Source organism: Lichenostomus cassidix, chromosome 10, assembly GCF_008360975.1.
Source record: "Lichenostomus cassidix isolate B80296 chromosome 10, HeHo_3.0, whole genome shotgun sequence".
Classification (NCBI taxonomy): Eukaryota; Metazoa; Chordata; class Aves; order Passeriformes; family Meliphagidae; genus Lichenostomus; species Lichenostomus cassidix.
This window is the reverse complement of record NC_139491.1, coordinates 5,968,451-6,238,042: the sequence shown is the minus strand read 5'-3', so window position 1 is coordinate 6,238,042 and position 269,592 is coordinate 5,968,451. Positions and strand designations below refer to the sequence as shown.

Here is a 269,592-nt window from a genome sequence, read left to right as displayed (position 1 = left end):
GAAGGTGAAATGTTTGTACCACAGAGATTTCATTGCAATCACCCCACTCCAACAGGCCTCTTGTATAACTGCACAGAGCATTGAAGCCAATGTGGAGGACAATCTAGATTTTTCTGTTTGCCACATAGGGATCCTGGTCTAGTTTGATGTCTGCCTTTGAGCTGATTTAGGGATAAAGCACTAAAATTTTTCTGTCCTGAGCTGCTCAGTGTTCATAGCCCTAAAGTATTAGTTCTTGTGTTCCCCTTTCACTCTACAACGAGAACCTGTTGCTGGCATTACATTTATGAATAAACTCCTTGAGTGGTGACCTGATTAATTTTATTTCAAAATGAGACATGGGGGATAATGTTGCCTACTTGTATTATGTCCTTGCCACCTTCTTATTACCAATCTTTGCAAGCACTACTCACAGGTGACTACTTTATTTTCCTCTGGGCATGATTTAGCTTTATTTATTGACATTGTTGTTATTATTTTATTCATAAAAGAAATTATCAAGGTAACCTGGCTGATAGACTTCCAAGCATTTGGTAATGACTTCTGCAAATCATGAAGAAAAATGAACCTTTGAAACTGAAGGCATAAGCAAAAGCAAGGCAAGGAGATGATGAGCTTTAAAGAATAGGTGTCCTTTCAAGTCAAAGATTAATTCCAGACTGAAATTATCAGGCAGTAAATAATACACCTGAGTCTTTGTCAATGGGAAGCAAACTTACCCTGTTGCAAATATACTAATCACTAGCCTAGCAACTCACATTATTAGCTGAGAATAATTATTTTCTCCAAGGAAAGTACAGACCTTCAAAGGAGATAACATCTTAAATCACAGCAAATTTTAATTTAAATTGAAGGTGTAGGAATGCACACAATACCCCATCTCTCTCTTATCCATCCAGGATGGTGTCATTACAGTGTTTTAAAGACAACCCCAATCATTGGACTAAATACCTGCAGCCTAACACTTTGCAATTCCATTTTCTCCTTGTCAGCCTGTGTAATTGATATTGGTACTGGAGGTATCAAAACAGAAAATGGGAAGGTGTTGGTAACAGTGCCATTGCTGTGTCTCAAACTGCCTGAGAGGTGGGGAGGACTGGGTGACAGTCCTGGTGGACTCTCCAAAGCATCTGCAGGGACAGATGGAAGGAGCTGAAATGTTCACTGCTGACTTTGCTGTGTGTTTTTCCTCATCCATGCTGTCTCAAGGACTGACAGTTCCCAAGGACAGTCATATCCAGGGAAGTGACCCATTCTGTTCCCCTTGTTCCCAGCTCAAGGACAGGGTAATGGGGTCTGTTGTGTGGGCTTTTTGCTCAGAGTGAATTCACCAGGTGAATTACAGCAATTTTCTTCTGCCTGTGTGGGAGTTTGTTTTCTCCTCCCAATGCCTTGGGTTCAGTAAGAGCAGTTCTTCTACAGAAGATTGCTCAGAAGTGTCAAACTATGATGAAGGGCAGGTAATTGCAAAACTTTCCTCTGCACAAGGCTCACAGACTCCTGTCTTTCCAGGTGGCACAGCAAGCTTTTCCTTGGCCATCACAGCTCTGAAGGTATGTAAATACCCATATCTTCTCCACGGTTTTCTAATTCTTTTCGTGTTTTGCATTCAAGTTTGTGCAACACAAAGTGCATCAGGGCTGATGGGTGGGGAGATGCAAATGCCCTGCAGAGGTGACCCTGAGTCTGAAGCCTTTAAAAGCCAGGACTTTTGGGTTGAAATTGCTCATCAGGAAAACAAAAAAACCCACCATCCCAACACCCTTCAAACGTGAATAATTTGTTGAGAGTATCTTCCGGGGTGGTAGATAATTGTATCTGTTCTGCCTCCAAAGCAGCTCAAATCAGCCCAGTGACATTTGTCACAAGTGGAGGCAGTTATTAATAGGCTGCATACTTATAAAACTTCTTTACAATGCAAATTGCTTCTTACTGCCTTTATCCCAGCTTTGGGGATGTTTTATCCATGTATTCCTGACTTCTGACTCCTGAGTTGTATCTGAATATCCTTAGAGGAAAGAAGAAAGCCCAGTTGACTCCATGGCTTGGGGCAGCACCAGGAGCTCTGGAGATGTGTCCAGGGGGAATGTAGGACACTGGTCCAGCAGGAATAAAAGGCTCTGATGCCTCCTGTATTAATAAAAAGCCTACCAGAATAAATTCAGAATATGGCCAATTTGCTTTCTCACTGCTGGAGCTGCTTGTACCCATCCACTTGGCAACACTGATTCAATAAGAAGTTTAATTTACTTGGATTTCAGAGATGCTTTGGCAAATGTAGAGTGGGGATCACCCTGTCCTCTTTCCAGCATTACATGAAATGTGTATTTTTAGCACTTGAGCTCAGAACTAATTTTTCAGGAATTTCACAGCTTAAGCCTCTTGGTTTGGAAAATAATCAGTGAAACATGAAGAAAGGCTGAAGGTAAAGAGGATGGGGCAGAGATGAGCCTTTGCCCATGTCCCATGTTGATTGCTGTTTTTATCCTCAGTCAGGAAGAAAAACAGGAGAAATCAAATACAATGCAGCCTTCAAGCAGAATATGTAAATGTAAATCAGCATATAATAGTAGCAGTGACCCAGGGGCAAGCAGTTGCTGGAGAGGAGAAGCTTTCAGACTCTTAGATGAGATTTAAAATCAAAGTCCTGAGCTCTTCTTGTCAATAACGGATTAATGAAATGAACAGACACAATGTGCATACTATGGGAAGATGTCAGAAAATTAAGTACTGAAATCCTGGCTGTATTTTTATGCAGCACAGTAGTCTGAGTTGCTCAAAGGAGCTGAATTTTTGCTTCTTTGAAAATGTGCCCCCACTCTGAAAAAATGCCCCTGTATTTATACAGAGATGAAATTAGACTTACTGAAATGTGTATATTGTGTAAACAGACTCTGGTAGTTCTTGGGGTCAGACATGATTTAGAAATGCAGATTACTGTTATTATTAATAATTATGATGGTGACCAGATGGGGTTTATAACTCAGGACATACTAGTCCAGGCAGTCTATTAGTAATGTATGTGTCCTGATCATTATCTTATAAAACAGCCAACCAAAGTGCTACACTGTGTATAGGAAATCATCCCCTCTGCACTGCTAAGTGAGCTAAACACATAGGTACCATTACTCCTCCATTAGACACTCTTCCAAGTACAATTAAGTGCAGACAAGGTCTAAAACTGGGGCCTGTTGTTTTTCCCCTGTGCATCATGTAGGTGGAGTTGGTTTATTATGCCCATTTCAGTTCTGGAGGTTTTTTCTAAAAAAAAAAAAAAAAAAGCTAAATGGTCTCATTAAAACCTCATAGAGGAAATTTATTCATCCAACTGAAATATTTTTGGGCTCTTCCGAAACCAGTAATCAGCGTCTGAAGACAGTCATCTGCCTTGCTAATGGACCACAGTTACATGTGTAATTGATTAATTAAGGAACGAAAATCACTGCTGAGATTAAGGGAGACATCCACAACTTCAGCAGGCATCGATGTGAAATAGCAGCTCCTCCTGGGCAAAGCAGATGAGATTGTTTCAGGCATTTTTGTCCATTTTAAACTGCTCTGTCTTCCCTGTACAGGCTCTTTTTTGGTATCCCAGTTTTTTCTGTGGGGGTAAGAAACAGGGAGAACAGGAAACCCTCCAGCCCTCCTTTCCCAGCTGGCAGAAGGAGCACAGTGTGGTTGGGTTTGAGCATGTGTGTGTTTATCCCCATGCAGTCATTCATCAGCTTGGTGTGCATGAGCAATCGTGCTCATGGAAAAAGGCAGTGAGGAAACTCAAACAAACAAGCTCTTTGGCAAGCTCTGGGTGAGCATGGTGGCATCTGCTGCTCTTTGCAGGCTGTGTTGTCATGATTTACCTCCTGTGGAGGTTGTGCCTCCTGTCTTGCTGCTCATTTCACCAGTTTGGGGCTTCACCAACGCCTTGCAGCAAAGATCTTTCACAGAGTCCTGGCTGAGGAGAGGTTTCACACACAGGCAGAGCCAAATAACATCCCAGCAGATATTTTGGACAGGAGAAGAGGTGCAGAGTCACCTCTGGTGAGCTCAGGGTTAGTGGACTGCTAGGCAGAGGAATTGTGTCCCACTGGAGTTCTTTAAAGGCATAAGACTTCCTCAAGAGCAGGAAGAAGTGGGAAAATGAGAGATTCAGCATGGCTGGTGCTGAGGTCTTGTTTCTTCCATTTAACACCTGACCTGAGAGATTCCTTGCACTTTGAAAGAACTTTCAGGTGTTTCCAGTGATATCAGCAGTGGGGCTGCATTTAAGAGAAAATGAAAGATAGGCTGAAACATTTCCCATCATTAAATCTATTGTTTTTCTGTGGTTGTCATTGCTTCAGTTTGATCTTCACCAAGCTCCAGGCAGATCCAACAATCAGGCAGATTTTAGAGTGGGTTAGAAAGAATCAAAGCATTGAAAACTGACAAAAAGCCCTAAACCTATTTATAGATAAGCATCTTGAGCCCTCTAATAGCTGAACCGCTGGCAGTTCAGCCCAGCAGCCCAACCAAAACCAGTTTTTAATAGTCAGAGACTGAGCTGCTCAGCTTTGCTCTCTTCACCTGCCCATTAGACACCTCCCATTAGGCATCACCACCAGTTATGCACTGGTCAACAAACTTTCAGAGAGCAGATGGCTCAGACAAATTTTCTGCAGACCAGATTCAGGTAGTTTTAGTGAATTGATATTCTTGAGGATATGGATGCAGTAGGCACAGCTTTGGATTCCTCTCTCCCTGTACTTTGGTGTAAAAACCCTCTTAACCAGCCCACTGCACATCCTCCAGGGAGATGTTTCTGCTGCTGTTGATGTGCACATGGACTGTTTGTGTTAGTGATGAGTTATCTCAGTTGGTCATGACCAGTCAGGAGCATAACTGAGACACCGAATGGTTTCCACTCAAATAACTTTATTGGACAATAAATTTTCAAGTGTTGGAAATTGTAGGTAGGCAGCTACAAACAGCCCTAAGTTGCCTTCACATTTTGTAACATGTAAATTTCGGTTTTAGGCAGCTAAAATGAAATATATGGAAGTTGTCTGGCTTTTATGTCAGTTGTGAGTGATCGCTGTCCTCAAAACTTTAAAAGCAGCATTTTTTGCATTTATTCCTCAGAGCTTCTGTGAAATTTGGAGAGCAAATTGAACCGTCTCCTCTCAGGTTCCTTGAGCTTTTGCTTGTGAGTGGCAAAGATCTCAAGTTGGGTACATTTCCTTAAGGTATTTGCCACTAAATGCTATGAGCAGCTGTAATGAGCATCTTTTTGGAGGTCACTTAGTCCTGCATTGCTATCCAGTGCCAAATAAAGATTTGGCAGAGCACTAGACAACTGGGCTGAATTCTAAGCATGGCATTAACTGTGTTTAACTCTGCTTGGTGTCAGTGAGGCTTGCAATGAGTTTTAAATGTTTCACTGAACAAAGACAGATTCAAGCAGGTGCTTATGGCTCAGCATGCACAAAAGCACCTGACTGATTCAGGACCAAAGAGAAATAAATGGAGAGAGTTACAGAGCAGCTGGTGTCTCTGCCTTCCTAACAGAGCAATTTCCATCCAGGGAGCAGGTGAAAAGGAAAAGGAAAGGGAAAAACTGTTTTAAATTAAAGAAGGAAGGGAGAAAAACACTTGTTAGGTCTCTGTGGGTATGATTAGAGTGATATGTTGATTCTGACAGACTCCTGGGTATGGATGTGTCCTTTCCTTGTGAGGGGCAGCCTGTCTGGTGGTTAGGAATGATGGCCAAATGGAAGGATCATCAGGACAAGTGAAATCTTATTCATAGTCCATAAAACAGCAGAAGACAAGCTCCAAGTCTTCTCATTTACGTCAGCTTTGAGATTGAGCCAGAAAACCTGTTATTATGGAGGAACTTGGTATGCATGTGCATGCACATTGTGTGTCTGTGTGTGCAAAACCTGTCATTGTCAGACACAATAATGGCTTTTATTGGATGGAAATTGAACTTTCCTTGTCTTTTTGGGTTATGATTTTGAGAGGAAAAACTGAGAGACCTGCTGCCCCCTCAGCTTCACTGAGTTATGATTGAAGCTTATTTTATTGTAGATTTTGTTTTCTTACACATTCAGATGATAACATGGTTCAGAAAGGAAAGCATAAGAGTGGCATCCAGAATTCCTCTGTTTTCTTAAGGATTATATAGTTTGTCTCTTGTTTGATCTCTCTCAAGCCATTTAACTTCCATCATGGATGTCCACTTTATTTATAAAATAGATATTTCTCTACCTACCTAAGAGGCCCCATACAACCACAGCCTGTTTTGGGTTGAAGGGGACATTCAAAGGTCACCTAGTCCAAACCCTCTGTCATGGGCAGGGACATCCAGCCTGCCTTTAAACAATTCCAGTGATGAGGCAGCCACTGACCAACTTGTTCCCATGTTGCACATAGGGCAATTTTGTGATCTTCCTGTCTCCAGGATTATAACAGGAGCTCTGTGTCGAACTCTCACTTCCCCTTTACCTAGATGGAAATCTATTTTGCAGACACACACACCACTCAGTTCATGTTTTCATCTCTTGGGAATATTTAGCCTTCTTATGAAACCCAACCCAATACAAAGAAATCAATTAATTCCGACTGGTGAAGACAATGATACTGCAGGAGGAAAATAGATGAGGAGCGGATGTTTAGTCTAATGGATGATGAAAAGCTGAAGTGTTTTAAACACTGATTCATTACCGCTGAGACCAACAATGGGATTTAGAGGGAAGAAGAACAGCAGCTCCTCATTTTGCTGGCACCTCCATTTTTCAGGTTGAAGCCGAAGTTTTGTCCCAGCTGTTAATAGGGACAGAGTCTGTGAGCCACAGCAGGTATCCTGTGGGGCAGGGTGGCTATTTAAAACCAAGGGACACATCCCACCACAATCCCAGGAGAAGAAAGGTGGCATGAAAGTGCTCATGGACTGAAGACTAAATCAAGAGAAAACAGAATGGAGGATAAGAAAACAATGAAGGGATAGCAGTGAAAGGGAACTGCAGAGCAGCCTCTCAGTCCTGGTTTGTAGAGGATCATCGTGGCAAACTCTTAGTTCCTCCTCATGCAATTCAGATCTGCTGCAATAGAAGTAGTCTATAGTATCCTTGGAGCTGTTCCAGCTGTCAAAGACCAGTGTGGTACCATCCAACATGGAATTGTCTGAATTTCAGAAAAAGGAGATGGTGAATCCTAGGCTGAATTTGAGGGAAGAGCTCTTTGCTAGCACAATTACAGCTGCTGCAGCTTCTCCTGGTAAACTGGACTCTTAGGAGCATTTCTCCTTCCACTTCCTCTGCAGTGGTAAATGCAGAGGCTTTCTGGCATCTCTCTGTCTCCTGCACAGGGTTATAAAAGTGCAGTTAAGCAGTGAACCATTTTACAGCCCTGACCGTCCCAGCTACAATGAAATAGATTAGCAATGCTCCTTGCAGATCCATCCAACCCTGGATATTCTATGATTCTATTATTCTTACAGCCTTCATTTAGCTCCTAAAAGAACAGAGAACAGTCTGCTGGCAGTGATGCTCAGTGGATCTAGGGGAGAGATCCACATGAACTTGAGCACCACAAAGGAGTTTGACAAAAGAAGCAGAGACACAGATGACAAAGCTGATGGCTCAAATAATAATTTGGTTATTTGCTGCTTCCTAAGAAATTGTGCTGTTGCAGAGTATTTTTATATTGATGATAACCGTCAAAGGCAGAGAGTATATGAAATAATTAAATTTGTAATTACTTACTGCAGTAAAATGCAGTAAAATGCCCCATTCCCCTCTATGAACTTCCTCCCTTCCCTGTGCCTTGCTCACCATCCTGCAAAGCACAGGAAATCAGCAGCTGAAAGGGTTAGATTATAATAATGTCCGAGGAAGAAAACCCTAAAGCAATTGGTCACATTAATGTAGATACTTGGGCTTGAGCACGAGCTCTTGCCTTCCGCAAATGCAATCTTCTTATACTTACTTGACACATGCAAAATGAAGATCTAGATGACATGCTTAGCTCCACTAAACGGATTTCCTTAAATAATGTCAACTCTTTCCCTCCTCCCTTGCATTATGTCCCTCCCCAAGTCATTCTCTATAGAGATGGATTATTATTTCACAGGTGGGAACCAGCAAAAAAAGCTTTTTGAAGATGCCTTTGTCAAATTTAACTGAGTTTTGCTTTTGTATAGAGAGGTTTGGGCTAGGAACTACCAGAGAGGACACACATTTGTGTGAAATGGGCAGGACTCAGTGCTCAGGGGCTGCCTGGGAGAGCTGGTCCCACCGAGCTGTTCCCCCTGGGATCATTCCTGCTCCTCTGAGGTGAGTGGCTCAGTTATTATGCCAAAAAACAGTCCTCAGTGATGGCTCAGGAATAAAAAGCTCACATGTCATGAAATGTATTATTAAATTTCACTTGTCAGCTTTAAGCCTGATGCTGGTGTTGCTGCTTTAAAACAAGCCCCTTCTTTGAACCTTTGCTTTAATTGTTCCACACTCAGCTGGTCTGGAGCAGCACTTGGATCATCAGGGACCACAATGGGTCACCTCTTCCATTTGTCCCAAACCAAACAGGTTTCTGGGTTTCTGTATCAGTCCCAAATCTGCCATCTGAAGTGCACTGAGTGCCTGCAAACTGAGCCCCCAAAGAGGTACATTCATCTGACAAACAGAATATTTAGTGCCTGCTAAGACAGAGGCTCACTAAAACAGACCATCCACTTAAGCAGAGAAAATACAAGAGATTGTGTTCAATGTACTGTATGCAGGAGTCCCTTTTGCAGCATATATCCCATTAAATTAACCGGAAATGAGTGTTCATCAGTCTCTGAGGGAAAGAGCCTGAAGCCTTTTCTTTTCTCTTCACATCAGACATTCATCAGGCCTTTGATCTCACTGCTCGTGACTATGTTGGCTTACAGAAAAGGTCAGGAAACAGCTCTGCAAATACAAGTTGGATATCCAAGGGCTAAATCCCTTAGTCTTTAGGTGGGAATTTTTCAATAAAATAATGGTCAAATTCAGCAGGTCAGTCATGTTCTTTTTATTCAGTCACGGTGTTGGGATTGTATGGAGACTTCAAATTCCCCATTGCTGCTCTCCAGAAGCAGGATGAGCTCAGAGTCAGAGTGAAGTTATATTATTTTTGCATGCTCAAAACATTCAGGTCTTTCTACTTACTCCAAGCATCCTCTTCAAGAAAATTCATGCTGATGACTGTCAGATATTCTTCCAGCTTTTGGCAAACAGCTATTTACTTTACAGAAAATGTCTGGCCTTAGCAATTCTTTTGAATGTTTCTTGTTACTTCTGGTGGAGCATAAATATCTCCTCTGCTTTGGTAAGGAGGTTAGAGATACATCTAAAATCGTTTGCTCTGACTCCATTGGCTTATAGACATGGAGATAAAGTACAGGTTTGTTTTTGTTTGAGTGTCTCCTTTTAGGGCTTCTTGTTATATAATACTCAACATAACTACTGGGAGTAAAACAGATGGTTTTTGTCATAAAATTCAGCTCTGAAACAGATGAATCAGGTGAATCTCACGCAATTCCTTGCTGAATTGGGTGTCAGAGTCCTTCTGCAGAAAGCAGCCCAACTATCCTACTTTTCTTCTCTGATTTTTATTTCTAAAATACACTGAAAGCAAACTCCTGAACTCAGGCTCTGGAGAGAAGTTTAAAGCCTCCCTTGCAATCTGCACATCCCCAGTTTGGGGAGGCAGAGCCATCATGCAGGGTCCCTGACAGATGACATCTCCTGCAGTTATGACTCCATAAAGGGGCCCTTCTTGTGCTCTGTGAAACTTTTCCAAGTGATTAATGGTGTTTTCCTGTCTCTCCATATCCATCAAAACCCCTTAATGAATTTGATTGCGCTCTGAAAGTGCACCCTTGCCACAGAAATGAATTAATATCGAGGGGAAAAGTCACTTTTCAGCTAATTCACATCATTTTTTTCATTTGTCACATTATCTCCTCAGCTTTAAAATCCCTAATGCTCTGGGTATAAGCTACTGATTAATGACACAAACTTTCAGCACTCATCTCTGCACTTGTACAAAGCACGAAAAATGCAGGGAGAAATCAGCCCATCCACAGATCTTCCCTGCCCTGCCCTTGAGTCTCTGCAGTGACCTGCTCCAGCAGATGTGTTTGGTGGGATGTCACGGGTAAGGTAACAAGTCTGAGCGATTTCAAGTGAAAACTTGTCAGGAAGCTGAAGGAGGAGCACTGCATTGTCAGCTCCTTCCTTCAGAGTTAGGATGAGCTAGCCCAGTTTCCTGCAGCAAGCACAATCCTGCTGCTGCAGCCCAGTTGACTCTTGAGCTGAAGGTTTGCTGTAAACCACAAAGCCTTCAAGGCAGTCTTGAAATGCTGGAAGCATTTGCTGGAGGAGGAAATCCTCCAGCAAATGCATATTTGCATGAGCTTTTGCCATGGCTTTTTTTTCTCACTAATTTCTTGCATGCAGAAATCTGACCAAATGTTTGCAGAAATCAAATAGAAGGGAATACAAGCACTGAAATGAACATTTGTTCCAGGGGAAGGGAGCAGCATTTCCCATTCAGGAGCAATGTGAAAAAGCATCCATAACCAAAAGCCCAGGTTTCTGCCTGCTTCTTCCATAGTTAATGCACTCAGAATAGCATCCCAATTTTGTGTCACTGCAGGCCACCTTATTGCTGGGCCATGCTGCTTTTATGGGAAAACTGAAAGCAGAGATAGTTGGTTCCCTTATCAGATGCCTCGTTGCTAAACAGCCCTGTCTTGCTTAACTGCTCTAAATTATACTTCTGTTCTGTCACATTGACTAATGGGCACTATGGCTGCTATTTTCATTTTCAAACTAGAGCCAAACTGAAGTCTCCATGGATGAATAAATGAATTAATTTATTTTATTGCAGTACTCAGTCCTCAATAAAATGTCAGAGGTAATGTAGGGTTATTTTTTTGTTTTTAATGTTCTTGGATAGGAATATTCTGAGCACATGCTGTACACACGCTTCCTGGGGAAATTAATTATTGTTATTTTATTATTAGAACCATTGAACACTTGCATGGAGTTTTACATCTTCAAAGCACTTTGCAAACATTTAGCTAATTAATTAAAGTGCATTTCATGCAAATCCATTTCCATCTGGATTTACAATCAGCCCTCCTTTATGGGGGAATTATGTCACATATAAATGACACAGAGCCAAGAAGGCGGCTGTAGCTGGGAGCAGCAGCAGTGGGAGGTGGGCAGCAATGATGCCTCCACAGCTGTCACCCTCGGTGGGATCTGGCAGCTGCAGGACCCCTCAGTGCTTCCAGACAGCCCTTAATACCCAGAAACCAGCAGCTCCCAGCACCACACACACCCACAGCAAGATTTAGAGACAACCCAGTGGCCTTATTGCAGAGCAGAGTTTTGGAAGTGTTGATGGCTGCCTGTTGTTAGCAGTGTTCCTCTGTCCTGTTTGCATCATGGGGTTGACAGGAGTTATTCCAGCCTCACCCCAAGCCAGGGTGATGGCAGTGACATCCTCTAAACGTCTCTGTCCTGCACATGAAGATCACATTCATTTCAGAGACTGTTTTACCCCTGCTGGAGTTCAATGAGACTTGAAAGACAGTGAGTGCGAGTGACTAAATGGGAACATTGCTTTTGACAATGTGGCATTGGGGAACCTGTGGCTTGTTGGTCAGCCTCCTCCAGCCCCCCATGGCAGGGCTGGCTCTGCCTGCAGCCTGTCTGCCTCCCATATCAAGCTCTTCAAGGCAGAGATCTGCTCAGCCAACTGAGATTTTGGCACTTTGGCCAGTATTTTCCAGCTGAAAATTAAAATATTCTCCCTTAAGACTCCAAATATTTTTTTATAATATGCCCAGACTTAGAGAAAAACAGATATGTCTTTAACATTTTTCCCTCTAGTTAAAATGAATGTTCTCTTAAAAATGGGCTTTAATGAAAAACCTTGATTGCTGTAAGAATCTGTACAGTCACAGTAACATAAGAAGTGTAGTGAATTGTGTCTATAATACTTTAAAGCTATTCTTTGCTTGTGCCACTGCTATTGGACTGTGTGGTCATACACAGTATAACTGTGGCCCAAGTCCATGAAAATCCTGATCTTTCACTTAAGCAAAAGCACAAAACATTTTTGACCCCTGATGCAGTCAAGAGAGCTGTGTTTTCCTTTACAACCTGTTAAAGATGTATAAGATCTAAGAGGAGAGAAGTAGGATGGACCAGATCTCAAAACAAGCAGAAGCTCATGGCTGTGTTTGCTTTTTGAATTCTAACATAGAAATTGCAACATTAAATTCTAATGCACATTTTTCCCGAAGGGAAGAAGGATCAGGTGAAAGTTAGCTCTGAATAGGCATTTTCTGCATCATGACTGCATTCCAAAGGGAAGCCTCCCCCTCCTCCTAATGATGCCCTTTGGCTCTTTAAGTTATATCTACTTGGTTTTCCACTTTGATGATCATTTTTCTAAATTGTTGCTTATTATTGTAATATTGCTTCTTTGCAGAACGCTTCAAGCAAAATGTTTTAAAATACAATGCATAAATACTGTTATAACTACTACTGATAATCTCTACCATGCCTTCAAGGGCTTTCCCAGGCTGGGAAGGGAGGAAATCCCAAAGCTCCAGTAGAAGGGTGAATTCAGACTTTCTCTTGTTTGTGCAGAAAAGTGCAGAAAAGACCAAACTTTTATGTCTTCATAGGACAAAACAGAACTCCTCATACTGAGCCTGAGCTAGCTCCAAGGACCACATAGAGCCATGGCCTTGGCTCTTGGAGAACTGTTTATCTTCTATCCATTCCCTCTCCAGCCCCAGTGATAACTGAGTCCCTAATCCTGGTGGGTGAACATCTCAGTGATATTGAAATAACATACACTGACCATTGCTCTCAGGAGCTTTCATGTGTGCAAATCATGGCCCAGACTGAGTTTCCCTTTCCCCAACTCCCTCCTCCAGAACAGCCAGCGAATTAGTCAGGAAAGAAATTCCCAAGCAATACAGCTCATAGTTGGCAGCTGGGTGCTGGGGTTTCAAAGTCTGGCCCTAACTGATTCCTTTCTGAAGCACAGGAGGCAAAGCTATGCATGGATTATCTCTTGGCAAACACTGGCTTTAGCTAGAGGAATCAAAAGAGAAGTTATTTAAGAAATTATTTTCTTTTGCCTTTATGCCTTGCTGCTTTCTTGCCTTCCTGAGACTCAATTTCTGTAGCTGAGCTTCAATTTTCAGTTCTGTGTCACCTCTCTGAACTAAAGATTGAATTTAGCGCAATCAAATCACTGAAGAGATTGACCCATCAAATTCAGATCTTGCTCTACTTTCATGCTTCATACTGCTTATGTGTTTTGGGGTAGCTTGATAGTCAAAATGCCTGGTGAATTTTCAGGTTGTCAGAGTGCAGTCCAAGAGGATTCTTGCTCCTTCCCCCTCTTTTTCCTGCTTTTCAAGTCAGTGTCCAGCTAAGCAATTTCTTATGCATGTTGTTCCATGTTCAAATGATCCTAATGAAGATGCCTTTTTTCCCCAACAACATCATATCCTCCCAGTCTGATGAAATCAGCTTGTTCACCTGGAAGACCAGCTCTGGAGGCTTGAGGTTGCAGCAGCTTTGGAGGGACAGATCCAAGCTGGGTATCAACATGATCTTCTGCTTTGTCCCCATTCCCTTGGTCTTTGCTCTGTTCTTGAATGCTGAACTGAGCAGCACATCTACCTTGTTCACATTTGTCTCCTTTCTAAGCTGCTGGAGGAGGCAGAAAATGAAGATTCTGGAGACCCACACTCTGCTTTTATGAAAAGACCAGACATCACCTGGAACAGTCTTCAGAGACTGATGCCATGGCTGGCTGGGATCAGCTGCACAGATGTACCTACCAAGGCAGCCTTTGAAAAAGGGACTTCGTAAATCATTCAGTCATCACCATCTTGAGAGTGCTCACACCCCCTGACCACAGGGCAGGAGCACAGCAGCTCAGGGGGTACAGAATGTCTTTATTCAGGGGGTTGTTTTCATTTCTTTAGGCTGCCAATATCCTGGAACATTTCAACAGCCAAAGAATTATTTGTTCTTGGGCACCATTTTCCAAACAGGGAATCTGTCAAGTACATTTGCATGGTTGAATTTCAGCCACTCTGTTTGTTTAAGCTCTGATCCCCTCCAGGTTTTGAAAAGTCAGTTTTTCCCCGCATTCAGTAAAGGCTGATTTCTTCCATCCCTCAAAAAATCCTATGAAGCTTAAAATGAGCCTTCCTTTTCAGTCCAAAACAAACAAGCAAAGTTTGTGTCCTTCCACACTCAGCTGCCTCCCGTGTTTTTGGAAGTGGGTCTGTTGGTTTGCTCACACTCCCAGACTGGCTGTCTCTCCTCCTCCAGCACACGCCGAGTGCAGCCACAGGATCCTCAGGGCTGGCATGAACAGCCTTCCTGGCAGGACTGCTTGGTGAGAGATGAGGGAAAAAAGAAACCCACATGAATTTATGAAACCACTTTCCTGCCATTTTGTGTCTGGTATTTGGATTATCCCGGGTTTAATCACCTGGGTTGCAGCTGAATGTGAGCTGGAGGTGTTCCCAGGTGGCAAAAAAGGCTGACAGCATCCTGGGTTGTGTCAACAACAGTGTGGCCAGCAGGACAACAGAGGGATTGTCCCTCTGTACTTGGCAGTGGTGAGGCTGCACCTGGAATCCTGGGGTTGGTTCTGGGCACCTCACTACAAGAAGGACATTGAGGGGCTGAGATTCTCCAGAGAAAATGGAGCTGGTGAAGGAACTGGAGCACAAGCCTGGTGAGGAGCAGCTGAGGGAGCTGGGTGGGGCTCAGCCTGGAGAAAAGGAGGCTCTGGAATGATCTTATTGCTCCCTACAACTCCCTGAACAGAGGGTGTAACCAGGTGGGGATTGAGCTCTGCTCCCAAGTAATATGTGACAGCACAAAAAGAAATAGCTTCATGTTGTGCCAGGAGAGGTTTAGATTGGATATAAGGAAAAGCTTCTTCACCAAAGGCTGTCAAGCAGTGGAAGAGGCTGCCTAGGAAAGTGGTGGAGTCACCAGCCCTGGAAAGGTTGGGATGTGGATGTGTGGCACTTGAGGACATGGGGTAGTGATGAGATGTTAATAATCTTATGTTGATTCTTTGGTGTCTAATAAGGAATGTGTGCTCAGTCCTAGCAGCAGCCTGAATGTAGATACAGATGCTTTGCTACCTGCTGGCCTCTTTCCTTCTGGGAACTTCATATCTTTCAGGGTATTCAGGTTTCTCATTCAAACCAGCCAGTGGACATTATGATTTTTCAGAGGCAGAGGCAGACAGCTGCATACACAGGGTGGATCACATAAACCTCATTTTCTCAGGTGCACTGTCAACATAATAATCCATCAGTCACTGCCTTTTTCCACCGCAGCTGTGGCAAGAAAGGGCTGTGCTTAAACCACCTCACTTCTGTCCATCCCCATCTAGATCTACCAACCCATTGTAGTCTTAAACAGTCAGAACCCCTGGCTCCCTTTTCCTTTGCTCTGTGTTTCCAATTCATTCTTAGAACAGCAGCAAATCCCACCCTCCTCAGCCCCCCAGGTCCCAGAGGAGCAGAATGCTGCTAATTAATTCTAATGAACATCAGACAGTCACTCTCTCTCTGCACTGGGACAGGGGTTACTTTTATCTTCATCATTTGCCTTCCTTGATCTGATTTCCCCCCAGCTAAATTAAATCTCTGTCTTCTGTTTCAATTGATTTTTCTTTGCTTGCTCCCTTTTTAACTGAAGTTTACACAAATGTAAAAGTAACAAGACAAGGTCTCGGAACATTCACGTCAGCTGTTTAATATGGCACAGGCTGTTGTAAAGCAAGAGCAGTGTGGCTCAATTTGTATTTTCATAACTCATTCAGTTTCACCTCCCCTCTCCCCCCAACCCTGAAAGCTAAATTATATTTAAATGTCATGGGGTCCTGGGAGATTGGTTGAAGCTGCCTGACCCATTGGATCATTCATTTGATGCAAGAGCCATGAGAGACTCAGACTTGTGTCACAGAAGCAATATTTCTTGTATTAGATATTTATGGATTTACACATATTTTCATTTCTCAACAGTAAATAAAATAAATAACAGGCACCAAAATGCTGGCAGCATGACGGAGATCTTTATAGGATGCAGAACAAGAACAAAATTAAAAGCAGAGAGAGAGAGTTAATAATTCTGTGGACCTGGTTTGTGACATATGCATGGGTAATTGCTGCACTTTGTGCTTTAAAGTCATCATTATATCTGTGTGGGGTCAGAGAAGTTGGTGTCCTCCAGGAAGAAGGAGGCTCTTTCTGGAATGTGAGACCACCCTTGCATGGGAATCTGGCATGGGCAACAATCTGGGGATAAGACAGGAAAAAGCTGGAGAACTAATGGGTACTTTTGGTTACGAAAGCTATTTCTTGGAAATAATAAATCTAATAAACTTGGAAAGATTTGGCCTCGGGTAGGCAAATGTGATGGCTGCCAACAGAAAATGGGCTTAATTATTTGAAGAAAAAAAATCAAAACCCACAAAACTTTATGGGTTATGGCTAATGAGGGGCAATATTTGTATCTATTTGGACAAAAATAGAATTCAACAAGCCTTTAGGATATTGGGCAAAATTCAGAAGTGTTTACACTGTCTGGTATTACTTGGAGATGGGCAAGGAAAACCCCACTGACTTGGGTGGCAATAAATAGCAATTTATTATAAAGAAGGAATGTATGACCACTGTTACTGAGGGAGGGTCATGAGAACACTGCTCATATCATAGGAAATCAAACCTATTACTTTCATCTTATGCAATCATGCCCATGAGCTCAGAGATCCTTGAAATTCCCTTCCTGCATCTTTCTTGCATTGATTTAACAATCATTCTCACTGGTTTTATTAAACTGGAAGTGTGAATCTTGGCATCACTGCCATTGCATCCCAGTCAGTAGGAAATTTTACTTATCAGTGATGAAATTAATGCTTGAAAGGACACAATAAACCACAGAGGAAGAGGGAGAGAAAGAGAAAATATCAGGGAGGGAAGAAAACCAACAAAACCCCCAAGAGACAGGGCTGCATTAAGCTGTGTTTGATTGCAAATACCACTCTGATGGCAGCTCTCTGAATATTGTTCTTCAAGTACTCATGCAATCAAAATGTGGGAATTCTCGCTTTGGAATGAGGATGAACTCCTGTGCAGGGCTGTCTTCATCTGCATATGAAATGGATTTTTTCCATATTTCAAATGTTTGATTAATTGTGCCTACCCTGACATCCCTGCTCATACCAGTGGCAGTGATTTACAGGCAGATTTGTTTGCTGGTGAATTTGGCCAAGGAGTGCTGCAGACTCACTCCACATGGGCTGGTGAATCCCCAGTCCCCAAAGTTCCATTTTCTTTACCATTCCAGTTCTTGTCAAATTCATATTTCTGTAGACAACCATGAGTGATACCAGCTCCTGGAAGCCTTTTTGTGCAGCTTCTGCCAGTAACACAACAGGGCTGGGTTTCACCAAAGCTCTGTCATTTTTCCACTGAGCCTCACAAGGCCTAATCTACACTGTGATTGTATATTTAAAAGGAATCTGATTTTAAAAGGGATGTACAAATATATGAGCATGAAGAATTTTTCTTAAGAATGGCTGATTTCTAAAAACTTCTTCAACTCTCATGGAAAAATTCTGTAGAAATCCAGAGGAAAAAAATGAACATCTCTGAAGAAGTTTGGGGTGAGAAGGTTAATAGAAAAATCATATCTGTAGTGTGGAATTTATTTTTTTTCGGTGCACCTCAGTATAGCATTCTGTAGGCAGCTAAAAGGGAAAAAAAATCTATCAGAAAGTAACATTTTCTAATCTAGTTGACTATAGCTCAGCCCTGCAAAGAAATAAAGGCTCTCTCATCCCAGGAAGCTAGCAAGTGTGAAAAGCAGATAGGAAATAATTTGTCAATAGATTTGCAGATATCAGATGGATGGGAGAGGTTAGAGCAGGCACAAACCTCTGCACAGAGCTACAACTTGTCTAACATTTTCTTCAGCAGCTCAGGGAAAGCAAATAGTTTTCCATGAACCTTTTCAGTGGAGGGCAATAAAGAAGGAATCCCTCAGCAGCTGCTGCCTTTAACTGATTTTTCAGGTTCTCTCAACAGTGGCACCTCTCCCTAGCTGCACACACCAAAAGCCACAGGAAGATTTCAAGTAAGAGCTCAAAAAAGAAAAAAATAATCCCCCTGGTTTAGAAATCTGTTCAGTAGGTTTCCTGTTGAAAACAGGGTGTACTTTTTCAAAGTTTGCATTTGCAAGGTAAATGTGGGCATCCTGATGACCAAAAGAAGTCAGTGTGGGCACTTAATTCCTTTGGCCCCTTGGAAATTCACACCAGGATCACTGATCCAGCAACAAAGGGAATGCTGGGAGTTGGTCCAAGCAAAGCTCTGATTTAAGCTGCTATACACCAAATCACAGCAAACACTCCAGTGATTTCATCTGCCATGAAAAGAAACCCCTAAACATCAGTAAATGCAGCAGGAATTAGCTTTCCCTGGCAGTAAGGTTTTGTGGGTTTATTTATAGCCTATTAGTGCTCGTGGAAGGCAAGGAACAATAATCTAAACCAGAGTCAGCAGTTCTGCTGCTAGTTAGAAAATATGCCATTTGAACAACCCAGTTTGCTGCTGGTCCAAAACCCTCTTGCCTTGTGCTGCAATCCTGCCTGTCCACCCTCAAACACTTCATTCCATTTAAATCTGGGCTAAGGGGTCCAGGCTCCAGGAATCTGAATAACAGCTGAGCTCCTTTAACCAAAACACAGAAAGGACAGAACTACTGAGAAGGCCCAGAAGGTGATTGGTCTCTCCCAGAAATACTTTGGTAGAAGTAACATTTTTTTTCCCCTTTTGGATCCAACTTTGCTTTGCAAAACCCTCAACATTTTAGGTGAAAAGTGTTGTGTTTCCATAAAAAGGCCTAGTCTATCTAAAAAGCCTGTTGAGAGAGAAGAGACATGCTCTAAGAGATATTCTCTGGGTAGTGACACAGTACTGTCAAAACCCCCCATCCCAGCCCCTACCTAAAAAACTCCCTTTCTCCATGCAGCAGCCTCCAGCTTGTTCCCTGGTTTTCCTGGGAGAGAGAGCAGGGATGTGTAGGAAAACTATAAATAGAGTTGCAACAGGCAGCACCAACTTTTTTTACCATGGGATGAAAGGAGAATGCAGTTGTTCTTGGTTACTAATTGAAAAACTGAATTACAGGGGCACCAGAAACCCCAGGGCTGGGTTAATGGAGGAGTTCTCCTCCTCTCTGTCATCCCCTCCAACAAAGAAAGAACCCCAGATTCCAGCAGTTCTGTGCATGAGCATTGGCTGTGACAGCTCAAGGGAGAAAGAAGTTAATTTTTGCAGTCAAGGCTCTGGCAGTGATGCCACTGTGTGCTTAGAATCAGCTCCTCTGGGCAGACATTCTCCCCCTGCAGCTGAGGTTGGATGCAGTTTGTAAACTAGGCCTGGTCATGAAATCCTGACAGTGCACCAAGGGATTTTTCCTAGTGAAGATGACTCCAGACTGGACTGAAACCTGCTGAAAAAGCTTCAAGGAGAGAGGAGGAGCAGCAGGGAAGAGCTGGCCCAGACGTGCCTTACAACAGGTTGGTTAGAGCAGCAGCAGAAGAAAAGGCAAGGAGATGTGTTCTGTGTTTCTGGAATAAAGCTGAATGCCTGCAGTCTGTGTGCTTTTGGCTGAGCAAGGGGACAGAGCAGCTGGAGAAGGCAGATTGTGAGGTTTCCCTGTTGCTGTTTTTGAAGAATGGATGAGAGGAGTGTCAAGGGCTGCAGGGGATGTGAGGAGAGGAAGCACTGGTGGAAATTGGCCTTTAGGATCTCATCCCTGAGTGTGGCACAAAAGCATTGACAGCAATGGGCTGACTTACAACACCACTTCAGTTCAAACAAGAGTAGTCAAAATGGAGTGATTCTTTCCTTAGACCCCACTTCAGCAACCTACGTGGAAAAACTCCTCCAAGACATAAAAAATGTTTTAAATTCCTGCCAAGAAAACCTGCTCTGAGCATGTGAAGCTCCAGGCTCCTAAGACAAAGGCTGACACAAATTACCTGCTGTACAGCAAAAAGAGCTGCTGTAATTACCCTGTGCTGCCAACAGAATTGCAGAACCATATTCCTAGAAAAGAATGGAGTAGATGTGTAGAACTATCACAGCAAGTGGATTCATGGGGCAGGACAGAGATGAGGAGTTTTATGTGTTGAGAGGAGGAAGGAGGCCTGCAGGAGAGCAGACTTGATTATTAAAGAAGGGACCACAGGCCCTGAAGTACAAACCACTATCAACTTCAACCTCCATAAAATCCATCCCAAGCATAGCTGGGCTCCAGTGCAATCCCCAGGAAGCAATGTCTCACTCCATGAATTACAGCAGAGGCAGGAGGACACAGCACGTCCCACTTAGGCTGAAGTACAACCCAGCTGTGTGCCAGAAAATATTTATACCACATGCCAAGGCCTCCAAAGTCTTGTTGTTAACCTCAAACTAACCTCTTCCCTCTCCCACTAGTGGGAATAATGCTGGGTGTGTTCCTCTTCTGTACACCTGATTTTTTTCTTTGCGAGAAATCTCAGATTTGAATTGTTCTGGAGCTCTAAGTTATCTGGCAGATTTATCCATCCACAAGTGAGAGGATGAGATTGTGGAGGAATAATTCTGAAAAGGGCACCAGGGACCCAAATTCTGGTGATCAGTCAATGGTTTCTGTGGCCCACAGAAGAAAATGGTTTGGCTGCTCCCATTAAAGCAGCAGTGAGCAGCAGAGCATAAGGAAAGGAAATGCAAAGTCTTAAATGAATCCAATTACTCATGCCATTAATTTAGATTTACTCGAGTAGTTAGAGCATGCTAAATAAACAAAAATTGATTAGTTAGATCATGTTCATTTGAAATTTGACCATGAGTGGATGGATATTTATTTTACAGTCTAATGGTAACAGTTTGCCAATACGTTCCTGTGGTATTTAAAAGGAGGTCACTTGGATTTTTTTCATCTTGGATTTGCAATTGTTCCCAGATTCATTTTCATCTGCAAGCCTTTTTTTTCCCTAGATACGTGGTAGTGCTGTGCTGATGACAGGTGTAGGTGATGCTTTTTTGCACGTTTCAATCAAGCTAGACACACTTACAGAAGAGTGTGTGTGGAATGAACCCTTAGGTTTGCCTGTAGTTCATGTGAAAATCAGCTACTGCCCACAGGAGCCAGCTCTGATTTTTACTCTTGAGGGAAAACAGCAAAATATTACTTGAAACCTGAATCAGTTGCAGAGCTATAGCAGAGGGAGAATAAAGTCTGCATGAGCTTTGAAATGAAATGAAGCCAAGAAAGTGCTGGTGTGGCACACGTGCACACTGAGGCAGCTGAAGAACAATATTTCATATGGAATATATCACATGTATTAGGAGGTGGGGGAGAAAAAGGATTTTTTTTTTTTTAGGAACAAGAAATATTTCCCTATCTCCCATTTCCTCTTGATAAAAATCACTGTTGTCCCTGTAACTCAAACATATCTGGAAGTGGGGACCTTTCTTTCTCTCCATCACACAAAAATTAGATACAACTTTGCCCAACACTTCCCTGCGAAATGTTTGACCACAGCCTTTTCCCTATGTAAAACACAGCAAGTATTATCTCCCCTCTGAATTGTTCTAGGTGCTCGATCTCTGCCAAGAAAAGAGGGAGAAACAATTTCTTCTGTGACTTAAAAATCTTAATCTGAACCCAGGTAAAATGATTATATAAAGTAATGTGCTTCTTAACCACATTACTATCAGCCAACATTTCCTGTCCATTAATATGTTTCTGAGATTGCCTCATGGATAAAAATGGAATTTTAAAAATAATGTATTATTTCCTTCAGTGGAAACAGAGTTAGGAAGTAGATATATATAAAAATAAAATATTCAATTATGATTGGGTGGGGGGGTCTACACAATCTTCTCTCCAAAGGGTACATCTTGATTTTAATCAGACATTGGTGAAACTTAGTGGGTATTTGTTCTCTCCATGAATTCTGCATTCAGTTCCAGTCAGTCTGGTTTTCTGTACACTATTTTTAAGATGGAAAGACCTTGACAGTATTGAGATAAAGCCCAGTTCTCCCAACCGTGGAATATGTGTAGACAGAGCAGAATATTAAAATAAGTTCTGCATTGTGAATTGCAGTGGCATTCTACCCATGGCTTATAGAAAAACAGCAAAGGTTTAGGTGGCAAAACTGGGCTGTTCCTTTGCAGGTTTTATTTACTTATTTCATTTGATGGTCATAACTGTTTTTCAACTCAGTCGATTTTAACTTTTTCATTTCCCATGTCTCGAAGTGTCTGAGTCAGTCTTCCTCAAAGAATGCCCTTGCAAATGAAATATTATCCTCTCCAATGTACTTTTAAAGAAATTAAAGTACCTTTAAGTTCCTACTTGGAAAACAAAATCAGATCTGGCAGTTTAGGAACACTGCAGTTGTGTCAGGTTGTATTTCAAGAAGACAGCTCTATGCGCAGTTTTCTAATTAAAATGAAAAGATATTATCAACTTATTAAATTAGCTTCCCATCTGGTAATTTTACTGTTTAAAATAAAATGTTTTCTGCTCCAAAAAATCTGAAACCAACATAACAAGTGCTAAACTGATCTTGATACTGTCACTGCAACAAAAGTCTTCCAAAAGATGAGGGTGACATTGGTGTAAGAAAGAGAAAAGTTGATAATCCTCACACAAAGTCTAGAAATAAAAGATGAGGGCTACTTGGTGGGGAAGGGGTGACAATGATGAATCCAGATCAGGTTTTACTGTAAGAATTTTCCCTGAAACTCCCAGAATCTCCCTTCCATTGACCTCTGTGTCACATGTGAATGACTCCTGCCCTTATTCTAAATAGCATGAGGTGGATTTAGAGATAGATGTATCTCATTAGTGCATATCACATGTGAATATTGGAGGGAGGAGGGAAATTTCAGCTAAATAGTCAATGTATTTCATGCAAAGCCATTCTCACATCCCCCAGCTGGCTCTTGGTGACTTCCAGCAGTGGCAGCAGTGACCCTGTGGCAGAGCAGGGTTGGGATCAGCTGCATTGCCTTGTGTCTTCTCCAGACAGGGATGTCAGGAATGTGGCTTTCCTGCAAGCTGTGGCACTCCCAGCACTCAGCCTGTGCCCACATTTGCCCCTGCCAGGGTCAGCACCAACAACACAAGCTTCACACCAATCCTTGTAGCTCTCTCACTCATCCCAGCACTCAGGGAGGTGCTGAGAGCCACATCCTGAGAGCTGGGATGTCTCCAGCTGCTTTGGGATCACCATCCACCCTGGAGTGCTGCTCCCCAGGGAGAACAGCAAGAGGAATTGCATCTCAGCAATTATTCCGTAGTGTTCTGGCCTTTATAACTGAGGAATTGTCTTACTTGGGAAAAAGAAATACAGAGAAAAAAAATCCAAGGAAACTGCAAGGCAGTGTAGTTGCATGAGTTATCACTTTAAAAATCCTAAAACAAGGCTTAAGCTTGAATGCTATTTAATTGAATTCATTCTTCTCCATTTTGTTTGCTTGCATCCATGGGAATTTGTGTGTATAGCTCCAAACAGTTTGGTTTTTTTTAATTTCTTTCTACTTCTCATCTGGAAAATCACTTCCTGATGCCTTGCAGTCTCCCTAGGACTGTCACTGGGTTATCCAACACTGTTCTGGCCAACCAAGATATTAAAGAAGACCAGCTCTGTAGTCATTCATACACATTTCCACTGCCAAAAGCTACACAGCAGGAAAGAAAGAGCTGACAAAATAGGGGTCCCCAATGCTGAATGTTTTATGAATCAGAAGAATTTCTGGGAAAGTAAAATCTAACGGATAGCATCTGCTGTACCTGGCAGCAGCAGCCTAGAATAGATTCAAGTACTTCCAGGCTTATTGCTTATGACTCAAAGCCACACTCCTGAAGGTGCAGAGGCTGTAGGGTCTCAGAGAGGAAGGATTGGAACCTGGTGCACCAGGGAAGAAGGGTGCACCAGGTTCTGGGAAGCAGGGTGACAGGATGCTGGCCAGGTGATGAAGATAGGCCAGTCATCTCAGTGTTCTCCCTTTTCTTGGCTTTCCACTGCCTGGAGACAGTAAATAAGGAGAAAAATTACAAAGGAACAGCTACAGACAACCATCTGCTGGAAGAGAATGGAATACAACAGGAAGAATTACTCAGCTGGCTGTGACAATAGCTTTTGGTCAAAGGTCCTCCCAAACTGCTGCGCTCACTTCTGAGAATAGAGGTGCTGAGACAGGGGAGAAGGACAGAGTGTGATGGGAGAGAGCAATCCCCCCTGGCAGCACAGCCAGGAGCACTGCCCTGCTCCCTGCAGGCATTCTCCTGTGCTCAGCTGTCAGCAAGGGGCAGGAGCACAAGCTGCACCCTTGTCGTTTACACCAGTGATGATTTTCAGCCTTTTTTTCCCCATGAGGAAAACCCACAGAGATTTCTATGGCAGCTTAATGGCCCTTAGCAAAGCCTTCACTGCATCAGAAGAGCTGTTGTGCTGTGTTAAAGGAGGGATGGTTTTACTTCAGCTTTCTGCTACACTTAAAGCACACTTTTTTCCCTGTCAGTGAGTGCCCCCATCCAGTTATAGAGTGCAGACTCAGAAGAATGTGTTTCCATCCAGTAATGGGTCTGGGATAAAGACCTCATCAGTCTGATATCCAGTTGGGATTCTGGCTCAGTAGTGATGAGGCAGTAATATTAGTGTTGGATACTAAAGCAAGAAAGAGATTTTTAGACCTTAAATTATTGTGTTCAGCTCCCTCCCCAACAAGCCTGTCTCCACAGGAATGGAAAAATAAAATCAGAGAGAAGAATTCTGTTAGCAGACAAGGCAAGAAATTCAATACAGATGACATTTGCTTTGCAAAGCAATAAAATAAGCTCCATCTGTTTAACAGTTAGGTACTTTCAGATAGGATTTAGCACAGAACATTTAGAACATTTTCAAAACATTGCTGTGTTAAACACTCAACCCTCAGGACAGATGTGGGGTGGAGATGAGGAATTGGAGGCAGAGAGGTTGAACTGTGGCAGAATTCCAATTAGGACTCTGCTTTTGCAGTTTCATCCCAGGAGCAGAGTGTCTAATTCTGTTTTGCTGGGTGAGATATCCAGCATGGCAAAGGATAATCAGCATTTCAGCAGCAAGCTGGGCATCTTTTAACTTGTGTTCTCCAGCACCAGAGGAGTGGGAGCTCAGGAGGTGATCCTACATGTCTCACACCTACCCAGCTGTCAGGATCCCTTGGGTCCCAGGGCTATGGACATCTCCTGCTCCTGTCTCAGCAGTGCTGTGCTCATGACAGCCCATGTTTGGAGCCCTAACCAAGACCCTCCTGCATGTAACACTGATGTTCCTGTCCCTGCTGCTTGTTCTTCCAAGGCACAAACACCAGAAATCTGGTTTCAAGCAGGGAGCTCTTCTCTCACTGCAAGGAGAGATGGCTAGTGTTTAGCATATCAGGGCAAGCCATCCCTGCAGAAGTGCACATCTGCTTTCTGCTGTGATAACATGACATCCCCAACTCAGCCTGTTGGCAGGAAATAATTCAATTGTTTATAATTAAACTCAAAGGGCAGCAGCTCCCACTCTTCTGCGTGGGTCAGTGAGGTCCTAGGAAGGGCTACTGATGAGCCAGAGCAATTAGCATGTGGGCACCTAATCAGCTGCTGCAAAATGGCCTGAAATACAAGGGAGAATAAAGCCTCTGCTCATGCTATTTCCAACACAAACAAAAGCTTCAATTAATATTGGAGCAATATGCAAAACACCTATCACAGTTTCATGGATATTCAGAAACAACAGCTGCTCTTTTTGTGGCTGTTTGTGGTTGAGACCTAGCAGAGGTTAAAAGTTCATTGTTTCCATTATCCTCTCTGTATATGTATATATCCATAGCAATTTATGGAGGTGTGGTGAGGCTGGGTGCATCTATTGGCATTCTCTTTCTAGAAGGGGGGCCCTGCCTGTGTGTATCTGCATGATGGAAAGATCTTGTTCATTAGCTCAGGATGCTCATATTATGTATATTCTATTAAGCACATATTGAATATGCATCTCATTTTCATTTCAATTAGGATCTGAGGGCTGATTCCATTCATGACTATTGATTCCTTCCAGGCCATTTGCATTTTATTCTGTTCATTATTATTTATAAGCTCGGTGCTCTCTGAGGAATTTAAACATCCCTCTCGTGATTGCCCCCAAGTGATGAATTACACACCGTCCTTCAAAAACCAACACAGCGAGCCCCATGTTGATCCTCTGCACTTTCTGTGGATTTATGGGGTTTTCTCTGCTTGCCTCTGGTGCTTTCTGTTGGGCTGGCAGCAGGTGATGCTCTGCACAGTAAACTCCATTTACTGCATGACAGGCTGTGGTACCACCAGGAGGTTTCAAGTAGAGAGACATATTTTGCCCTCAGCTCTGGAGGGAAGTATTTCCCTGCCCTGTCAGGGCACTGGGTCTCCAGGAGCAGTTGACAAGGTGACAGCTGAATCACAGATACCTTCTCTCTTCAGAAAATCACTCCCTGCTTTTGTCACTGACTCATGAACCAGGACAAACAACACTTCACTCCCAAATCTTCTCTCTCCCCAAGGACACCCTCTTGCCTGACATTTCATGGTGTCATAGGATTAATCAAATGTTCTCCCCCTGTCTTATAGGAAGGCTGTGTCCTTTTAGACAAGATACTGTGTTTTAAGTATTTTAGAGAGAGGTTTCAGTTCACTGGTTTGCACACACTGAATTTGCTGGTCCCTGAACTCCACGGGGTGAGTGAAGAACTGGAGATTCTTCCTGACACGTGGAGGCTCCCCAATGCCTTTTGATGATTTGACAGGCACTGCCTGAGATCAAATTTGCACAATCCCTAGCTTGGAATGAACAGACAGGAAACTTCAAAAGAGCCGGAATTGCAGTTTAAATTGAAAACAAGTTGTGTTTTCATTGGAAGAGCTATACAATAATTAATTGCTTACTTAAATGTAGGTTTACATCTGAAAGGTCTTTTGAGAGATTTAAGAAAGTCTACACATTAAATCTGATAGGAACATATGCTCCTAGATTGTTTTGATCTACCCTAACAGAGCTGGAAGGACACAAAAGTGTGACAGAAATAAAATACAAACTGAATTTTCCCAGATGTAGAGGAACGTAGTTTGCTTGATAGAATTTTGATGCACATAGATAAAAAGAGGAGAGGAAAAAGGCAAAGGGCATTAATTTTTCTTTTAATGAATTAATCCCTTCATCCACAGTTGAGGCTTTCACATGCCTATCAGCTGAAGCAATGGCATCACACCACGTGTGCAGCCAGACAGCAAGAAATGAAACCCTGGCTATCAGGGCTGCCAGTGTTTTTCTCCAGTCCCATGAGGAATCCTGTGTGATCATATCAAACTGTGACAGAAGACACAAAGTCCCAAGACATTTCTCCAACACTCGTGTAAAGGGCAGGCTTAAGCTGGATGGATGTTATCAAGAGATTACATTCCTGACTCTCCAGTGACTGATTAATAATTACATCCTGCCTGCTCCTGAGGGGGATTAACATGGAAGGGAAAAACTCACAGTGCAAGTGCAATTGAAGTGCTGAGGATTCCCATACTGAAGCAGCTTCTCAACCCATGAATCCTGTGTGGTAGATGGATAGGAGAGAATGGTGTAGGAATGTAACAGAGAGAGGAAATCAGTAAAGCTTTCACAGCTCTACCAGGCATCATTTAACAGAACAGAAAGAATCAAATGCTGGCCAAACTTTTAATTTCTTACAGCAAAAGATGCATAAGTATATATATACTTGCAATTTTCCCCAATAAAATTATTGCAAGCAAGATCAGCAATACCCATAGTAACAAATGTTAAGGTCAATGACCAAAGCAAACCATTTCACAGTGCTCTCTGTGTAACTAGAATTTCAGGTATTTATTTTTTGTCTCTAAAACCTCACCTGCCATGTGATTTAGACATAGGACTGATGAATGGCTTTTCTCACCAAGGTGCTGAAATCAGCAGAACCCTCTTAGCTGAGTTTTGTTTAGCTTTCTCCCATAGAAAAGAAAGTTTAAAACCCATCCTGTATCTCATTGGAAAGATGGCACAATCTGCACCAGCTTGAAGTCAATTATGTTGTACATCACCCTCAAAAAAAAAAAAAAAAAAGTTTTGTGATTATTTCATATGTAAAGTGGGTATTCCCTAACTTGTCTTGAAATAAATGCCATGAAACAGCCTCTAATGCAGCAAGGCTGATCAAAGGTTCTGGTCCTTGCCTCTCCACTGAAGATGCCAAAGTGGTTCACGCCTCTCAAAACCTGCTCAGAGTGGTTATTTCCCTCCTTGAGTCTCAGTTGCCAGCACCCTGTACAAAGGCAGAGCTGTGGGCTGTACGATGGAGATAAGACCCAGAAGGAAGCACTCACAGATGGCAGTCACCATACAACAGCACAAAGGATTCTTTAATTAAGTCTTCCCTTCCCCTTATTAAAATTCAGGAAAGATTACCAAGGAATTTGTACTGTATCTGGAAAACAAATCATAACAATTACAGCAGACTGCCCCAGGCTGGCTAGATTGTAGCTTTTTATTCCACAAAGGCTTGATAAATGTGTAAATTTATATAGAAGGCTTCTGCATGTCATCATCGCTGTGCTAAGATTCCCCGCTTGCTGTATCCAGTTTTAGAAGGAAGACCAGCTGGCTAGAGTCCCTTGAATTATTTGCTGTTGTTGTTGAATTTTTAAAATACATATAAATTATGTCTCACATTTACAGTTTATCTCCAAGCTGTCAAACGGAAACTCATTCCTGCTCTTTTTGATGCCGACTGAAAAGCCATCTAACTCAGTTAACCCTCTGGCCTCACATCCCTTAAACATCACCAAAAACAATGGCTTTAAGATTCTAAATGTGCATTTTTTAAATGCCACAGGCTTCCCCTTAAGGAAAAAGCAAACTTTACAGCATAATTGTTTTATACCTATCAGTTTAATTGCCTCACAGGCATTTAACAGGAGATGTGCACATGTGTACATCTGTAAGGATAGTCTGTGTCTCCCTCTAATTGATTTAATGGTGGGTCAAGTGGGGTGGGTGAATCACTCATTATATGCATTTCCTCTTAAAAAGGGAGCTTTGAACAAACATCTTCGCTAGATTTGATCCTCTTCCTCACATCCCTTGCATATGTGATTCCATGGAGAAGACTGGAGCAATGGTGTGATTTACTGGCAAGGCTCATGGATTATAGTGCCACAAGGGACTGTCAAAATTATCTAAGCCAACACCCCTGCCTAAACCAGACCAGAATATTCCTCTGAATTAACATCTGGATGAAGATCAGATGTTGGAAAACACGTCCACTCTTAATTTAAACATATCCTTCAGTAGATAATCAACTCACAGCCCTGAGGAAAGGAAGCAGGAGCATCATTCTGGGACATGCACTCCCCTGAGCCAACATCCTTGCCTGGTCCATCTCTCTACTTTTACTATTCTCCTGATTTTATACCTGGGACCTCAGGCTCCAGCATTGCATAGGGAACTCCCTCACCATACTCCTGGATATATTATTATTTTTCCAAGTTTCAAGTCATTTATATGAAACTGGTTCAGTGTATGTTTGCTCAAGACTGGAGGGAAATGTAGATTTTTGAAAGCTAGTGCTTCTGTGTTCTGTTTCCCAAATGCAGTGAAATAAATGTGAGATTCTTATTCTGCCTCCTGCCTGGCTGTGGTGACTTCACCTTTTCTTGCAAGGTTTTAAATGTTCAAATACATTCAAATCCCATTTGCAAAGAAAATACCAGGCACTTCCACAGTGCCTGAGAGCTCACAGCACTATGTGAGCACTTAGCAAATATTTTAAATTCTGCTCATTTTGCCAATGGCACCTTGAAGCCAGGACTCCAGGGTCTCAACCCATCGTGTAGGCAGCTGAGTTTAGCTAAATCAAACAGATCCAAGGTACAGCACTCCACAATCTACAGGTAGAGGCATGGGCTGGAGTGTGATGGGACCAAAGCCATAATGAGAGACTTGGCAAAGAGAAAGGGAAGAGCCCTTCAAATTTCCCACAGGTGGGGAAAGGACATAAGGGATTCTGGGTTTGTAGTGTTTTGTTGTTTTTTTCTTTTTGATTTTAAACTACATTTCTCATTGCATCTCTGTGTAAACAGTCAAAAGAAGATATTCAGCAACCTTCTCCTAAGCTAGGCTTTATTCTTGTTTTTATTCAAAAACACTCTGGTGGGCTTGTCCAAGAAATCAAAGTCTTCAGCTGATCACGAAATTAATAAATAAGGTGACACATTTGCTCTCCACTGCAGATGAGATTTCCCATTTCATGCTTCAGTTGCCTGAAGTAAGAATGCAAGAGAGGGAGATTTTTTCCTGTGCTGGTAAGGAAAGCTGATGAAAAATTACCTTAAAATCTCCCATAAGGGACAAACAAGCAAGAGACAGTGTTTTTTTCCCTTTCCCTTAAAAACAGATAAAAGCAAATAAATAAATAAAATAGAAGGGGGCATACTTTATATTGATTTTCCTGCTCTGCCTGCATGGAGGCACCATTCTCCAGGGACTGTAGGGAGGGAGGAGCTGGAATGAAGAGATGAACAGATGCCATGGGTGTGTAGGCTGAGCACCAACACTGAGTGTGGCTGCAGTGATGCTCCCAGGGCTGCCCACACCTTGCAGGGCTCCTGCTGCCAACTCCTGTCCACTCAGGTCTCACAGCCCTGGCCCTAAAGATGTGTTAATTTAAAGAGCAGCAGGCCTCTGGTTTAAAAGAAAGAAAAAGAAATAAAAGATCATATTTGGTTCAGAGGGGTTTTGGATGCTTTTGTGGCACCTGGAAGGTTTGAAGCACATTTTGGATTTCAGCTGAACAAAGGAGCCTCCTGTTCCTGGGCTAAAACTCTCCTGCAGAGTTGCAGGGTGGCATTGAGAGAGTGATGCACTTCAAGGATTCGAAAAAGAAATTCCAGCCCTGACTCATGTTCATGGATGTATACATCCACATGACCCAGCCATGTATTCTCTATTAAAATGGTCTCACTGATAAACAGTGGAATAAATAAATAAATAAATAAATATCTCATCAAAGTAGCTATGGCATTCTTTTCAATTTATTTTAAGGAAGGGAGACAGGAGGAGGTCTGTGAATTCTGAAATATATTCTTTGCAGGGATGAAAGCATCTGGGAAAAGACAAGACATATTATTATTACTTAGAAGATAGCTTAATTATGTTTTTGACAGAATGTTTGAAGTTGGATGGTGGTGGTGCATTCTTCAGCAGCTAATGAAAGATTGCAGCTTCCCCTTCAGCTTGATAGATTTGGAATGTCTGTCCTATTAGTACAAGGAGGGAAATATTCTATTATTCTGTTCAGTGCTCTTAAGGGAATGGGGAACTTCAAAAAAGGAAATTTCTCTTTCACCTACAGGATAAAAAAAATTGGATATGGTCAGTGTTTCCTTGTTCAGAATACCAAAGTGTTCATTGACCCACAAATCTGTATTTCTCCAATATCATTAATTTTTTATTATTATTAAGAAATAGTGTTTTCCTTTCAAAATAAATGGCAGAGGAGGGAAAGGCTTTGAATGCTTGTTAAATGTTAATTTGTAGATTAGAATATGCACTGAGTGCAAAAGTTTTGCTAAGTCGTTTCTGAGACTGAGACCACCAAAGTGATTTTGAAAACTATTTCTGAGACCCCTGTGACCTGAATCACTATAAGAATAAAGAAAAGATGTTACTACAAATGAATTAACTAAGTAGTGAAACAAGATATCCCAAAAGTACTATGGAATAATGGAAAATAAATATTAAAATTAAATTATTTGTTTTCTAGAAGAAACTGATTTGGAAGATATTCCAAATATTTTCTTATCTGACCTGCCAGACCAAAGAGACTGTGACTATGAAAGATTTAACAAAATGTTAGAAAAGCTTTAAGTAATAGTAATTTGATTTTAATAGTGGTTTACTACATCAGGTCCACATGCTAGTTTTGGTTTAAAATACTTTTAACTTTCAAATTTAAAATGGTTCATTATAGATATGCTTAGCAAAAATGACAAAAGTTAATTTATTTTTTCCATTCTCATGCTAACCTTAGTATCAGGAAGAGCCTGGATTCCTAGTCCCTCCTTCAGCAGGGATGCAGGGATGCTGTAGGATTTGCATCCTACAGCAAGAGGCTCATTATCACTCGCTGTGGTGATGAATTCGTGAGCTGAACAGAAATTTCTCAGCTGTTGAAGAATGTATTAAATGCTCCCAATATACATTGCAGCAAGTTAATGAATATATATATATGCATGTGTGTATATAAAAATGTTAACTTATAAATAAACCTTCCTCTCCTCTATGAGTCTTTATGCCATAGCAAGTTAACCCCATAAGCCTTGGTTAGTATTATTTTACAGAGCTTCTGTTTATGCCAAGGGTTGGTTGATGCCATTCAAGTCCTGGGCTGGGTGAAATCAGGGATTATTGAGTCTACAATTCATGGCAACTTTCCAGAAACTGAATGCAAAAGACAAAACTGATTTTAACAACAAGGTGCAGGATTAAAAAGACAGGAGATTTCAAAAGTGGAAAATCCCTGAGCCAGACCTGGCCTCCTCGATTTGTAGCCACCACTGGTATTAATTCAGCTCCTCTGCATAAAAACACCAGGCTGCCAATGTGACACTCCCTGTTCCCTTGGATGTCCAAACTGTACCAACAGCTACTGCAGGATTCTTCCATCTGCAGTCAGTCAGGAGACCAAGAGCTCTCAGCTTTAGATAGAGCTGACACCACTCCATCTATCTATATCTGGCATTTCAATATTACTGACTGAGCATTACTCACTGTATCATCTTTTCAGTCTCCTTACAGGGGAAGAGATCTGCAGCACATTCAGGCTATTCCCAAATGATGAACCCCAGAATTGGTCCCTGCTCTTAACTCCTAGCTCCATCTGAACCTTTGCTCCAGGACAAACCCATCTCTACAGAGCTGATGCTCTCCTATTCAGCTGCTCAGCCTGGGGTGAGATCCTAGTAAAAATAAGCCAGTCTGTACTTTAGAGCTAAAGCTCCTTCTTCAGACTTTGTCCTGGAGCTTAACATGACTCCCTCAGACACCTGAAGCCAGCTCCATCCTCTCTAATAACAGATAAAAGAGAACAGATGTCTTAGTTTATTACTTTTTCCTTTCCCTGGTTCTATTGAAACCTCTGTTTTTCAGAAAGTAGAGTGTAAATCAATGAGCCTTTTCCCTGTAATTATCATCAATAGCTGTACACTATAATTTCCAGGGCAGAAAGCAGACTCTGCCTTTCCTGTAGTTTGATCCCCTCTCCTCTGCATGCTGCTGCCTGCAGGAGATTCAGAGGGCAGCAAGGCTGTGAAAACTGTGTGGGATGAAACCCTAAACAGGAAAGAATCTGTTGTGCAAGGAGCCTTTTGTCAGCTGAAAATTGCACTTGTAAAAAAAACACAGGAACCCCAAAGCTTGTGGTTAAAGAGTAACATCTTTAGCTCTAATTTATACTGACAGCACAATGGAGCTATTGCTCAGGCTCTGTCTGCTCTCGCCCCATCACAGCAAGGGTGTTATTAAGTGATAAATCAATTTCTACAAGGCAAACTGGAGATTAAGTCCTTATACAATGTTCATTTGCAACTGAAAGCAAACAGAAGAGCCCTGGGACAGGGGCTTGGTGACCCTTTTCAAAGGCCAAGCTTGAATAAACATCCCACATGCCAGCACAAGGCTGAGATCAGCGTTGTGCATCAGCATCCTGAGTGTGTGCTAGTTATCAGAATCTGATCCACTGATGATTTCTTCTTTAGATTAATAAATTTCCTGGATAAATAATTTGGATTTAAATGGTCACTGCTAGAAGAAATGTCATTCTGTGGTTCTGATAGCAGGTCCCAGCTGCTGGAAAACCATCTGCAAATAGCCACATCAGCTCAGATGAGGACCTGTCTCCTCTCAGATCCCCTGCCAGGTGAGGGGCAGAGCCTGGTAATTCAGAAAACACAGGGAAGACTGACAGATCCATAAGTGACCTACTCATGGACTCTCTCTCCAGGTACAGTGCCAGCTCTCTGCCATGTGAGGTAAAAGCATCTCCCTTTGGGCAGTCACTGTGCTGGTTACATCCCCTCCTGCATCCAGGGAAAGCTGGAGTGGAAAACTCCCCACAGCTCTCCCCACAGTGCCAATAGCAAAAACCAAATGGGAAGAGCTCCCTGTCCAGCTTCTGCCCATCAGCTGAACTGGTGGTGCAGTACATGGAATGGAGGCAGGGAGGAAAGATAGTGAAAATGAGAATTTTTCCATCCAGCCTGGCAACAGCTCAATGAAAGGGCATCCACAAGCACCCCCTTTGGGCTGGTATGGAGTGCTCAGGCAGCAAACACAGATGGGAACACCTGTGAGCCTGCAGGAAGTGACACTTCATGGAAAGGCAACTACTCAGAAGATCAAGGTGAGCTGGTGAGGCAATGCCTGCTTTCTTCTCCCTGCCAATACCCCTTCAGCAGTGCTGGGGGAAGTGGTGACAGCCTAACATCTCTTTTTCCCTTGGCATGAAGCCAGCTGCTCGAAAGCTGTGATTACCCTTCTCCTTTGGCTCCTCTTTTCTTTGAGGAAGAATTTTGGCACCATTTGTCACCTCACCAGTGGTGCTTTCTCCTGTTCACTGACCTTGGCAGCATCTCACCCAGCTTAGAAGTGAATGATGCACATCTTTAGCCATTGCAGGAGATCAGAGATGACCTCTGGGTCGGATTTAGCTCCAGGTTTAATCTTAGAATCTTCCACTAAGGTGAGTTTTTAATTTTCTTTAGGATTTGGCGTTTTTTTCTTTTTTGCAAGGGAGTCTATAACTGATCCATCCTTGACTGTGGCAGCTTTATGAGAAAAGCAGGAGGGAAAACTGTTGCAGTATGGGAGATTGAAACTGTTCAGTAGCAAAGGGATTAGTGGTTTGCAGGCAAAGTCATTTCAGAAGCCATCAGAGGAGAGAGGAAATCCTGCCTTTCCATTTCTCCCTCCTTGCAGAAGGACCAGCTTTCAGTAATCCCAGCCTTTGCACACTGGAATGGGTTAGGGAGAGCTCCCAGGGGCTCCTCAGCTGGGATGTGTGAGGAGGTGGCAATCCCTGAATGGAAATTTCCACATCTGGCACAGAGGATGGGAGCTGAGGGTGCCCAGCTCCCTGCAGGCTTTTCCCCATCATTAATGATCTCTGAGAGTTTCTGTGGTCTCATCAACAATGCAGCAACCAGAGCAGCATCACAGGGCCATTGCTGCAAATGGCACCACTTCAGATCATTACTACAGATTGCCAGAGCATTATTTCTCTCCCAGCAACAGTTTCGTTTGAGTTCCACCAGATTCCATCAAATATTCAAATGCAAACAGATATTTAACTGCAGTGGTTTGCTGGCAGTGAGTCAAGGCTTTCAAATGTTTTCATGTTTTTTCAATCATTCCCTCCATCCCTGAGGTGCTTATTGTGAGTTACCAGGAGGGAAGATATTACCCAGCAATGAATGGGGGAAGGAAAAGGAGCAAACCTCTAAACCACAGCCGAGCAATAAGCAATGCACTTCGTCCCCAGAAAACTGTTTTCAGTGTTTCTGTTTTCTTTAGAGCTGGTTATATTGTGAAGAACAAAAATGCCATAAGCTAGAGTCCTGTGGCTGGTGCATTCAACCTCTTTTCATCTCACCCCATGCAGGTTAACTATGGCTTAAAATAAAATATTTACTGGTCTTCAGCACTTCATAAATACACATAAACCTTGAGAAAAACCCCCTGCCTTCCTCCAAATCTTTGGTGTTTGCATGTTTTCCCCCTCATGTGGGAGCTGCCCTTGCTGGACTTAACACCAGGACTTATTCTCAGGGACAAAAAAAAAGAGTAACAAAGATCCAAAAGAGACCAAACTGACGCTGAATCCCTATGAAATCCAAAGCACATTTACATATTTTCAGAGCTCACAGTCAGTACAAATGCCAGGTTATCACAAACCTGGATAGAAGAGCACGCAGGAGACAGTGACAGCCTGGGAGGACCTGTGCTGGGAGAGAGCTGAGGTCAGATCCCCCTGAGGAGCAAGGAGATGGGGCTGCAGCTGCTCTGGAAGCCCAAGGCCCCTCTGGGCAGCAGAAGAACCAGCAGCATCTCCACTGCTCACCTAGGAACAGCAGCACAGCAAAACCAAGGGCTTTCAGGAAAACCCCTGCACCAGCCAGACTGCACACACAGAGAGCCCAAGTCAGACAGCACAACTTCTCCACCGTGAGAACAGGGGTGGGTGGAAAGTAGGTCACCTGAAACCAGGGAGCTCCTGCATGGTTCTTACACCTCCAGCTCAGCAGCAGAAGCAGGCTGAGAAGTGGCAGTCACTCCTGACCTCTCAGCAGCACCCAGCACCCTCTCAGCTGTGCCAGCAGGGCAGAGTCGTGACAGCCTTCACCTTCCAGCCTCACCTCCTCACCTGGGCACCAGGAACAGCAATAGCTAAGAGCCAAAAACATGCTGCTAAGCTGAAGCTGTTCCTGTTGTGGCACAAATTGTTTAGGAAGCACCTTGTAGAACAAGCCAGCAGCGCTATCTTTGCTCATCAAAATCCTTTATCAGAGATCCAGCCTTTCCCATTCACATAGCACAGTAATTTGTTAGCTAACAGGTAGAATACCATAAATAAAGAGCACAGAGAGAGGGGAAGGGAGAAATGGAGAACAAAGGCATCTGAGCACAGCCCACTGCTGGAAAGAGCAATGTGAGAGCATTCCAGTAGGAGGGAGATTTAAGTTTTACATCTTTATGTCAGAGAATTTGTTGCACAAAAGGCAACAAAAAGAATTCAAAGCAGTTTTGCCCCTCATTCTCTTCGTGATAGGAATCTGTTCCTTTTGCAAATAAACCATGTTTTCCCCAGCTCATCCCTCTCTGAATGGAGGAGCAGGCAGAAGCAAATTAATCATGCTTGCACTGCCTATTTGGTTTTTGCTCATTGCTCTAAGCTCCTTTGTGATCTTTCTCAAAATATTTTCATCTATTTGTTTAGAGAGAAACTTTCCTCCAGGCAGTAATGCATAATACAGTAATACAGGACATTGCAGCAAATTTCATCTTGTGGAAAAAAAAAAACCAACAAACCAGAACTAGGTAGATTTGGTCTCCCATTTGAATTCCCATTCACTTACCTAAACAATAATGCTCTTATCCCCACTGTGAAAGGAAAGTCAATACGTTGCACTTAATGTTGTTTTTCTGTGGTCTGTCTATTCTCTGCATTCTAATTTTCAGTGTTAACTTCCAGACACATCTAATGTTTCATAAAAGGCAATGATCCATCTCAAATTCCTTGGGACATGTCTCATTTTCTGAAAGATGTGTGTTGTTTACTGCTGGCTGAGGAGAAAAAAAAAAAGTCTTATTTCTTGCTGTTGGCCTTTATATCCCTGATTTTATGTCTTTTTAAATCCTGATGGAGAAAACAGAGAAGGTGTTGACCCCCATTTTATGGAATTTCTACCCAATCAGTTTTTCTCTCACTGATTTCTTAGGGTTAATTGTACATCCTGCAAGTGATGTTTTCAAATTGTTAAGGGCAATATTTTAGTAATTGTAGGATTTAGATTGATGCTTGGTGTCTTGGCTGTGTTTAGTGCCTGTGTTTATCTGGTTTGCCATTGCTGCCTGTCTTTGGCTGCTCCTCTGCTGCTCCACAACTGCTCTCTTCCTTGGATTTAATGAAAAGTATCATCTCTCCCTCTGCACCTTCACTCACTCCTTTTCTGGGAAACATTTCCAGTTCCTGATCACTGTAGGAGCTGCTATGACCTTGGGCTTTCTGAGCATCTTTTCCCAGTTAAGCTCTTGCATGGATACAAAAGCATCCCTTTTCCAGGGGCAGATCTTGGCCTTCCCTGGAGGAAGTGAAAGCAGAGTTTACAGCTAATATCTTCCCTGTGTATTGATATAAATGTCTTGACCCACCTCACTTGTCCCACTTGAGCCTGAACAGCCTTTCCCACTTATTTCCAGTCCCTAGGGAATACAGCAGAGGAGAAAACAGCATTCCACACAATCCTGCTGATATTCCAGGGAATGCTGATGCCAGGAGGGTCTGAGCTCTTCTGTTTCCCTGGAGTTCAGTGATCAGAGAGCATGGAGGGGCAGGGAGGGCAGATGAAGAATATCCCAGTGGGATTCCCAACAGGAGTGATGCTCAGCACAGCTCCACATGACCCCATGGAGCTTCTTGGCTCTCGTTGGCACAAGGACACCCAGAGGAAACCAGAAACCCAACAGAGCATGAAAGCTTTGCCTCTCTGCCTCTCATTACACAGCACAGAGAACAGCCCTTTACACCATCAGTAATGCTCAGACATCAAAGTCAAGTAAGTACCAGCTTTATGGAGGGATTTATGTATTGATTTGGAAATAGACAAACCAATTTTGCCTGACTCCCTTGAGACATTATTGATATTTTTTGCTGTAAAATCTTCCCTTCTATTGTGTGTATTTATCAAGGACAAGGCAAATAAATGACAGGAGTCCTGTTTCATAAGGATAGCTCTGGAATGAACTGTTGAGGATTTAGTTTCCTATTTCACCTTGCTCCAGTTAGGTTTTAAACTGATATTGTATAGAAAAGAGTAGAATTCTTTTACCTATTCTTTATTGGTTTGGTTAAATTTTTAATTGATCCAAAGCTTTGGGAGTCACTCAGCCTCTTATATGAGTCTCTTGCATTTGCAGATTGTTGATTATTCACACAGAACTTCTCATGAGAAAATAGAAATCAGATTTAGTGTACATCTTTTGATCTTTAACCCCCACTCTCAATTACAGATGATGATCCTTTGGTGAGGAGGTGCATTCTGGTGCAGGACACCCAAGAAGGTTCAGTGCTCACCACTTCTGTGTGATTCCTCTATTGGCAGGAACCACAGTTAACTAAATTCAGTGAGTATTGAGGGTACTCATTTGCTAAAAAAAAGAAAAAGTAAAAAACAAAAAAAATTGCCCTTACTATATTAACTAAATGTATTGAAATCTGTTGTGCCTTCCACAGGTACTGATTAATTGGGTTTAGAGGAAAGCAAATCCCCTTGTGTTTCATAAGTGCAAGGCTATGTAGGTATCCAAACACACCCAAGCAATGGCTTACTGGATATTGAAATTCACCAGGGAGCATAATTCCCCCTGCTCCTGTGTATTAGATTAAACCCGAGCCCTCTGTGATCCTGGCACAGAAGATTTTCTAGCTCAGAATATCCCAAGTGTTTTTACTAATTAACCATTTCCAGAATTTACCATCCCTAAAGCATGAGTCTGATTCCAAGAAAGCACGATATTTTAACTTCTTTTTAGTGCACCTTCTGCTTCCTAAACCCTAGCATGGAATTCAAGCTTTTCTGTGGAATCCTGTAGCTGAGATTTCTATCTAATCACGCATCTGCAGGAGACTCAGTGCTGAGAAAAACATGACATATCATAAGAGCCAGCGAGTTTCACTCTGTTTGGCAGTGAAGAAAAATCTCTATTTCCATCAGTTTCCTCCGGGAAATAGTTTTGCAATACTATTCCAGGGTATTTCAATGTATATAAAGATGGGGAAGATCTTTGTTGTAAGGGATTGGCACAGGTTATTTCCAGTGCTTTGGAATCATGCAGTAGAGATCATCCCACTGATTGAACAGGACAGCACCAAGCCCTGTGTGGGCAGGATCCCCTTGAAAACCCCTGGGCAGGTGGATCAAACCTCTGAACCTGTTTGATTGGCTCCCAATTACCTGAAACAGCAAGGTGAGTCCTTTTCCCTTGCTCTTGCCTCTTCTGGGCCAAAAGTAAATGCAGTTACAAGAACCCTAAGCAGCCAAACTCCTCACATCAGAGAGAACATCAGTTTGCAAGATACAGGCTCTCCTTGCTGCCAAAAACTCACAGACATAATAAAAGAAGGCATAGCTTTTTATCTCCCTTTGGACAATTAAATAAAGCAGGACTCTAAAGGGATGGAGAATTAAAATTCAAATACAGATGTTCAGCATGGTGTGGGGGCTGTGCTTTTCTATTTCATTATCAGCTGCTTTCTGATGGGGACAAAATATCTCTTCAAGAGCTCCAATCCTTTACACACCACCCCTTCAGCTGGGAAGGAATTAAGGACTATTGTGGATGTTTTGGTAGTGATGAAAGCTTTAGTATTCATCATGCCAGCTCTCCTATTCATGGAGCAGCCGATCCATGCTGCTGGAAAACTCCATCAGCTGTACCTCTCTCGGGTGATTGTGAAGTGTCTGTGCACAAAATCAGTCCTGATCCATCTCCCTGCCCTGCCCTGATTGTGGGAGACAATTTCTACCAAAATCGAAAGCAAATGCAAAAGACAGGAAATCAAATTTATTGCTGGGGGAGATCCACCAACCGAAAAACTTCAATTGAGGCATTTTTCATCCACAAAGAACAGCAGTTGGGGTCACCCTATGCCACCTCTCCACATTAAACATTTTTATTGATTTTATCTTTCTCAAGTTTGAAGGGTCTTTTAGATCATTAAAATTCAAGCAAAAGCAATCTGAGCGTGGGGAAGGTGTGGTGGAGCCAAAATTCCTCCCACAGGGCAGCCACATCAAAATGCCTACATAAAATTGTCAGTTGGAAGTAGTTTCTTCAGAATCCTCGAAGCGGCTTAAAAAATAATGATGACCCTCTGTCCTTCTGCTCCATTACCCTCAACATACTTTTTCTTTCACATGGATACATGCCATACCATGGACAAATACAAGGGAAAGTGAGTCTGAGGAAGAAGTGCTGTTTAAATCCAGGGCTAAGCCATTTCCACATGAACAGGCTAAGAGGTGCAGAGGAATCCGAGATGAGGAGGATATTAGTTATCCTGAAACATTCATCAGCACTGCCAGCACAGCTGTTTGACAAGGAAAGAATCCACTGTCACTCTTGGCTGCCAGTCTGGAGCTCATCAGGTGGAGAAAAAGTAAAGGTGGTGTGTGCAGAACAGATGCACAGTGACTCCCTCAAACACTGCCAGGTCAGGATTAAGGGTATTTTGCTTCACTGCCCTGATCTGATCTCACCCAGGAAAGGGACTGCAATTCTCCCAACAGCTGCTGCAGGGCTGCTCTTGCTGCTGCAAGAGGATTCCACACCAGGGTGGGCACAACGTTTTTGCCAAGGAGTAAATTGTCTCTTCAGGGTGCCAGTTGTGAACTCAGCATCTGGGCACAAACTTGTATTTATGGGGAAAAGCTTCTTACAAGACCTGTTGCAATAGGACAAGGGGAAAGGGTTTTGTTATCAAAGGGGATCAATTTAGATTAGATGCAAGGAAGGAGGTTTTTTTCAATGAGGGCAGTGAAACATGGGCTGCCCAATGCTCCATCCCTGTAACATTCAAGGCCAGGTTGGATGGGGCTCTGAGCAACTTGATCAAGTTGAAGAGGTCCCTGCTCAATGCAGAGGGGCTGGACTACATAGGCTTTAAGAGTTCCTTCACCCCTCCTGTTGATGTTCACAGAGAGACAGAAGCAGGTTAATTTTAAAAATTACCATTTTTTAAATTTCCATGAAAGATGCGGGTGTCCTGCTAATTGCTGGGATCTGTTTCCAGGGGGAAAGGGAGACTAAGATGGATAGCTGCTGTTAGCAGTGCCTGCTTCATTTTCAAAGACAGCTTTGAGCTGTTGTTTTCTTTTGGTTGTCTGTCTAATAAGCGCAGAGCAAGTACCAAAGTCATTACACTCAACAGGAAATGGCTTTGGGCCATGGCAAGCTGGGGTTGTTTTCGAGCTGGCAAGTGAAAATGAGATTTCTGTGTGCTGTTTACCAGCCCTCTGCACCTCCCATTCCCCCCTCTCCTTCCTCCCTGCCTTGCCCTCCATCACACAGTGGTGTGGATCTGTCGTTGATGGATGATATCCAAATCCAGGTCCTGTCCCCACCCTCGGATGTGAATGTTGGGCAGATTGTGACTGCTGAACAGAGAGTGGCCTCAATTTTAAAACGTTGAGCAAAAACAAATTCTCATCCTAGGAAATAATTACTGGAAAGGGAAGAAAAATACTGTTTTATTGCTGTATGTTTGGCTTGTTCCTGCTTTTGTGGTTCCTAACACTGGCTCAGCCACCATCTTCCTGATGGTTGTTGACAGCCTGGGGGTGCTGGTACATCCCTTCTTCCCAAAATCCTCCACTGGGCTCTCCATTTTCCCCATGCAGATCATTCCACCAGCCAGCACGAAGGGAAGAAATGCTATCTCCTGGAATGTAGAGGGTCCTCTCTGCAGCCAGAGGCTTTCCTGAGCCCAGCCTGGGATGGGGCTCAATGCTGACAGGGTTCCAGCTGCTCAGTGCAAAAGAGTAAATGTCCATACTCCTGCACTGTAAGGGGGGACTGGATTTCTGATGTTCAAAATCAGGTGGTGGCAGAGGAGAGGATACAAAAATCAGTAGGGAGAAGGTGGGGAGGGAGCAGTGTCTGCAGACAGAAAGGAATAATGGGGCAATAATGGCTGGAGGGAGAACAGTGACATAAACCATGGAAAAGGACAGGGGAACAGTGCTCAGAGCCAAGCAGGAAGCAAATGGACTGTTCAGAGCACACTTGTTCCTTTTGGCTCATAATGCAGCTGATAATCTTTTTCTAAATGCATTTTCTTCTCTTTTCATCATTTGCCCACACTAAGAGCCCTGCTTCTAATCCTCAGAAAGGTAACATTTGTCAATAGTTTGCTAGCCAAAATACTTTGGGCGAGAAATTTAACAGGTTTCAGGATGGAGCTTGCTAAATTTATCAAAGATATTAAGTGGTGGATGTGCCTATGAGATTTGGTACCCTTGGAGTCCCCTTTGGGCCTGTTTCCTACATTCCTATCTCAAAGCACTCTGCACACATTTAGCCTGTAAGCTTCAACAACTGGCAAGCTGATATTATCACTTCTATTTTTTATCTAGGGAACGTTAGACACAGAAAAGAGTTGGTCAAAAATACTGTTGCCAATGAATTTAGTGGAATTACAAGCTGCTTAAAGAGAACTACGTGCTTCAGTGCTCAGGGTCAGAGCCTCCCTTGTGCTCATTTAGACCCATTTGTGCCTTACAAATGACATCCTCTCAAGATACCAGCTGGCCCCTCGGTTTCCGAGTGGCCTAATGTGTCCTGCCTTCCCACCACTTCCTTTCACATTCCCAGTCAGATGGCAGTGGGCATTTTAATACCTTTGACAGCTAGAGGGGTACAGGAATGCATCACGTTGTTCCTGAGAGTTAATGGGGAACTAATGAGACAGCAGCTGCCAAAAGCCAGTGCTGCCACCCTGCACACCCGCAGTGCCCTCATCCCTCCTGCTCTCTGTGCCAGCAGCAGCAGCACAGCACAGGGCTGGGGATGCTGCTGCTGCTGGGGGTCAGGATGCAGAGCAGACCCCTGGCCTTGGGAGCAGAACAGACCTTCACCCCAATGGCTCCACCCTGCAGCTGTGTTGCTCCACACAAATGGGTTTTTCCAGCTGCCTCGCAGGGCTTGTGCAGCACTTTGCAGGGACAGAATCCCATGGAGCTCACTGCCAGTTCTACACCAGGCAGGAGCAGACAGCAATATCTACAGCCAGAAGTGAGCAGTGGTTAGTGTGAGCCAAAACACTATATTTTTCCTTTCCTACTTGCTCAGTGATTCTTCTTTTGGTTGTCATTCCTGGCATCCAGTTTGGGAAATACAATCTGCAGCTCCATAACTGTTCAAGGCTCTTCACCTCCAAAGACAGTTACTGCATGCTGTGGGGAAATAAGCAGGCACAGCCCTCCATTTCTACCTTGTAAAGCAAGAATGCCTGATCAATAAATTTTACTGCTGTAGCAGTAACTGTGGTAGTAACTAAACTAAAGCACAGGAGCTGACAGAATGGCTGGATTGATATTCTGTCAGCAGGAGAAAGAATTACCAGATAGGAAACTCTTTAAATGTTCATGAACAATCAACCATATGATTTTTTTTCCCATAGGACATTTTTTAAGGAAAATAAATTAGCGGCACAAAAATATTTGTTGCTCAGAGCACCTGACTGAAATGATACCCTGTAGATGTGTTTCAGCTTCTCCAAAGTCCTTTACTTCTTTTTTAAAGTGGCATCATGCAGAGCCAGAGTCACCTTTGCACAGGTAGCTGGGGTTGGACCATCTGCCTATTCAGCATGACTGCATGTTCAGGTCTACTGCTAAAACCTGCAAGGAGATGGTGGAGAATTATTTCTGACAAGTTTAAAAGCCAGCTGAACTCAGAAAGCTTGAAGGTAAAGTTCCATGTAATTGTTGCAAATATTGATTCAGTCTCGAGGCTGTTACCAAACCTCTGTGGCACCAGAGCAGGGAAGAATTACACTGAAACCAGACCACTGTCTGCATCACTAGAGTTCCATCCTAGGCAAAAACTGGAGGTGAGAAGTCAGGAGATGAAGTTTCACTGAAGTACAGACTTTTCAGAATCACATTTTGGCAAGTTCTGATAAAAGAAAAACACTCCCTGCCTGTAGCTGCTTATGTCTCTTGAATAATTTTCTGCAAACTTGTCATCATTTCTCAACAGTACTTCAGCTAAAATAATGCATAACCCTCGTGCATCGATCCACTGGCTTGGCCAGGGTAAGCCAGAAGCAGAAAGTTAAATTTCCATCATTAAAGTCTTAAATACAATTTACTTCTTGATCGTGGGCAGCCTTGTAGAGCCTCTATCCGTGAAAACTGGCTACTTGCACTCAGAACAAGGAAAGGGTAACAACTTATTTAACACCCTCTCCATCTGTCTTGTCAAAGGCCTTTTCTTTTTGTATTTACTGCAGATAAAAGGCTCTGGGATAACCAAACAAACTGCTGGTACTTATCCAAAGTGAATGAAATCTTAGGAACTTCCCCCTCTTTTCTTGCAAGTAAATCCTGGCCACACTGAAATGAAAGGCAGGATTCCTGTCACTTAAATGGGGCTTTAGTCATCCAACCCCCATGTTCCCAGCAGTTGCTCCTGGGAGTGGGCTTGACACCTTCCCATTGCACATGATGAATTGATCCTTGTTCAGGGCACAGAGGGGTCCTGCTGCCAAGTGTGTGGATGAGCACAGGAAGGGGTGAGCAGGGCTGAAACAAGGTGCTCTGCCAAGGCAGCCAGTTTCTGTCCAGCTGCCCTGCGCTATGCCTGAGCAAGAAATCAGGGGGTTTGTCCTTTTTTTTTTTGTTTTTCCCAGAAACTACTGGGTCTGAACAAAGTTATTTGCAGGCTGGGTTGGCCAAATGCTGGTCTGCATATCACTGCTGAGGGCTGGCATCCTGCCTCTCCCAATGATGCTCCAGTGCATCACTCCCTCTGTAGGTACCAGAAACAAACTCACAATGGACCGGGGAGAAGCACCTTCCTCTCACAAACAAACTCCAGTTTGTCACCAAATTAAGCGAAACAACCTGAAATAACTATCTAATAAATAGGTGTGCCACATCTTCATAACATTTTATGAGCAGTAATTATTGATTCATTAAAATAACACGTGAGTCTCTTGTTTTTCCGCACCGTGCAACGTGTGAAAGCAGCATCCACCTTGAATATTAATGGATGAATCATCTAAACAGTTTACAGCCTCAGTTCAGATAAACAATTAAGTGCAATCCATGTCTTGTTAGAGTAAATGGAATATTTGGGGAGGAAAGACAGCCAGCGTTTACAGCATGACTAGGATGCAATCAGGGGTATGGGAATAAGAGGAAAAAATGTTTGGGGAACTTTCTGAGTCAAGTGTTTTGAGGAACTTTCTCAGCATCCTAATCAACTGGGTGAGAGACAGTCATCATCCATAAGGAGAATCATGGCCCCCATCCCTTTGCTTGTTCCCCCCTCACACCACTGTCCTGGATTCTTCTGTATTTCCCAGTTATAAATCAGAGTCAGACCATCAGCATCCTCGGCATGGTTATTCCAGATGCACCAGTACAAGGTGGCCAGAGGACATCTACCCCGAGGCAGCTCCCATGTGTGACAAGCAGAGATGTCCAGACGGCACAGGAATCAGGGAAATTCTAAGAGAACTATGAGCCAGAGAAGTCCCAGGGGAGTGAACCCAGAAGAGGAAAGACCATCTCTAAATATCTGAGACTCTACTGCTGTCAGCAGCAGAAAGGCCACCACATAGATCAAGCTATGATGATAAAATCTAGGGCATCCCACTCTGGAAACTTTTTTTGCTCTCCCAGATCATGGGCACTTTGAGCACATGCCAGAAGGAAAACCACTCTGCCTGGAGACACAAATCCTGCATTTCCAACAAGTCCAGCCCCAGTCCTTTATCTGGACAGAGCAGCTTGAATCATCACTATATTCAACAGTCCTACAAAAATTCAGCCAAAAGATAAAGTGCTATGCACTAATATAAAAGCACATGCAGCAGTGAGCTGTGCTGGGAAAGCTTGGGAACAAACTCACAGCTCAGAGGATGGGATTAGCAAGGGCTGGAATTGCTTTTACAGCCTGGCTGCTGGAGTTAACCCTGCAGTGCACGTGGGTCTGTATGAGCAGCTCTGTATGAGCAGCTCTGGAGATGGTGAACCAGCCTGTGAAAACTTCCTGCTGTCGGCAGTGAGGAGGCAGGAAATGCCAGCTTGGGGTTTTCCCAAGGTAAAGTATTTGCCCAGCTGTCTGGTCACAATATTCTTTCTAATCCAAACAAGGTTGTAAAGTGTCTCCCACTAAAAGCTGCCTAAATAGCTAAGTAAGGAATGGACCTTTATGCACACACACAGATTTGTCCAACAAACCCTTTTTCAGAGACAATAAAACTTGTAAAAATTTATTTAACATGTTTTCTCTCGCCTTCCCTTGCATAGAAGCTGGGTGTGGCATTTCAGAGTTCAAATTCCTTGTGCCTCTACTACAATTATTAAAAAATATTTCATTAATTTCATACTGATGTAATTTCTAGGTCTTTGGCATTCTGTGCAATTGCTCCCCACCTGTTGGGAGGAATATTGGGACATCTGTGTTCTCATATGCGTTGTGCCAGTTCCCAACAAATCTCTCTGCATCCACACAAGGAGATGAAAACTGATTCAATGAGCATTCTGGGTTATTCACTAATGGGATGGATGTTCTTCTGACAGTGAGCAGCTTGCAATAGCCATAGACCATGAGTTAGGACTTAGCAAATATTTTTATAAGCAGGAAACCTTTCAAATGAGAGCTGTTTCATTAAATTCAGAGCAAACACTGAAGGAAGATAATTTCTTTAAAATATTTATATTTGCTGTGGCCATTTCTAAGAGAAGTGTAAGACAAAACATTGAAACAATTTTATTCAGTTGTTACTGGATTAAAATTTCTTCCCTGTTGTCCAATATTTACCAAAACCATGTGAGATCTAGCTCGTGCACTTTAGTGACTCCATGGGATTTGCTGTGGTAGCAACATGTCTGGGATTTCCATGTGCTCTGCACAGGTATTGGACAAACAGAGATTTCTACTCCTTATCTCCAGCTCACTGATTTTCATAAGGCAAAATATGTAGTTGAAAAACAACCAAAAAAACCCCCTATAATCATATCCAGAAACTTAATTTTTTTATATAAAAGAAAATAACTTCATCTCTGTCATTTTCAGGGATATCACCTGGAAAACATACTCTCTTGATTTGCTTTGTTAAGACCAGTGAAGCCATCTGCTCTGTGCAGCAGTTTCAGACTGGTCTCAGGTGCTGCCCCAGCCTTCTTCAATCGGGGGGGAGGAAACCAGCTCACCCCATAGTGCTTTTAAAGGCATCTGTAATCACCTAAGAGCTGTGAAGCAGCAGCAGGAGAGGAGGGTACCAGAGCAGAGAGAACTAGTAAGTAGCTCCTGCTTATTTTTGGGAACTTTTCCAACAAAGGATGCTGTTTTGGTACTTTTCTTCCTCTTGGTATCAGTGTCTACTATTTGCCCCCTATGTGGCTCTGTGCCTTAATCTGCACTGAGGAAAGGTTGAAAGAGTAAAAGAAGGATTATTCTCAGCTCAGGGTGGTGCCTGTCCTGGGCTAATTTGGAGACAGCAGCAGTCACCATGCAGCTGAGCATTTCTGTGCAGTTACTGGGTGAGCACTGGTGCTGCTGGAGGGCTCTGCCTCACTGGAGTCTGTGTGTGCTCCTGACTGAGAGTGTGTAGGAAAAATATTTAACAGTGGCTGAAATGAGAAGTGAGGGGGGGGTTGGTGAATGTGCTGAGGTGTCAACTTATATCTGGCTCCTCTCAGCCCTCAGCTGCACCAGCAGTGAGAACCTCATGGTATAAAGGGCTTCAGTAGGGTTAGAATGCTGTGCTCAGCCCTGGGCTGCTCTGGGGCTGGATGCACTGTGCTAGCTTGGCTGTTGCTGTGAGGGATGCTGACATACAAGTGATTTAAACCTTAAACTGAAACCCCTGGGCTACCAAAGGGGGAAACTCCACAGCTGTGGCTCCAGTTTAAGTACAGGTGCTACAGTGACAGCATGAAGAATAGGGTGGCTAAAACCCCTTGGCTTTCCATTGAAGCTGCAAGGTCAGAGGGCTGGACAGCTTACTTCTTCTCCCCATAACTCAAAAGATACAGGAAAGAGGGACAGGGATGGTGCCAGTCCCAAAGTGTTTCAACGCTGCCAGTTTAGGATCCTTTCCCCTATGTTTCCAGGCAATTTTATTTCTTGCACTCATTTTGCTGTGTTTTGACATTTTCATTGGAAAGCATCCCCCCTGCAGAGAACAAAATCAGTGTTTAATGTGTGCTCTAATGAAATAACTCAGTCCCTCACTCTGGACATTCCTTCCCTGTAACCCATTGGTCACAGCCAGGGTGAAAACCATGTTTTCCCTCTACATCTGTTGTCCCCAGTAATAAACCATAGAAGATGTATTACCAGATCAAATGATGACCTGCTGTGAAACTTCAGACCCTGGCTATTGATCTGTGTGTGCTGCCTGCCTGTGTTAACAAGCCCAGGCCAGAGAGAGGGATGTGCTCAGTCCTCCTCAATGCTGCTGGGTGCAGTTTGCCCCTGGCAAATTAGACCAAAGTAGCCCCAGAGAGTGGATATTTTTAGATTGGAGAGCCAGGGATTGGGAAGAGGATTTCTGTACCACTCTGGGCTGTTGTGCTAGGGGGGGGCAGGTGTTTGGTGAAGCCATTCTGACTGTCACTACCTTCTTGTCCTTCCAGTAACAGGGAATGTGCTAGGACTGTGTTTTTACTGTCATAATGTTCTAAAGAACTGGGATCAGATCTCCTGTGTGCCTGGTGCTACAAGGCCATGCAGGAATGTCTCTTTCCCTTCCCTTCCCTCCCTTCCAAGGCCTGCAGGCCTGCTGAGCTTCACCTGTGTTCTTCAGTGTGAGAAAGCTCTTTCAGATTTCTTTATGGAAGCCCTCATAGTTTTTTTGACTTGTTGGGCATAATTAAGAAAAATGAGAATATGAGACTTGGCGAAAGGGATAAATCAGTGTAATGGGAAATACCTAATTTGAGGGAAAAGCAGAGACCTTTGCCCGAGTTATTTATATGCTGTAGCTCTTGAGCATCAATATTTCTTTCCTCTTAAGAAGCTGCACTTCCCTGAGGACAGACAGGAAGGCAGGATCCTCCTGGGGCTGGTTGGTAACTAATATGCTGGCTGGCTGCTTTCTGGGCACTTGAGATGGAAGAGATGGGAAATAGATATTTCTATGTTAAGTCTAGGCTTGACCAACTTCTCTGCTGAGTGGTTTGTTCCTATTATCCCCTTGGAGATTTAGGCATCAGATTTTTTTTTTTCCTCTGCTTTTTCTTAGAGAGTTAGGTTTTGGCAGTGTAAATTTGTTGCATTAAGGTCTTTTAAAGCATGTGTTGCTCCATTCTTACATCAAGTATAACAGCAAAGAGGGGCCAGCGAGAGAGGATTTATTTGTGCATGCAAGGTGGCTGTGACAATAGAGAGTATTGACAAAGATTTTATCTGAGCAATTGTCCAAGTCTTGTACAAACAGCGCTATCCATCTCTGCAGCACCAGGCAGCTCACTTTGTGTTGTCTGGGGAGGGGCTTAAATCAAACACAAAGCAGAATAAGACTGAGACCATCCTGAGTTACACATTTCTGAAGAGGGTTTTGCTTTTTGCTGTTCAGATTCCTAAAGACTAAGTATTTAAAAGCTGTGTGTGCCTTGAGCACATAAGGATGTGTAGTAAAAGGTGAAAAGGTATAATTGCTGCTTCTGGGGGGGAAAAAACATTATTTTAAGGCTCTCTGGGAGAACATCTCAGCTTGGTAAGTAACTGCAACCTAAGAAAAAGGCAGCATGAATTTAGGTCCAAGTTCAGACCTTGCTGCTGGATGGACTAGAGGAGGTTCCAGTTTCATGCACAACCACACTGATGTACTATTTCTGATTTGGGTAGCTCTCACAGAGCTCTGGCTGCTTGCAGGGCCCTGGTCCAGAGGTCCCCTTAGGTGCAAAGAGAGCAAAAGTCTACTGCCTTGAATCATTCAACATCACCTTTTCACCACCAGCACTAAGTTTTTCCTTTCTCTTCCCCCTTACTTTAGCAAAGGTTCAATATTTTTCAAAGGCAGCTGGACATCAGTTTCCTATTCCAGTGGCTGCTAGTGCCTAAATGCTTTACTGGTCCTGAGTGCCTAAATCCAATATAGATGTCTCTATGCCTTAGCTCTGCCTTCATCCTTTTCTCAGATTGGCCTGACTGCTTATTTTGTTCTCCTTCCCTTAACAATCACCCACCCATCCGAGCTGTAATCTTTTGTCTTGCTGCAAAGGTGTGGAGAGAGATAAAACAAAAGCACTCTAGTGAGACACGGAAAACCCTGGCTGTGAGCAAGGGTCTGTTCTGTGTTTGCAGTGTATCTATCAGCCATGCTTGGCAGACCAAGAAAATCAGTCTCTGGCCTGTATAAATATGAATGATGTAAAAGGAGGATTAGATGCAATAAAATACTCTGGGTTTTTTTCTCCTGCCTTGTTTACTTGCTTTTGTTGCTATTAATAAGTATCTTGTGCAGAGGATTGAAGTGTTGCTATTGCTCTACAAGAGTACATAAACAGGTTTAAACAAAAATAAGGGCTGTTTACCCTAAATTCTAATTAGCTTTGGCCTTTGGCTAAAGGCACATATTTCTGATGTGGTGGCAGTGTGGGTATGCATTAATTATGTTAACCAGACATGAAAACAAACATGGGCAGAGGTTTAGGATGGCTTGATGCTGCACCTGAGCAGGACCCTGCTACAGAAAAGTGCAGCCATCACCTTTCCCTACCAGCTCTCAGCATCTCCTCCCCCAGCTTCTTTCATCCACTCAGGGCAAATTAGATCAAGAAACTGATCTCCTGGAAGGCTTCTTTCATTTTTTTTTCTTCCTCCTCCTGTCAGATCAGCTCACTGAACTGCCTCTGACTCAGGGGCTGCATGCCCTGCAATGCTGAAGAGGCTGTAGAGGAGCAGCTCTGCCTCACACAGCCTAATGCCCTGCTGCAGGGTGGAGAGTGTGCTGAGAGGCATGGAATACCCTGAGCTGGAGTAGGTTGCTCACCAGGAAGCACCAGCCAAGGAAGGAGCAGGTTGGCTTCTCTGGGGCTACCAGGGACAGTGTGGTGAGACTTGGACTGCGGTGCAGAGATGTGCTTGGAGGGAAGAACAGCTTCCCCTTGCTCCCAGCATTTACCCCTCACCTTCCCCCAGGGAACCTGCTGCCCCAAATGCTGATAAACATACTTTATTAGTACAGAATTCCTCGCTGGAATGGATGCATCTCCTCGAGAGCCTCATTTTGCAGCGGGGTGGAACCATGAAGGAGCTCAGAGCATGGGGTCAGGAACTCCCCACGCTGGGGGAGTGGGAGCCACCAGTGATGGTGAGGGAAAAAGCAGGACAAGGTGGCTGCAAAATTATCCCTGACCACAAGAGGGTGGCCTAAGGTGGCACTTATTCTGACGAGTAACGTCTTTTGAGGTTAGAGAAAGTTCTGTTTATATGCATTTTTCTAATTCCAGCCAGAAGCACAAGTGCTGGAATATAAGCAAAACTGATTTCGCTGTGATTTTCCTGCTGTGGCTAGCAGATCAAAGGAGTTTAGATAGTTTACTTGGACAAGTTTTGCATAAGCTTTCAAAGTTTGTTGGTGCTTCTCAGCATGATGCTAACTCCAGCAGGAATGAAGGATGCTTAAAATCCTAAACAGTTGTTGAGTTGTTCTTAACCTCCAGCTGAGTAACAGTGCCTAAGAAGCTGCATTTGTGATATGCAGAGCTCCAGAAAGTGGGATGTTTTTTACTTCCACATCTGAAAAAAAAAAAAGGGGAAGCATAATAGAGTAGTTTACTATCTCTTCTTTGTTTCCAATGAATTAAACTTCCTCAAAACACTTCTGTCTTCTCCTCTATTACGTTTGTTACCTTATTTTTCAGGCCTTATGAGATAAATTATCTTTTCATGGCCAAGCAGTGAGATTTTGTACACTTCTGCTAGCTGGTACAGGCATAGCTGCAATTAGAGATTACTTGGTTTTGCACTGAACCAGGGGCTGGAAAAAAACCTTTTTAATGCTTTTTGGTTTTTTCCAAGATAACTGATGTCAATCACATCATTACCATGGGCTTTGCTACCTGTTCCACAGCTTCAAGCTGCAAAGAACACCCTGTTGTCCCAAGGGTTTTTGTGATGGATTGGTTGAGTAGAAATGAGGGGAGGGGTTTGCTGCATTTTTGTATTGAAGTGGTACTTTTTAGTTTATATTTATCCTGGTGATGAACAGTTATTATAGCTGATGGGGAAAACCTGCAGAGAGGCAGTTCAGCAGCAGGCAGCCTGAAGGTGAGGTGGTTTTGCAGAGAAGGGAGCTCTAGGTGCCTGGAATCCTTGCCTCAAAGGGGCTACAACAGGAGCCAAGATGTGCTGTGGGATGTCTGAAGATGCCTTGGGTGGGAGGCAACAGTGCTGGGGGGGGAATGGAGCCAGGTGGCCACAGATCTGAGCCCTCAAAAGATGAATGGGAAGTGCTGGTGGCTGAGAAGGAAAATGTGAAATGACTAAAAAGTTCAAATGTGAGCTTTGAGGGCTTCGTGGAGGATCCAAGTTCAAGTCAAGCAGATTCACCTTACAAAGCTTCTGAGGCTGATTATGCTCATAATAGTACTTGGCTGCTTCACAAAGCAGGCAAGGCAGATGTTCAGGCCCAGGAACACAGATTTTTCCTGCAGGGGGTTAATTTACCTTCTTACTGCTTTATTTTTTTTCCTTTGCTGGAAAGGTGTTTTGATTTGCAAAGCAGAAAAGCCATCACATGCTATTGAAGGGGACAGTTCTAGAGAGTGGAGGCTTCACAAAACTGCTCCCCACAAGCAGCTGCAGCCTGCCTGGGGTTTCCATGCCTGTCTGGAGATTGCTGGAGCACTGATGAAAAGAAGCTAAAGAGAACCTGGGTAGCCATTGTATCAGGGAACTGAGCATAGAGGACTAAAGCAGAATGGGTTCTGTTTCTAATTTCCCCCTTCAGTGCTTAATGATTACTAATGGAGAGGTATTCCCTTGGAGCTTGGGCTGGGAGCACCTTCCCTGCAGCTTGCTGGGTTTTTCTGTTGGAGTTGAGCTCTGGGTAACTTCAGCTGCAGTCAAGCTTTGCAAGCTAAACACTCTCATTAGTATGGGTAATGGTAATGAGGAAGATTCCTCTGCTTTTCTTTGCTCATGGAGGAAAGTGAGACCATGTCATAAAGAAGAACAAAAAGGCAAGAATTACCAGAATTATTTGCCCATTGTGCTTTTTTTTGTCTGGGTATCATCATCCATCACTGCTGCTGTTCTTGTATTCAAATGTGTGCTCATGCCTCACACCTCTATTACAAAGAAACTAATTCAAACCAGATAGATGGTGATTGCTCGGATTTTCATTGATTTCATATGCTTGTATTGACTGTGAATTCATGTTGGGAGAAGTAGAGTTTTTACCCAAATGGTTATTAAATAACTTTGCTGCAACTGCTGAGGTTTTTTTCAGGCATCTTTTGGAAGTTATTGCCATTATCTCATTAATTTTATTCAAATTCCACATAATTAGCTTTCCCTATCCTATTAGTGAATATATAACAGCAAAAAAAGAATCATGAGATGACAAAAATAAGCCAGTGCCCAGATGTCTCTTCTCCAGCACAAAAGATCCTGCCTTTTTAAGTAAAGCTTCTGTTTGTCTGTAAGTGAACCTGCTACAGGACTACAATAATGGACTCTTTCAAGGGAAAACAATAAACATGGTATCAGCTGACAGATGCTGTCCTTCCTGCCTGCAGTGTTAGATCCATTATTCAGTAAGATGGACACGATGTTCAGGAGAGTGGGAGTGATGAGGTGTAACTGTACCTTTCTGCACCAGGAGGAATCTCCAGAGAGATTAATGGAGGAGGAAGGAGGGGAAGATTTTTTTTTTTTCTTTGGGTTTCTGGTGTCTTATGACTGCAGCTTTTGGTTTGCAGGCAGGACTCTGGAGGAGTCCTACTGGATGAAGAGTGAGATGTACAAAGCTGTTAAGTTGGATTTTTTTTTTTTTTTTTTACCACTTTGGCAGCAGATGTGTTTTCTTTCTTAGTACTATTTTCTCAAAATTTTTCTGCAGAACTGAGGTCAGATCATGTTCACCTCAGATGTTCCTGATACTATGAGTGAGCAAGAGGCACAGGGATAAATGTGTTATTACTTAGAGCTGAAGAAATCACCTTGGAGCAGCTCCATGCTGGAGGTACAGACTGAGGAGATGGATCAGCAAGTGTGACTCACACAAACATCAGCTGTTCTTGGTACAGTGGGGTTTTCTTAGTACTGACTGCAAACTCTTGGAGAAAATGCATTTTGGAAGCTAGCACTCATGAAATGAGAATGTGTATTCTGAAGTTGGTCTTAATAGTTAATGAGTGGTGCAGGGACAATTAGAACAACAGGCAGAGTCTGTTTGATTAAAGAAGATGCATTTCTTGGCTGTGCTGTTTTTGGCTAGCTGAAATTTGGGATATTTCTAGGTTCTGGGGAAGTAGCTGTAGGTCTCTTCTCTAGGAATTGATCTGTGGGGTTTTTTTCCAAGCAGTCCTAAAGCAGCTGCTAATAAATTCTGTGAACAGGTGTAAAGCAGCTCTTAGATCTGAAAGATGATGATGGCCCACGTGAGAGACCAAACATAGCAGGTAGTCCATATGTCTAGACTGGAACAAGAAATACATATACCAAACCCCTTGGTTCATGCAGGTCAGATCTATTTCAGAAGCAGCCTTTGTGCCTGGCTGCTGGGATATAAAGCTGATCTGGCTCCCTGCCAGCAGAAAACAATCCCCAACCACCCCTGGCTTTCTTATCACAAGGCAACATACTCCAGGCATGCTGACTTCCTCTGATCTGGCCCTAGGTGCTCAACTGTCAGCAATTAGCCTGCCTGAATCCCATTTCTTGGGTATTACAGTTCTAAGGAAAGGGCCACTGCCTGATTCTGAAGAGGGCAAAGGGTTAACATGCTTAATAAAAATACTGACACTATAAAAAGCTGTATCCTTATCTCTGAAAGCAACCTATTCTATTAGCCTGGAAATGACTGATTGGCCCTAATGAAGCTCCATGGGGAGAACATACAGCAATATGGCTGGCTCTGGTTACCTTAGCAACTCTCTCCTTGAGAATTCAGAGGCTAAATTTATATAAAATTGGAGATCTAAAACCACCTGACAATATTCCAACAGAGAAAAGTATTACCCACTGAAATTAACCTTGATTAAGGAGGATGATGTTGCTGTAATTGACACTGTGTGTTCCTCCAGCAGAAGGGCTTTGAATGCTTATTGTAGTCGTGAGTCAGGGAAAGCAACAGGCAGCTCTGAAGGACCCAAAGGAGCATCCAGGAGAAATCAGTGGGGAAGCTGTGGAGTGAAAATCAGTGAGATGGGGAGTAACTGGCTCCAAGTTATGTGGAAGTGTCCAGCTGTGAGTGTTTTTAGTGCTTGCAATCCTCTATCACTGTTGGTATACAATCATTTAGGTTGGAAAAAACCCTTCAGATCAAGCCTAGCTGTGAACTTCCTATGAATTCTAGGATTGCTTTTTAGGTTAGAAACTTTCCAGCTCTCAGGCAAGGTCTACTGCTCTGCCTTGTGAAGCATTCCCAGGGTCTCCACCTAGAGTAGAACTGAAGTTTGTCAGTAGTGAATTCATTATTATATACCAGTTAAGTCAACACACACATATGGCTGTTTGTATTACCAGGGTGCTTGGCTGGTCTTATTTTTGTTTTCCTGGATATCAGTGCAGATAAAATCTTACATCAGCCCAAATAATGCTGGATAGTTTTGAGAGAGGTTTCAGAGAATAATGCTTTTAATTCTTTCATCTTTACCTTTTAAGCACTTGCAGTCTGTGATCGTTTTAATAGTGCTGCTTATTGTCTTTAATAATTTTAATGGTAATCTGGACTGATGTACCTCTTAAGGACTGAAATGGAGTCTTTGTGGACTCAGTGGGGAAAGGTGAAGTGGCAGAAGAAACCCTGAGCTGCCATAGCTGAAACTCAAAGACATGCTGCCTTGTGGGATCAGGGACTGAGCCACTCTGGGCTGTGAAAGCTGTGCTTAATTTTACTTGAGGAATTTGTTGCTGGGGGAGGTCAGCAGGCCAAATACTCTGGTTGGGTTTTAAACAGGGCTGGATAATTTCATGATGTCTAACAACATTTGCAGCTCTGCAAGGCAAGCTAACGAGGTTAATCAAATCTTATGCTTCAGGGAACTGCCTTGCCATGCAGGCCTGCTTCTGTGTAAACACTGCAAGATGGTGCATCATGGCTGTTTGACCAAAAATATCAGGAGTCTGCATCAGTGAGCCAGTTTTGTCCTAAGCTAGAATGATCAAGGATTTGATCTGAGATGGAAAAATGGAATAACCTTCATTACTCCTCGGTTTATTGCTCCCTGAAATGCAGCTGCACTGGCCTGTTGTAAGAAATCTGAGCACATGTGCAGCCACAGAACCTTGAGGAATTAGCAGTTACACTCCACTGCTGATTAGTGAGGATCTTGGTGATTGTAGTCCCTGTAGGACTTAATGCCAGTGCTCTTAGGGCAGCACTTTCCCACTGAAGTGCAGCTTCTGCTGGGTCAGGAGCTCAAGAACAGATCAGGAAATGGTGCTAGAAACTGAAAGGCTTGCACAGGTGAGACAGAGATGGCTGCAGTCTGTCCATTTCCTCCCCTTTCACTTAATGAAACCAGAATAATTTCAATTAGATGGCTTCTCTGTGAGTCTTGCCAGTGACCCTGGCAGGCTCAGCTCAGCACAGGGACTCTGGAGGTGTCACAGAGCTTGGGAACTGTGAAAGTGGAGCAGATCCTCTGCTGTGTTAGTGTGCAGCACCATTTTGATGAGCTCCCCAGTTGTTTCTGATTTAGTGATGAAAAGAATGGAAGAGCTCATCCTTTTGTTCCTATTTTGATCATTCACAAAGGGATTATAGTGGTATAAATCTATTAACTTGTTTAGGATTTATACTCTGAAAATTGGTGGCAGGGTTTGGCTGGCTGCTTTTGTTTTTCCTGCCACTTGGCTCCTGGATGTGCTGCTTGTAATTGAGAGCTGAAAGCAAATGGAGTGAACTTGGCCACCAAACAGCTTCACTTCTGGTCTCTTTATTTGCACAACGTTTGCACTTGAAAGGGATCTGGAGGAAAAATGTTGCTGGCTTGATTGTGGCATTAATCCAGGCTGAGCCAGGTGGGCTCCAGCTAAGTTTGGCTCTTCAGCTCTATCTAACAGGTCCAGAGCCATGGGAGAGGGCAGAGCTGGAAGGCAGAACACATTTCTACACATTTACTGGATGGTGTCCTTCCTCTGCCCTTGCTGGTTAAAGTCTCTTCAGTTACACTGAGAATTAGGCTGGAGAGTGCTAATGAAGGCTGAAAAAAGCTCAGGGTTTTCTTGGGCTTTCCAATATTCTGACTGAAATATTTAAAGGCCTGAAAATCTGAAGCAAAATATTCTGGACTTAATTGACATCTCCTTAAAACACACAACAAGTCAATGTGTTTATAATTACAATATGTTTAAAGTGGGAAACAAAAGGAATTTAAAAACACTTCCCACATACAGGGAAAGTCCAAGATTCTCTGAACTGAAACAGAAAGCACTTCAGGTTTTGGGCTGCAGATGTTTTCAGTGTCTCACAATGATTAGCTCTTCACATATTCAATTATTGCTTAAACATAAAATAATAGATGTAATGTATCTTCATGGAAATACAATTTGATTGTATCTTCCTTTTTTGTTTTACAAATAATTGCATGATGATCAGGCAACAAAATTTGAGAATTAATTATGGAAGAACATTCAATAAGAACTCCTCTCTGCATATTTACGCCATGCCTGGGAGCTTCTGGAGACAGCAAATGAGGCTGATGCTGACCCCTGCTTAACTTAAGCCAACAGGGAAATACACTAACTCCCATAAAATTACACTTTCATTGGGTATGTCCATATAAATGTACATGCATATATATACTACATAATTAATTGTTCAGGATTGGACTATATTGCCCTTTCAAATGAACAGTCTGCAATGCTGGTTTTCTAGTGGTTCTGTCCCAGAACCTGCTGGATAAACATCTCAGCAGAGTATTGTCTGACAGTCAAGACTTTCTAATACTCTGTTAGTATCAAAACACTCCTGAGAATATTACTCTTGAATGGAATAAATTTTAAAGGGCTCTGATATCTTAGAGGGAGGAAAAAACCCAATCTCTAACTAGAGGTTAACAGCTGATTAACCCACCTGATAAGAAGACTTGTTGCTAATCAGGACTGACACAGGGAGGTGATGGCATGTGTGTGACATCTTCTGGCACTGCAGTGGGTGATGGTCTTCTGTCAACACCTCAGCTCAGAGCCAGAAGTCTGTCACAAGAATTTACAGAGGGGAGTTTTCTGGTTGTCTTTGAGCCAAGCACAGTGTCTTTAGGCTTGGCCTGCCTGGCCAATAAGGGATTTAAGGACAGGTTCACTGAATGGTATAAAGTTGTTCTGGTTGTTCTGCTTTTATGTAAATTCTAATGCTGCTTCCTGCAGGAAGGAAGGAAGGTGGGCTCTGCTGGGTAGGGATTCTGCAGCCTCCTGTTGGGAGAGTCTGAAGTGCCTCAGCCAGGCTGCAGCAGGAGCTAACTTGTCACATATTTTGGGATAATATATGCTTGGCAAAGATGCGTAGTTTGAAAAGGAAAATGCTCTGGAGAGGCAGATAGCCAAGGATTGAACCCTGTTATCCCTATGGCATATTTCCCTTGCCCTGTTCTATCCAGCCAGAGGATGAAAATAGGGACATCATAAAGTCCCAGGAAGACCATCAGCACCATAACCACCAGCTCTACTTTATGTTTAATAAAAACTGGTTACAGGGTATTGATAACCTCCCCACACTTGACCTCTTGCTACCCTCAATGCTTTTGAGTGGCATTTTAAATCCCATTTGACAGTGAGATGCCCAGCTGTGTGGCTCAAAAAAGACAAACCTTATCAGACAATCCAGAAACTCATCAAGATCTTTCCATTTGCAAAGCAGCTTTTGAGATGTTCATTCTGCCACTGGCCACACACATGGTGTCTGTCTGTCACCTTCCAGCACACGCTTGTCACTCAGCAAAGGGTGTGGAGGAGCAACCTGAACATAATAAGAAACCCTGGATAAAAGGAAATTGAAAATGAAAGTCCCTGGCCTTTGGAATTAAAGGATGAAGCAATCACTGGTTAGCTCATTCCCCCTAGGGAAGTCCTCAAGCCTCTTGCAGCCTGCACTGTAAAGAAGCTTACAGTAAAATATGCATTTCATTTTATTTTGTTGAGAGGAAGAAGGGCAAATGAAATGACCAAGGGAGAGGCGGCTGGAGAGCAGAGCAGAGTCAACACTTTCCATTCTGTTTCATTTGTCAAGCCAGTTAGCCTTGCTGCAGGAATAACCTCACATTCTCTGGCCTTTTTTTCCTCCAGACATCTGCAGCCCTTTTGCAGTGGTTTGTCTCCTTGCCCCATTCCTCCTTTCTGGGAGGGCAGAGAAGATGGTTTGGGCTTGCTTCCTGTGCAAGGAAGAACTTGTCTCAGCTCAAAGCCCTGTCCCTGGTTTGATTGAGGTTTGATTTCCTTGCTGCTTCTGTGGAGAACCTAGGGGCTTCTCTTTTAGAGGGCTCTCGGCCAGCATCTAGGAAATATCTCTTCTGTTTTGAGTTGGATTTGTCACAGCACATCTCCACAGTCCTGGGTGCATCTCCCAGAAATTGGTCTAACATGCTCCTCCTTTTTTAAATAACTGGGTGATGTTTCTATACAATGGAATCTGTGACATAAGTGAGCTAAACCTCTCTCTTTCTCACTAACAATGGCGTTTTCCCCTCACATGCTGCCCCCTGCTCGTAGAATTCAGTCTGTGGTTGGATTCTGTGCCTGTGAATTCCCCCAAATCCAGTCTGAAGCTACAGGCACTGCAATCCATTCCCCAGCTGACCTTCCTGCAGGTTCAATCCTCAGCAGAGCTGAACTGCTGTGCTGCTGGGAGAGCTTAGGAGCTGTTGCTGACACAAAAGCTGGCAATTAGCAAATTTTGGTAGGGACATGAAGTAACACTTGTACCTGTGCTCAACTCCCTGCAGGGGCCAGTTTACAGTCCAATTAAACAATTACAAGTCATTAAACTGAATCTTTGCAATCCTCTGGGCTCTCTAAATTGCTATTTACATAATTCTACAGCTAAAAATAATGAAGATAAAGTAATCAGGTGGCAGTGGAACATCTTTTCAAGTATATGAAAAGTTAATTGCCTTCACTTTATTCCCAAGTGTGCAAACACTGTCTTGTTTGATAGTGACAAATAAAATTTGGGGGTTATTTTACCCATCTGATATTTTAAAAGAGGATATAGGCTGTGCTTAGTTGCAGAGTTATCATCTTGGAGAAAATACTATTACTCTGTAGAGGCCCATCACCCTGTGGTGTGTTTACTGAAGAAATATGAGGTTGCTGAAAGATGGAACTTCTGAATTAGGCTCTGCTTGACTTGACAGAATAAGGAAAAGCTGGAGTGAACTCTCCAGGTTTAAAGCCTGGTAAAAGGGAGTTTTGCTTTTCCTTTTTCTTTCCTGTTTTGAGGCTGTCCTGTGCAAGGGCAGGAGCTGTATTTTGATCCTTGTGGGTCCCTTCCAGCTCAGGATATTCTGTGATTCTAGGTTCATATCACCATTCAGATCAGAAAAAGCCTTTTGTGCTTACCTGGATAGCAGACTTTCTACAGCTGAATTTGGATTTCTCTTGGTGGTGTTCTTCCCTGCCCTCAAACTTTGGAAAAACCCTGCTAGGCTCACTGTGCTTTCACCTCTTCACTTCACTACAGTAGAAATACAAGGCTGGAAACAAAAAGATGAGATTTATCTTAAAGGCCACACTTGACTTCAGTTGAAGCTTCCCAAGTGCTCAGTGCTTTGGAAAATACATTTTTCAACTGACAATTTGATGGCTTATCCCATACAGGACATCCTAAATGCTTTATGAAACAGAATGGCTTAAGCACCTCATTAAATGCCTTGCTGAATACAGAGTTAAATAGCAATTATTTTGCATGACTCAGTTTCTCTACCCACCCAGAAGGAAGTTTTTGAGCACTCTGTGTGGCATTGCAAGGAGATATGGTATAATACAAGTGAACCATTGTAGAGATACAAATCCTACACTCAGCATTAGATTTGCCTTGCTGTGGAAAGCTCAGATAATTGCTCTTTGCAATCAGTGTTCATGTTTCTTCAGCACAACACCAGTGCAACTGCAAAACAGAAGTGAGTGTTTGGAATAAAAAAATTACTGGGAACTGAAAAATAAATGCTTTTTTCCAAATACTACTTATCCAAAGTTCCAAGTACCTTTCACTGAATTTTATGAAACTGAAACTATATTAGTTCTAAATAACAGGGTTGAGGACTGGCACCTCAGCTGTGAGAATGGCTTGTTTGTTTTCTTTTTTGAAGTATTTCTAGGAAGGAAAAAAAAGGCACTGAAAAATTGATGTGAAGAGGAAAAATCCCACTACCCTGCTCTTCCCTGTTTGCTCACTCAGTACTTCAGCAATATCAAGATGACTTATTTTTGTACCAAAGCTGTTTTAACACTTTGGAGTTGTTCTTGGAGCCCCTGAGATGTTCTGGATCTATGCTTCTGTTCCACAGCAGGGAACAAAGCCAAAAGCCCCAGTTCTGGGGAAGAAGTAACCCTCTTCTCCTGATCCAGATCTAGGGAAGCACTGACAGATTCATTGCTGTGATACCTCCATATTTTGCTGATTTCATAGTAAACTATATCCTTTATGGTAAAAAAATTAAATCCAGATGATTGTAGCCCTGATCTCAAAGGTTTTGTTCCCTCTAGTCTGTGTTAACTGATTCCTCACAGCATCCAAACTCTCCAGGGCAGCAGGGAGCAAGGGCCAAAGACCCAGCCTAAGTTGTTATTCTCAAAACTAATACCCACTCTGGGCTGTGCAGGAAAGACATCTGGTACAGGACTAGATCTGACTCTTCATTTCCAACTCCCTTTGCACCAAGGGACACACAAAGAGGCAGAGATGCAATGTTAAAGCAAAGTGAGAGTGGCAGAGGCAGCCTCTGGAGGTTTAGCAGTGCAGGATGTCTGTTCCCATCACAGTGCCACCCTGTTCAGGTGCCTCTGGGACACTGAGCATCCCAGGAGCTGCACAGGGACCTGTGGGCATCTGCCCAATGCCCACACCTCGGTGCTGATGCCTGCAGGGGAAGTGCAGTGGCTGCACACAGCTCTGCTGACAGATGGCACCTTCCAAACCTGCATCTGGTGATGCTTTGCTAACCTGAGGTGACCTCTGCTCCTCCCCAACAAGTGACAAACTGCTGCAATTAGATGCAGTTATCACTCCAAAGTGACCTTGACCTGTCACAGCCTGTGAGATAACTTATAAATCAAAAGGCACAGTAATTACCAGCGTTAGGCAAGTGATTTGGGATTGGTTTGGGGTAATAGCATCACTGCAGAGTCTCCTAGGGATTTCTCAACTTCAGGAAAGTAAGACTCCAGGTTCTCTCTGGTGTCCTTTGCTAGGCCTTTTATTGCATCTTTTGGGCATTTTCTATGAGGATCCAGCTTTTCTCAGAGCCTGTAATGACTATGGCTGGCTGGGAATGGCATCCAGAGGCTTTTTTAGCTTGAACAATGTGATATTTTATTTACAGCATCCTTGTGCTTGGCTGTGATCTTGAGTCGAGGGTCACATAACCTAGCAGGCTGGAGTAAGAGCTATGACTTGAAAAACATAAGGTTTTCCTGATTTCTGTACCTTTTTAGGAAGTTTTGCTGACCAGAATTTAATTTTGCTATTCCTACAACCACTGGATTCTGCCAACTGGATTTTATCCTTTAAAGGATAAAATTTTGCCCTTTGGTGGAGTTGCCATTTGGGGGAATTGAGAAGCCCACATGAACAGAGAGAAAATGAGAAAAGGACCAGAATTGCTGGGCAAAATAGGAGACAGCACTTTGTATTTGACTGGTGTAATTCTGCTTGGTGTCACACTTGCAGGTGAATTAGAGCCCTTGAGACAGTATATTACTTGTCTTCTTAACTTATGGAGAATTTAACCTGCCTGTGGAAATTAACATTTGCTCAGTCTCAGAGATGTAAATGCTGGGGATTCCCTGTGCAGAGACAAGTCAGCCACTGCCCCCAGCTGCTGCTCCTTCAGAGCAGCTCCAGCTCCCCTGTGATGTGCCTTCTGGCCTGACTAGGAGGATGAATTGACACCAAAAGTAATAAATAAAGAAAAAAGTGAGTTGTCTGTAAGAGGAATGGGAAATACCTGTGCTCTCTGAAACCTTGCATGCCTGCTGAAATGCTATCTTTGTCTTCTCCCGAGCTTGAAGACACTGTTTAAAGGCTTCCAACCTCTCTTCCAAATCAAGGTCTTCACTACAAAAATGAAGATATTTTAGTAATAATTCAGAAATGGCTTAAGCCTTACTGCCAAAAAAAGTCCTCACCCCAAACCAGGTCTGTTAGAAACTCTTGAACTCATCCACTTTTTTCCTTCAGTGGATCTGTCCAGAGCTGTTTATACACCCCAGGGAGGATGCTCACCCCCAGCTGGGGATGGATGTCTGCACTGTGGTGCTCCTGTCCTCTCTCATTTCAGGTGGAGCCTGGCTGTGCAGCCCAAATGACAAAGTGTGCCAGCAAACACTGCCTGTGCTGGCTTTTGTGTCTAAACTTACTGCCTGTGCCAGAATATCCTCTTGCAGAATCCCTGCCTCTTGCTGAAGAGCGAAAGGCCAGGGCAAGTCTCACATCCTGCTTTCTTGGATACAATAGCATCCTAAAAAGAACAAAATCCTGAACTCTGTGCCTGACCTGTCTGACTCAGGATGTCTGTTGTAGAGGCCAAAGGCTTTTTGGTGGGTTTTTCCTAACAATAGCAGAGCTTCAAATAAAGCCCTTGCTCAGAAAGATGTGTGGCTGAAATTTCTCCAAACTGTTCAAGGAAGGAAGTCGGGCCTTAAGAGGAAAAGTCTGTCTTTGAGTCATGTTTCTTCTACTTCCTAGGGCTATTTTGGAATTATACAGAAAGGGGAAAACAAAACAAAAAAAAAAAAAAAAAAAGGGCAAGGCTTGGGTTGACTTTTTTTATTGTTATTTTTTTAACTGAGCATTCCCAATGTCACCAGGAGCTTTGCCATTCATTCCAGTGGGAGCTCTTATTACTGCCTTTGATTTCTTCTATTTGCCTCTAGCACTGCAAAGCAACCTGCAGTGTGTTTTGGCTTTCCTGGGAGGTGTGTTTCACCCCCACATCCTCTTTTGCTCTTGCTCTCCCGAAGAATCAATCAGGGACTTTTCACTTCTGAGTTATAAGCTCGATTTGTACTTCATCAGTGAACACAGCAATTCTCTGCAGTCCCTGGCTTCTGTATCCCCACTCTTGTATAATCATATGTGTTCATGTAGGTACAAAAATCTACTGTCTAAGTGTAACAGATTCTCTGCATGGATGTAAAGGACCTCAAAATACTGTAGAGTCATTCCTGTGGTGGTGTGACTGTTTTGCAGTAGTAATCCAAAATCTGTGGGAGTGTTACTAGTACAGGAAACCTGCAGTGGGATGCACGAGGTCTGTGTTTGAAAGGAAGAAAACTTGCAGTTGTAAACCTCAAGGTGGTTGTTCTTTCCTGCCAAATGTCTTTGTTGCTTCCAAAACCAAACCCTGTCTGTTCTGCATTGCTGGAAGTCTCTAGGTCATTCAGGGAGGGCTTTCTTTGATTCAGGTTACCAGAGCTGGGAATCTGCAGCATTTCTATCCTGAGCATTGGAATTTGTAGTAGGATCCAGCTCCTGGAGTTATGATACATTGGGAATGCTATCTCATTAAAAAAAAAATAGAAAAAGAAAGGATATTTTGAGCACTTTTGGCTGAGAGGGAAAGCTTGCAGTGGTGTCCTGAGGACTCCAAAGGAACAAATAGAACTTGGGAGTTATTTTTAAATTCCAAATTGCTAAGAAATGGAGAAACAAATCCCTGAAGCTGCCTCAGAAATACAGGGCAGATAAGGAGAAATGCTGTGCCCAAGCTGCACCCTGATCCCATCTGTTCAACAGTGGCAGAGACAGCTTTCCCATTTTACCTGTGGATAACTTCTTGACCTCTTGATGATTTCCTGACTGCTAAGGACACATAGGGAAAACTGCAGGAATCAGCTCATTCCCATGTATCATCCAGCACTTTTTTCTTTTTTTTTTTTTTTTTTGCTGCTGCAATATTTCTCACCTGTCCCATGCAGCAGATTCAAAGAAGTCATACAGGGGCCAGGCCTGCAGTTCCATTTATCATTTCAGACAATATAGAAAATTGTGTTGCAACAGAGCAAACTACTAAATCACACATAATTGCTCTGATAACGACTTAGGGAAGGTGACAACAACTGGGGAACTCTTTCATCTTCCAAGGTTAAACATCTTAGAGGTATTTGATCACCTTCTCTTCATGTGGAAATGTTTGTTTTCATCCCAGATCTTTTCTGCACAAAGCAACTCACAGGCAAGGGAGATTTGCTTATTTATCTGCATGTAACTAAAGGAGGATTTTGTGTCTCATGGTGTGTATGACACTGAGATGAAAGACCTTGCCCAAGAATTGAAGAAGTCTTTGGCAGATATGGCTGGGTTCAAGCTGGTCACAAACCCCTGCTATGAGCAGAGAAAAGCCCCTCATCCTTAAGATAGTTTGCCTCCTGGTTTGATTTCAAATCCAATGTTTTCAGTAATTGAAATCTGTGTGGAAAGTTACAAACATTTTATCTGAGCACGACTGGAGGAAAAGGCTCTTCAAGCTGTTGACTGCTCCCCCCACCCTCAAAATATCCTTTTTATTGCCCTATAATATTGAAACTTCAGCAGCTAGAAATTGTCATCAAACTGCTAAGAAAATCAGAAGAATCTCATTGCTTGAGTTTTAATGAGGCTTTTTTTTTTTTCTGTGGCACTCCAGCTTGTAGCAGCCAAAAATAGAGCTGTCAATGGACAAGTGTGCAAGGAATTTGTCTTGCTGCTCACTCCCTTTCCCCCCCTGGCAGTGGGTGGTGGGGTGCCACGGGCAAAACCTCATTGCTGCAAGGATTTCTCTCCCCCTGTACACCTCAAACCTTGTACAGCTTCCTCAGAGGGAGCTGTGCTCAGTGACATTGAAGCAGGGAGTGGGTTTAGGTCTCAGTGGCTGGCTGGACTCTGGGATAAGGCAGTGGCTCAGATATCCATTGAATATCTGAGCATGTCCAAGTGGGGCAGAGGAGCCAGCCAGGGGCTTTCTCCCTTGGGAAATGCCATTCCAGAGGTCAGCACCGAGGGCAGGAGGAAACCCCACCTCAGCCAGGCTGTTTTCCTTCATTGTCTCTGGCTGTGTCCAGCTGTGAGGCTTATCTTAGAGGAAAGGGTGGAGGTTTTCTATGAAGCTGATTCACTTCTGATTTTCTCACCCTTGGGAAGATGCCATGCATCCTCGCTGCCTCTTTGCAGCTCTGACTGCTCCAGCAATTTCCTAATTGCTCATGAGGAAGTCTGCAGGATGTTGAATGTGGAAGTGGTGGGAGCAGGGCTTTCAGGCAGGTGGGGAGATCTAACCTCTGTTTTTCCTAGAGAGGCACAGCCCACAAGTCATTTGTCCCATAGACAAAAAATAAAAAATAAAAACAATCAAATGAGAGAAAAAAAGTAGCTTAAGAAAGCAAAAAGATTGCAAAAAAAGACCTGGGAAGGGAGAGCATAGGAAAAAACCCATCATAAATTGTTGCTAGGTGTAATGCAATGTCAACACCCAAATCTGTCACTAAACCCAGGGATTAGGGTCTCTACTCCACATAGCAGTGGGTTTGGGAGGATGCTGAGCTCTGCAAAGGTGCTGCATTGCAGTGACTTCCTCAGTAAAAAGGACAGATGAGCTCCACACCATGATATTTTCCACAAATGACAGCTAGCTTCATGCCTGGGTCACCACTGAGTGCTTCACCCTGTTGTGGGAAAGTCAAGTGGGAAATGTGGCTGCAGAGCCTCTGTGTTCTTGGGGTTTGACTTGTTCTCAACACCAAAAATGCAGCACAGGCATGTCTGCAGAGGGTGTGAGCTGATGTACCTCTTCTGCCATCCGTGGGGAAACTCTTCTCCCTCCATTCTGTTTCCAGGTCACTGAGACAGCCAGCACAGCTTCTTGGATCATCAGGGTGTATTTGCAGCAAGCCCAGGATCCATGAAAGGCCATGAGGAATAACAGAGTGCAAAGTGGTGGCTGGATGAGCAGAAGTTGCCCTCACTTAGAAACACCTCACCCTGGGTGTTTCTGCCCAGTTTTAGGCAGTGGGGATGTCAGCTGAAATACAGACTTGTTGACAGGACTGTCAGTGCAGATGGATTTGTTTTGGAGCTGTCTCAGCCACCCAGCTCCTTAGAGGACATCTTTGCTTCTCCCAAGGAGATCCTTGCACCTGCATCACTATCCCATCCCTCACTGAAGGTTTATAACCAGCAAATACCAGTCAGTTTTGTGTAATGCCCCCTCCTCAGCCAGGCTGCTGACCCTCAGGGTAGCTTCTCTGGATTCAGTTTCCTGATATACAAAATAAAATTAATAACAATTCCTTTTCCAGCTACTGCAAATCTTCAGTTTTGCTTCAAAGATGCTCTGGCCCCTTTAGATTAAATTTAGGGATCAGCTGCAGTAGCCTTCTTGGAGTTATTATGCCATTCTTTATTTTGATATTTGTAGTTGTTTCTATGGTAAGATGCTTCCTCAGGCCCTATGAAGAACAGGTGCGTCTGTGATAAAAGAATTTCCAGCAGTTATTTATCTGACCCTATGAATTTTCACGGTTTATGTGTGGATGGGGAATATTTCTCTGCCTGTTTTTTTGCTCTGGGCTTCAAAGATGTTTTTCAAGGCTTTGGTAAGAGTTAGTCTCGAGTCCTACTTCAGTCCTGGAGGTAGGGATGAGCAGGTTGCTAAAATATGGAATATTTTATGAATAGCTTACAAAGCAGACTGTGTAGATTTGTTTCACACTTAAAACGAGAACTTCGCAAAAGCAATACAAACAGTCTTAAAAATGACCTTAGGTTTGCAAGACTGAAAGTCTTCTAAGTCACGATGTCACATGTGGTAATTCAAAAACCTGTTCAAACATTTATAAAATTCCCTTAAGTGTATCTATATGGGGGGATGGGATGGGTTTGATTGGTGGCTTTCCTGTGTGTAAAGTACACTTATTTTTAACCCTTTTTCCTCACCTGGGTTTCATTTATGAGGTTGTTTGGTAAGAGAAATTGGGTCCAAGACCTGACACTTGTTTCTCCTTCCTTTCTCACCCATTCCAATCGTGGATGTGCTCAGTGGGGCTGGAGAGGTGAGAGGAACCTTCTGCTCCTGGAGCTCCTTCAAAAAGCAGCACCAATTTGTACTAATAATGGTGGGGTTTTAAATCCTGTGCAATTTGTAAATGTGCATTTCCATGGTAACACGTAGGTAGTGAAATAATCCTCAATTCATCATCTTCCATGAAATTCCAGCAACTATTCCTAAACATTCATCCTTTTCTAATCCCAGAGCTGTTGCCATGGAAATGATCAGATAAGATACAGGCCTTTAGGCAGATGGGTCTATAAAGGATGCTAAATCTTGGCCCATTGAAATCCTTATTTAGAAGCAACATAGCTGGCAGTGATTTTTTTCTTCTGATTTGTTTTGAGATTAATTAAATTAACTCCATATTACAAAAGGCTTCTTTTCAAGTGACCCCTGGGAACTGCAAGTGTCTCTGGCCACAGAGACTCAGGTCTCTCTTCTTTTGTGTGGTGTTGTCAGGAGTTTTCTGCTGCTCCTGTTTCCTGATCCTGTATTCCCACTCCTCTCTCCACACGTGCAGAACTCAAATTCTCACCAGCTTTGCTCACAGTCTGGGCTTTAGGCCTGCTTTTCAGATATCTTGCTCTGCAAAGGAGCTTATATTTATTTTTTGCCATTCATCGGCGCAAAGGACAGCATCCAGGAGATTACATCCAACACCCAGAGGATCACTGCTTTCCAGGGCATTAGATTTTACATTCCAAAAGCCATGCAGGATGAGAAGCTTGCATGTGCAGAGACACCTCCTGAGCAGTTTTCCAAGCTGGACCTGGAGGTGTGTAGATGACTGTTGAAATGGGATTTGGTTTCTAAATCTCTGTTCAATGTTCTTAAGTTACAAAGGTGTGTTGAAAGCTGGATCTCTTCTGTCTTCACCAAGACATTTCAATGCAGGAGGAGACACTAATTTTTGCCTCCTCCTGAAATCAAAAGGAGTTTCAAAGACATGAACCACTCTTAGGCACCAGTTTTCCTGACTTCTAATAAGGGTTGGGGATCCAATTCCCATATATACCTTAGGCATTTTTCTGCAATGTTTCTTTATCTCTCTGCACAGGAAAAAAAAAAGAAAACTGTAAATTAATCTGAACAGAGAACATCTGAATGCAAAGTGGATTTCTTGTATTTTATTAGACTTTAGGGACAAGAGTCAGAGGGTAAGAGGCACCCCACTTAGACAAGTGCTTTGGAGATAACAGTGATGGTTAAAGAGCCCTCGCTCAACCAGCCTGCTGGTTATCAGATTTTTGGCAGAGGTTCTCACCTCCTGGAAGGCTGTGAGCTTGAAAGGTGGAAGGCACCTGGTGTAAAGCATGAGTTGAAGAGGTGTGAGTATTCTTCATCCAGAACAAAGTCTGCCAGTGCAGGTTTGCTTGTTAAGGAAGGTCAGGGGGATTGCTCTCCATCCTGAAGGACTAATGAGATGTGGAGATAGGATGTGAGAATCAGAAAGAGGAGGGCTGGAAACATCAGGCCAGCAGGGATGGTTTAAAGGGACATGAAGAAAGTGAGAAAGGAAAAGAGAGGTCACTGGGTCTGGAGAGCAGGCAGGAGAAGAGGAAGGACTCTGCCAGGAGCTGTTCAGCACAGGAAACTCCAGGGAGGAGAGCAGACAATATTACAGCATCCATCAGTGTCTGCACAGTCTGTTCCTCATCCCCTCTGCAGGCTTCACTCTCTGCTCCTCCCAGAAGCAGTTTTGTTTTCATTATAGGGGGGAAATTAGAGAAATTGCACCCCCAGAGCCACTGCCTTCTCCCTACCAGAGCTGCTGGCAGTGGCAGCCCAGGGCATGGAGCCCCAAGAGAGCTGTAAATCAAAAGCTTCACTATTTGCCTTGTTGCAGGGGGGCTACTTTTGAAGATTCCCCCATGGATGACCTAATAATTCCCATTAAAAAAAATAAAAACTCCATGCAATTCTTTACAGAGCTTTAAAAAAAATCAATATCAGCAGCTCTGCCTGGGTTTAAATCATTCACTGACACTGTTTATTGCCTAATAATAATATTGCATGGATTGCAGCTCCCATGCCAAGCACACCACAGCCTGGGAGAGAAAAGGGGGGGAATAACTTCAGGGAAAATGCCATATGTTACAGCCAAGAAGGGCAGCCAATGGCCTCCACCAGAAAATTTGGCCAGTTCAACTTCTCACAGAAGAGGTTAACAGCAATCATACCTTGGATTTATATGGTGACCTGAATCCAAGATACACATGGCCCCTATTAATATTTTTTCCAGCTTTAGCTCATAGATGGGAAAGGAGCATCAGAACTGCAAAAGCTCATGAACACTGGCAGGAATCAGACCAGGTGTCTTGGGCTCTGGTCTGCAGCTGTAATTCAGTATGTGATATTTATCTAGACACCCAGGAGAGTTTGAACAGGAGAGGCTGATGGAAACAGGACAGCAAGAAGGCTGGAGGTAATGAATGTGCTGGGGAGGAAAGATAAAGGGGAAAAGAGAGGCAGCAGAGGTGTATATAGGATTGGGAGGTAATTTTCTAGTGTCTTCAAGTTAGTAGGAGTCAGAGGAAGAAAGGAGGTTGGACCAGCAGTGGAGGAAAGATGGGCTGGAAGCCAGAAGACCTCCTGAGGTGGTGTAGGAATGGTCCTGTACAGCAGAGCTAACAGAGATTTCATGCTGTGGTAGCCAAGGGAGAGCTGCAGTTTTTGTATCTGCTCCTGGAGCACTCTGAGATGTGAGCTGGGCACTATCAGAGCCTCCCACATTACTGCAGGAATGCTGAATCTTCTGCAGGGAAGGAAAATATCCATCTCCAGGGAGACAGCTTGGCTAAAGCCTCAGACAACATCTCAGCCTCTTTCATTATGCCCTAAGTAGCAAACTGCTGTGATTTCAGCAAGACTTAATAAGTTCCCTAAAATATCCCCTTGACTAGGCCTGGCCACAATTGCCTTGATTTGCAGATCTGCAAAAAATAGATGAAAAGACAAGTGTGAAACAGGTGCTGTCATGCAAATGGAAGGATGGGAATGCAGTGAAATTTGTCTGGCTCCTCTACCTCCCTTTCCCTTCAGAGACCTGTTTACAGCAGTCCTGTCCAAATGCTGCTTGATTATCTGCTAGGACTTCAAAAGTGGCTGCAACTGCTGCAGATGGAAAATCCTTTTCCCCTCAGTGCTTGGCCACTTTTTCTCCCAGGGCTTGGAGAAAGTGGCAATATTTCTGATTTATACCTTTCTCTAACCTGCAGGCACTGAAGTTTATCATCAGCTTGCAGAAACATTTGTGGTTTTGTCTCTAACTGTTGCCCTCTCCCTCCTCCTCTGCAAATTTCAGGAAGAGCTGCTTCTCCCTTAAAACTTCTGATACAAAGAGAAGGAGGCATTGTGTCATGTAGAATTAGGGTTGGGGAGCAGAAGTGCTTTTCCCCATGAGGTGAAAAGTGTTGACCTCCAAATGCCACCAAGGTGTTTGTCTCCCGACAGCCACAAAGACATTCAGTTCTACCACAATATACTTGAGGTCAAACTTAATTTGGAAGTGAGGACATTAATTCAGATAAACGTTAATAATTAGGGTTTATAACTGCCCATGCACCATGAGGACACCCTGGAGGGTCCTGGTTTCCCTCCTAACCCACAAGATGGAAGAGGTGTTGCAAGTACAGCCATTTCTCTGGAAAACAAGAGCCCTTGGTTGTGGGTTGCAGCAGCTTCAGGACTCAACCTCCCTCCTGCAATGGTGCCTCACCTGGCCCAGAAATACCAGTCCTGGGAGGGAGGGGAAGTCTCACCAATGCTGTTAGCAAAGGCTCAGGGAGCTTCGCAGGATGTTTTTTCACTGGGAAACTTCCAGGCTGCTTGGTTTGAGGGCCACAGGTTTCCTTAAAGGTCTGTCATTCAAAGGCACTTGTTTACAGAAGGGTTTTTGTGAAACGTTTCCCAGATTTATCCTATTTTCCAATCATCATTCAAAATCAGAGTACATTACAAGCCCCTGGTGCTCCTGATATCACAAAGGCTGGCTGGGAGTGTAGCAGCAAATGGCATCACCAGCAGGGTCTGAATCCAAAGCCTTTGGCACCATCTCTCCTGCCTGAGCACAGGGAGCAGCATCTCAGCCTGCGAGCTGTTGGAAGTTATTTACTATGCTTAAAAAATAACAAAAGTCCTGCCTTCTCCAGAAGTAAACCATTCTGAGAGTTTGATAACAAGGTCTCACCATGTTATCTCTGTGTTCCAAAGCAACCCATCTGGGTGTGCTCACAGTCAAGTGCATGGTGAGCTGCCTGGAGTATTTTACAAGCTAGGTCTGCAAGCTGAAAACTCTGGAACAAGTAGCTTATCACTTAAGCTGCTTCGAGGATTTAGAGTGGTTTAAATTACTTAAAGTGCTCCAGGGACCCAATCCTGCACCCATTGAAACTACTGGTGATTTTGTTGGGGACTTACAAGGGACAAGGATTTGGCACTAAAGGCTTAGAGAGCTGAAGTGGATAAAACCTCTACAGCCCTTTAGAGATGGCTAAACTATTCCAAAGCCTTAGACCTGTTCACAGCCCACAGAGGTTGGCCAGTGATGGAAAAGCCTCAGTGCACCAAATGCCTTGCTGGTGTTTCCATCAGGCTCCTCTGATTGCAGCAAATCATCTCTTTTTCATTTCCCATGGACAGCTGTGGTCCCACCCTGCTCACAGCAGAGTCTGCAGCAGCCCTGGGCACACAGAAATGAGGTGCCTTGTACAGAGTATTGCAGAATCACTTTCTGGCAATTGTGCTCCAAGATGGTAGTTCAAGTGTTTCCTCCTGTTGGTTTTTGTATAAGGACTCTTTGGTCTTTTTTTGTAGCCCATTTCAATACTTTATATTACTGTCATTTGCTTTGTTCCTGCTTTCCTTACACATACCTCTTAGATTATTTCAAACTGCATTTAATACTGATCTTCCTCTTCTTGTCTAAGAAAGTACCAGCATGTACCCTGGGGTTTAAGTTATTAGTTAATGTATTCCTCACAGGGAAAAAAAAAAAAGTTAAACTCTTTCAATTTTTCACAATATAAAAAGAAAAAAAAAAAGTAAAGGGTATGTTTATACCCCTTGCAAACCCTGGAGGTTTATTGCTCCCCAGAGATCCAGCCTTCCATTAGTTCACAGGCCTATTCTGCTTTTCATGCAGGAGTGGAATATGATCCCAACAACAGTGGCAGAGAGCAGAGTGTTAAGGGACCTTGGGAAATGCTGACATCGCCCTCCAGGCACAGATTATCTTCTGCAGAGGACACATGGGATTGAGGGGTTGAGCCAAACTCCTCCACACCAGCACCCAGGGACCCTCAGCAATGCCCAAAAACATGTCATCCAAAAGGATGTGTTCCCCTGTCCTTCCAGCTTCCTCCCACATCCCATCCTCATGGCAGTAAGAGTAAAAATCTTAATCTCTTAAGGGCAATTCAACCATCAAAAATATAATACACCAGGGGATGAATTCCTGAGAGAGACCCATTTTTGACAAGATCTAAGAGGATCTGGTGGTGTAGATAATAGCATGGAGATAAGAAAAATTTTTAAAACCCTCCTGTGCAGCCATTGCCTACTAAGTTGTTCCTCCTTTTCCAGTTGCCCTCACCATCTCAGCAATCCCCTGTGATTTGGGCTCATATGTCAAAAAAAAAAAAAAAATTAAAAAAAAAGACAGAGGAGCTGTTGCAGAACCAGAAGGAGAGGATTATATTCCCAGGGGCCTTCAGTATATTTTTTCCCAGCAGCTTCCAGAACTCAAATCCTGTCAGTGCAGTAAAGCCAAAAGGGCTGGAGAGAAACATCTAGGAACCATCATACCAATAGAAGTGATCTTGTGATATTAAAAAAACCCCAAACACATAGTTTAAACATTTTTCAGCTCAGGAGATTTCCCTTGGTAGAACACAGTAATCTGGACAGACTGACTAGAAATATAAGTCAAAGAGACTAATCTATTTTCATATATATACCAACCCAGATGTATACATTTTAGATTTATAGTGGATAGCTCAACAGTGTCCCCTGAAGGATGCACTGTAAATAAAAGAGGTTATGAAAGAGCTAAAAGAAAACAACAAAATAGAGGATAAGAAAGAATAGGGAGAAGTTCATGAAAACCTTTTGGAGAAATAATTATGGCTAATTTTCTTGTAACAGCTACACAGTGCTGGAATTTTCCAGGATATCAGTTAGTTGCTGTAGTGATGTTCAATTAGCTAGACTTCTCATAGCTGTGCCCAAGAAACCTCTCTGCCTTTTCAGAGGGCATTTCTGTCATGGAAAAATGAGTCTGGTGCACCTCACCCTTCAGCTGAGCAGGGAAGCAGTGGTTTTTGGTGAGGGTGATCTCATTAAAAGCCACAGGGATGTACTCAGTGACAACCCAGTGGACACCAAGATGTCAACAATTTTGCTGGATGGATGCTGAAGTCACTCAGGCATCGAGAGCCACAGCAGTGTCCCCAGCCATGTCCCTCAGTGCCACCAAGCACCTCTGTCTGGGGGCTTGTTTGGGAAGGGTTTGTTTCCTCAGCATCTTCCTCGGAGCACTGAGGGTCCCTGTGGAGGCAGCACTGCTCTCTGCAGCCCTGACCACCCTAAAGCTGTGATCCTGCAGTGAGCTCTCTGTGAATTCCTTGTGGGAATGCAGCTCTCAATAACAACCCCAGCAGGATTAGGAAGTTCCGTCTATTCATTTAACACCATTGTGGTTTTTCAAACAACAGCATCAATGAGGTTTTCATTTTCTTTTTTTTTCCACAGAGGAGAAACAATCTGACCACGATGAGTTCAGCTCTGTAGTTTTCTGTAGGGAATCTATTTGCTGAGCCACTGACTCCGTTGGTGCTTTGCAGTAATGCCAGCACTCGGTAAATATTGGCCACTGTGCCTCTAAGTACTATTAATGAAGTTAATTAGCAACAAAAGTTTTCAAATGTGAAAAAGCTACAGGCACAGCCACGGTTCATTAAGCTTCTCAGAAGCTTTAAACCAATCTTAACTGCATTTCTCAGGGGAAATGAACACAACTTTTCCTAAAGAATTGAAAAAATTTAGCAGGTCTTCTCTACTTTATGAAAACAGCATTCAATTCCTGTGGGTATAAGGAAGATTGGTCCTGCTTTTCTTGGGAACACTTCTCTGCAAGTGACCTCCATGGTGTACCCTCTGCCTATTCAGAGGGAGCTGATGGAGCAATTAAGAGGTATTTAGGAAGGAAAAAAAAAGATCATAACCTTTTTAATAAGCAATTTGCCTATGATAGTGCTGGTCAGTCCAGCATATCCCTCTCACATAACTCATTAAGACCAAGAACTAGATTTGCTATAGTCCTGTTTCATAGCATTATGGAAATCCAAGATTTAAGCCAGTGCTTTAATGTCCTTGCCTTGTTTAATACCATTACTGCATTATAGATTTCAGGTAGCACTTAGGTGGTAGATTTTCAATGCAATGCGTGGGATTTAATGTCAACAGAAGTTCCATCACTAAATCTTCTGCTCTGCTTTAAAAATGCTCCTTTTAACCTCTTGCCTGCAGCTTAACACCTGAGATAATGGGATGCTTTTAGGGTATTCCTTATGTCAATGAACTCCCTGGTGAATCACAGGCTCTGAGAGACAGATTTCACCCTGATGGAGACTTTCCCATGGTCCAGATCTGGGGTGACAACTGATAAGCAACGATGCAACATCTTTTTAATTTTCATTTGAACTGCACGGCCTCTATCTTGAGCAGCAGAGCAGAGGTTTGTGGCAGGCTGTAGGAAATGGGGAGAGGGAAGTTCCAGATGCCTCTTCTTCCCTTCCCCATCCAGCAGACACAGATTTGCACAGAACTGCTGCTGCTGCTTTGTGCCAGCGTTTGAAGTCATTCTGATTCAGGTGTTGAGATTGCACTGACAGCAACATGTTTTCTCCTCGCTGCTTTCAAATTAAAAACAAAATGAGATTTCCTTTGCCAAGCCCTGGAAATGTGTTTTTCTCCATTTTTAGGTCTAAGCTGGATGCAACAATTATTCCTTTAAAATAAAGGGTTATTTTGCCACTTCCAGCTGTTTAGTTGAAATGTTACCTAAACCTCTTCTCACCTGATAAGCTTGTATAACTCTCTAACTAGGAGTGAGACTCAATTTCCCAAATAATATTCCTCCTTAAATAGAAACCTAATCAAACACATTCAGCATTTTCATTGGTTACCTGAGCCTATTTCCCAATAATCTGTCTTTCTGTACCAGAGTATTACATCCAGTAAAGTGAAAAGAGAAATTGTGGAGGAAATTAAAGTTGGTTCACTGTGGCAGCCATCAGTTCTAGCTCAGCCAGCTGCATCTCTCCTCGCTGCTGTGAAATTGATTTTGGGAGCAAAATTCTGTTATTGCACCCTGATATTTCCTCAATAGTTCCCTGAAATATATGTGAATAGAGCTGTGACAGGGATGGCAGGGTCAAGCTAAAGATAACCAGAAAGAGTTAACGTATTAAGCTTTGCCATTCCATGGTCTATGTCCCTTGAGCACTGCATGTACATACAGCCTCCCAGCAAGTAAATTTTGATGCAGATGGAAATGTTTGTACCTGAAAGTAAAAAAAATTCTACATTTTTCTCAGCCAATCGAGAGATAAAGCCAGTATCCTTTTGTCTACAAATCTGGTAAGATTTAAAACCCATTCTAATCCCCTTGAAGACGCATCACAAATAGTTTTCTCACACATAATAAAAACAACATGAATCTTTCACTAGAATTATTTACTGCATTACTTTCCATGACCAGTCATCAAAGGAGAAAGCAAAGAAGTAATGAATTGAGAAAGAGATGATGAGAAGCTAACAAAGTATTCATGTGGTTTTATTCCTTTGGGCAAAACCTTTATTCCACCAAAATCAATGAGAATAGAATAAGATGAGTTATGATTTATTGCTACAGTCAGATCTCATTGTGTTGCATTAAAGAGGTTGTGATGATTACAGGTTTTCTCTGAACATGCCACAAACAGTGACATATTTAGAAAGCATCAGATGTCAAACACCAAACTGCTTGGGAGAGAGCTTATAAAATGTCACATCACAAAACGGATCAAAATAGTGCCTTTCCCAGTTTTTTCTTTGTTTCCTTTTGGCAAGCACTAATTTCTCAAGGTGCTAATCCAAATTGTTTCTTGATGTGAGGCCATTGTTAAGTCAGTTCTGTGGTCACACTAGCCTGAGCCTGGCAGAGTATGTGGCATGTGGAGCATAAATCACCTGGCTTTGCTCGTTCCCATCCTTGGTCATGTACCAGATAATCAGTGATGACTCAGAATTACTCAAAGAGTAGCTATTGCAAGTTCATTTTGTTATCCTCAGTGTTGCCTTGTCTGTGTGTGCACTAATCATGCTCCAGGGTAGCTGGATTTAATGATGGTGTCATCAGAAAGTGGTGGTGTCTTTTTTGAAATTTTTGTGACAATATAAGCCCAGCTGATGAATTGTTAGTGATATTTTTCTGCTTGTATCCTTAGCATGGATGGTACCAAGATGAAAGCAACACTGTCAAGCCTTTTTGACTACAGCTAAAATTCCTATTTGCCATCAGAAGAGATTATGTTAAACCAGCCATAGTGGGGCCGGAGGTACCTCAAAGACATACTGCAGTGACAAAAAGCATTACCAACACAGAGATGCAATTGCCTTTCATGGGAGCTTAGCTCCCAGGTATGACTGATTGTTTTAGGGCAGCAGCACTGACAGGCTGTGCCAATTTTATCAGTCGGAAATTTCCCTCGATTTTTATTTGATTTATTTTATTGGAAAATATTCTCAAAACGCTGGCGTGGGGGTTTTGTATATTAAGTGTTTTTCTTTGCTGGGAGGGAAGTGTCAGGAAGCTGAAGTCCATCTGGTTGTAAGAAGCAGGCTGTGACTTTCCCGGGGAGCAGGAAGGTTGTGGCTCAGAGCTGAGCACTGTTCTCATCAGTTTTTGTTGTCACTGAGAAGCAAGGGAGTCTGCAGGGAATGGGCTTGGGGGACTTTGAGAGGAGCTTCCTCCAGGCTGGGAATCTCAATCCCTCACTGCTGCCAATCCCCTGTGCTGCTCCCTCCAGAGCACTTCAGAGCAGTACCTGCTGCCCATGGATGCTCTGGTACCTCTGGAGAAGAAACAAGAGCACAACAGCAGCAAAGGAAAATCCTCAGGAGCTGACGAGTAGCAGGAGTACTGGATGTGGGCAGAGACAGCAGTGTATGATCAGTGCTGGTTTGTGAACCCTTTGGTGCAGCTGGGAGGAACTTCCCAGCACTGGTAGGAATGTACCTCCTGTTAGTTGAGAACTGATGATGCTTGAAATGATTCTGAGAGGCAAAATAAGTGCATAAACGTGTACAGAGGTTCAACCTGAAATAAATTAATGAACAATTTTATTCTCTTAGGTGGCTATTTTATTTGAAGAGCTGAGCTCTCTTTTATTCTTGTAAACTGTTTACAGGGTCTTTTTGAGCATCTTCCTTCTGTGATTCACCCAGTAATGTCTGAGGAATATCCTTGGCATGGTGCATGGCTGGTGGGAAGCAGAGCAAGGGGCTGTTTGTGGGTTGGCAGATGTGGGGAGCTTCTCCCTGCTGTTCTCCTCACAGTTTGCTGAAAATCAATGGGCAAAGTTCATGGGATGCACAGCAAGGAAAGTTTGAGCAGTTCTTGGCACAGAGATGTGCCCAAGCCCCACAGCTGTGCACACTGCTGTGTCACCAGTGCTCTGCAGAGGTTGAGGGTGGAATATTTCTCCTCTTCTCTGAGGAAATTCTGCCAGCTCTGGACTGGAATTCTGAACAGAGTGGACACAGTCCTGAGGATGCAATGTCCACTTGCTGGAACTGAGGCCATATCCCTGTTGATTCACCATCCTTGAAACAAAGGCTGTGTCTGTGCCTAGGGTAGAAAGGGAGCTGCTAAACAGAGAAGCAGAGAGCTTATGTTTTATGACCATGACACTGTTTCCCTGATGTTCCAGGAAGGTGTTCAGGCTGTGTTCCTCAAAGCAAGAGCTAACCTGCCAAAAGCATTTGGCATGGACTCACTGACTGTCCTGCTCAGATCAAATACTGACCTTTTGATCTGCTCATGCAGTGTCTCCTGCATGTGGTAGCACATTTCCCATCATTGGTAGGGAATACCTACTGGTATTTTGAAGGACAGATCCCCTTTGTGATCCTTCAAAGAGACCAAATATTCAGTTGACCTAACTTGGTGCTTCCTAAGGAAAGAAAATACATAATCCTTGGGCAACGCAGTGCAAGGAAAGTTCACAGATCTGCAGTCACATGAGGAAAGAATAGAGGCTGAGTGAGGAGAAATTTACTCATGCATTTAATTATCTGAGTCAGCCTAAATAAATTGGTCATCCTAGAAGACGGCAGGGATCCAGGATCACAACCATCATCAGAGGTCCATCAGCAAACATTTGTCATCTTCCAATTAGCGCTGCTCTGCTGTCATAAATTCTCTGTCTCAGCCTGAAATGGGGCCCTTCCTGGAGATCCACTGAAATACTGAACAGAGAGTTATAGTGGGTAGAAAAAGGTACACATGTAAAAGGGACTGAATTAGGATTGCTTAGGGAAGCTTAACTCAGGGCATCTCTTCCACGTGGAGAACTTGACTGGACTATGTTAATGTCCTGTTAATGCTGTATTTTTAAAGACAATTTCACAGATGAAGAGCAAGGAGTATGAAGAGTTGTGTTCACAGAAGAACAAAGAACAAGCACCAGGTAGAAAGCAAACGAGACAGCCAGAGGCAAACTTTCATAGAGAGAGAAGTCTCAGGGTAAAGCCTGACTTGGTTCATCTGCAAAGGATATGCTCCACTGTGCTGGGGAGAAAGGATAAACTTCCACAAAAAATTAGCTGTTTCTGCTCTGTATCGACCTTGATCTATTAAATACAGAGCCAAGTTCAGGTCAGACTATGGAGAAAATACACCTAGATCCTTAAATATTACTCTTGCTTTTTAGAGACAGATTGAATTTGATAAGTAGAAGACAGACGCTGGAGCAAAATTTTAAGGAAGGAGATGGAGTTTGCTTTTCCTGAAAGCACTGTCTTCCCAAGTCCTACCTTTTGGCATTAAGAATAAACATCAAAAAGGCTGGTGATTACCTGTGGTTTGTAGTTCTCAAACTTCAGACAGCAAGCAAAGATTGACTTTGCTGCATGCTGATAGTTCCAAGACTTGGTTGCATATCAGTGAATTATAAACTTTATTCTAAACTAACTGAACCATGTTCAATATTGAGCACTTAGAGAGCTGTCAAGCTCTGAAATGAAATTAACAGTAAAAAGGAGAAGTTATCTAATGAGTACAGGAATGTAGTAGGGGTGTGCAACTTCCCTGTCCTTGATGGCTTGTTTCATGAGTAATTGGTTTTCTTCTTCCTTCTACCAGAGCTCTCTGTGATCTCATGTGTGTGTTTGTGCTCATGTCTGTGAAATGAGGAGCACATAATTTAATTTCTCTATATCTTGGGTCTCCATCACTAGGGAACAGTCAACATTCCTTTTGCTACTCTGAGAGAAATGCCATTCATTTTTAGGCTGATACCCTAAAGGCACCCATGCCTTGACTTTATAATTACACATGGCTAAGGGCGGCATTAAAATCTCATGTTCTCTCTTGAATTCTTGAAAGCTCTTCTGCAGAGGAAATTTTTAAGGAAAAGAAAAAGCAATTCAGCTTGTCTCTTTTTGTCTTTTCTTTACAGACATTTCCAACAGTGGAAAGTTTCACAAGAGGTACACCCACAAGAGAGCAAGAAGGAAGGGGAATGTTCTAAATACAACTTTGCCAGCAAAAAAAGAGAACTAAGTAAGTGTATATTTTAAAAAAAAACCGAACTTGTATTACAAGTTTTCTCCTTGATCACACTGTAAAAATCTTATTCATTTCAATGGAATTACCCAAGTGTAACTTCAAGGGGGATTTGGCTTATGTGAGATCAGGGCAGGAGGCTCTGGAGTAGAGGCTGCCAGGATGCCTCATTCCCTGTGGCTCCTTTTTCTGGGAAGGAGAGTGAAAGGGAGAAAACCCTACATCACATGAACTCAAAACATTTCATCAAACAGCTCACTCATCCCAGCCACAGTCAAAAAGTCTCGTCTCCAGCTCCTATGATAAACTCACAGAGCTCTGAACAAATGGATATTCTGAGCTGGAAATCTGGGGCATCCCTTTCTGCAGCACAAAATTAAATCCAGCAGGCAGAGACAAGAAGGGACATTTCAAGGAGGAGGATTTCTGTTTGGATTCTGGGGGTCACTGTGCTGCTGATGACACACAAAGCATGGAACCAGTGCTGCTCTCCAGTGCAGAGCACAGCCTGGGCTGCCAAACCAGCTCTGCTCAACAGTGCCTGCAATAAACTCCTGATCTCTGTCCTGTGTGTCAACCAGTGGATTAAACATTCACCACCAGTACCTATCTGCAGCTAGAAGTTATCACAGCTTGGCTGCAGATCTGGTTGACTAAACCTTCCCAGTGGTTTTGTCCAAAACTGCCACTGACATCAGCCAGGCACAGTCTGGGTCTGGGGTCACTGCAATGCCCCCGAGGGTGAAAGATTACAACAATCCAAAGGATTAGAGCTAAACCAGTGGTGCTTATGGCACTGGCTCCATGGAAAGATTTATGAAGGGTTGGCAATTCCAGCTGCCAGCGAAAATACATGTTTTAACAGTACAGTGACTAAAACTAATGTTGTATTTCTGCTAGCTGCTGCCTGGGAGTTTGCTGATGTATTTAGTTCATAGGTTCAGGGCTAGAAGACCTTACTCATCACAGCTCTTAATGCTCCTACCCTTCTGCAAAGCCTGGCACCTGACTTGATGAATAGTTACTGGAATTAATCATCAGAGGGGACCAGTTTCTTCGTTGTACATTTGTCTGAAAAATTGCTCTCTTTGTGGAAGCTTTTAATGGATTTCTCAAGTCTTTCTGAACCGTGACACATAATGCCTGAAATTCAATGGAAGCGACAAATGAAAGGGATAAAAACCAAGGTGAAGCATAATTACTGCATATCAAAATATAGTGCTGTGGTAACTGAAATTCACAGGTGATGTGGGACAGTTTAACACTGCCAAGCTGAAAGTCCTCTTCTGCACAGCCATCCTTGCTGACACCTTGCTCTCTCTCCCCCAAACTTAATTGCCTTGCAATTATTGGCTAGGAAAAAAACTGTAATCACCAGTGATTAATTGCCTGTCCCTGGAACTGACAGGAAGAATGGTCTCAGGGCTTCTGTCCACAGCATCATTCAGCAGTGAAAATACAGCAAGTTGTTTTGGAAATGTCAGGGGGAAGTTGCCAGCTCTCCTCTTGGGCTTGCATGGCTGCTGGAGCACTTTGAGCGCTCTGCTCTTTCCATTACAATGGGGCACAAACCATCTGATTTTCACAGACAACAAGGAGAAACCATTTCTGGACCTAAAAGAGATGCTGTATTGCATCTCCCCCTGTGGGGAATCAGGAACAGATCTCACCTTGCTAGAAGTAAAGGAGGGGAATAATGATGCAGAGCATCGACCTGAGGTGGGACTCTGCCTTTTTTGGAGAAGGCCAGGATGGGATCTTGCTAAACCTGTGTTAGATCTTCCCATTTCTACCTTTTATACCCTCGACTGCACTGACATCCACATGCCCTAATGCTCACAGCCCCACCCTTCTCTCCTGAATGACAGGTTGTCACCATGAGCTCAGTTTGACAGGATCAAAGCTGAATCTTTTAGAATACTACAGAGAAACACCATTATTTCATTTGTCATCCAGAAATAAGGGGGACAGGATTCCTTTCAGGTTATCATACCCACGTTATTTCTAATTCCAGCACAGAGGGGCAGACCATATTTCTGCAGTATTTCCATACCTATTTAGCTCCATTTCACACCTTACAAGCTCTTCTGTCTTGCTATATGTGGAGCAGTATCCAGCATGTTGTCAGCTACAATGAAGTAATTATTAATACAAAAAAAAAACATAGTGCAGGAAAATCAAATGTCAATTTCTGAAATCTCAAGTGATTGGGGAAAATCTTTTTACAAAATATTTTACCAACCACATGCACAAGAATCCTGTTATGGGATTTAGAGAAATGCAGCCACCACATCAGTGCAGCACCATAATTTAGAGGCTGAAATTCTCATTCTGGGGTACGTGCCATAATTTTTAATAAAAACAATTCTAAAATAAAGCTGCTGCCAAGCAAAGCATTACCAGGGCTGCCAGAAGGCTGTCTGAGGAGCCAGCCCAACACAAAACCAGGCAGGGTTTGGACATGGCTAGTAAGAAAGCTTTGTTTGGATAGCTGGTGGATTTGCATGGGAATTTCAGCACATTGAGGTGCTTCTTTTTCACTGAATTGGGAAATAGTTGATGGGGAATGCTGTAGTTTAACCCCAAATGGCAACTAAGCCCCACATAGCCTCTTGCTTCCACCCAGTGGGATGGGGGAGAGATTCAAGAGAGTAAAAGTGAGAAAACTTATGGGTTGAGCTAAAGACAGGTAAATAAGTAGAGCAGAAGCTTTGTGTGCAAATAAAGCAGAATAAGGAATTCATTCTCCCCTTTCCATGGGCAGGCAGGTGTTCAGCCATCCCCAGGACAGCAGGGCTCCATCCCAGGTAATGATGATGTGGGAAGACAAATACCATCACTATGAATGTTCCCCCTTCCTCCTGCTTTATACACTGACCACAACTCCATATGGTCTGGGATATCCCTTGGGTCACTGGGGGTCAGCTGTCCTGGCTGTGTCCCCTGCCAGCTCCTTGTGCCCCAGTCCTGCTCACTGGTGGGGTGAGAAGAAGAAAAGGACTTGGCTGTATATAAGCACCACTCAGCTAGAAAAAAAAACATCCCTGAGTTATCAACAGCACAAATCCAAACCAGCCCCATACTGGCTACTGTGAAGAAATCTAACTCTACTCCAGCCAAAAGCAGCACAGGGAAAAAAGTCTGAAAATTCCCAGCCTGTCCTACTCTATTTTACACAGCAGCTGGGAACAGCTTTTCCAGATGGTTTGAGGTAGGAAAGGAAAAGTGCATTTGCTGTCTGACACTGGAAAGTTCACAGAGCCAGATGAAAGGGATGAACCTGGTTTGGGGACAGGACTCAACAGTGACACATGGAAAACGTGGCTTTTCCCACAGTACTTTCTGGATCTGTTCTTATAGATGTCTCTGTTGGGTGGTAATTTTCCATGTGAGCCTCTTGTATGAAAGATATCCAGAAAATTAAAACCAGACTACTACAGCACAGAAAATATAGAACCATTTTAAAAAAATGCAACAAGTGGATTGTAAACCATTTAAGTTCTGCAGCTTTTATTCATGCCAAGCCCTGAAGTAATGGAAACTGGATATTGAACTGACCCAAGCAAGATCCTGCCAAAAAGTCTTTTGTCTGGTACACTTGCTGCTTCTATTAAACACAAAGTTTCTCCTGGAGATCAGAGTAGGTGGCAACAAATCCTGGCATCACCTTCTGAGATTTCAGTGGCCTCTCAGATTGCCTTGTGCACTGGATTTTTTCTCTCACTTGCTGGAGCACCACTGAAGCTGAGTTGTTAAATGACTGATTGAGTCCCAAAATGTGATAAGCTACTGGGTCCCCCTTTTGTCTTGATATTTATGTTACATGACACGATTTTTCCTTCTGCTCTGCATCTTGCAAAGGAAGTTCAATGTTGTGGAGAATTTAAAATTGGCTCACATTGCAGCAGAGATTTCATTACCTACACAGCAGCCCTCAAGGTACACAGTAATTCTCTGCCTTACATTACTGGAATATTTTGTATCTTTTCTAGGAACTAGGTATTGATCCCTGGAAAATGAACAACCCTTAAAATAAAATATAGACAGCTGCAATCCCAGTAGTCCCATTAAATGATGAAATGCTTCATTAACACCTCATAAGAACATTTAGAACACGAGTGGAGGGCAACTTTCCTCTTTCATCACTGGGGCATGGTATTCACAAAGGAATGGCTCTTAAACTTCCCAGGATTAGTCTACACACAAATTACTATAGTGTGAATAAGACAGATATAAATTGCAGTGCTCTTTCCTACCCTATCTAGGTATTTTTTCTGCTTTGAAATCGTTTTATCATATCCCAGCCTAAATCAGTTACTTAGCATTTTAATCTTTAATGAAATAGAGGAAAAGTAAACCACAGAAACCATAGTTAGTGTGATAAAACTGGGTTAAATTATTAATTAAACCAACCAATTCATATATCCAGGTGCCCTTGAACTTCTTGACTGTGAAGAACCTCTATCAAATTGTTGGCTGTGATCTCCCTTGAAGTTTCAGCATGTAGGTTTTGACTGAGAAAAAGCTCTTCAGTCTAGCAGAGGTAGCAAATCTGGCTGATATTTGAACAATGTAGAAATGCTAAGTTCTCCACACACTGCTCCACAGTTTTCTTGTATTTTTTTCAGCAATGCTGTGAAGACAAAAATGAGCAATATGAGATGTCCTGCTGATTTCTGTGGCTCAAAGGTACCTCTGAAAATTAAGTCCCCAAGTGTTACGCAAGTCATAACTTGCACATCAGGTGCTGCCTGCCTGGAGTGGCTGGAAGCACACACTAAATTAGCATGTTTATGAGAGTATAATTAGCTTCCACTGTGGGGCCCAAGAGAATTTGTCTCCAACATGATTTTAGGTGCTAAATAAAGTGTAGTAAAGCCTGAGATAAGTATTCAGTGTAGAGACAGGATCCACCTGAGCTAGAGTCTCCTATGCCATCTCCCAAGCCTGCAAGAGATTGTAGGGTTTGTCCTAAATCCATCTCCACCCACCCAGAGTGCAAAGGATGCTTGGATCACAACTGTCCTCCTGAGTGGGTGAATGTCCCCTCAGAAACTCTGTCTCAGCCCAAAGAGACAGAAAATGGATCCACCTAAGGGTCTGGCTTCCTAATGCCCAGAACAATCTCATTCTGCATTTTCTGCCAGGTTTCTTATTGATTATTTCATCCAGCTAGAGGCTGATTATACCTGAGACATCAATGGTGTTATGTAAATATCTATCCTATCCAATCAGTGTTATCTACCTAAGGTTTCTGAGGTTTCTAGTTTACTTCTGAGAGGTTCATGAAGAGTAACTCAAGCTAATGATCCATGTCAGTTGGCTTAAATTCCTCAGTTGGAAAATGCTCAGGGGGGCTGCAAATCCAAAAAAGGTTGAAAACGGAGGCAGTCAATAGACAGATAATGTCAGTCAGTCTGATACTGTTAGTGTCTGACAGAAAAAATATCAATAGCTGGCATGATTGATGGGGAATGAAGGAAATACCACCCACAAACAGAAAGTAAATAAACAGGATTGGAAAGGTCTGTGTTGCATTCATTTTGAGACTTCTTATTTTCCCCTTTTTTAAGCTGATTCAGTTTCACTCATTGGTGTAATCCTTGGATCCAGGCATACTTTATAATAAAGAATTAAATGAATTCATACATACATAGTGGCCCTCATGGCATCACCTTTAACTTGAGCTCCCCTCCCACCTGAGTGGAGCTTCTGTGAACTGCCATGGAGAGAGGAATGGAAATACACCTTCTTACACTGAGTGACCTCTGTGTAATTAATAGTGTGGTGCTTAATGACTTGTAAGCGTGTAAGTAAAAAAATTAAAGAAAGGAAATTATGGTTAATTTAGTTGTTTAAAAAAAAGCAACAAAGCAAAACCAAACAAAAAAGGTCCTTTTTATATGTGTTCATCTCCTCCTGGTGTTTGAAATTCTTTAGTGTTAAGCCACTTGGAATCATAGACAGCACAGAGTTTTTGGCTGGAATCTGGGTGTTTGAGTTCTGCCAGGCTATAAATAAACATAGACTGATTTACATATTTATTAAATTCATTTTTACAAGGTTGCAAGCACTTCAGGTCTTTCACATAATGTGGTCAAAATGCCAGCGAGGTCATTCTAGGAAATACATAAATTCACCAAGCCATTTCCCAGTGTCAGAAATGCATCAGTGTAGGAGCAAAGAAAGAGGTGAGAGAAGGCTTTACATGGGGTCTGTGTTATAAGTACAGGTGGGGAGGATCTGAAGGAACTTCATGGAGGTGTAATATCATCCATAGACAAGATATTGATGGATACCTCTCAGTTGCTGTCACTGAAAGAGTGTGACCTAGATTAGTTTGAGGAATGGCAGTTCAAATTATGTGGAAGAGCATGCCTGTTCCCCCATGGAAGCATAAAGAAATTTAAGGTGGAGAAGGAAAGAAAGAAAACCACGTGAGTCCAGACATACATAGCAATAGTTTGAAATGTGCCACTTCCAGGCACCTCTGAGAAAATAAAGCCAGGTGAATTGTGAGCTCTGCTCTTGGCAGCAGCTCAGTACCAGTTCACAGAGCATTTCAGCAGCAGGTTTCAAGCAGAAACTCAAGGTGTGATTTCCAAAAAGACCAGAGTCTCACTTTTTTCCAAGGACCTGTATCTCTTCTCACATGGAATGAAGTGTTGTGATTTTTCAAGCAATAGAGCTAGAGACTACTTGCACCTTTATCTGCCTTCCATTCAACAAGTATTTTGGGGGCTGTAGGACTCATCCTTTGCAGCTGGGCAAAGGATGAGCAGGTTTTCATTTGAGCAGATCCTCAGTACCAACCACACTGTCTCCTCAGTGCCTTGCTCTAGGCTGGAGCAAAGCATGAGGCTGGCATAAGTAAAAAACAATTTGGGATATCAGGAGAGGAGAAAAAGCCTGGCTTCCCCTTGGCAGGACAGCTGTGAGCAGATCGTGCCACACGGTGTGACAAACTCGAGTGTGGCATCTTTAACCAGGACAATACAGACACTGCCAACACGAGTTATGTTGGGAGTGAGTGATGCAACTTTTTGTTGCTTCTTTTCTTTCACACCTTCAAGCCTTTTGACCAAGCTGCACCACAAAAAAAAAAGTGTGAAACTTATCATTCTCTGGAGGGGTGAGGAAATTCTGCTATTCTGAGCAGGAAAGAACAAAGTCAGTCTCTGAGCCAATATGTAGATCATGGAAGAGTTTACATATTGTCATCAAGAATAGATGCCAGAATGTGATGTCTTTGATGTCTTTGATGGCCCATCAACAGTCTAATCAGCAACATGAAGCCATCTCAGATTTGAAATTATCTGTCATGCTCTGAAAGACTGACACTTGACATCTGGTTTGACAGGTTACGAGGCACCATGAAGGCACCCTGGTAAATGAAGAAATTCAGTTCATCCATCAGAGTCTATAAATGACATTCCTGTCATCCTGGAGGTTTCTGGGATTCGAAAAGGTGAGTTTGGACAGTCACCCTCCGAGGCCACCTGGCATGCTGCACCCCACACTTCACATCAGGAAAGAGAATTTCTAATTTCCTCTCAATTCACACCTCTGAGAAGATTCTGAAGCCAAAGGATCAACATGTATAGGAAACATAAGGGCAGACAGAATATTGACTGAAATGTCCCATGATTAACCTATCAAACACAACAGTTGTGTGTTACAATGTTGGGGCATAAATCAGACATTAATTACTGTTCACCACTTACTGCAGGATACTCTTCAATAGAAGAAATTGCCCTTTCAGTTGCAGTCCTGGTGCAACTCTCCATTTCTGAGGGATGTAGGGACTGAGACATAGTTTAGTATCTGGCACCACTGAGAAATACAGCAACATGCAGAACAGTGAAGCACTTCACAGCAGTTATTAAGAGATAAGGTACCCTGCTCAGAAGCTGTAACTGAGCAATAAGGTCGTGCCAGCAAGCACCAGGACACCCTAACCGAATTATCTTTTAAAGAATGAAGCACTCATGGCAGTTTCCTGGTTTTGTGTGCAGAGTTTCACAGCACTGCAATGTGCAGAAAAGGCTCCATCCTCAAGGTCATTTCTGATTTTATGCCCAGTGATGTTCAGGAGAGTTTTGATGGGTAAAGACTGCAGAGGTTTTTCCTCAAATCGATTGCCCTGATAAGAAGTTGCACAAATGGCTGCAAGGAATGAGAGCAGAGGTCGGTCTAATCCTGTATCCCCTTCCTCATCATGGCCAAAATCAAAAGATATTCTGGACTCCACCTGACAGCCTTCCTGGAACAGAGACAAACTCAAGTACATTTGCTTTGCACTTGCGCATCAACAGACTCAAAATCTGGAAAACTAACAGGGGGACATGTATTAAAGGCTTTCCAGTAATAACTCCCATAAACCAATCACACCCACTGAAATCAACCAGGCATGCCATTTATTTGGTGTTTTGATAAATTACAGCCCTGGGGGGCACCGAGGGCCAGATTTTAAAAGCTGTTCAGCTGTTTAACTCTCATTGATTTCAGTGTAATTGATTTCAGTGGGAGTTAGGGGCCTGCATTGCTTCACACTTTGGGCCAGTCCCTCCTCTGGTAACTGTACCAATTAGGCAGGAGAACCATTTATCAGGAGCCCCATTAAATGGAATCAGAGGTGCCCAATTACATCCAAATTACCAGTTCAGCCCCCGTGCTGTTGGAGGGGAGGGGTGGTTGTTGCTGTAGCACAGGCAGCACCATTGACAGGGAGAATATCTTCCATTGTATCCCACTTACAGCAACCCTCACCCAGGGAAAACATCCTGCTTCCCACATTAACCCACAAGGGATTTTTACCCTCCCACCAGGTCACTCTGTCATTGCAACAGCCTAATGGTGTAATGGATAGCAGGGAGAAAAGCAGGCCGAGTCCAAACCTAAATGAGTGGGGCTTACATAATTAGAGGGTGAGAGAAAGAGAAACTAGAATCAGAGACACGGCCTTTTCAAGGTTTCCAAGGCAGCCAGTGACTGCTTCTCACACAGCGTGCACCACAATCGTGCTCTCAATTCCACGGCGTCCCTTTCCCCTGTGAGGAAGAGAAAAGAAATCCCCATTCTTTTGAAATGTGAGTGCTTTTGAAATAATAGAGGGGAGGCCTGGGACATGCTGCTCCACACGAGTAGTTGTGGTGATATCTTCATTTATTTGATATCATCTTCTGACATTTCGTTCCTTTTGCAGGCGAGTCATTTGTAACGTTGCCTACAAAGGATCCTGGTGCCATGATCTTTAGCTTCTGCCCTGCATTTAGTACTAAAGATCACTCAACCATGATGAAACCAGCTGGATGAAATTCCTCTCCCGCAAGACACGAAGGCCAACGACGGTATGAATGATGTGGGGCTGCTTTGTCATTTATTGCTTCACATCCCATATGTTTGTCTGATTGGTGAAGGGAAAGGTCCATTTATTAATATAATAGTTCATGTGAATTGCAAGCAGCTGAAGAGAAAAAAAAAAGAAAAGGGGAAAAAGCCAGCCAGGAAGGCAATGCAATGACTGAGCAGGATAGCTTCAAGGGAATTCCCAGGATGCTCCTGAAAACCACATGAGAATGAGAAGTCTGGGTGGCTAAGCCTTCCCTAGCACCATATTTTGGGCAACAATCTTGGGATAAAGGATACTAGCAGAAGAAAAAAATACCCTTTTGGTAAATGCATTGAAAATTTCTGTCAGAACACCAACAGATAAAGCAGGTGAAGAAGCTGACTCTAGGAAGTATAGCAATATTTCCCTGGACAGATGGATCTCTATATAGGTCAAAATTTTGTTTTCTGCCAGCCTTCTTTCTCACTCCTAGGATGACACCAGCTGCACCACATTGTACTGCTGGTTCCTCATTCCTGAAAGCAATTTTTTTCCAGGTGCCAAACCAATCAGAACAATGTAGGCAGCTCAGGTGATGACAGAAACCCAGAGATAATGTACTGGGAAGAGCAAAATCCATGGACAGCATTCCTAGAATCTACACCATCAGGGGACAGACCCCCTGACCTACCTGCACCACCAGGCCAACCAAGATATTTATCTTCCCAGGAGTGCCTAGAAAGGGTAAATGCTGACTAAAACCACCTCCTTTTTAGATCAGCTGTTGATCAGCTCCTTATTACCCATAGCCTTGCTCCAGTATGAATGAGACACTGATGGTGTGTCACTGCCTCACTGTATTCACAATTCAAGATTTAATGCTTACTACTGTTAAGGGAAAAAATATGAGTAACTCATTTAGCTAAATTTAATTTCCTTATTTTCTGCAAAGTCTACAAATTAATTCCTCAGTGGATTTCTGTTCCAGCACTGAACCTGATCTTTTCAGACACAACAGTGATCATTTCTCAGTTCCTGCCCTATTCTGCAAGAAAATAGCTCCACAATACCCTGCCTTCTCTTATCCACCCTTGGTAGACCTCTCATATAGTTATGCCAGACAGAACAAAAAATAATTCTACGCATTTGGGTGGAACTTGCAATAGTACAGTGGTTGTTTTTAATCATTAAAAAAAAAAATTTCCTTGCTCTTAATGAGAGCAAGAGCAAACACTGCCATGGGGTTTCCCTTAGCAGGGACCCAATCTAAGCACTCATCTAATTCCAGCTAAGTCTGGAGGAAATAAATGTGGCTTATTTCTGTTTAAAAAAAGAGAGGGAGAAATTAAAGAAAACATTATACACCTCCACCATAGTACCCCAATCTATTTCTTCTCTGTTCTTTACCCAGCTAAATTGTTCATTCACTGTTAAGTCCAACTGACCCTTTTTATAAGGTGCTGGTCTTCCTAGGTGTGGGATTGAGGGCATGGAAACTAATGAGACTCAGAATAACTCCCACTTACTGTAGATCTGGCACCTGGGAAAAGCTTCAATGGTATTTTTTCTTGTGATGACATAAAAAGAAAAAGAAAAAAAAAAAGTGGTGCTGCTTGGCCAAAGGTTTCATGAGTGAGGAAATCATCTGCAGCTCAGGGTGAATGCTGGCTTTCTCCTTCCCAATGAGCTCATGTTTTCACACATTAGGCTATAAAATTGTTATGTGGATATTAGGGGCTCTGGTTTCTCACTGTGAATGACACAGAAGGGCACCTTCTTGCCATGGTAACCAGCCAAAGACACAGTGCTGTAGCCAGAAAACAAACAGAAGTAAGGTTATGGCAGGAGCAGTAAAGGTGGATGGGTTATTAATCAGGGAATGTTATCAGGATACCAGGCAGGGGGGGTGAAAAAAAGACAAAGTCATCAATATTGCCTGTTCACTGCAGAGAATGTATCAGGACCTGGTGCTTCCATAGTGTTGGAGCAGATGCAAAGTGAGGCTGGGATTGCCCTGTGCTGAGGTTATCTCAGCCAGGAATCTTGAGGTCTTCTTTCTTCAAATGTTTTAGTATATTGCCTTTTACACTTGTAAAACCTCCCATCCATTATTCTTACTTACTTACAGAATTTCTCCATTTCTCAAGCAGTTGTTCCTACCCCATCCTCCTTAAGACAACACTCACCTGAGCCATCAATACCCCTGTTCAGCCCTTTCTGAGCTCAAACTCCTGTTGCACTTAACAAGCACTTGGCCCAAATCAGGAATGACTCTGGGATCTCTGGCTCAGGAGATTCTGAGCAAGACTTCAGCCCAGGTTACCACCTTCATTCTTAAATAAAACATATCTCCAGAGCCTCCAACAGAAGTGTGTGTGCTAGCCAAGAGTTTTAATCCTTCCCAAAGGCCTTTTGCAGCTGGTCCAGGCTGACTAACAAGCCTAGAGCTTGTGCACAAGCTTTTAAACATCTGCTCTAAGAGCACCATTTTAGCCCTTTGAGTTTGGCCTTACACATGCTATTTTTGGCCTGTGCTAGTGACTGACATGTTGTCCTGCTGACTGTGTTATTTCACAGTGGAAACACTGCAGGCTGTGAGCTACAGGACTCTTGGTTTGGGGAAAACACAGTTTTTTTCTGTAAATCTCCACAGTCTGAGTGTGTCCTAGCAAGAGCCACCTAGCAGTGACAAGAGGGGAAAGAAACTAAATGGGTGCTGAAAATAATACACAATAAACAAAATAGAGGCATAACAGACAGAATATGATCAGCTGGAATCTCAAATATCGGTGTAGAAGTGGAGTATTTATAGATAGGGGCTGCTCCAGCCCTGTTTAAAAATACAGACAGAAGTCGGAGGGAGAACTCAGATTACTGGGTAGGGTGGAAATGGCCAACCCACAGTGTAATGTTTGCAAGTCTCTGGAAATCTTTGGGATTTCAAGCAGCTTGGGGCAAAGTATACTCCACACACATGGTGCTGCCATGTGTTCAGCCCTCTCAACTGCCAGGATTTGTGCAGCACGTGTGAGGATGTGTTTGGATAAAGCATTACTAGAGAGGGAACTTTACGCAAACTTCACTGAGGTCACCTGAAAAATTTCCACACTCATCTCGAACACTAAAGTTGTTGTACAACTTGAGCCCAAATGACACCACTATAGAATTTTTAACCTTTGTAGCTGTCCATTTCCAGAGAGGGAGGGTGTTTTTCTGTACTTCACCAGCTCAAAATCCATGCATCAACCAGTTCAAGCATCTATTGCATCTCTTCCAGGTTCCCATCCAGGTGACTCCAACCTAGAGCACACAACAGCTGCAGCAATGGTGTAGAGATTGTGCCATATTGCCACTAAATAGCTCCCATTTCCTCAGACACACACTGAGGTAAAGTGCCCAGAATATTGGAAGGACAGTTGAGTTTGACACAGGTTTCATTGATTCAGAGGATAACAATCCTTCCTGTGGCAATGCAAATAGTCTTGGCAGTGCCCAAAATGTGTCTGTGAGTGCCCAGGATGTGCCAGCTGCTGACATGGAGGGAGATTGAATTCACCCTGGGGAACAGGGAGGATCATTTATGGTTGTGGCTGTAAAACAGTAAGGGGTGAAAGGAGAAGAGCAGGAACATCCCTCCAGTTAGGTAGGTTTTCCCTGAGTTGACTCCTGTGGATATTCTGATTTCTCTGAATTTAGCACTTGTTTCCTGGCTTTTATTTATTTATTTTATTATTATTTTCTCTTTGCTTCTTGTGGAGCTTTTGAAGGTTCCCAAGATCATTCTGTCTGTGGATCCTTACACCTACATGACCTGACCCCAAACTATCTCCAGGCTTGATGGGGCTCTGAACAACCTGGTCCAGTGAAGGTGTCCCTGCCCATGGCATGGGGATTACAAACAGATGGTCTTTAAGGTGTCTTCCAACAACCATTCTATGATTGTCAAACCTTTGGGTCCAATTCTGCCAGATGTAGTTAAATCCAAGCTTCAGCTGAAGAAAAGGCACAACCATAGTTTTAATATTTATTAGAGCACTAGGGAGTGTGCTTAGGAAAGAGACAGGAATAGACAGGAGCAGAGTTCAAACCTGCCAAAACACAACCAAATCCAACTGCTCAACACATTGTTGTAGAAAGCCAAGCTCCATTTTACAGTGTCTGATTTTATTTTAAAAATGCAAATGGCTGCAGCCCCCCATCCATCTGATCTGCCAGAGAAGAGGAGTTTGAGGAGGTACAGCAGAGCACACAAAACAGTGTTTTTGGTACATCTTGTTATGCTGCAGCAGAAAACTCCAAAATGAAGCCTGAAGACTTCATGTATCAATGAACACTGATTCTGCCTTTCACTGAAGGTACAGAAGAAGCTGTAAACACTTCTATAAACCCTGAAGAGAAAATCCCTGCACAGTTGTTTGCAGACACTGTCTCCCCAGATGATTAACAAACAGCAGTAATGGGTCTGTATTTGAGCTCAACGCTGCTGGAGTTAATATCCAGATCCTTCCCTGTTTGGGAAAAGCATTTTCTAGGTGTTTGAAAATGGGCTGGTTAATCATCAAAACTGGAGTCATTCAGGCAAGAGGTACGTCAGAGATGAGACAGTGGGGGGGAAAAAAAGGCTGCTTTGTTTGCTAAAGGTGACAGATTTGACAAGATTTTGTTTTTTCTGGAAGACAGATGCTTCATCTATGTTGACATCAGGGAGTATGGTCGTGTAATATTGTGTAGACTATTTTATTGATACTGAATATAGGCAAAAAGTTGTGGGATTTTTTATTACTTTTTTTTTTAACAAGAGTCACATTTTGCAAGACACTGTCTACGGATAAAAAGAAACACTGCATAAGCAACTCTTAACAATTAACCAGAATTCTCACACCAGCAGTATGAGCACAAAATCTTCCCCTCTCATTATACCCAGTTTGGATTTTCCACACTTGATTTGGATTTCTGCCAGAGAGAGCGTGGTGCCAACACCATTTTCTTTCAACCTTTCCTACTAAAACTGCAAGACACCAGCTTCTGTCAAAGAGCACTGACTGGCCTGGAGAGGTGATGTTTGCTGGTGCTTGTGAAACTCTGTGAGGATGCAGAATGCTTCAGGAATGCTGCTTGCTCTGAGTGAGGACAGAACAGGTGGGGATGCACACTCAGAGGCTCGGGGAGGAGGAAAGGTCTGTGGTGGCACAGGAGTTGCAGGGAATTGAAGGGAAGAGCTCAAGGGCAGCATGGTGAGGCATTTGGGAGAGCAGAGCTACTGTCAGCCCCCTCTCCAGATCTGAATGCATTTGTTACTGTGAGGAGGCTAACACTTTCTCTTTTGTGCTAACTTTGGCTCGTTGCAGTGCACATCCTCCCCCTCTCCTTCTTGAGCATCTGCTGAGGTCACATCTTCTCCTCTGCTCCCCCTGCCTCCGCGTTTTGGGGATGAGCACTCGGTGTTGCTTACCCTGTACAGCACCCAGCATGTGCCCAGCCTCTCCCCAGCCCTGGGACACATGGTACAGAGTGGGGCTCACACTGGGGACAAGGACACTGCCAACCCCAGTGATCCCTAGGGTTTCAGCTTCTGTATTTTTCATGTATCTGTCAGTTTCAGTGTGTGACTCAGGACTCCGTATAGAGCGCTAAAACTTCTGATCCCGGCATTTTTTTAGATGAAACAATTCCTCTAAAACTCCAGATCCAAGGACACTTTGCTGCCTCAGAGCCTGAGGATTGTAAACAACAGTGAACTGGGGGGAGCAAACCTGGGGTAATTGACATCATCACCTGAAGGTGTAACTGGAGGATTAAGGCTCGATATGTTAATGGACAGAACTTATAAAGTATGAAAATTCATGACTTGCTATCCATTTTGGGTGTAGCCTCTCAAGTAGGCTCTGTCTGCCCCAAATGCACCTTGAAGGCCTTTAATAAATCTAACAGCTTTTTATTCTCCTAACTTTGTCTAGCCTCTGCTTTAGGTAAGCCTGTTCAGGGATCACCAGCACAAAAGGAGAGCTAAAGGAGCATCCACACTGCATGCTGAGAGGCTTTGGCTGTGCCCAGGCAGCTCAGGACACCTCAGCCCTGCCCTGGGGAGGGACTGGCTGTTTGCTCAGGGTCTGCAGCATATCCGTGTGGCTTTGCTGCCCCTGGCACTCCTCAGCAGCCCCCTCAGGGGAGGAAGACATTGGATCACAGTTGCTGGGCTACATCCTATTTTGTCCTCCAAATTCAGGATGAAGGGACAGAAATAGAGAGCCAAAACATACTGCATGTCCAAAGTGACAACTGTCAGTATTTTTCTCTGCTGCAAGTCCTAGTCTGCTGGACATTGGGCCACCAGCCTTTCCCTGCTGCTTCATTTCAGATGCTTTATGTAAGCCATTCAACTTCCTTCCAGCACCTGCTTTGGCACCCATGCAGCAGCTTTTCTCTGTTGGTGTAAGCACCTCAGCCTCAGTTCAGTGACAGCAGTGGATTTTCTGTCCTGCACATCATTGCCTGGCTTGTACTTGTCATGATCTATCTGTGGCACCTACAGACAGGGATTGGCATGTTGGTGAATCCTGCCCTGAGAGCAAAGAGAGCAGGTAGAATCTCTCCACCAGAAAATTCTCACTGGACTAAATCCAAATTAAATCCTTCCTTGTCCTTCCTAAGACCTAAGTAGCCCTTGCTGAAGCTTTTATTTTTCAGCTTAACTCTTCAGGTATCTTACATGTCCTCTGCCCAGGGAATATATATTAATAAGGTCTGGGCATACTCTTGCAATCTCTCTCAAAGCTAACTAACACTAACCTATCCCTTCAGGACTCCACCTTAATTACTATAACTTTACTCCTGGCTTATATGTTGCTGGCTGGTGTTCCAGATTGATGCATTCTTTCCAGATGGGGCCGGTTCTGGGATCTGGGGGAGTGGAGATCATCCGTGAGACAGGGGGAGAGGAGAAGGAGCAAGAAATGGTGAAACAAGATAGAAAATTTCTCCAGTCTATCAGCCCCAAAATTTCCAAAAGAAGCGAATAAATATGAAGACAAAACAGAATTGGAACCTCAGGATTTAGCAGTTCCAGAGAAGGATCCAGCTGACTTATTTTCCACCAGAAAATTTCCCTAAAAAATAGCAACTCAGATGGAGTGAGACAATGCACATGAGCTGACTGAGGCTAACAATAAAGGCTGGAAAAAGTGAGTGCAGCAGTTTTTATGTCCTAACTTTCATGATCCCATTTTTGAAACAACATATTTCAGTGCAGGCATGCCAGTTGCAGGAGTATGTTTTCAAGCTGACAAGACTGGTCTCTTCATGCTGAGACAGGAATTTTTACTGAAAAATTGACCTAGAACTGATTTTTAAAAAGAGAGGAAAGTTTATAATGGTAAATAATCCAAAGGTGAAGAAAACCATTTTTTTGAAATATCCATTTTTACTTCCCCTAAACTGATTTTCTCCAGCATTCTTATTTTCTATTTCTGCCATGAAATCCCTAAGTCAGGTTTTTACTGTGCTTCAGCCCTTCAGGCTGTGCTGTTCTGACTCCTCAGCACTCCAAGGGCCTTGCAGGAATTAAGTGCCTCCCACAATAGGACACATTTCTAGGGTGAAGGTTTAATTTGGTTCTGAACTGTGTGACAGAGTGGATAAAAAAGCAAACAAGAACTTCCTCACACCTCTCCATCAGTTCTGCTAATGGGAGCTCTAAGAGTAAATGAGTTGATTTGCTCGGTTATGGGTGGGAAATGGACTGAAGCTATCCTCCACCCACCACATGTCCAGCCAAAAGCAATTTAGCCAGCTAGGAAATAAGGAAAACTGGGATGTCCTGCTGGTTCAGGGCAGCCATATGCTGTTATCCTCCCCAGGGAGGAAGGCAATGCCATGAAAATTCAGATCAGTGGGACCTCCATGGCACCACACTTGTGTTAGAAGAGCTTTACAGTAACACCAGAGTGTTTCTGGCTTTAGACAGATGGGTTGGTCATGGCTTTCTGGTGCAGCATATTCAATTTATCATTTGTTGAACACACACAGAGCAGCAGTGAGCTACTTCAGCAACTCAATATCCCACAGACTTTCCCTTTCCCCTTTTCTGGGGAATCCTTCAGGGGTCCTTCCACATGGGATCTGTCCAGTGGCAGCCTCCCAAATTCTCCCCCTGGATCACAGCAGAAGATGCCCAGAGCCTGTATTCTGCAGTCAGCTCTGCAGTCCCACACACAGGTTAAGGAACACCACAAGGCATTCTTTCCTAAAAATGGGGAGGGATTGTATAGCTGGGCTGATGTGGACATCCCAGAGGCACATCCAGGCTGGGCTGTCCTGCTGCACAGAGCACAGGGCAGAGCAGGGATGCAGGATGTGACTCCAAATTCACTCTGGTGTGTGCCATGCCCAGCCCACCTTGGGAACCAGCCTGCACAGCACTTCCTTGGGGATCCCAACCATTCAGCCCTGCCTGGTGCACATATTCCCTCTGAGAGTGAGCAGCACAGACAGCAGCACTGCCTGCATTTCCCACCGTCTTTTAGTCGTCTTTGTCAGCAAAACTGTACTTCTGTCCTGGGAATACCCCAGTGATGCATAGCTTCTGCTGATGAGCTAGGATTAGAAGGACTTTGCATAAGGCTGTTTGATTAAGTGGCTATTATCAACTAAAAACTTGGTGCTTCCCATTAAGTACTCTCCAACGTGTGTCCTCATTTTACTTCTTTTGTGCTTGCATTACGCTTTGGAAGAGGCAGCCTGGCCTTTTTGCCTCATCCCAGCCCTTTTGCCAACACTAATAAGATGTTCTGTCTTGTTCAGAGCTAGTTTAAGAAATGCAATGCCCTGATGGAGCCTTTCCTTAAAAGTGTTTCTCTAAAATCAGCACATCACCCTGTGGTTTGCCGTGCAAATTAGCCCAACCCCTGTGAACTTTCTGCTCCCAACCCAATCCTTCAGCACCTCTCCCCCGAGGCAGCTTTCTCCTTCCAGCAGATCAAAGCCTGCACTACTGACAAAGGACTAAAACAATAACACTCTCACCTTTTGTCTTTGTTTCTATTGCTGTGCCAGTGCAGTTTGATTTGCTCTTTTGCAGCATCTGTGCTCAGGCTTCAGTGATTTCCCATAATAGTCCCATATACTTTTCATGATCCATGTTCAATTTATACCCACACCCCACTTTAATCCTTTTGTCCAGATCAGTTATTTCATACTTTTGTACATCAAATTGCTTTCACCATCTGTTGGCCCAGTTGCCCTACATAAGCCAAACCCTCTGAAGGTATAATTGCAATATTGTTCATTATTTGCTCATTCCCCTTCCTCCCAATATACATAATGACAGCAAAATGAAGAAATAATTTAAATCTAATTTAAATTCCCTTCAGGTTTTTTACACTGTGCTGATCAAAATAGTAGCTAGGGTCTTCAAAAGAAGAATCCATCCATCTCAGAAGAGCCTTGATGCCCTTGGATAGCTATCTGTGAAAACAAGTGAATTTTTGGACGACTGGAGCACCATGTACCAGCATTTAACTAAACTGATGGCAAATGCTATCAGCACATCAGCATGCTGTTAAATCATTGCACAGAAGAATTCCAATCTGGTTAAACAGGATCTGATTCTATACTGCCACTTCCATGAAATAAATATACTCAAAACATTATTTCTTCTTATCTATTTTCATCTCTATTTCAGCCAGAGCTCGTTGTGCTGGGGCTGTGCATCGTGCTTGGGCAGTTTTTCAGTCATCTGCAGAGAAAACTTGTAAGCACCAACCCTCTTCCCCAGGGATAACTATTCCTTGAGCTTTGATTTAATTTTTCCTTCAGTCAGGAGGCCACCCACAGAGCTCCAGTTCTGCCTGACCTGCTTCATTTCTGCCTCACCATTAACAGCAAGGGCGCAGAGGGGCATCAGTTTCTGGCAAGATTCATAGGTTAATTCATTTAGGTTTGCATTTCCCTTTAGGACTTACAGAGGGCAGGAAACTGCTGCAGAGCTGGGGGAAGTACCTCTGCCCAGCATCCAATGCAATACATTCCACCAGCACCCAGCTCCTGGAGGAGTAACTTCAGTGCAGATAAATAAGACATGTAATTTCTTGTCAGGCTCTTGCATTTCCCACCGCTCGTTTTAACAATTACAGTCTGTGACTTTTTTCATTAAACAACCGAAAAGAATAGATTCGTGTAACCCGTGAAGAAAAATTGCCTGGAGAAATGAAACATACCCAGACTTAATTTTCTCTCCTGCGCTTTTTGAGGTGTTTGAAATGAATGTGTTTTCAGTGCAGCAGTCAGTAGCAAGACCTGTGGTTTTAGCAGTTCTTTGCCACACTCACCTCTTCGCCAGCCAATTTTGTTACAAACAAACCCAGGCGGAATAAAAAGGCTCATCCAAGCCATGGCACAACTTTCTCCTCCTGAAACCAATGGAAACACTGCCATTGTTTACAACAGGCATTGCCAACATCCCATAATTATTTCATACGCAGCTTTCTCCAAATCTTATTTTTAAAGCAATTAATAGAAGGAGTGATTGCCCTTTAGTGATCCATATCCCAGCAGGATTTGTAATCAATGCTTCTTCCGAGTGCTTCTTTGCACTGACATCTGTACCAATTAGCAGCTTCTTCTACAGAAAGGTTACACAAACACAGATTTATTTCTTATTATTAATTATTTTTTCAGACAGGGCCAAGTTTTAAGTGGGTGCCTGGACTTAACAGGTTCAATATGGGAGTTGCTCTTGTAAAGAACAGGCTGCTTTTAAGACTGACCTGGAAAATAGATATTCAAGGAGCACATATACTAAAAGAGCTGAAGCACTTCTCTTTGCTTTCAAGACCAGAAGGTTGCACATAAAACACACTCTAATACTCATGACTGCAACTTCAGTGCTTTTTTAGACAGTGATGCTTCTGAACTCAAGAACAGCCTGTTGTAAACAGAAAAGATCAATCTGAAATCCTATTTGTTCACTCAACTTTGAAACAAAATTAAAATGTAGAAGAGTAAAACTGAACTTTCTTTGAAGACCAAATTGAGAAGATACTGAGACATTAACCTTCCCTCTAAAAATGTCTATGTTTAATTCCAATTCAACAAGATATAGCATGGTATCATGGTCCTGACCCATTGGGAAGGGGAGGAGAACTGGAAAAAGGTAAAACTTGTGGGTTGAGAAAAGAACAGGTTAATAAGTGAAAGAAAATAAAATATACTAATAATATTGTCCAAAATAATAACAATAATAATTATTATTGTAATGAACATGCTAAAAATAGGGAAGATTGGGAAGGGAGAAAGGTTGGGAGGAATAAAGGCTTTTGTCTCACACAATGTGTAAGTCACTAAATTGTGTATTGCTATACCTGGAATATTTCTCTCATGAGGGACAGAAATACAATCCCCTTGAAACAGCTATAACAGTTTTGTTTGGGGTATTTTTCTCCAGGCAGAACAAGCTGAATCCTCCCTAGCACAGCTATTTCTGCTGGAATTGGTGCCTGGCAGAGCAGGTCCCTCGTGACTGGGGCAGGATGGGTCGAGACCTCCAGGGAGAAGACTGCTGCTTCAAAAATCAAGGACATTGATAAAGTTGAAGAAAGACTTGAAGGAGTAAGTGCTTAGTGTTGCCACTAGTGCTGAGTTTCAGGACAATTCCCAAGGCAACATCTAGGTTATAAACATGAAAATATGGCATTCCAGACTGGCAGCCATCTGAACGTGGCTGACGGTGAATGCTCATTTCTATCATTTCTCACCAGGGTGAGTATTGATTTCACTTCTCACACTACACTAGTCACTTGACCAAGCTGCAATCCAATATTTCATGTGTTAGTCACACTGGCTTGTGGTGGCTTGTGGTCTGTAGTCTATCATATGGTGACCTTTATGGTGACTGGCATAGCCTTAATCATGATAGAAAATGCTGATATAGAGGTATTCACATCATTATTTCTAGCACTGGCAATAGGATTGTTGAAGGAGCAAGGCATGAGTAGAGTGGCATTTACTGTTCCCTGTGGACAAGTGTAGTGATTTGTTGTACAGTTTAATGGGTTTTTTTAAGGACAAGGACAAAAAGTTGGCTGTGTAGGCAGCTGAGAGGAGGTAAATGCTCTGTTTTAGGTGAAGGAGTGCTCAAAATAGAGGTATCAAGGCTGAAATTCCTCATATTAACTGCTTGCACAGCTTTTCCCAGCAAACTCATTCCCCTCCCAAAGCACTGAACAGAGAGTTTGTGCCTCAAAAATGATAGATGAGCCAGTGACATTGTGAAGCCCTGTAAAAGCTTTGTGTTTGTTATGCTCAAGATGGAAGATGCTCAAATGCTCTGGGAGCACAGACATTAAAAATGGCCAGGAGAGCCCAGCCCACAGGGAGTTTGCAATTTAAGCAGCTGACCTATGAGCTGCAAGGTCTCTGCTCCCATGAGAGGCCCTAATAGCACAAACTATTTTTCATTGAGACCAGTCTCACCTCTCAATGTCCTCCCTATCCTCTGTAAGAAATAAATGAAAGGGATAAATATTTCTCTATTCTAATCTTGTCATTCGCTAGCCTTCCTTGTAATCTTCGAACTCTTTCCACCTTCCAAACTATCCTTCCTTTCTATAAACATCATCACCTGTCCAAAATATTTTGCAGTTGTTACATGGGCTGTATCAACATCCTGCAGAAGAGTAAGAAGGTGTGATTGATGGTGAGATCCTCCCCACTGTGAAGGGTTAACCTGAATCTCAGGTGCTGCTCAAGCTCCCAGGCTGACCCTCAGTGAAAATTAATAGCTTGTATCTGTTTAATATTCCTTGCCGGTACATTGCCAAATCGTTTCATCTGTGTTTAAATGGATCAGTGGTTTTCATCTTCAGTGTTTCCTCATTCCTCTTTTGGGTTTTACTAATTCTTTGTTGTTTGTAGGTGTTTTTAAAATCACAGAAGAAAGTTCTTTTGTTCATTTCTTTTATTTTGATTTCACAAGGTTTCCATAAAGTTGGAGGTAAAGTACAGACATCACATTAACAGATCTATGTTGTCCTGCTCCAACTAAAAAAGTGGATCATATCTATGCCTTTTGTAAGTTGCATTACAGACATGAGAGTGTCGTCATTTGCAGCTAATCAAAACATGCCAGTTGGGCACAGATTTCCTAAACACACGAATCAGTCTTATTTGTCAGGCAGGTCATAAATTTAAACTGATGCATCTGTTAGAACCATTGGTGCAGGAGATGGAAAAGATCCATGGGGAGGCTTTCAGCTTTCCATTTAGTGCTAAAGTGGAACAGAACTCTATCAGATGTATTATTATTGTCATTATTATTTAATATCCCCCTCTGCCTCCCCTGTGCATTAGCCACTTAACAGAAAGCATGAGTGCTGCCCTTGTCTCAGACTGCTTGCCATCCAAGTGACAGACTGGTGTCCAAGGGACAATAAAACATATTTCAAAGAACACGGCCAGGATCCTCCTGGAATGGCAGCATTGTTGCTCAGGAGAGAGGGGCCAGCTGGCTGGTGGACACAGAGGGATTTGGGGGTTGGTTTTGCTGCTGAAATGTAAATATGGTGGTACAGACATGAGTCTTCAAGAACGGCACTGTGGTCAATGAATTCAAGGAGTGATTGTGAGCACTGACACTTCATTAGCACAGACACCAAAGCATGATAGAAAGAAAGAAGTATAACGAAGTATATTGAGGATGCTGAATAACAGAGAGATGATAAACTGACCCAATACTGCTACAGATCCCATCCTTAGGCCTGGCTTTGGATGCTCTGCAGCACTGGGCAATGTCTAAGCCCTGCATGCCCTCAGGCTTGTATTAGTGATGCTCCCAAGCTCAAGAACTTCCTTCTTTCAGCAGTGCTCCTGACACCTCCAGTTTGAAGTCTGTTCTTGTGCTGTTTCTGCAGGACTCACAGGCTTGACTCGGGAAAAAAAAAAAATCCTTTCTTCATTACACTTCGCAGGTTACAGAGATAACGAGTTACCAAAAAAACCCTTATGTACATCAAACTTGGGCAAAGGCAGGGGACATTCCTTGTGCTTCCAGGTGACCCCTGGAGCCACATTCACGTGGAGTGATGGCCACATTCATCATCCAGATGAGCTTTCCTCCGAAAAGCATACTTTGAATTTGTTCAGACCTTAATGAGTTCTCTACGAACTATCAAATATTTCCCATTCCATGTGGATCACCCGAGTTTCCCAAATGACACCATCAGCCAGGGTGGCTGCAAGGATTGTAAATAACTCCCTCAGGGTAATGAGTTACAGTCTGAGGAAAAGCTTCTCTACCAGGTAATGAGTCACAGCTCCACTTTGTTGTAGATCAGCTAAGACACTTGATTTACTGTGAGGGTTACCTGTATTAAAACTAATCAGAGGCTATCGAGGAAACCCAAACAGACCCAACCCACCACAATTTAATCTCCCCACAAATAAAATCTACTCATAAATCATAGCCAGCATGTAAATGTGTCCCTCTAATGCTTCCATTAGGAAGCCTAAACCCACAAAAGGCTCAGTAGGATGTGAAAACTGTGGTCATGTTGGTGGTACCAGATTAATTCATAGCACACAAGGAGCTGTAAGAGACATGCTGCTGGATAAATAGTCAAGATATAGAATGTGATTTGACAGACATGTTGATGTCTCAGTTTTTATTTTGTAACTTAAAATGGACATATTTTTACACTTTTATTGACTTTCCTAGAAAACCACTGAGAAAATTATAGATAAAGGTATTAAAATTGTCAATGTAGTTTTTACTTACTGAAAGGAGAATTCTGATAGAAAATCCAGTAAACAAAACATACTGCTTTTAATAAAAGATGACATAAAAAGCTGAGTTTCGCAGAAATACGTGTATTTATTATGGGTGAAGCATCTCTCTTGATCAGCCCTGGTAATGAGCTCTTCTCAAGCAAACAACAGCAAGAGTTCATGGAGGGTCTGTTCAGCTTGACTGAGAAAAGGCATGTGGATACAATGGAATGACAGTGGTGACAACCACGCTCTTGAATAATCATTATAATATTGTGTTGTCCAGGTGGTAAAACAATCTCCAGATAGAGGAGAGCTGAGACTGAGCCTTTGTTTGGGAAAAAGCAGCACCTCCAGAACTTCAGCCCACAACAGACCAGGTGGGCACTGCTGCAGTTTATGTTAGTCAACAAAGCTGAATATTTAAAAAGCCATATCTTTTGTAAAGACCTCGATTCTCATTCTCTCAGCAGATGTGCTCCTTCAGGGCTCTGCTTCAGAAAGGTATTTTTAATTTGGTGCGAACAGAGGAAAGAATCAAGATCCTTCTTGTCAAAAGATTAATGACATATGTCCATGTGGAGGAGGTTATGCAAGGAAGTTTTGTTGAGTACACTGGTTTTCTTAAGGTGCCATGCTCCATTTTGCTTCAACGTGACGTGCACAGACTATTAATAACTGTAAATTATTGCAGTTGGGACAAAAATTCAAGGAAATAATTTATAAGAAAATCTGCATTCAAGCCATCTCTCAGCTTTCACATACTGGTCATAAATCACTGAAGAGACATTCATGATTGATTTACAGGAGAGTTTTATATTACCATAGATATAAAAAAATAATAGTTGCTTTCTGAACAACTGTCCTTCATCCTAATTATGCAGCCAAACATATCCTTAGTAATTGACAAGATGTTTCTGTCAGAAAAGAGACTTTGAAAGTCAGAAAGGGAGGTAAGGTGGAGGTGCAAAGGTAGATACTGAATGATAGTTTCAAGTGTTTGTTGTGAGGCAGTGGGAAATAGTTGTGGTGTCAATCATCCTTGTGGTGTCAATATGGGTTATGGTGTCAATATATATGTCAATATATGTCAATATATGTCAATATGGCACCAGATCCCTCTGAGCTCCAGGGAATATCCCTAAAAACAATGTCTTAAGGTCATTTCTTTCTCTACATTAGGTGCTGTCTGTAGCTTTCCTGTGTAAGTGCATATGGTCTCCTCTAGAAAGATGAACAATTTTAGTGGCAGAGTGAATCCCATCTTTTGATGTCCCACCATAAGTATAAGAATCTGGAACTAGCTTCTTAATCTAGAGAAGAGGGACATTTAAATGAATAGTGAGTGATTAATTATCTTTCAATCCATTTGAACTACCAATCCCATTCCCTTCTGTGAGATAACAATTAGCATCCAAATCTCCACTGCTGCATCCTCAGCGTTAGCAGAATGCCATTCTTGGCTTGTGGACAGCCCTTCACACTACAAAAATGTAGGAGATAGAAATTGTGTCTTTTTCTCAATGAAAAATAACTGCTGAGGGCTCACCTGCAGGTCACTCTACCCAAACAGCAAACATTCATGTGAGAGGATTGAGAATGTTTCCCTCAACCCAATTATTTGCTTTTTAAAATAGCAATGAAAAGTGGAGCAGGAATGTAACGTTGTTAAGAACCTGTCAGGCTCTGCCTCTCCTTGTTGCTCCATTTTCTCCATGCTTATTGAACACTCTAGAATTAGCATCAGGCGAGGCTGTGTTTGAAAAGCATCAAGATAACAAGCTCACAAATCTCCTTTAATGACACCTTCCTTCCCCACACCCTGACTTTTTTTTTTTTTACAGGAGAATTGTTCTGTTACATCAACCAAAATATGGTCTCTTTTTGCTTCACAGTAAGTAAATGAATTGGACATTTTTTCCTTAAGGGCTTTGCTTATTTCAAGGTCAAGCAGAACAACTCTTTGCTGCCTTACTGAGGCACTGTCAAATAACTTGGTTTTATTCTTTGGCCTCCCAGTGCATTGCCCTGTTTTCATACTGGAGGTCAGGCCAGGAGTAAGTGAATTCCCTTTATCTTTCACTGATTTAGCCAAGTTCCAGTGAGGTCAACAACTCCTCCTCTCCCCTGCATTCCTCCGTCCTGCATTTTCTTCATTTCTTCAGACATATCAGACTCCTTTACCCAAATACTATAAGGATCCTTCACAAGGGCCAGTTCAGCCTCTAGGACCACAGGGGTGCAAAAGATACAGCAAAACTCTGGTGCTTTTTGGAAAAAGTTTGCCTGCAGACCCTCGGGAATCCTTTGCAAGGTCTTCAGCCAGTCTTCTGCAGTTATTTCAGTAAAGGCTTCCCTCACACTTCAGTCTTTGTACCAGATGATCATTGCCTTAAATACCATTTTGTGTACTCAGACATTACTTACTGTTGTAAATATTTCAGTTTCACATAGACATGAAGTAATTTAGGGATTCTGTTAATTCTAAAAGCCTGAACCAATAAAGCACAATAAACCACCAAACCCCCAATAAAATAAGTTTAAAAACAAAATTCAATTCCGTTCTTGAAGTTCCTACTTGTTTCCATTAGTCTGTGTGCAAACCTTTGAGGACCAAATGCTGTCAATAATGCTGAAACTCAATTATAACAGGCTATTACAGTAGAGTACAAGACAGAAGAAAAACATTTAATTTTGGCCAAAATGCTCACTATATACTCATCTTGCTGTGATTTTTCAAAGGCACGTTGTTACTTAGCAATATAAATCCCCAAAATTACCACTCAACTCAGGGTTATACGTCCAGCCAAAAAGATTGTGACTGACCTCATGGTACCCAGAGGCACTGGTATAGCTAAGGTGACAAAAGGGTGTTCTTTTACATCAAGCTCACCCAACTGAAATTACATTAAGTATATAAGGTAACACCCAACAACACTGCCAGCTGCTCCTGAGATGAACCTATGGAATTGAACTGGGGTCATGCATCAGTTGAAGGGGTGAGAGAACTCAGTTAAAAAAAAAATCTGGTTTATGGGAGTTGGTTTTGTTTTGAGGAGCTGCTCCACAACATCACAATGCTGTCAGTGCAGTTCCTCCCTTTTCTGTCTGTGTGTCCTACTTTGTGTTTGCTGATTTTGCTGATTGCCTTGATTCTTTCACAGACAGCATAGGCCACGAGTTTAATTATCATCTACCATTATTCAGCTTCCCACTTTCCCATCAGCACCTTTACCTCAGCCTGGGAGATGGAACACCCTTCACAGTGCCTTGTCTCAGGTCTTCCAGTTGTGACTACAGAGTGTCTTAGAGAGACCCCAGTCCTACAAATTCACCACAAAATCACACAGGGGAAGTTTCTTCCATTGGGAAGAGCAGGCTAATCCAGAAAAGCCCTAAGTGAGGTTTTTACAGCTCAGAGATGTTAATAAAATCTATTCTGCAGAAAGATACAACAGTCATTTCAATGAACCCAGGAACTAGCACCATGAGACAAATACATGCTCTACATTATGTCTAGAGAAAAAGAAAACACTGCACTGAAAGCAAGCAATGTTAGATTGAAAGCATTCATGCCAAGCTGTAAGATCCACTGAGAATGTGATCATGGACAGAAAATAAAAGGGGATGTTGGCCTGTGCACCCATGGCTGGATTTCAAGATGCCACTGAGCACCTCTGTAAACAACTTCTTTATTAAGAGGACAGTCTGATTTTCAAGTACTGGGTCTGTCAAGTCATTATCTAGCAAGAAGTGTCAAGGCACAACTGTTCAGTGGCTGGGTAGAACTAAGTGTTTATAGCTCCCTTGGTCCAAAGCACCTCACAAACTTTCATATGAAAGCTCTGCTGCATTTTGCTATTAAAGGAAATTACTTACAAGGTGGATGCATAGAAGGAACCAAACTATGCCCAGCTAACACAAAAAAATCCCAAAGGAAGGGGTCAAAATGAAATCACAGCAATGGACTTTGGCCTGACCCACTAAGACTAATGCACAGAGCTGGGCAGAGATGTCCATGTGTCACCAGCAACTGTGACTGTGTGAGAGCTAGGTGTGACTTCCTACTCAAAAGATGTCACCATCACTCCTTGTGCCACCCCACCACCTGGAAGATGGATTCTTACAGACTCCAGGGAACACTGCCTTCTGCTGCATCATCAGCCACGGACAGCTCTGGCCAAGAATATTTTCTAGAGTGTGACAGTGAGAGGAAAGCAGAACATTTGTAATAAGGTGTTACTACCGTGAGTAGATATCTTAGTTGTTTCACAAATGCACATCAATGTGTAAAATACAGATGACATTCCCTTTTTTGACTAAGTAGAATTATATTCTAGCATTAGAGCTTCAAGGTCTCATCCTGACAATAAAGAAATTAAATATTTTTATTGTATATTGAATTACAGTTTGGACAATCATTGCTTTTTGAGATGCTTATTAATAGTCAGGAAAGCAGCAGTCTATTGTCCAGTAATGTACTTTTCATTTTCTGATTCTGCAAATTAACTTCCCTACTAAATGAGGCGTTAGGCTGATGTCAATATTTGCAGGTACTCCACAATTATACAGTGTTTGCTAAATGACATTGCTTTAATTCAAAAGTCATTCTGATTTCCATTTAGACCATGATCCTGCTGGGTGCCTAGTTCTGCTGTAAAAGTGTTGCATGCCCTCAGGTCTCATGGAGTCTTATGGCACTAGAGATTTCTCAGCTGCCTTCAGATCTCAGTCCCATTTATTTGGGAAACCATAATTAGAGGTTAGGAGCCAGGTTTATGCAATGTGGATTGTAGACGACACCCAATCCTTGCATTTAAGAATCTCCTCTCTTTTTAAACTCTTTTTACAGATTGAGATTTCAAGGTGAACCTTCACCTCTTGTTAAACTAATGTGTCCTAAATTTCTGCAGATTTTAGTTTCAGTGAGGTGTTTTCCATCCTTTCATCATCTGGGGGAAGGAAGAGCTATCTAATCAGCTTGTCTGAAGGAAATGCCTTTTTAATGAGTCCAAGTCTCCAGCAGGACTCAAAATAGCAAGGCAGTAAAGTCAGAAGTGTTTATAGAAAGAAATTGCTTTAAAACTGTTAGTGTGGTGGTATCTTGGGAATGACAGCTGCTGATACATCCACAAGCTGTCCCAGTCTCAGCTCTCCTTACTGCCAGACACCCTTGGCTAATGGGCACATTCATACCCCTGCTCTACACCAGTAGATCATTAAAATCCCTTCCTGTCTCCTCCCTCTTGTACCAGCTGATCCTCAGGGTTTTGCACCAGAGAATCACAAAACATCATTTCAAAGCCATCCCAAGGAAAAGCCTCTTGGCTAGAATCTGGGATCTCTTATTTATTTACATTTTCTTCCCTGTACTTTGAACATATCTGAAGTTATTCCTTATTTTCTTAATATGTAAGCCTTCCCTCAGACAAATGCACCGAGTAGGACCAGCCAGGGGTGCAGATCTGGTGCCAAGGGGATATGATTTACATTACATGCAAATCTGTTTTGGCAGCACATGAGCTCTCCTTTCATCCAAATGGCTTAAAGCAAATGAAAACTGGCCTGAACATGGATACACTGTCCTGGAAAGAAACCCAAATGGGTGTAGTCTGGTATCTGAGACAGCTGGGCCTGATTTTTAACTTCACTGGTGGGATTTTGAGCGGAGCAGAACGCAAACCTCTCAGGAACATTATTTTCCTGTACCTAATACAGTGCTGTGACATCCTCACAGCCAGGTGAGAGCATCTTCTCTGTCAGAGCAAGTGGCAGAACAAATGTCAAGGGGTAGACTGAGGCCAGCATGCCCCGAGGGTGGCTCTCCCCATGATATTCCTCACTCACTTTGCAATTATGTCAGATTAGCAGTGATTTACAGCCGGGCTGGCACCCAAGGCCGTGGGGCAGGAGAGAAGCCCCAAGGCTGCTGTGCTGCACAAACACCTGTCTGGAACCATAGCCATGGGCAGGGGTGAGGATGCAGAGATTTGGGTGAGTGTCAGACTGCAAGAGCTGCTCCTGACCTACAGCAGAGAGAGGACAGTGATGAAGTGCAGCCACCTGTAGAGAATTTTTGGTTTGGTGGCAGAAGTCAATAGTTATGGTCACAGCATTGCTTTGGTTGGGTTTTTTTTTTTTATATACACAACAGGTCTTCTGTTAAGACCATTGTTTTCTCTTAGCACCTGTTTTTGGTGTTTTCTGTTCCATCCTCAGCAAGAACAGGTACATTGCTCCAGTGAGGCTGTACTGGGTGAGGCACACATTAGCTCCCTGGACTGTAAAATATCTCTGGAAGGTTTGGGAATACGATTCCAATGGCAATTGTAGAGATGTTTCACGATACAGCTCAGCTGCTTGCTTTGGCACATTTCACAGGGGTGGTTTCCACCAGCTCTGCTGCAGGGAAATCATCCTCTCCTGTTCCTTCTCCTGTTACCTACACTGCTGATGGTCAAGCTTAGATTTTCAGTTTGCACTTTTGCCCCTTGAGGTGTAAGATACCAGTCAAGCCCTTCACTAAGGTCCCCACCCTTCACAGCTCTCTCTCAAATCCTCTGTGCCACACACCCCATATACCCCAGGCAATACCTCTAGACATGGATCAAAAAAGTTATACCTGCCTACTATCAAGACACATGATTACACAGCTAATTTGCAGTAATATTAACCATGAACAGCAGGGGAAAAATGTGAACTAAAGCAGAAATTGTTTCAGGGTGGTGAGAGATTAAGAAAACTCTGCCTGCTAAGGTTACCCAGAGGTGAATGTTGACACAAAGGTTCTCAGCAAGGAGATGTCCAGAGACAAGTTGTGATGAGATGGTCTCAGGGGAGCTGGCTTGTTTAAGATTGGAGTGACCAACCTTATTGAGGGCAGCACACTGCCTCCCAGCTATGAATGTTGGGTGTTTATAGAAACCTGACAAGGTATCTGCCAGATATTCAGTACAAATATTACTGTGTGGGGAAGTGCTTGCTTTGGTTGGGAAACAGCTGAGAACTGTGTTGGCAAAACCACCAAGCCCTGAGGAGAAGGGACTATTCTAGCTGTAGACTAATTTTTCATTCTAGGCTAATGATAACCCAAGAACATTAGTATTCAACACATTAGCAGTTAAAGCTGAGTCAATTTAGGCCAGAAAAGCTGTTTGGGTATAGCAATAATTAACTATTAAATCCAACCAGGTCACTTGTCCATCGCTGAAGCACTCTGCTGAGATCTCTCAGAAATGTGGGCTGCTGAGAGGTGGCAGAAAGCAAACTCAGGTCTACTGATGTACTTGAGTAGAGATGCAAGACCCTCACTCTTTCTTTCAGCAGAGCAATCCAGGAGGAATTTTTCTAAAGGAAATAAGTATGAGTATACAACAGAAAGAAGAGCAAAAAATTCAGGCATTCTGTCTCTCCTGGACAGAAACTGAGCTGAAAATCGTACTCTGCTGCAATAAACTAAGCAACCAGATGTTTCAGATAATTAGTATTAGAGTCAAATTTTTCTAGCAGCTGTTTTCCTTGTGAAAGACAAGCAGTATATCAGCCTGGACAAACTCTTCCAACAGGATGTCTAAGACGTGATCAAGACACAAGATGTCATTTGCATATATTATATATATATATTCTCAAGAGCTTTAAAGCATCAACTGGAATATTGGTAACTGCAGTAGCACATGCAGAAGTTTACTTCTGCCTCCAGATATACACTTGGTGACTTATATGGGTTGTCAAGGCTTTGCTGCCTTTATCTAACCATTTATCATCTAACCAAGAACAAGCAAAAGTTGACTGGAAAGAGCAGCATGCCTCAAAAATGTGTTCTGGTTTTGTTGGGTTTCTTTGGTTGTTTCTTTTTTCCTGGGAAATTTTAAGACTTCCCCAAGCCTAACTCTGTATGTTCAAGTATTTTAAGACACACCACTCTGTTTTCACCTATTTAAAAGTCTGTGAGCTTGTCCATCCTGTTTATAACACACTGCAGCATCCACCTGGAGCAAAGCATCTGTCTAGCCATGCTAATTGAATTAGGCTGTGAATTTACCCATCTACCCATCAACAGAGACCTCATTAGCTTCCTAACTTCAGAATTTTTATAGAAAACAGAGGTCACTAAATGAACATTTTAGGAAGGAGATGAGACTTTTGTTGTCTAAAGAGATTTCCAGAAAATGAGTCTTTTTGGGATTTCTTTGGTGGAAGAACCAGTTTTTTCAGGATGGAAAACAAACACCTTATGAACTGGCAGAAACCTGTATGGCAGAGCCAATTTCTCATGGCCTCATGCAAAAACCTTGGCATTTGAGGCCTCAGGTGGCTTCTAACGTGCATCTTGTGAAGCTTGCAATGTCTGAAGGACTGATCTGTATCTCATTAAAATAAGACCACTCATCACAAGCACCAGACTGTTCTCCCCACTAATTATTTGATAAGGATGCCTCAGGCCATAAATGTTGGTGACTGTGTCCCTGGGGTGGACAGGACTATGGACACCTGTTGATGTGGCCCAGACCTGCTGGAAAAGCTGTGTAAGACAAAGTTCAGCAAGGGAGGGACCTGCTGGCAGCTGATGAGCAAAGGGCAGCAACTGAGGGTGCCAGGTCTCTCTCCCTTTTCTTTCCAGCAATGGTTTGCAGTTCTGCTGGGGCAATGGGCACCAGCTGGTCTGAGTAAAGATTCATCAGCCTGGGTGGAGACTCTGCTCAGAGATTTTCAGCCTCATGTTTGCTAAGGTTACTCACATAAAATATGTTTAAAAAAAAAATTTGAAAAAACACCAAAACACCAAAACCAAGAGGTGATAATATTTTGGGAGAAGAAGAAACTCAGAAAGAGTATGGGAAGAAAAAGGGGCTCTTTAAAACATCAGTTTTCTTGACTTCCTGGTGATGGATGGTTTACGCCCTGGAAATTAGAATGGTCTTAAGTTCCATTTTCAAAGATATCTTCTTAGATATTCAGGAGCTTCAAGGCCTCAACTACCTTTGAAAATGAAATTTAGGATCCAAATCATGAGGTATTTCTGAAAACTATAACCAGTTTCCACAGAAAATTCTTCCTCTCAACGGCCATGGGCATTCCAGTACTAAATGGATCATGAATTTAAACTCCCATATAACCAGAAGTTTAGTAACACAAGGAAGTGAAACAGCAGCCCCCAGTGTGGATCCAGAAACGAACCAGAAAAGTGCATGCGAAGAGCGAAACAGATCAGGTTTTGCAATTACGCCAACAAGGAATGTGATCCGTAATAGTAGAAGTGAAGATTAGTGGTTTTTACCAGAAGATATCTCTTGAAATTAGAACTGGAGGTGGGGCTGCCCACCGGGGCACCATGGCAAGGTGGCAGGGACAGCCAGGCTGCACGTGGCAGCGGCAGTGCGACGCAGGGCCACCTCCTGTCACTCGGTTTTTGCGGGATCTCCATGCGTTCCCCTGTGCACAGGGCAATGGAACAGGGGCAAAGCGCCCGGGCGATGCGGGAGCATCCTGCCCTCCACCCGCGGGCACAGCCGCCGTGCCGGAGCATCCCCGCCCGCTCCGCCGGGGCCCGCGGGGCTGCAGCCGGGGCGCAGCGGGCTCGGGGCGGGAGCTGCCGCCGCTCCCCCCGCGCCGCCCGGAGCCCGGACCGGGGCCGCCCCGCCCGCCGCCGCCGCGGAGCCTCCGCCAGCCCCGGCCCCAGCCCCAGCGCCAGCCCCGCGCCTTCCCCGCCCCTCGCGGCGGATCCGGCCTACGCGGGGCCGGCGGAGAGAGGCAGCGCGGCCGGCAGAAGGGAGGGCAGAGCCGAGGAGGCGGCGGCGGAGGCGGCGAGCTGGCCATGGCAGCAGCCCGCGGGCGGAGAGGCGGCCGCGGGTTGCCGCTGTGATTGGCACCCCGAGGAGGAGGAGGAGGAGGAGAAGGAGGCGGAGGAGGAGGAAGGCGCGGAGCAGCCGCGGGGCCCGCCATCCCGCGGCGGCGGAGCGGCGGTGCCCGGGAGGATGCCGGGGAAGCGGGGCTCGGCGGGCGGCGGCGGCGGCAGCGAGCTCCCGGGGGCCGGCGCGCCGCGGCAGCGCAGGCGGCGGAGGAAGGTCTCCTGCTTCTCCAGCATCCAGCTCTTCCTGGTGTCCGAGTGCGCCCTGATGCTGGCCCAGGGCACGGTGGGAGCCTACCTGGTGAGTGCGGCTGGCCCGCAGCCCCTCGAAGCGGCGGGGCTGAGCGCGGAGCGCAGGGGAAGTTTCGCGGAGCCGGGGCGGCTCTGCGGGCAGCCCCCCAGCCCGGGGGGGTCAGGGCAGCCCGGCGTTGGGCGGCTGAAATGACTCAGCAGTGCCGAGGGGTCACCCACCCGCTGCCTCCCAAGTTGTGTGCGGCCGGTCCGGGGACTCCCGGTTGCCCGGGGCGAGCTGGCACCGCCGCCGCTCCCGGCTGGCCGGGCATCGGGCTCCAGCGCCAGCCTTCCCACTTCACACCGAATAAATACCGGCGGAATACAGCGGGGCTTTTACTTCGTGCCTCCCGCGTTGCCGCTTATCCTCCCGAGTGATGCAGCGGTGCAAAGCGCAGCAGCCCCAAAGTCCCGGTGATGGGCACGGAACAATCCGAATAAGACTTTAGCACTAAATCTGCATAGTGAGATGTGGTGTCAGAGGCAGGAGTGTAGTAGAAGAGTTGGGAAGGTGTCCATACGGCTGTGCTTGTGCCTTGAAGTGTGCAGCCTGTGGAAATGTTCTGCTTCCAGCAGATGTAAGTGTGTAGTTGATTTCGATTTCTCAAAATAGCTTGCTGGATTTGAGAATTATAGTTTCCATGGAAAAGAAATGTATTCATAATCTCGGAGGCTTTTTGAGGCCATACACATAATATATTCTACAGTAAATGTAAGATTTCTGCATTTGGTACTTGTATTCAGTATTTAGCATTGCTTCTCTCACATGCTCAAACTACTTATGCAAATTTGTACTGAACGTGAGCTATAATTTTTCAAGGTATGTGACTAAACTAACCCTGGTTAATATTCCTTGTTAATATGAAATGGAAATTAGAATCCATCTCCATATAATAAAACATGAGTTTAGTTGGAAACATACTTGTAATTCCAAAGGAAACTGCATCACATCTGATGAGACAAATTCAGCAGTTCTATACCCTAGGTGAGTACATGTGAATATAACTTAATTTGTAGGAGCCTGACAGGAACATTCCTGTTTTATGTGAGTAACACCTTAGCAAGTAAATATATTGTTTCCGATGAGCTACTTGCAAAATGAGCTGTCAATGTGAATGAGTGTGGGATAATCCTTCCTCAAAGTAATAGCCGAGGAAGAGCCCACGGGTGATGTCACCCGGTGGGCACCGGTGTGCTGGCAATGTATGGATCTGCTAGAGGGCTGTGTATCGGCACACTTGGCTGGGGTGTGAGTGTAGGATCAGCAGCAATAGTCCCTAGCGTGGCATTTTCCTCAAACTCCTTTGCATTGCTCACTCCTCAGCAGTTTAGCATTTCTTTTCCTGCTTTCCCCAACTCCTGGGGTGCTTTGTGCCGGGGTAGCATCGCTGCTGTCCCTTCTCTCTGCCCTTCTCCAGCTCTGTGTCCTGAGCAGCATGACAGTGTGCCCCACGGCCAGCCAGATCCACAGGGCAGTGGGGAAGAGAAAAAAAGCAAACTAACCTCAGAACAATCCCCAGCATGCATAAGCAGTGGCCCAGCTGCGCTGGGCAAGCGTTCCTCTGTTCTCTGTATAATTTATCTGCCGTCATTGCAAATACCATGCAGCTCTTCAAACAATGAACAGATGCAAATGTGGCATTGGCATTGCGGGGTGAATCTGTGCTTTAAAGCGCATCTGCCCGGCGCTGTGCTTACAGGTGCTGCAGGGCAGGGAGAGCAGGAGCAGCAAAGATGCTCGGTGGGAAGCGTGGAGCACTTAATCGTTTTTGCACACTGAGTGTCCTGTGGGGCCAAGTGCTGCTCTCAGGTGCTGTCATGGGGTGGAATCAGTGGAGGCACTGCAGAGTTGCCCAGGATATTAATTTTCTCAGCCCCCTGGGATGAGTGGGGCTCAGCGGTGGCTGCTGGGCTGCTCCCCGAGGGATAAATTAGCAGGCAAAGAGACAAAGCAGAGAGCAAACAGAAAGACAGACAAATAGGGAGATGCTGCGTAGGACAGGCACAGTGTGTAGTTCTGGGCAGTTGAATAAACTACTAATTTTAGCCTGTGAGCAGTGAGGGAGTTCTGTATTCATACTTCTGCTTTCCTTGGCCACATGTGTGACTTTCCCTAGTTATTTGTAACTCAGGAAGAGAAACCTTTTTTTGCCTTATAGGGCGACAAGTTGGTTTCCTCAGATTTTGTCTGTCTTGTTCTGCATAGGGAGACCATGAGGGCAGAAACTCAGCTTGTTAAGAAAACAAGCCAGGGGCTTGGCTTCTCAGGAGTGATTGGATTGGGCTTGGCTTTCATGCCAGTACATTTAGAAGTAGGTATTGTTATTTCTTTTTAGAGATGTAAAACCCCTTTTTTCCATGTTCACGGTACAATAGACTAGCAGCACCCGTTTGAATGTATGTACAAAGTATACATTCATTCATTATGTGGTTTTTAAGCAAGGATCATTCACTTTTATTTGTTCATAAAACATTGTGCTTGCCAACAGGGCTTTATAAATTATAAATGCTGATAAAAATCTATATAAAGTCCAATTCTTTTCCCACAGAACTCAGCAGTGAAAATACCCCAGGATGCCAGCAGTAGATGTCTGTGTTTAAATAGCGCCATGTCTCTGAGGTTCTTCATGTGAAGTTTTAGGGAGTATTTGATCAATGTCACGTTCCAAAATATTTGTCTATTATTATGCTTGCTTGTTTGCAAAATGCACATGTTCCAAAATTACTTGGTGCCATATCCTGCATAGTTTATGCAAATACAAGCCTGTGCTGCTGCCTTAATTTCTGGGGCTGCTGAATACACCCTATTATTTGCATATTCGCGCAAGGTTTTGTCTGTGCATTTATTTGGCTTCGTCTAATTACTCCTGCGTGCTTTTGGAAACTTGAATTTCCCAGCAACTGCAGCGGGGAGAGAATGCTGCCTGTAGTCTGCAGGCATTGCTGCTGCAGAAGTTCCCCAGGATTTTCACAGCAACTTCTGAAAGCCCAGCTGATTTCCAGCCGCGGTTGCTCTCCCGCAGCGCTGGGCAGTGGATTAAAGACTGAGGGTGGCTGGTGCAGATGGCACCAGGAGGGAAGGGCTGGAAAAGGGCTGGAACCTTTCTCCAGCTGGAGCCTTGTGCCTCTGGGGTGGATGCAGCAGTGTGATCAGTCATGCCAGCCGTGCAAGTGATGAGGATTTCGATAAGGCTGATTCACATACCTTGGCAACACTTTGCTGCCTGTCCACCTCCCTGCCTGTGAATTCCTCCCTGCGCTATATTTTGGAGTATTTTTCCTGGTAACGACGTTCCTAGTGCTCCTGGCGGTTTATCGCTGAGGCATTTCATCACCCTGCCAGTCAAACCGTTTGCCTAGCCAGTGGTGAAATCATTGCTTGAGCAGAAGGCAGAGAGCTCTCGGTTTGACAGGCACAGTTTGTGGAGCAGGAGCGCAGTTTAATTTCTCTCCCCAGCCTTTAGCCTCGACTCGCTCTGGTTCAAACTGACCTAGTTGTGAGCATCCAACATCTGCCAAAGTCATGGGCTTCTTTGGATAAAGGGCATGCATATGGGAAGCGTGTTGGGATCCAGTTCTGTGGTGTGCTCTGGGGAGCTGTTTTTACAGAGCTTTACTGAGCTGTCTCTGTTTGCTACAGCTTTGAATGCGGCTATTCATGTGTTTTATCAAGTGATAGAGGATGACTGGCCTGAGCATGGGATGGAAAGGAAAATAATTGGTCCCTCCCAAGGAGGGTGCATTGGTGTTTGCGTGGGAATGAATGCCAAATTGTTCCTTGTTTTGCTGAATGAAAACTTTTGAGCCCTGCTTAACTTCCTGGGGAGAGCTTTGCCCATGCAGCAGTGTTTGACTGCAGCCTGCAAAAACTCTGTTAACTAGGAGTGTCTGCAGTAAAATTAGTGCTGTGTGACTCCAGGTGAGAGTGTGTGTGTGTTTATGGTCTCTGAGACAGGCTCCTTCTGTACTGTTTTATTGCTGCTGGGGTTGGGGATATTAATGAAAATCTTGAAATTCCATCTTCAGGAAGAAGATAAGTATCAAAGATAAATACAGAAGTTAATCACCAAAGGGTTCCTAGTGGAACAAACAGAACTGGGGCCCTGTGTGATGAACACCTGGTAGCTGAGGGGTTAACAGCAGAATTTGGCTCTTGGATTTTTAACGTTTTGGTGGGCAACCCCTTCCCCACACATGTTTAATGTAACAAATACAATACTGTGTTTCTGTGGTACAGACCTGGTCAAACCCTCCAGGAAATGTGGTGAGATCTCCATGGAGGATGTCATTAAAGTCAGTTTTTGGGAATACTGCAGTGCTTCAGAGCTTCCTGTTGTGCTTGATGCTGCACAGTAGAATTTGCCTCTGAGTATTTGCAGTCTGAGAGGACTGGGTGGGAAAAGTGTCACAGGTGGGGAAACTGAGGCAGAGATTAAGAGCTTGATTCTGTTGCTGAAGCTATTGATAAAGCTTTTGCTTAGTTGACAGCAGCAGAGCCTGAATGGCCTAAGCATGGGCAGAGTTAACTACAAGACCAGTTTACCCTTTTTAATTTAGTATTGTTTTTAATCAAGTATTTGTTTTCCTAGAATAAGAATCAGCTTTAAAATACTGCTGTCTTTTTTTTCTCTCCATCCTCAGCAGTGCTGAGTAATAAATTAGCTGTAATGTTCATAATTTATTTGTCACTGGGGTAGTTAAGGGGGAAAAAAACCCAAGGAGTGAAAATATACGTTTTAGTGGGGATGAATATTGCCAAGCATTGGCTGGTTATTGCTTACCGTTCATTTTCCCTTAATATATCTTTGCTGGCAATGTTATTTCTGGAAAGTTGTTTCTAGTATGCCTTTCCCATTAGAGAATATTGTCTGTTCTGCAGCTGACTTGCACAGAAAGTTATTCTAAACTAGCTCTTTTGACTACATTTATGTTTCTTCTCTAAGAAGGCTTCGGATTTTTTTTTTTCTTTTTTTTTGGAGGGGGTTTCTGACTGCAGGGTAGAGCAGAAACCAGATCCAGCTCTGGGTTCTGATGCCTTCAGACTCCTGTGTTGCGTTGGTCAGGAGTGTGACATGGACACGTTAACATAAAAACTTCATGTAAGTAGTAGCAACAAATTCCAGTCCAGGTGTAGGTTGGATTTTTCAGTACCAAGAAAATGTGTGAGTAACTGGCATTTATTATACTGTGATTAGGGGAAAGGGTTTTTCTTTTTATCTACTACTAATAGATGAAAGGGGGTAAAGATAACATGTTTCTCTCTTACATTATGTATTATGTGCAATTTGCAACTTAAAATCTGCTGTCTTCTCGGTTAAATGCATTTAAAGGCAAAGTGCACTTGGTGTCTAAATGTGGACTAATTAATTTTAGTGGTTTTATTATTTTTAGCAGAAAGTTTGGCGGTTCTTCCGTTTCTCTGTAAGGGCCAAGTGATGGTTGTAAGCCCTGAAAGAAAGAACAGCCTGTTAGAAATGTTAAGGTCCATCACAAAACCAATGTCTCATTTCTTCTGGCCAGCCTTCACCTCCAGAATCCCTGTAGCACTTGCAGGGTGTCTGTGTGAGAGGCTCTCTGGGGTTTAATAGCCTGCAGTATTCCTGCAGCTGAGGTTTAAAGGGATCTTGAATTAGAGCAGAGAATGCAGTGGTCTGAAGGGCTGGGCCATTCTTGCTTGGGAACTTCATGCAGTTCTTCACTCTTTAGTGGTCCTGTAGCTCCTGTCCCAGAGAGAGCTCAGTGGAGCTGTGATGCTTCCCCTTCTCTGTGAGGCACAGCAGATATTCCCTGGTTCCCAGAAAGGGGTGTCTCTCAGGTTCCATGGGCTTTCTCTTCCCTTACTTTCAGTATATTGTAAAGGACCAAAAGCCAACTTCTGTCCTGCTACAGCAGTGTGAATTTATTGCTTCCAAAGGGTTATTCTGCAATTCATCAAGCAGAATTTGTCCTCTGTGTATAATAATCTGTACTTGTAGACTCCTTGGTCTCCAGCTATTCCTTTACAGGAAGATCAAACAATGGCAAACTATTTGGTGGGTGAGGGTGCAGCTTGGATGAATTAGTGCAGCTTTGTCTTCTGATCAACATCAGCTGAAGCTGCAAGTGATGTATTTTAAGCATCACCCAAGGAAGTTTAAATAAACGTGATACTACTTTGTGCAGTAACTCCTTTAAGTGCTCCAGCGAAGTTTGGAAGACTTAATTTTTCCTATTGCTCAGAAAAATGGGCCACTGATTTTGATTTACAAGGTTTCATTATACCTCTGCAGCAAAAACCAGGACTGGAACCCCAAGAGTCCCTTCTCCAGGTCACCTTGGAACAGCCACTAGACTCTCTTTGTAGCTAGGCAGTGCAAAGCAAACACTGAGTGATTTCACACTGCCCTGCTCCATGTGCTGCCAGGAGGATCAATAGTGATTGCAGGTGTTCAGGGAGCTCCTGGAGTGTCCATCACTCTTCCCCATCCATCTGGGAGGGCTGTGCCCTGTAGAGCTCAGAGATGGTCCCTGCACCCAAGATGTTGGAGAGGATGGGGAAAGGAATGTTCCTTTCTCCCAGGTGTGAAGCAGGGATGCAGCTGTAACCATATAGAGGTGCACCCTTAGAGCACAGGTCTGGATCTGCCTCTCCTCACTTAGCAAATCTAGGAGATGCCTCAGAACTAAAATCAGATTTTCTAAGCTCTCCAGTTAGCAACTTTTTTTTTTTCCCCAGCCTTATTCTTGGTTTGATGTGCTTCAGCATTTTGCCACCTGAGTATTCCTTGCTGAAGTGAGGCAGGCAGCTCCCTCCAGCTGTTGCACAGTGCCCACTGCATCCAACTTGAAGGTTTTTTACTGAGTTTCTATTGCAGCAGTGCCTGAACACAATAATTTTAGATGACTGTTTGCAGCATAAAAGCAAAATATTTATTTCTTGTTTGCTTGAATATTTATCGTCATTGTTACTTTCAAGAAGGAAAGGAATTTGCTTTGGTTTTTGGTTTTCTTCTCTGTTGCCTTTCCCTTCATAGTAGCCTTTCTCCTCACCAAGCAGCCAGCTGGTTTCCATGTATTTTTTTAACATTATCTTGGTGTCTGCAGCTATCACTTGGATAATTTCTGCATGTTTGCAGGCCCAGTGACTTAGCTAAGTGGCTGTGAGGGCTGGTGTGGGAGCACAGGACTTGTTATGCCATGCTACAGCTGTTTCCTGGGCAAGGATTGCTGGAGTTGTCTTATTTTTAATATTTAAGTGTCCTTTTAAAACACTTACCGTGCTGTTTACCTGTATAATTCATACTGCCTTAGTTTACTGAAAGTGAAAAAAGACTTAAATTTAGTTTTATGGTGCTCCATTAAATGCCAGTGAAAGTTTTTGACAGAACCTGGATAATTCATTCGTGTTGAGGTCTTCGTGACTCACCCAGTTTCTGAAGCAGGTTTGTTTTTTGGTGCTTTGATGTTTGCATCTGAATGCAACATTTCCTTTAGTTGCTTTTTTTCTTTTTTTCAAAAGACAACTACAAGCTCTGCCATGAGGAAACTGAAAGAAAGCTCGGCTGTTGAGGTGTGTGGTGTGGGTGTGGAAGAATACAGAAACCTTTCAGAAGGGTTTCACTTTTCATTTTCAAAGATGAATAGTGGGATATTTGTGGCATACTTTTTTTTTTTTTGGTCCCCCACTGAAAGACTTGGCTGAATTGAAATCAGCACTGGGTTTGGGTCAACATAAAGAAAACAGCCTTGAAATGCATGTTGCAAATGTGTATTTTAGAATGGTACCTAACATTTTAATACCTGCAGAACTGCATGAAACAATGTGGAATTGCTTTACAGCTGAGGGTGAAGGTAGTGGTGCCTTCTGCATTCCTGAAGCAGAGGAATTATTCTTTTAATTTATGTTTAAGGTGAAAAGCAAGTATTTTTCCTGGAGTCTTCTTGGAATTTGTATTCGATGGAGCTTTTCATGCTCTCATGGCCAGAGGACAGCAGTGGTGGGTCTGTTTGCCATAGCAGGACAGAGTTCTGAGTTTTCTGTAGTTTCAGATTTATTTCACCCCTTCAATTCTGCAAAGGAATAACAGGGAGTGAGAAAACATCATTACTTCACAGTTTTGCAGCCTCTTCTGTTAAACAAGGAGTGGTACTTGTTTCCTCTGGTAGAACTTTACCAGGAAGGGCTGCAGAAAGATTGTTTGGGCTTCTTGTTTTTTCTTTCTGAAAAGGAGGATGTTAAATAGCTGCTACCCCTTTCCAGTTCTCACGCAAACATAGTTGGACACATCATTAGCTGGAGACCAGGGATTTGCTTGGGAGTGTTTTGGTGCTGGAATGTGGAATAAACCTCCTGCTTTGGCTTGAGAGGAATCTCTGAAAGGAGATGCAGGAGGACAGGCATGTGCCTTGCTTGGGACATAGCAGGGCAAGTCCCTTGTACTTCTGAAAAATACCAGACCTGTGTGTACACTGAGAAACGCCAAGAGAGAAGAGGGGAAGCATTCAAAAGTTCTCAAGAGAGAAGCTAACAGAAAATTATTTTGAAAAACATGAAGGAGGAGTGCCCCCAGTGGTGCCCTGCTGCTTCTTGTGCCCTGCTGATGAGTTTCATCTGCTGGAAACATGCTTGCTTCTCATCCTGACATGGTCTGAGTGTTGTATGATACACTGAGGTGCCAAATTAGGGAGGGATCCTTTCTTACCCAGTAATTTGGAAACGACAGAAAAATAACAGTATATAACTAAGCTTTGATTTTTAAAGAGGAAAGACTTAAGACTTGCAGTTTTTCAGTCCTACAGCTTGCCTCTCATCATCTCCCTGAGCTGCAGGAAGAGCTGTAATTGTCATGATTTAGGAAAGCTATTTTCTCCAAGTTACTCTTCAAGCTTTAACTCTGATTAAAGGGTATCCATCTCTCTTGGTGAGGTGTTGTGTGTTAACCTTGGTCTGCAGCCAGATGCCCACCCAGCTTTTCTCTCCCTGGTCAACACAGTGGGGGCAGAAAATGAGGTGAAAAAGATTGTGGGTTGAGAAAAAGCAATTACTGTCAGGGATAAAACAGACTTGACCTGGGGAAATTAATTTTTATTGCCAATTAAGATAGATTTTGATGCTTAAAACAAAGCCAAAAATCAAAACACCATCTTCCACCCATCCCATCCCTTTTTTCTCTTAGGCTCTTTGGGAGTATGTCTGTCAGATCCTCATTCTGCTCTACTGGGAGAGCATCCACCCTTTCCATGAGCTAAAGTAAACCACTGATCATGACTTGCTCTTTGTAGAAATGTTGGCTGGCGTTGGATAAATGGTTTTCCCTGTCTGCACTTGGTGATCAGTCACTGGTTTTTGTGGTGTCCCACTGGGCAGCGGGGTTCAGCACAAGGAGAAGCATGTCTGTGTGACTAAAACATTATGGTGTGCATTCTGTCCTGCAGGCATTGTCTGTAAAATTTGATTTTTGTGGGAATTAATTAACCTTTCCACAGCCTGTGCCAAGTGCTCTAGTTTGTGATAGAGAAAGTGCTGGACATACAGACCCCTTATGAGAAATAGTGGGCAGCGTTTTTAGGGCTTACCAGCAAAGGAAAACTGTGGGTTTTGTTTTTGTCTTGTCCAGCATACAGGGCTGAGAGCAGTTAATTACAATGGGCCTTTCAGCCTCTGCATGAGATGCACACTTTGTTTCCTGCTGCCTATGGCTAGTTATAATGCAGGTCCTTATGTCTGAAGTCAGTGCAGCTGCTGGCTGAGGGACAGGAGCTTTAGCTGAAGGGATGCCTTGTCTGGGGGTGCTTGTTTGTGAAGGGCAGTGAGGGCTGTTTGGGTGATCCTGGAGATGGTCTCATCCAAGGTGTTCAGGGCAAGGAATGCCCACTGAGCTCAGCTGTGTTCCTGCAGGAACCTGCCTTGTCTTGTGTTCTCCAGCTTTGGCCCCAAAGAGGGGATGCACATAATACAAACCCCAAGTTTGTGGTTTTTTAATCAAAATGGGATACCAAAACCACATGGCTCCTTGAGCCCTTGGGTCACAATGCTGTGATGGTAGTCTAGCTTGGGTTTTGGTTTTTATTAATTCTGTTTCTAACATCTGTGATATTTAATACCATTAAAAATTTTTATCTCAAGGGAGCTGCTTAGGGTTACTGAAAAGGTTTCCCACAGTCTTTGGGATTCAAACCTACCAGCTTCAGAGAGCTTGAGAGCAAAGGCTGAAAATATTCAAATGTTCCATGGAGCTAGATAAACTGTTCACTTCCATGAGTTAATTTGCTTAATTGAGGCTGCTTCTGCATTGACAAATCACTGTGTGAATGAATGGATTCCAAAATCAGCTTGGGAGTTATTTGATGGCTATTGAAGTTAAGCCACACTAGCAAGCCATGTGCTGGAGGCACAGTTTTGTGAGTTTGCTGTGTCATTTGGCACAACTGCACAAGCTTTCTCAGATGCTGGCCCTCTGCAGAAGTTCAGTGTTTTCCATGGATTAGGATGCATCAAGGCTACTGTGTTGCACTTAGTCTCAGTTCTTGCTCTTTTTTAGTGAGAAGGCAGAAGTTTAAAATTTCTTCTTGCTGCTTTCTTGTGGAAGCATTTGGGGCTTGTGGTGTAGCCTCCCTTTTTTGAGATGGCTTTTATTGATTTCAATTATTCAGCTTAATTCAATGCTGGACAAGCTTTTTGCCAGAATTTTTATTTTGCCTTCTTATTTAAATAGATCCCTAATGAATTACTGTAGTTGTAAGATCCCTGATGAATTACTGTAGCTGTGTATAATGACTCTTGGGAAATATTGGATGCAGCCTCTAGAATCAGTTCTGTGTGTTTTCAAACTTCAAACTTTTGAAGTCTATCCCTGAACAGTACCCAGGGTCCCTTGTTATCTAAGTTTTCCAGATGCTCCCACATTAATAGACTGCATCTTTGGTATCTGTGGGAAGGTATCCAGTGAGCAGTTGGTTAGCAGGATAACAACTCAGAGGTAAATCTGGATGCACAGTTCTCTTTGGGATTTAGTATAAGGTTGTTTGGTCTCATGCATGGAAGTTTCTTCCCAGACTCCCCTATAATGTTTCCAGCTCAATATTTCTTTATCCTCATCTTCAAAATTACTTGCTCTGAGTTGGCATGAACAGTTTTGGGGAGTGATTGACCAGAATGGACAAAAATGTTCTGCAAATGACTTGTGGCAAAGTGTGGTGTTCTGGTTTAGCTAACCAGGCCTTTAGACATAAATGGAGTGTGTCTGGTTACCCAATACTTGTTGAACTTGATCAAGCCTTCATGGATTTCTGTTAGGCATCACACTGGGGCTTCAAGGGATGGGATCTTTAATGGGTGCACAGAACTTTGCTACACTGGAAAGGCAAATGAAACTAAAATGACCTTTGGTTTCTCCTTTATTTGCCCCCTGTAGTGCACAGTGCATGGATTCAGACACTTTCAATTTGATTCTCAGCATCCTGATTGTGTTCAGAAGTCTTGGTATCCAGACAGCGTCACAAAATATTAGGTTCATGGAGTGGTTCCAGGAATTCTGTCACTGTGTATTTCCCTGACCTCCTGCTCTACTCAAGCAAGTGAGAGATTAAATGATGGAGGAACAGCAGCTTGATTCCTCTGAACCAATACTGGCAAGGCAGATTCTGTTGATGGTGGCATCTTGGCAGGAACAGAGGAACATTCCTGCCACATGTGGGTAATGTTTTCAAGCCAAGCTCTTACTTTGCAGCTGGCTGTCCAGACCTGTCTTGTCCAAACTGACTCCCTTCATCAGTCAAGACTGATATTTGTGCCCAGAGAAATCTGGATTTATTCGCATTTGGACAGAGTGACATGTGGCAGAGTTGGGAAAGGACAGCTTAGCCCATGGGGTAATGCTTGTTGGCTGAGGAGCAACTACTGTTTGTATTTTGTGGTGAAGATGCAGACCAGGCAAGCTTGGGCTCATTTCCTGGCTTTGTCATGGGCATCTCCAGGCCTTCTTTGGGCTTTCTCTCTCAGTCGGCAAATGTGCTAGCTGTGTTATTGTCGTGTTCCATGGTCATCTTGTGCTGTAGGATGATGCTAACTGGACTGAAAGAGACCCCAGGCTTCAGCCCTGAACCAGGTCTTTAGCAGTTAACATAATCAGCTGAACTAAATTAATTAATGGAGTGGTAATTTTGTGCTATCCTACCTCTGATGATCCTACCTAGATGCAGCCTTGTTGTCTGCTGAATACTATCCCTGTTTCCTTCACACCTGCCAGAAATGTCAGGGCTGAAACATTTAGCCCTTTGCTGTTTGAGACTCCACTGGAAAAGACTACTTGGGGCTGCTTTACTCACTCTTGGGTAAGTGATGGATTTTAAAAGAGCCTGAGGGTGTTATTTTCAAGGATGCTTTCTGAGCCATACTGTCATTGACAGAAGTGACTTACTCTAAGTGTCTCTTTGAAAATGGGACTCTAGTTCCAAAGCCACTAAAGTGCTTTTGAAAAATCTCCTTCCCTCTTACTGCAGTGAACTTCCTCAGTGATGTCTAGCTTCCTTCAAAGCAGGGCGAAATTAGAGTCTAAATGTTATGTGCCTGGCTAATAAACTGCATTGTAATTAGTACCTTGGGGAGGCAGGAACCAGGGAGAAGCTGAGTATAAAGAAAATTAACTTCACCTAGAAGCTGTCTGCAAAGGGTGAGCGAAGAACTGGAAGGAGATGAAAACATGGGATTTGAAATGGCTGTGGAGGTTGAGAGAAACCAGATGGGGAAAGTACAAGGAGAGAAGGGAGAGAGCTCATGTTGGCTGCAATAACCATTAGTTAGTGGATGTGTCTGGCTTTGTGTTGAGTGCTGAATGCAAACCCATTCCCACTCAGTAGTGCCTGAATGATGGATTCCTCCCAGAATTTGGTATGCCTCTGCCATAGGAGCAGTGATCCTCTCTGGGAGCCCCTCTCCTATTGTGCTTTTGCTCATGTCAGACTCTGATTGATAAATAGAAGAGTTGGGGACTTCTGTTTTCTTCAAATGCACTCATTAAAGTTTTTCAGGGTCTGGTGATTCTGCAGTAAATAGAGTTAAGATCACCTTCAAGCCCTGACTTGTCTGATTACACCACAGCCCTCCTTGCTCACCTCCCAACCTGCCTCTCCCTGTAGTGGGAAGTTTGGCAGCAGGCAGCACATGGCCCCTGTTTGTACCCTTGGATCTGCACAGAGACAACGTGGAAGGAGAAATGAGTTGTTTGTGAACAGCTCTGTAGGAGGGTGTTACTTAGCAAACAAGCAAGATGACACGGACAGCGCTTGTGTGGGCTGCAGGGTGCAGGGTGGGGATAAGCAAGCAGCACATGTGGCTCTGGGACAAGCTTGGGGTGTTGCCAGTTAGGTGCTAGAGAGACCCCAATTCCACCTGCAGAAGTTTGCAGTAATTCGGTGTTTCTGAGTTGTTACAAAGTGCTGTGGAGTGGCAGCACAATGTGGCCATTTTGTGGTTTCCCATTTAAATGGCTTCCTGCATCCCAAGGCTTGCTAAATTGAAGCGTTTGATGTACTGGTTGATGAGAAAAGCCTCAAATTTCTCCCTAAGCTGAGTTCGCATTTGCTGTAGCCAGGCATCCTTTCTGCTGGATAGGGAGTAGAGCAGGAGAGATAGCAGCAGAGCCAAAGCAGATGAGGAGAAAAGTAGTAGGACTTGTCAGAAAAGCTCCTCTCCCGGCATATAGCCTTTATATAATCACCGTTGTCCTCCAACCGTGAAAACTGAATTCAGCTTCCTTCAAAGCTTTTATTAATGCTGCCTCAGAGTGTCCTGCCTGTGTCACTTGTGGTTCATGCCTGGCAGCTGGGAATGCTTCTTCAACCAGCTCCACAGGCCTTGCTTCTTCTTCTTCTGCACTGTGGCAGAACTCAGATGCAACCCTTAGCCCTGAGTTCAGCTCTTGATTATAAATTAAGATAACATGAAGCCCTTCGCATGACAGGCTTCCTCATCAGGCTTACATTATGGTTTCTGCGTGTCCTGTTTATAGTAGAAAGCCTTCTCTGCAGGCATGGAAATGTTGTGTTAGGAAGTGTTCTATTAGATGAACAAGCAAACCTGCATTCAGTTGTGGAGGTGGAGGAGGGAGGGTGTTGCAGTGTGACAGCTTGGGATCTCGCCTCTCCACTGGTAGTACATAGTCCATGTGATAGTATATAGGAAAGGACTTTTTTCCTGTTAAAGAGTCTTCCAGCAACATGAATTTCATCTCCTCTCAGCTGGAGCCCAGCATGATGGTGCCCAGTTTGCAGAGTTCCAGACCCATGTATGAATCTTGCTGCCAGTTCTATATGTGGCCAAGAGTGCTGTAGGAGCCTACATTTAAATTATACACTTCGAATTCCTCTTCATCTGGCTTTGCACACCTACTTGTTGGCCATGGGGAAAAAAAAAAGAGCTCCATCTCTGAATGTGTCAAAGATGTTCCAGCAGCTTTCCCTCAGCTGTTTACTTTGACAGAGAGATTGGCTGCCTCTGCTCACCAGCCCCTGCTGCTGCACACTTATTCCACATGGAATTCTTCATCCTCCAGGTCTGAAATCTGCCGGCAGCACCCGTTCTGTGCTACAGTTTTTAAAGCCTGCAGAAATGCAGCTACAGAGTTGAGGTTTGTGCTTCTTTGCATGTTTATGATGTGTTATTTGGCTGCCAGTGAAAATGACATAACATCTAAAAATAAGTGAGGATTCAAATATCTGCTGGCTTCGTTGTAAGTGTGCTACTCAAGGAAAGTTTGGGCTACAAACTGATTCTGGCACTGGGTGTTTTTATGTAGATACCTTGTCAGGGACTAGAATACCACCTGCCTTCATACAGGTCAATGTTGGACAGCAGACTTGGAGGCAGAAAGCTTGCGTGGACACTAAGTCTGTGGTTGTGATTATAGTATCACTGTAAGTTCAGACTTTAAAAGGTTAAAAAACAGTATTTTGGCCGCAGTGTGCATCTATTTTAGAGCAGCAGAAAAAGCCTTTCAAGTTTGGCTAGGCAGTTCTGTGTGGCCTGGCTCTGTACCTGGGTCTTCTCTGAGCTGTTGGTGACTCAGGCTGACTTTCCATGATGAACTTGAGGGAGTAGCTGCAAATAACACCCCAGTGATCTTTTTGCTCACACTGCTCTAAATGGGGCACTGCGCCTGCCCTTCCTGGGGGAGCTGGGAAAGGGGGTCAGCCTGTTGTGTCCCGTGCAGGATCTGTAGGAAGCAAATGAGGGAGGTATTGACATTGTTGTTTGCTGCAATGAGTGCCTGGGTTAGAGGTTAGGGTTTTATGCACCGTATTTGCTCAGTGTGGGTCCCAGTTTCACTAGAGCAGTGGAAAATGCGTGTTTAACTTTCAGAGGCATGTGACTTCATTCTGGTTTAAGCTATTTTGAAACAAACTGTGGCTTTGCACTGATGTAACAGCTTCTGACCAAACAGGATATCTTCCATGGGTGCTGAGTACTCTTTGCTCTGTGTGCAATGAGCAACAGCCTGTAGCATCACAGTGTTTGTGGCATAGCTGTGAAACTGCAAAAAGTGCCCAGATACTCTTGTTTTGTGCCTTGTGTTGGCTGAGGGCCAGTGGCACAGGATGCTGTGGCTGCTGAAATGTGGGGAGGAGATGCACAGTGGGCAAGAAGAGATGGCAGGAAAGTTTTCTTGATGCCAGGGAGAAGAGGTTGCCAAAAATGTGTGCCTTGCCTTGACTAGGAGTGTGATGTGCTGTTTCTCTTGCTGCGTGGTGCAACACCCTTTCTTCTCAGGCCCTGAAAGCCCTGACCTTGAACGTGTGCTTAATTTGGACTGTGGCAGTAACCTCAGAGCTGGCCACTAGAATAGAAAATGAATTTTTCACACCAGTGAGGCACACATCCAAGCTGCAAACTCCTCGTGGCACCAGTACAGTAACTTGCAGATTTTCGAGTGCTGGCCTAGAAACAGCACAGGCACATGCAGCAAGAGCCAAGCTAATAACACCCTACTTTCAGCAGGGGTTCAGCTGTGGCATCTATTATCCCTGTCATGTGAATGCAAATTTCTGTGCAGAGATGATTTCCAGACCTCGAGCAGAGCCAGCTTGGGTGTGTTCATATCACCACCTTTTTTTTGCTTTCCCTTATGTTCGTGTGCCCAAAGCCAGCACAGGTGTTGGCATCTGCAGTGAGAACGTATTTTAAGTTTCAACTGACTTTATTGGACCAGGAAAGGCATTCAAACAGTGATCAGCAGCCTGAGACAGGAGGTCCTGATGTTCTCACTACTTCAGTGGGGTGAGGAGCAGCAAGAAGTGCTTGGGGCTGGGCAAAGGGTGTTAAGGTTTTTGCCCTCTTCCCAGCCATCTGATCGGGAAGGAGTGGGAAAAATGCCAAGGCACTGGTTGCTTTTTAAAAAGTTTGTCTGAACCATGAGTGATCCATGTCAATGCTGGAATTGTGGAGCAGGGAAATGTCAGAGCAGAGGATCAGCATCATTCCCTTGGGCTGGAAGCCTGAGCCTGGTGGCTGTGCTGCCAGCAGGGAGGGAGGGTGACAGCCCAGGGGGACCAGCTCTGCAGGCAGAGAGCTTGCCCAAGGCAATGCAATCCCATTTCCCCCATCCTGCACTGGAAGGGAGGACAAGGTGATACCTGAAGAAGTGGGTGGAGGCACCTGGAAGCAGTGCCTTTTCTGGCATGGTCCCTTTTGGCTCTTCAAGGAACCTAGTGTTTCCCAGCTCTGTGATGGAGACTGTGGGAGATGGTTTGCGTTTTGTTTTCCTTTGGGAGCGTAGTTGCCAGGCAATTATTTTACACCCTGTAGCACTGCAGACATGTCTCTTCAAGTCCAATCTTTTACCACATAACTGAGAAAACGTATTTTACATTAAAAAGAAGCCTTTTGAAAAGGCCCTTCAGGCATAAAGTCAATGTGTTTTCTATATATAACTTGGTATTATTAATACAATGAACTTTACTGTAGACTCTGTGGGTGAATATGACTTGATCATTGGAGATACGAACAATATGATATTCATTTTCAATGTACTGTGTCTCTGGCTCCATAATGGTTTTCCCAGCCTTCACTTCATTCCTTAGTGATAAAGTGGGGCAACTGGGTGAAGTAGGTCTGGGAATTGTATTTTTGCTGAGCGCTAATATAAAATAAACAGCCTATAGAGAAAACAAATTTACCTTGGTTCAGAAAGGCCAAGGTCTGTAGGTTTGAGACAGACAGGAATGATGAATGTGAGCATGTATTATTGAAATCAGTCCAGAATGGCACAGCATAAGCTTCCATGGATTTACTTACAGGAGTTTCAATGTAAGTTGCTTTGGCTGGAAAATTTTGAGGTGGTGATTGATTTCTCTTTTTTGATGTGGGTCATTCATCACTTTATGCATTATGTGAGATATTTTCCTTTTTCAATCATGGAAGAGTGTTTAAGGGTGGTGTTAGGAGGCCCCCTTAGCCAGGTCTGTTGGATCTCAGTCTCCTGAGCCATCTGATCCATGTACAGCCTCCTGGGGCTCAGTAAGAGAAGGAGGTGGTGCAAGCATGGTGTAAGTTCTAATCACTTCTTGTTATTGTATGTCGCAGAGTGTTTTCAGAAAGCCAGAAGGCTGGGTTACATGATCTTTTCTAGGTGCCCAGCCTGTGTTCTGCACGAGCAGGGTGTGCAGGTGCCCAGACTGGTGTGGTTTCCAGTGGTCCTGTTGACTGATGTGATGTAGGCTTAGTCTGGAGGAGCGTGAGCTTGTGGAGTAACAACAGCCAGTTGTTATTCCAATCTTAGTGGAGCTGCTGTTAAAAACTGGGTGGGAGTTGTCTGGAGCAGGTGAAATGGGAATCATGGAAGCTGGCAGTGAGGCTGGTGTGGCTGAAGGCTCAGTACAGTGCTGCAGTTCAGGTACTTGCTGGTCAGAGCCCCAGTGACCTGCTCAGGGCTGATGTGCAGGACAGATGTGAGCACACAAGGGTGGCAGGCAAGGCACAGCCGTCCTCAGCACAGGCACATTCCCGTAGGAAGCTGAAGCTTCAGTGCTGTTCCCATTTTCCTGGGTGCTGGCATGTGCCATGAATAAATGTTGGCCCTGCCTCTGTCCTTGTGCCTGCTCCTGACTTGCCTGGTCCTCTGAGTGGTTTCACACCAGTCATTTCTTGGGGTCAGACCTCATGATCTGCTCTTTCTTGTCTGCTTGAGTTTTGCTGGGTGTTGTCTTTGCTTCCTGGTAACTGTTTTGATCTTGCGTTAGAAGCTTTTTTTAACTAAATACCGTCTTAGCTGATTCTTTCCATCCCTGGCTAAACAGCTGTGTGAGTTGACAGGAGTCAGGAAGTAGCAGCTTCACAGCTGTGGCCTCCTGGTGTTTCCTGCTGTGTTTTGAGCAGGAGGTTGTCCATCTGAAGCTGCTGCAGCATCCCATTGCCCACATCCCTGCCCCTAAACCTGCATCCAGGTGGGCTGTGCTCTCGAGTGACCAACCTGGCCTCAGCACACTGGGACTTTTATAATCCTTACAGCATTTTCACATGACAACAGTAATTTTCAGGGACCTGTCCTGTCTTTTGCAAAATTTTATGTAACTCTTGGTAGACAGTGTCTGGGAGTGGTGATGACTGATCTGCTGGGGAACAGGATTGTGAAAGGAAATATGGGCAGGACAGTGTTTTTATCCCACAGTTACAAAGGGACTGTGAGCATCCCACATGGAAATTACAACTATTTAGTCAGGTTCTACCTTGTATGCAGGAAGTCCCATAAAGGTGGAGCTGGGAGAATGATTCTAGCCATGGGCAGGGGTTATTTTGCATAAATGCAGGTAAAATCTCTGCTATGCTAATGCTGATATTGGAGTTGGTCTTTGTAAGGTCACAGCCAATGTCATAGTAAGAATTTGGGCTGTGCTGTTTGGGCTGCAGCCACCCAGGATAAAAAGCAGTTGCGTTCCTGTTGTTCTCTAGCTAAAAATCTGCACGTTGACAGTTTATTTCCCAGCCCTATTTTTATTCTGAGATTATTTTTTTTTCCCCTCATCACTGTGACTGTCAGTTTTGGAGACTACTCTGCTGATGCTGGTCTCAGCATTTTGTACTTGGATGCTATTTTCTTCTGGATGCTCAAGGCTGATATGATGGATTTGTTCTTTCACCATCCCCCCCTGCTCCTCGTAACGCACTCAGCAAAGGCACAGCTGGTAGCCCTGGCTAGCAGTAGCCAGAAGGAGCAAACTGGGAAATGCACTGTGCTCTGGCCAGGGGAATAAGGAGAACTGCCAGCTTTTATCAAGAGGGTTGGAGTTTGCTCTGTGTTCTCCTCCTCCTCCTGCTTTTGTTTCAGTCTTTTCCCCAAAGTAAAGCAAGAAAGAATTAGGGGATGGTGAGACTCTTTTTCCCTACTGTGAGTGGTTTAGCTTTTGTTAAAAGGAAAAGAATGGCTGAAATCCCACTGAAGTAAGAGTGGAATGAGAATTGGGACTCTAGTTTTAGTTCCCTGATTTACCACCAATTTACTGTCTCTGTCACCATGAACTGCCCTTGGAAATGGTGTGGGTTTTTGTATCTGAAATCCAGCTGTCCAAATTCTGACCCTTTTGAGATCTGGCACCCACATGTTTCTAAATACCATCCTGCTTTCTAGCCACTTGTATATATATATGGTAAAAGCCTAAAATTTGGCAGCCAGGTCGAAATGTGGGAGACTTCCAAAGCTAGTTAATACCAGTTGGCCTTGAGAAATCACTTCTGGCTTTCAATCTTCCAGCCGAAATTATTCCATCAAAAATTAATTTTGTTGACTGTACTTGTCTCATTAATAGTTGGCTCCCTACCTCAGTTTACACAGCTGTAATGAGTAATCATGAGATTCCCATCTAGGTACAGCTCAGAAATGGGCACCACAGACATAATTTTGGCTGCTCAGAGCTATATACTGATCTTGGAGAGATTCAGAATTGTCAGAATTGGTGTTCATGGGGCACTAGCCCCATTAGACCACACCTTGCAATACAACCAGTCCTGTGTTGTGGATGATAAATCCTTATCCTAAGTGGAAGGTTTGGAACTATATGATCTTTAAGGTCCTCTGTCTCATGGGTGCCTGGTGGAACTGCCCATGGCAATGGGATGTTGTCCATACCCCTCCTCCCTGCCCTGCCTTGCTCTGAAAATACCATCCTCATGTTCTCCAGCAGGCTCTGTGTCACCTGCTGGGCTGTCCCAGCTGCCACAGAGGGCTGGGCGCAGCAGTGTCCCTGTTGGATGTGAGCTCCAGCAGGGACAGGCTGTGCTGTGCCTTGCACAGAGGACACTGCTGTCCCTCGTGAGTCACTGAGCTGTTTTATCCCAACAGCCATCTGCACCTGGTGTGGCAAACTGGCGATCTCCTCTCCCTCTGACACACACACCTGGCTTTGGCATGGGGAGAAATACTGCTGCTGCACTGCTTTTGTTCATAGGATTTGATTTTTGGGTTTTTGTCTCCTTGCCCTCCTCAGCTCCTGGCTCTTTAGTGGGGGAGGATTACATTGGTGGTAGTGTAAAGTGATAACTGCCTGTATGAGAAGAACGCTGCATTTTCAGAAAACGTTAAAATAATCCAGTTTTGGAGATCTGACTTGGACACTTATCAGAGTCAGGTTTGGGAGTTTTTGCTTATGGAAAGCAGCAGAAGTGGGTTGTTTGCATTTTCCATTTTGTTGCCCATGGGGCTGTCTTTGTCCAACTGTGCCCTGGTGTACCCTGGCAGAGGCAAGCTGCCCTCGGAGAAGAGCTGCTGTCAGAATACTTTAAAGTCGGTCAGGCTGGCTCCTGCTTCGTGAGGTTTATCAGCAAAGATTTTCAGTGCCTCCAGTGGGAGGCTATTTTTATTCTATCCAGGGGCTACCTTCTGCTCTGAGGTCTTTATCACTTTTTTTTTTTGGAATAGAGAAACCTGCCTCTTTTAGGACAACCTTTAATACCTTCATCTTTTGAAGTCTGAAAAGCTAGATAGTTTTTTATTCAAGGTAAAAGTTTTTGGCATTTCTGTGACACGTTCAAGATTTCTTTTGTTGTTTTTTTTTTACTGTATAAGAGGGACATTGCCAGAGACATTAGAATACCCTGTTTTCTCCCTTGAGCAGGGCTGACAGCAAGTGAGGTACTTAATGGTTCATCCTTCATGCTCTGATCAGTGCTATGACTGTTACAGAAAATCCATGTTGTGTTTCACTGCACCATGTAATCAAGATTGGAAGAGCTCCCAAGAGATGATCTGGTTCATTTTCCTGCCGCATGGCAAGATCAGTCATACCTGTGTCTTTCCTGACAGATGCTGGTCTGTGCTCTGTTAAATACCTCTGCAGCCTTTCCAGGCAGCATATTTCAGTGCCTCACAATCCTTGCCAGTAAAATCTGGTTTCTCCCCACCTCATATCTAACCTGAATCATTTCTGCTGCAGTTTAAACTTGTCACTTCTTGTCCTGTCCATTCTGAATTCAAAGAACAGGTCATTCCCTTTTGCAGCAATGTTAAATATTTGAAGACTACTCATGTGCTTCTCTCTTCTTAGAGTTAAATACCCACGATTTGTTAAATCATCCCTTCTTCATGGTGGATTTAAATCTTCTATGTAAATCTTAATTGGCCTGTCTTCTCAAAAATACTCTGTGACGATCCCAGTCATTAACTCATCCACAAACAGTTTAAACCCTTTGATCAGCATTTTATTTATATACTTTAGAAAAAGCATTTGGTTCCAGCCAAGCTGCCTGTTTGTACATCACTGTCTCTCACTGGCTTGATGGCCTCATGCTGGTGTGCAAGCAAAGAATCCACAGGGTTTTCTGCTGCTCCCTAACTGCATTTCATTCCAAGGGAAAGGTTTTGTGAAGCTCGGTGTGGTTTGTGCCTTGGTTCTGTGGGACAGTGCAACGTGAGGGTTGTGCCTTCAGACAGAAAGGGAGCTCAAAGACAGGCTAACAAATCATGGAATCATGGGTGTCTGCAAGCTTCCAAAATACCCACTGCCAGGGGCACAGGAATTCGGAAGTGGCCATGTGCTCGGACAGGTGGCAGGCTGTGAAATGTCACTTGGTATTAGGCCCTTCTGAAGTGGCTGTGTTTGAACAGTCAGGTCATGCTTGGAGGTCAACTGCTGTACTGTGGTGTGGATGTCCTTGATATGGATATGGTTTCAGCTCCAAGGAGAAGTCAAGGAAATTTACACTTTAACAGGACATATGGGGAGAATGGGAGGCATGGGGTGTAATTTTCTCTGGATTTCTCTGTTTCAGGTGAGTGTTTTAACCACCTTGGAGCGGCGATTCAACCTCCAGAGTGCTGACGTGGGCGTCATCGCCAGCAGCTTCGAGATTGGCAACCTGGCCCTCATCCTCTTCGTGAGCTACTTCGGAGCCCGCGGACACCGGCCACGCTTGATAGGATGTGGAGGGATAGTCATGGCCTTGGGTGCCCTCCTTTCTGCACTGCCTGAATTTCTGACCCACCAGTACGAGTACGAGTCGGGGGAAATCCGCTGGGGTGCCGAAGGGAGGGATGTGTGTGCTGTCAACGGGTCCAGCAGCGATGAGGGACCAGACCCGGACCTTATCTGCAGGAATAGGACTGCCACCAACATGATGTACTTGCTGCTCATCGGGGCACAGGTCCTCCTGGGCATTGGTGCTACCCCTGTCCAGCCCCTGGGAGTTTCCTACATCGATGACCACGTCAGGCGGAAAGATTCCTCCCTGTACATAGGTAAGGCTCTCTGAGTTTCTCCTCACTGAAGGCTTTCCTCCTCGTGGGCTGGCATCTGGCTCTTGTTCCCTGTTCGATGCCTGTGGAAGGGATGCCTCAAGGCTTCTTCTCTGTGTGCTGCTGTGCTTGTGAAGGTAACTTGGCGTGGGTCTCTGCATCAAGCAGCAGGGAAACACAGTGGTGTTTGCTTGTAATGCAGCAATGGTAGAGGTTGACAGTCATTGGGATTATTGCTGGATGATTGGGCAGATGCTCATTCCTTCTTTTGTGTTCGCCCAGATTGCTTTGAATTCTGATTTTGGTGGCATAGGGCTGGGTTTTAGCTGGAGAACTTTCAATTGGTGTGTGTGATGATGATTAATTTTTTTTTGTTTTTGTTTTTTCCCCAAGATACCCTAGTTCTCTTCCTATTACAAAGCATGTGTCTGACTGATCAGTGCAGTCTAAGGAGACTGAGAGGACACACATGTCTTGTCACTACCACTGTCACATTTTAGCAAGGAAGTGCCAGATACAGAGGAGGTGCTGTGACCCAGGATGCTGTGGCAGGACCCTTGATAATGTGATCCCTGTAACAGAATGGGATGTGGAAGCTGCTGAGGTCTATTTTCAGATGCAGTGAGCCTGAAGTAGAACTGATGGTTCTGGTGATCATGTTGCAGAATTCTTTCAGATGGTTAAGCGATGAAATTTGCCTTTGATTACCCAGTGAAACATCTCAGTTATTGGGGTAAAGTGCTTATGGGCTTCAGCAGTCATTTCCCCTCCCAGCAGGTTTAAAGAGGATGTTGTTGGTGAAGTTTTCTTTGAAAAAATGTACCAGCTTGGCACATTCTTCTTTGTGCAGGACTTGTCACTAGATAAGCTGCTCCAGTGCAATAAATCAGTGGAGTGTGTGCTGCCATTAATGAGATCCTTCTGCACTTGTTGGAATAACCCTGGTAACCCAAAGTGTGCTCTCGTCCCATCATCCCCATCGTGACTCGACTTTCAGCTGAATGGGTGATCCTATTCCTGTTTGGGTTTTTTTTTCCAAAGACATTTTTATGGCATATCCAAGCTGGATGTGGCCATTGACAGCAAAGCTTAGCAGTCCTGCTGACTTTCCAAGTGCTGTTCAGAGTCTTGGGATAGTGCAAAAGCCTGTTGGAAAGTCACTACGTAGCATGGTGTTCCTGGATGTATTACTGTTTCACTTTGAGCTTCGTCTGTGTATTCAAAACATGCCCCTGCTTTCCTGTAGCTGGCCATAAAATCATAGTATTTCAGCATTTAGCTTTGCCCTTGGATCATTCTTCATCTTCACTTGGTTCTGTAAGTGTTTGTGAGGGATCCACTGGACAAAGAAGGATGATGTATAAAATACAAGGTAACTGTACAACCCGAAGGTGAATAATGAGACTGAATTCACTTGAGCAACTGTGCCAACACCATAAATGATGAGCTGGAATTAAGAGTGATTCTAAGATTATCTATTATAAATAACTACATAGAGGAGCAGCAACTTCGTTCAGTCTGTTCCATGGGCATTTTTAAAGCAATGCTTCATGTCTTGAGAACAGGCTGGAGGAGGGTGCATGAGAGGAGGATTAGGAAGAGTGATTCTTCTTGTTCCTGAGCTACATTCATCTTGTATGCTAAAATAACGTCTTTAAAGTTGGCAGTTCAACTGTAGCTGGGAAAATACTTCCAGAAAATTATTTCTGCTTTCTGTATGCTGCTTTTTTATTTTTCTTTCAGAGTAGTTTGTTACTACATGTGGAGTTTAAAAACAAATAAACAAAGAAATACTACACCAAAAGACTCACCACAAAACCCCAAACATTTTGGGGTTGTTTGCTTTCTGGCTTTAGCTATGGAAATCATAATCTGAATTTCTACAGCTGAATTATGGGTTGCAGAAGAGTGCCTGTGTATGCACACTCAACCAGCAATGAAGTTTAATTTCTGCCCTGTCCTAGCCTATCCATCACAAGTAAGGTTTCAGATATTGGGTGATTAATTCGTCTATCAACTTGCAATCAATTTGACTAGTGAAAATAAAAGCTAACAGGAAAAAAATCTATTCCATGAATGAATATAAATGGAGAAGAAACTAGAGGAAGTGTCATCTTATGTTTGTGGTATTTGAGAGGAGGTCAGATTGCTCGGTTTAAATGTTGCTTGAGAATTACTTGTTCAGATTTGTCTTTAACTGATTATTTTTGTTGATGTCATCAATGCAGTTTTCAGTGGCCTTAGAAGAAAGCTGGCTGAGCAGCTTACCCACTTCATTCTGCTCTGTTTCGCAGAGGAAATAACTGCAGAGTGGATACTGTCACTGTGCTATATTTATATCAGTTTGCTTTCTCATAATAGCACACTCACTCAGTGGGGGCTGTGTGTGACCAGATGAAATGTTTTTGGGTAAGTTCCCTCAGTTGAAATGAGGGGCAAATCTGGCATAGATCGTTCTCTCAGGATAGGAACTAATTAATAACAGTGATAATAGTCTGGCTGAACTTTCTAGAATGACTGGCTGCTGCTGAGAAATGATGGGTTTGACCAGTTTGTGCTGTTTTTAGTGTACTGCTTACATGGAGTCTGTGTGCTGCATTGGCTGGACTGGAGCTGAGGGTTAGAAGCAGTCTCTCAACCTGACAGCTAAGGACTAGTCATTGTTCACCTCTGCAATAAAAACCCTCTTGTGTCCCAAGGCAGTGAATTAGATAGAAATAACTCTGCACTGAGAGGTTTTTTCTTTTCCCCTTCTGAGTTGTATGAGAGTTAAGTGGAGTAATAATATATCTAATACAGTCACTTTGCAGTGAAATGACAATACAGGAAGACTCCTCTGTTATTAAAAAAAAAAGTCCAAACCCCAAGAACACCCCCCCAACCTTCTTCTTTTTATGTTAATACTCGTGTGTGCAGAAGAATGCAGATGTGATACCATATGGAGTTTAAAGTGATGCTTTGGCTTTAATCATTAGTGGAACTAATAGCATCTGTGGAGTGTAACATTTTTCTGGCTGTGAAGCCCATCAGATTTCTCTTGTGGCTTCTCTGCAGTGACAGGCACCCAGGAGGATGTGGGCAGTGCACCTCTGTTGGGTATCCTTTGAAGTCAGAGGTTGCTCAGGCTTGTGCTCTGCCAAGGAGGTGGGGATTCATGGAGTTTCTTAATTAGAGAGCCAAGGGTGAGATACTACAGGAATATTCCTCTGCATGGGCTGCTGACTTGCAGTTTTGTGTTTCTTGAACTGATGGCAGATTTTTTTTTGGTGCCTGCAATGTGTTGCTACCAAACTCCAAAAGATTCTGTTGCTGTAGTAACCAGCCTAGGAAAAAGGGCTGTGTTTGAGTAACCCAGGGCAGAATGAATCAAAGAGATGAGTGTGTGAAAGTACACACCAAAGTATGTTGAAAAAGGAACACACTTGTGCTGTAGCAGAGTTAGAAAGATTGTGGCACCATGCCTGCTCTGGCTAATCATAGAGTCATAGAATAGTTTAGGTTGGAAGGGAACTCCAAGATCATCCAACTCCTACCCCTGCTGTGGGCAGGGACACCTTTCACTTGAACAGCTTGCTGGTCAAGTGAAGCCTAATGATGGGGAGTAAACTCTCCTCCCATTTCAGCACCTGAGCACCTGCTGGACACAGAGGTCATAATGCTGGCAATAGCAGCCGAAAGGTGGAAAAGATTAAGGAATTTTCATAGCTGTTTGAAGTTGGGAAAAATGTTGGGGTTTGGCGCTGGTTTGCTTGCTTTTCTCTGAGTCTGATTTTGTATTTAATATCTGAACTCCCATCTAGAGCTTTCCAAACAAGAAGATTAATTTTACCTTTGTGCTTATTGGCGCCTGGTGTAAGTAGCCCCTCTGAGTGGAGGAATTCATCATTCCTACAGACCATGCAGGGCTTGTTACTGCTCCATCTTCACTAGTGTCAGAGGATTCCTTCCATTTGTGGCACTGTTTATTTTAAAGGAGTAAAAGTTGAAGACTACTTACTACACATTTCTTTTCTCCACCCACTAATGACTCACTTGGCATTTCCCTCTTTAGTTCTTTTTCTGCTCAGTCTTGCTGAGTTCTCTTGAAATAAATGAGGACTTTGTCATTAGGAGGGGGATCAGAGGCATCGTGGAGCTGGTACAAAGAGGGGGAAAAACACCTGATCTGACAGAGGTGGTATGGATTTGCTGCCTCTCAGATAAGCAAGAGCTTGCAAGCATTTTCTGGTCACCGGAGTGCCTGTGCTGCCCTGTGAGTTCCATCAGAGCCAGTGCAGTGATGTGGTTGGTTAATGTTTTTATCAATCCTGAGACACACCTTCTGGCCCTCCTGCTGCATTTCACATTTGCTGATGAAAGTTGTTGCATCTTGTCTAGGACACAGTTGCCTAGAGAGCAGAATGAATAGCCTCTGGGAGCCACTATTTGATCTGGGACAATTAAGGGCTGTATTAAACAGAGGAAGTTGCTATTATTCTGTCTCCTGTTGATGGAGGAAATTGCTATTGATGTTGGAAGGAGCACTGCCAGATCGTGAGGCTCATTCAGAAGAATGCTGTGCTGATCTTTAATGTGTTTCAGAGTTTCTCTTTATGTTTGTTGAAGTTGTCTCTGTGTTTGGCACCGTGGGCACATACCCTGCATGTTCAGGACCCATGACTTGAGACTCCTTGCTGAATTGCAGGAGCATGAAGAATGGCTTAAAGGAAATCCAAGAAGGGACAAGTCTTGAGTCAAGGAGTTTGTGCTCAGGAATGATGAGAGCTCCTGAGTTAGTGATGTGCAAGGGTGTGTCTGAGCACTGCATCCTCTGGGGCATAGAGCTGTTCTTGGCCTGTTTTTGGCAGGGCAGAGGAATGGAAAAATGGGTAACTCAGCTTTGCTGGATGTGCCTGTTCAGCTGCTTTGTTCTGTCTTAACTCCCAGGCTTCTGTTTGGCCTTTTCTGTCTGTATTTTGGTTTTATCATACAGTTGTTCCAGCACTTACCCTTGGTGTAAGAGGAGAACTCAACAGAATGGTGTGTTCTTTCCACATCTGCCCAGATGGGACTAAACCATATAAGAAGGACAGAACCCTACATTGCAGCTGCTGGCTTTGACCTTTGTATCAGTGTGGGGTTATTTTGCATCAAAAATATAGTGTAGAAGCACTTTTTTTTTTTGTGATGACAGAGAGAAAGCTTAGCCTCGCTTCTGGTGCCTTCTCTCTTGCTTTAAGCACCAACTCAAGATTTGCTGCAGAGGAAGACAAACATGCCCTAGTTGGAATCTTGCTGTCTCCAGGGATAAATTTGTCCATTTGAAAAATCATGGTAGCTTACGTCAGTCAAAATGATAGCAGCCATTGTGCTTTGGAAAAGCAGAAACATTTTCTCAACTGACAAGAATTAAATCTGAGCGTTTGTATATCTGGTGGTGAGTTAATGGCAAGTTATCAGCCTAAGATGCTGAAATCAGAGTTTGAGTCAACATTTTTTATGTTTGAGGGTTGCTAGTTTTGTCTCTACCTGATGAAAAGTCTCTTACATGGAGGATGAATGTATTTTGCTCAGTCTTACCCTTTCCAAATCTCTCAAATTTCCTGACATATGTGTCTGAACCTACATTTCTAAACTACAGCAAGTGGAGCAATTGTGTGTTTATGGCATACAGGTCATATCACCAGCCTCTTGAGGCCGTCCATTGATGTGTATGGATTGGAATTCCTTTAGCACCCACCTGAGAGGCCAGCACAGCTCTGCCCACCCTGCCTGCTTATCCTTTCACTCATCACAGCATTTCCCACATGGCCACACTCCCTCCTTTAGTGCTCATTTGTGGTCTGCAAGCCACATGGGTGCTTTATTCCTATTAGCCCTTCTTGCTGGAACATGCTCCTCTGAGCTCACCACTGCAGCCTCTGCCAGCCCTGTGCATTCCTTACCCTTTTTCCTTTTAAAGTTTGTCTCTTGTAGTGGATTGCAGCTGCCTCCTGTCTGTTGTATTTACTCTGTGCCCACTCCATACCCATCAGCTGCCTGGTGAGTTTTCCACCCCCAGGTGGGCACAGAAGAAAAAAATTGCTTTTCTCCTTGCTGCTGTAGGCAGTTTTATAGGTGTGCAATATTTTTAGCCTAAAGACTTGACGGAATTCTGTAATGCTTTTTGTTCAGTAAATGCATCCTCCTACGGGTGATTTGGAGAGCCTTTCCTTTCTGTCACAGTCTCCCAGGGGCTGGGAAAGACGCAGAATTAGCACTGAGCTCTGAGCAGTGCTGCTGCCAGCACTAGGGCTGTGATGCCTGTTCAATACTGAAAGGTGTCTGCATCAGATTCACTGGGTTGTCTTCCCCGTGGGCTAGCTGTGAGCAGATTAAATTACATGGCTTCGTGTGGCTATCCCAGTATTAACCCACTGATCCATTGATAACCTGCAGCCTTTTGTGATTGTGCCCCTTTGGGGAGAGATGGGTGTTCTCATCTGCTATGTGTCAGCAGGGCTGGCTCGGTTACACACGTCCCCTCTTACAGGGCTGGTGGTAATATCTTGGGAAATTAAATGGAAACACAAACAAGTATGTAGGGTATATTAGAGCAGTAACAATAATCAATTAATAGGAATAACCTTTCCCACTGCAGGCAGGAAGGATGTAGTGAAAAGCAGTAGCTGAGTGGATGTATTTATTCAATTAAATAAATATATGCACGAAGTCGTAACTGCTGTAGGCTGCATTATGTTACAGCAATTGTTTCAGTTACCTTAACCCTCTGCTAATAGGTTTTTTTTTTATTGTTATGAGCTGAATAAATAAGGCTTGGGTCCAACACAAATGACTTTATGTGAAAGCATATTGAGGGTGGGAGCTGTTTCCATGTTTGTGCTCTCTGTGTACTCTGCAGCTGATTTTTTGCTTAATTGGGATTTGCTAACTCTGATGTCTTGCAAAAATCACTCCATTTGTTGAGCACGTTGGGCTTTTTCTGTAGTGCACTTTAAACAGTGATCAGCTGGGAGAGCCTAGTGAGGTACATCATTCCTGGGGCAGCCTCTTCAGTGCAGTGCCCTTGGAGTTTAAATGGCACATTTGCAGAGTCCTAAGGTTCATAAAATTAATTAAATAGATTGCAGGGTGATGAGTTGCCCATATCAAAAGCTGAGGGCTGTATTGTGCCCCCCTGATGGCACAAGCAGGAATGGTGTGTGCCAGTCTTGGCTCTTCCTTTGGGAATTTGACTGATGCTCCCCAGCTCATTGCACAGAAGGAGCTCCAGGTGTTTTGGTCCCAGTTTACATCTGGCACTGAGAACACAGGAGCTATTTCCTGTGGGGGGACAAGGCACAGAATCTGCCCCTTTGCCAGCACAGTTCAGGGCACTGGCTGGCACTTGCCTATCTGCAGGAGAAGGTGCACATACCAGTGTATAGGAGAATGCAAAGCTCTGTCACACAAGCTCCTGCTTTCCCTCTTCCACAACTGCCTTTCCTGTTGCTGGGTGAGGTGCTCAACCAATTTTTTTTCCCCTCTGGAAAGGTTGCTGTAGGTTTGAGCTGGATGCTAAGCAAGCTGACATTTAAACCCTTTGGGTGCCAAATAAGTGCTATTTGAGTAACTTCCTAAAAGTGTTTTTGCCAAGTCCCAAGCAGTGCCATGGCACAAATGTGCTTTGTGGTCACCTTAGGAGCCATGAGAGGAGCCAGTGGAGTGGAAGCCCTTCCTTAGTCTGGTGAATTTTGGAAATTTATGACTTCATGGATTTATTTGTTTTCCATGAATAATAAGTTTGCCTAAATGTGGGGGTAATAAACTAGGCACTTTCCCCTTAGCTTTAGACAAATTCTTCTGGCTTTGCTTTCTCAAAATTCAGTTGTTTGGTTCAAAGTTGATATCTGGTCCCAAAATTGCTCTTTCGAAAGGACTCAGTCTTTTATCAGATTTCTTTTTGCCAAGGTACAGCCATTCCATTAACTATGCTGCTAATGAGGTATTTGGCTTTTCCTAAGAGGGAGGCCTGCTCCCACTAAGCTCCCTTTTGATTTCAATAATAGGGATTTTGTCTGGAGGAGACTATCCAAATTTGGCCCTTTATTAACCAATTAAAATGTGAGATTTAGTTTCTTGGATAGAAGTTAACAACATGTGACATTGCTCTTTGACTCAATACCTCAGAGCACTTGAGTGCAGCCAGACAAAGCTGTCTCTGTGACAAGGAGCAGGATCTGGCTAAAGGCAGCAGATCAAAGCTGTAGTGAACATTCAAGTGTTCAAACAGGTAGAAGAGCAAGATGCTCTGTGCAGCAGTTCTTTCCTCTCTGTCTCTCTCTGCTTACCTCACTTTTTTCCTACAGTTTTCTGTGCATTCCTGCCTTCAGTGTTAGACAAACCAGTCCCACTGTAACAGTGACACTGCTTATTGGAGTTTGAAAGAAATAATATTAGGGGAGAGAAAAAGACAACTGGGACAACTTTGCTGTATCAGTAACTGCTGCAGAGACCAATTACCCATGTGATGAAAGACCACCTGTATCTTGTTAGCCATCAGCTACAACATATGGATGTCCTAATTCAATCAGACTGATCATCAAAAGAATAATATTTGCTAGAGAGAGCTTTTTCTCAGCAGACAGTTATAAACTGTATGGTGGGGCTAGAGACTGAAGGGGTGTAGCATGCAAGAAGTGAACTACAAAGTCCCCTGGTGTTGCTTCTGAGGAGTCTTGAGCACTGATTGATGCTTTACTTTCTGAGCTGTCCATTCCCTCTCAGCTTGCTGTTCATTTTGAGCACTTGTTGGTTTTGTGGTGTAGAGATGTGTTTGTATGCTTTCAGTATTCCCCCTCCTCACTTTATATAAAAGCTCACATTCCTGCAATGCCAGCATACAGATGTTTTACTGCAGTTCTGTTTTGTCTCCATGCACGTCTTCATGTCCTCTGTAAATAGAAGCAGAATTGCATGAAACTAAATTATTTGCAGTGGTTCTGTGTAATAGTTCTGTGAGGAGTTACCCACAAGTGCCAGAGGGTAAGAGGTTTGTAGGGAGAGATAACATCTGTTTGATACACACATGTTCGTGCTTGGTGGATCTTGTTCTGACCAGTGTGACTACTTACACTCGAGAATATTTACTTTTTGTTTCCCAGTTGTCACCTGATCTGGTAAAATAACTTGTCCCTTCAAACCTTGCTTCATTTCATGTGTTGGTGAGAATTCCCTATCAAATGGAAATAGTCTCTTCTGTAACTCTATACCCCACCTCATTAGCAGCTTAGAGTCCTGGAGGTACTTGATTTATAAGTAGGAGCAAAACTTCAGCTTAGGTTAAGCAAATACTCCTACTCAGCAATGTCTCCAGGGTTATAAAACAAGTTAGCAAGAGGGTGAGAATAGACCCCAGGAATTCTGCCTCTAGTGCTCTGCAGTTGTTCTGAGAACTAAAGCATTTCACTACATTCCTGCAAAGCAATGCATCTTTCATGTGTGCAAACATTCCTTCCTTTTCAGTGTCAGAGAGGTTACAGATCCTGACTTTTTGTCTGCTAGCACTAGCCTGCTCCACCTCTGCAAACTATGTTTAACTTGCCTCCAAGAGCTGCATGATTAAACTGAGACCAGTGCTGTCTTTGCATAGTGCAGAGAGACTATTTACAAGAGCGTGTAGTGACAGGGTGAATGGCTTCAGACTGAGAGCAGGTTTAGATTAGATATTAGGAAAAAAACTCTTTACTGTGAGGGTTGTGAGGCACTGGAACAGAGAGCTGGTGGCTGCCCAGTCCCTGGAGGTGTTCAAGGCCAGGCTGGATGGAGCTCTGAGAAACCTGGTGTAGTGGAAGGTGTCCCTGGCCGTGGCAGGGGCATTGGAATTTAAGGTCTCTTCCAGCACAAACCATGGTGTGATAATGTTCAGTGAGCTGCAAGAAGCATTTTGAGGACAGTCAGACACCTCATTCATCTGTAACTCATTTCCAGGAGCCAGCAGCACATCCCAGACTTGTCCAGCCACCTTTGAAGCTCACTTACACTTGCAGCCTGCACAACAGAAATGGTAGCAAATTCCACAATTCCCCGCAACTTTTCTCGTCTCTGAGTTAGGTTGTGCATTTTTCTTCCCAAGATGGTTGTTTTCTTGATTGGATGTTTAGGATTTTGGCTTTGAGGCTGTGAAGGTGGCAAAGTGGGCACAGAACTTCTGGAGTAAAGGTGTCTCAGAAGTAGCATCTGCCTATGAAAAATCTGCTGAATTAGCAGTCATGACATCTCTCCGGACTTGCAACATCCCACTATGGACAGGAGTGCACTGGGAATTCCTTGGTCTGGTGAGAAGGTGCCCTGGGGCAGGGGAGATAAGGCACAGGCTGGCACAGTTGGCAAAAATCAGGACAGGCAATCCCATTAGGTGAAAAATACAGTCTTAAATGGGTTTTGCCCGTGCATAAAAGACCTGTTGAAGGGAAAATTTCAGATAAACAAGAGAAGTGAAAATGCAGCTGTGCTGCTCTCCAGCATTGCTGTGTAAAATGCTCCCATGTGTAGCTCCTTGAGTTCATCTCACATTCTGCACCCCCCAAACCTGTGATAGTGTGGAGAAGAGAGCAGCTGAGTGAAGCTTTCGGAATAAATTAGTCTCTCTGTCCTGTGGTATTCCAAGTCTGAGTAAACAGATGAGACTTACTCTGTGCCTTAAAATCAGCAAGTTTGGGTTTTATTAGCCCTGGAGGGGCAGTAAATTCTAGAGCTGAGCCAGAGGAGCAGAGTAAGGAGGAGGTGAGTAAGAATGTGTAGCTCTGGCTGAGGATTTGCTTGAGAAAGTCCTTGCTGCTTACTGCAGCCCAGGAAGGCAATTGGAAATTGAATCTACAGTGCACTGGGGAGCTGTTGGAGGTGGTTTAGGATGGGGTAAGGATTTGGGGAATCTGCTTGAGAGAAGGCTGCGTTCAGCAGAGGCTAGAATAAGGATGGTGGCAGAAGGATGGTGGCAGCAGGAGTGCTGATGTGAGCAGCAGCATATTAAGGCTGGGGAGAGGGGACAGGTGTTGGGGCAACCAGAGATAAAACAGGAGCTCAGCCAATATAGGAGAAACATGGTATGGGCCATCTCCATTATGTCTCCAGAAGCCTGGATCCTCACATCAGAAGACTCAACTTTTTTTCTTAAAATTCAGGCTCTTAAAATAATCAATACCCATGGGAATCAGGTGTCTAAGTGGAATGTGTGTTGCCTTTCTGGATCACAACTGCTGTGGGATTTACAGGGGTGCTGCTGTGCTCCTCCTAGACCACAGGGTGCTCATGGTCTCTGTTCTCTTGCAAAGCAGGCTTGTTTTGTGAATAAACTGTGTTTTGATGGTGGGTGTGGGTGGTGTCAGGAGCGGAAGCAAGTGTGCCAGAAGCCCTGTTCCCAGAGAGAGATCCAGTGTTTACTGGGGATGCTAATTGCTGCCTCCAACCCATCGGTATTTATCTTCTGCCCGCAGCACACCGATCAAAGGTGCTGATAGTGCTTTCCCTGGGTAAAAAGCTTGTAAGAAACAAAAAGAGATGCTCTTGAATCTCAGGAGTACCACTGGCTGCTGCTTTACTCTTTGGCTTTTTTTTTTTTTTTTTTTTTTTTGGAGACATTTTTGAGACTGAAGGTTGCAAAGGAAGGAAATGCTTTTGGTTTTTTTGGTTTTGTTTTTTAATGCCCCATATGGCCGTTTTATTAACTGGAAAACCTCCAGCTGAGAATTGGATGATGTTACAGAGCTACAGAGCAAAACTCATTCCCAGCCGTGTGGCAGAGAGTTGCTTGTGCCTTTGAATGTGAGCCGTGCCTCCCCCAGCTAGGGTTAGGGTGAAAAATAAAAGCTGCATTTGCCCTGTTTTGCTGACCCGAGAGAAACATTGTTGTTCTTCATGCTGGGGATGTTGAGCTTTTCAAACTAAGTGCAAACCTTCAACAAGTGAGTTGTCAGCAGATCATCAAAGAGCACCTCTGTTTGAGTGGAGGTTCTGAGAGTGACAGGTACAGCAAATCCATCAGTTTGGGGGTTTTGTGATTGCAGTGAGTTTATCCACCACATAGTAGTAGAATAGGTACATTTTCACATTATTCCCTGCTTGTATGAGTGGGTTTTTTTACTATGGTATGAAAGAACGCACTGCAAACTGGACTTCTGTAGCAGTAATCTGCACTTTGTTGTTCAGGCACTTCCCAAAGATTGACTCTTTGATTCCTACCTGAGCAGCATTTCTTTGCATTGTCTATGGATTTCTGTCCTGTCTCCCCTGCTGAGACAGAGAAATTACTTGCTGTCTGTAGCATCTCAGTTGGCAAATGAGACTGAGAATTTAGAAATAGCTTGGAGACATGTTTATCATCTTCTGTGAGTGTGTATGTTGAAGTTTTATGTCCAGGAGACTTGGAAACAGCATTTCTCCAGACCTGAAATTTCACTTGTCATTTTCTGTTGTGTGAAGCAGGGAAAAGGAAGGTTGGGACCTCAGCCTTTGTTCTGAGAGCATCTTGATTTTTCCACAATATCCTGCAGACTTTCTGTCTCAGAGGGATGCAAGAGAGAGGAATGAAATTTAAGTGGATCCCTTTAGATGAAAGCATTTGCTTCCCTGGCAGTTGTGAGTGTAGAAATGGGGTTTGATGTTTAGAAGCAGACCTTTCCCACTTCCCATTCCAGAAGTCGTGCCTCTGGTTCTGCTCCTCACATCCTTCAGAGCTGTACCCAGCACAGCAGAGTCCACACTCACACTGTCACGAGTTAAAGTTCAGCAGATGATTCATTGTCTTTGCTGCCAGCTTCCCTCTGGAGCTGTGCTAGGTAGCACAGAGCTGCTGCCTGCTTGCCAAAGGTGATGTTTAGGACTGAACAGGCTGGGGAAGTTTCCTCTCCCCACTGTGAGCAGTGACTTGAGGCTTTTGCTCCTTTTCCCTGGCGATGCCTCTGGACAGGAGACAGCCTGCCAGAGACAGAGTGAATACATCAGCTGTGCTCTGGTTCCAGCAGGTGGATAACCCATCAGCAGGGTCCTCACCTCAGTGCTGAGGGTCTGCTGCCAGCTGGGCCAGGAGCTGAGATAACCTTTTGTTGCAGGAGCAGAGTCAGGGCTGTGTCACACCACATGCCACCATCAGTGTCACAGGGGACAGTGACTGTGCTCGGTGGCATTGCTGGGGCGAGGCTGGTGAGCTGCTGCAGTGGGGAACTGGCACACAGCAGGCTCAGGCTCTGTTTTATAGGGTCTGCACCTCCTGTTGTGTAATCTATGGCCACCTGTAGGAAGGCATGGAAGAGAAGCAGGAGGTCCAGTACTGACACTGAGGCTTACTGCCTCCAGCCCAGGTTATGTATGAGCTTCTCAGTCACAACCTGTCTGTTCAGCACAAAGTGGCTCCAGTTGCCTGAAGGGACCTCTCCTTTTCTGCTGGTCACAAACATGTGATTTGGTAGAGGCTGTGTCTTGCAGCTCCACTGATGCTGCAGGCTGTGTTGCTGCATGGGAATCAGTATCCCTTTTTCAGCCAGTTTTTGTTACTGCTGTGCTATGGCTGAAGGAAGGGGAGATTTGGAGGTCACACTTCAATTGTTGTTATTTAACAGTCTCGTCTGTGCAGCAGGAGGATAAGACTCCTGTACAGAGTTTCCCCTCTCTGGGAGAAGGAGTTCAAATCTAACCTCAAGGGACTGCATGGAGGGTCCATGTAGCTGAGACTTCCTCCCCTGTCAGGTGCATAAAAAACACCTGAATTTTAGGATTTGGCACCAGGTTTGTTTCTGGTGTCTACTTCTGCTCTTCCTTAACGAGGCTTTTGGGGTTTAATTACATTTACTGCCTAACTTCAAGTCCCTAATGCCCTTGGGTTCTCAGTAGTCGAGAAGGAGCCTGGCTGCTCTGGGGCTGAGCTTGGGGGCTTTGGGTTCATCTCTGGAGATGCTGCTCTCCAGGAACTGCTCCTTCATCCAGGGATGCTGTTATCTACCCAAGCTGCCGCCTTTGATTTTGAATATAGGTGGTTACAGCATCCTCCTTACACACACACTTCAAACACAGATTGTGCAGGATTACCGCTGGATAACAGCCAAATCCCAGGCAGTAGAGACTGTTTAATCACACTCCTCTGTCTCTACTGGATTAACATAATTAATGTAAGCCCTTTTGGATGGGCGACCTGTTATTTGTCTGGTGCAGTTCTTCATTTGTGCAATGCTATGCATTTACCCAGGATGCTCTAAAAATGGTGATGAAGGTTTAATTCCCCTTGCATACAACTGGTAACCAAGCAAATCTCTATTTACAGACAGCAAGTTTACTACTTGCTTCAGGGGAAGTTGTAGACTACTTAAAAAAAAATAATCTGAATGCCAAAGCTAAATCAGAATGATCCTTTTCCAAGTGACTTCAGGGGAAATTAAAACGTTCTTTTTAATTTTTATTTTCAGTATAATTTCTCTAGGGAGAAAAAAAAAAATTAAAAACCCAAAGGTTCATCAGTGCCTTATTGGCCTGACCAATTTCAAGGGTGACACAGAGCTTAATGTGCAGTGGAGATAGTAGTGATTGTGTCTTTGCATGTCCAGCCTGAGCACATGGGGCAGGAGCTGTGCCTTTATCTTCTGCCCTCTGTGGTATCTGGAATCATGGCAAGGAGGCAAAAAGTGTTTCCCAGACATATGACATCCATCCCATGGGCCCAAAATCCTGTTGGCTGAATTCCTCCCTCCTGTTTATCTACACTCCTTATGCAGCTGGACATGATCTAAACCTTAACAGGATATGCTGGCTCCCTTTTATTTCCACTGTTTCAGGGTTTTCTAGCAGCAAATTGGAGGGAGTTTATTTAAGAGAGGAAGAAAACCCAATAAACCAAGCCTTGCAAAAAATGAATGTAACAAGTCAAGCACTTAACTTGAATATTAATTTCTGAATAGAGGAATGCCTTTAGTAGGCTTTTCATGTAGCAGAAGTACTGGCAACATTCTGGTGGGGTTTTTTTAAATGGAAGTCAACTTCTGCTTTCATTATGCGAAATTTTAACTGTAACCTTTTACATTCAGCAAAATCACAGATATAATAATTTCATAAGGAGGAAAATCAAGTCTCATCAGTTCTGGTGGATTGTTTTCTAGATCTTGGCTGCACCCATCTGCGCAGAAGGCACAGGCTTTCTGGAGTGTTCCCTGAAAAACAAACACTTGTGTCCAAGCTTGAAAATTAGCATGAAAGTGACATTTTAATATTTGGCCATGAGCTACAAAGCTCGTTATTTTCAGTGAGGTTAAAAGGAGCCTCAGTTGGGCAGCTCTGGCCCCCAGGTCCCTAAAGCAGAGTTACTGTGGCCAGCAGCCTCTCCGGCCGTGGGAACTGGCAGCATTCCTGCTGGGAGCTCTGCAGTGGGCAGCGTGTCCTGGGCTGCCCTTCTCCTGTCCTGCTTCTTCCACCTGCCCTTCCAGAAGCAAGAAGCCCTTTGCAGGGAGTGCAGACATGAGCTGATCACTTAACAGGCGATCCGTGGTTGTGTGTTGCCTCTGATTTGTATTCAGCGCTAGTAGAATGCACTCATCACCCAGTCTGTGCTCACAAGCCTTATTATAAGTAATGTAGAGGCATTTTCCTATCATTTTTCTCCCTGGAGCCACATGGTGTTAGGAATTTGGGATCCTGTGCAAGTCCCAAATGCACAGACTAGGGGAGCAGATGCCAGGAGCATCAGTATACCTGGGCCAAAACCCGTGGAGGGTAGGGTGTCTATTTCTCAGCTGCAAGAAGCCCAGTCTTGTGAAATTCATGTAGAGCATCATTTACAACAGAATAAATATCTTGGCATGTCACGTTTTACACAGCAGAAATGCTTCTGACTTTCCAGCCCTTGGTATCTGTAACTCGCTTGAAAGAATCGCTGACGTCTGCCCAAATGCCAATATCTTCTCAGCCATATGAACCTTAATATCAGGGCTTAAGCTTTAGTCTTTGAGCTGTGCAGCACAGCTAAAATCAAACTGTGTTCCCAGCACTGAGGGAGATCCTGACTTTTAACCCACTGGCTTTTTATTTATCTTCCTTCTGTGCTTGCTGTTGAATTGCAAAGTCCATTTAATTCCAGGGCTTCTAAATGGCATATGATTTCTACACCATGATAGCAAATCTCCTTTGGGCTGTTTATACCATCTGATGCTGGTGGCCTAAACAGGGGCAGGTCAGCAGAGCAGGAAGCAGGGCACTGATGTTTTATTCCCTTGTACCCTTTCTTTACTCACAGTAAAATGGGCAGGTCACAGCAGTGCTTAATCTCCACCTTCCTCTTAATCTTTACATTCCTTTGGCTTGCTCTTCTTTCCTTTGCAGCTCCCTGCTGCCAAACTCTCTCCTTTTCCACCCCAAGTGTGTTTTGTGTTCACCCTCATAGCCTTGGTGGCTTTGCTGTTGCCTTCCTGGAAAGGTGCTCCTGACTGAGGCTCTGGCTGTGTTTTTTTGGCTTTGGATGACTGATGGGGATGTCCCATCCCACCAGGACTCCCAGCAGAGCTGGTGGTGTCCCCATGTCTTACTCAGTCAAAAAGATCCACATCCAGAAGATCAGTTGTTTAAAGGATAACTACTGGTATGGATTGGTTTGGCAGAGGGCTCACATAGCTCTCAATGATGTAACCATTGCAATGAAAGCTGTGTTTGGGGGGTGATAATGTCAGCCCTTCTTTTCTTTTTTTCTTGCTTATGGTCATCAGAGACACAGCTTTTGGGACCTAGCCCTTGAGACTGGCAATACCATGGAAATGGAGACTCTTCCCAGTGAGAGCAGAGGGAGCTGATACCAATCACTGCAATATATTCTCATTTTCCCCTCCCTGAAGTGGACAGTTTGTTTCTTGTGTTTTGTTTCTAATGACTAAAGTACTTTTTTACCTAGTAATTAACCTCATTAAGCTCCTAAGCATTTTTAAGACTTCCTGAAGTCTTCTGCCAGCATGCTCACATGTTGTGAATATCACTCACGGGAGGGTCCTGGCTGTGACTTGTAAGCATTCAGGATTTTGGGATTTGGTGCTGACCAGTTCACCCCAGAGTCTTTGCATGCCCTGGAGGAGAGGGCAGAAATACTCTGTGGGGTTTGTTCCAGGGGCCTGAGGTGTAATTCCTCCTGAGTCATTCAAGGAATTGTTACTGCTGTTCCTTCCCATCCCATGCACTTTGTTCAGTGTCAGAAGTAAGATCTCACAAAATGAAATTAATTTCATCTTGGTGCAGCTGTTAACATTACACACTGCAGGAAAGCTCTTTAAGGAGGCTGTCGACCTTCATCCATGTGGAATAAGTGCTGAATAATGGAGAGCTTTCATATTTCCACAAAAAGAAAGTGGCTTTTTAAGTCAACTGGAGATGTTACAGACATGGAGGAGGAAAAGAAAAAAAAACAAACTGCATTAGTAAACAGTGGGCAGAGTGTGCCTGAGGACAGAGCAGCAGCTCCCAGGTGCTGCTGTTGGCAGAGGTCTCTTGTGAGCATGTGGAACTGCACTGACCTGTCTCACCTGCTTCTCCCATGGTACCTGCAGACTTTTATAAGTCAGTGTTCAGCTTTTCCTCCTCTCCAGCCCGGAGACCTCCTTGGTGTCTGCATTGCCAAGCCCTGGCCCAGGTTTTTCTGTTGTTCCTTGAACTGTTTCACATTTCGTGCTTCTCTGATGTCCTCTGGTAACCTGTGGTGTGCTTCAGCCATTTATTTAAGGAAAGAAATGCATCTTGAACGATTTATATATAGCCTGTTTTGTCTCCCCACCTGTTCTTGCTTTGAGGAAATATGTCCTGGGAGCAAAATTCTTGTTCCCTGATGGTCTCTTAGTGAGGCTGCTCAGAATGGCTACTCAGGAGAAGGATCCTTCTCCCTCACCCCATCTGTTCTGTGGGGTTTGCCTGAGCTTCACCACCCTATTGATGAGTTGGGTGCTCAAAGCCTGATCTGCTTGCAGAGTTTTCCAGATTCAATCCCTGCCTGATCATCAGCTAAATAGTTGGAAATACCCATTTGTGCCTCTGTGACACCCTGTGAGGCAGGAGCCACTGAGAATTTAAGATATTAGATGGAAGTGGTAGTTTTGAAGTGACTACACAGAACAACCAAAATCTGCTGAGAAAGGATGGAAATTAAAACTCCCACCCAGCCCTTTGAAGCCAGATTACTGAATATGAGACAAGTTTGATTTTGGAATTATTATATTTAAACTTTGTGGCATCATTTGGTCCCTAAGCCACTTCTCTATCTGTTGCAGTTGCCTTTTTTTTTTTTTTTTAGCTTCAAGTTGGATGGTGGGACTTGCCTTTAATCTGGGAAAAAATATGAAAGCCAGCAAACAAAACACAGTTGTGGTTTTTTCTGTGTGGCTTTTTGTAGTACTGGCATGCTTCTGGCAGTGCGACAAGAGAACAAACAGTTTCCTTAGTGCACAGTTGTGCTGAAAAAGGTCTGAGAGAATGTAACAGGCTTCCTTGAAAATGCTGAGTGAAGGTACAAAGAGAGGTTCTCATCACACGAGAAGAGGAGCTGATGTTTGGGCCTTGGACAAAAGAAGCTATTAAAATTTTGGCTTCCTGACAAAGTAGCAACAGCTACTATTTCTTTGCAATACTTGAGGACTGAGCAGCCACATCCCAGTGCTTCAGAGAGCCACTTGTCAGTGTGTTTTGTGTTGCCTGGCAGAGGGATCTGCTGTTCCCAGGCATGTGGGACTGGAGGGACTGGTGCAGGTGGAGTGGAGCAGGGATGTGAGACATCAGGAGATCCTGGATGGACAGACAAACTCTGCACCACTGAGAAGGTAACCAGGAGCAGTTCCTGTGACTCTGCTTATTTGCAGCAGCAGCAAAGCTGGTTTTGGCTCTCATCCCACAAGTCACTGAACTTCATTTTGCATCTGTTTCCACAATGTGCAGAAAGGCAAGGCAATAAATATTTATTACTCTGTAGCCTGGATCCAGGTTTTATTCCTCTTACTATTCTTTCACTGCTACTGTGACAGCTTATCTTTGGAGTGGCCCCAGCATGGGGAAATTGTAGAAGGTCTTACAGGAGGTTTTGAAGGGGGTCACTGCCACCCCAAGAAACATTGCTCAGTAAACCTTTATAATGTTTGTCTCCTGAAAGAGAAGCAAATATTTGCCTCTGCCTTTCCGCTTTGCTGGTAATTACAAGCTCTCCTCTAGCGTGTCAGATGCTAATCTGCCATTTATCATTGCCCAGCTCTGCAAAGCACCTGGAAGGGCTTTCTAGGATGGGAATGCTGCACATCCAGCTGTGGCCCCTGTGCCCTCCACAGTGAGTCACCCTGATCATGCTCCTAAAAAACCCTCTCTTGCAGAAGTTTTAAGGAGGGGGAAGAAAAACTTAATCTTTCGTTACTTAGATAATGAGTCATTCTTATGAAATTCATGGTGCATTAGTAGCATCAGTGTTCTCAGCAGAGAAAACCAAGAGAAGTGAAACTTTTTATGCAGTATTGACCTTCTGTCTTTGTTTTCTCATGGAATTGAGGCATGGTTTCTTCACATCATGTGGAAAATGAGAAAATGAAATTGATTGCAATGAAAAGGAAAATACGGAGTGCTGTATAGCTACCTACCCTTCATCTGTATATACCAGTGGGATTTATTAGTTTGGGTCCAGACCTCTGCTCTTGGTTTCAAGGCTTACACTTTCCTTTTTCAGTTTAAAGAGAAAGGGCAGCATCTTTTGTTGAGTCCACAGAAGCTGCTGCACACCAGTGTTTTGCAGAAAAGCAGTTAGAGATTCCATCTTGTATTTTCCCTCTGGACATTTTTTGGTATGGGGATGGATTTGTTTGTTTGCTTATTTTTCTTATGACAGTGTAATTAACAGCCTGATCATTGTCTAGCACTGAGACATTCTGGCTGTGAAGTTATCTTCATAGCCCCTCCATTGTGTCATTGGGTGGAGCTGGTTGACAGGAGGGATATTCTCCTTTCTTGTTGGACTCAGGCCTTCTACAGAATGACTCATTTCTTACTGAGACTGTGATAAGTATTTAAGAGTTGCTAAACTGGGATTTTTTAACAAAGGCAGAGGAATGGAGAGGAAGAAGAACACTGTAGGCAGAGGTCTGCGTGGAGGTGTGTCTCTGAATGAAGGTATTAAAGCATTGTACAGTATGAAATTGGTTATTATTTTGCAATCAGTGCACTGAAAAGACAGAGCCTCAAAACTTAGCCTTACACCTGTATTCCTGCTGCAGTAAATATTTTTGTAAAAATCAATGGAGGGAGCCTATTCAGCAGTGTAAATTCTGTGTAATTATTGAGAAGAGAATTATAGTTGTCACGTATCGATTCCCCCCTGCTCTGTAAGAGCTTCCTCTTTTCCACAGGGCTGAATTTCAGTCTCAGTGTTGGCATTAGAGAGCTGGAGGAAGGACAGAACACCACACACTGCTGCTGATCAATGTGTGGGCAAGGGGCTGCGTGTGAAAATGCACATGTGCACACAGATTGCTTCAAGAACATCTGACTCACATAAGCAAAACTGCTTAAGGACTGGAATTTCCTTCTCTGACCCCAGAAAGCTCAGCTGCTCCAGCAGTTTGTGTGAGCTAATCTTGAGCCACTGCTGCAGGGACAGCCCTAGAGAGGAGCACTTGTGCTTCTCCTTCTCTGCTACCTCCCCTGTCAAAATGTCACATTCTGTCCTCAAGAGTCACACTAGGATGCTTCTATGGGATGCTCATCCATCTTCCTCACAGAGGTGTTTGCAATTCAGGAATGGTAAAACATTTCCTGGATTGTGTTGGCAAAGGATGACGGAACCTGAAGGAGAACATCCCCTTTGTGCTTCAATTTGCTTTTGTTTTAGAGCCAGAGGATTACATGTGTCATCTTGGGATGGCTTGTTAACATCACAGAATCACAGCGTTTCCAGTGATCCATCCTGAGGAGCTACACAGGATTATTCTGCTTTAAAACAAGCAACTGCAGCTGCTCAGGGGAGCGTTTTTCCTTCAGCTGCGTTGTGTGCCAGAGCAATTTAAGTCCACTAAAATGAAGTACTGGCTAGGGATTTGTGACAGAGTAGCAAAGTCATCCTTATTTTCAAATTCTCAGGAAAGGTAGGTGTAGCTTGCTCAGAGAACACGATGCCCTGAGATTCAGGTCACACCTTGGTTTTAGGCTGTTCTTTTGGAACATCCTGGAAACACTGGTGAGGTTTCAAACTGATTGGGAGCACAGTAGTTCGGGATAAGGAAGGACTATAGCTGGGGATATGTGCAAGATCAAGCACTCTTACTGAGTAGAACGTTGGTTTTCAAGGGTTAAAAAAAAGAAGGGGAGGGATAAAAGCTTCAAAAGGAAATATGTCAAAATTTTGTTTGCTTGGAACATTCCAAGGCAGCAGCAAGGGTTTTCCTGGGGTTCGTTTCAAAATTAAATACATTAAGCAAAGGGACAATTTCAGTTAACTGCACAGCAGTTAATGAGGTATATCTTTAGTCAAGGGATGGAGGGGCTGCCTTGCTGCTGCTGTTCCTCTCACCTGTATAAGCCTTCACATGGCAGAAATGTCACCTTGTCCCAGCCCTGTGGGGCTGGAGAGCTTTGCCTCCCAAAGCTGCACCTCTTACTCCAGTTGCAGGGCTGTGCTGTGCCTGGTGAGATGGGGACCTCAGAGTCCTCCTGGTCCCTGGGGTCCCAAACAGGTGCTGGGGTGGCTGCAGAACACAACTTGGGGCTGCTCCAGCCTTATCCTGCTGGGATGCAAAGCCAGCACGGGATTGGAATGGGGGAAAGGAAAAAGAATGCTGCCTGAGGCTTTCTTATATGCCACAGCTTAAAAAAACCCCAAAGTTATCACTTGACCTTGCGAGTTTAACCTACTCTGAAGAAGTCCTGAAGTAGCTGCTGTCTCTGAGGCACTTGAAGCAAGGCTGGTTTGTAGTTGGTAAGATCCAGGACTATTTTAGGCAAGCTTTCTTTGCTCAGGCTGCCAGCTCAGGGTGGGCTGCAGGCTCTGCTGCGAGGATAAATGCAGCAGCACTCCGGACGGGGGTTTAGCTGAAAGCCAACTCCTTCCCAGAGTGTAGGATGGAGTGGTTATTGATGCAGCTTCTCTCTCTGAAAAGGGGCTGGGGAAGGGAAAGCCTCCTGTTGTGAATGAAAGGATGGCAGCAAACTTCCCAGGGCTCTTTTCTGATTCATGTGCATGTTTCTGAAGTGGTTGGGAAGGGGAGAATCCTTCTTGATAGCACTTTCTGCAGCTCTTTGTTTTCAAATGTAAATCTTGGATGTGTGGAGGAAGTGAATTTAAAAAGAAAAAAAGAGAAATGTAATTATTTAGCTTATTCTTTTTTTCCTGAGGGTGTAAAAGAAAACTTCTACAGGACTTGGTATTGCTACACTGAGTACTGCTAGGTGTTTTTGGGCAAGTAGGAAGGAGAAGCTTTCTGATGACTGCAGGAAACTAATTTTACTTTGTGTACAGAAAAGCAGGGATAACTTCCTTCCTTCCTCTGATTGTGCCAGAGCAAAACTGTATCACTTGTCTGCCAGTTTGTCTTCTGCCAATGTGTTTGGGTGTAAGCTGTCTGCAAGAGAGAAAGCCAGGTCAAGGATAAAAATCCCATACTAATCCACTGTCTGTTTAATTTCAGCTAAACCTCCTCCATTCTGCCTTTTTACCTCTGCGGGGTCAGCAGGGAGGCTGCTGCTTTACTGTTGTGAGCAGTCTTGTGTTTTTTTAACCTGATAAAATACTCTGCATTTCTGTGACAATCTGGCCACAGCATCTCCCCATATCCCTTGTTGCTGCTGGGCTCCTTCTGTAGGGTCACTCCAGGTAACTGGAATGTTGCTGCACAGGCAATTCAGAGCAACATTTGTTGGGTATTTTTGCTTTGGCTCCACATTTGAATCCTTTTCTCCTTCTGTCTCCTGGCCTCAGCCTAAGGCTGCTTTGCAAGCCTACTGTAGTCTCACCTGTGGCAAGAGGGACACTTAGTTCTTTTTTTAATTGCAATGCTTTTTTCTTCTGCAAATGTTATTTAGAGATCTTGTTCCAGTTTTTGAAATTACAGCCCTTACATAAGGTCACACAGTTTCCAATCTTGTCTGTGTTTTGTACAGATCAGTGGTACGTGCCACCTAAAAATCATTTATGCCTTATTATCTCTTTCAGTTCTTCATGCTTTAACTGACTAGTAATATAGATTTTAATGTATTTAATGTATGTAATGTGTCCAAGTCTGGAAACCTCCATTGCTATTTGATCAGAGGAAAGAAATAAAGATGAGAGCGTTTTGTGTTTACACTATGCAGGGTACTATATACACTGAGCATTAAGGTATATTGCAAGAAATACCTTTTTTTGGGTACAGTTCTTAAATGTGAAGAAATTCAGCTTTGTGCTCTGAGAACAGAACAGGTTTTGCTATCAGGTTTCCATCCCAAAGAGCTCTGAGGCTCTGTCTCAACTGCTCAGCAAGGAAAGTGAAAACATGCTGATGTACATGTGCTACCTTGCTACAAAATGTAAAGAGAAATCTGAGAATAACACACTTGGTGCTCATTTATTGGGCTCTCCTTCCCACGCAGACAGTCATAATGAGCTGAAACAAAAGGATCAGGTGAGTGGGAACAGGCTGGCAGGGAAGGAGCTACTTCTCCATGGGCAGTGAGTATTGGAGGGAGGAGAATTAAACAGCCAACCTGATGTGTTTGGAGGACAGAAATGCTGCACTCCAGCAAAGCGAGAGGCAGAGAATTGAAAATGCAAGCTCTCCTCCTGCCTGGTAGATGTTTTCTAAGGCCTCTGTAGCCTCAGGGGTCAGGAAGAACTTTTGCTTGCCTGTCAATTGTTGTAGTTGGCAGGGCTGGTCTCTGGTGCTTTTACAGCTGCAGGAAGCTGTACAGCCACAGGGCAGCCCTGCCACATCATCCCTCCATCCAGGCAGGGCAGCAGACCTGATCCAGGTCTTTCTTGCTCACACAGTGAGCAGCAGAGCTTTTTCCCTGGGATACATCAGCTTTTTCAGCAGCCCCAGGGAAGCTCTCCTTACCCAGAGACTGTGAAGCACATGCTGATTTCTCTCACCCTGAGGTTCTCATCCCTGCTTGAGCAAGGAAACTGAGTCAGAGATGCTGCAGGCTGGGTTTGTGGAAGTGCTCTCTGCATGTTTAAAAGTGGCTGTTGCCTGAGCAACAGCTGAGATTTATGAAAATCTAGGTCTTGCTCCATGTGCTTCTGACAGCAAATCAGTGTTTGTTACTTTGTGTCTTGACTCTCAATATAAGTGTCATTGTCATCAATTTAATACATCTAGTCTGTTTGTGTTTCAGCAGTAAAAGCCTATAAGGCTCTTGCTGAGTAAAAATCGACCACAATTAATTTACTCTTTTCCTCCCCATCACCACAATATAAAGCTCTGGTCTAACTCAAAGCTCTGTGTACTTGAAATGCAGGTTTTTTTTTCTCTGTTGAAAATGCTCAGGCTTTGGCTCTTCACCTGTGATTTTCTGCAGCACCTCTTGCAGCTCACCCCCGTGCCCTTGTGCTGTAATGCAAAGTCATGCTGGATAATCACACACCAGCCCAGGAAACACAACTTGGCCCATGGTCAAACCTGTTCCACAGTTCTCTACACTCTGTACAGAAGGGTTTTGGCTCGTATAAATTAGCCTCTGCTGCCTCTGATGTACTGCTCATTTTGGGGTTTTATCCTTTCAGGCATTAAGGACTTTCAGACATGTTTTCAGGTCTTGGAAAAAAAAAACGAAATTAAATTCTTGTTTGTGTTTTTTAATAACTAATTCATTTTTCTAGCAAGTGTGATGTTTATTTGGATTTATAAGAGGAAGTCAATAAAATGTCCAGCCCAAAAACTTCAGTTTGGAGGAAGAGATCTCTTTTGAACTTTCAGGATGTTCTCTGTTCACTCATTCATTCATTCATTCATTCATTCATTCATTCTGTTCACCTGCTCATTTGGAAATAGTGGCTTTAACTTTCTTTATGTATTTTAGCTTTGTCATCCATGAAATGGAAATGATCATACTCATTTGCTTACCTCACAAATTTGTTGAGAGGATTAACCGATGTTTGGACAGAGTTCTGAAGCCTTATGCAAATATTAAGGTTACTGTTAATAGGCCCTGTGGAGTAACAGAACTGTCAAAAAAAAAGGAGCTGGAAGTTGAACTATTTTCATGCTTTACAGCAGTCTGCTCTGGAGGTGGGATTTGTAGGGCTCCCCGTGTCCCTGTTCAAAGGTGTGCACCACGGGAGGCTCCTCTGCTTTAAAATACCCTTCACAACCTACTTCTCCTGTCTGTTGCCCAGCTTGTCAGCTTGCAAACAGCTCAGCTTCAGGCATTTTTGAGGAGCTTCAGAAGCGTTTTGAGAATCCTCAGTTACAAGATTGTTTTCGGTTTTCCTAAATGAAATCTCAGACGGTACTTTTTAGGGATTTTCTTGCTAAGTATAGGTTCGAGGGGGTGAGTTTCCATTTCAGAATTCAAGTTTGCTTGAAATGTGGTGGCTCTTTGGAGAAGCCTTTTTATTTTTTCCTCTGTGGCTCTGGTAATCTAGATATACCAGGTTTGAACCACTGGCAATGCATATAATTATCTGTAAGATATTTCTCAAACCCAAAATGTGTTTTCAGCTTCCATGCTTGTTTCTTGTTGTCTTTTCAGTGTGGAAGTTCTTCCTAAAGGAAGAAGCAGGTCAACATCTCTTTTGAAAATTACTTTATTGTCTTGTTGCAAAGCTTTAAGAACTGATTTGAAGATGCATTTCAGGTCCCTGAAGTGAGGCAGAGAACACATATGCCATATCTCTTCCCCTTCCAAACATGCAGGGGGATTTTTTTTTTTTCTGGTTTTCTGCCTTTCTCGCTACTCTTGGCCTATTAAAATAGAAGTTGCTTCCACCCACCATGTTCTGGAAAAAGCTGTTGCTGTTCCAACCATAAGGCTCTCATTAGAGTCAATGGGAGTTATATGACTAACCCTTGGTGTGAGCCACTTTAGGGAAAAATTGTAATTAATAACACGGCTTTTGTGTGGAAAACATTTTTGGTGTTAAAAAAGGACTTGGTTTTCTCCTTGATCTATAGCATATTTATGGGGGAGTTTTCATGTTTCAGTGTGCTCGGTATATCCTGTAAGGAGTATACACAGATCTCCTCCTAAAATAGCCATGGAGTTTGGCCAAAGGATGACAGCTCTGGTGCCTCCTATTCAGGATGTTGCACACAGAGCTCCCCCTGGGCAGTGCCTGCCTCCTAAGGGCTTTGGGGTTTGCTTCTTTCCATGTCCTGCTTGGGCTCCCTCTGCTCTTTGTTTGGTGCCCTTCAAGGTGTGAACCCTGGTTGTGGTTGTATGTGATTTTGCACATTTCTGTCTCTTTATTACCCAGACAGACTTGCCTTGAAAATCCGTGAACAGACTCTGCAGCTGTTGGGATTTTAGCACTGCTGGATTTTTGCCGTTTTCACATGGAAGTTCAGGGCTGACTGGCTGTTTAAATATCTCAGTGCATCAATATCTGGCACTGTGGAGGGAAGAAATAAGGCTTTCTGTGAATGTGAAGTGTGCTGAACTAAAGCCAACAATCTTCAGAGTTTTTAATTACCAAGCCATTCAAAACCTGCCACTTTTGAGAGAGATATTTTGACACCACTTGAAGGTTTTAACATCTGCTCTTTGTACGGAGCTGAGGCATGTGGCAGAATCTGTTTAATTTTTCTCTGGATATTTTACTTTGCATTCCTACAACAATAATATAGTTTGCAGAATGAAAGCTCTGTCAGCAACGACAGATAGGTTTTTTGTGGTGCAAAAATTAATTGTTATTGAATCCTCAGCAACCAAGTATGAGCTCATGTTTGGGGAGGAGGATTAGAGAAGAATTGCTTGGATTGTAGTCCAGTTGATACATTGCTTCTCCAAGGCCCTGGCTGAATTATTTCAATTATGCTTTCCGTGTTTATAAAACTTTGCATGGTGTTAAGGGCTTTGAGTAATATTTTCAAAGAGGTAAAAGCAAGAGTTGCTAATAGGATGGAAATGTCTGTCAAACCACAGCTGCTAATTGTTTGTCATGGGCTGTGGCTGGATATTTCCTCTGTTTAGTGAAGGTTTTATTTGTGGTGGTGAAATGCTCTCATTTAGGATACTGTCAAATGTTTTAATGGGCATGGCAATGACTGGTATTCACTTTATCCATGTGTTTTCTACGTGCAGTCAAGGCAAAAAAAAAAATACTGAAGGGCTTCAACATGTGGCACTTCCTTGAAACCAGAAATGTGCCACTTGATGGGATTTGGAAGACTTGTAAAAGTGGGAGAAAATCAAAAAAAGTTCTGATTGAGGTGCATGTTTTAAACCTGATCCTTTGCTCATTTGATGCAGGAAGCAGAAGATGCTCTGCCCTGGGCTGTCCATGGTCCTACAGCTTAGCCCTGCCCTGAGAGGGAGGGAGCCTTTGCTGTTGTCATCTGCCCAAGAGTCACATTCCCTGGTGCCAAATGAGTTAGTGGGACAGTCCACCAACTGGGCATCCTTCATGCCAAAGAGGCAGAGCAGTCATATTTACTGCTTTTAATTCTGTCTTTATAGCACTGGCACAGAGGGTGAGATTGGAGCAGAATTCCTGCATCCCTCCTGGGCTCAATCAGTTGCTCTGTAAAACTGTGTCCCTGAAAGATGCTATAGCTCTCCCTGAACTGTGTGTTTTATAAATGGGTTTTTTCTCTCCTTGGCTTCCTACAACTCTACCCAGAGCTGCCAGCCAGTTTGGTTTCACATGTAGGAGGCTGGCTGGGCTGTGGGGTGGGATTTGGGGGATTCTGCCATCCAGGCTGGAGCCTTCCTGTCGTGCTGCCTCCCTGTAGCATTACAGCAATCCTCTGAAAGCTGCTCTTCCAGTCTGCTGGGGAAAGGTGTGGGAAAGGATGCCCATCAAGAGGGAGATGATATTCTCCAAAGTTCTCCAAAGCCAAGCTATGTCTAACTCCCCAGGCTTCTTTCTGGGAGGAAAATAAAGCCATTGCTCCTTCAGCTGTCTTATTTTTGCATGCAGGCTGCTTGCTTGCATGTGTTGTCCTCCAGCTCTGTCAGTTTGAGAATGGCTTACTGCTTGATTTTGTTCTAATCTTTTCAGTTAAATGAGGGCTGGCCTTGAAAAGGAGCTTGTAGTGTTTTTCCCAGCTGTTGCACAGGAAAAAGCAGCCCCTCCTTGCTTCATTTCCAGGCATCCCTCCTCTGCTTGAGCTTTTGGAGACACTGCCAGCTTAACTCTGACCAGTTTTCCTTGGTGTCATGGCAAGACTTCAGCACTACTGTGTGTCTCCTTTCCTGCTATAAAAGCAAGCTTGCTTTTCCCAGGGATCTAGTGATAAATTAGGGAAGTGGGATAGCTGTCCACACTTGTGCAATAAACAGCTGATAATCAGTATTTTAAAGCCAAAAATAACATGAACCTCCCTGAAAATACAGGGACAGTCAGGATATAAAAGTAAGTTCTGTAATTGTCAAAACTGAGCTTGAGGAACGTGGAAATTTGGGGTTGTATGGCTCCTGTTATGGAGCCTCTGTTTTCAGACAGAGTCAGTGCACTTATTTCCAGAGATAATTTTTATCAAGTTTTATCAAGCCTGGCCCTGATCTCAGTTTCATAGAATGTTCTCTGTTTCCTGCCACTCATGGGCACTAATCACATTTAGGCATGAGCTGGTGATTAGATTTGGTTTGGAGTTGGTCAAGGAGGCTCCAGTTAGGATGGGCATGTGGTGAATTTCTGTGGAAGGCAAGGATGTGCAAAGTCAGGCAGGTGGGATGCTTCCAGCAGAAATAAGGGAGACTTGTGGCACCTACTGTCTACACTGAGTTGTGCTCAAATGTCACCTCCCTTTGGGATCTGATGCCCATGGAGTGAAATTGTGTTAATTAAAGCCAGGCTACATCTATTTGCATCTTTAGATGTCAATGGAAGAGTGTCAGAATGTGTCAGTGAATGCAGGGATGCAGAAACTTCTCAAATACCATTCAAAAGCATCCACCTGCAGGACACAAATGTGATTCCTGGAGAATTGCTGCACAGTTCTTCAATTTCCTTCCCCTTGATCCCAGGGAGGACCTCATGAAGTGCTGGGGATGGGTGTGTGATGAGAGGAGACATCCACCATTGCTGTCAGCAATTAAACTTGGTGCTTTTGAGTTGTAAAGACTGCAGAGAAGTAGATCCTTGGGGCTGGAGAAGTGCCTTGTTGACACACCAGCTATGGGAGAAAACTGCTAGGAATATATATATCTGGAGGGAGGGATAACTCTTCAGGGCTGGGCAGAGCATGGAGGGGTAAAGGAGCTCTTTGCACATACTCCTGCTGTGACACACAGGCGTTGACTCTCAGTTATGACACTAAAAGAAAATCTCATTCCTCTGGGTCTGCAGGTAGTCCTGCAGTTTAACTAACCTTCCCTTTGAAGTCTTGGCAGACTGCAGTCTTTCTAAGAGGCTTTTAATTTTGATTAGGCACAGAGCTGAACTAAGCCAGCACAGCTCCCAAGTGTATTCCAGGCAGAGCTGTGACCACAGGGGTAGAGCAGAGCTGGAACAGCATGGGGCTGCACAGCAGTCCCTATAAGGACCCTATTGAAACAGCATAGGGTTTGCATTGCCTGGTAGACCTACAGTCTCAGTCCATACTTCTGTTGCAAATTTGATGCATTTGTTGTTGGAATGCTAAACCTGATGCAGGGCAGATCATCATCACCTTCAGCAGTCCTCTCCTCCCCTGGGTGGGCAGATGAAGGTGCAGGGGTGAGCTGTGCTCACTGCAGCCATTTCTGCTTGTTGCTCCTCTTTGTCAGAGCAGCAGAGGAGGCCACTGTACTTAATCTTCTATTGGTGTTAGATTCAACCAAAAGGAGAATGGATACAGGCTAGGCTGAAATTCTTTGGGTGAATATGTCCTGAGCTTAAGGAAGAATTGTCAGATCCAAGATGGATCCATATCCTAACCGTATGTTTGACCTGCAATTAATGAAGCTGTTGGAAATGGCCATTCTGCTCCAAAATCAGTGGTGATCAGGAGGCTCCAGATTGTCAGTGGTCAGGCACAAGGGGAGGATGTTTCTGGCTGGGTTCTGGGCTGCTGTGCAGCTGCTGTGCTCGTCCCTGCACGTCACACTTGGGTGACCTGTAAACGATGGCTGTGCAGTTATCGTAGTCAGAAATAGGTCATGGGAAGCCAAGTATTTGGGTCAACTTAAAAGGCTGCTTATTCCCTTTCTGAGGTTAAAAACCAAACAGAAACAAACATAATTGTTTCTGCCTCCGGTGGGACACACTGCAAAGCACAATAGGCATTATCCTCTGGGTCAAGATCAGCTGTAACACATGAGTGTTTAAATATAACTTTGGTTTTACAAGCAGGCTTAGAAATATGCTCAACTGACGTTACCTTTCTGGGCCATAAACGAGCTTTCATCTGCCTTTAGATGCCATCATATTTTCCAGCTGAGTCAGTGTAGATGGAGTTATTAATAAATCAGAAGGAGCAGAGTCACTGTGAGTGCCCCTTGGCAAACCTCCTCACCTCCCTGGTGTCTCAGGTTTCTGAGCCCCCAAACTGGGAAATGATACAATTTCCCCTGAAGATCCGCTACTGAGAGCCATCTGTTGTTAATAACAGCTTCTCCCTTTGGCTTTTCAGGCTCAGCTCTGTGGAAATATTTTCCTCAAAGCACTGCTTAGCCTTGGCTTTGAGGATGTGCCTTCATCCTCTGAGGTTCCTCTCCCATGCTGGGTGTGTGAAACCAGGGTGTGCTGGAGCTCTGCTGGGAGATGGATCCTGGAGTGTCAGTCCTAATTTCAGGGAAGAGAACAGAGGTGAAGGAATCACTAATTCAGACATCATAGTTACCAGAAGGATTTGTGCAGGTCATTCTGGTCAATACATAGGTGACCAGTTTGTGATTCCTTAATGTGGCTCTTCTCTTCAGGGCTACAAAACTTTTCAGTTTTTTGAAGTGGTATCCATCTTCAAGTATAAAATCGGTCAAAAATTGCCAGAAAACGATATTCTGTGAGAAATACTAGATAAATAATTCATAGAAATATGCCATGTCTCTGGTTCTTAAGAAATTCCAAGAAATAAAGTAACTTAGGTTACTTTGCAGGCAAGCATGTAGTGCTATTGCTCTTCAAGATTGCTTATTTCAAAAACATCTTTTAACTGGAACCAACTTTTGGGATGAATTTTAAGATTTAGGTGGCATTTCCAGATATATGCAATGAGTTTCTGTCTTTCTGAGGAGATCTATAAACCAAGAATGCCATTTTTGTTCATTGATACTTTAGAAGGGGAGAGAGCAGAAGAAAATTCATGTCCTGGATGTGAGACAGAAAGCTAAATTACTTTTTTTGGCTAAGGATAAGTATTTACTTCTGTGTCCTGACAGAGACAGAGCCCCCCAACATGTGATAAAATGCTTTTTTAATTGGTTGGGTGCATTGTACACATTTAAAACCCTATTTTAGGGCTCTCCTGATGTACTGCATTTGAAAGCCTTATTCTCATTCATTTGCCTAGGGTCAATTTTGGCTTATATGTCTCTTCCAAATCCCTATTTTCTCTTTCTCTCCAAGCTGGTAATAAGATTTCTTATTATCTTCTTGCTTATGACTCCTTCAAGGCTGCTGACAAAGGGGCCTCAGCTGCTCTCTTGATATTATCTGGGCAGATATCAGTTGAATTTGAAAGGGTGGATTAAATAAGTGCTTCACTAATGTTGCCAGGCCTAACTTCATTACTGTGATCTTGCAAAGGAGGAGAGGAGAGAGGAGAGAAATGAGCTGTCTGTAGAAATATGAGTGCCAGGATAGCAGAGTGTTGTGCGTGGATATATATATATGTATTTCTATACATAAATATGTGTATGAAGGCATATGGTACCTAAATTTGTAAGACCTTGCCTTCTTTCTTTCAGACACATAAATTATTTATAGATGAAAGTAATATACACGACATTCTCCTTTGGGAGAAAGTACTGAAATGGAAAAGAGAAGTGGCTGTTATTCACATATATGCTTTTCCACACATTTCTTCCTGGGATTTATGGTGGAACTGTCTGTGTGCACGTATTTGAGCCTTAGCTTATCAGGGAGATATCTGGACACCTTCTTCAGGGACCAGGGAAATAAATGTCTGGTCTTTGACTTCTCATGCTTCATGGAAACCAAAGTTCTTTGACCTCTCCTCTCTGTTTTATGGGGATATTCTGCCCCTGGTATGGGGAGCTTGGCTGTGATGTTCAGTCTGATCCAGTGAGTAAGACTGAGGCTCAGGGCAACAAAATTGGCTTCCTGATCATCTCAGTGGATAATTATATATGGGTTGCTTTGCCTTCATTTCCTCTGATGCACCTGGTCTGTCCAGCCTGGTCAGACCATAGTCTTCAGCACAGGGATTATGCTGCTTTGTCTGTATCAATTTCCTAATGAGGTCTCCACTCTCCTGGGTCCTCTAAGCATCAACAAAACAAATGTTCAGTGTGGAGTGCTTTGAAAATCTCAGATGAAAGGCAGAGTATTACTAGGAAGAATTAACATCTCCTTCCCCTCTGCATTTATCGATGGGGGAAGCAGTCCCTGTGGAGGCTGGAGAATGGAGACAGCCTTGTGGATGTACTGATCTGTTCTGCATGATGATTTCTCTTGGAGTAATTGCACTGTCAGAGTGTTTATCAGCTAATGAAAACCTACTTCAATAATACACAAAAAAAACCACCAAAAAAACAGGGTAAGTGAGACTTGGTTTGTTTTTTTTCCCCTCTCCTGAGTGTCTGTTATTCATGTGCCACTTCTGTTCCCCACTCTGGCAGGTTGCAGAGGATAAGGAAACCTCATCCACCAACCTTATGAAACCCCATGTAGAACTGGCTATCTAGATAAGGAGAATTGCACTTACCCAAAAGCAGATGGGGTGGAAGGAGAAGCCACAAAAGGAAGTTTAAACTTGAACAAAGCTCTAGCTGTGGAGACTTTGAATTAGCCCTTTGTGCTGTGTGGGCTCTCCTGCTGTCCCAGCCCAGGTTTGTGCACATGGCAATTCCACCTGGTGAGCAGTGTGTGAATCCCTGTGGCACAGGCAGGATTTGGGTGCTCAGGAAGCTTTTTTGCAGCCCTTGATCTTGCCCTGAGAGTGAGCTGTGATCCCAATCCCCACCTCCCCATCGACTGCAAGCTGCCTGTCCCCTGATCTGTGTTGTTAAGGTGCAGACTAATGACAGTGCAGCAGATCCAAACAGCTAATTGCATTATTTAATGAACAGGGTGTTCTGGATCCCACAAACACACAGAGCAGTTAAACAGCACAGAAGAAAGCAAAGCAGGATGATGCTCTGTAGGTTACCTGTCACCTTCTGGCTGGGTTTTCCTGGGCAAGGGGAAGAGTGGTTTGCATGGATCCAAGAAGCCACACCAGGCAAAAGAAATAGATACGTTTGGAGAGGGAAAGATGAACGTGGCAAGAGAAATATGGATTTGTTTGGAGAGAGAAGGCACTGTAAGGCTAAAAAGCTAAACAGCTTCCATGCAGAAACCATGCTGGCTAATAAAATATTTCTTAGATGTGCATTTGAGTGGGGTAGGCAGTGGCTCCCAGCATTTCTGTCTGCTCCTTGGGCATTGGCACCCTCCTGCTGCAGTGGGAACAGCAGGGGAAGGAGGCAGGATGGTGTTTGGACTGAAACACCAACCCCACAAAAACTCAGGTTGCAGAAGATGTTGAAACCAAATAGATAAAGCAGGGAGTCAGCAGGAAGATGGTGTTTCTGGTGTTGCTTTCCTCCTCCAAAATGAAGGTGCCGCTTGGTGGGAGATGAGATGAAAAAAGCAGGTTCCAAATACTGAACCAAAGGTTATCTTTTTGAATGTTTGTTTACTTCTTAATTTTTCATTTGAAATTTCTGAGCAGAACATCAGACTGGAAAAGATGATATTGCTCATTTTGAAGGCATCTTGGAGAAAATACACGAGCAATTAAAAAAAAAATTTCCAAACTGTGTTTGGAAAGAGAAGGGAATTGAAACTGTCCCTTTCAGTTTGCACCATGAGAAACCAAGTTTTTTCATGTGAAAATGGCTCAAATAAATTGTTAGCTGGGGCTCTGCTAATATGACATCCTGACCAAGGTTCAAAGCTGCATGAAGAGTTGGTGTTATCAGGAATCCTGTTTTGTGCCTGTGGGTCACACCATTAATGTTAAGAAATTGGTGTAAAGGGAACAAGTTTGTATTTTAAATTACAGTCTTGTGCTAGAAGAGAACGTATTGTGCTATGAGAAGAAGTTTTATTTGCTTCAGGAGACAGTTTATTTCCATGTAGAGCTAATTTGGAGGTGATGCAGCACAGGGTAGAAGAGATAGTGGGATGTCAGCCCATTTCCTCCTTTCCTGGGGGAAAATACACCATGAAACATCACTGCTGGGGCACTAGTAAATGCATGCAAATCACAAAGTGAGGTATTTTATCTTCTCCCCTGATTCTCTGCTCACCTCCTGTCTCTGCAAGTGTTCAGATATTTGCCCACTAGAAAACACAGACCGATAACAAACCATGTTTTCAGAGACGGCATTTTATTTTTGCACCCGTGGTTTTCCCAGTGCTGGGCTGAGGGGAACGCTGTCTTATTTGGTATAGTTTATTTTGCCTACAAAGGCAAGTAAGCCCTACAAATGCAATTACAATTATATGCACAACTGCACCCGTATTGAGGCATGTGCCTGGCTGAGCAGGATGCCACTCCAACCACCGCAGGCAAGTAAAAGCAGTGAACTTCTAGCATAGGCAAACCCTTAAAGTGGATTGCCTGATCCATGAAATGCTAGTGCTCTGTCTAAAATTTCCCTTGAAAGCCTTAAAGCCCTGTACAAGTTTCATCAGGGTCTTAACAATGTGGTGGCAGCGGATTAGTTTTTAAACCGTAGTTAAGGTTTCCTGACTTCTCTGGGAATCTGAGTTCTTTTTCTACATTGTTGCTGTCCTGTCAGTAATTGAACCTTTAGAGCATGGGTATTTCTTTTCCCATGAAAATGTAATGGAAAGAGGATGCTTAAACTGAAGTTCACACTTCCATATTTCTTGTCCTTAGTTGGGCAGCTTATGGCTTGCTCTGCCTTCTTCCCTTGGGCTTCCTCCTCCTCTTTGCATGCTGCTGACTTGCATTTGCATGTCCTGTTATATATGTGGGACTAAACAGAGAGACCAAGTGTCTAATTAAGATATTTAAATAAATTTTCCTAAGTCTATGGGCTGTTTGATGACTGCCTGGTGTCAGGCAGGACTGATGATGCCATGTGGTGCTGCATCCAGTTCTACATGTTTGGAGCAATCAGTATTCTACCAGCACCTCTGGAATACAGCTCAAGATCCTGTTTTTCCTCATTAAGATGTTTCTACCTGTACCTAGTCGAGAAGATGCTGTGGAAAAGCAAATTTTTTATATCTTTCTCATCAGTTGGGGATGTTTGTTGCTTTGACTTTTGGCATGAAGGAGCACTGTTGTCAGAGCGTCAGGGAAAGGAAGGATTTGTGTGTTCAGGTCTTGCTCTGTCTCAAGATAACACCAAATCCAGAGGACCAAACCAGGGTGTCATACTGCATGAACTGCTTAGTCTTCCAGTGATGTGTCATCTTCCAGTGCTAAAGTTTATGGTGACAAAAGAGGCTGAAGTGGCAAACGCTACTAGGTTGGGAACAAATTCAAACTAGAAAACTTGCAGTACACAGTGTCACAGAGATCTCATTTTAGCACACAAAATCAGGCAAATACTTAGGATTAGGACCTGACTCAGCCTCATCTCCCTTGTAATCCTCCAAATCTTCAAGTTTTTAGGCCTTTCATTTAGCTCTAAGCAGGCTGGTTGATGTAGGTCACTGCACAGCACTGGACTTTGGGGTGCGTCCTGAAGCTCTGGACACATCCCTCCTGCCATGGTGCCCCTGATGCAGCTGAGGTCAGGCAGCAGCTTTGTCTTTGGATAGTGTGGACAGGAAATACCACCGTGCCAATTCTGGGAAGCTGCTCAGGAAGTGGAAACTCTTACAGCAGATGTGGAGCTCGAGATATGAATGGAGCAAAGCTGTCTGGCATGGCTGTGGGCTTCTTTGCTGCTCTTGGCTACCATCTGCTCATGTAACACCTGGCAGACCATAAATCCCTGACCCTTCATCTTTGTCGTCATCTGTGCATCACCACCTATTTATATCATCACTGTGCTGTAATCTTAGAGCTGTAATTTTATACATCCCACGTGGCTGTGGTGTCATTAGTGTATGGATGTGGACACAGAAGCTGGAAGTTTTGCCTGGTTTTATTTCTGTGAGCAGCAGCCCATTTTAATGTGCTGTTCACTGCCTTTCCTAGAGAAGGGGATGAAGCTTTGGGGATTCTTGTGCTGGAGAATTGCAAGGTGGGAATGTCATTTACTCTGTGCATGAGGAGTAGTGATGTATTCCCCACTGACTTGCTGCAAATATTTTTCTTCACATACTGAACTTGCTTTCTGAGTAACTTTTAATGATACAAGAGTTGTGCAGTGGGTTGATTCTGTGAGTTTTCACTTGCATGGCAGCTCAAACCTGTGTGCATCAAGGCAAGAGGACAATCTTTATCCTAAAATATCAAAGTGACATTTTTGTATCACAAATCCTGTAGTGTGGAGGGACTTGTTTTTGTGACTCTGTATGTACAGCTGTGTAAGTTTGGTCTGACTGGACCATTTCTCCAGTTCTTCCTTGGGGTCACAGTGACTTAAAACTCAAACAGGGGTTTTCCTATGACCTCCAAAAAATTCAGTATCAAGGTCATCAGGGACATCTGCCTCTGACTGCCAGTGCTTAAGACAGTTATTTTGGGCAGCCTGGATCATTCCATGCTTGTATGCACAGATATTTGCAGGCAAACCTTTCCCACCCAGAGGAACCAGGCACCTGGCTTCTCACTGAGGCATTTGACAGAGTCTAGAGAATACCAGAATCACCAGGGTGAGTTTCCAAATGGCTAATTTAGGTCTAAACTGCAAGACAAACACTGTACTTGTGGATGGCTGAGAGCCTCCCTTCCCCATGGCCACTGCAGCAGCTGGGCTTGTGCATCATCACATGGCACCAGTGTTGGGAGGACCAGGGCGCAAATATTCATCACCACGACCCCAAAAAAGAACAAATTTTGCACTGACAAGAGCTGCTCAGAGGGCAATGCTGTTATCCACAGCAGAGGGCAAAACTTTGCTGTGTAACCATCTGGCACCCCATCAGAACCCACTAATGCTCTCCACAGGCTTGACCACTTTTAATTCAGTCTTTACATCTGAGCCTGGGAGTCACCACAGTGTCCTCAGGCTGTTTTTGGAAGGTGGCATCTGCACTGGGCAGGGATGGTGGGACTCAGTTTCACGTGAAGAAGGGAGCTGCCTCTTCTGTGAAGAATTCCCTGCCTGGGAAATGTGGACATCTTGTTAGTGCAAACCAGAGATGGGATATTGGTGGTGTCAGCCCGGGATTTGAGGGCTTGGGACCTGAGAGAGAGGTTTCTGCAGATGGTGCTGTGGGGAAGGCTGGACTTGGGTTTGCCTGTCAGTGCTCTGCAAACAGTCCTTGGGTGGTTTTTGAGTCATGACTGTTCTTGGTGTGCAGAGTTTCCGGGAGATGAAAGCCTTCTAGGTCATGATCTCTGTAGAGAAGCTTTTGTTTTCTGTTTTGCCAAAGAACAAAGGATTGGCAGGAGTGGCCAGGTGTTACCAGAGCATGGTACCATAAAAAGGCAGGGACTGGAGTTTGCACATAGGCTGGTTTTATTATTTTTATCTATAAAAAGGATGCCATGGAGGTTATACCCGTAGGTTGCACCCTGCCATCTGTATTTGCTAACACATGGAGCTCACAGGTGGGAGAAAAACCCTCTGTGCTGCATAGTTTGCAGCATCAATTCTTGTAAAAGACTCAGTGTTACTGTACCTGCTGATCTGGCCCAATGTGTGCCCATCAAAACCAGAACAAATATATTTTTATTGATGTTCTTTGGAAATTTAAATTATTCCTTTAAATTATAGCTATGTCACTAGGGCTTTACTCTTAAACATGAACTGGACTCACTGAGTGTGTATTAAGCACCTGCAGTTTTGCAGGTCTGTGGTCATAATTTAACATTTGTTGTTGTCCTGAACCTGTCCATTTGTGAAAAGGCTGTAATAAGTTTGCTGGTGCAGTTGTCACAGTTTTAAATTAAAATAAACACGAATGCCATATTCAAATTGATTTTTTTTCCTGCTTCTTAAAAATAATTATTTATTTTCATTACTTTTCATTTCTTTGGCTTTCAGTACATGTTTGTACTCCAGCTGGGGCAGCAGCAGCCCAAATACCTCAAGAAGAGTCTATTATTCTTACACAGTGAAGTCTACTGCAGTAGTGCCTACAGGCTTTAGCAGAGGTGAGAGCTTCACTGAACTGCCTTGCCTCCTCTTTGTGTGGTTTGCTCCCACTTTTGACTTCACAAATAAAAGAAACATGTTCTTAGGTTTATGGAAAAGTCAAATTCTGCTGAATTTTTGAAGCTGTAGCTTTTGAGTCTGTTATAGCACTTGGGTCTCCAGGGCTGTTTTTGCTTACAGTGAGAGTTCCTAAAGTGCTCTTTGTCTGCTTCTAGTTTGAAAAGACTCTGTGACCTGCCAAGGACCCTTCAAGTGTGATCCATGTTGCTCCTGTTGTGAGGCTGTGGCAGCTGAATTTAGCCAGTACCCCTGTCTGCAGAAAGAACTTCTTGTGTGAACAAAACAGGGGACCCCAAGGTCGCATATAATAAGGATGAGAGGCAGAGAAATGCATTGTCTGTGCATAAAAGGCAGAAGGAGAAGTCCTTTTTGGCCAGAAGTTGAAATGTGATGTAAGACATGGGGTTTACTGGGCAAAGAGAAAGTGGGTAATGGAAAGTCTTGCTAGGTTACAGTCAGGGCTGCTGACAGCAGGGGCTGAGTGAAGTTCCCTACCTAAGCAGAGCCTCCTGAGGTTTCCTCAAATCCTGGTTTGACCAGCTGGCCAGTATTAGGGATGCACATTTTCCCTGTATCTCCATAGTGTTGCCAGGCTGGTGTCACCTGCTCTGTGAACTGTGAGATGCTGATACAAGCTGGATAACACTAATGCTTTGCATTAATTTGGCCTCTTGGAGAAATCAATCCATCACACTAATTGAGTGCTGTGCTTTGGTGCCAGGTGGCTGTCTTGAGTCCAGAAAGTTGGATCACATATGGTCTGCACTGACTTCTAATAAAGAAAAGAATTAGTGCTGAACCCTCTTTATTATGGTTTTTTTTCCACATGCAGAAGTTTAAGATAATACACTGAGCCACAGCCTCTGTGATGTGCATCCTGTGCAGTGGTTTGAATCTGGGATGGAGATTTCAGCAGTCTTATATAGTCCACATCTCAAAAGAAAAATTGCATTTGTGCCAGCTGCCAGCACTAATTACCTGCCCTGATTTCTTTGTCCACTGAGCAGCTGGAACAAAGACATCTATCCAAACCTTTGTGCATCAGCTTCATCCTCTGTGGTGGAAGAAGCACCTGGGATAGAAAGAGGGACTTTGAGCTTGGTTGTTCTCAATAGTGGTTATTGAACAGTCTGTGGTACTGAGGCCTCCCAGTGAATTGCATTGTTCTCCCACAATGGCACTAGGAAGGGGATGGACTGAGTTTTCTTTCTGCCACTTAAACAGCTTTTTGACACTCTTCCCCTCTCAAATCTCCTGATAATTAATTTTTTTCGTCTCTTACTTTTTTTCCTAATAAAAACTTCTGATTGAAATTATCTTTTACCTTTTTATAGGAAAACTTCTTTTAAATTAAATAAGATATGGGAAAGTTTTGGCCAACCTGTAGCCTGGTTTCCTGTGTTGTCAGTCGTGGTGTCCAACTCCAGTTTGACCATGGCTGGGAGCAGAAAGAGGCTGCTCCAGCATCTTGTGCAGGTGGTGACAGGAGAGGTGTTTGGATCTAACTGCTCCTGTAACCTGTTCACTGTTTTGCAGAGGTGCTGTCTGTTGATGTTTGACTTCCATACCTTCCCCTGTGCAGTGAAACTCGAGGAGAGCCTATATATAACAGTGTGGGACAGCTGAATGTATGGGAAAGTCACTTGGAGGAATCCTGTTTGCTGTGAATAACAGACCCTAAGCCAGCCATTGCTTAGTGTGTGAAAAGCTGTTGGGCAATTGAAACAGCTTGATGTATTTGAAAGATGAATCACCCCTTGTGTTGTTTGACCCATCAGCATTTTAAACCTGACAGAAGAGTGTTGGAGCTGATTTCTTGGTCACAGCAGTTCCTGAGTAAATAAAAGCTAGGAATGTAATTTGTCTGTGCAAAGTAAAACATTTGATTAGAGGGTAATGACAAAGAAAAGAGCTTCTAAGCACAGTGGCTGCAGCCAGAATCCACTTCAAGGGCTTTCATGCTGAAATGTCAAAATTACTGGGTTGAGGATCTTTGGACTGGGATCTGGGTGTTGTTGTGGCACTGCTTGTTCGTGACCCTGTGGTTCACCCGATATATGTTTGTGCAAAATTGCTAAAGCTTCTTTATTCCCAAAAGCTGTTTGGGGTTCTGCTGAAGTTCCCTAATGCCTGTCAGAATCAATGTCAGCAAACCTGTGACTCAATGCCATCAGTGCAAGCTTGGTCACCAGGAGGAGCACACCTTGTCACATTTCTGTGACTGCACAAGAACTTCTCCTTGATGGAAAATCCAGGGGCCAAATGCTGAGGCAATATAAAGCAGCAGAGTACATTTGGGTTGTATCAACTGTCTGTCTCTTCAAATTCCTACACTGACCAAGGCTGAGATTTTTGAATGCTGGTGTTTTGGTGTGATGTTAATTCCTCCTTGAATTGCCTGTTGCCCCATCTCATAGTGGGGGAAGTGAAACCCTCCTCTCTCCTGTCTATACACACATACTGTGTTACTTGGCAGGAAGAGAGATTTCATGTTTTGTCCAATTGCTTTCTGAATCCATCTAAACTGTTGGCTCTCAGCACTTGACAGTGAGTTCCACAACTTCAAAATTAATTGGGGCGAGAAGGTATTGTCTCCCATTTGTTTAAGCTCTTTGGAAATACAGTAGTATTATGTATACAATAAATATTAGAATTGGCCAAATTGTCCCTTGCAAGCAGCAGCTGACTCATCCCTGCTTGATGACTTGGTGTTTGATCTTCCTCTCCTTTGTTAAGTGCCCTGTAATACATTGCCAGATACATACCTGGTATTTATTTTTTTGGGAAGGCATCATTTTGGGTGGCACAGTGAGGGGGTGACAGGCTGTGTGATCACAGGTGGGGTGGAGGTCATCTCCAAGGCATCTCTTCATCATTTGACAATTGTCTTTGCTGGTCTCTCCTTCTGAGTGACTTCTCTGATTAGGGAATAAGCAAGAGAAAAGTGCAGCCTTGTAGATTAAATTCAACAGGTTCACTCAAAGGCTCATTCTGCTAATTGAGGGCATTGCATTTCTGTGGCTTATGTAAAGGCAGTTCTCCTAGAGAGAGAAAGACCCACTTGAAAACAATCAAGTCCATTATTTTGTAGCTTCTGTTGCATTGTATTTACATTCCAGGATCCTTGACCTGGATGGATCATGCTAGGCACTGTCTGCAAGTGGCTATTTTAACTCCACTTGTTCTCTTACCTTTCATCTTTTTAACAGAAGTACATGGAGTGGAACCACAGAAATGAGAGTTGGGAAATATTTATTACAACTGTCCTCTCAGGGTTGAATGCAAGATGATTTTAAGCAGTGTATATGCTCATGGCCCATCCAGTCCAGTAAATGACTCTTATGCTGAGGTTCCCTAGGGAAGCTGGGGCTGCAGAATGATATATTGTGATTGACAAAGTGTATTTGTCCTGGCTTTCTTCTGGGAGCTGAAGAAGGGGATTACTCATTTCAATAGTCAATGTGCGGAAGAAAATGGATGCTAACTTAAAGCTGTCATTTTAAACTATTTGAAATTAGTTTAATGCTCACGGGCACCAGATTGTCTGACCTGAAGAGTGTCCTTCTCTGTCTGGTGGTGGAGAGAGCCCCACGTGCAGCTGCTGATGTTCCTCTGTGTGTTCCTTCAGTGGCATCCCAGGGCAAACTCAAACTTTGCATCTCTTCAGGTTTTTTCTGGCATCAACACCAAGCTTTCAGCAAAGATTGCAGTTAAGCCTTGGTGGGATTGGCACATGGGGCTGTGGCAGGAGCCCTTCATAGGCATTTTTACGTAAATCCATTAATAGCTGTAGGATGATCATGATCCCTTGTGGTTGCTGATGATCAGGTTCTGAAATCTGAAACTCTCCCATCTTTTGTGATTTTCTGAGGCTTTAAGAGTCTTCAAGCTGTCTTTTCCCCTCATATTATATGTACTCATAAATGTTTGTCAAGGGACACATTCTTGCTCCAGTTACAAATTATTTGCTCTTTTACAGTAAGGTTACACTAGATACTTCACACAATGAATGGCTGAAGTCAATTGTTGAATCCCAGCACTGTCTAATTGGTGAAACTTCAGTGATTTCAGAATTGCTCATGCATCGCTTCAGATGTTTCTCTTTCTTGTCATTGATTTTAATACATGAGTGAGTGCCAATTTATCATAAAGGGTTTAACAAGTATCTTCACTACCATTTCAGAAGAATATTTCTAGCAATGACACTGTAGGTTCTATATTACATTTTGGTTAAAAATAATAAAATAGACTGTTGCAAGGGTGGCTGTCAGGTGTTTTGAATGCTCATCAAATTAATTGCACTTCTGTCTTTCCTAGCTAAGAAAATACTGTAACTGTTGACTTACCCTAGTAGAAAATCTGTGATTTGAAGTTCGCATCTTTTTCTAAATTCTCCGTTTTATCTCTGAGGACATAAAATTATCAAAATAAATATATCTCCTTTTCTCAGCAGTACAAAACCATCAGCTTAGCTTTACTGAAGAATTTTTTTTCTGTTACCAATAAAATTTCATGGCTGAAGTCAACTCCTGAAGCACGAGGTCAGGAGTGATGAAGCTCAGTGTGCACACTCCAGAGCGAGATATCAGTTGCTGCCATTCCAGCTGAAAGGACTTCATGGATCTCTGGTGTGTAAAATGATTTTGGTATTGTATCACAGACAGAGTCATCTTCAGGGAGGAATGAAAGTATATTGTTTCTGACATCCTTTTTTTCTGACAGTTTTACACTTTGACATTTCGCTATTCCAACTTGTTTTCCTACTCACTGACCCAAAATATCATAATGGTCTGGTTCAAAGGCTCCAACTAGCCTCAAATTTTGTGCTCTGTTGAGCCTTCATTTCAGTTTAGTTTACTGAACTGTCAAGTATGTACCTATGAACGTTGGAGAGAGAGGGAAAGACACCTTTAGAATTCTGATGATTGAGAAAGCATGATTGGGGCAGAAGGCAAGATGTCATACTGCTGCCATTGCATTATTCATGACAAAACCACAAAATTTTGACCTTGAAATCACACTTTTTTTTTTTCTTTAAATATATCTTTTGGTTTTTTCTTTTCTTCTGCATTTAGATTTAGATATATAGGCTGTAGTAATGAAGCCATAGATGGGAGTTGAAGATCTGGATAAAGCTGTCTTTCCCAGGCAAAAACTTGGCATAATTTTGGAGGTGTCAGTTTTACTGAGTTCCAGGGTCACCCCTGGACTTGGAGAGGTGGGCACAGCTCTGTCCAGCCCATGTGTTGCCCCTTGAAGGAGAAGTGTGAAGGTCAGAGTAGTCAGTCCTGCAGGGCTGGACCTGCAGACAGTGGTCTGAATGTACAACTGAAATATCTTTCTGCATGGTCTTCTGGCTGTTTTAATAGACTTCCTATAAAAATGGGTTCTAGGTTCAAGCAGAGATAGATGCAGTAGAGATATTGAAAAATATTACCTGTCCATTGCATTTTTCCCCCTGGAATTTGGCAGCATGAGGTGCTGTTGTGTTTTAAATCCCTTCACGAAGCAATAAATGGGTTTTGAACCACATCCTAGTAGCCACAGTCACAAGTACAAGGGTTGGAGTGTAGAGTGGGACAACCCTATTACCCTTAGGGCTGCAACTTGGCCCCTTGGAAAGAGTAAAAGTGAAACTTGTGGCTTAAAGGGATGTTGAAATTTGTAATGGAAGCACATTAGACTAGATAAAGGACACTAGATAAATGGAACACTTTATCATAGAGCTGCACCTCGCTTCCCTTATGCGCTAAGTGTCTTGACTAATAAATACATTGTTTTTTCCAATCAAATGCAGGGACTTTGGCCCAGGAATCTGATGCTCTATCAGAGTTGAGCTCAGAGCAGCAATCTCAGCCAGCTGCAGGGTTTTCTCCAGGCCAGCCACACTCCTGGAAACCATGCAGAGGAAAGCACAGCACACACTCACAGCGATGGGGTGCATGTGAATCAACACTGAGCATCTATATTTTTGTCCTTACAATGAAGCACAATTTATTTCCAAGCGTTGCAGCACAGCACAGGGAACTGAGGTCTCTCCAGAGCCCTGGCAGGTGGGTAGTGGGTGAGCTCTGAGAGGGATCTCCCCATCCCACCAGTGGGGAGGGTCAGCCCAGCGATGGGAGACATGTAGGCAGCAAGCAAGGAATCCTTGCGGTGGTGGGAGGGAAGCTTTCTCGCCTCCCGGCTCTGCTCTGCTGCTGGCAGGGAAATGTGCTTTCAAAGCACAACTCACAAAAGGGGAGCAAGAAAACAAGATGCAAATTAGAGGAGAAATAAACTTCAGAAGAGTTTCCTTTGTGATTATGACTCAGTTGTTCGGAGGCAGACGGCGTAGCTTTGGAAGCATCAAAGGCATGTCGCTGTATCCTTTAATAAATCCCTTTCTTTCAGTTCCTTTGGACATACAGAGAGGCCACAAATTTGCATGGCACCAGAGTTGCTTGCCCAAACACTTGCCTGTTGCTGTAGCCAACACAGAAATCTTCTTGCTGCTTTTTACACTCCACTGGATATCAATGCCTTATGATCATTTCTGTCTCCATGGTGGATCTGATGAGATGCTACTGCACAAACATCATGGTGTTTGTGCCTACAGGTACAGCACAACCTGTACTGTACACTTGCTCTGCTTTTCAGTCTCAAAATACACACATTGGCCCTCAGTCACACCCATATCCCAGGGACAGGCAGTTATTTCCTTTGGTCAACAAAAATTCCCTCTGATTCTTTCAGCTTATTATGCAGGATAGAGGAATTGCTAAATGTCTCCTCCCACATGGAGTTGATAGCTCTGGGGTTTTTTCCAACATCATGCAATGAGCAGGCCCTATTGCAGATGTCTTCCTCCAACCTCCATTGTTTGTTGTTCCTGAGTAATCTTTCAGCTCCTGGAGAAAATTGCAATATCAAGTGCTAGGAAGTGCTCTGCCAGCCTGGTCACCAGGGAGCCAGGACATGGCATAGCAGGAAAGCTGCTCATCAGTCATCAGCTTTGCCAGCCCTTTTCCCTTCAGTGCTCTGTCATTAACATGTAGACAAACTTGTGTCTGAAGTTTCTCCAGGTCATTCCACCCTGTAAAATGCTAAAGCTGAAAGAAAACTCCTGAGGCAAGTTCTCCCAGGTGAACTTTTCCTGAGCTACCTCCTAGAGCTCATGTGGGAGCAACAAATAATGCAAAGTAATCTCTTGTCTACCAGGAGAGCAAACCTCGAGTTCTGGTCTCACTGCCTGTAGTTTATCTTATTTGTCGCTTGAAGGAGGCTGTTGAGAAAATTGAGGCTTTTTCAGGTATTCCTACTAAGACATTTGAACCAACCTCTCAACAATCTGTGTGACATTATAAATATAGTCAGCCCAGGAGGTAGGAGGGAAAGAAATGCTTATATTTGTCTTTCCTTCCTATTCTGCCAAAGGCTAAGTAAAGTACCTATAACAAGAGTTTTCAGAGCTGTGTTTTGAAAGACACTAATTCTGGTTGCCTTTATACCTTGTGTTTTCTGGAATCCCACTAGTCTTTTAGTCAGGGCTGTGGAGCCCACTGGGAGAAAGGCAATATCCTTTGGGCAGTCCAAACTGAGGGAGTATTTCATTTTAGAAATCTGTGATGCCCAGTGCTTTTCTCAGGTGTTGCTGGTTACTGCATTGGCTTAAAAATAGATCAATACATTCAGTGCTCTTACTTCATTATGCCCAAACCAAGTGGAAAACCAAACCCATAATTTTTAGCTCCTGCTGTCAGAGTCCTGTGGCAACCTGCCAGTGTCACAGCTCGTTGGTTACTGTGGACAAATGAAAAACTGGAGGAATTCCACTGACTCACACATTTTGCTTGGGTGGTCCCTGTGTCTTTATTGGCCCTGAGGCTTCACTGCCTTCCTTTTAGAAGCCAGTCTAGCTCTTGAACTTAAGATCTGAAAGATCTTAACAGAGAAGGCTGGCTTTGGAAATGGGAAATTAGAGCACAAAAAGGCAGATTTCCATGCTGGATCTGCTGGCTCACATCCCCTTCCCTTTCTCCCTGCCCAGCAGTGCAGATTGGGCTTTCCTTGCTCCTGTGGAATAACTTCATTGCTGTGCATTAACATCAAGTTTAGCAGGGCAGAGCAATGGAAGGCACGAATGTGGGGAATCATTTCATTTAATCCTGCTCATCCCAGTGTGATTTAGTGGAGGTACTTCCACAGCAGAATCAGCCCCATGTAAACGGTGTCACCCAGTGATCACTGTCTCTGCATTCTATAAATACCCAGCCCTGTGTTAGTGACTCTGCCCTGCAGACCTGCTGTCAGACCAGCCAGCTTTGTACATGCTTTTAAGCACTATATGCATGTATTGTAAATGCTAGCTGTGTATTTTGGTGGCGTAACAGCTGGAGACCATTATGGTGTGACAACACTGCTCTCCTACACCTCATAGGAAATTCAGTTTGGTCGACCTACATTCATCCCAGCCTCCACACAAACCTGCTCTGTAATCTCTCGCTTCTGTTGTTGCAAATCTGAAGCACTGAATCAGGAAACAAGAGGCTTGCCAAAATTGTTAAATAAGCAGAGGTCGTGTTGTTTGGAGACTGCCACTGTGTTTTCTTGCTCACATGGTCCTGGAATGTGTCTCCTGGTAGGGGGAAGGGAGCATTTGTGAATGTAGTTCTGAGAATGAGTCATTATGGTAAATATTTTATTTTTTTAAAATTTGTGAGTTAGGATTACGTGTTTCTGAAATAATAAGTTAGGACTGTGCAAAAATCCTGATCTAACAGCTGGTACTAGCCAAGAGGCCTGATGCACATGTGATGTATGAGCAAGGTAAAAATCATCCTTTTAGGGAAGTCTATTTTTAGAAGTTACAAATCCTACCTCTTCCATGTGCTGTCCTATTTTTAACCAGGAGTGTTTCTGAGCTCTCAGCCCTGCTCCCAGCTGTGATCTACAGGAGCCTCCTGTACAACATCACTTTGTTAAGAGCTTGTTGCCTGTTATGGAACACGAACATTGTGCTAATTGCATTGTGTTCACCAGTGACAAGATGGCTACACATTACTTTCATCTCTCTTTTAATATCCCTTAGTACAGATCTTGGAGGAAGTGGCCAACCTGTGAGCAGTGAGCAAATTTGGATCAGCAGGTAGTTCAGCACAGAGCAGCTTGGCTGGAGCTGGCAGATGTTTGCAGAGGAATTTAGAGATCCTTTCTAGGATAAGATCCTACACAACCTTCCCCTGCTGCTTCCCCACCCTCAAGAGCTTCCAGCCTCAGAAACAGCCCTGACACTCCTGCTTTTTGGGCCCAGGAAGGAGCATCCCACAGACTATAAAGGCAAGTTTTTGGTAAGCAGTGAAGTGTGGGACAAGACAGCCCATGGCCATGAAGAGATGCAGTGATAAGTGATGCAAGTTCCTTGACTGTTGGCAAAGGAAGGAAGGCAGAGGCTGGCAAAACCCATCCAATCTGTAGAAAGATTCCTGAGGAAAAGGGGAGCTTTTTGTACATTATGACTCCTTTGTACACATAAAAGAGTCATAGCACAATGATGCACATTTTTGCAGGCAGACAGATGTTGTCTGGTGAGAATTGGGTCAGAAAAGGTTGCATCTGTAATGAATGTCTGATTAGGAATTATCCTGAATTGGTCCTGTATGAAAAACTTGCTGATTTCCCACATCAGCAAGTGGTGCTATTGGGTGCTATTTAATCCCACTTACATGGTCTTGAAAGTCTGGCTAACAAAGTCTTTGCAACTGTGACACAATGAGCATCTTCGTAGTGTTGGGATCTGAAGAGATGGGATAGACACAGATCAGGGTGTGATACAGGGGCAGGTGAACAGTGTGTGTGTAAGAGTTGTGTGTCAGAAGGAAGTGGAGAAGAATAAAAGGAGTTTGGCTGAAAGCAAGAGAGGAAGGAAGGTGTAGGATAATGATCCTCTAAAGGCAGCAGATACAGCTTTTAACTTTGTACTCCCCCAGGTGTGGGCAAGAGCTTCCCCATCAGTGTTGACGCTGTGCTGCTCTTCCTAATGTATTTGATGCCCTTCCTTCAGCTGGACTGCATCTCTGCCTCTTGTCCTCCCTGCCCTTTCACTTGGGTTTGCACAGATTAATTGCATCCACACTTTTCTGGAGAAGAGGTGAGGTATTCACCCCGACATGGATGAATTTCTCAAACCTGATTTCACTTTTAGGTCCTCTCTGTGAAATTGTCCTCAAGAGAAGTTCTCTGAGGATAAGCTGGGTGTAAAGAACTTCCAAATGGCATACTAGGAAAAGAAAAAATAGTGTTTTTGAGGGTGATAATGCCAAAGTGTTATGCTTTTTTCTGCACCATTCACTTCTGCCTTTCCGTTGCTGCATGGCCTGGGAATACAATATGCTGCTCTGAGATGGCAGAGGCTGTTCTCACAGTGTTTCCATCACATTCAGAAATAGGAAGAACAAGATGTACCATGAGCAAGATTATTTTTGTGAGCCTTCAATCCAGCTTTGCAATTCCAAGTGCTTCAAATCTACGTCTGATCTTTGGCATGTTTGCATATATCAAGCAAGCTCTGAGGCTCTGCCCATTGCTGGCTGTGCAATCTTGCACCCCATTTCCCACCTTCTTGTTCCAAAGGTATCTTGCTCCTGACTTCCAGCAGGAAGTTTGGCTTGGCAGTCTCCACTGAGGTTGGGATAAAGGGTGGCCTTGAGATACCCTCCTCTGGAGGGACAATCTCAAAGTCTGGCACTTTTTTCAGAGCTAGAAGGCTCAATGTGGAGCCTGTGGGAAGAGGTAGGCATTGCCAGAGGGTGGTTTGTGCTTCAGGTGGACTGATTTGCATCTGAGCATGTTTCTTAGTTCTTGGAGGATGGAGTATCTATGGATATATCATTTAGGCTAAACGGGAGGAATGCTGGAGAGAGGTAACACATTCTTGGCCAATTCATGGGTTGGTTATATCAGTGAATTCAAAGCCAACAAGTTCCTTTCAGCAGCAGTAATTACAGTAGTGCTGTGGCATTCTTTGTTTTCAATATCTCCAAGAATTAGGTTCCTGTATAGTGTTATTATCCCTCAGGAGCTGTGGCTGTCGTCCTTTGTGTGCAACTCTCACATTAGTGATACATTTTGGTGACATCTCAGCAGAGACATGGACTCAACATTTTGGGGAAGGTGGCCTCTTCTATTTGATTGTGAATTATCTGCCTGTAATGTAGTTCAGGCAATCAAGGCTTTATTTTTAGATGCTGATTCCTCTTTCTAATTAGATATAATGGCTGAAATAGCTCTTCTTCAATGACCCAGTTCTCAGGAGTGACACTGACACCAAAAGAAATGTTCTGATCCTCCTCTGTGTTCCTGTATTCCTTTTTCTGAAAGTCTGGGCTGAACAGACACGTGAGTTTTGTCCAAAAGCTATGGTGCTCCAAGGAACTGGAGGCACTTCTGTTGGGTTACTGATACTGTGCCAGGCTAAGGCAAGAGCAGAGCCTTGACCCAGCCTTGGCAGCCCAAGTGCATGGTCATTGTCATCATCATCCTCATCAGAAATTGCCCCTCAGTGCTCCTCTCCAAACAGAGCACTGGTCCTACTGCCCAGCTGCATTGTGCTAATATTCTCCTTAATTAAGGAGTTGCGAAACCCAGGACTCAAAGATGAAGTCTAAGAAGGGGTTTGTCAGCCCTAATGTTTTCTGACTCTGTCTGGTGACCTAATCCCTAAGTAGGAACCTGGCCTCCTTGGTTATAAAACATGGCAAATAATGATGCCAGCAGCTAAGCTTTATCAGCCGCCTCTTCTTAAAAAAGATTTGCTGTATAATGGTGTGTCGGGTGTTATTTTGCTGTGATTTAAGGGTCTGGGTCTGCTGGTTGTTCTAAATATTTTCCAAGAGCGTTATGAACCTGGATATTGGGTCAAATTTCTGGCTTGGAAACCTTAATGGTTCAGTAACTCACAGGCTCTTTTTAATAAAAGCCCTCAGGAGAAGAGATGTGCCAGGGTGCAGTGAAATATATGCTCTGTTCACAAAGGCGGCAGCAGCTGCATCAGATGATTAATATTTTGTACATCCTGACTGAAATGCAGGGTTTGGCTGAAGGATCCAGGTATTGTTGTGTCACAACCATATTTTATTACATTTTAAGCTACAGCCACTGAAAGAGCACAGTTGCTTCCACATGATAAATAATGGAAGTAAAAGCTGATTAAATAACAGCTCTCCAAGAGGGGAGAAGCTGCTAGGAGCTGGTTTGCTTTGTCTTGGCCTTCTTTTTTCTTGAGGTGGTTTATAGTCTATGGTAAAATGTTCCCTGGGAACTGAATTATATAACTTTTAGGAGTGTTAATGTGTGATGAAATGAATACTCAGCCATTCAATTAACACTGCACTATTACTTTCACAGATAGACACAGACTTATTAATGGCATCTGCATTGATACGAGGTGACCATAAAAATACTGCCATTGTCAGCAGTAGGAATTGCTGGGTGGATGTGCAGAATAGTCAGCATAAGATAGAATAAAATCCTGGTGGTGTTGGTGCATTCCCCTCCTGCCAGGGGATCTGCTCCATGTTCTCAGTTCTGCCAGAAGAATAAACCTTGGATAGGAACTCTCTGTGTTCTGAGTAGCTACTTCAGCAGCTACCAAGTTCTTCTGTTTGGTTTTTTTCAGTTTATTTTTAGAAAAGGATAGGTCAAAGCCATCATCAGTCCAGTGGTCCATCCCTAAAGGCTGCACTGCTCAGACTTCAGAAAAAGCACAGGGAGAGCTTGACATTTGTGTTAGAGAAAGCAGGAGCTGAACAGGTAAAGAGAAAATCTTTGATTCCGCAGGCTAAGTGGAACAGAACTTCAAATTGGCTTTTCCTCTCCAAATTTCTATGTGTGTCAGGAAAGAATGAGATCTGTGATAAATACACATGGGATAACCTGACCCTGATACTTGGCTCCTGAGAACACATAAGGGCTTAAGGACAGCTTGAGTTAGGTAACCTTTGCAGATTTTTCATTTAACATTAAATTCTTCTGCAAATTTTATCATGTCTTCAAGTTCCTTCTTTCTGAGAACAAGGAACAAATTGTCCTTCTGCATTTAAGTACAAAATCCCAACACCACAGACATCTGAAACTCCATCACAAAGGTCTTGTATGGTACACAGTAATATGCTCCCAGTGGCTGGTGGTTATGCTGGCTGAAATCACAAGTACTTGGCAGATTGAGCAGCTCTGAAAAAACTTTAAAAAAAACATACCAGCAGCACTAGGAGATGAACAAAAGGTAGCCTCCCTCCAAACTCCCCATTGCATGTGTTGTGTTTGCACAGCTCCCACCAGCAGTTTATGTTAGCAGATTTATGGAACTGGCTTAGATTTACAGCAGGGAAACAGAGCATGGAAGCCCTGTGGGGACAGCATCAGTTCCTGCCCCCGAGCAAAGTCCTGCTCTTATCAGCGAGCCCTGAGCCAGGTGCTGGGCTGCAGAGAGCTCCTGTGGGGCCAGCTGCTGCTTGTGACCCCTTCCAACAGGAGCTTGGTGTGCTCCTGCCCAACCCAGCCCATTACCTGGGTTACTTTGGGTGCATCCTGTTCCTGGCAGGGATTGCAGTGCTCCTCTTGAAACCTCACCTGCTCATAATCCTCCAAGCCTTATTGGAAAAGTCTCTGGGTTTTTTTTCAGATTTTTTTTTTCCATTTACTTTCTTCTGGAAGTGTTGTAAAAAAAGAAAAAGGGAGAGGTTTGCAAGAGAGAGGTGAGTTAGCGTAATGTCCAAAGTGCTGGCTTTCATCCCTGCTGGTCTGTTGGAAGGGGTGATGTTTGTTTTATCTGGTGATTATTGGACTGGCCCCAAATCAGCAGTTTACACCTGTCAGTGGTTTATGTTGATAACCTCACTTTCACAGGTTAGGTACTTTAACCCATGCAGTGCATGGATTAAAATCAGTGCAGTGCCTTTCTCACCAGTGCAGCACCAGCTGCCCACCCCATAAACCAGAGACACCATGCTGGGAAACCAGTCCCCAGCAGTTCAGAAACCTTCCATGTGCATTGATTACCTCTCTGTTTGATTACTGGGCTTAAAAGACACCATTCAGGTACCTCAGGCTTTGCAGGAGGTTGGGTGTCTACCTGATGTCCTGTTAAATCTTGGCTCTGCAATGTTGGAGAGGGATCAAGCAGCATTACAGCTGATTTTGTCCCTTTGCACTGTGTTGGTTTTAGTGCTTATGGCTTTTCCAGCTTTCAGAGCTTGACCCAGGGTTTTCCATGCAGAGTGTCTACCTCAGGGTGAGATTTTAGGAAGAAATACAATTTTCAGTGCAAACATCTGTGGCTCAGTGTTTCTGGTTAAACACATTTTATCATGTTCAAATAGCAGCATAATTCTTGCAGTTATCATGTACTCCCCAAGCCTTGCAATCTGGGGGGAGAAAGTTTTGTCACCTTAGTAGAGCATTTTTTAATCATTTAAGTGTGCTGAACTTTGCGATCTGGAAGACTTTATTTTGTACTAAACCCCTGAAAGATTTTATTTTGTATATGCTTGGTGGGGGTCTGAGTAATGCATCTTCTCCAGAATCTTACCTGTGATGGACATGCACATGCCATGGCTGCAGGACCTAACATAGAGGTTTCTTGTTCTTAGTCTTTTCACTCATTTCTCAATGGCTTAGGGACCAGGAGCTGAGTCAAAATCCTATTCATTTCCTTCTACAATTCCTTTAGTTTTCAGTTTGCATTTTGACCTGAAAAGAACTTTTTTTCAGATCTTCTTTGTGGTAGGATCAACTTTTTTGAGTGCTGCTTTTTGAACCCAAACTTGTCTTGTTCCATATCACATTTGCCTGACATAACCTAGTTCTGACTAAGCTCCACGGGGTGTTGTTTTTGCTAAGAACAGAGAAAGGTGGGTTTATTTGGGTTTTTTTCCTGGTAAAATAATGAACTGCGAGCCGACATGTACGTCTGGACATTGTCTCTGCCATACTGTATTTTTTCTTCCAGTACCACCCTGGCATCCTGCCCATGTAATTAAGTCAAAACGAGTAAGCAACACGTGCTTTGACTGTGCCATGTGGCTCCCTATTGTATGTGTTACAATGGAACTCCTCAGAACATGCGGGTTAATTAACATCTTTTAGGGACCTGAATAATAGATAATGGTGCACAGGGCTTTTAACGTGTTGGGCTCTAATCAGTTTATTAGAAGACAGATGAAGACAACACAGCAGGGCTGCATTATTCTTGCCTCTAGCCCTGGAAATTAAATTGCATAGCGTTTATTTGAAATTAATCAAATGCGATCTGTTTAAAAATGTACCAGGACCCGTTTTGTTCAGGTCTATACTTTACTTGTTTGTTTGTTTTCCGTGTTTCTGGAGGGGAAAGACAACCACGTTCAGCCCCTTCCAGCACAGTGTAGCACTCATCAGGATTGCTTTTGAAAAGTCCCCCTTAGCGTAATTAACAATACAGTCTGTACCCAGGCAGCATTAATTAATCAGTTGCAAATGGCAGTTTTGAAGATGGCAGTGGCGACTACTGTTAGCAATCTGCAATCAGCTTTTGCTGCCCACACAACAGGGCTGGCCCAGAGGAGCTGTGAGTAAGCAGCAGGCTTTTTTGCTCTTTTTGTAATGTCAGAGGTGAAAATCCTGCTTTGTTCTGTACACAGAGCTCTCTGTGTCCGCAGGGCAGAATCCAGTGGTGGAAAGGACAGGCTCTGACGGTTTGACACTCCTGCATGCTGATGAGTGAATCTCCCTTTCTTTTTTCCTCTGCTACCTTGCAGCATCCTCTGCACAAGCCAGAGGGCTGTCACACTGCCTGCTCTCCCACATCTGCTGAGCATTTCACAACCAGATGGAGATACCTGAGCACTGACCCACATCACCTGTCATTTCAGGACACAGGCTGCTCTGCAGTGTGACACATAGCTGAACTGCCTTTAGACTTGCCTGATGCAAGCCAGGACTCGAGAATCAGGTTTTACTCTCATCACTTAGGTTGCTCTGGAGATCAGTTCTCTGACCCTTGGCAGGCTGTGAGTGCAGGGATACAAGTGCTGGCAGGCTGGAAGCCAGCTGGAGTGACTGTGCTCTAGTCAAAACTTCATCACAGCCCTGTCTGTGGTGGCAATGTCCTGAACTTGTGCCTTTGTCACCCCATCACTGAGATGACTTGCAGAACCTGTGAAGTACATGGTGGTACCCAGTGTGTCCTCATTTACAGTGGCAGCACTGAAACATGAATCTTTATTCTCCTGAAAATATGAAGGGAAAGTACTTTCCCTGAAGTTCTTTGAAGGGCTTCACTAGCTGGCAGTCCATTTTTAGGCCTTTTTTATTGGTACAGAGCCTCTATACATGCCCACTCTCTCTCCCACCACACTTATGCCTTAGACCATGAATTCAAAGTTTCTGCTCAAAACCCTGATGCTTGCTGGCTTTATCAGAATGCAGCAGCCACAATTCTTGAAGTGTTTTAATGCATCCAGTGGAAGTGAGATGCCTTGGTCATGGCAGTGGGATGAGCTTTCATCCAGGAGAGAGGAAAGCATGGCTGAAGGGTAAGGACATCTGTGTGATGGGAGCAGATGGACCCTCAGCTTGGCTGCTGCTGTCATGTCCTTGTAGCAGTAGAGGGAAGATCTAGCACAGCCAGAGATGACAGTAGGATGGTACTCAGCACCAGGTGTGTGAGATGTTTGGTGATGCAGTGCTGGGGAGACCCCAAAAACCTTGGCTTGTGTTGTCTCCTCTGCTGTTAGCCAGCAGTGGAAAGCAAGATATGTGTTTTGCTCTCAGTTTGTTGTTTCTTCAGAGGGAAGAAAAGCAATATTTGGACCTTTTTTTTTCCCGCCTCCAAAATCATCTGAGGTGAAGGACTGTGGAATGTGCAGCCCCTGAAATGAATGTTGTTACTAAATCCAGGCCACAGAGATGTGACCTTTCTAGCCTCTTCTGTGTCAGCTGCAGTTTATTTCTCTAGCTGGTATTTAGGAGATGCTGACCCTTGATCCCAGCAGGGGAGAGTAGCTCCTGGTTTTGGTTTCCCTAAACCAAAATGAGCCAGGTGACTGAGCACATGAACAGGTCTGTGCTAATCTGGCTCCTCAGGACTGAAAGGAGGTGGGATGCCTTTGCACTGATGGCTCAGCCAGCTGCCCCGACTGCTAGCTAAAGGAATACTGAGAAGTAAAAAACAGGTCATGGCTGCACTTGAGAGGGAATATTTATCTGTGGCTTGAGTCTCAGGGCAACATTTGTTCCTGTTGATGGGCAGACATGGTGGTGTAGCATGGAGAGCCACCCAGCAAACTGTTCCTAAATAGTCTGGAGAGTTTCAGTGTGACTCACACGCTGTAAATACAGCTCCAGGTAGCTGGAAGCAGAATATGATGGAACTGTCTCCTCTCTTCTTTATTCATGCCAGCTCTGATTTTTCTAACAATGACAGGTAAAGGGAGAGGAATTTGCATTGCCTCTGCCCACAAAGATTACAAGGAGCCAACAGGCAGCGTGGAGTCACTTCTCAGAAATGACAGTGCCCTGTTCACATATATCAACTTCTTTTGCCTTCTGCCTCTGGATTATTCACGAGCCAGACAGTATGCTGCCTAAATACCAATAGTGAGTAATGAGGATTAAGTGTTGCCTCTAATTCCATAGTTACGAATATTTCAGAACTTCCTGTTCAGGCTTAACTGCTATTTTGGTGCAAAAAAGGCAAGTCTTGGGAATTGAGCTGCTGCTGGTCATGACATCACAGTGCTGTGATTTGGGTCTGGTGTGACACATATTCCAGAGAGCTAAGCTCAGTCAAGCCTCTTATGTAGATGTGTCTGAGAACCTCTGTGGAGAGAGAAGCACTGGTTAGTGAAAGGGGTAGATTTTTAGCGTGTAACAAATGTGATTTTTCTGACTGCTCCTGCTACTTTTTCTTCCCCCCCCCCTCCAACACCCCCCTTCCCATTTTGCTTTCTGAGCAGCAAAATTCAGATCCTGAGCATATGAGTTAGGGAGAAGTTTGGGAATTTTTGACTTGGTTCCATTAATGACAGTCACATGTGAAATCTGGGATCAGGTAAGGAGTGGTGCAGGTACTTCCCTGGCAAGGGAAACAGTTGAGATGTGACCTCCTGGAGGCAGATGAGGGAGGAATACTCTAATATCTGCGCTAGTAATGGTAATGTTGCCTCTTCATCCTTTGGTAAGTTGTAAAAGAAGTAATCCTCACTGGGAGTTCTTTCCTGGAAGTGCTGGGTGAGCAGCATCCAGGAGGTTTGGAAGTGCAGTTGCTGAGTCTGGAGGGTTTTTCAGGTCTCATAGTCACCCATGACAAGAGCTGTGAGAACACTGAAACGAAAGCAAGCTCCCCTATGCAAAGGGATGTCCTTTCTGTGCCTGTCTCAGGGCCAGGTGAGGAGATCTGTGGATGCTTGTACCTGGGATGTGCAGCATGGCTCTCATCAAACTCATTTACCCCTTTTCAGACAAGTTAAAACCTCTCTTCAACTCCAGCACTTCTGCACAAGCCCAGAGTTACTTCAAATACCAGAATTAAAGAGCTATAAAGGTTTGTGGAATGGCTTGTCTCCTCTGTGTACCAAGAGGTGACCTGGTTTCCTCCACATCATCTTTTCTTGCTGTGACAGGACCACAAGCAGGCTGTGGAGGAGGAGGAGGAGGAGGAGGAGTGGCACAAAGTGGTGCTTTGGGGGACAGGGCTCTGTTCACTGCCTGCCATGGCCAGATGGGGAGGTTGCAGCACATTTCTTACCCAGCAGTGAGTGGAAAGCAGGATCAGTGCTGGAGAGCAGTCAAAAGGCAGGATTAAACACACTGTTTGCAGCGGTGCCTGTGCAGTGTTGTCACTCCAGGGTGGATGAAGGGTCCTTTATAAACAGCATCACAGAGCTCTGTGTCCCCAGAAGGGTTTTAGAATTTCAGACAGTGTCAGTCAGCACCTCTTTTTTGTATTACAGCTGCTATTGAAAGGAGTAGTGGCTTTCACATGCAGCATTAAGTGTGTTTTTTTCCCCTATCTTCATTTTCTCCCCTTGTTCACCAGTTCAGTATTAACAATGAGCATGAATTCTCAGTTCATTCCTCTGCATATACATCTGAATGTACACCTGAAAATAATCCCCTTGCAAACCCAGGAGGAGCAGTCCTACACTGACTGTGGTGATAAAGTAGATGTGACCCAACAGCTTTGCCATAATACTGCAGAGCAGTGATACACTTAGTGAAGTCGTGAACTAGATGGACTCTAACCTATTTAGACTGTGAAAATTGAATATTTCCTTGCTGTCCTTTGTGGCACACACTGCAATTACCATTCAGAATGGCTACTGCCCCTATTAGTATTATGTGCTTAGTGGTCATTCAGTGTCAAAGAAAACTTCTATCTTTCCTGAGTGGAAAGGTGTAATAATTTGCCTGAAGGCTTCCTTTAGTCACTGGAGATGAAAACTCTATGACTTTAGTGCTCAGGTAATTTCCTTTAAACAAATGCCCTGCTACAGTCTTGTGCACAGTCTTGCCAAAATGCAGTGATTAAAACTTTCTGCTACAGCCTCCATGTTTAAGGACATTCATTAAGGTCACTTCTAGATCAGAAGGCTCCTTGTGATCCTTGTACCTTTCTGCTGGGGAAACAAGACACATCAAGTTTGCAGAGTGAACTTTGCAGGGTGATTGCTGGGTTATGTCTGCTGTGGACGCTTCTCACAGTGGCAAGTGTTCTAGAAGGTCAATGCATTCAAATTAAGGTGTTTTGCATCAAATTTATCCAAATATTCAACAGGAGATTGTCAACATTATGTCTTTTGGGTGGAGGCAAAAGATTTTTTTTTTTAAGGTAATTGAATATTGAGATGAAACAAACTCTGGGTAGCTATTTTTCCCCTTTTTCAACACATAATGCTTCAGTAATTTCAGTGAAGTGTCTTGGGAATGTTTCTTTTGGCAAAATAAATCACAAGGGCTAATGATTTGTCTCGACATTGGACTAAAGGAATTATTTTCACAGGGATGGAAAAATCTTTTTTCTTTTTAACTGTGCTACTTTGCCAAACTTTCCACAGAACAATCTAAACCTGAGTGGTGGTGTGCTTTCCTTCTCTTGGCAACTCCTTGTCCACTGGGGAACCTCTGTGGTGTCTGTACATGTTTATCTCCTTATTAAATCATGGATTTGATCAGGTAAAGGAAAAAAGCGATGAGAAGAATTAACTTTAAATGCTTTTAGAGTTGAGAAAAGGAGCAAAACCTGGATAATGTGAAAAACCAAATCCCCTTCTCCTCCCCACGGTTCAGATTGCTCTGGCAAGGGCAAAGCACAGAGCTTTCTGGCAGACATATGCCTGCTTTGCAAAGCAGAAATCATCACAATAAATACAGTGCCTTCTGTGTGTCTACTCTGGATCCTTATAAACACAGTGCTTTATTAATCAAAACCTCTGGGAGATGATAAAAGAGCAGAGTGAAGGTGAAGGTGGAATGTTCCCCTGGGATGGCCATTTCACTGGTGATGCTTTACTACAAAGCTAAGTTTGTGGTTTTCCTGTATCCCCTGCAGGATGCAGATTGGGTGCCATACGGCAGAGTTTCACATTAATTTTTATCAAGGTCCTGTGGGTAGCTTTATTGAGATCTGCTCAGAGGGAAGCTGCAAACCAGCCCTGGCAGCCTGCAGATGCAGCCTGAGAGGCTGGGAGGATGCCAGGGAAAGACTGGCTGGAGAAATCCTGATGGCTTTGAAGGAGGGAAAGAGCTGTCAGGGAGTTCGATACACCCTGGACAATACGTACTCATGACCAAGTCTACAAAGGAATCTGCCATTTAAGTGGGCCTAAATCAGCATTAGTGAGGGTTTTGTCTGGGTTTTAGCAGCTATGCAGCAATGCTGTTGGTCACATTTCCTTTAAAACTCGGTACCTGTAGAGAATGGAAATTCCTGTTGAGTGTAATTGTGATTACTCACTTCAGGACTGCTGCTTTGAGAAGGTGCCAGGCACCTGTGTCCTTTGTGCCTGTGATGTGTGCCAAGCCCTTGACTTGCTTCTGTGCTCGATGAGTGAAAATAAAATTAAGACTTGATTATTAAAAGGAGAAGGACATACACTTCAATGGGTGACTGCACAAATTATGAGAAGGGATCCATCAGAGCAGACTTTAAAGTATCTAATGTGGAATCTGGGCATTTTTGGATAGTAGCTCTGGGGAAAAGAGGTGTAAGATTAGGATCCTCATTCCCCAAAGCCCTGGGAATATCCTTGGTCATATGCCTTAGCCTCTTGGTGCCTCAATCCTCTGTCCTCTGTGGTTTAATGAAGGAAGTACCTGAAGTGTGTGATATGCAGTGGCAGGAGCCTCTTACTTCCCTTCAGCAAGAGACAGTGTGACTTGTCTTCCTGCAAGGCTTGATCCCCATGTGCCACTGAACCATCATTGCTTTTTTTGGAAACAAGGAGCTGGTAAAAATTAGAGGGTAGAAATTAAAAGGTAGAGGAAATGAGAGGTTTTCTTCGGACTGAAGAAAAGGCAGAAAACCTGTTTTTCTGCCAGGGTGAACTTGCTACATCCTACCAACCCACGGATGAGCTTCTGTGCTTTGAGATCTCTCTGTGATGCCCCATAATAAGCATCTACAATACCTATAAGTACAGACAACATTTGTGGCTGGGCTGTTGCTACTTTGGAGCTAGCACAGAGCTATTCCAGGACCACACATTCATGCCAGTCATAAGAATTTAGTGTGTTTAAGAGCCCTGCTGTCTGTCAAATATGAATGAGCCCATGAAGCTGGTGGTTTTGGGGTAGAGGCAGTCAGAAGGTGCCCATAGACCTGCAGAAACCCAATGCTTTCAAGCCTCTCATTCCCCAGAGCCAGCTAAAGCACAAGAAGAAAATGGGAGCTTGATATTTGTTGGGTGAAAAAGAGCCCAGATTTTCACAATAAGTTTTATTTCTGTTTTTAGGTATCATTAGCACTGAGTTGCTCATATCATATCATATCATATCATATCATCATCATATCATATATCATGCTCAAAATGCTGCTCAATCCCAGCTGATGTGGGAACAGTGAGGACAAGGCACGTCCCCACTTAAAAACTGATCCCCACTCATGTACCATTCTGTAAAATCTCTTTGGTTTCAGAGCTTCCCAATTTCTGTCTTTCTTGCTGATGGTATTTCCCTGATCTCCTTTCAAGCCTCCCTCTCCCCAAAGCCAGCCTGGTAACATTACCAGAAAGGGTGGCCCTTGCAATGGCTTTCCAGAGCACATTAATGACTAATCAAGGCTGGAATCCTAGCAGGTGGTTAAAAAGGGCCTGTTGGTCATCGTTTCGAGCTCTGGCAGAAAGCCTGCCCTGGAAAATGTAATTACTGTCCAAAAGAATGCGACGAACTCTGCCAAAAATAATGAAAGTAGATCACGGTCCAAAGCCACACCAGCTGAAACATGTGGCAGTTTGTGGGGACCAGCCAAGCACATCCCGCGGGGCTTGGCAGCTCCAGAGTGCAGGAAAACGGGGCAAACTTCCACATTTTCCACACAGAATGTTTTGAGAACAAAGTGTCTGAGAGATGAGTGGTTTTGTTAACTCTTTGTTGTTTTGTTTGTTTTTTTTAATTTGGCTCTGTATCACGCGCTCTGAAAATTCATCACGTAGAAGTGATGATGTGTTTTCAACATTGTGAATTTCTGGGGAGAATTTTCAGCATCCTGTCCTTTTTTTTTTTTCCGCACCCAAAAACCAAAGTAAGGCTAAGCAGTCACGGTCTCATAAAGCCTCCTGGCTTCATCCACTGTATTTTTCCAGTGGCACACTAGTCCATCGAAGGCTTTCTGACCAATTCCACTTACCAGGACTTGGCAATAAAGATAAACCTTGTGAAATGACGATAAAAGAGGCAGCTCTGTTTGCTGGTTTGGAAATTGGCATTTCCAGCTTCCTGTCACAGACTCTCTAGGATTCCTCCCTGTAATGGTTTTTTTAGCTGGATTATTTTAAAAGTATGAGTATTTTAACTTGGATTGCTTCACAGGATAGGGCTTGGAAATGGCAGCAGTGGCAGTTCAGCTGGCAGCACCTGCAGCATGTGGGTGCTAACAAGCTCTATAAACCTCTGAGTCCAGCTCAGGTCCAGCCAGAAGAACGTGGTTGTCTGAAAAATTATTTCATTTTCTCAGCAGTTCATTTGCCTGTCCAGTCTTAAGAGGTTAATATCTTCCAGGAGGTGATTGCTGTAAGAGGGGCTAATAAACAGAGAAATGAGAGAGTCACCATGAATTTATTAATAGAGTCACGCTGGAGATGAGAAGGAGTGACAGCACCAAAATTACTCTTAGAAGTACTACTCAGGAGACATCTGCACTTACTTGGTTGGTTGCAACCCCATTTTTGTCTAACCAGGATGAAGGGATGCTTACAAAGAGAAGCCACTTGAAGCCAAAGATTTGGGAATTAAGAGGCTTGTATTAATCTAAAAATGAAAATTCAATTTTTAATAGTGTTTTTAAACCAAGCAAAAAAAAAAAAGGCAGAACAAACCCGCACCTCCACCCTCTTGAAAACATAAAGCCCATCAAAAAGCAGAAAATTCAGAGGTGGACATCTTGCAGAGTCACACCAGCTCCTGAAAGGTCACTGAGGAGCAGTAATAGGACCAATTTTGAACAATCTGTTTCAGTAATAAGAGGGCATCATGGACTTTCCTGTGTTCATCCTACTTGGACAACTAGGGTTGCTTCCCTAAGGCAAGGGCAGTCTCCTGCTAAACACCCTTAATTGAGCCATTCTGATGTGATTGATTTCAAATGGGATATCTGGGTGCTTTTAACTCACTTCTCAACTTAAAAGGCAGTCCCAGGTCTACTGTGGGAGAATTGCTGTCTTCTCCCAGAGCCTCCATCCAGCCCCTTTCCTGGAGGGCTGGAAAAGTGCTTTATTTCATCTTTCAGCTGTGGCTGTGGCTGCTTAATTAAGGGAGACAAGGCCATAATGATAGCAGCAGCTGTTCTCTCCCCTGGGCAGAAAGAGACTCTTCAGGGACAGGGTCCTCCTTGGCACAAAAGAAAACAATCTTCTGAAAGCCCTGAAGGGGCTGGCAGCTCCCCACGGCTTCTGACTTTGTGAGAAACATCAGGAAAACACCCATGTGGCCTGAAGTTTTGGGACATGGAGGGAGGGCTGTGCTCTAGGGATGAAATGCTGAATAACACTCTCTCTGGACCATAGTCCTGTGGATCCAGTCTCCAGGGTTTGTGCTGATAGTGCAAGCGACTGCTAAACAATTACATTGGGAGTAATCTTAGATTGGGGGATTATCCTGCATCCAGCCAGTCTCCCCATCCCCCAGAACAGACTGGCATCTGGCATCCCACAGACATCCCCACATGGGGTAATTGGGATATTTGGAGTTGCTTGTCAGGCTGGATCACCCCCATTGCCCTCCCTGGAAGGTTTTGTGGGAGGATAGTGCTGTCCCACCCATAAATAATACATATTTAAACATCCCAAATTTCTCTTGCTGGGAAGTTTACATAGAGCTTGTTGGGAAGTAGCACTGCTGTGAAGCAAAGCCCAGCTGCAGCCCCAATCCCACCTTTCCCCCAGTGATCCCTGTGGATGCTTTGAGGACACCTTGGCATCCTCCTGCCACTGTCCAGGGGAAGCAGGAGGAGCTGCAATCTGTGCATGGCCAAGGGCTGAGCAGCCTCTGGATGATGCTAAGGGACCTCAAAGGGAGGAGATGGGTAGGAAGGAGATGCAAGCTACCTGTGTGAAGCCAAGCCTGGCAGGTCCTAGTCCAGCAGCCTAACTGTCTGTAAGAACAAATATTTATCTGCTGTAAAAAGCAAACGGTGGATTTGATCCAAAGCCAGTTAAGATCAGTGCAAGAGTTCCCCTAAACCTCAGTGAGATTTGGGTCAAGGCAAAGAATGACTATTGTCAAGAGCAAATGCTTTTTTCTGATGGTGTTTGCAGAATGAGGAAGCGGAACAACCCAAGTTTTGTTTTTAATTTCCTTTGCTTCCTGACAGCTTAGCCATGACCAGAGTAGATTAAATCTACTGTGCAGAGGAAAGCACAGTGCTTTCCTAAATGGTTGGTACAGATAACTGTTATCAGCACTGGGTTCCCAGCAGCTTGCCTGACATCATCGGTGATTCCCAGGCCTTGCTTCAGAAATTTGGGATGAGCTCACCCAATGCCAGTTCCCTCTGAGTCATCCTCCACCATACAGCATTGTCTGTACCTGTGCAGCAGCCAAGCAAAAGGAGATTTGAAGAGACATCTCAAAATTGTGTGAAAACTGCTCTTGCTGAAAGTGAAAGTTTTGCTGGTGGCTTTTGGGAGGGCAGGAGCTGCCCAGGCAGTTCTTAGGGACCTGTTGCTTTTTGGAAACTCTTTCCTCCTGCTTTCCTTCACAGATGAACAAACCATATATTACATTGCTCTTTAATTGTTCTGGTCTTTTCCTCTCAGACCTTTTGAAAAAACACGAAACAAAAGCAGAAAAATAACTTAGAATTGCTTATGTTCCCAGGGAGCCATCAGCTGAGCTGGAAGCACTGGAGCAGGGGTGATGTGGGGCAGTGGGAGGCTTTCCTTGGCACAGAAATGCCTGAACAGCAGGAATATGAACTTTTCACCCATTGTTCAGAGCCTCAGATTCTGTTGCAGGTGTGGCATTCTGCTACAGTCAGGTGAGAGGTGGGAAGGAGCAGTGGGGAATTTTGCAGGGAAGAGTTTTTCAAATGGTGAGACAGACTTTTAGGAGGTCCAGTAGGGAGGAAACAGAGCTAAACTTTTTCTCCCTGACTCATCATTGCTTAGAAAAGCAGCAAGCTGTCTATATTGACATAAAACCTCAGTTAGAAATGGAACCTGTTCTCATTTAAGATATGTGGGATGGGAAGGGATACCCCCAAGACTGAGGTTAGAGAGAGGGGGAGGCAGTTCTGGCAGCTTTTTCCTCAAAAGAATGTGTTGTGTCTGTGCTGAACTCAGTACACAGCTGAAAATAAATAAATAAAAAAGGGAAGGTGGTGTTGCACCAACCTCCAAATGCCAAAATTCACTTTTTACAGACTCTGAGAATCATATGTGTGATTGTACTCTCAGTTGTATGAGCTGTTGGGGTTTTTTTCCCCAGTGTATTTTAGAGTGTAAGGAAGTGCTGACTTGTGCAGAATTCAAGTGATGGAGGTTAAAATGTGCAAGAGCCTCAAAAAAGCATTCATGTGTGTTGAGCCAACACAAGTTATGCTCACAGGTGGGGTGGGCAGCTTGTCAGAGCAGGGGAGAGAGGGCTGGGAAGAATTTTGGGAAGATATTTAATGTATCCCTACACTCCCCTATAGGATGAAAACCACCCAGTATTAAAGGAGACATCAGTCAGTTGCAGTCCTAAAGAGAGAGAAAAATGCCCTAAAAGTATATTTCCATACACACCTACGGTTGGCACAATTCCTGTGAAACAGCACAAGGAAATCTGCCTGTCTGTAGCTACAGAGGCATCAGGAATTTGGTGAAACAGGTGTTTGTGTTTAACAGCAGGGAGGAGACAAGCACAGCTCCAAGGCGTGCGACTTCAGCCCTTCAAAAACCCCACTTGGCATTGGAGCATGTGGCTTTTTTCCTTCCAAAGCCTCTTTGGTGGCTGCCTCCCAAGGTAATTAGCACGGGGAAAAATCGCTTGCAAGGTGGAAATCTCTGTTTCAAGCCCACGGCTGCGGCTGGGGTGTTGGCACCGTGTGTTGGAGGTGTGGAATCCGTGGCTCGTGGGCTTGTGTGTTGGGGTGTAAATAGCCTGCCCTGGATTTGTAGGCTATAGTTAGGAACGTGTTTGTACCCACTTCTTAAACTGAGCTGACTTCTGAGGTGATAACAAGCGAGTTTCAGGACAGGAATGTGAGCCAGCGGGGTTGGTGGAACAAGTGCCTTGGACTGGTTTTTCAAAGATCACTCAGCATTGGCTTTTTGTGACACATCTGACTGCACAGGACACAGATTCACACTTTGTTTGGTTCTTTGTTTCCTTTTTGCAGAAAGTTGCAGAAAAATTGACTATTAAGCTTCTTTTTCAAGACTTCTAACCCAGCCTGAGTCTCTAATCTCTGTGATGTGTGTCCAAACTACCTGTAAAATCTTTGCAGAAGGAGACAAATCTTTGTGAGGATTAAACAGTATGCCTATCTTAAGGGATGCTGGTTTATAGAAATAACCAGCATGAAGACAAGCATTTTGGAAGAGGGTGGAGACAGCACTGGGTGCAGGGAGATGTAATAAATCACTGTGTGGTGCATGTGTTTTCATAGCCAGTGTCTGACCAGGAGGCTTGAATGCACTGATGTGATTCTGCACACTGTTTGTGTGCAGAGTGTGTGTAAATATTGGGAGACAGGGCATCAGAGTGATTGCAGCTTAAGTGGGAAAACACTGCTACAACAATGCCACTGCGTCCATAATCCTCAGTGAGTGTTCACTGCTGTGGTTAAATATGCAAAGACTGATGGAGATTGCCAGTGGATTAGCTCTCGTGTGACTGGTGCCAGGGATTGATTAGCATAAGCAAATTTCTTCTCCAGCTTCCCATCAGTAAGGAGGGAAATGCAGCAAGAGGTCCCTCCGCTGCCTGGGAGGGAGCAGGGATGCTAGGGAGGAAAACTGGAGTGGGGAGCAGTTTGTTCCCAGAGTTAAGTGGTGTGACCAAATTAATCCCAAGACTTCTGTAGTGAGCACATCCCCAGAGTTTATCTTGCAGAGCTCACAGATTGGCTGCTTTAATTTTTGTTTTGCTTGCAAACGCCTTTTTGACGGTTGTGGAGCTTTTCTCACCGTGTGATTTGTTTCTCTGCCATCTTTTGGGTGATTCTGTTTCAGCAGCTGGATAAAGGAGGGACCTAAAAGCCAACAGACATAGGGCTCTGAGCTGGGTTTTTGGTTGATTTGGGGTTGGTTGTATTTTGTTTTGGGAGGGGGTGTTGGCTTTGTTTTGCTTGAGTTTTCCTTAATTTTGTGCTCATCAGAATGAGAGCACAAACCAACTAATGAGAGTGTTTTGAGCTGCCACAAGTGTGCCTAAGTCATTATGGAAAATTCAGGCTTGTTCTCCTAATGCAGCAGTGCAATCCCTTTCTGTGCCACTCTGCAAACATTCCATGTACATCAGGATCCCCTGGGACTGTCAGTGCTTGGTATAACATTGATCCTTTCACCTGTAGCCTTGATAGTGCTGGGGACAGGGATTTGCTGATAAAACAAACCTAAGGCTTGGTTATAATTGAAAATGCATGGTGGTTCACCAGGCAAGATACTTGCTTATAGAAAACACATTTCATCTCCAAGTCAGCAGACATTTCCTTAGGGAAGTCCTGAATTCTGATGGAAATCAATATTTAAAGGGACCTTGATAGTCTGGGGAGAAACCTCCATGGAAGGTACTTTCAAGTCTGAGCAACCTCTTTAGGGGTTAACATCTGAATGTTAAATATAGGCTAGAACAAAAACTGTACTGAACTAGTGAAATAGTCTTTTCCAGCGGGCAGGAGGAAGGCCACTGCCATGGATGAATCAAATGAGAAGTTTGTTATATCTGTAGCGTGTGTGCATGTTTTTATTGCCTCTTGATAAGTAAATGAAACCCCCCCAACCAGCTTTAGATACAGTCATTAAGTCTTGTTAAACACGGGGGTAAATAAGTCATTCTGCAGCATTTCCATACAGTGGTGAGTAGCTTACATTAAACCCCCAAGTCTTCATGAAGCAAGACCTGATTTTACAGGCTGCTGAAACTGATTTGGTATATTGATAGAAAGGTTTGATCAGAGAAGAGGGGAAGATGGGAGATGTCCAAGGCTGCCTGATTTCAAACTCTGTAACAATTTCTTTCACTGGCTGAAGGCAGGGCAGTCAAATCCTAAACCCCCTTGTATTGCTCTCCCATCACAAGTGGTCACATGGAAATAGGAGGAATCAGATTCAATCCAACACTTGTGCTTTGCAGGCTTTCTGGAGCTGCTCCACTGGCCCAAAAGCAGCTGCAGGTCTGTCAGTGAGAAACAGGATGTCTTGGGACTGTGCTGTCGAATCTTTATCCAGGTGTTGTGCTGCACACACAGATGCAGGCAGTGAGCTCTAACAGTGGAATCAACGTGAAGATTTCAGAACTAAAACTGAGTTTGTTCAAACACATTTTGTGTCCCTGGTCACTAAAGCACTGCGTGGTATTTGTGAATCTTGCAGCACATCACAAGGAAGGACTAGCTTTTGTTTAAAGGTGGAAAAGTAATGAGATGCAGTAAATGGTCCATGGGAAGGTGATGGCTGAGCATGGAATTCAGCCTCTCACTGCCTTGGGAGTGTCAGGACATCTGTCCCTGTCTTTGGCATCATTTGAGCCACAAAAATAGATATCTGAGGGCTGTGCTGGTGTTAAACACCTGAAGGCAAAACCAGTAAATAATATGTGTGCTCCTGTACAGATGGGATGAACCCCCAACCTCTTCACTCCTGCCCACCTCATACCAACACAGGGCTGGACCCGCTTTGATCCCCATCAGAACAAAGCCTAAACATTACAGTGAATTATCCCCAAGTTGTTCCTCATTAATTGACAGCTGCAGGCGCTTGGAAACATCTGTCCAGACTGCTTGAACATTCCCTTCGCTTCAGTGGTTGCACTGGGGAAGCAGAACAAATCAAAACACGCCGCTGGTCCAACACCTCCTCTTCACCTTTCCTGCAGCCGGTGCGAGCGAGCAGGAGGTGCTGATGGGCAGCTGGCTGTGGGGACAGGGAGGTGAGTGGCAGGAAAAATTATGTCTTTCCATGGCAAATGAGAAAAGCTGGGAATGAGAGCTGGAGGGTTGAGCAGGAATGCAGGCACCCTTGCACTCCTGTGGGCACTCTGTCTGCCAGGGAGGGTGGGCAGTGCCGGGTGGTTGCAGCGGGTTTTGCTGTGGGAAGAAGCCATCTGGGTAGGAAACAGCCTCCCTCTACCCTTACTGTGCATTTTTGAGATTGCACAACTAGTAGAAGTCAGAGAAAAGGTTTTGCCCACCAGGTGTGTGTGGAAGCTTTTATCCCAAGCCCTTGAGAGCCACTAGCTGATGTGCAGGAGGATGCAGCATCCCCAGTTCTGTGCCAGGATGCCTTGGCTTCCCACAGGCTGTGCTGGGCTGGTGTCTCTTTAAGGGCAGGTCACGGAGCACATGAATTACAATATTCCAGTAATCCCTTTACATTGGCTCTCCCAGCCCTCCACGCAGCGGGAAATGTGGGACAAGCAGGGTTTTGAGATTATCTCGTGCTTTGCAAAGCCAGTTCCCTTTGTGCTTTTAGAAAGAGCTTGCTCCTGCACAGGCAGGGGGCTGGGGGTGGCATTCCTGGCTGGATGCTGTCCCCTGACCACAGAAGCACCCCCAGGACCAGGGCAGAGGGGAATGTGAGCTCTGCCCTCCTACACACCCCAATATCTGTGGTTTTTGATGGTCACTGAACCACACAGTTGCTGACAGAGTTCACATTCAGGTCCCTGATCCCTTCCTCCACAGGGATGTAGATATTTGATGCAAGGACAATATTTTGCAGCAGTTTCCCACTCTTTCCAAACTGATCAGGTTTTTGCCCACCAAAGCTGTCCCTTGGGATGGTGCAAGGGGAAGGAGGTACTTCTCTGACCATGTGCTTTGCTTCAGGTGTGCTGCTCCTCAGGAGCACAGTGAATAATCTCCTACACTCTTTAATTTCATGGAAATGCCAAGGCAGGAGCAGCCTGGCTCCAGGGGACCCAGCAGGAAGCAGTGACAGCTCCATAGCTAAATAAAGCAGGATCCTTGCTGCACCAGGGGTTTGCCCAGGTTGGGAAGCTCTGTGTGAGTCCCTGCTGATGGCTCCTGCTCTGATAGCTGGCCCTGCTGTGGGAGATGCTGCTTTTCCTTCTCCTGTCTCACCTGCCCAGCTCCACCTTTGCTTGGCATATTTTGGCAGCTCTCCAAAATAAATTTCCTCGTCTGCTCAGCCCCTGGTGAGGCTTTGAAGCAAAATTACTTGGTGTTCTTCAGCTGCCTGCGTGGTTTTTTTTCTGAGCCCGTGACTGTGCTGAGCCTGCTCTTACTCTTCAGTGAACTGTACCTGAGAAGCCTCCTCCCTGCACCTTGGTGACCCTGGCAAGCCTTGCAGTGTGTCCCTCAATGCCTTATTTCCAGCCAGGAGGGTTTCTCCTGGGAGTTTCCATCCCCAGTTAATTCATTACAGGGATTGAGTTGATGCTTCACCTGTTTCACCCTGCGAACAGCACAGGTTTGCTCATGTTTCAGGATCCTGTTGCTGCTGGAAAGTGGCTTGAAACACCAAGGTACAGCTCTTTGTTACTGAAATACTGACAGCCTTTATCCCTGTCCCTGCAGTTTGGTTCCTGTGCACTTTGCATGGCTCACTGAGCATCTCTGTGCCACCATCTCCCCACGGATGTGGTACCTGCTGCTGCTTTTTCCCTTCGCTCTAATGGGAAACTGCATTATCAGTCTTGGCCCTTACTGGTGATAAAATCTCATCACAGAATGTCAGATCTAATACTACCTCTGTCCCAATCCTTTCCTCAGCCCCTGGAAAATGTTGGTTGACAGGACAAAGTAGGATTTGGCAAATTGTTCCATTTGAAAAGGTGGAGAGGAAAATATTTCTGATTTCTCAGTGTAGCCTGGCTTGCTGCTTTTTTTTTCCTGCCTTTTTGGGAGGCAGGAAATCTGCTGAAGGGGGTAGAGTGAGTAAATTGAAAATTATTACCTGTTTTCAAACTAAAATGTAATTATGCTCTAAAAGGACACAAACTGAAAGGAAGTATTTGAGAGTTACCAAACAAAACATTTGAATTGTCCCAAGGCAAAGTTGGTTTGTTTTTAAATTTGCATCTCTGGAATATTTCTAAGAATTTCTGTAATTTAGTAAGAATTTAAAAAATAACCCTGAGATTAAAAATAAACATACCATCAAATTTCAGTACCTGCACTGATCACTGGTTTTATTGGCATCAGTGGGAGTTTCCCAAGAGCCTGGTAGAGCCAGGGTTAGACTTTGATCTGTTTGCTTCTGGTATCAGCTCCTGGTCCTCTGGCTCTATCAAATCAGACTGACCTGAAAGATAGAGGGAAACATGGAAAAAGACCAAGCAAGAGGTACTAAAGCTAGCCCCAAACCTAGCACATCTGAATCCTTAGCAGCAGCCCCAGCACTGGGAAAAAGGCTTTTGCAAGGCTTCTTCTCTACTAAGCAGCAGCTTTGTGGCTGCATGACGAGGTGGGTGATGTGGAAAGTGTTCTCCTAATAACGGGGGTGGTAGCACTTGTGCAGGATTTCTCAAAAGAGGAAGGATGTCTTAAGATAATTCTGACTTGCCTAATTTCCCCATGAGTCCTCAATTCTGCATAAATGTTCAACCACAGGCACTACCCCAATTGCTTAATAGGCTGCTTCTTGTGCCCAGCAGCATGCTCCACTGATCCTTGAGCGTGGTCCTGCTCTCTGCAGACCCTGGACTATGCATTGTGACAGTCCATGCCTTGGGTTTTTCCACAATCTGCTTAATCCGTGAATTAAAGTGTAAAATGCTATTATCGCAACCGTAGGATTTTGTTGGAGTCTCAAAAAAGATAAAAAGGGCGTGAGGTGAGCCACTTGTTTTCTTGATTTTAGGAAAAACTACAGAAAAAGAGAAAACACAATTAACATGGGGGTTTTTTTTAAGCTAGCCTAGAGGTGAATAATAATTTAATAGCTTTTGTAAGATGTTAGATAGGTGTTTCAGTGGATGCTCTATCCCACATTGCCCTCTAGTGAGGACATTGCAGAGCAAACCATGCCTTCCTGCAGCCACCAGGATATGAAATGTGGTATTTTAACAACTGAGGACAGGGCTTGTTTCTCACACAGTGGGTTTGAGATGCAATAGTGTGAGGAGAGGCAGCATTCATCTGTCACCTGTGCCTGTACCTGCACTGGCCACAGCTTTCTTGATGTTTGCCCTTTTCTGAGCTAATTGTCTCTGCAAGCATCTCCCTCCTGCTGCTGGATCACCAGCCACAGGTCTCTGCTCTCTTCTGCTTTGGGGAAATATTTCCTGTTTGGTGTCAGTGAAGGAGGAGCTTTTTCCACGTTGTCTTGCACTTTTCTCCATGAAACACACCCCATGATTTTGCCTTTATACACCTGGTCAGACAGCTCTGTAGTTTGGTGATCATCACAGGGCAAACTTCCATCCCTCCTCAACCCAGCACTGGTGCATCCAAAACTGTTGCCCAGAGAGCAGAACTGACCCTTGTCCTTCTGCCTGAGTGGCTCCATTTGTCATTGTCCCAAATGATACGAGGCTCAGCATGTCCTTATGTGTTTGTCCATAATTAAATAGAAATACATCATTAATGTTCAGTTTTCAAAAGTATTTGAATGCTGTCTCGTTCATCACAGGAACAGCCATGGCAATTTCTACAACATGCTGTCTCTTTAAACTCCGTGACTAAAAACTTCACAGTTACAGAACAGTTTGTCCTAAAACCTGTGATTTTCTGCACGCAGACAGGAAAAGGACACAGTGTATATGGGAGACACGTGGGTGAGGACAGTGACTGTGTCAGTGCCACCCTCCCTGGGGCTGTGGGACCCTAGGAACACCATCGTGTGTGAGGAGCAAGGATGAGCATCACCGTCACCCAGCCTGCTCCACTTGGCACATGTGACTCAATGACAAACACTAATGCCATCTAGTGACCAAAAGATAAATATTACATGGATGTTTTATTAAGTGCTGTTGGAAATTGTATAGCCCCAAGTGGGGCTGGGAAGGAGGGGAGGTGGGGCTGAGGTGTGCTGGGAAAAGAAATCCTTTTTTCTCTGCTCTCCCAGCCTGTCTCTCCACTCATTTCACATCCCATTAAGAGCTTCTGCCGGTAACCAGGGATAGATCCCCAAAGGAGCAAAGCACAGGTTTCCCAAGCAGCTCTGATGAGCACAAATTCCCCAATTTACTGCTGGATCATGGAGCACAAACCCAACACCCCAGGACAGGAGATGGCTCACTCACAGTCCAGTTGTGACAGGGACATCACAGGCTGCACTGTGGTGCCACTGCTGCAGCTTTGAGCTTAGCTGGGACAGGGCAGGGGCTGGCAGCTCTGACTGCTGCCCTGCCAGCAGTGACTTTTCACTGCAGTTCATACAACCTGGCGTTTCTTTTCCTCCCACCACCTTTGTTTGTCCCTGGTGCTGCTGTAGGTGAGAGCCCTGAAGGCATTAACACACCAGGCTCCTGTGTGAGCAGCTGGCTGGAGGCACCTCTGCTTTGTCCCTGGTTGTTAATCCAGCCAAGTCCCATTGCCAGCAACCTGGAGGAATGAGTTTTCACCCTGTATTTTGAAAATGAAGATGAAGTTGGTTCTGACCATACCAGTTTATTCTGCTTGGCTGAGCTGGTGGCGGCAGGTGCAGTTTGCCTTTCCTGAGGATGGTGGTCTGGGAATTTTTTTGCAGCTCTGATAATTTCTCCAGCTCCTGAGAAACGCACAGAGAGGGAACTTGGGAATTAAAAGTTTCCAGATAAGGAACTCAAGGACTGAGATAGCTGTGATGGAGTGCATTATGAATGCACTGAAATGCCAGGCAACACCCCCAGAGAGATTAGGAGAGCGAGCAAAGCACCCAGATGCAAATAAACTCCTTCATGGGCCATTTCTGAAGTGCAGTGGCAGCAAGACTGGTGCTGGCACAGGCTGGCACATCTCTGCTGAGGTGCTTCCCTTGCCAGGCATGTGTCCATCAGCAATTCCTTGTCCCAGAGGGAAGAAAGAGGCTCTTGCTTTGCTCCACACTGCTCAGACTGTCCCTGCTTCCTTCAGAAAGCCATTTACAAGGGTCCTGGGGGAACTTGGTTGTTTTTCCCAAATGATGCCGTTATCCCAAATGTGAAGGTACCAAATATGTTCTTATTGTCTAATTTACATATGTTTTGTGTTATCTTTGCTGCTTCTTTTTCTGGATTATCCTCGTGTCCCCCGCCTTCCTGCCCTGGATAATTGAGAGCTGGCACTGTGCCTGTAGCATTCCTGTTTCAGGGCCAAAATGGGAGTGAAAATAATGCTTCTGAATGCTGTATTGAAACAAATAACTAATTTCCTCATAATAGCTCTTCTCCTGGCATTACACTGGCAATTTCATGCAGGTTTTGCAGAAAGAGCAAGTAGTTGTGAGAGGCTTGAAGATTCAAACACCCTGATGAATATTTGCCATGGGGGTCTGATGGGGAGAATGGCTTCATGGATTTGGAAAAGCACTCCTACTTCTGTAAAGGGACTTTATCCAGCAGTCTGTGACAGTGCTCATTTCACAGATTTGCTGTCCCTAAAGTCTGCAAATTCTGTCTACCAGGAATTTAGCTGGAGGTGGCAAAGACAGACTTGCCTGTGGGGAGAAGGCAGGTCTGCCTTACCTGGTGCTGTTGAGTAAGACATCTTTTAGAGCAGCCAGCCGACCAAAACACAGCATATGTCCACACTGTCTTCTCAGCTCAATAGAAATCCTTCAGCATTATCACACCTCCATCTGTTTCATTTTCCTGGAGAGATATGGAAAAGCAAAACACATTTAGGGTGCTCTTTTGCCTGGAGCATTGAACACAGAGACAATCCCTATCTGTTTGCCATCAGGAAGGTAATACCATCTCACAGGAGACAAGGAGAGCAACTTGCAATGAATAACCAGAGCCTGGTACTAATCTTGTCTTTTCTCTCTCCTTGCAGGGATCCTGTTTACGATGCTGGTGTTTGGACCAGCCTGTGGATTTATCTTGGGCTCCTTCTGTACCAAAATCTATGTGGATGCTGTCTTCATTGACACAAGTAAGGAGAGCTGGGTTTGGTTTCAAATCAAATACACTAAATATGTATCAGCAGGACAAAAATGTTGATGCTGACAAGCACGAAACTGCCTGTCATTGCATCTTGAGTGTCTCTTGCATGTATGAGTGTCACTTTTAGAAGGGTTTTAAGACTGGAATTTGAAAAGTTTCAGCTCTGTCCTGATAAATAACAGATTTGTAGTGGTTAAAATTTGTTCTGTGGGTTTTCTGCTGTGAGATGAGTTTCATCCCAGCTCTTAGAGGACACCTGCAAGTACCACTGGAGCTGTGTCCAGGGCCCGGAGTGAAATCTGGGGGCTGCCACCCCAGGCTGTGGGGGAACCATCCAGGTTCTGATGGAGGCACACCAGTAAGACTCAAGCCCAGCACCTTCTCATGACCCTGCTTGGGTGAGCAGCTGCAGTCCCACAGCATTATTGCTTTCCACCAAAGCATTAATTAATTATCACTCACCTTGACTTCGCTTGGGTTAAAGCAGATTGTTTGCAAATTCTTTCTTTCCATTCAGACCAATTCTGTTTACATCGGTTCCTGCACTATGTATTTTTTGCCATGAGAGGGCAACATTTGACAGGCTGTTCTCTGCTGCTCCCCAGCCCTGTGGCTACACACGGCAAACCTAATTCTTCATTCTTTTCCCTGTTATTCAGATGCTTTTTCCACAGTTCTCAGCTTCGTCAGATCCCACAGATCCTTATGCAGGGTTTTTTTCCCATTTCAGGGTGCATTTTATCTCTGTGATTTCGCAAATACATCGTCACAGGGCGCATTTGGATGGAGTTGAGCCTTGCAGGACTCAGAACAGAATTGTGCAAATCTGGAAAGGTGTTAATGCCTTTTCTTGGTCTCACGTGCACATGGCATCTGAAGGAATTGAAAGAATATCAAATGAGGAAGAAGCATCCTTTGGATGGCTGAGACATTTGGCTGCAGCTTGGTCAAACACCACATGGTCCCTTTTCATTCCTTGGCTTTACCAAAGCCTTGTTTGGCAGAGGAGCTGTTTGAAACCTGTTAGATATCTGACCTTTAAGTATAATTTACACTAAAGTATGAATGTAGAGAGGAAGATATTTTATTTCCCAGTAGGTGAAGCTGTGGAACTCCTCACCATAAGGTGCTAAAAATCTACAAATGGATTTTGAAACAAATGGACAAGTTTATATATGAAAAAAATGAACATGACACAAAATCTAGCTCAGAGAGCCCCCGAGCCACAAGAATAATATATGCTGACTTTATTCTAGTAGACTTTCTTGGCAGCTACAGCTGGTTACCATCAGAGGCAAGACACTGACCTAGCTAAAAAGTTAATCTGGTATCTTCTGGCCATTTTTAACATAAGACATTGCTCAGTATTTTCAGCTCAAAAAAGCCCCAGACAAATGCAGAGCCACAGAGGAGAACAGCAGAATGTTGCTGCTGGGAAGCCTGGAAGGGCTGTGGCTCAGCCACTGTGCAGGGAGGGTGCAGTGCTCCCCAGCTCCACGTCCAGCTGGCTTTGGCCATGGTCAGCTGGCTGTCGTGCAAAAGCTGGGGCACACATGGCCTCTGTCTATTTTTTATGGGAAACAATTCCCACTTTGCCGCTGGCTCTGCCTTGCAGCTCGAGGTGGCACAAGGGGAACAAACTCCAGGAGATTGAGCCTTGTCCTGCTCCCTGTTTTGGGCAGGTGTGGGATGCCAGGGCATGCTGCTGCACTGCCCCCACCCAGGAGCTATTTTAAGAAGAGAATATGAAGAAGACTCTGATTTACCTGACCCTTCACACTGTTGTGTTCTCAAGAACCTGAAAAAACAAATGCACTTCAGGCAGAAGGAAATAACAGCAGAAGAATCCAGTCCTTCCACAATACTATTTTTCAAACTTTATCTGTATTTGAGAGCTACGTGGTATTTTCCCTAAGGAGAAAAGAGTTTCCTTCTGTCTCTGCTTGAGAGACAACTTGATTGCCTCACTTGAGACAGATTTTTCAGAGTGGCAGTAACCAGACAGTCACCATGAAGAGAGGAACTTGTTATTCCTGCCACGTGGACCTGGGTCTCCCCCAGGAATCAGCTCCAGCTCTAGGCACCCTTGTGGCTGTGGCAGTGAGGCAGCTGTTAGGAACACAGTTTTTTCTCTCCTGCTGTTTATTTTTATCTCCCCACACTGACTCCAGACCCTCCTTATGTCTGATCTCTGCTGAGTGATGGCCTACAGGACACTCTAGCTTTTTCTTTTGCTTTTCTTCATTTTCTGATTATTTCTTTGTTCTTCTGAGCCCATACAATGTAGTAAGTGGGTTTTTTCCCCAATATTTAGGACCCTTTCACCCTCTGCACAGTTGCAGGTGGCCCTAAAGGCCAAATGCCAATCTCTCTTCTGAAAAGAGCTGTGAGTTCAAAGCAGGGGGAGCACTGATCTCCTGGGAGAGCAGGGTGAGCAGGGGCAGAGATGCAGAGTCCTTGTCTGTGCAGCTGTGTCAGGTGAGTGTGACACACTGGGACAGGGATGTCCAAAACCTCAGTGCCAGCACAGGGGACACTGCTATACAGCAGCTTCCTAGAGCTGGCAGAACCAAAAACACCTGAGAGTAGCTCTGATCACAGGGTGTTGCAGAAGCTGGAGGTACCATCTAGATACAAAAGGTGATGGGAGCTGGTCCTGAGGATCTCTTGGATGTGGAGATCACTGAGGGGAGATCACCAGTAGCTCACACACTGCAGCTGTGGGGTGCACTGCGGGCTCCCACCTTGTGTCTTGTGCCCTCATCAGCCAGCAAAGCCCCCAACAACCACCTTACCCCCCACAGGATCATCCCCACTGTTCTCCCCCTCCCCATGGCCAAACCCCTGACTCCTGTTTGCTCCCCTCCTAGGTAAGCTGGACATAACCCCGGATGACCCTCGGTGGATCGGGGCGTGGTGGGGAGGCTTCCTGCTCTGCGGTGCCTTACTCTTCTTCTCGTCGCTGCCCATGTTCGGCTTCCCGCAGTCGCTGCCGCCGCGGGCCGAGCGCGCCGGGGAGAGCGAGCAGGCCATGCTCCCCGAGCGCGACTACGAGCGCCCCAAGCCCAGCAACGGCGTCCTGCGGCACCCCCTGGACGGGGACAGCAGCACCACCACCTGCTTCCAGCAGCTGCGAGGTGAGACACCCCAGAAAGTCCCCCTAAACAGCACTAGCCTGGAGTTTCAGTCCCCGGCTGCTGATTATCTATATGGCGTTGTGCGCGTTTGAAGCAGCGACTTGGTTCTGCTTGGAAGCTTTGGGGTTTTTTTTTTAATACTGAAAACTTCAGAAATGCGTGGTAGTCCTGTAGAGTTGGTGAAAAAATTAAGGGGAGCACAGTTGCCAGAGGAATTTGTGAACTTCTCTCCAGTGTACTGTGCTGCTCCCCTCTGCCTCCTGAAAGGGAGAGCAAGCCAGCAAGGACATGTAAAACAAATTGGGAGCTCCCAGCATCTCCCCTCCTCCTTTCAGCTTAGTGCAATCCCAGATGCAAAGCAAGGGGTGCTGGGCATCACCACAGCTCTCAAACTGAAATGGGAAGAGGGAGATACCGGCCCAGAATACCAGCAAAATGACAGGGCAGGGCATGATTTGTAGCAAATTAGAGAGAAAGCCTCACATCATGTCCTGCAGTGATGGAAATGGAGGTGACTCTAATTAAAGTCAGCTAAGAATTCAGCATGTCGTGGGAGAATGTGGGCAGATACTCTCTCTGTAGGCTGAACTGGAAAATCCTGCATCTGAGAGGGTGTTCCTGTAGCACTGGTGACTGCTTTCCACTCCCTGTTGCTCTGGCAGAGTGGGTTTCATTACTGCCTGATGCATTTAGATAAACGAGGACAAAATCACTTACTCCCTGTGCAGTCACCTTAATTGGGAGCTGAATGAAGTGCGGGTGGGAAGGGAAAAGAGACTTTGGGGAAAAAAGTGTTGTCTAAAAATAAAAATGCCTTGAATAGTTGATGTGGTTGTTCATTAAGAGAAGGTCAAAGATGTGAAATTTTGACTTCACAAAGATGTGAAGAGAAAGGTAAAGGGATAAATTGTTTGAAACTCTGTCAGTAGAATTAATTTCTTCATCCTTTCATTCTTGTTGCAAGGATTTTCTCTTGAATGGGGTTTTCTCATGGTATGTGCATGTGGATAGTTCTGTGGCTTTTGTTGTGTACACATCAGAGTGTCTGCTTCTGGTGACTGAGCTTTTAGAGTGGACACTGGAAATGTTTGCAGGTTTTTATGTAGAAAAATGAAAGCATATGACTGCATGGAGGGGCAGCAGTTCAGTCTGAGGATGGTGCTGAGCATCTTGCACACAGGGAGGCCATGGGGGGTTCACTGAGCATCTGTTGCTCATTGAAGTAGAGAAATTAAACTGCCACATCCATATGCTTCAAGTATTGATTACATCAGGAGGCACCACAGCCCTCCACATAAGCCCTCTCCCTGCAGGTAACCCCATTTTGGATAGTCAGTATTCCAGGAGCCTCTTTGTAGATGGACTTTGAAATAAAATTTACATCACATGAAATAGGACGAGGAATGACCTTTTTAGTTATTCTTTTGAGGCTGTCACAGACGACACGGTGTTGGTAGCTGACATCTCCTTTCAAGTCCCTTGCCACTGTTGTCACAGTTGGAATGTGGTCAGGAGTTGTGTGGCTGAAGTGCCTGCCTGGAGATGTTCAGATATGATCCATAAGGGAAGGGAGACTTCCTCACTCCTGATGAGCAGTGTTTCATGTGATGGTTTAATCTTTCTGTGGGTATACATTTCTTTGGTAGCAGCTGAAATATCTATATTCATTCCTATATGGCAAGTCCTATTATCCTTATTCTATTTGTTGTTTCTCCTTTGGAGAAAGTTGAGACTGTTTAGGCATTTTTCTAGGATAAAAAGGATTCCTAGTTATATACAGAGCTTAAAAGTATATATGTGCATGCATAGTCATGTCTTCTGTCCTAATGTGACCTTGGATTTAGCATTAATTTTAGAAGCTGAACAAAATCCATGGAATCATAGAATGGCATGAGCTGGAAGGGACCTTAAAGATCATGTGGTTCCAAACCCCCTGCCCTGGGCAAGGACACCTTTCACTATCCCAGCTTGCTCAGAGCTCCATCCTGTCTGGCCCTGAGCACTTCCAGGGATGGGACAACCACAGCTTTTCTGGGCAACAGCAGAGGATTTACCAGATGAGCTTGGGAGCAGAGATGCTCCTTGGGGTTTGTATGGCCATAACTCTGACTCATTTTTATCAGGTGCTGTCTCTGCAGCTTGTCCTGGGCAGGGCTGTTCCTGCTGGGAGTCCCATGTCTGCATGGAGGTGTGGATTGTCCATTTCTTGTGCAACTCAGGGGAGGAAGAGCTGTTTCTCTGGATTGATTATTGCAAACACCCTCTGTATCAACAGCACATCCTTGGAGGCTGAGCTGCATCTCCTTTTTGGCTGCTGAAGGAGCTTTATTATTTTTAATTACATTCTTTCCAAGGCTTGCAGTGACTGCCACAAGAGAAAGGACATGGCAGGAGAGGCAGGAGAGGCAGCAGGGCAGTGTCAGCTGGGGACATGCCCTGAGTTAGGTCATGGTTGTCAGCTAGGGACATGGCATGGCTGGCACGTGGGAGGATGCTCCAGACAACACAGGATCTGCTGGAAATCACTGAGATGGAAGGCTGGCTGAGATTCCTTGGCTTTCTCTAGCCTTAGCACGCAAAAAAAGCCAGGACTAATATAAAAGGAACATGCTCAAAGTATCGATCTTCACATCTCTGTCAAGGTCTAAGCAGGAGGGAGGGCCCAGCTTTTGGGAAACCCTGGCATCTCCTCCTGTGGGGTGTTTTCATGCCAAGAAAAGAAGTATTCTTAAGAGGAGCTGCAAACTTGAAATGAAAATGGTGCCTTTGAAAGGCACGAGGTGAAGAGGCAATCAAAGGAGTGGAGGCAGCAGGGGGTTCTGCTCAGGGGCACAGCAGCTCAAGCAGCAAAGCTTTGGGACAGTCCTGGGAGCTGCTTCCTATTGCTCAACTGGCAGGTGAATGCTGCACCACTTTGGCTGATTAGTATTTCAGTTCAGCCAAGCAAATCCATTTGGGAGCACGGAGAAGTGAAGGATTAACAGCAGTGCAAGTCTGGATAAACGCTGCCATTGCTCTTTGCTCCTGCCTGGCAGGGTTGTTCAGCCCTGTGCTCTCTGTGGGGTCTGTGAGAGCTTCAGGCATGGGCTGTGCAGTCCTTGCTCTACTGGGGGGCACAGCTTTGCTTTCCTACCTCTGCCCTGCCTTGGGGACCTCTCTGCTCTTTGGGGCTGGAGAAGATGCTCGGCTGTGTCAGGTCACCTGTGCCTCTTCTTGTGTCTGTCCAGCATCTGCCCTCTCACTGCTGCCTCTGACACACCACCTGCTCTGGGATGTGCTTAGAAATAGTTCATTAAAATCCTTTTTTTTTTTTTTCGTATGGAAATGTCACATCTATTGAATTGAGCGGCCAGTTCTGATGAAATTTGATTTCAAAATGCTTCCTCGGTGTGATCTTTAACACCTCTGAAACGTTCTGCTCTAAATGTGTTCTGTTTTGCAATGATTTAAACCAGAAATTCGTTACATTCTGCCTCTGTGTCTAGCAAGAGAGATTAAAATCCTAAAAGGATTGAAATGGATATGGAATCCTCCAGGTTTGGAAAGAGAAGCTCATTCACAAGGAATTAAAAGAAAACTCACTGTGGAATTAAATGCATTTCAGAGCTGCAAATTCCCTAGATTTGGAAACATTTTGGTTTCTTTCCAGCTTCATTTTCAAAAGTGTAGGAGAGCTGGGATGTACAGCTGACAGCTGCCTTGTCTTCTGTTAATTTCCTTCCTTCTCTGTGTACCAATCTGCTGAATACTTAGGGAGGGACTGCTCTGAATCTGGGATTTCTCTCCCAAAAAGTGCTCTCTGGGAGCAGATGCAGAGTGCAAGGCCAAAAGTTCCCAGCTGTGCAAGGAGGGCCTGGACCATGGGGAGCCTGTAATTCTCAGTGGGAGTTCATAGGATTGGGCAGGATTAAAGGCTCAAAGGAGTAGTTTTAACTGCTGACTCTCATGAGTGATAGTGACAACCTTTTGGAGAGGGCTCCATCTGTACCTTCATTCACAGCCACAGTGGTGATGCTTTGGCCCAGATTTAGACTTTAATGCCTTTTTAGATTTGAGTCTTGTCCCCTACAAATGTCTAAAAGGCTTGCTGAGAAATCCAGGTCTTAGGTGAAAAGGTGGCAGGTGATCATAAAAGACATCAGGTCCCATCAGTCTTCGAGTTTCCTTTGGCTTGTGTTTCATGAGGTTGCAGGAATTGTTGTCAGGTTCTTCTTGGCTGTTTCCAAGCCAGCATCTTTTCAGCACTTTTGATAAATTCAGAAAATTCAGCCTGCACAGCTCGGGGCCAAAGCTGAACAGCAGCTGAAAGCGGGCAGAGTGTGTCTCTGAAAAGATACTGTGCTTTTCCATGACCTCTGTGTCACACACGAGGGAGGTTTATGTGCCCCTCTGCAGTCGAGTGAAGGTGGTTCCTGCAGGCAAGATGATGGGCCAGAAGGACCTGCTTTCCATGCTTGAGAGAGTTACTGCTGCTTCAAGCTTGCATCTTGTCAGGAAGGCTTTTTTTGACTTAGGCTTCATCCTTTTCTCTCGTATCCTTCATGATAATTTTGCCAAGGCCAAGTGGAACTTTAGCATACTAAACACACCTGAGATGTCTTCAGCACTTCTTGCCTTACTCCATATTCTCTTTTACAGGAGCTGCTTCTTTCCAGAATGTATTTTCTTCTTGCTGCCTGCTCTGTTTTCTTCATCCCTTTTTCCTCAAGCCAGATGGAGATTTTGCCGTTTGTTTTTGCTTCAGAGCTGAGGCTTTCTTCTGACATGTGTAGTAGAAAGTCATGTTTTGGCTCAATACTGCATTTTGCCTTTCCCTCACCACACTGTCCTAGGTGGACTGGGCTGTAAACCTCCCTCTAATTTATTACTTTGCTTTCTGTGTTCTTCATCTTTACTGCAAATTGAAAACATCTCTCTGTAGGGTGCTCCAACCAGAAACAGTGGCCTTGGTGATTGTAATGTTCCAAACAATTCATTTCAAGCACCAACGTGATCATTATAGTTTGTCGTTTCTGGAGAGTAGTTAAACCTCGTGTAATGAGGTTGCCAATTATCCCCGGTACTCCCCGATGTGCAGTGACAAATCAAAGCTACTTGGTGTGCATAAGTGTGTGTGTTTGTCAAGCCCCTGGCCTGTCACCCACAGAAGGAAGCAGGGAGGGTGTTTGGTGCCTTGGCATGGGTGTTGCTTGGGTGGGAAAAGGTGGGAAGTCAAGGGGTTGGTGGGAGATGTTGGAGAGCTTTGGGACATCTGCCCGAGTGCTTCCCAGCCTGTGGGTGATCCTGTGACCAACACTGCACTGGGATGGTCTGAAGAGTTGGGTTTAAAGTACTTCAGCAGTGAAAAGAGGTGTTGTGTTCTCCTCAGGGCAGTGGGAATTGCTTTCCTGCTGCTGTTTCTGGAGCATGTCAGGAGCAGCAGGATGAGGATGTTAACTGAGCTCGTCCTTCTGGCAGTGGGAGGCTGAGTCTGTCTGTGCCATGTCTGGTGCAGCTTGTGGGTTCTCCAAGTAGATTTTTGAGACTCTTTTGACTCCAAAAGATTCTTCTCACTCGACAAATGGACTTCAATTGAGATTTATAGCTGCAAAGGACTGCTCAAAATTGTTCAGGTAACCTCTGAGCTGTAAGGTGCAGGTTAACATTTACCATGACTCCTGCTGGGTTGGCTCCAGAGAAGAAGCACCATCCTTAGCTGTTGTGTTCCCCAGGGCTTCACTGTCCCCCAGAAGGCATTTCCATTCCTGCTCCATACCCAGCACCATATGCCAGGCAGCTGAAAGCATGTCACTCTAGTCTGTTGAGGGATTTTTAAACTTCACTGCTGACTTTTAATCTTTTTCCCAAAGGTATTTCACCCCAAGAACTGAGACAGATAAGGCAGCAGCAGGTGTCAAGTGATTGATCTTAACAAATGGCAGTAGCAAGATGAAAGGATATTCAATTCTGTAGGGAGCCTCCTGTCATTTCCCTTAGAAGATGAAAGAGAATGAGCTGGCCCTGGCTGAGGAGGTGGTGGAGGCTGCCAGACACTGCTTGAGTTGTCTGTGCACTCTTTGCACTGGGTTTGGGTCACTCTGCCTGCTGGTACAGAGTCCTGTTGCAGTAGACAGTGGTCAGACTTGCAGCAGAGGACAGGATCAGTCCTAGAAAACTCACAGGGAGGAGAAGCAATGATCATGGAATAGCAGAGTCACAGAAAAATTTGGGTTGGAAAGGACCTCTTGTTCCAGACACCTCACCATGGACAGGGACACCTTCTCTGGGCAACCTGTTCCAGTGTCTCACACCCTCACAGTAAATTCCTTCCTTAAATCTAATCTAATCCCTCTCTCTTTCTGTTTAAAGCCATTACTTGTTGTCCTGTCACTTCATGCCCTTGTCAAAGTCCCTCTCCAGCTCTCCTGGAGCCCCTTTAGGTGATGAAGTGCTGTGACTTGTAGCCCAGCACTGCCAGGCAAGGCACTCATGAGGGGTTCCTCTCCTCTGTGAAATGCTGCAATACCTCTACAAATTTTTTCTTGTCCACCCCAAGCACAGAAGATGGATTTTGACCTCAGTAGTGCATGATGGTTGGGTGCCAACTTCAGAAATAAATGTCCATGATCTTTAACTCCCTCCTGCAAAAGGCAGGCTGTCATCACTATTGTTTGGTGGATAAAGTTAGAGCTAGAGCTTAGTGTCTTTGGATTTAAATTGGCACAAAGCTACATCTCAAGGAATCCATTAATCTTGAACAAACTGAATTCCCAAGGCACAACAGGCATTAATACCTTAAATATGGCTTTTCAAGCTCAGTACTGCCAAGTCCACCTTTGCATTTTCTATATTTTTCCTGGCAAGAAGGGGAGTTTCTGTAGGTGGCCACCAAAGAACTGAAGGAAGCAGCAGGTGGCTTTTGAAATTTATCCATGTTTGAATTCCCCCATTCCTCCCACACAGTACTTTTTTTTTCCTCTTTTTTCTTTTCTTTTTTCCCCTGTTCTGCTCCTAAAAATTACTGTGCCTCTTGCACCTTAATTATGTTCAGTAAATCCTCAGGAGCAAGAATTTTACACCGAGCTTGGAAAAACATTTCTGATATAACTGTGGCGTGACCTCTTCCAAAAAGGTTAGATCAAACCTAATTATAACCCTTTTTTCTGCTGTCCCCAAGAAAGAACCAAGGGCACCCAAGCAGAGCTTTGACAAAGAGCTGTGCATTCTCTGCAGAGGCCAGTGCAAAAAAAAATCCCTGAGGGAAAACAGAAGCCAGCACCAGAGAAACATCATCTGCCATTCCCTGGTACACTGTAGGGAATGTGGGGGATGGATTTTCAAAATGCAAATAGGGGTCCGTTGAGGCTTCACTACACTACATCAAGGTAATTTTCAAACTTAATGATTTTCACATTTAATTCAGGGAGAAATTAGTCATCAGGTATTGAGACAAAGCAAGGCTCTCTTCTGTACTGGGATGCTCTCCTCTGCAAGCTGTGTTATCTCGACAATAATTAAAATGTTCGCTGGAGTAGAAAGCAAGCGATCTGATTCATTAGCCAGATTTCCCTTTGTAGGGTAACTCCTGCTTGCTTATGGGAAATTGAGATGGGCTTGGAGGAGAGAGGACGCTGGACACTGGTGATTTGGAAGGGGACAGCCAAGGGATCATGAAACCAAAGCCATATGTCCTACACAGTGAACAGCTCAGCACGTTTTCTTCCACCTTCAGCCACCAAAGTTGCACAGGTCTCCATGGAAGGCCTTGGTTGGCTGGAGAAGCTTTAGGTTATGGAAAAATACAGACTGACATGCCTATCCCAGGCAGGAGAACCCTTTTGCCATGGGTATCTATGGGCCAGGCTGGGCCAGAGAGCTTCAGCTTGCTGGAAACACCCTCCTGTGCTGCAAGAAGGTGACCATCAGTGAGGGAGTTTGAAACAGGAAAATGAAGCAAATCTGGGTGGCAGGAGAAGGAAAAGCCAAGATGTGAGCTGGGTTAGTTTGTGTCTGAAAGCTTGCAGGAATTTATGCTGAATGCAGCACTCGTGGCCCCCATCAGCTGGCTCAGTGTTGTGCATGGGGAGCAGGAAGGGAAAGGAGAAGGATAAGAAAGAGCACACCAGGTTTTGATTGACTTCCCTATGAGAGAAACAAAAGGCAGTATTGGAAATTTTGCTCATTCTTCTGATGTTCAAAATCATCTATAAGAGTAAATAATGACTGGTGATTTCTTTCTCTTGATGTGAAGTGAGTTTACCCTTCAGGAGAGGAGAAAGGCACCTCCAGCATGTCAAGTAAAGTCTACCCAAAAACACCTCTCCCTTTTCCCTCTCTTCTAGTGATCCCCAAAGTGACTAAGCACCTGCTCTCCAACCCCGTGTTCACCTGCATCATCCTGGCAGCCTGCATGGAGATTGCAGTGGTGGCTGGCTTTGCTGCCTTCCTGGGCAAGTACCTGGAGCAGCAGTTCAACCTCACCACCTCATCTGCCAACCAGCTCCTGGGTGAGTAACCACAGGGGACACCAAAACTCCAGCATTGAAAGGGATTTTTAAGTGTTCAGCATGGCTGGTGACTGCTCCAGTCTCACTGGTTGGGCTGCCCAAAAAGTGGCTTGTTTGACATGTAGAAATGTGTCTGTGAGTGGGAGGGTTGGGCTTCAGCTATACTGTGGCTGCAGAGCCCAGAGCAGACCTCCAGCATCCTTCCTCCTTGACTGTGCTCTGCACTGCATCCTGCTGCCATCAGTGGCTCTGTAACCAAGCCAGTTGTGTGGGAAGTGGTATGGGACAGCCAGGACAGGAAAGTCTGTGAGAGCCTTGAATGTGCCAGAAATGGACCATCTGATTGTCCAAGGCTGCAGTTGCTCTCCAGGTGATAGTGTGGCCCATTGAACTGCTTGTCTCATGGTCCTGGTGCCCCACAGTGCTGCAGCCCATCTCCAGCTGGGTTAGGAAGCCCAGTTTCTCCTGTTGGTCACTCCTTTCCCAAGCCCAGCTTCTCCTGTTAGTCATTCCTTTCTTCTTGGCCTGGAAATGACAAGATTGCAATGAGCATCCAAATACCTGAGTTATTGCAGCTTGGTTGTCTTTCAAATGTCCCTTCTCTCTGACCATTCCATGCTGCTGTGATTTCACGTTACATATTTCTCAGTGTTCATTTGTTCCCTGTCAGGACACTGATGGCAGGATCTTCATTTATTTTCTGCTGCTGCTCACCCCAAGCAGGCCCAGCTATTTGTTTATGACAGCCCTTCTCTCATCAGCACCCAATTAAGATATCAGCAAGTTGATCTTGGATGATCTGTGACCACAGCTCGCCAGATGGGCAGCTGGCAGTGATCTGTCAAAAGCTGGGACATCAGGAAATGGGTGGATCTTCATATCAAAATAAGGAGTTTGCAAGCTGCTCTCCTGACAGTTGTTTATTTTCCTGTAAAATTCATCGATGTCTTCTGGTTTTGGCTTGGTTTTCCAAAAGAAACAATCCCCTGCAGTTAGCCTTGCCTCCCCCAGCCACACAGGAATTTACTAGTAAATTTTAATACAATTTGACAGAAGGCTAGAGGTCTCAAAGTTGTTAGGCTGTTCCATCTTCCCTGAAAATTAAAGGCTTGGCAAAGGAAAGTAACTTCACTGCTGGCCCAGTGGGAGAAGGGAAAAAGCTGTTCTTTGGGATATAGCTGGGCAGTCAGTATGTGAGTACAGCTGGGTGGCCAGCAGAGAGGAGATCACCCACAAGCCAGAGCACATCCTGCCTCTGACCTGGCAGTGGGAAAGGAGACTTGGATAGCTCTGTTTCTCACTGCAACTTGTTTAAAAAAAGTTATTAGATTTCTCACATGGCGTTTAAGGGAGTGTAGAAATGCCAGGATTGGAATTCTCTTCTAAGCGTGATTCAGGCAGATGAGATCTGGAGTATGACTGGCAGAAAAGGGATAAAAGTGACCTCAAGCAAGTGTGGTAATTCTTGTCTGTGCTGGAAAGGGAATCACTTCTGGCAGTGATTTTGTGTTTCACAGTTTAAGAAAATTCTTTTAGGGAGATCTCATATTTTCAAATGCTACTCTTGCCTAGTCTTGAAAGATCAGACTTTCATGAGTCACACCAGCAGGGCTCATCCAGAACCTCCAGACACCTCGGGAAATTCTTTATTTGTGTGCTGTCTGTTGCAGGAAGCATTAGAGATGCTGCTGCTTAGGTCAGGCGGGGCCAATCTCAGCAAGTCTGACATTCCCTCCAGCATGGATGAGAACTGGCAGAAGATCCTGGTTCCTCCATGCAAGGCAGCATGCCTGTTTGCATCTGTTCCTTTTTTTGGGCAACCCCAGCTTGGTGTTACTCCAGCAGTTGGTGATTACAAGGTTTCCCTGTGCCAGTGCACAGATCTGGCTTGCACAGATCTTGCTCATGCCCCTTGCTAACTGATTTTTCCTCTTGCAGGGATGACAGCAATCCCATGTGCATGTCTGGGCATATTCCTGGGTGGCCTCTTGGTGAAGAAGCTCAGCCTGTCTGCCCTGGGAGCCATCAGGATGGCCATGCTGGTGAACCTGGTGTCCACAGCTTGCTACGTGTCCTTCCTCTTCCTGGGATGTGACACAGGACCTGTGGCAGGGGTTACTGTTCCCTATGGAAACAAGTGAGTGCACAGAGAGTTTCAGGGAGCTTTACCAGCAAAAATCTGTGTTACTGTCCATAGAGCAAGCTTGAGAAGGCAGTGTTCTATGACCTCTTAGTTTGGGATGTTTCATGCCACTCACCACTGCAGAGTTGAATACCTGCAGATGACAGCAGAGTTTCGCTAAAATCAGTCAAACTGAGGCAAAAGGTGCCAGACCTGAGTCTGTACCCACAGCCACCTCTGTAGCATTCAGTCTGGCTTGTCCTGGCAGCAAGGGACGTGCACTGCTCTGTACATTGATTTAAGTGCCTTAGGGGAGTTTGTAGAACCAGGTTTTAGAAATACAGATAGGGTGAAGAGAGAGTGTGGCTGCAGGCCCATTTTAATGTGAGAAATGAGGCCCACAGTACCCTGTAGCACTTGCAGGACTTGGAGAGAATTATTTGGTATTTTCTTTCCGAGTGCTCCTGGTTGCAGTGACAATTATTTAGATGGCAACTTCAGCCTGTCAGCTCCTTACAGTGTTCCAGAAAAATACAGAGCAATCTCCACAACATCTTTGTGTTTCCTTGAGGCTTCTTGTTGAGGTAACAGAGCTGCCCAAGCCTTGCATTAGATTCCCTGTTGCAGAGAGATCGTGGCCATAGCATTTCTGTCTCCAAGAAGAAGCTCTAGCCTGGATTTCTTAGAACTGGAACCCAGCTAGCCTGCCCACTGCTTTTTTGTAATGTGTTTGCCTTAACTCTCCCCTTCAAAGCCATCTTTGTGAGGTAATGATTGGTAAAGCTGGCTGATAATCACAGTGTCCATTAATTTCTCTTGCTGTTTCTCTTACAGCTCAACTCCAACCTCATCTCTGGACCCATATTCCCCCTGCAATAACAACTGTGAATGCCAAACTGATTCCTTCACTCCAGTGTGTGGGGCAGACGGGGTCACATACTTATCTGCCTGCTTTGCTGGCTGCAGCAGCACGGTGAGTGGGCTTTGCTGGGGACCTCTGGCCTGTGGGAATGATAATGTGAGCTCAAGTGAGTGAGGTTAGTGCATGTCAGGTAGAGCAGCTCACCTCACACCTCAGGTGGGCCTGAGCCCCTGTTTTTCCACTCTGCTCCATAATTGCCCACTCTCCCCAGCAGCATCTGCCAGGGTCACCCATGGAGCAGGATGGGATCTCACATCCTCCTGCCCTCATCTTCCTCCTCAGCATGGATGCAAGCAATATGATAGGAGATCTGCACAGGTGTCCTGTGGCAGAACAGATCCTCTGCAAGACTCCTCACCCAGGCTGAGAGACAAGCTTCTCTTTTAGCCTGCAGCTCCTCATCTCCCCTCTTCTCCACTTGCCCACGTTTGCCCTGCACAATGCTTTTAGTCTTTTTCCTCTTGCTCTTTCCCTGAATCTGGTTCCTAGACAGTTGTGAGCAGATTTTGGTTTTATTCACCCTTGTTTAAGCTTTCCTTTAATTCCTCTAGCTTCTCTCTCTTTCCTTGCTTTGCTCTGAGGCAGCAGCAAGAGCAGTTGTCAGGGGAGCAGAGATTCCATCCAAAGACATCCTACATTTTTCAGTTCTCTCTATCTAACTAAATCTAAGAGTTTATTTCCCTTAGAAAACTCTTAAAGACCAAACTGTCTCCATATGAAGAAGATGTGGGGAATTTTTAACAGTATCTTAAAAGCCAGCTTGTTCATTTTTTTGCTGCTGAAATGGTAATGTCTTCTGGGTTACACTGAAAATGAATGTCTGCTGCTCCTGTGGGTGGGGACTGGTGGGATTCCTGCATCCTTGCTCCCTGCCTGGGGCTGTGCCAGGCATGGTGATCACTGCTCTGTGGAGTCTGTGGGAGGTCAGCCTGGTCACAGGGACTGTGTGCCTGCAGGGACATCAGTGCTCACCACATGCAATTATCCCTCCATGGCTTCATCCTTCCTCTTTGAGGAGACACCAAAAGACTCCCTGCCCTGGAGACAAAGCCCATGTGAGTGCTGCTGAGCAAACTTGCTGCTGGCAGTGCAGCCTCCCTGCCTAGATCACCTGGGAGCTTCTGCTTACACATCCTGTCTCCTCCAATCCCTCTCCAGCCTCAGAGGTGCAGGCATCCCTTTGAAACACCACCATTTCCAGGTGCTTTCAGCAGCCCTACAAGGATCTACATCAGCGTGTAACACATGAAGGTGTTCTCCTCCTCTTTCCTCCTCCTCCTCCTCTCAGTAAGCCAACACCTGAGATGGCAGCAGGGTGATTTTAACAAGAAACCAGCTTGTTTCAGGCACAGAATTGTGTCTCACCAGTTCACCATGCCTTCAGCAAGTGTACAGCTGGTGTTGGTCTGTGGCTGGAGCGTGGGAGCGATCTCCTCGCTGTGCAGTTCAGGGCAAAGCTCTGGAAGGAGCATGGTAATGAAAATTCAGCTCTGCCCCTTCAGTCTGCAGCTGCCTGACCTCGTGCTCTGCAAGAGCAAACCTCTCAGCAAAATATTCACTCTCCCTCACGCTCTCTCTTACTCATTCCTTCTTATTTTGCCTTTTCGTCATCTTGGGGTTCTTTTCATCGCCTTGTTTTGTGGGAGTTTTTTGCAGTAACATTTTCACAAATTAGTGAAGCAATAGCATACTCTGGAAAGGGTGTTATCAAGAATTATGGACCAGTTTTGGCCATGCAATGGCCTTGAGGCAAAGCCAAATTGCCAAACCAAGTTTTAAACCCATAATCCAGGTAATGACCTGTCTGGAGGGTCTTGTGAATGTTATATGCTTGTGATGAGCCAAGGGTTGCTTTTTACTGGGACATAAAATTCTCTGAATGCTTTATTTAACTTTACTACGTTGTACATTTCTGACTGCTTCTCTTCACTTTTCCTCTGTGAACAATTTCTAAAAGCAATGTATAGCTCATTTTTTTTTCTCTTTTTCATTCCTTCTCTCTTACTGAGCTGATTCCAGAGGTGCACTTGTCCAAAAAGCCATACGAATATCAGTTCTGGTAGGCAGAGCTCTGGCACCCTCAAGAACTTCTCTTTGAAGCCATTCCTGGGAGTTACCCTTGCATACCACATGTTGGACTGTGCATCTTTTTCATTTGATGCCATTGACTCTGTCAGCCTTTTGGCTGGAGACACATGAATTCCAGCTTGGAGTTACTGTGCTGGCACCTCACAGCTTTGCACTGAAGTACCAGCCTGTCCCAGCTACTTTCCTCCTTAAAAAACGAGTCATTAAAAGCACAGGTAATTTGCATGGATAATCACACCAAACTCAGGATGCTGTTAAAGGTGTAAACTCTGCATCTGTGTAGCTTCACAGGCACACAGAAATCTGGCAGCTGGGCAGCAGAAGGTTCTGATAACGTGTGGTTGAATGCTGTGGAGTTGCAGATAAGGACATCTATAGCAGTTTGGCACAGGTAGCAAAAAGTTGCCTCTCCACAGGACAAAGTTGTAACTCCATCTTTGATGTCTCCTTGTTTGATGTCTGTGGGTTGCGTAGTGTGTCAGTAATAAAAGATCAAAGATCTCCCAGGTAAGGATGAGGCTCAGTGCTAAGCAAGCTGATGGAGTTGGTACAAACCACTCATGCTGCTTCGGGCCAGCACCTTGAAGCAAAGTGATGGAAAAAGCAGATTTTTCTGCAGGCAGTGAAGGTAGGACCTGCATTGTGCTTTGTAAAAAAGTCACAACAGTGGGAGGAGAATCTGCCCCACCACTGCCAGAAGCAGGTACTTGCTGTCCTCTGATGAGAACCCATGGGAAATTCTGTGTGTTTGCTGTGATGGGAATTTTTTCCAAGGATATTTCAGTGCAGGGATGTACTTTTCCAGACTTGCATGGGTTTTGATCCACAAGGCTGTGTCCAGGCTGGTTACTAGCAATGCACTGCAGGAAGAGCCAGGAGCTACAAATTCCTGTTGTCTATGCAAACACCACCTCAGTGGTGCTAATTGTCACCATTCTGGAGCCTTCAGGTGTCAGCTTCTAACTCACAGCACAGGAATTTGTTATGTTAATTATTGTTTGCCAGCAGAAAGGCACCTGCATGTCTCCTCCAGCTCTCCTGGAGTTCTGCACCATGGTCTCTCTTGCCCTCTGTGCACTTAGTTGGAAAAAAATGATTTGACTTCTATGCAGGAAAAAGAGCTTGGTGTCAGAAAGGTTGGAGTAGTATCCCGCTGATACTTAAATTTGGAGGCAGTGGACCAGAAAGTGTACTTTTGTATGGTCCTAAGGGGACCCCTTTTGCAGAAAAGCAAAGGAATTTCTGCTTGCACATGGTAGAGGGCAAGGGGAGGAGATTTAGCTGATTTTCAGTATGTTACACGTTATGACGTTACTCCTCATACAAACATGTGACCTGCAAACCCAGTGGGCTTATGAAGACAAGCCATGAATCATTTATGACCACTTCATTCTGTATTCGTTGAGGGATTTCTTGGTACTATTGTGTGCCTTAATTGCACTGACATCTCCCACTCAGAAATTCAGCAGGGCGGGTTGGAAAATAAGAAAAAAAAACTAAATCCTTAAATCTGTGACTGGCAAACAAAGCTTCTTCTCACATCCTGCACTTGCTGGAGAGATCAAAGCAAAATGCAGTCATTCTGCTCTCCTTCTGATCACATATTGATAAAGTTTATCTCGCTTGACTTCAGCTTTTAGCTCAACACAAATCCCTCTGAAGCAGATGTCACTTATTAGCCCTGGAGTGCACTAACGTCCAGCAGTGTCTGTGCTGCCAGGCTGTGGTAGTTCAGCTCTGGGTGAGCTGCAGCACCCATCGTGGGTGGCTTTTTCCCAGGATTTCAGGTGCTGGAAGCAAGCCACGAACCTGCAGCCAAGAACAGGGCTGCAGATTTACCTGCATTTAATGTACTTCAGTTTAATTGCAACAGCCAAGAGGACGGAGGTAAATAAGAAAGTAATTAGAACCATAATGGGGGGAACTTCCTTGTCACAGGGACACAGATTGTTTCTTTATTCTCCTCCAAAGAGGTATAACTCGGTAATAATTTTGTCGCGGTGACATTTATGGGAGAGGCTTGAAAGGAGCAGAAGAAAAGAAACAAGCCAAGGGACAGCTTTCCCTTGCTGGCAACATGAGTCAGCTCTGACGCTCCTGAAATTCTTTCCAAACCCCCCTGCAACAAGCACTTAGGAGTTATTTAATTGGCCATTAGAGGATTAGGCGTTGCTGCTGACAAGCCCCGTTGCAGAGGGCAGCGGTGGGGATCACAGCTCTCCCTCCTCCTGACTCCTTGTGCTCCTCTGCAGAACCTCAGTGGCTGTTCGTGCCTCACCTCGGTCCCTCCCGAAAACGCCACCGTGGTTCCTGGCAAATGCCCCAGCCCTGGGTGTGAAGAGGCCTTCCTGACATTCCTGTGCGTGATGTGTGTCTGCAGCATGATCGGGGCCATGGCGCAGACACCGTCTGTCATCATCCTCATCAGGTAGGGCTTCAGTCACAGTCATCATCATCCTCACCAGGTAGGGCTTCAGCCATCATCCTCATCATCCTCATCATCCTCATCATCCTCATCATCCTCATCATCCTCATCAGGTAGGGCTTCAGCCATCATCATCCTCAGCAGGTAGAGGCATCAGTCACCATCCTCATCAGGTGGGGCTGCTCTTGGCATGGGATCGGGGCTGGAGGGACTGTGGGGCACAGCCAGGAGCTGCAGGGAGCTGAGGGTCCCACACAGCTCCAGGCCTCTGCCTTTTACATCAAACTCACTGTCCCCACATCCATGACTTTGAACTGAGCCACCATTCAATCCGTTTTCTCCCTAAGCCACTTTTTTCACCTGGTAGTACCACGGCTTGGCTCCAGTTCAGGGTCTGCAGTATGGAGCTGCTGGAGGGAAAACAGGAATTGCTCAAGCTCTCCTTTGGTAAAGTGAGGGAGAGGGGTGGAACTGACCTGCAAATAGACAGGAGTCCTGCAGGGATGCCATGAAGAGTAGTGGCATGGGTTGTACTGCTGGGATTAACACGGAAAGGGAAATAAAGATGTGCAGTTTCCAGTCCAGATAGTAAGGAAGTTACAGCTGCATCAGGAGAGGGGCAGAATTGCCACCCTATGTTCTCAGCACATAATGGCTTAGAGGGAGGTTTAGGCTCACCTTTAGAGATGGTCTGGAGACCATAGAAACCACAGAAATATGAAAAGCTGTGGCAGAGCCTGGCTTTGGTGAATACCTCCCTGCCTGGAGTTTAACTTCTCTCACCCTGGATCAAGTCCAAGAACATAAGGAACTTGGAAGTCTGAAGGACATGTCTGAGTTAAACCAGTGTGAATGTGTGGGCAAAAGTAGCTTATTCAAATAACTGACCTTGTGATATTTCCAGACGTATGGAACACTTCACCTTATGATATACATATATATCTAAGCCCACATTTATCCAGAATTACTTAGCTGTCCAAGCTGTCACTTACTGAGAATAATAACCAGAGGCATAAATAGCAGATCCATTCTGCTGCCTGGAAAATTCCAATAAAATTCAATCAATAAGGTCTGTATTAGAAACACGCTCTTGAGTGGATTTTGGACAGAACAGCTCTGTGAGGGCATGTCTCCCTGCAGGATACAAAATGAGATATTCCACCTACCAGTTCATTTCTCTCTTTGCATCTCCGGTAGCTAAAGGAAAATCAAATTCCTCATGATAAATATTGTGACAAAAGCAATTTGAAGTTTGAAGAGTTCTTTGTTCAAGGAAGCTGCCAGCACCTTTAGGATCCTGCATGGAGATGTCTTTGTGTTGCCTTCAAATGAGATAAGCCCAGCACCAGCCAGGAAGAAGAATACCAGGGATAAGAAAAGCAAAGGGATGAGTAAACATACTCACTTCACAGCTATATGAAATAAACAATTCACACATCCAGATTTGTAACTTCACTCGGAATCACTGATAGCTACCAAATGTACAGGGGAGAGCTCTGAGCCAGATACCACCTTGTTCTGTGGTATATGAGTGTGTCCTCAGTGTCCAGAGCAGTGACAAGTGACACTGGCAGCTGCCAGGATTATTTCAAAATGGACTCAGTGTCTACAAATTAAATGTCTTGTCCAAGCAAGTCATGTAGTCACTGATGTAGTCAGTGCAGAAAGGAGGTGTCTCCAGGTGGCAACTTTTACTCCACCCTAAGGTGTGGGGATTAACTTTGGTCCTAAATACAGAAAAGTGGTTGGAGAGACACCACCAATTAAAAACCCACTGTGAATATTTAATGTGATTATCTGTTTTTTCATTAAAATAAACTTTTAATACTCTGTTTCCTTCATTTCCCACCCAACTGTAGAATACTATTTGAGCCAAGCCATTAACCATGGGAATGTTTTTCCAAAGCCAGATAATTCCTGGCATAAAGGCTTTATATAAAGTGTGGGGGTCTGCCTGAAATTCATCCAGAGGTCTCAGATTTCATGCAGAAGTCATGGTATGGTGTTAGGTGGCCCGCGAATGTGTGAAAGGAGGGCAGGTGATCAGAATAGTCTTCTCTTAACTTAAAAACTTCCACTGGTTCTGTTTCATCAGCTTCAGCTGAAGCCACTCCCGTGAAATTATACAAAGAACCACCCCTGCCATTAATGTTTTTTTAAAGCAGCTTTGAAGGATAACACTTAATGCAATAGTGGTTGTGTTCCTAGCAGAAGACACTGTGTTCCCAAGATAAAAAAAGCAGCACACTCAAGTCACATGCATGAAAACTAGTGTTGAGCACCTCCTCATTGGGAGGCTTGAATCAAGGCTGACTGAACCTTTTGGTCCACAATCCTGCCTTCCCTCTCTCATTCCCAGTAGTCTGGGGAGTTTGAGAACCAAAAGTTTTCTCTCCCTCCAATTCTCAACATCTGGAGCTCTGAAAACATGATGGGGAGCTTGTAAACAGTGATTTAATGAAACAGGAATTCCATTTTTCCCCATCCAATGACAAGATTAGCTGTTGTTATTAATGACTTAGCTAATTCCTGAACCTATCACCAATGCAATTACTTTTGGGGCTGTAGGCAGTTCAGGAGAAGGCAGAAGAAAAGGCCCATTAATGACTTTTTGAAGGGGAGCTGGTGGCATCCTGGCTGACAGCACAGAATGGCCACAGGCTGTGTTAATCAAAGCAGAACAAGAGGAATCGATTTCTCTCTCTCCCTCTCTCTCTCTCCCTACAGAACCGTGAGCCCTGAACTCAAGTCTTACGCTCTGGGGGTGCTTTTCCTGCTGCTCCGGTTGCTGGGTAGGTACAAAAGTTGTGTGTCCTCTCCTACCCTTTCCTCCCTCGTGGAAAACTCCATTTTTAACGTGCAGGAGTTGATTTCTACTCCCTGCAGTGCTGTTGTTGTTGGGAGTGGGGTCTGACACAATGGGGTCCAAGCCTTCTCCTTGAAGGATATCTCATCAAGGCTCCTGAAGGCACTTCTCCTGCCATTTGTGTTGTGCTAATGGAAGAAAATGCAGCATTGCATGAGGAATGACTGTTTCTCCCATAGTCCTGCACAACCAGTTTCTCTTCTGTAGCTGTTATTAACGTGTCAGCAGCTTGCAGAGTTACTGCTGTATTGCATTTTGCTGAAGTGGAGGGATATGGATTTTCAGCCTCCTTTGAGGGACAAAACCTATGTTACATGGTGGGTTTGCCCCTTTCTTTGGGTGTCTCGGAAAGGAAACCAGGAAAATGAGACAGGCTGAGTCCTTGTATCCTCCTGGGGGTTAATATCCCATTAAAATACAAACAGCTCCTCCTCTGGACCAGTATGTGCCCCTCATATATTAATTAAAGGGAGCACACCAGGCTGTTTGCCTGCTGCTTGTTTCTGGGTGGTTTTTTTTTCCCTTTTGGAAGAGGTGGTTCCTATTTTAAAGCTCTTCTATTTCAGCTCATTAGTCTCAGTGATTCAGGGCAAAATCCTCTGATCCATCTTTGTGTGGGACCATCTCATGCCCACGGTTTCTGCAAGTTGTGGGAGTGGAATTTACTTTTTTTAGCATGACACAGGGAGAGCATCTTCCCTGCCTGGCTTCCTTGGTCCCAAAGGAATGAGCTGAAGTGCCATTTCTTAGGCTGCAGCAAGACACTGGGAAGTGCAGGACCAAAAATCCAGCAGTACCACACATTGCTTTGAATAAGTGACCTCATTTTTTTAACTTATTAACACTTTATTCCCTATTAGCTGAAGGGGAAATGGTGCTCCCAGACCAGTAAAGCCAATTAGATGTTCATTTGTTTTGGTGAAGTAACTGCAGTCATACAAAAAGCTCCATCAAGTTGACTTACCCAGAGCTCAGATAACTCAAAGGGAAGTTTCTGGGATGACCTGGGTCTGGTTCAAGCCTTGCAAACACAGCATTTTCTTTAGCTGCTGGTGCTGCTCGTGGGTTTTGGCCTGTCTTCAGCTCTGACTGGCTGGATGTGAAGTGTCAGCAGGCAAGTGTGCAAGGAGGATGGCTGTGGGCTGTTATTTCCAAAGGAAAAATACTTCAGGGGAGAGGTTTTTCTCTTTTCTTTTTTCCTTTCAAAAGACAGAAGCCTCCTGAGGTAGCAGCATCCTGAATTCCTCTAAAACCAGGCTCAGACATGTGTGCTTAAGTTGAACAGATTTCTTTTTTTCATTCCAATACAGAAGCCATAGTGAGAATTTAAACTCCAATCTTTATATGTTGCTCTGTCACTAAGGGATTCCCATGAAATAAGACAATACATCCTGAAGCATATCAGCAGTGTAGCTGGAACACACAGAAAATGAAGAGAAAGATTCTTTTCCATATGAGCAAGGGTATCCAAATTGTGCCCCTATCAACCTGAGGTTTGAGAATAGCTTTGCTGATTTATTTTAAAAGCTTTTCAGTTCACCTTTAAGCTTTGACTTAAGAAGACAGTGATAATAGCTGCTTCTTGAACCAAAGGAGAGAATTAAATGCAAGAGGTATGAGACCCGAAGGTGCAATCGTAGTTAATAGATTTCAGCAAGACAGAAGCAGCTTTTTTATGCAGCTCTGCAGTTTCTGCAATGAAATATATATATATATATATACATATATATATAGCAGAAATTTTTGCAACGCTTTGCAGCAAGAGGTAAAACATGATTGACTTTCTTTAATATTCACTGTAATAACATGAAACATGAATGAATCCTCCCGGTATCCTCCTGCATGTATTATCTTATTTCAGAGGAATTCTGCTGTGAGAGGGCAGCCTAACAGTGTCTTCACATAAAAAGCATTACTGCAGTTTCCCAGAGAAGACAGTAAAGCAGTGCCATTGAAGATAAAGATTTGGAATGGAATTATCTGGAATGGCAAAGAGTTTCAGACCTTTAAGATACCTGGATGCATCCTTTCTGGGTGGTGTGCATCCTAGAAAAGCCTCTGCTAACCAGGTTGAGTGTGTGGTTGTTCACAGGTTTCAACAAAAAAAAGCATCTTCTAACTTAGAAGCAGAACCAGCCCAGCCTGGAATTTCCAGTCATTGAAATGATGAACAAAGAATTGATGCTGATATTTTTTTTTTTTCCAGAACATACACAGGTTTTTAGAGATGATGACTGGGACAAGTATTTCTAACAAACAGATTGTCTTGCTTTTTTTATCATCTGGTTTTATTTACTACTTTTGTGCTATTAATGACTGGTTACAATGAGTACCAAAAGCCCATATAGCCTTTCTTAATTCCTGCATTTATCAACATATAAGGAAGATCAAACAAAATCTGCAGAGCTCCAGTCATCAACAACATAAAATAAAGAGATCTCAGTTACCACAGGGAACAGTGAAGACAGCCAATTTATTTGTAGTCTTAGGATACATGTCATGAATGTCACCACTTTGCTCGTGACAAGCTGAAGGAAGGTATCTTTTTTAAGGCTGGAAATCCAGGTTAATGATGAAACTGGATCCAAGATTAAACACTTTCCTGTCTAAAAACTGCAGTCCTCGTGTCTGCTTTCACAGGTATTTATAGTCTGAGGCATCACAGCACCTACAGATGCATTGATACTGTCAGGGGGGTGTTGTGCCTCCTTGCTGTTGGATTTCTGTAGATGCAATGCTCTCCTTTGCTTGCTGTCTTAACCCACAGCAGTCACTTTATCAATCAGGGGTTTTTTTCAGGGTTTATCTGCTTTAAGCCTCTGCCCATAAATACAGCAGAAGGTAGAGAAATGGTTACATTATGTGGAATATTCACATTTTCTCCCCAGTGCTGCACACTCAGTGCATGTGCTCTGGCTGGGGAGTGCAGAGCTGGAATGTGGATGTCCTAATCACCATCAGGCTAATGGGAAATGGGGAGGGTTGCTTCAGTGTCCCTGTAGGATGAGGAAAAGTAGAGAAGAAAAACATTGCCTTTATTAGTTAAATGAGATTGGAGTGATTACTTTGCTTTAAGATTGCAGCTCTGCTGCAAACTATGATTGAGGAACACTCATTGGTAGTTAGCTGCAGTGGCTGGGGGAGAATCCTGCTGTGATATTTCATTTAATGGCACTCTGAAATTTTCTCTTCTTTTCAGATGCCATCTTTGACATCTATTAGAGGCTGTTGTTTCTTTTCCTTAGACCCAGAGAAAATCTTTTGCTGTGTCAGGGTTCAGTCCAAAAATGGATCTCAGTGCTCCAGCTGATTTTAGGTGCTGAACTGGAGTGCTGTGAGATCCTTCAGGTGAAAACCCTATAGTGCAGAATTGCCAGTGTCTAAGCAGAGAACGAGCTGCAAGGCTGTCCTCCTCCTCTTTCATTTACCTCTCCACTTAGTCTCATTAGGCAAACAAGAAGCTTAATAAAAGCCACTCAAAACTTGAATAAAATCCTTGCTGCATATTGATATCAGCAGGAATCTCTTCCGTAGATGTTAAGTCCACGCTAAAAGCTCATCCACAGACTTCATTTAGGTTGATGTAGAACTTTAAAAATTAGAATCACAGGCTGCAGCTGGGACTATTAACCCTGATAAAGCACTCTTCTGCCATTCCCCGCAGTCACGTCCTCTCTCTTTTTCACAAGGAGCATAAAAGCATGATTTGTCTCTGTTGTTTTGACAGGTTTTATCCCACCTCCTCTGATCTTCGGGGCTGGGATTGACTCCACGTGTCTGTTCTGGAGCACGTTCTGTGGTGAGCAGGGAGCCTGTGCACTGTACGACAATGTGGTCTACAGATACCTGTATGTCAGCATTGCCATCGCCCTCAAATCCTTTGCATTCATCCTCTACACAACCACCTGGCAGTGCTTGAGGAAAAACTATAAAAGATACATCAAGAACCACGAAGGTGGTCTCAGCACTAGTGAGTTTTTTGCCTCTACTCTCACCCTAGACAATCTGGGGCGGGACTCGGTGCCCCAAAATCAACCACATAGGACAAAATTTATCTATAACCTTGAAGATCATGAGTGGTGTGAAAATATGGAGTCTGTTTTATAGTGACTGTGGAGGGGTGAACTATATTAATAATACAAGGGTCCTTTTTAATAAAAACAAGGAGAGAGCACGAATGAAAGAAGAAGCTACAAAACAGCGGCGGCAACACAGGAAACTTCCGTCTTTTTCTCGAAGTCAAACCCAACCAGGATTCTTGAGGACAGCGTCTTGTCATGGGATCACTTGTGACATCCTGTGGGGTGCTGGAGAAAGCAGGGAGCCCTTGTGGCTGGGAGCCACCCCTTTGATGACAGTATGAGCTTCCCAGGAGGGCATCTGCAGAGCTTCACCAGAGAGCTCGGCACAGGCTTGGCCATGGGGCGTAGAGAAAGCACGGTGATAACAGCAGGGTGATAACAGCAATAGGTTTTTTCCCAGCTGAGATGGGGTGTGGAGCCCTGCAGGGCTGGCCAGGCAGGTTGCTCCAACCTGCCACGTCTGCCATGGCAAAGAGGGAGCGGTGCTGGAGTCCTTCCACCAGTCACACTCTGTCACCAGCCACGAGTCCACGATAAATACCTTGAAAGCTGCTGGAAACCTTCCCGGTGGCCAGCAGTGCTGTCAGGGGTATCCAAGTCCTTCCAGCCCAGGCTTATTCACAGATTGCAGCTCTGTGGCTGCCTGTGAATAGCTGCGCTCACATCTCAAACCCAGTAGAGTTCAAGACATTTGCTCACACTTGCCAAACGTGCTGTCATTTTTAAAGGGGGATGAGTTCCAAATACTTATCTGTGTAGTCCTCTAATAAGATGTTTTTTTTAAAATTATTTTCGGATCTATGTTAACCCTTAAATCGCTGACACTTTTCCATGAGGAGGATTTATTTATGCTAGTTTGGGGAAGGATCCTGTTTAATTCACCCAAACGTAATGTGACTCAAGGGGTTTGTTTAATCCTCTGCATTTTTTATCCATACGCCTTCATTCTAATATGCTACCAAGCCAATGAAGACACATAATATGTTTTTAAAAAAGAGAATGAATGCACTGTGTCTCTATAAAAACAATTGTCAGTTGGAGAATTATAGATAATATGATGATTTACATAATATAGTTTTTTCATATTCTATGTGACTCAGTGAATACATATATATGTGGAGAGGCTGTTTATGTTCTCTCCAGTTTTTAAAGATATATATATATATATAATTTGCAATCTAGAAATTGTGTGGTGGATGTTTTCTTTAAAGTGCGTGTGTGTGTGTGTGTATGAGATGAGAGAAATACTGACCTTAATCCTTCAACCCTCACAATGGGTATTTTATTTTTCACATGAGAAATTCCACTGACTTTCAGTGGGAGCCATGTGAGGAAGATGGAATAATCTCCTCTCCTGGATGCCACATTTTGCTCTTAAGTGTGGGAAAAGTGTTCCTCTGGAAGGCTGGGCTATGGGAGCAGAGGCTGGCCAGCATTGAGCAACTCAAACTTCCATTCAGCTCCCACAAAACATCCATGCAGGAGCAGATTGGCTTGGCTCTTGCAGTGCAGTCTTACCTAAACCTGCAAAAACCATAGGGAGAATTTCATCTGATTACAAGAAGCGTGGGGCTCAGATTTATTTTGCATGTTTTTTGGGGTTTTTTTTTTCCAAAACATTCCTGCTGGGAAGCAATACAAATTGGCAGCATTTGATGAGTTTTTCCCCAGGAATCAGACTTGTTTCCAATGGACTAAATGTCAGAAGGGTTTTAAGGGTTAGCATCATAACTTAAAGTTGCTTTTTTTGTTTGAATTTTGAAGCTGTTGTGAACTTGAGGATGTTTAGAGAAGTAACCTGGCGTGTTGAGTCAAATGCTGGATGTCACTTCCATGCAGGTGGCAGAGAGGCTGATCTGCCCCAAGTCCTTGTCCACTGCTGGCAGTGGACACTGAGAGCTGGCACAATTACAGAGGGTTGATAACTTGCCATGTTCAGCACCTTTTTAGCAGACTTTGCTCTTATCCAGGCTTTGCAACGTGGGTGTTGGGTATCAGACTGCTTCCACTTGACTGATTTTACATGTGTGTTTGTAATTTATGCACAGAATTACATGTTCAGCGACAATAAGGGCAGGAAAAAAGGGTGTGTCAAATAAACTCCACTGTGCCAAATAATCAACAAATATTGTAACTGCAGATATTTGATTCTTGGGTTTCAGCCATGTTAAGAATCAACTGATGAAGGAGTTTAAGGAAAAAAAAAATACTAAGCTATGCAGTGCCATTGTTACATCGGGTGGTAAATGATGCTTTTTAGACCATTACATTGGTTTAGTATATCCTGTCTGCTAAAATAGATACTGCATCCATAAAACAATGAATTCACAAAAGGCACAGGGTGCATAACTGTCTCATAAAATATATATAATTGTCAAGTATAAACCTTTGAAATCATTCTGTACAGTTCTTTCCATTCTGCAGATTTATTACTTAGACTGCTGTCTTTTCAAATGTTAACTCATAATTTTATACTGTACACACACTTTTCAGACTCGAACACAAATGTCACAGAATAGAACCTTTCTGAAAGCCTGATTGCTTGAAATTTCATAACCCTTTTCACAATTTCATGGTTTTCCCCTCTGAAAGTCCAAGGTGAAGGAGAATAGCATGCTGACATGATGTGAAACGAACTCACAGTGTTCATGAGCTGTGGATATTTGGTACAGTCAAAAGTCCCCCTTGACCGGAGCTATAGAAACAGGATTCTAGGGCATATAACATGTTAATTTTTCTTTTTCTTTTTTTTTTCTTTTTTTTTTAAGCTGTAACTTGAAATTCCTGCATGATTGTTATTTTATTTCTTTTGACAATGGAACTTTTGAAAAGCTTTCCCCCCATCCCACTCTTTTTTTTTGTCCCCCCCCAAGGTTAGATCTGATGCCTGCATCGTGAAGGGCTTTGCTGTCAGTGCTTTGCTACAGATTTAGAGAACAGAGCTTTAGTTTAAAGAAAATACACACTAGCAGGCATTTTGGGTTTTTTCTGATTTCAGAACCACGAGCCATTTTTGCCTGCAACCCAAGTTTTGTTAGAGAATAACAAATGAAGAGTGTCAGACATCCTCCTGCTTCCCAAACTGCATTATGGGCATTCACCTGTCAGCACTTCCCCTCCATCCCACAACTGCCTTAACCATGCAGGAAACTTAAAAACAAGGATGGAGTTGGAAAAATGCCCATTCCCAAGAATAGAAACAGGGGAATGGTCTGAGCTGTGCAGTCCAGATCCAGTGGTGGAAATTGTTTCTTCATATTCAAGGGCATTGAAATTCAAGGGTTTCTTGAGGCCTCAGTCTCAGCAGAAATGTTATTCTGGCATTTCCAAGCACTGTGCTCCCCTCGTGGCTGTCTGCTAAGGAATGGGATGTTTGGAAAAATAAACTACTTGAGATTCAGCAGCCTTTTTGGGATTGACCAGTTGCCTTGCATGACTTCAGGTTGGGGTTTCCTTTCCTGTGCACAGACCCCACTTTGGCATAGCCCTAGTGGAATCCAAAGGGGACCCCAATCTAAAACTGGTGCAGATGACACTGGAATCTGTTTCTTTGCATCCTTGTTAACAAGGTGATGCATTTCCAGAATGCATGTAGAAATCATTCATTTTTCTGACTTTGCCCAGCACATCTTGGATGTAGAGTGGGACCGAGAATTATCACTTGAATTATCACTTGAATATCACAAACCTTCCATTCTTGGCAATTCAGCTAACAGTGGCCTCCCTCTGCCATTCCCCTGTGGGATGCACTGAACTCCTCAGTGCTGCTGCTGTTAACCTTGCTTGGCTCTCACCTTGTTCAGAAGGTGAGAAGGGAAAGATGCAAAGAGGAATTAGCTTCCATTATCTGAGTTAGCTACACTTCAGAATGCTTCCAAATTGGACTGATGGTCTGCAGACATTTGGAAAGTGACTGGAGTATTACCAAATGGCTGAGATGCATTGACTTCTTTTTACTTGAAAAAAAAAATTAAAATTAAGGGAATGAATGTGATTTGGACCCCCTCCTATCCCCATCAGAGTTTTATGTTCATCACATTGCAGTGTGCTTAAGGTTCACCTTTGTGTCTCAGACAGACACACTTTTTTCCCAGTAAATGAGGTCCTGGGACACGGAAAGGCAGCTCTGTCTTACAACCAGCAGTTTCACTCCACAGCCAACCCACAACAACCTGAAGCCTACCAGCACTGTGAAGCTTTAGCCCCCCAAATCTGCCATGGCTGCTGCTGTCATGTTAGAGTTTGTCACTGCTGGGTGTGTTGGGCTTGGTTTTGGTTTTTTCTTCAGACTTGGGCTTTCTCAGTGTGATGTTTGCTTTATTCCTGGCAGGTGATGTGGGGAATTGTCAGTATAAAAGACACATGCAAATGCTTCACTGGACTGACGTGAGAACAGCTTTGTTCCTTTATTCACAAGAGTTTCCAGACTTACTCCTGCTCTGCCTTTAAACTCAGCCATGCTCATCTCTCCCCCTAATTTCATGTGAACTGTGTTTGCAGACAGGAGCAGGTTTGTTGTTGTTCTCTCTCTAGATCTGATTAATGTGTGCAAAGCTCCCAAGCTTGCTGTGCACAGGCAGAGCACCTCTGATTACAAGCAATGGTACTGACCTGCTCCCATTTGCATTAGGGGTTCTGCCTTTTCTTACCTGAACCTGGGTTCACCTCTCCCAGCATCCCACACTGCTGCTGGGTCTCTCCTGTTTTGTTGGGAGCCAAGATTGTAGGAATGTAGGCTGCAGTTTATTAAGATGGGAACCTTTGGTGTGAACCAGGGTCAGGCACAGTTATCTGATGGTTGAAATTGATCCAAGGAGGAAAGGACGTTGTAACTGAGGCACTCAGTGTCCCTGGAAGGATTATCCACCCTTCTGTGCTACTGGATAGCCCTAGCTCCACCAGACCCATGGTTTGTGGGTGTTTCTTCCAAACTGACCATCAGCTTCCTTTCTGCCGCCACAGTTCTTCCTTCCCCTGGTGGCAAAGCACAGCTTGGCTATACCAAGTCAATACCAGGTATCCAGAGTTACTGAGCAGCATTTAAATTTGCCTGGCATGCCAGCAGGTCTCACTTAGTTTTACACATGTTCAAAATATTATCGTTTGTTCTGCTTATATACCCTAAATCTGTAACTTCGAGGCTGCAAATGATGTTTTCTATCATTCCATTGACATTTCTAGCCAATCTGAGTCTTAATACGATTGCTTTGCTGAAAAATGGCCTTTCAGCAGTTCTTAGACATGAAGTACTTCTTTATTAACTAGTGATGCCAAATAAAATCTTTGGCCATTGTCTGTTGCTGAATCCAGGGCAGCAGAAGAAGCAATACTGGTGTTTCCTGTGGCAGTGTGAGCATGGACTGCTTTTCTTTCAGCTTCAGTCTTGCCACAGCTGCTTGGCTCTGAGCATCTCTTGGTCCCAGAAAGACACAGGAAATTCAGGAGAAGCCATGTGGATAGAGCAATCCATTTAGATGGCAGCAAGAGTAGGACTTTAGGATGCTCATAGTGTTTGTGTTGTTTTGCTTGTCAAAGCTTTGCTTCAGTCTGTATTTGTTTGATGAATGGAGTGACCCCAGGGATGGGGTTTTTGGGATGGGATGTGTTTGTGATGTTTCCCCCACTTTATTCAGATTAAGCATGGCAGAGCAGGGTGTCCAATCCTAGGAAGGAAAAGATTTGTCATACCCTGAATAGTTTGTAGTGCTGGACTTGTTCTACACAAGGTTGGTGTCTGCATAAGGCGGCAAGCAATAAGAAACTTGTAGCTCCAACTCAGCAATTTATAGCAACTTCATAAATGAATTTTTCCTTTTATTTCTTCCTTGCAAATCGCTGAGAAAACCAAGACAATGCCTCCAGTGTATTTGCAAGGTCTTTTCTGCATATCATCTGTGGTCTGGAGGAGTTGGAAAAGCTTTCTTGTAATTCATACCCAGGGGTTTGTTCTTGATGGACATAAAACTCACAGGGGATGTTTCTGCTCCCTGAGCTCCCTAGGCTGGAATTTTCTCATCAGTAAAAATATTTAGTTAAAAAATAAGTGATTAGGAGTTGAGTAAGAGGATCCTTGCTCAGTGCCAGTGGGCTGAGTGCCACTGGACACACAGTGCTCCAGGACAGCCAAAGTGCTGGCTCCCAACTCACAGCCCACTTTCCAGGAATATTCTCTCACAGATGCTTGAAATTCTCAGCCTCTCCCAGTGTTCCTACCAGCTAACTCACTCATTTGAGTAATTACTGAGAGCAAACACCAGAAGGGTATGAACCCAGACAAATTGGTACTGAGGTGAAGCAGGTGGTGTAAATTTTATTTGCAATGTTTGCACAGCTCTTGGATCAGAAGCAGAAACCTCTCGGGCATCAAGAGAGTTGCATATGGCCTAACATATCTTGGTTCTTCCCAGCTTGAAGAACTCTTGGTGGGACAGCAGAAGGCATCTTTCCCTGCCTCGGGCATCTCAGCCCCCAAAACCCCTTTTCCCTTGCAGTACAGCATCGCACAAACACCAGTGCATTTACCCCTCAGTGCAAACAGTGCTATGTTTTTGGTGCCTCACAACTCTTAACTGTGAACTTGAAAGGAAGAAATGACCCCTGTTCTACACCTGTGAACACTTCCTGCCTGGTCAGAGGAGGAGGAGGATCCCTCCTGGAGACTCACAGCCGTTTTCCTAAAGTCTTACTGCAGCAGGACCAAACGGTGCTCTGTGATCACGGGTGGCCTATTCCCTGTGCTAGGGCTCTGTGGCTTGGCTACAGCCCCACGTTGCCTTCACGGTGTTTTTGGTGCAAAGCATGGTGAGGAGGCTGCCCATGACTGCCCCTGACAGTGCTAAGGGTTGTCTGTGACCACCAAAGTTGTGGAGTCTCCGTGGTAGCACATGAAAACAGCTTCCCTCACCTGCTTTTGGGAAGGAGCAGTCCCAGAGCAGGTTCAGAGGGAAACTGGAGCAGTTTGGCACTGCACAACAGGGAGCTCTTGGTTCACTTTGGTGCCACATCCATAGGGAGGAGGGGGTGGGATGGAGCAGGGGAAGAGCTGTGACCTTTTAAAACCCATAGTGCCTACCACTGCAAATGGAACGCTGTATTGTATTATATTATACGTGACTACCATGTAAATAAAGTACAATAAATGTGGTGTTCGTTAGGATTTTGATACAAGTCAAATGCAGTCTGCAGAAATGTTGTTTTTTTTCCCTGCTGTATGTACTTATATCACATTCCAGGCACGGGGACATTTGGAACAATGCATAAATGGCATTAGATGGGGTGTGTTTGCAGTAAGGCTGTTTTAAAATTCCTTTTGCCCTGTGCAGAGGAGACACGAGCACCATCTGAAATCAGAGGGGAGGGATTGGGGCAGTTTGCACAGGCAGGAGGAGAGCAGCTCTTGTGGTTTGTGAGCAGCAATGACTGCTGCCCAGCCAGCCCTGGGCCATGCCTCATTCATGGTGGAGAAACAGCAATTTCAGTCTGGCTGATCTCTCTTTGTTTTCCTGCTGCAGAGGTTGACCAGCAGCACATGCCCTGCCTGTGTAACCTGGTTATCCCCCACCCCTGACAGCCCTTGGTGGCAGCTGCAGATGAGCAAACTCAAGAGCTTAAAATTCAAAGCAGATTGAGAAAGAAGTTCTGTTCTTAACCAGCTGGCTCATCTCTGTCTCTGGCAGAGATTGAGGAGCTTGGAGTTTTGGCTAATCAGAATATTAGGAACTTAATTTGTTCCTTAACCCATTCCCTTATCCATCCTTCTCTTTCTCCATAGTGTAAATAAAGAAAATAACACATTTTCACAAGGCAGGTCTGCCATGTGTCCTCCAAGTCCTCATGCATCTCTTCACTGGGTTGCTGGTCAGATTTTCTCTAGGCTTCAGAAACTCAGGATTTCTCCAGCAAGTGTTTGCAGCTGGTGTGTGGCTGTGACCTTCCATCTGTGCATGGAGGTTGCTTCCACACTGTCTTGGTGGAGAACAAGACCACTCCAGGCAGTTTGTCACACCTGGGGCTCAAAAGTCACCTGCAGAGCTCTGTGCAGAGTCCACAGCCCTGGGGGAGCATTTCCCTGCCTCTGTGCCACACCAGTCCATGCTGTTTGTCCTTCATGCCATTGCTGTCCTTCACAGGCACCTGGGCAGAGCAGCATCTGTGGATTGTGGAGAAGGTTTCTCCTGCACAGAACACCTCCACAAATAGTCTGTAGCAGGGTGTGGCACCTGGATTAACCCACATGTCACTGCCCCTGCCTAGGGCTGGGAGTTGTTGTTTTCCTGCAGTGCCCAAGGCAAAGTAGTCCTCAGAAAGGTCTTTGAACTGTGCTGGTTTGACTGCTGGTAATTTTTCAGATGTTTAGCAGCACTTCCAAAATAAACCAAAACCTGGTTTGGAAATGTTTCATTGTACAATTGACTTTAAAAAAAGAAAAAAGAGAAGCCACATGCTCGATATATTTTGAGTATGGTGTTCTGTATTTTTGCAGCTTATATTTTCCAGATGAGCAGTTTAGAAATATGTGATGTGAAATACATACTGTAAGTTTGCTGTAAATGATATTAAAAACACTATTTTCATTCTTCTCCTGTCTCACTGCATGATCTCTTTGGTTCTCCCAGGTTGGCTGGCTGGGCTGGTGCTCTGAACTGTCCCAGAAAGTTTTCAGCCTCAGTAAAATCAGGGTTGAGAGTTCAGGTTGGAAGTTCTGATGTTGAAAATTCTCTAGAAATGACCGTGGGGTGAATGTGTTCTGTGCATGTGCAGTGCAGAGGGGAGGAGCAGGGAAGCAGTGGTTGTGACAGAGAAAGTAAGGCAGGTTTTGGGGAAGGGCAAGATGAAGTTTAATTAATGGGGAAAGGAAAGGGAGAACAAGGGCATCCTAGATTCTTGCAGAACGCAGGAACTTGAACAGCTGGAAGACACTAAAATGAGGAGGAGCTCAGAGGGAACATGATTTGAGCAGGAAAATGCTGGATGTGTCGGTGGTGATGAATGTGTCTCACACTCTCTGTGTCAGTTCAGCTGTGGAGGAAGAAAAAAAAAGCTTTTAGCTGAAATAGCAACAGCTCAGTGAAGTGGCTGAGCCCTGCCATGCACCTTGAGCCCCTGCAGCTGCAGAAGCTTCTCCATCTCCATCAACACTCCCACTGCCATGGGATCAGGCCCAGAGGGTGACACATTCCTCAGGATTTGGTGACACACACTTCCACCTGTTCCAGCTGCTGTACTGGTCAGAATAAAAGTAAGCACTTCTTTGGCCCATTATTTTTAAATGTTTCAAATCTGCTGTATGAAAAGAGTAGTTTTCTCCTGAGCTTCTACAAAACGATTCTAAATGAGGCAATTGCATTCCAACTGAGTTGAATATTCATTTATTCCTTGTTTGTTCCATTTTTTATCCTTCGCTGTTCCAATTCCCTCTTCTGAAAGGCAGTGAGCAAAACAAAGATTAAAAGTCAGAAAAACAAAAAAAACCACTATTTTATTGCACACGAGTTGAATCCAACCAGCGTTGCTTTGAATTCACTTTCTAACAACAGGAGCTTTGGAGAATAGTTCGGCAGGAATGAGGGAGGAAAGCTGAGGAAAAAAATGTTTTGTTAAATGTTGACAGCTAAGAATCTTTTTATTTATTTCACTTGGTTGCTTTCCCTCAGCCCAGCTCCTGGTGGTCTTGCAGTCTGTGCAAGTTCATTCTGAAAGCATTGTTCCTGCTTGCTCTGCTGGCCATTCCTGGCAGGTCCCCTCTGTCCCCCACAGTGGGTGAACACACATCACACATTTCACTATTTCCCTTCAGCCATCCCAAACCTTCCATTTTTGCTGCCACCTCTGACAGAATCCGGTTAATTGGTTATTTACCGAGCTGAATTCTGTTCTGGATGCAGATTATTAACCTTTATGTCACCTAGAAGATATTACACCTGGTAGAGTTAATGTTTTGAGGCTGGGAGGTTAATGTGTCAGTGCTCAGCCCTCCCCAATTAGCAAGAGGGCTGTGTGTGGCTGTGCTGTGAGCCCTGCTTTAATCAGAAAGGACTCAGATGGGTCACATCAATGGCATCAGTGTACCTCAGGCTTCCTTCAGCCTTCTCTGATCCTTCTCTTCCTTGCTGTCCCAGCACCTTGGATAAGTTTTGATGTTATTTTGCCCAGCCCAGAGCAAAATGCTGGAAGCTTTCCCAAAGCTATCCTGAGCTGGGTCTGAGGCAGTTCCTGGTGATAAAGTCTGAGGAGCTCCAAGTGGAGAAGGTTGTGATGTTCCAGGCAATGCACTCAGCAGGTCTTAGCTCTGCTCCTGAAGCTTTAAATCACTTGTGTGCTCCTGAGCTGGCTGAGTGGCCTGGAGGGGTTGTGAGGGCTTGGGAGGATATTTTGGTGTTGTTTTGTGGTGTTCCCTGTGCTGGCAGCAGCCCTGGGCTCTCTATGTGACTGCAAAGAGCAGTCTGGTGCTCTGGAGTGGAGAATGTTGGAAGGATAAAGCACATGTTAAAACTGTGAACCTCTGTACCACAAACCTTCTTTGAAGAGCCTTGCTCAGCCAGCCAGAGAAGAGGGAGAGATGCCATGTTGTTCATGGCATGGCAAAGTTAGGTGTTTATCCCTTGTTTCTGTTTTCCTGTCACTCCTGTGACAAATATGTGTCCTTCCACACAAATGCCTTTGGCTGTGCAGGCAAAATGTAAATCCAAACTGCTGCATGCAGACAGTCAGAATATTCCCTGTGAGGGGAAAAAATGTAATTTCCTCCAAATTATGACTTTTTGTGGGAATTCTTCAATTTCAGTGCTGTTTCATTCAAACAAAAGCTGATGAGCTCGCAGTATCTTGTTGAAATTGGAGCATTTAGAGTTTTCTTTGGGAAACTGTAGCTTGAATTCTTTCAGCATATAAAATAAATTGCAGTATTTGGGCTTTTATAAAAATGAAATGTTTTGATTGCCTTCAAGCAATATTTTCTGCTTAACATTACACTTCTGTGGAAATTCTGAAAATTCAGTATTCTGTTCTATTTTAAAACACAAGCGCACATAAACCTTCTGGAACTTTTCACAGATGCCTCTTGCCAATCCAGACCCCACCAGAAAAATATTTTGAGTGCCTGGTGGTCAGCTGGGACATGGGAGCAGACTCAGCTGCTGGGAGGGAATCCTGGAGCATGCAGTCACCCAGCAAAAGGCCACGCTCTGGCCAGGCAGTGGGAAGATGAATCCTACTTCTGAGCAATTAAAGGTTTATCCATTGCTCTGTTTCCTTTTTCCATTGATCCAGCCTTTGAGAGAATAACTAATGTATTTAAAAATCAAAGCTAATGGTGCGTTTTTTCCTGTTAGCTCGAGGCCAGGATTGGTTTTAAAATTGGCTTTGTGTCTGCTCTTTTGTAAATTTGCATCTTCCCTCCCTGGCCCTCCCAGGAGGGGATGGGAAGAAGCTGGGCTCATCCTCAGGCTGGGAGCACCTTGCTCCTGTCCCACTGCCTTTGAGCACAGCCTGCAGAGCCCCAGCCTGGGTTTTCCAGAATGCACAGTTCTCTGTAGGAGAATCCTCATTTTAGGAGTGCAAATCCATAGAGCTGAAGGGCAGCTGTAGAAATAGAGTGTTTTTACTGGCCTTGCAGGTGTGAAAGAGCTGCTTGAGGAGAACAAAGTGCAGTTTGGGGGAGTTTGCTCCCTGCCTGAGGTCCATGGGGCTGCCAGGCTGCTGTGAGCATTAGCTCAGCACAAGGACCTTGCTGGCTGCCACAGTGCTTTTCTGCAGAGCCATTCCTCCATCTCTCAGCCTGTTTAGTCCATTAGTCACCTCGCTGGCCTTAAATAAAGGAATTTGAGGTTTTCATTAAAAGCCTGGAGCCTGGGAAGCAGATGCTCAGCAGAGGTCCCATTTTCACCTTTGGGAGATAGTCAGGAAGAATAAAAATGGTCTCATTATACAGCAAGTTAGGAAAATTTCTGCTGAGAGGTGGGAGAGCAAAGGGGAGGGAAATTTTTGTCTTATTCTAGGGTGGACTGAGGATGGCAGTGAGGAGTGAATGTGCCCCAAGAGGCTGCAGTGTGGCCTTTGGAAAGTGAAGAGAGGTCCTCAAGCTGCTGCCAGAAGAGGAGTGCAGGAATTCAGCAAGAAGAAATCCATGAGTCTCAGAAATGTTTGAGATGGGGTGGAGCCTCATCCTGATTTTCTGTCTTCGAGGTGGTTTCTGGAATTAAACTTATCTCTCCAACCCTTCCTTTGCATGCAGGAGGGAAGGGACTGCTGAGCCACTGATATGAATGATTGATATGATGATGTTTTTGTGGCAGCCCTTAGAGGATGCTGAATGCTACCCTTCCCCTTAGATTAACTAGGAATAACCTGAAATCCTGGAGACCTTTTCCTGCAAGCCTTGGGTAACACAAAGCATATCTTCTCCATTCAGGACATGTATGAATTCCCCACTGAAAACAGCACTCATCCAGTGCTAACACCCACACAACTTCCAAAATTCTCTGGAAAGGAGCAGAGCAGCTTGAGAAACATCTAGATTTCTGGATGAAGCCAGAACATAACCAAGCCTTTGGTGAAATGACAAAAAGGTGTTTGATTTATTTTATTTCTTTCCAATATTATGGAAACATGCTCCTGGACCACAAATGCCTCTGGAGATGCAAAGAGGGTGCTGAGCTGAAAACCAAAACCTGCTCAGCTCAGGAACACTCTTTGTAGCTAAAGCTGAGGTTTTAGGGCACTCTCTTTGCCCTTGTATTACTTCTAATCTGTTTCACTGCGGGTCATAAAGCCTGGTGTGCTGAGTTTTTCAAGTGCCATTAGTTTATGGGCTTGTTAACAGAAAGGATTTTGTTGGTCTTTCATGGTCTGAATCTCATTGAACCAGAGATCCCTTGGTGTAATTTTGATGGCAGGGGAGAATCAGGTTAATAACATTTAGGATTGTCTTTCAGAAAATATTATTTGAGCTGTTCCCCTTTCCCACCCCTCCTTTCCCTGCTCTTATTGCCATTACTGGTGTCAGCTACCTGTGGCTGTATTTATGTGGTCACAGCTTGCTTAAAGCTTTAGAAAGATGTAGGGGAGCCACCTTTTGGGGCTATGTTCAGAAGAAGGAGGCTGTAAGAAGCATGTTTATTTGGTTTTGCATGTGTATCCCTACATAAAGCTGCAGATGGGAATGCCAGGGTGTTTAAAAGCCAGGAGAGGCAAAACAAGTTAGAATTTTAAAGCATTGTTAGAGCACAGCAGGCCCAGTGACAGTGGAGATGTGAGGCAATAAAAGGGTGAATCAGTTAATGAGGATGTTTAGTTAATATACTGCTACAGTCAAAACTCTTCTGCTGGCAGTGCTGCTTTCCAGTGTGAGCAGAGGAACTGTGAGACCTGAAGAGGACAAGTGTGTTGTGTGGGTTGGAAATAAAACAGTGTTTCAGCAAGGGCAGGAAAAAATATCCAGAGTAAAATCCTCAGCAGTGTGTAGCTTCCAGAAGGGCTGGAGTTTGTAGGTAGCTCTTGATCCACATCAGTCATTCTGGCTTGCACTATTCATAATGCTACTGCTGCTGAAGAAGCCTTTTGATGGTTAAAACTCAGAGAACAGCCTGGCCTGGCATCATTCCCCTTTTAGCACTTTTCCAGTTTTCTAGCTAAGTGCAAACAAGGCTGCAATGCACCAGGAAGAAAAGTTTTGGGTCATTTCTGGGGGAGGCAGTCTTGGAACCTACTGTCTGCTTTCATTTATCTCCTTTCTCATAGCAGAGAGCAGAGACCTTGCTGATTTTGGGAAGACATTTCTCTTGAAAGGTAACAACCTTTACAGCAGGCTGTGTTTTGATGGGACATTCTAAAGATCTAATGCACAGACACTCAAGACCTTTCCTTTCTTTAGAGAGGTGACAGTGAGGTTTTGCCTTTGGGAAGCTCTGTATAACTAAACAACCTATTGACTTGCCAGCTACCGAGGTGTCTGCTTTCTCAAGATGTATTAAATGTGACAGACACTCCTCTAGTCCCAGGCAGGGCAGAATTAACCCTGTGTGTGCATTTCCTCTGCTGCAGGATGCTCTTCCCAGTGACCAAACTGACACAAAGGAGCAGAGGGACAGTGTTGATGCACACACTAGATAAATAGGTCAAAAATAAATGCTTTTGAGAACAGAGTAAATGACTTTGCTCTTCTCTGTTCTCCCTCACACGCCACTAACTCATCAATACCTTCCTCTCTATGACAACCCTGAGAAAAACAAGGCAATTGAGGAGTAAAAGAGGTTATTTAAACAAGTATGCCGAGTGGCTTTCTGAAGTAACTCTCGTTCATTATTGATCTGCTGAGAATTTTTTGTGAGCATTTTATAGAGCAACAGGTTTGAAAAAAATAAAAATGAAAGGAAACCAAGAAACAAGAGACTACTCTGAAGTCCTGAGCAGCTCAGGTTGCACAGAGCTGCAAGTCACCATGGAGGAGCTGACTAAGGTGAGATGGTGGGAACAGACTGGGGGAGGCAAGGGTGTATCCAGAACCCTTAGAAATCTCTTTTAGGCTTCTTACCTTGCAGGTTTTATTTCGTCTTTAACAACTGCTGATGCTGGGCTTGAAGGGGCTGTGTTTCTAAGAGCTGCTGTCCCATCAGCCTTAGGGCAGAGTGGCTTTGGCAGAAGGGTCTCCATCCCATAGAGGATGTGCCTCTGTTAATCAAAACATCTCTGCCCTGAGTTCATAACTGTTCTAGATTAAGTGTTACAATCCCTCCAAGCTTAAACCCAAGCTCCTGTCTGAGGGTGGATCATGCCACTGCCTCCTGGCACCATCCTGCTGCTGGGTTTGGGGGTCTGGGAACCCTTGGGGTCCGGGATCCCTTGGGGTCCCTTTGGTGGCCTGGTCCCAAGCTTGGGCCCCATGGACAAACTTATCACTGACCTCACCAGCAGAACAAAGTGAGAAGTGCTCCTGAAGATGCTCCCCAGCTTCATAACCAGGAGATCTCAGCCCAGTGGAGGTCCCAACCCCAGTCCCACCTCAGTGCAGCAGGGCAGGAGTGAGCTACTCTGCAAAGTTCCTCTCCAGCTTAATCAACTTTACCTTTTCCTTTTTTTTATTTAATGGGCTGTGTTTCAAATGCTGCCACAAGTCCAGACAGGTGGCCATTTCATAGTTACAGTAAATAATTTACATGACAAATTCAGACCTGTCCCTTGGTCCTGTATTATTCATGAATGAACAGGCTTGGTTTTTGTGACAGTGTTCCTTATTCAAACACAGTCTGTGATGTATCTCACTCCTCGAGTTCATTTCTGTGGCATCTGGCTGTATGCCAGCCTTTTGTTGCTGTTTTCTGGTTTGCAAAATGTATTACCTAGATTGTATTTCTTCAATTTGCTCTCCGAGGGACTGAAACTTTTATACACCACAAAGATTTCTTTGTAGTGAAACCCCACTCAAATGCATATTTCTGAGCATTTTCCTTTGTACATCGGTCTTGCACACAAAAATATCATTTGTATGAAGATTCATGGCAAAGGGCAGGAATGCCCCCAAGGAAAACACTCAATCCTCATCTCTATAAATCTTCACAAACACTTCAGTGTTGTTTGCTCATTTTGGCTTGTGCAGATCTCACCCATGGGTTTAGAGATGTGAGGGTTTGGCTCCCTGGTGACCTCTGGGCCACCTGTTATCTCTGAGCATCTCTAATCCTGTTCATTTCGTTGGAGATGGAGAGGACAAAGCTGCAGTTTCCCAGCTGCTCACTGAATTTCTGAGGTGAGGATCCTTTTGGGGGGACATGCAGGAGTCACCTCTCAGTCCTTTAAACCCTTCCACTTGGCCTTGTTTCCTTAGACCTTCATTATTCACCCACAAAATGGGAGTAAAAACAACTCCTCCTTCCCAGGTACCCTTCCCTTGTCCTGTCAGCTCACCCTGCAAATTCTGCAAGACACAGATCCAGGGTCATCTTCACACCCATTTGTACAAAGGAGCCCTCATCCCAACAATGACAAATAAACATGCAATGTGAGAGCACTGAAACATAAATCCATCCTTTTGTATTAATTTATACACTGCAGAAATATCTTACAGAGGAGGATAATTGACCCCCGTGCTCATATGAGCAGTTTGCTCATACCCAGCTGATTTGATAACTCTGTGCTTGATTGAGTAATTGATGGTGCTTTCTGTTTACATTCATCCTCTGGAATAGAGTGTGTATAAAAATAAATTATATCTGCTCCATCCCCTGAAAACAAGCCCATTGTAAATTAGTGAGAAATTAAAGATAACACTGTCTGTTTCTTCTTCTGGAAATGTGTGGTCACAGCCATGAAAAAGTTAAAATTCAAGTGAGAAAACTGACCAAGCATGTTATTAATGCCCTCCATATCTTGAGAAAAGCATTGATCAATTTGCTACTAAGATCCCTTTGGACAAAAAGGGTCGCAGGTTATTTACAAATAAGTGTTATTTCTCCAGCTGTCATTATTCAGAATTGTGATGGGGGAAGATCATTATTGTCTTTCCATCTCTTTCTGTATTTGAGGAGGTTCCAATTTGTTGGATCTCTGCTTTTGATACAGAATTCCTTTATAAGCCAGAGGATATACCAAGCCCTCTCAGGAGGTGATGAGACTGCTGATCTAATTAGGAAAGGATTGGAACACTGCAGCCTCCTCAGATGACTTCACTAGAAACTGTGGGAGCAGAGATGCTTTTGAAATTCAATCTGTGCATCCTTTGTGTGTCTCTGGTCCACAGACCTCCAAGGAAGCCCCAGGACACTGCAGAAAGTGGCAGCATCAGCACAGGATTAGCAGAATTTATGGTTTCTGGAGATGGTTTTGGCTTTCATAGGACACCAAAGCAAGTGCCTTGATCATTCAACATCATGAGCCATCCTCTGCCATTTCTGACAAGTGCCAGGTGCTAATTCTGCCTTAAAATGCCCTGCAGTGGAATCTGAATATTTTATTTCTGTGTACACATTCTTCTTTGTACTTTTGGGCAGTGAAGCTACTTTGGTTACAGTGGTAGCATTTTTTCTTTTTCCCATGGAGCTACTCCCCAACAACAACCCAAGGAATTTGGGGTTGTAAAGTCTGAGTTCTTGGAGGAAACATTTTCTGTACCTCCTAAACCCCAGCTGCAGAAGTCAGGGCATCCTATGCCTTTAGATATTCTGCAGATCAGTACAGCCATGCAGGAGAGCTGAGCTCAGCAGCAGTCTCCTTTTGGGCTGTGAAGGATAATAAGGATAATGCAAGTCAGGAGTGAAAGGTATCAGTAGAGGCTTGGAGAGTCAGGTCTGGAGCAAAACTGTGTGTTGATAGAGTTTGTTTTGGGATCTTGGAGTTGAATGAATGCAGCAAATAATTTTGCTTTAAATGAATGAATGACCAGAGCTCTGCAGTGCTCCAGGACTGGGGGAGAGGCTCCCCAAGCCCTCCCAGACCCCAGGGCAGGATGATGGCAGGGACAGCCAGAGGGTGCCTGTTGGGAGCCAAGTACACCTGCAAGCTGTGTCAAGGGGGTGATTTTACACAGACCTTTCTATATTCCAGCCTGTGCTATTTCTCCCTTCATAATCAGCATCCAAGCAGCAAGATCAGCAGGGAGGTTTGTTTGCCCAGGGCCAAATTCAGCTCTGCTCTCATCACCAGCAGTAAGGACTACCTGCAGAATTCCTACCCAACTGTTTATCCACAAAACCAGTGCTCCTGTGGGTTCAGCACAGGAAATCACAACCCCACGCTGCACACGAGCATCTTGTGCTTTCTGCTGCTGCTCTGCTAACCAGATTAGGTTCCCCTGCTGCCTTATTCATTTTGCACTCATTAAATCTAAATTTAGAAACGAAGGCAACTCTTCTCCCCTCTGGGAAAGGTAGTAGGGAGAGTCCTTGTTGCAACAAGCCGTGAGGAGGGAAAAAATAGCATCTAGATTGTCTCTCCTGTGAGATGGAAACATAAATGTTTCTGCTGAGCTAGAGAAAGAAGCTTGTGCCCAACTCCCTTCTGCACAGAGCACTTGTTGGACCCTGGCTCTACAGAAATTTGTGCAAATTGTTGCAAGCATGCAGCAAAAGGTTTATTCGACCCAAATCACAGGCATGTAGCAGTGGCAAGAGATGTTATTTGCTCTGGCCAGATCTAGAGGAGCTGTAGCTTGCTGCTGAGTTTGGGCTTTGGGCTTTTCTCCAGCACTACCCTGGCAGATGGGCAGTAGCTCCCAGATTTCAGCTCAAGAGACAAATGCAAAGATATTTCTTCCTCTCACTGACCTTTAATAATCAATGATTTCAGCTTTTATGAAAAAAAAGGTAATTGTGGTGTAAAATCTGCCTTCAGGTTCTTTTGGAACAAGAATTGGTGGGCAAGAGGCCCAAGGAGGGCTGAGCTCCTCCAAAAACCATCCCAGCTGGGCATCCCTCCAGCTGTGCCTTTGCTCACAGCACAGCTGGAGAGAGGGGGAAGAGCTCAGCTCTTCTGGGCAGTCAAATGCCATCAGAATAATGGGGAACCTCTGAAGGATTTCAGAAATCTGTGTGGATCTCAGAAATCTGAGCATCAGTATAACTGACCATGATGAATGTGGGGAGAAACAATCTGAGCCATCTCTGCACGTGCTGAGCTTGGACTGGGCATGGCTGGATTCAGTTCTGACAGTCCTCCAAGATCATTAGCTCAATGTGCAGTGACAGCCAAAAAAAGCTTGCAAAATATCAGGGATGCCATGGAAAATGAGAGAGTTGTTTTGCCTCCATATAAAACCTTGGGATACCCCCATGCTCAGGGTGGGATACTCCTGGTTGGGGGTATGGACTCCAGATATTTAGCTGTTCCTGGCAGCTCTGGACAGCTGCTGAGCTCTGCTTTCACAAAAGGATGGGTTCATTTTGGCTTTGAGAAAGAGAGCAGCCAGGCCTGAGATGGTGCCACAGCTCACAGCATTCTCCAGGGCTCTGACCAGCAGAGAGGGGCTGTCACCAGCTTTAAACACAGAAGGTGGAGAAAGCCTGTCAAAAGACAAGCTCTGTGTTTGCATCTGTTCGAGATCCTGGCTGCACTGCTCCCTTCCCCAAAGGTGCAGGCTGAGCTCCAGACCCTCTGCACTGCTGTGTGATGCAGTTGTGCTGTGCAGGATTGCAGGCAGCATCTTTTGGGAACAAAAATGACATGTTTGACCATCATGGGGGAAAAGAAACCCAGTGAGAAGGCCTGACAGCACTTGATTAATGAAGCATTCCCCTGTGGAAGGATCTGTGCACAGCTTTCTGCCAGGCACCCTGGCGATGCCAGGAATGAGACATGGGATCAGCACCTCTTCCAGAGCTGAGATACACAAATCCAGCACACAAACACAGCCAGCTTCATGGGGAAGTGCCAAACTGCACTCACCAGCACAGCTTGTTAGGCAGCAAAAGTTAGAGCAAAGGATATTGCTGGGTGAAGTGTGTCTTGAGGTTTTCATGATTTCCCATTTATTTCCTGGTGCGATGAACTTCCTCCTCCTGGTTCATTTACACCTGGTTGGCACTGGGCTGCAAGGTGGGCTGAGAGTGCCAGTGAAATTCCTTTAGGGGAAAAAAAAAGCTGCTTTGGCTTTCAGGCAGAGATAGTGATTCTATTTCTAGAAAATAGAGCTATAAATTCAGCTGATGCCAAACAAACACTATGGAATGTCTGTATTAAGGTGGGGTGGGGGAGTTATATCAGAAAAGGATGATATTTGTCACTCACCTGTCTGAGTGCTGAAAATGCTCTTGTCTTTCTGTACTGACTGCTTGATTTTCACTCTGCCTGCATCCTGGCCTCACTTTTTTGCTCAGATGAATTCTGATCTCAAGAGTCCAAAGCTCAGTACAAAAATATTTCCTTTTCAGCTCAGCGCATAAGTTTGTAGCAAGGAAGAGCTGTGGGCAAAATTGCCAAGCAGGCAAATAAAGGAAGGTGCTTGGAGTAGTTTGTAGCCTCAATAGAGCATGTATGGCAAGAAACAGAAAGATTAAAAAATCGTATTTTTAACTGTCCATCTACCTGACAGACACCAGGATTGAGATATTAGAAACCTGATGGATAAAATAGGCATAGCAGGAGCAGCAGGCTGCTAAATTACATAAAGTGCAGACACGAATTGCAGGCACACAAAAAAAGGGAAGGATAGCTCAAAAATTATAGCTGAAGTATCCATTTCTAGCCCAGTACTTGTGGTGCTTGCAAACAGATATATCATTTGGGTCTGAAAGAGATGAACTATTTATTTAGCTTGAAGATTGCCCCCAGCAATTGTGAATCGAAGGTTATCTAATGTCTTTGCCATAGGCTGTAAGTGTCTGGACAGTTAGCATATGCAAGGGAATTACTCACAGATAAGCATCCAGTAATTTATACAGAGCATTCCAGATAGAAACCTCTCCCGTATCAATTTCTGCCTGCTCTGTAAACTGCTCCCATTTATCAAGCCGGATAAATTCACAGGCGGGCTGTGAGGGGGTGCTGAGACCTGTGTATGCTTTATCAGTTAATACTCACTGAGGTCCCTTTGACATGATTGGAGTAAATCTTTCTCTCCTTTTCTTTGGTTATGACCAGTCTATAATCTTCCAGGCTAAACACCATTCCCATGAATGAAGAATAATACTGAGAAATAGGGGAAAAAATAATACGTAGAGAGAATGCATTTCATCTCACTTTGGAGGTAATGAGGCAGTTTAGTGTGACATGTCATTTAAAACCAGGCTTTTCTTTTTTATAGATTCCATATCCCTGAAGAAGTGACTGACAGATCAGTGCACGACATATTTTTCCCAAGGAAAAAAAAATCGAGGCTGACGCAAAGGGGAGGCAGCAGAGTCACGATGATCTTCAGGAAGACAAAGGGATGAGTCTTTCTCCATCAGGTAAATAACACAGACCTGAAGTTATGCAAATTAAACTAAAAGCTTCGAAACTGGTGTTTGTTGGATCAGGACATGGCTGTGATGCCTGTGTCCTTTAGCTGCCACCTCTAAGAAGTTCCCTGCCCAGCTCTGCAGTGGGAGCAGTAAAATCACAAATTCACAGGATGGGTGAGGTTGGAAAGGACCTGGATGCCATCTGGTCCAACCTCCCTGCTCAAGCAGGATCCCCAAGAGCACCTTATTCAGGATTGTGTCCCCACAGCTTTTGAGCATCACCAGGCAAGGAGCCTCCAAGCTCCATCTGCCCCTTCCTTAGGCTTCGTCAGCAACCTGCTGCTGTTTGCCTGAAAATTCCCACTCCATGCCCTGTTTTCCCTGTGCTGTGGCTGCCACAGGAATATCAGCTGAGGGAGCATTTGAGGTTGTCTTTGGCTGGGAAGATCTACCGAGGCTGGAAGTGTACTGAGGACTGGATGGATCCCAGCAGCTGCATTTCGTGTGGGCTGCCAGCAGCTCACTCCAGCCTACCCAAAAGGAATGCACAGCTGTTTACTCCAACCAGACAGATGCTGCTCTGCCTTCGAGTGTGAGTGAGGACTGTGGAGCACATCACAGATGAGACACACCTTTGTTAGACAAGAAAGGAGCTATCACCACGATCCCAGATGTGAGAGATGTTGCCACATACTTGGACAGAGTCCAGACACAGCTCTTAGAAAAGAGAAAAAAAGAGGTGCATAATGAGTCCTGGCACGCATGTACTCAGGGCCATCTGTTAACGTGATCTGGTGCCAATTTGTGGAGCTAGGAACCAGTCTCTGCAGGTCATGGATGCCAAGAAGAGATGGGCTTAGAAAAGGCACTTGCAGGATGTGCTAACTGCCAGTGTTTATCAGAAAAATCTTCCTAGCAGTAAATGCCATCAAAGGAGTCAGTGCTTCTCTTTGGTATCTGGGATCACAGCAGCTGATATGGGTGGAGTGTTCCTGCCTTTTCCTGATGTCTCTGCCCCTGCAGTGAAAACAGAAAAGTTCCAAACCTTTGCAAACACAGCAAGAAGTGAACTTCTAACCAACTTACTCTATAAGTGGATTCAGTATTTATCCCTCTGCTGCCTGACTAGGTGCACAGGGGGACGCTGGAGGGGAATTGATGTACCTGTGAGCATCCCTAGGAGCAGGAGCACAGATTATAGGATGCATAAAGAGACATTTTCCCCGTGGAGAGCACAAAAACCACCCTGGCCTGTTCATCAGCCATGCCTGGAGCCTCACTTGCAGGACACCCTGCAAGCAGCAGCCTTCCCTCCTCTGCTAATTTCCAAAGCACTGAACCTCACCTCAGGGGACAGCCAAATATGGAGGAATGAGCCAAGGTTACAGCCACCAGACACCTTTAAAAAAACAGTGGGTTGTTGATAAAAAAGCCCCTAAGCAAATCAGATTTATTTTCTAATCAGTGCCTGGTAATGTCATCATCATACATTTGCATAAGCAGGATGTTTTATGCATTGTTTTTCTTTCAGCAGGTACCTTCTCATTTGTGTGTGCTTGCTGATGTGCTCTCTTAACCTGCCACAGGCTTCCCCAAAGCTCCTGTCTGTGAATGCTTCTCAGATAATAATTAGGTATATTCACCCTCTCTACATCCTTTTCCCAACAAAGACTTGAAAAACACAACATGATTTTTATATAATTTTTTATTCCCCCCAGTTTTCTCTCTCTTTGTCCTTGTTCAGGTAGCGGCTGCATGGAGGGCAGGTGCCTTTTATCAAAAGACAAGGAGTCATCTTCTCCTTAGGAAATGTTTATGTGCCTTCCACAGCACCAAATTGAGAAAACAGATTACCTCTCAGAAAGCCATCTGTTTCAGCACTGTGTGAGCTCTCAGGTTGGTTCTTGCGTTTTATGAGACGTTTGAATCCTCCTGTGATTTCTCCCTTTCACCTGTCTGCCTGTTACAAAAATTGTTCTGAAGGCTCAGCACACTCTTTCAGACGACTCAGCGCCTAATTTCCAAATGTTGTTTCAGGGTTGCATTATAAAAAGCCAAACCCCACCCTAAAGACCCCCTCCTATTGTGCTTTAGGGTGGATGAGCACAGATTAACAGGAACTGGATGAGAAAATGAGAAGAGGTGGGAAATTGGGAATTTTTTATTATTATTTCGTAGTAAACCAATGTTTCCCCACCACTAAACCACCAATTATGAGAAGAAATTGATTTCCATAGACAAATCTATGGCTTCCCAATGAAAATTTGAAATCTTGGGAGGATGTATTGTGTGGAAGGGGATGTTTGCTGAGAGCACAAAGGGTTTTCCAGCCTGACACAACTCCCATGTCTTACTTGTGTACCCAACTAACTGCAGACCTACAGCCTTTTTCTTGATGTACAACTTTGTTGGGAAATGTAGATATTCTCTAGACTCCAGAGTGGTTCTTCTTACAGTCTGCTTTGAGTCTTGAAATGTTCATCTACTCCAATTATGCTTTCTTCCATTTGCTCACCCTCCTCTGCTCATGTCAGAGCCACTTAGTGTCTCCTTAAAATCCAAGTGGGCATAAGATGGACTAATGCCAGAAAAGCACTCATTGCATACCAAAAACACCCAATAAAAAGCTTTCCCAGCCTTAATACAATACATTTTATGCATAAAAATAGGGAGTGTTTAAAGACAGTATGTTGGGAAAGAGAGTTGTCACAGAGCACACAGAAATTCCTATTAATTTAAACATGTTTATCTTTGGAGTCATTAGTTGATGCAAGGGATATGATAATGGGATACAAAACTTCTCCCCTCTGGGTCGTGGGTTATGCTGTGATACAGAGAATTAGTGACTAAAGTAATTAACAGCCACTATCTGTTTGGTAGGGTAAGTGAAATCGGATTAAGCTTGTCCATCCTGCTCCAAACAGAGCAGTGCCTCCATTCCCAGGGCCACCAGCACGTGTAGCACTAATGGACATCTCCTCCTGAGGACATCTGGCATGTCTGCAGCAATTTCTTCTGTAGAAAAGTTGTTTAATTGGTAAATTTTCATCCTGGTACTGAATTGGGTCGCTTTTCACTGCACGAGAGGCTCAGAGTGATGCTCTGTAGTGCTGTGGGGAATAACAGAGGGGATGGGGGAGCTGTGGAGAGGTTTTGGGATCAGGTCTGTCCTCTCAGGAGGGGTGGACATTGTTCCCATCTGTGATGCACAACCCTGGGCAAGCTCCATCATCACTCCAGGGCTGTTTCCCCTTGTGGCTTTGCTCTTCCCACATGACACTGGCACTTTTTCAGGGGTTCCCCTCACACCTCACACACTCTCACCCCCAACACGAGAACTTTGCAGTTCACCTCCCTCCTGCCTGATCCAGCAGCAGCCACCTAATGGGGCCATTATTTTCATCTCTAATTGAATGATTTCTTTCTCTTCCTTCCTCATTTTTATTTTCCCAAAAGAAATGTCAGTAAAATCAGCTCTTTAAAAAAGAAAAATGGATGAACTGCAGCATCCAGAGCAGCAGTGCCAGCACTGCTATTTTTAGCAGGGTCTCCCATGGCTCAGAGCCACAGCAGGAAGGAGGTCCTGGGAGGTGACCCTGCAAATCCCAGGGGTGGGCAGAGGCTGCTGGTGGTTTGGCAGGGATAATGACCCATCAGACAGCAGCATTTTACTTGGCTTCACGTACAGAATCCATGGTACCTCTGCGGCCAGGGGGGATGCCAGCACTTCGATTAAGCCATGCTGGGTGGTGCCCACATGATTATCTGTTTTACAGGCAGAGAAACTGCGATGCAGCGAGATTAATTGACTTGCTCAGATGAGGTGAGACGAAAAGAGAAACCCCAGAAGTGTAATTGCCTGTGCTAACTCTAATTGCCAGCACGTACACTGCTGTCTGGGAGAGGCATCCCCAGAACAAAGCACAAAGCCATGACTGAGGGTACCAGAGAGGCAGGAAAAGAGGTTCCTCTGTCTGTGTCACGCCATAAGTTCTGGGACTGCCTGGTATCTGGGACTGTGGAAAGTGTGGGAATAGTAAAAACCAGATTTATTTATTTATTTGTTTGTTTGTTTTAATTAAAACATTTGGAAATGTTTTAATTCCTCCCCCCCCCTTTTCTTTCATTGTCATCATACAGGGTATTGTCCCTGTTCCCTTTCCCCTGATTTCACAGTTCCTGCTTTTCAGTCATTATTTTTTCAAGTCAAAAGAAAGTGAGCCATCAGGGGAGCAAGCAGCCCTCACCCCATCCTGAGCCCCTGCTCCCCAGGCTGCATGCACTGCTGCATCCCTTCTGCCCCTCTGGAGCAGCTTCTAAGCCACATCAGAGTTAATCTTTTGACTCGAGCACTTTGCCTCCTCCCAGGTGAAAGAGAGGAGATATTGTCACAGTGGCAGCATCCCACTGAGCCAGAAGTAGCATGAAACCCACTCGCCTTGTACAGATGGCACAGCAGACTCCAGGTGTCTGTTTGAGCCCCCAGCACTGCCCCTGTCACCCAGCCCTGTGTGCAGGGCAGGTGTTAATGCTGCTTTGGCAGGATTAGGAGCTTTTGTCACCATTATTAAGCAAAGCAAATCACTGCACTGCTGAGTATCTCTGCAGGCTGTGAACCCACAGGGTACCCACGTTTACACCTCCACTTAGGGAAAGCTTTGTTCTCCACTGCTGAATTGAGGCAGAAAGAAAGGAGAGAGAGGTTTTCTCTTCCCATTCAGCAGCAGGTCATGGAAGAGAAAAAATTGAACATGAGTCCCTCATCTGTAGCAATCAGAAGTGATGGAGAGCAGCCCTTGGTGTCCCAGGGGAGGGCTGGAGTCACTGTGAGTTTCACAGAGGTTTGTCCCCTCTGAAGCCCTGAGTTTGGCTGTGCAAAATGGATTTGGCCAGAGCTCTGTTGCTGCAGGGCCTGTGACAATGCAGGAGTGTTGGTTTTCATTGTACACTGTTATAATGAATGAATAAATCAATACCAATTAAGGCAGATAGTTTATTGATTGACATCCCAAGGCAAACACTACATTTATTGCCAGGAGTAAAACACACTCCACCATATACCCCAATAACCACAGAGCCATAATTTGATACTATTAATGTATGACACAGTAAATCATGGCCCTGCCTCCTGCTCCATCCAGCTCTGTCCCAGCTGATACAAACACACAATACAAAACCTCCCAGAAGATGTTTGTTTATCTGAACACAGCAGCTGAAACTCAGTATGAAGCTCCTCAGGGACCTTCCCAGAGGTTGAAACATTTCATTTTGTCTTTGATCATGATTTTTGAGTACAAGGTTTTGCAGAGGAACTTCCCTTTCACCCTTGCCAACAATTCTGCCTTCCACATCTGCCAGCACTCTGTCTTTCTTTCCCTGTTTGTCAAATAGGATTTTGTCCCTATTCCCTTCAGCTTCCATTTCCACTGGTTTCACAGTTCCTGATTTTCAGCCATCATTTCATTTGGACAACTCTCATCTCTGTGTCTGCATTCCCTCAGTTTCCCATTTATTCACTCCAAAAGCAAACACTCAGATCTGTTGTTTCTTTGGTGTAGCCTTTAGTCTATCCTTCTGACACCTCTTTCTTTTTTTTTTTGTTCTGCCCATTCTCTTTCCTCACTGTCCATCCTACTTAACTATGATATATTCACTTGACAAGCAAATGGAATTCTTCCCTTGGATTTATTAATTGGCATTAGCCATTCATGTAAGCAAGCAGTTTTCAGCTCCAGATTTCTCTGCAAGCATCTCTACCTCTCTCTTTTTCTTTCTTTTTTAATTAGAGAAAGTCCTGGCATTTTAGTTTCTTCCTATTTACATTCTATTTAGTGAAACCCCCATTTTCTACCTGCCAATATTCTTTACTTCCTACAGAATTTTTTCCCAGAGAGCATCCATTCCTCTATCTGTTCTTCCACTGTCTTGCATTTTTCTTGTATTCTTTCTCCTGATTTCAGTCTTCCTCCATGGACAACAGTTTTGTTGATGGATGCTCCTTAGAGCCATAATTTCTTTATCATGTTGAAGCAGCAGGGTTTTTTAAATTAATTTTTAATGGACACATTTGATTTCTAACTTACCTCTAAAGCCTGGTGACTCAGAGAATTTTGGTAATTCCTTATGTTGTGGCCCCACAGCCATGCACTTGAAATAGGTCTTTATTGGATGTACAGGAGGTGATTTGTGGTCCCACAGCAACTTACAAAGACTTTGTATTTAAATACAAATTATTATTTGTATTTAAAGAGCAGATGTAGCACATATACCAGTGAAACTCAGTTCTCCCTGTTCATCTTCTCTCCTGTATGGGTATCCCAAACTCATCTGCCTCTGGCTATATTTTGGTTTACTCTCTCAGGTCAGGGATCCTCCTTACATTCCCATTTCAGCAATAAAAGTTTAGAGTAAATGTCTGAGCATTTCCCCTGTAATTCCCTGAGCTGGTTCTTGCTCAAAGCCACGGTGAAGGAAAAAGAAAAAGTGCATTTCATAAGCTTAATGACAGACTTGATGTGCTCCAACAACAAACCCCACCTTCTAATTTTATTCCAGTCTCCATCCAGGGTATCCTTTCAAGTCTTGGCTGAGCAACTCCAGCTGTGAATTTGACTCCCTCTCTCCAACTCAGACTGGCTTTGGGGCACTTGTTACATTATCTTAGATCAAAATATCAAGTTATCCATCCTATCCTTATGTCTAAACATTGCTCAGGTTGTAAAACAGATATTCTGAGAGTGTTCAAAAACTCTGTTGGAATAGAAATAGGGCATCACAGTAGAAAACCATTCAAACAGGAACTCTCAGCACAAAGCTGTAGCTAAAGGGACAAATATGAGCCATGAATGAATAAGGGAAGAGATTAAAAGCAGTGCAGAGATGTTACACCTAAATGAAATGTCAGTGAGATGAGTTTGGTTCTTTCTTCAGCTTGGGCATCTAAAACCCAAGGAACAATGCTGGGAAAATTGGAGACGGTTCCCAGAATGATTTAAGACCTTGAAAACCTTCTTTATTGCGAGAGGCTTAAACCCTAATCTGTTCAGTTTATCCACCAGAATGCAAAAGGCTCACTCAGTCACCGTCTGCAGCCTTCCACTTGGGTTAGATTGCTCACATTTACAGCTCTTTAATCCCATCGCAGTGGGAGCTGATCCTGGCTATGCTCAGACTGGCAATGTGGTGTGTGTTAGAGGGGCAGGTAAATAAGGCTTTCAGCAGCAGACCTGCAGATGTGATGAAGCCTCAGTCGCTGGAGATCTCTAAGAGTTAGCATCTCTTTAAATGCACAGGCAGGACTTACAGGCATGCCTGCAGTGTAGACACTTCTGGAAGAGGTTCTGTGGTCTGGTTAACAAATGCTGTATAAATAAATTAGCACAGTCGTTGCTTCAGGCCCTAAAAATCTATTAATACTTTCAATTCCTGATTTTTTTTAGCCATCATGCCTCCCTCTTACAAACCACACACCCGAAACTGCGGTCAGATCATGAGTTAATTATGCTCGAGTACAGCTCCGGATTGTACAACTGAGAAATCCAAAGCAACAAAACTTAATTGGCTTTTCCAAGGGCATCCAGCAAATCACTGGCCAAGCCAGCCACTGAACCCAGGGGAGCTGGTGCTTCCTCAGTGCATCTCACACTTCCAGCTGCTCATACCAGCAATAGCAATGGGCAGAAAGAGGCCTTTGAAGTCTCCTGAAGGACGTGGTTTTGACTCAGCGTTATCTGATTCTGTGTCAAGGGGAATATCTCACCAGTGACAGCCCAGCAATGGGGATTGATGAGGCTGGCTCCTGACACATCTGTGGCCATCTGTGATCGCCACAGCCCTGAACTCCCATTCTGATGGACAGCCTTTTATCTGGATGGAGGAGAGAGGCTCACATTCTGGCCCCTCGCCCCTCAATTTCAGCAGCTCAGTGGACCTGCCATCGCATTCTGCTTCTTCCAGACCATGTAATTTGTTGTGTTTAAGATTGTTCAATTTATTTCCCAGATCTGCTCAGTCATTAAAGGTTAAACAGCCCTTGGTTTATCCATTAAAGGTGGCAGCAATTAGTTCCCCCATGCTGATTCTCAGTGAGAGCTGGAGGGAGTGAGGTAACCTTGTCCCCAAAACTGCTGCAAGAGGATGCCACAAACACCCCAATGATCACCCACCTTGGAGAAAGGGAATTTTTCCCCAAAGTGCAAGCAGTGAACATCCCCAAAGGCCCAGCTAAACAGCTGCTTTGGATAAAAGCTGAGGGGAAAAATTGCAAGTTTGGCAAACACTGCTGCAGCCCAGGCAGGTGCCTGGGGGTTGCTTTGTGCAGAGACAGTGCTGGGAGCTCGACTAGAGCATGTTGTGTCACCTCTGCCTGGCAAACCCTGCAAGGGAGAAATGTCAAAATGACAAAGCTGGAAAAGCTTCACTAAGCCAGAGCACTGCAGAAATTCAAGCTGCTGACAAAATGCTTGAAGGGGATTGCTGGAACCAAAGCCCATGAGTGCTCCAAAGCCCAGGCAAGGAAAACATTGGTCCCACCAACAGCACTTTGCCTGGTCTGGCCAGAGAAGTCACTCCTATAAGTTTGGGGCTTTTTTTGTGATGTGCTTCCATTCACATGTTGGCTCTTCTGACCCCTCTGGACACATTTCTCAGCACACCACAACCTCCCTGATGACAGGGTAATTCTGCCTGTGAGCCCATAGTTTTCTCTGGCATATTTTGGAGGTGGGAGGGGACGCTGTGAGGAAGGATGACATCAGTCATGCACAAAGAACTGAGGTGAGCAATGAAATATCCTGCTCTGTATTAGGCTGGATGATGCAAAGTTTCTGTCTGGCTTTAAGCACTACTTCTCTGTGAATCTGCAAAATGGAGCAAGCAAGCATCCCTTCCCCACAGGGCTATGGGAAGAATAAAGACTGCCAGGCAATGGATGGCAAAGCAGTCAGGGCTGCTCTGGGTATGTGAGATAGTTGGATTGACTGTCCTCATGAAAACAGCAGAATCATTCTGTGCAAGACTGGTGATAAAGTGAATGAAAAGGATCCTGCAGCTCATCTATTAACAGCTGGCCTTTGCAAGGGCTCTAACAAACAAATGCTGCTCTGAGATGATCCCTTTTCACAGGAAAAGAACTCTCTTTCTCTTTTTCCCCTCTTTCTATCAAGAACCACCAAAAAACAAATGCACCACCAGCTTTTTTAAGTGGTTGTTTTTCAGAAATACTATTGGCCCACCTGTTGCCTCTCCACCTTGCTGTAAATGGGGTTAAATCTACGAGGTGA

At 44.2% G+C, this 269,592-nt stretch overlaps 1 protein-coding gene and 1 long non-coding RNA gene across 3 annotated transcripts; both read left to right on the top strand.

Annotated features, from left to right (window-relative positions):
• Positions 1 to 47,974: 47,974 nt before the first annotated feature.
• On the top strand, positions 47,975 to 89,398 carry LOC146432620 (uncharacterized). Of its 2 annotated transcripts, none has more exons than XR_014854177.1 (3): positions 47,975 to 48,007; positions 81,854 to 81,957; positions 89,321 to 89,398. It is a non-coding gene; the product is annotated as an uncharacterized LOC146432620 (long non-coding RNA). The 2 variants fall into 2 exon arrangements; XR_014854178.1 differs by lacking the exon at positions 47,975 to 48,007 and adding an exon at positions 80,793 to 80,863.
• Positions 89,399 to 115,521: 26,123 nt separating this feature from the next.
• On the top strand, positions 115,522 to 248,022 carry SLCO3A1 (solute carrier organic anion transporter family member 3A1). The gene is made up of 10 exons (XM_085070402.1): positions 115,522 to 116,196; positions 138,421 to 138,886; positions 213,207 to 213,305; positions 216,187 to 216,453; positions 224,775 to 224,939; positions 226,878 to 227,076; positions 227,896 to 228,034; positions 232,324 to 232,499; positions 235,224 to 235,288; positions 239,090 to 248,022. Exons 1-10 carry the CDS (start codon positions 115,522 to 115,524, stop codon positions 239,467 to 239,469), a joined length of 2,631 nt encoding a protein of 876 aa, XP_084926528.1. The 3' UTR covers positions 239,470 to 248,022.
• Positions 248,023 to 269,592: the final 21,570 nt, after the last annotated feature.

What these genes read in the sequence shown, in the direction of transcription:
- SLCO3A1 (XM_085070402.1), top strand. Translation starts at nt 115,522, where the DNA reads ATGCGGGAGCATCCTGCCCTCCACCCGCGGGCACAGCCGCCGTGCCGG. An exon ending in GCACGGTGGGAGCCTACCTG is followed by an intron (nt 116,197 to 138,420) that starts GTGAGTGCGGCT and finishes TCTCTGTTTCAG; the next exon opens with GTGAGTGTTTTAACCACCTT. An exon ending in TTGCTGGCTGCAGCAGCACG is followed by an intron (nt 228,035 to 232,323) that starts GTGAGTGGGCTT and finishes GCTCCTCTGCAG; the next exon opens with AACCTCAGTGGCTGTTCGTG.